The 288,358-nt window shown below is 36.7% G+C and overlaps 2 protein-coding genes, 1 long non-coding RNA gene and 1 pseudogene across 9 annotated transcripts; 2 read left to right on the forward strand and 2 right to left on the reverse strand.

Annotated features, from left to right (window-relative positions):
• The first annotated feature begins 15,223 nt into the window (after window positions 1-15,223).
• Zfp711 (zinc finger protein 711) lies at window positions 15,224-48,508 on the forward strand. 5 transcript variants are annotated; one of them, XM_017602345.3, is made up of 11 exons: window positions 15,224-15,594; window positions 17,353-17,471; window positions 18,337-18,590; window positions 18,945-19,049; window positions 31,196-31,738; window positions 39,193-39,348; window positions 40,011-40,148; window positions 41,823-41,957; window positions 42,709-42,753; window positions 45,004-45,147; window positions 45,821-48,508. In XM_017602345.3, the coding sequence occupies exons 4-11, from the start codon at window positions 18,971-18,973 to the stop codon at window positions 46,996-46,998; spliced, it is 2,418 nt and encodes an 805-aa protein (XP_017457834.1). In that variant the 5' UTR covers window positions 15,224-15,594; window positions 17,353-17,471; window positions 18,337-18,590; window positions 18,945-18,970; the 3' UTR covers window positions 46,999-48,508. The 5 variants fall into 5 exon arrangements, with proteins under 5 accessions (XP_017457834.1, XP_063135961.1, XP_038956148.1 ...); XM_063279891.1 differs by lacking the exon at window positions 41,823-41,957; XM_039100220.2 differs by lacking the exon at window positions 18,337-18,590.
• Window positions 48,509-52,088: 3,580 nt separating this feature from the next.
• On the reverse strand, window positions 52,089-118,787 carry Pof1b (POF1B, actin binding protein). Of its 3 annotated transcripts, none has more exons than XM_063279892.1 (17): window positions 118,619-118,786; window positions 118,167-118,501; window positions 105,616-105,690; window positions 96,205-96,285; window positions 85,661-85,762; window positions 81,429-81,602; window positions 76,308-76,438; window positions 73,325-73,352; window positions 72,010-72,084; window positions 63,216-63,308; window positions 62,305-62,418; window positions 61,358-61,510; window positions 60,951-61,070; window positions 58,518-58,646; window positions 57,647-57,729; window positions 56,318-56,432; window positions 52,089-54,094 (listed from the first exon to the last, which is right to left on the reverse strand). In XM_063279892.1, the coding sequence occupies exons 2-17, from the start codon at window positions 118,449-118,451 to the stop codon at window positions 54,089-54,091; spliced, it is 1,764 nt and encodes a 587-aa protein (XP_063135962.1). In that variant the 5' UTR covers window positions 118,452-118,501; window positions 118,619-118,786; the 3' UTR covers window positions 52,089-54,088. The 3 variants fall into 3 exon arrangements, with proteins under 3 accessions (XP_063135962.1, NP_001100404.1, XP_038955513.1); NM_001106934.1 differs by having other exon boundaries at window positions 118,585-118,647; XM_039099585.2 differs by lacking the exon at window positions 52,089-54,094 and having other exon boundaries at window positions 56,294-56,432; window positions 118,585-118,787.
• On the forward strand, window positions 118,610-182,315 carry Rfc4-ps1 (replication factor C subunit 4, pseudogene 1; annotated as a pseudogene).
• Window positions 182,316-278,501: 96,186 nt separating this feature from the next.
• Window positions 278,502-279,040, reverse strand: LOC134484037 (uncharacterized). The gene is made up of 2 exons (XR_010061348.1): window positions 278,753-279,040; window positions 278,502-278,664 (listed from the first exon to the last, which is right to left on the reverse strand). It is a non-coding gene; the product is annotated as an uncharacterized LOC134484037 (long non-coding RNA).
• Between the last annotated feature and the right edge of the window lie 9,318 nt (window positions 279,041-288,358).

A 288,358-nucleotide genomic window follows, 5' to 3' on the forward strand; every position in this document is an offset into this window, starting at 1 on the left:
TGGCTCTCTGGAGTCTAACTTCTTGAGCTCTTTGTATGCATTGGATATTAGCCATCTATCAGATATAGGGTTGATAAAGATCTTTTCCTAATCTGTATGTTGCTGTTTTGTTCTATTGACAGTGTCCTTTGCCTTACAGATGTTTTTAATTTTTATGAGATCCCACTTGTCAATAGTTGATCTTAGAGCCTGAGCCATTGGTGTTCCCTTCAGGAAAATTTCCCCTGTGCCCATGAGTTTGAGGCACTTTCCCTGTTGTTGTAAAAATATATAAATATTAAAGTATGGTTGTCTTTTACCCCGCTAGGTCCTCTCCGCGGTGCCCCAAGATATCTGCTAGATATCTTGGCGGAAACACAGCCCAGCTGCACACTTTCTTACACATTTGAATTTGTAAAGTACAGGTGAGGGGCAGGTACAGGATAGAAGGAGGCCTGTCATTGGAGGAGAAGGAAGGATGGGCTGGAGAGAAGTTTGAAGGAAGAGGAAGAAACTAAGGGAGAGAGGAAGAGAAGAGAGACGGAGAGAGGGGAGAAGCCATGACAGGTGATGTTAAGATTCTGCTCTGTGTATTTACAGGTTGTTATTAATGTTCTCAAGGGATGGATGGTACTGGGCTTTATATGTTTAAGTGGACAATTACATCTTACCAATTGGATCTAAGAGTATAGTGTTGTGTGTTCTTTTATTGAGGGTTTGAGTGTAGGAAAGTGTACAGCTGGGATATGTTTTCGCTAAGATATCTAGCAGATATCTGGGGCACCGTGGCGCAGACCTAGCGGGGTAAAAGACTATACATCTTTATTTTTATATTTTTACAACAACATTTCCCAATTGCTTTTCTATTAGATTTAGTGAATCTGGTTTTATGTGGAGGTCCTTGATCCACTTGGACTTGAGCTTTGTATAAGGAGAGAAGAATGGATCAATTTGCATTCTTCTACATGCTGACCTCCATTTGAGCCAACACCATTTCTTGAAAATGCCACCTCCGTTCCATTGGATGGTTTTGGCTTCTTTGTCAAAGATCAAGTGACCATAGCTATTTGGTTTTATTTCAAGATCTTTAATTCTATTCAAATGATCTACCTGTGTGTCTATGTACTAATACCATGTGGTTTTTATCACTATTGCTCTGTAGTGCAACTTGAGGTGGGGAATGGTGATTCTCCAAGAAATTATTTTGTTAATGAGAATGGTTTGTACTGTCCTGGGATTTTGTTTTTCCAGATTAATTTGAGGATTGGTCTTTCTATCTCTGTGTAGAATTGAGTTAGAATTTTGATGGGGATTGCATTGAGTCTGTAGATTTCTTTTGGCAAGATGGTCATTTTTAATATGTTAATCCTGCCCATCATGAGCATGGGAGATCTTTACATCTTCTGAGATTTCCTTCAATCTCTTTCTTCAGAGACTTGACATTTTTGTCATGTAGATCTTTCACTTGCTTAGAGTTACACCATGATATTTTATAATATTTATGATTATTGTAAATGGTGTCATTCCCTAATTTTTTATCAGCTTGTTTATCCTTTGAATAGAGGAAAGCTACTGATTTATTTGAATTAATTTTATATCCAGCCACTTTGCTGAAGTTTTTTGTTAGCTATAGGAGTTCTCTTGTAGAATTTTTGGGATCACATAAGTATAAGATCATACCATCTGAAAATAGTGATGCCCTGATATCTTCCTTTAAAATTTGTATCTCTTTGACCTCTGTTTGTTGTCTAATTGCTTTGGCTAGGACTTTGAGTACTATATTGGATAGGGAGAGAGTGAGCAGCCTTGTCTTATCCCTGAATTTAATGGGATTGCTTCAAGTTTCTCTTCATTTAGTTTAACCTTGGTTATTGATTTGTTGTATGTTGCTTTTATTATGCTTAGTGAGGGCCCTTATATTCATGACCTTTCCAAGACTTTTAACATGAAGCAGTGGTATATTTTTGACAGAGGTTTTTTCAGCATCAACTGAGATCATCATGTTGTTTTTTTCTTTGAGTTTGCTTATATAGTGGATTACATCGTTGGATTTTCACATATTGAACATGCCTTATATCCCTGGGATAAAGCCTACTTGATCATGTTGGATGATTATTTTTAAATGTTCTTGGATTCAGTTTAAGCAAATTTTATTGACTATTTTTTGCATCAATATTCATAAGGAAAATTGGCCTGAAGTTCTCTTTCTTTGTTGGTTCTTTGTGTGGTTCAGGTATCAGAGTAAATGTGGTTTTATAGAATGAATGGGGTAGTGCTCCTTCTGTTTGTATTTTGTAGAGTAGTTTGAAGAGTATTGGTATTAGGTCTTTTTTGAAGGTCTGATAGAATTCTGCACTAAATCCATCTAGTCCTGGGCTTTTTTAGTTTAGGATAGTTTTCACCAACATTTTCCAGTTTTGTTGGGTAAAGACTTTTGTAGTAGGATCTGATGATCTTTTGAATTTCTTCAGTTTCTGTTGTTATGTCTCCCATTTCATTCCTGGTTTTGTTAATATGGGTACTCTCTCTGTGTCCTCTGGTTAGCCTTGCTAATGGTAAATCTATCTTGTTGATTTTCTCAAAGAACCAGCTCCTGGTTTTACCAATTCTTTGTATAGTTCTCTTTATTTCTACATGATTGATTTTAGGACTGTGTTTGATTATTTCCTGTCATCTACTCCTTTTGGGTGTATTTACTTCTTTTTTGTTCTAGAGCTAGAGCTTTCAGATGTGCTATTAAGCTGCTAGTGTATATTCTTTCCTGTTTCTTTATGGAGGCACTAAGAACTATGAGTTTTCCTCTTACTTCTGCTTTCATTGTGTCTCATAAGTTTGAGTATGTTGTGTCTTCATTTTCTTTAAATTCTAAAAGTCTTTAATTTTTTTTCTTTATCTTCCCTTATGAATTCATCATTGAGTAGAGAGTTGTTCAGGTTCCACATGCATGTGGGTTTTCTGGTTTGTTTTTTTGTTTTGTTTTGTTTTGTTTTGTTGTTATTAAAGAGCAGCTTTAGTCTGTGGTGATCTGATAGATGAATGGGATTGTTTCAATCTTCTTGTGTTGTGTCCAATTATATGATCAGATTTGGAGAAGATACCAGGAGGTGCTGAGAATGAAGTAAATTCTTTTATTTTAGGCTAAGATGCTCTATGGCTATCTTTAAATACATTTGATTCATAACTTCTCTTAGTTTCACTATGTCTGTGATTAGTTTCTGTTTCAATAATCTGTCCATTGCTCAAAGTGGGGTTGAACTCTCTCACTATTATTACATGAGATTCAATGTGTGTTTTGAGCTTTAGTAAAGTTTTTTTTTTTTACAAATGTGGATACCATTGCATTTGTGACAGAGATGTTCAGAATTGAGAGTTCATCTTGATAAATTTTCCATTTGATGTGTATGAAGTGTCTTTCTTCACCTTTTTAGATAACTTTTGGTTGAAAGTCAATTTTATTTGACATTAGAATGGATACTCCAGCTTGTTTCATTAGATCATTTGGTTGGCAATTTTTTCCAGCCTTTTACTCTAAGGTAGTGCCTGTCTTTGTCACTGAGGTGTGTTTCCTGCATGCAGAAAAATGCTGGGTCCTGCTTACCTATCCAGTCTGTGAGTCTATGTCTTTTTATCGGGGAATTAATGTTAAAAGATAGTAATTTCCAATGATTGTAGCTTCCTGTTGTTTTTGTTGTTAGAGGTGCAATTAGTTTGTTGTGACTCTTTTTGGCTGGTTTTGTTTTAAGAAGATTAATTTCCTCCTTTTTCTTGGATGTATTTTCCCTGTTTGTGCTAGAGTTTTCCATCTATTATCTTTTGTGGAGTTGGATTTGTGGAAAGATCTGTTTAAAACTTGATTTTGTAGTGGAATATCTTAGTTTCTCCACATAGGGTAATTGAGAGTTTTGTTGGGTATAGTAGCCTGGGCTTTTATTTTTGTTCTCTTAGGGACTGTATGGCATGTGCCCAGGATTGTCTGGCTTTTAGAGTCTTGTTGAGAAATCTAGTGTAATTCTGTTAGGTCTGCCTTTATATGTTACTTGACCTTTTCCCCTTACTGCTTTTAATATTCTTTCTTTATTTTGTGCATTTGGTGTTTTGACTATTATGTTACAGGAGGAATTTCTTTTCTGGTCCAATCTATCTGGAGTTCTGTAGGCTTTTTGTATGTTTATGGGCATCTCTTTCTTTAGGCTACAAAAGTTTTCTTCTATAATTTTGTTGAAGATATTTACTGGCCCTTTAAGTTGGTAGTCTTTGCTCTCTTCTATCCCATTATCCTTAGATTTGATCTTCTCATTGTGTCCTGAATTTCCTGGATGTTTTGGGTTAGGAACGTTTTGCATTTTACATTATCTTTGACTGTTGTGTTGATGATTTCTATGGTATCTTCTGCCTCCGAGATTCTCTCTTCTACCTTTTGTATTCTGTTGGTGATGCTTGCATTTATGACTCCTGATCTTTTCCTAGGTTTTCTATCTCCAGGTTTGTCTTTCTTTGTGATTTCTTTATTGTTTCTATTTCCATTTTTAGATCCTGGATGGTTTTGTTCAATTCCTTCACCTGTTTTGTTTTGTTTTCTGAAATTTTTTAAAAGACATTTGTGTCTTTAAGGTCTTCATCTGTTTATCTGTGCTCTCCTGTACTTTTTAAGGGAGTTATTTATGTCCTTAAGGGCCTCTTTCATCATCATGAGATCAAAATCTTGCTTTTCCAGTGTGTTGGATATCTAGGACTTGCTGTGGTTGGAGAACTGGATTCTGATGATGCTAAGTAGCATTAGTTTCTGTTGCTTATGTTTTTGTGCTTGTCTCTCACCACCTGGTTATCTCTGGTGTTCCCTGGTTTTGCTGTGTCTGACTGGAGCCTGTCCATCCTGTGAGCCTGTGATCCTGTGAGCCTGTGAGCTTGTGTATGTCAGAACTCCTGGAGGTCAAGCTGTCTCTGGGTATGTTTGGGGAGTGTTTCAGCATGAGGCTAGCTCCAGGGCAGATATGAACTTGATGGATCTTGTCCCTTGATGGGTGGAGGTTCCTGTGTCCCCAGGGCTCCAGGCACATCCCAGTTAGGCCAGTTATTGAGTGGTAGTGGTGGACTCACCTGTGAGCCTGGTTATTTAGGACTCCTGGGGGTCACCTGTCATGCTGGGTGTGATTGGGGTTGGGAGGGCTGTATCACAGGTATGCTCCTGGGTGCTGATGCAAACAGGAAGCCATATCTGACATTCTTAATGAGGCTAAGAACCTGAGATTAGATAGGCTGTGGACCCTAGAAAAAACAGCTAAATGAAAACAGCAATCACTTATCATTATAACTATAGATTACTCCATTCCTCTTTACTCATCAGAACAGTTTGGTTTTTTTGAAGTAAATGGTGACTGATACAGAGACTTGTCAAGGTATATCACTCAACAGAAGAATGGATATAGAAAATGTGATGCATTTACACAATGGAGTAATACTCAGCTATTAAAATCATGAAATTCTCATACAAATAAATGGAACTAGAAAATATCATACAGAGTGATGTAACCCAGACACAAAATAACACAAATGGTATCCACTCACTGTTAAGTGAATTTTAACCCCAAAGCTCATAAAACCCATGATACAACTCACAAACCATATGGAGCATAAGAAGCAGGGAGCCCAAAGTGTGGATGCTTCAATCCTCCTTAGAAGGGGGACAAAATAACTAGGAAAGATAGAAGGAGGGAGGGACCTGAGAGGAAGAGAGATGGGGAAGGAAAAGGGGGCAGGATCAGGTATTGGAAGGTACAGGAGAGAAGTAAAAGAATCAGAAAATCAAATAGAAATATGTAACAGTGGGGGATGGGGACCTGGGGGTAGCCACTAAAAAGTCCCTGGGAAGCAAGTGGCTCCCAGGACCCAACTGTGATGACTTTAGCCAAAATGCCAAACAAAGGGAAGAGAGAACATGTAAAGACCACCTCCAGTAGGTAGGCACAGACCTCAGATGAGGGATGGGACCACCTACCCACCTCAAAATTGTTAACCCTGAAATATTCCTGTCTAAAGGAAAGACAGGAAAAGTGGAACAGAAAGCAACAGAAAGGCCATATAGAGACTGTCAGACAGTATTGTTGATGCCAAGAAGCACATGCTGACTGGAGTCTGGTATAGATGTCCGCTCAGAGGCTCTGCCAGCATCTGACCAATATAGATGCAGATACTTATAGCCAACCATTGGACTAAGCCCAGGGATCCAATGGAAGAGCTAGGGGAAGTACTGAAGGAGCTGAAGGGAATTGTATCCCCATAGCAAGAACAATATCAACTAACTGGACTCACAGAGCTTACAGGGACTAAACCACCAACTAAAGAATATACATGGAGGGATCCCACGGCTCCAGATACATATATAGCAGAGGATTGCCTCATCTGGCATCAATAGGAGGCCCTTGGTCCTGTGGAGACTTGATGCCCCAGAGTAGGTGGATGCTATTTTGGTGAGGCAGGATTGGGTGAGTGGGTGGAGGAGCACCATCATAGTGGCAAAGTGGAGGGAGAAGATTGGGGATAGCATGGTGGGTTTTTGGAGTGGTAACAGGAAGAGGAGATATCATTTGAAATGTAAACAAATAACATGAATAAAATGATTAATTAACAAAAAGTTCGGAATGTCCATCCCTAAAAGGAACATATCTCATATATCTTCCCTTCCATGGCTCAGAGATCATTTAGAGGTGAAATAGAAAGGCTATAAGAGCCAGAGGAGGGAATCAAAACACAGCACCTGTATATATGAATTGACAGACATCGTTACACATCGTTACAAAGCCATACCAAATCTCAGAAAGGAGACAAGAGGTGGACATAAACCCAGTCCATCATCAAGGTGCTATTGACAATTACTGCTGATAAAGGGATGGTCAGTTTTGTTTAAGACCTACTATCTGTAATAAGTCTACAATTCTCCAGTGGAAGGTCACACATTCAAGCATATATGGGCTGCACTTGAAGGGTGAAAATTCAAGGGACACACATTGGGTGATTATGAAGTGAGAGTGTATCTTGGAGGAGTTGGATCAATGGTGAATATAATCAAAATACATCCTATGTACATACAACAAAATACATATATCTATTTTGTACAATAAATTTCATACATTTCTTATCAATGACTTTTTCTTTTTATTTATTTTTCTCTCATATAACACATTCCAAACACAGCCTCTCTTCCTTATACTCCTTCCAGTCTTCCTCCTATCTACCTCTTTCCTGGATCCACTGCTCCTCCATTTCCTTTCAGGGCTCTAGTGATATCAACTGAATATGTCATAACCAATTATAACTAAGACCAAATCCATATATCAGTGCTGTATGAGGTAACCCAGTAAGAGAAAAAGGTTCTAAGAGCAGGCAAAAGTTTCAGAGACACCCTTTCTCATTGTTAGGAGTCACGCATGAACACCAAATTGCAAAACAACATCATATATGCAGATGATATAGTTCAGACACATGCAGGCTCTGTGATTGTTGCTTCAGTCTCTGTGAGCCCATGTAAGCCCTGCTTAGTTGATTTTGTGGGCTGTGTTCTCCTGGTGTCCTCCCTCATCCTCTACACAGTTTCCTGCATATCCCCTAATGTTTGGGTGTTGGTGTCTGTATCTGCTCCCATCAGCTTCCAGAGGAAGCCTCTCTGATGATGATTGAGCATAGGAACCATTCTATGACTTCCTTTTCTTTTCTTTTCTTTTCTTTTCTTTCCTTTTCTTTTTTCTTTCCTTTCCTTTCTTTTCCTTTCCCTTCCTTCCTTCCTTCCTTCCTTCCTTCCTTCCTTCCTTCCTTCCTTTCTTTTTCTTTTTCTTTTTTTCTTTTTTGGTCAGTAGTGTTTGGTTCTACCCCAGGTCTCTGAACCATCCAGCTTCTGGTTTTTGGTCATTCAGGCAGTATCCTGTCTGGGCTTCCTCTTGTAGCTTTGGCCTCAAGTTAGATAAGTCAAACTCTAAGAGGCTCTGAGACACATGGCCTGCCACACATCTTGTAGGCAGGACAGGTGTGGGTCCAAGTTTTATGGTTGGGTTAGTCAGTACCACCTCTGGTAGCCTTGCCTGGTTACAGAATATGGCCAGTTCAGACTCCTTATCCTTCTTATAAGAGTCCTTACTAGGGTCACCTTCAAAAGGCTCTAGAAAGTTTCCACTGCTCTAGGTTTCCACATTTCCCAAGAAATGACTGCTATTTCAGTCATTTAGAATTTCCCTCATATTTAATTTTAATTTCTGACAAATTCATATCTGTGTACATATTTTTGATCATGTTCAATCTTGATTACTCTTTTATCCCCTTCCTACTCCTGTTCCTTTGTTCTCTCCAATTAATTCCCATCCTGTTTTCTTGTCTTCTTTTTTGTGTGTGACTCACTGAGTTTAATTAGAATTGCTTTCCTGAGAATTGGTGATAGGTCGGTTACTGGATCTTGAGTAACTTACTAGGCTACACACTGAAAAAAATGATTCCCCCTCCCCAGCCACCATTAACTACAATCATATTCAGGTAAGATGAGGCCACATGAGCCCATCTGTGCATAAGGGGTGTTGAGGGGCTCAGTTTTGGGTAAGACTTCTTCAGACATTTACAGCTACTTTGTGTTCACTATTGCAATGGTCCTGTCTCAAAAAGACAGCATTTTATAGCAAGTACTCTGCATTCTTGGTCTCTTATATTCCTTCTGCTCCCTCTTTGGGGAATTCCCTAGTCTTCTAAGGTATTATATAGATGTATTAGTTAGGGGTAGACACTCAACAACAGTCCCTTATGGCCAGCAGATTGATCATTTATAGGTCTCTACATTAATCACAGCCCCCTCTGACCAATGCTCAGATCAGTACAAATTTCCATACATAAACATACATATTAGAAGGCAGTTTGACCACATATCCATTCATTTAAGCAAGAGTAGTAGATGCTTAGCTTCCCATGGGTCTGTGACCCCCCAGCTACTGGCATTTGAATAGATTTATAGTAACAGGCATGTATTCCCCCATGGAGCAAGCAGGCTCCAAATTCAATGAGAATTTGCAGATGAGATGATGTAGAACTTTTAGCATTTGTAATGAAATCAGACTGTTTGATCCTTTCAAAAAGTTCGTGAAAATCTGTAGTCCTGATAATTTTACTAGGCTAAACAGAAAAGGGTTCATTTGTCTCCCAAATGAAAGACAGAACCTCTTTGCCAAAAGCCCACATTCTACAAAATTGTTTTCTATTTCAGAAAGGTCACAGTTGACAATAACGTACTAACTTTTCAAACAGAGAGCTGGTATATGCATTAAGATTTCTCACTGGAATTCCACACTTTAGCAACTCAGTGTGTGTGTGTGTGTGTGTGTGTGTGTGTGTGTGTGTGTGTGACTCTCTCTGTGTATATAATAAGCTTTAACTCATGCACATTACCATTGTAAAACTGCATTTTTTACAATGTATTTTAGTACATATTAAATTACTACTGTGTCCCAGGGCTCCTTGTAGGAACATTACTACTCACTGATGAACTCATTATTGATATTGAAGAATTCCCTTGCTACCTATAGCTAGCTAGTATTTCAATGCCCAAAGTATTAGATTAACAAATATAATTAGATTTGTCACTACATTAACATTATACTTTTCCCATAAATATTGGAAAATATGTACTCAGATCTAGAGGGAAAATATATTCTTAAATATAGAAATGGCGAAGCCATTGTGTACCTCTTATAACTCTGTAAGTAACGGTTCAGTATAAGCCAGCACAAGTCATAGTTGGGTGTATATCAACAATTGCTTTGACAACCAAAATAAAAACGAAGTCTACTTTTTGTTACTTTTCTCCTTTTATTCAAAATTGTTTCTTTTTCTCACATAATATATCCTGATTATGTTTTCTCCTCCCTCTACTCCACCAAGTTCTTCCCCAACTCCTCTCCCATCTGGATACATTTCCCTTCTGTCTTTCACTAGAAAATAACAGGCTCCTAAGAGATAATAATAAAATACAACAAAACAAAACACAGTAAAATAAAGCCAAAGGTATCACATCAGAGTTGAATAAGACAAACCAAAAGAAAGAAAAAAAGCCCAAGGAATGGCAAAGAATCAGAGACAGACTTGTTTGCACAGTCAAGAATCCAATTACAAAACCAACAAACAACAAACAAAACAAAAAATTCCCCAAACAACAAACCAAACAAAACTAAATTTGAAGCCAAAATATCCAGAACTCGGTGCAGACAGGTACAGACCATGTGCATGATGCTTTAGTCTCTTTGAGTTGACAAGGACCCTTTACCCTTTGTCATATTAGAGAGTTTTGTTTTCTTGATGTCCTCCATGCCCTCAGACTCTTACATTCTTTCTGTTTCCTCTTCGGCTGGCTTCCTTGAGCCCCGAGGGCAGTGTTTTGTGGAGACATCCAATTTATGGCTAGGTATTTCAAGGTCTGCGAGTCTATAGATAATGTCTGGCTGTGGGTTTCTGTATATATTCCTTCTGAAGCAAGAGGAAACTTCTCTGAGGATGGCTGAGTAAGGTACTGTTATTTATTGTTGATTGTTTGTTTTTGTATTTGGTATTACCCTAGGTCCCTGAGCTACCTAGTCTCTGGTTCCTGGGTCACCTAAGCAGTGTCAGGTATAGGTTTCATCTCATGGAGTGGACCTTAAGTCAAATCAGATATTGCTAAGTTACTCTTATAATTTGGTGCCAGTATTCCCTAGCATATCTTGCAGGCAGGACAACATTGTTTGTTACTGGTTTAAAGTTTACTTTTCTTCCTATACCAAAGTTGTTAGTACATAGGAGTGAAAGCTCAATGTAGGTACCAGGTCAAGTTCTCCAAGTTCAATGAGTTGTATAGGTGTTGTTTTAAATAATGGGGCCTTGCTGTCAATTTGTGGCAAGAAATCCACAGCAGTCTGAGTTGTTTAGGGGTTCCCATATGACCCTCTGGTTAACAACTCAATGAGTTGTAACACAATCCTGATACTGAAATCTTCATTTGGCCTCTGACTCCCAGTTATAGGGTGATTTCATGTGAATCACCATTCTGCATGTATATATTTTATAAAGTTCCTACTCTATTAGATTGCCATACTATCCTTCAAATGCCTCTTAATTATAGCTGTTTCCCCCCAAGTTTTCAGAAAGAACTAGAAGGGGTGAGCCTATTTATTAGTAAGCCTCCTAAATGACAATTACATCTGGTGAGTAAAAGTTGTTTTTACCTGGATGAATGAGGAGTGTTGGAACAGGAAGATCAAGTGGAGATAGAGCAGGAAGATTGAGTTAAAAGAAAACTGGGTGTTTGGGCTCAAAATTCTTCCTCAAGCTGTCTGATCCAAACTGGCTTCTCTTGGCTTCAGACTGATTGCTCTGCTTGGCCTCCAACCAACCCTGAGAGTTTGTTTTAATCTCGGCTCATTCTCTGGTTCATTCTGTCTTCACTTGCAACCTGTCCCTGTAAAACTGTACCAGCAAAACTGCCTCCAGTCTCTCTCAGTCCCTCCCTCCTCCCCCCCTCCCTCCCTCCCTCCCTTCCTTCCTCCTTCTCTCCATCCCTCCTTCTCTCTCTCTCTCTCTCTCTCTCTCTCTCTCTCTCTCTCTCCCCCCCCCCTTTCTCTCAGCACTGCTCTCTGAAGTCTCCTTTCTTTTATGTGATGTTCTCTTCAGAGTTGGGCATATCCTATCTCTGACTCATTCTGTTAAAGTTTTGTCTGGTTCATCCATTGGTGATGTTGCTTTTGTCAGTTGTTACATTTGAAAATTTAAAAATGTTGATTTTTCTCCATTTAATGTTTTCTTGCAAGAAAAAAAAACTTCTCTGATCATATTAGGGATATTTTGTGGTGTTGAAATACTTTTTTGTGGTAAAAGTAAAATAAATTGTTGATTTATTTTCTCTTGATTGTTTATTTCCAGAGTATGTAAATTGGTTTTCTATGGATACAAGAAAAATAGCTCCCACTGAAGTTTATGTTTAGGAGTGGGAGATCACTTTTTAGATCTTGACTCAACTTAGAAAATTTTGTATTTAATATGTTTCCATCATTCACACCTATTATGTTTGGGAGCTTTTGTGTACTTTTGGCATGAACATATTAGTCTTTGAAAGTTTCTTCTTTATTATAACACAGTGACAAAAGCCTCTTCTTATTCATTTCCTATCTGAAACCTGGAGTTAGCTATTTCCCCAAGGTTTCCTGGTACCATTTGTGGAGGATAGGTTTTAACTTTTATGTATAATTTATAGCTTTCATTCTAAATTATTTTGCAGAAAAGTGGTATTATTTAGTATTGATTTAGGTTTATTCTAATGTCAGTTAAACATGAGCAAAACTGGAGCAATATAGAAATGCATTCTTTGGTTTTTTGTGTATATGCAATTCAGAAAACAAACAGAAAAAATCTATTGAACAGCATCAATTTAATATCACATTATATTTTTGTGAGACTAAATTGTAGCTCATACATGAACATGACTGCAGTGGCATATTGGATGTGGCTTGCCCTATTGTGTGTATGAGATGACTCACTCCACCCATCACTCTAAGTACCAAGATATTTTATTATGCACATCACACTGGGTAGTACCATATAATTTACAGATGAATTCTGACTCTTGTTTCAAATCATCCCAGAACAATTAAAACAGTATTATCTAGTGTCAACATGTTTGTAAATAGAAATATAAGTGGGAATGTTGACAGTGCATGACAGTATTTATTTGTAAAGTGTTCTAGGTGACCCAGAATTTGCTTATGTTCATTCATTTTGTATTATTCTGTGGGAGTTGCCTAGGTTACAGTGAAAGAAAGAAGAGGAATACAGTTCATACATGAGATTCAGTTTAAAGGGACTATAACTGATGACAAACTGTGACTGCAGAATCATTTAAGAAGAAAAGAGACAGAAATATTTGATTTCTAAATGTACCGTAGCAATTCACTATTAGTTGGCTGAGGTTATTGAAGAAATCAGTGGGAGTGAATTGGACAATCTACAAAGCAAAGCATACTATAAATTATAGAATTTATAGAACCTGATTTTATTATGAGTTCTAATTATATTATTGGAGCTAGTATGAAACTGTAGAGGCACTAAACTATTAACATATAAGCAACATTTAACAATTTTGAAAACATCACATACACAAAAAAACTCTGCTTCATTCTTGTTTCTCCCATAGAGTAGTCACTTTCCTCCTTTAAATGAGTATCTTTTATGTTTTGATTTGATTAGATTTTTATTTTATTAAAATATGAAAGAGTAACAAATCAGAAGATCATTACAATGCTCTCACTTGGTGAGAGCATCAAGTTAAGAATAGAGTGTGGAGACTCAGTTCTGTATGTTTCTTCTGGCTTGAAATTTTGGGATGTCATAACTAAACAGACACAAAAGGATTGCTTAGCATAGTGTTATAGTAATGCAAAGGAGATGGGACAGGAATTGGAACAAAGGATGATTTTAGAAATGGGGAAATCCTGAGAGACACAGCCAGAATACAGCAAATACAGAGGCAAATGCCAGCAGCAAACCACTGAACTGAGAACAGGACCCCCGTTGAAGGAATCAGAGAAAGAACTGGAAGAGCTTGAAGGGGCTAGAGACCCCATATGTACAACAATGCCAACCAACCAGAGCTTCCAGGGACTAAGCCACTACCTAAAGACTATGCATGGACTGACCCTGGACTCTGACCTCATAGGTAGCAATGAATATCCTAGTAAGAGCACCAGTGGAAGGGGAAGCCCTGGGTCCTGCTAAGACTGAACCCCCAGTGAACTAGACTGTTGGGGGGAGGGCGGCAATGGGGGGAGGATGGGGAGGGGAACACCCATAAGGAAGGGGAGTGGGGAGGGGGATGTTTGCCCGGAAACCAAAGAATTATTATTACGTATTAAATAAATTTTTTTAAAAAAAGGAAAAACAATGGGGAAAGTCTGATGAGTTCTACAGATGTTAAGAAGGTAGAATTCTTGTAACGGTTCGATTGGCCAGATGCTTAAGGAAAGAAGAGTAAAGACAGATTTGAAGTTTTTCAAAATTATTTATCAGAGTGCTGCCATTCACAAGGTGATACACACACACACACACACACACACACACACACACACACACACACACACACACCACAAAACCACACTTTCTTTCCAAGTTTCTTCCAAGTATTCAGCTGGAATTTTCACAGGAAAAGACCATTAAGCCGTATTTGGCAAAGTATGAAATACAGAAAAGTGCCATTGTATACACTCATAAAAATACCTTTCTTCATCTAGGAAAGAAAATAGAAGTGTAAAGACAGCTAAATGGATGAGCAATCCATGGCCCATAAATCAAATCTGGACCTGGACAAGTACCATTTTCTTCCTCCATCTCTTCCTCCTTTCCCTCCTCATCCTCCTCCCTCCTAGTCAGATAGTACTTAAGAGTGTCATATCTTTCTAAACATCTTCTAAAAACTCTCTATAGGTATATAGTTCTAGATAACTGGATAAATGATCAACATTATCTAGAACAAAAAACTTTTGTTTTTAAATTATTTACTCAACGATTACAAGTTACCCTTCCTCATCCCTGTTTGTGCTATAGAGTGTTCTAGAGTGAGTGATCACGTAATAAGGCTTAATTCTCAGAATATAAGACAAGTTAAAATTACAACCTACTTCATACTTCCTTTTCTGTCACGTTTCATCATTTTCTTTTTTGCACATCGCCAAATATTCCATCTTTCTACTTTATGCAGACAGAAGCTAAACGTGTCTTATTCTGGAATTATTCAGTGGTCACTTCATTTAGTTCCCCTGCCTACCGTTTTATTTTGCGTTTTTAAAAACTTTGTGTGTCAAATTAACTCCATTATAAAAGTAATGGAGGGTGAATGGAGGCAACCCGCAAATCATATCGGTGTAATCGGTGGACTGGCAATGACTCTGTGGTCTACAGGGTGGGATGTGTACACGACACACAGAGCGGTAGAGGTAGAGTTTTAAATGACAACTAATATGTATTAGAGGAGAGAGAGAGAGAGAGAGAGAGAGAGAGAGAGAGAGAGAGAGAGAGAGAGAGAGAGAGAGAGAGAGAGAGAGAGAGAGAGAGTTTTAAATGACATCTAATAGCTACTAGAGGTTCAGCGAGTGGTCATTTCGCTTTTCCCTCTTTTCATCCCATTTGGGAAACCTGGAAAACAAAATCTTCCCACGGAAACTCCTCAGGGACGTCCCAAGATCGGAGCTTGCGCACTCGGACTCCACCGGCGGTGCAGCCTTCACTGCGAGTCCGCGGGGTCTCCTTGCACGAACCCAGCGCGGGCTCCACGGTCGGCGTGGCGCGCGCGTGCGCGCGGTCCCCCTTTGGCCCCCTACCCTGCAGCAAGGGTAGCGTGACGTAATGCAACCTCAGCATGTAGGAGCGCTATAAAGCGGGACGAGGCGGCGCGCCTCTCAGACGCAGAGTAGCTCGTGATTGGCTCGAGCTGCGGAACCTCGGAATCCCGAACGCCAGGACCTTCCAGGTCCACGGCTGCCGCCCCCCGCGGCAGTTGAGAGCGCGGCCTCCGACTGACTGGAGGCGGGGAAGGCGGTGTTGGCTGCAGCCCCGGGGCGGCGGTGACAGGTAAGGAGACTCCTGAGGAGAAACTCGGGAGCGGCGGCTCTGCCACGCTCAGCGTGTCTCGGTGAGGGGAGAGGCTCCCACCCAGCGTCTCGGGGAGGGCGAAGGGAACAATGGAAGTGGCGTCTAGTCCCCGAGCTTCACCTCTGCCTCCGGAGCCCCGGCTTCCTTCTCCTCCGCCACCAGAGGCCAGGGAAAGGTTGGGAAGTGAGGGTCTCCTCCTCAGTCAGCCCTCTCCTCCCCTAGCTTGGAGCCCCAGGGGGAAGCTAGAGCCGTCGTTGTGGCCGTCGGTGGTTTAGGGTGACAGGAAAATGGCGGAAAACAAAACGGTGGAGAGTGCGGCGTCCCCTTGGCATTTTCTCTCGGCGACCCCCCACCCCCCACCCCCCACCCTCTCCATGTTCCACTCGTCCGCGCCCCACGTCGTTGCAGCCGCTCGCGGCGGGGCGGCGGTTGACGGGAGCCTTCGGCACGCCCGAGGGCTAGCAGGCTCCGCCGCTCAAGTGGCCCGGGGCCGGGCGTAGGAGGGAGCGGGGCTCTGGAGCCGTCAGAGCCGGGTTGTGTGGGGGGTGCCGTGTGCGGCAACAGTCGCTTCAGTCTTATCACCACCATTTTGCTTGGTGGCCGGCTCCCATGTACAGCGGGGCTGCCGGAGAGAGGGGCGGTGAGCCGGCTGGGCGGCGCGGGGCGGGGGCAGTGCCGGTGACCGCTGCGCCGCTGGGGAGCGGGAGGGCGCCGCGGGGGACGCCTCCTAGGCTGGGTCTCAGCGCTCCGCTGCGAACGCTCGCCGGCTCGCTCGCTGGCTCTCTTGTTCTTGTTCGCTGGAACATCAGTCCGCTGGGCGACAGCGGAGAGGGCACGTGTGTGCGTTCTGCTGGAAATGATTGAAACTTGGCACGGTCGTGGGAAAGGGAGACTTCTGCGGGAAGAGTGCAGCGTCCAAAGCTGCAATATTGCTACTTGCCAGGGCTCCTTTGTCTATCTCCGCAAATACTACTTTCCCATTCTCTTGCCCAGCCGCCTTACCATCATTTCTCTTCTATCCCTCGCCCTGTTGACAGCACGGAGAAGCTCGCTCCCCAACAAGCTGTGTAGAGGAGACACAGGAGAGTAAAATTTGATTTTTGTGTTTTCTGCTTCCCGTGCATTGATAGAAGGGTGTTTACTTGAAGTGTACTTGCTTGGTTTATCTCGGTTCGATAAGAGTCTGTGGTACTCTTGAGAAGGCTGAGAAGCTTAGCTATCTATTGGTTATTAAATACCATACTGCTGTTCCCTTACGTTATTATTGATCTTATTGAAACTTGCTGTATGTGAAAAAGTATTCCACTTTATTTCTTTGCTATTTGAACAGTGTGGTACTTCCCATAATACTTGTCTTGCCTTGTATGTTGTAATCTTTACACTTCATTGAGTGCTAGGGCAGATTTTTCTGTGTGGATTTGGCCAAGATAAACCTTGCTCTTAGTTGTTCTTTACTTTCCAAAATAAGTTGTTTTATAAAAACCCAATTTAAAGAAGATTTTAGCTTAGCCAAGCAATTGAAGGCTAAATGTAATAATTTTTTTATATAGTAGTACTTATTTTGGGGGATGTCTGGTGGCACCTCCTTGGTTGCTTTTTAGATAAACACAGATTTGAGCATGTCAGCTTTTTGAAATCTCACCTTACAAGTTGAAGAGTAAAGAAAAACATTCTTAAGCTGTATAAGAGATTTGGTTAAAAATGTCTTGAAGTATCTAATTTCCATTTCCATAATAGGTAAAGACCGTTTTCCCAAGGAAAATGCATAGTTTTGAAGGAAAAAAATAAGAAATTTTGCAAAGTTTACTTTAGAATCCATAAGAAAACCTACAGTTTCTTCAGCTCACTTGTAAAAGGTGATTAACAAATTATTCTTTCCTTCAGTAATTACATAAAAAGTTAAACCACAGAATGGCATTTATAATTGTTGCATTAGTTATCTGATAAAGAATGCAAATGATACAATTTTAGTCCACATAGTATAGTCTTAAGTCTCAAAAATAAATAATTGTGGTATTTTTATTTAAATATAAGGATATACAATTTAATTAATGTGAACTTCATTGGCCTTTTGTCCTCATCTTGGATGACTGCAAGTCAGAAAGCATACTAATTTGAAAGAAAGGCAAAATACAGCTAAGAAGTCTCTTCCAATAATTTTGCTCTCACACAGTTTGCCTAATTATCTTGATACTTAGACATAATTATCCACTGATAATAGCATATTCTCTGTGTCCAAAGTATACAGCTCAAATATTTAATAAAGAGAACTCCAAATTCTTCTGCCTGTTCCGTGGCTGTTGCTTTACAGCAGCAGGAGGAAAAGCTTAGCATGCCCTAGTATTTAAGAACTTATTTTGTGTGTCCTTGGTCTAAAATTTTCATTAAGGACATACCTTTGTGTGGTATGGGTCAATATAACAAACACCTCTGAGTAACAGTAAGATAAATACATCTACAAATACACACTTTTTTATTGTTTGATTAGAATCTTTTGTTGCTAGGGTAATGCACATCAGATATGCAATTATAAGTAATATATTGAGTGACAACCTCTGGCTTTCTCTTGCATATCGCTTGGTTGCCATATTATAAGAATGAAACAGGTTCAGCTATTTAAAAATTTCCATAAGAATAGCATTATTTTATTAACATTACTGAAATATCAGTGTACAATTCTAAATATTTGTATATGGTTGATCTTATCTTTACCATATTTAGGAAGCAGTCATGTTTCATGCGTCCTCAAAACTCTGAGACAAGAGAATGTAGTAGAGTGAGGCCAGAAGTCCTTACTGGTTCAAAGAACTCCGGGGAAACTTGTGATAGAACATTTTGCATTATAAGTAGAACCCCAGGAACCAGAGGTGAATGCAATATCTGCAGAGCTCCGCTGCAGGGCTGATCTGGTTCTGGAAGAAATGGATGAGAGCTACTGGATGAAATTCACTAATACTAAACACCTGAGTCCTCTAGTAATGTATAAATATCACAACTATTAATCTGTTGTCATCTTTTTATTTATTAAGTATAATTTAACTGGACCTCAGTCTTGCAGTTTTGTTCTTTTGCTTGTTTTTTAAGTCATATTCCTATGGCTCTTTACCATAACTGTGCCTCATTTTCTGTTACCTTGGCTTTACATCCACCTGCCCCTTTTACATACGGTTCTCACGTAAAGCATCTGAGCAGTTTTGAATTTTTTCTTTTCTTTTGTAATGAGCTTTGCATACCTGGTTGAAAGGCATATTTTCTATTGTATTTTTTCTCAAAACAACTAACTTGAAATAAATGCATTTAAACTCCTTTTCAACCCATTTATTTTACAGGTCCCTGTGAATGAGCTTTGCTAAGGATGGATTCAGGTGGTGGAAGTCTTGGATTGCACACTTCAGATGCTAGAATGGCTCATACTATGATTATGCAGGATTTTGGTAAAGCATTTTCTTTGTCGTACTTAATTATTGTAAAGTAAGAACATATTAAAAGTAAACTAAGGAATTATGATTACAATTAATTTTTTAACTTGGAAAATAAAATTGTACAGCATTTTTTAAAGGTATAGATAAACAACCTATTTAAGGTTAAATACTTTGTGAGAAGGTTGAAATAAAGACTTTGATTATAAAAGTGGTGTTTTAGTAGAAATGAAAAACTATGCATACGTGCTAAATTGTATCATGTGATTAGTATACATTAGTTTACAGATGTGGAAAATGTTAAAACATGTTAAGTTACATTGTTCACAGTGCTCTAAAGGGAAATGCTTCTGTCAATACAAAAAATTGAGATGATTATAGAGATAAAAGTAAATCATATACTTGGCAGTCATGTTTAGATATCATTTCAAGGTTATTAGCAATAGAATACACTTCTTTTTAAAAAGACTTATTTGTGTGTGTGTGTGTGTGTGTGTCTGTGTCTGTGTCTGTGTGTCTGTGTCTGTCTGTCTGTCTGTCTGTGTTACATGTGAGTAGGTACCCAGATAGTCAATAAGCAGGCATTGAATCTACTGGTGCTAGACATGTGGATTGCTGTGAGATATCTGCATGGGTGCTTAGAACTGAACTCAGGTCCTCTAAAAGCAAGTGCTCTTAAGGATTGAGCAATTTCTCTAGCCCACCTTTTCCCCTAAATAAAGATTCCTTACCTTTATGTCCATTTTTAGTAGCCTTAAGAGAGTAATCATTTTGATGAATATACTAAGACTACATTAATAGTTTAAAAAAAACCCTAAATTTTGGGAAGCTTAGTCTGAGTTTTAGAGGAGATAGAAGTATCCAAATTAACAGAGGCAGGGATGGGATATTAAGAATTGAAGATGAGACAGGAATAAATGAAAATAGAAATAATAAATTGGTGTAAGAACGACACATAGCTTGATGTGGAGTTGATGACACTGAAATCATTGATGAGGGACTAGAACTAGTATTACTTTGCTCAAGTAAGAAAATGCTGCTACTACTCTCAGCATCCTGTAATGTGCCATTTGCTGCACTATTAAGGTTCACAGTAACAAGAATTAGAAGAATTGTATTCTAGTCTTGACAGTGATGTTATTGGCTGAATTACTAATCAACTTTTATAATGAGGAGGCTAAGCTAGTAAGGTCCTCTTCTATGATTATTTGACATTTGTCACAATAATACAGTTGGGTACCTCTAAGGTTGAATTTAGTAAAGATTGAGATGATTTTTAAGGTGATATATGAAGGAGTTATGGGTTTATTCTCCTAAAAGATGAGTGGGTTTTGTTGTTTATGAATGATTAAGAAATGATTTGGGTGGGTAAAAGAAGTACAGGATTGTGATAATTAATCTTTGTTGGAGACATGACAGGTCTGAGAGGATTTTTAGAGGTTATCAAAGCACATGCTTGCATATATCTGTTGGTGTGTTTTTACAGAGGATTGAGTGGGACGAAAGACCCAGCTTACATATGAGCATCACCATCCAACAACAAGGGACCTTAGGACATGTGATAAAATAGGAAGAATAGGGAATCCCTGATACCACAGGCATAGTTTCCTTCTGCTTCCTTTTCTCCATGAGGTTAACTGCTTTGCCCTACTAAATGCTCCCTGCCATGGCATTCAGCCGCTCACTTTAGGCACATAGCAATGGAAACAGGCTGAAATCTTGGAAACTATGAGCTAAAATGAGTCCTTGAAATTCTTCTATCATGTTTAAGTCACTTTAATGAAAAAGGGTGGCAGAAAGAATTACAGGATTGAGACATTATTTTTTTGTTCTTAAAATTGTGGGCTGGAGAGTTGATAGGGTTTAGAATGCTGGAACCAGTTAAGTTTCAACTTAGGTTATAGAATAGACAGATACTTGAATTTTAATATAGTAAATGTTTTTATTTTAAATGTCAAATTTATGACCTTAATGTATTAAGATTTTCCTTTATGTAATATTTTATTTCCTTTTAGTTGCTTAGGAAATAGGAACTATATATTGAAATATGTATGTTTGTATGTATGTATGTATACATACACACATATATTTCTTTTAATTGAGATATGTAATTCAGTTGTTCTCCTTAAAGTTTATTTTATTTAAGATTATTTTGAGGTAGTTATTTTAATTGACTTTGTGTGCGTGCGTGCATGCGTGCGTGCGTGTGTGCATGTGTGTGTGTGTGTGTGTGTATGTGTGTGTGTGTGTTTGTGTGTGCATGCCACATTTATGCTGATACATGTGAAAGCCAGAAAAGGGGGTGTCAGATCCCTTGGAGCTGAAGTTACAGGCAGAAAAAAGCCACCTAAAGTAGATGCTGTAACTGAACTCAGGTCCTGTGAAAAAGCAGCAGGCATTCTTAACCACTGAGCCATCTCTCCAGATTCTATTTTAAAGTTTATAATTACATATTTTGGTACAATTAAAGAATTATGCAGTCTAATTTTAGAAGAACATTTCTTATCCTAGAACTTATAATTTCAAAAAATAATATATATGAAATAAAGTCTCATATATATTAGTAGTTATTACCCACCCATTCTTTTTCAACCAATCCTTAACAACCAGTAATTCAACTTATAGATTCACCTATTCCAAAAACTTCCTATAAATACAATCATGTAATATATGGCCTTTCATGCATAGATTCTTTTACTTTAACACATTTTTCTGTGCTTATAGATAATCATAGTTTTGTTTCCTGCCCCGTTGGTAGATATTTGGGTTGTTGAAATACTTCAGTGCTTTAGATCAATTTTTGTATTTGACTTGAAGCTTTCTATTTTAGGCATGTGTCAGTATGCCAAAGCATACTTGAAACCATAAGATAAACATCAGAGCTTCGGGGTCATTTTCATATATTTATATGTATGTGGCTATATAGTGTATTATGTAGCTATGTAATTTCTATAAATATATAATATATTATGAAAAATTCATTTTGTATATTCCATGTTGTTTAAGGAAGGAGTTAAGAAGATGGGAAATGTTGAGAACTACTTCTAATTTTATTTAGCATTATCATAGTTTTTTGAAGTCTTCTTTTAAAGTGAATTAATAGAGTAAATAAATTTATTTATGCCAGCAAATAGTCTAGAGGTACTGTTTTGTTGTTGTTGTTATATGCCTACTCATGATTGAACTTAGTTATGTTTTTGAAATGATAAACTCTTTTAGGATCCATTTTGTGATTTCTTAAATTGAGGTATGTAAATCAGTGCAGATTGAAGTTTTATACTGTGGTAAGGTTGTTTTCCTTAATTATAGTGAAATCACGAATTGTTAATATGAGCAAAGTTTGCTCACGGATTTGGTTTGTGATGCTGCTTTTCTAAAATATGCTATGTTTCCATCTGTCCCTAGGAAATAGATTTTTAAATCTTTGAAGTTATATAATATAGAAATTTGTATATACAGCCATGCATATAGAGTGTGTCATAAGGTTTCCAAATTCTGTAAGGTTTTCAATTGATACTATGGGATTAATATTATATAGAAAATTAAAAGACCTAATTTAGAGGTTATTAGATTAATTTCTTTTGAAGGATGGTTGGGATTTAAAATAATACTATGTCTTACATAATATTGTTGCTGATATTTGAGTATAGTGTATTGTACTTACAGTCAGTGGCATTGAGTTTTATACTTGTTTGAGATTTTAGTGTCGCAAAGGTCAATGTTGCTTTGAAACTTAAATTGGAAAATGGCCTTAGACAGTGGTCCAAGAAAACAGTGTTAAGAAAGAAATTTTTTTGCTATCACTCTAGTGGAGTGCCAGATAACCTTTGAACAAATAATTTTCATAAAATGGAAAATACTTGCAGTCAGGATTTACTATTAATTACTATGTTTATCTCATTGGTTCACATTTGAAAGATGATAATTATTTGTAATGTTTTAAACTAATAAGATAAATGCTTTAGGCCATTGGGTGCTGCTTAATAAATTTTAAAATAATATTTAAATTAGTTTTATATGCTAGGATTTAAAAATTCTTCTCAAAATATTACTATAATAATGCTCTATTTGCTTAACTTTATAAGTCTCTCTTTTAAAACTTATCTAGGGTAAGAAATGAAAGTTTATGCTTCTAGGTGAGTAGAAGAAGAAGGAGAAAAACCATACAACTCTGAGTCAAAGAATGAATACAGCTAACTTCTCTAAAATACAGTTTCTGGGGGCTAGTGAGATGGTTTAGCAGGTGAAGTACTTGCCTAATTCAATTCCTATAATTCACATAAAGGTTAAAGGAGACAAACTCCAAAAAAGTTCTCCTTGGGGTTCTCCTCCAATTTTATATACACAACAATAATGGATACGTTTTTAAAGGAAAATATGTCTTCTTCATATATAAAATGGAGATAACGCTCATTTATTTTAAGTATTAAATGAGATTATATGGATATGTATATATGTGCTCCCTCACACACATAAGCTAAGGTTGCTTGATCATTATTAGTGCATAATAAATATTACTCATGTATCTGAATAAATAACATTTTAAAGGAATTATCGCTCATATATAGCTGAATTTGTTTTGGAATCTAATAAAGTGTAACAGATTAAGTGATATTGACTTTTTGGGGGGCTAATTGACAATACTCTGCTGTACTCATTAGTTCTTGGTGTAGGTTCTTTAAGATGATTTGGTTCAGATTTAAGAAATATATTTAGGGTAAAAAGGAATATTTATGGCTCATTTTGGCTTAGGTTTGATTGATTTTGACCTACTCTAGGATAGGTGAACATGGAATAATTTCTTTTATTTTCTTAGAATCAGCTGAACCAGGTTAAATCTGAGCATAAGGCAACACTAGCATTATTCTTTTCTTCCTTCTTTCCCCACCACTTAATCAGAAATCAGACCAATCCCCAACAATATCCTGAAATAACTGCGATTTCCTGAATATCAAACCATTGATTTGGGAAAATATTTTATGAAGTAATATTCTTTGCAAATGCATACAGAGAATACCATTATTAGGAATTTAATATGCTTAATATTTAATTTTCTTTGTTAAAGCCATCATATTTCCAGTCTGGATAAATGCAAGATTTGAAACCCTACTCTGTGCTTATCTCTAAAGTTTCTGGAGTACTAAATGACAGAGAACTTTTTTAAAAATTATGTTTAAGGGTTTGGGGATCTAGCTCAGTGGTAGAGCAAGGCCCTGGGTTCGGTCCTCAGCTCCAGAAAAAAAAAAGATGGTGAAAAATAAAAAAAATATGTTTAATCATTTTTCACAGTCATTATCCTCCTCCTGTTATGCCCTCTGATAATTCCTCATCCCATTCCTCCTCCCTTGTCTCCAAAAGGACACCCCACCCACCCTGCCCCATCCCACCCTTCCAGGCCTTCCCACTCCCTGGGGCTTTAAGTCTCTTGAGGGTTAGGTACCACTTCTCTTTCTGAGTCCAGACCCAGCAGTCCTCTGCTCTATATGTGTCCAGACCTTGGAATAGCTCCTGTATGCTGCCTAGTTGGTACTCAGTGTCTGAGAGATCTTTGGCGTCCAGGTTAGTTGAGACTGCTGGTCTTCCAATGGGGATCCTCCTCCTCCATAACTTCTTCCAGCCTTTCCCTAATTCATCCACAGGGGTCAGCAGCTTCTGTTCATTGTTTGGGTGCACATATCTGCATTTGACTCTTTCAGCTGCTTGTTGGGTCTTCGGAGGGCAGTCGTGATAGGCCCCTTTTTCTGAGCACACCATAGCCTCAGTAATAGTGTCAGGCCTTGGGGCCTCCCCTTGATCTGTATCCAGATTTGGGGTTGTCACTGGGCCTCCTTTTCCTCAGGGAAAAGTTCTTTTATTCAGGAACAATTCTGGGTCAGAGGTTTTGACTGTGGGATGGCAACGCTTCATGCCCTGTCTTTCTTCTAGAGGTAGACTCTACAAGTTCTCTTTCCCTGTTGTTGGGCATTTCATCTAAGGTCCCTCCCTTTGAGTTCTAAGAGTTTTTTACCTCCCAGGTTTCTGGTATATTCTAGAGGGTACCCCCACCACCACTTCTACCTCCTGAGGTTGCCTGTTCCCATTCTTTCTGCTGGCTCTTAGGGTTAGAGTTTCACTCATGTCCTATGCCCAATACCTGATCATGTTTCCCCTTTTCCCCCTCACTCTCTCCTCTCCCACCAAGACCCCTCCCTCCCTCTGTCCCCCATGCATATTTTCTTTATCAGTTTTGTAGGGTTATATTTAAGTCTTTACTTTTATTATTTCTGACTTCCCTTTCCTCCCTCCAAACCCTTTCCTACATCATTCCTTGCTCTCTTTCAAATTCATACCTTTTTTATTGATATATATTCCTAATATTTTTCATGTATGTATATTTCTAAATATAGCTTGCTAAGTCTCTGTAATATTACTTGTATATATATTTTCAGGGCTGACTGTTTGGTACTGGGTAAGCAATTGATGTGCTCTTCTTTGAGAGAAAGACTATTTCTCTCCCAGTCTGTGAATATTCCTTAGTTTGCCTATAGCCCCTTGTATAGGGGTAAGGCCTTGTGTCTATTTTGCCATGTCTCTTGTTATGTTCTTTTGATGTAATTTAGGATTTCAGTAAAAATTTAAGAATGTTGAAAAAGATTTAGAATAGCTGTAAGGGAGGTTGGGTGTGTTGGCATGTGCCTGTAATTTCAGAACCCCTGAGGCAAAGTCAGGTCAATCATGAATTCAAGGTCAACCTTGACTACATAGCCAGTTTAAAGCCAGCCTGAACTGCATGAAGCCCTGTCTCAAAAGTCAGTACAATGATAATGATGATCCCAGGATCTCGGTTGAAAAATCGGCCTTTTTCATCCTTAGCCTTTTATCATTGACACTATAAGCTGCTTTTAACTTCCTGATGAACTGGTTATAAATAGCATTGCAAATCTTGATAGCACTATCTTTACATTCTTTCAGATAGTACTTTATCTGAAAGTGTTCATTAGGTCAAAAAGACTATGTACTGGGTCATTTCATGTAGATAATTCATTTTAAGTAGATCTACAAACTCAATTCATTTACTGTACCACCTCAGGGTGGCAGAATTTAAAATTCTTCAGTAAGGGAATTTATACGCTTACAGTATTTACAAAGCACGTGGGACTTGGTGCTTACTATGCTTCTTAAGAGAATAATTAACCTTTCATGCCTCTTTCAAACTTACTAATGTTATCAAGCTAAATTGTATAATGCAAGTAAATCAGGTGTTGGTTGAAAGGTTCTAAAGTTAAGTGATATAGCAATTCTTTTAAGTTAAAGAACTTATGGGACTTCTGTAGTTATATAATCTTCTAATTTGTCATATAATGTATTAACTTACAACAATATCCTGTTGCTTCTATTTTTTTCAAAAATTATAGTCATAGAAAGTGGGAAAAATTAGTATTCATTTCCCCAATGCTAGTATCCTCTATTTAACATTATTAGTACAATACTAAACACAGAATATTAAAGTTTAGATAATTCCTGTTCTTTAAAACTATATACCTCATTCATTTTCTATCATTTGGACATATATTTGTGTGTGAATTTTAATTTTTTTATATCTTGTTTTTAAAATTATTTATTTACATTCCAGCCATTGTCTCCCCTCCCAGTTCTCCCTCACACACAGTTCCTCATCCCATTCCTCCTCCCTCTTACCTGCAACAGGTAGTTTCTCCCTCTCCACTCCCCACCATATTTCCCCTTTTCCTGGGGCCTCAAGTCTCTCTAGGACTAGGTACATCTTCCACTGAGGCCAGACCAGGCAGTCCTCTGCTACATATGTGCCAGGGGCCTCAGACTGGCCCATGTATGCTCTTGGTTGGTGGCTGAGCCTCTGGGAGCTCCCTGGGGTCTGGGTTGGTAGAGACTGCTGGTCTTCCTATGGGGTTACTCATTCCTTTAGCTTCTTCAATCCTTCCCCTAATTCAACCACAGGGGTCACTGACTTCAATTCAATTGTTGGGTGTAAGTCTACTTGTGTCTCAGTCAGAACTGGTAGGGCCTCTCAGAGGACAGCCTTGCTATGCTTCTGTCTGTAAACACAACACAGCATAGTAATAGTGTCAGGCCTTGGTGCACCCCCTCCCCACTCCATGAAATGGAGCTAGTCACTGGACCGCCTTTCCTTAAGTCTCTTCTCCATTTTTGTCTGTGTAGTTCTTTTAGACAGGAACAATTCTGGGTCAGAAATTTTGACTGTGGGTTAATAACCCTATCCTTCCACTTGAGGCCCTGTCTCTGTACTGGAGGTGGACTCTTGGAGTTCCCTCATCCCACTGCTGGGGATTTTGGCTAAGGTCACCTCTACTGAGTCCTGAGAGTCTCTCACCTCCCAAGTCTCTGGTACTTTGTAGAGGATTTCCCCACTTCTCACCCTGGGGCTGCATATTTCCATTTATCCTCCTGCTTCTCTGAGCTTCTCTCATGCCTCCCCCTACCTGATCTTTCCTTTTCCCTTCTACCCCTCCCACTCAGGTCCCTACCTCCCTCTACCTCCTTTAATTATTTTGTTCCCCCTTCTAAGTAGGATTGAAGTAGGCTCACCTGAGGCTTCCTGCTTGTTAAACTTCTTATGGTCTGTGGGTTGTAATCTTAGATATTCTGTACATTTTGGCTAAAATTCAATTATCAGTGAGTGAATACCATGCATGTCCGTTTGGGTCTGGGTTATCTCCTTCAGTATTATATTTTCTGGTTCCATCCATTTACCTGCAAAATTCATCATGTCCTTGTTTTTAATAACCGAATACTATTCCATTGTGCAATGGAACCACCTTTTCTGTAGCCATTCTTCCTTTGAGCGACCTGTGGGTTGTTTTCAGCTTCTGCCTATTACAAATAAGGCTTCTATGGACACAGCAGAACATGTGTCCTTGTGGTGTGGTAGAGCATCTTTTGAGTATATGCCCAGGAATGATATAGCTGGGTGTTCAGGTAGATCTACTTCCAATTATCTGAGGAAACTCCAGATTGATTTCCGGAGTGGTTGTACCAGTTTGCAATCCCACCAACAATGGAAGAGTGTTCCTCTTTCTCCACATCCTCACTAGCATGTGTACTGTCACTGGAGTTTTTGATCTTAGCCATTCTGATGGGTATAAGGTAGAATCACAGGGTTGTTTTGATTTGCATATCTAATGACTAAGGACTTTGAACACTTAAGTATTTCTCAGCCATTGGAGATTTTTCTATTGTGAATTTTCTGATTAGCTCTGTACTCCACTTTTTAAATTGGGTTATTTGGGTTTTGGAGGTTAATTTTTTGAGTTTTTTTTCTCCATCTTTATTAACTTGGGTATTTCTTATTTACATTTCAATTGTTATTTCCTTTCCCTGTTTCCTGGCCAACATCCCCCTAATCCCTCCTACTCCCCTTCTATATGGGCTTCCCCTCCCCACCCTCCCCCCATTCCCACCCTCCCCCCAATAATCACGTTCACTGGGGGTTCAGTCTTGGCAGGACCAAGGGCTTCCCCTTCCACTGGTGCTCTTACTAGGCTATTCATTGCTACCTATGTAGTTAAAGCCCAGGGTCAGTACATGTATAGTCTTTGGGTAGTGGCTTAGTCCCTGGAAGCTCTGGTTGGTTGGCATTGTTGTTCATATGGGGTCTCGAGCCCCTTCAAGCTCTTCCAGGCCTTTCTCTGATTCCTTCAATGGGGGTCCCGTTCTCAGTTCAGTGGTTTGCTGCTGGCATTCGCCTCTGTATTTGCTGTATTCTGCCTGTGTCTCTCAGGAGAGATCTACATCTGGTTTCTGTCGGCCTGCATTTCTTTGCTTCATTCATCTCATCTAGTTTGGTGGCTGTATATGTATGGGCCACATGTGGGGCAGGCTCTGAATGGCCGTTCCTTCAGCCTTTGTTTTAAACTTTGCCTCCATATTCCCTCCCAAGGGTATTCTTGTTCCCCTTTTAAAGGAATGAAGCATTTGCATTTTGGTCATCCTTCTTGAGTTTCATGTGTTCTGTGCATCTAGGGTAATTCAAGCATTTTGGCTAGTATCCGCTTATCAATGAATGCATACCATGTATGTTTTTCTGTGATTGGGCTACCTCACTCAGGATGATATTTTCCAGTTCCATCCATTTGCCTATGAATTTCATAAAGTCATTGTTTTTGATAGTGGAGATAATAGTCCTCTATTGGATGTAGGGTTAGTGAAGATTTTTTCCCAATCCATAGGTTGTCCTATTGCCTGTTTGTTTTTTGTTTTTTGTTTTTTTTTGTTTTTTTTTTTGCCTTGCAGAAGCTTTTCAGTTTCATGAGGTCCCATTTATCAATTGTTGATCTTAGAACCTGAGCCATTCCTGCTTTGTTCAGGAAATGTCCCCCTGTGCCAGTGAGGTGGAGATTCTTTCCAACTTTCTCTTCTATTAGATTCACACTGTATCTGGTTTTATGTTGAGGTCCTTGATCCACTTGGACTTGAGCTTTGTGCAAGATAATAAATATGGAACTATTTTCATTCTTTTACATAGACTGATAATTAGACCAGCATGATTTTTGTTGAAGATGCTTTCTTTTTTCCACTCTGTGTTTTTGTTGTCTTCATCAAAAATCAAGTGTCCATAGGTACGTGGGTTTATGTTTGGGTCTTTATTCTATTTCATTGATCCAGCTGTCTGCCTCTGTACTTACATCATGTGGTCTTTATCACCATTGCTCTGTAGTACAGCTTGAGGTCAGGGATTGCAATTCCCCTAGAAGATCTTTTATGGTTGACAATCAGTTTGGCTATCCTGGACTTTTTGTTTTTCCATATAAAATTTTCCATGTCTGTGAAGAATTGTGTTGGAATTGTGATGGGGATTGCATTGAATCTGTAAATTGCTTTTGGTAAGATGGCCATTTATTTGTGTCTCAATTTTAATTTTTTGTTTGTATCTTACTCTTTTATATCATTTCACGTATGTATTACTTTCATTCTAACTATTATTACCTCTTACTTCCTACCACCCCTGTTCACTCTTCCTCGAAACAAATTTCTTACATCCATGTCTTTTTATTGCACAATATGACCCACCAAGATTATCCAGAGCCATCTGTGTGATGGGGTTTAGAGCTATCCTTTAGAGTCTGGTAAGCTGAGGAAAGGTTAAATAACTAAAATTGTGACTTCCTTCTCCCATATTCTATACCTAGCCGATAGTTCAAAGGAGAGGATAGATCCCCAAGTGCTGTTTTCCCTTCTTTGATTGTTGACATAGCTGGTCTTGTGTGTTCCAATACAGGTTATGAGAGTTAAGGATTACAGTAGTCTAATTAATGTTTTTGTAACAGTTCACCTTAGCTTTGGATCTTACATACAACTAAATCTCCAGCCACCTCTTTTTTAATGTTTCCCTGGCATTTGAAGTGGTGATTTGAGTAAATTTTTTAGGGATAGGTAGACCATCACCTGTCATTTATTTTCTTCATTTTAAGTAGCAGGACCAACTCAGGATAAGTTTCCAGAGAATTTTTTTTCTGGTTGTTGGTTGTATCAGCATCTTACTTACATTCATTACCAAGTAATAAATTCTGTGGAAAATATGTGGCATTGTCGATTTAACCAAACTTGTATCTGCTGATGGACTGATAGTTGGATAATGTTTATTTTCTACTTTTATGAATAACAGCTATTATGAACTATTGTGAATATTTAAGTGTAGTTTTTGTGTAAACATATTTTACATTTGCTGGGAAGAAATGCCCTATTTGCAATAGTTGGTTTATATAGAAAATGAATGTTTAGTTTTGTCAGAAACTGTCAAACACTATTTTTCTGAATGGCTGTTAACATTTTGCATTTACCCAAACATATACGAGACATATTTTCTCTATCTTTACAAGCTTGGGTTTTATTTTAGTTATTTTAATTAGAGTGTAGTGATTTCTCATTTTGACATTTTTTCTTTTAAAGGAAAAATTTCTTTTAATATCTTTTTAGATTTTTTTTGGCCTTTTTAGACTGACCTCTAGCCCAATTCCAAATTAGTGATGATAGTTTTTAGTACAGTTATCAACAGTGCTTTTAAATTCTTAATCAAGGTATCTAGTATGTATTTAAACTATTTTATGCAAGTAGATATTAATTAAATGTACTATTTTATTAATAAAATAACTTTACCTTTTTTTGAATAATTGTTTGTATTGTAGTGGCTGGAATGGCTGGTACTGCACATATCGATGGAGACCATATTGTAGTTTCAGTTCCTGAAGCTGTATTAGTTTCTGATGTTGTCACAGATGATGGGATAACTCTCGATCATGGCCTGGCAGCTGAAGTTGTCCATGGGCCTGATATTATTACAGAGACTGATGTAGTAACAGAAGGGGTGATTGTTCCTGAAGCTGTACTTGAAGCTGATGTTGCCATTGAAGAAGATTTGGAGGAAGATGATGGAGATCATATCTTGACTTCTGAGCTTATTACAGAAACCGTTAGGGTACCTGAACAGGTTTTTGTGGCTGATATTGTTTCTGGTCCTGATGGACATTTGGAACATGTGGTCCAAGATTGTGTTTCAGGTGTTGACTCTCCCACAATGGTATCAGAAGAAGTTCTTGTAACTAATTCAGATACAGAAACTGTGATTCAAGCAACTGGTGGTGTTCCTGGTTCTACTGTTACCATAAAAACTGAAGATGATGATGATGATGATGTCAAGAGCACTTCTGAAGACTACTTAATGATATCTTGTAAGTGAAACACAAAATCAATTGCTTGAGATATTAATTTCAATAATATGGAAAGGTGTTTCAGAATCAAAGATAGATTTAATAGAAATGATAGAAAAAATCTTTTTGAAAATAATTTCAAAGTTGTGGTGTTGAGATGCTTTTTTATCTATATTTTTAATATACTCAGAAATTGCACACCAGAGTAAAGTGGACGTCAGTGTCTTAGAATCGAAGTTTGTATTTGACAGGCTCAACAGAAACATTAACTGATACAAAATTTTAATGATTAATTATGTATATTTTAGAATGAATAGAAAATTATGTTATCTTGCTTTTTAAAAACATAATGGGTTTTGATATTGTCAATAAGCATTTACATAAGAACTTAAGCATGTGTGTAGATAAAGGTCATATGAATGTTTAAAATGTTTCAGTTAAACCATAAATTTAGTGTTCTATCATTCTTTCCAGATTTATGTTCTACTTTGATTGATTATGTGTAGTATATGCAAAACTATTTGATGCATTTACTGCAGACTGCTCTGAGTTCTTACAGCATTCCATTTGAAAGAATGAAGTAGAAATATTTTACTATCATTTTGGGTGATAGATTTGCCAGACAAACTATCAAAGATAATCAAAACCTCATGCTTTGATGTTTGTAAAAGGAGGGAGTCCTGGTAGAGCACTTGCCTTGAATGCCACTGTCTACACACACGTGAATGCACATAGGCTTGTGCAAAAAGAGTGGATATGTTCTTCATAAATTTTGAAGGAATCATGCTACAAATAGAAAACATTAGATGAAGGATTTTAACATTCCAAAAGATAGCCTTTTTCCTTTTAAAAATAAAAATAAAATACCGGGAAGGGAATCACCATGTAGAAAGTCTCTATGTATGCCTGTGTACTTGTAAAATGACTATGATTTATTCGTGTTAGTGATTTGAAAACTAAAAGCACAAACTAGATTTGTCCTATTGGCTATGTCCTGTGTTTTACAGAAGCTTTTCAGTTTTGTGAGATTCTGTTATCAAATCTTGATCTTAGAGCCTGGGCCATTAGTGATCTGTTCAGGAAATGCCCCTACCTCCACATTGCCAAAGAATTCAAGGCTCTTTCCAACTTTCTCTTCTAGTAGATCCAGTGTATTTGGTTTTATGTTGAGGTCCTTGATCCACTTGGTATTGAGCATTGTGCAAGGTGACAAATACGGATCTATTTTCATTTTTGTATATACTGACTACCAGGTATACCAGCACCATTTATTGAGGATGCTTTCTTTTCTCCATTGTATATTTTTGGCTTCTTTGTCAAAAGTCAAATATCCATAAGTATTTCTGGGTCTTCAATTCTATTCCATTAATATTTTTTGAGGCAGAGTTCCACATAGTGCAAGCTGGCCTTAAAGTTGTCAGGTATCCAAGATTACCCTTGAACTTTTTTTCCCATTTTTATTAAATTGGGTATTTCTTATTTATATTTCAAATGTTATTCCCTTTCCGAGTTTCCAGGCCAACATCCCCTAGTCCCTCCCCCTCCCTTTCTATATGGGTGTTCCCCTCCCCATCCTCCCCCCATTACTGCCCTCCCCTAAGAATCCTGTTCACTGGGGGTCCAGCCCTGGCAGGACCAAGGGCTTCCTCTTCCACTGGTGACCTTACTAGGCTATTCATTGCTACCTATGCAGTTGGAGCCCAGGGTCAGTCCATGTATAGCCTTTGGGTAGTGGCTCAGTCCCTGGAAGCTCTGGTTGGTTGGCATTGTTGTTCATATGGGGTCTCGAGCCCCTTCAAGCTCTTCCATTCCTTTCTCTGATTCCTTCAACGGGGGTCCCGTTCTCAGTTCAGTGATTTGCTGCTGGCATTCGCCTATGTATTTGCAATATTCTGGCTGTGTCTCTCAGGAGAGATGTACATCCGGTTCCTGTCAGCCTGCACTTCTTTGCTTCATCCATCTTATCTAGTTTTGGGGGCAGAGGAATGGATACAGAAAATGTGATACATCTACACAATGGAATACTACTCAGCTATCAAAAACAATGACTTTATGAAATTCATAGGCAAATGGATGGAACTGGAAAATACCATCCTGAGTCAGGTAACCCAATCACAGAAAAACATACATGGTATGTACTCACTGATAAGTGGATTATTAGCCCAAATGCTCGAATTACCCTAGATGCACAGAACAACACATGAAAGTCAAAAAGGATGACCAAAATGTGGATGCTTCACTCCTTCTTTAAAAGGGGAACAAGAATACCCTTGGGAGGGAATAGGGAGGCAAAGTTTGGAACAGAGGCTGAAGGAACAGCCATTCAGAGCCTGCCCCACATGTGGAACTCTTGCTTGTGTGTCTGGAGCATTAAGATTGTAGGTATATGCTATCAAGCCCAGCCTGGAAATACTTTGCCAGTAAATATTTACATTTTCTTTAAGAAAATGTGGTATACTACTTAATGTGTTAGAGAGAGTATAAATATGCTCAAAGTATATTATATATGTATATAGAAATGTTTTGAAATATATTACTTTTTAAAATTAATATGTAGCAATAAAATTATATAAGTTGTATATACAAATAAACAAAAACTAAGTACTTATATTATTCATGAACATTTGATTTTCATACTTATACCCTCAAGTGTAGGGATTCTAGGTATGTGCTTCTAAATCCAGTTGAGAAAACTTTTTTTCAGAAAAAAATTGCTGATAAAATCATAGAAAACATCTAAGATCTGACTACTCAGACTTTCCCCAAATTTTGACTGTTTTTAATAGTTATACTTACATTTGAACCAAACTAGTTACTCTTAATATTTTTTTCTCTCCTTTTAAATCTTCATTATATTACCTTTTGGTGTCCAGTGGCCATCAAGTCTTTCAAGAATTATAGAACAAATTGCCATGAAAAACTCCATTTTAAACCAAGATGTCCTTTAGTTTTTGGCCTCAAAGTATAGACTTTCCAAAATATTTAAGGGCTGAAGTTGAAGACTTTTAATAGATTTTAACTTCTTGTTAGGGTACTTTTAGATCTTGTATTTTAGGCTTTAGAGTTAGAGAATTTTTTTCTCTGCATCTGAATTCAATCCATTTAAAAGCTAAAGCTTATACCTTCTTTATCCTACCACATGGCTAGCATTGTTCACTTGTGCTATGTATCTTTGAAATTAATATACAGTAACTATCTTTGTCTAACGTTTCAGTTGAATTCTTTTTAAAAATCTAATATATTTAAGACATGTCTGGGTGATTGTTTTATTTGTGAAAAGCTTCACTGGTGTTGCTGTAAAATTATAAAAAATGTGTCTTTTACCCCCACTAGGTCTGGCACCTCAGTTCCCAAGATATCTGGTAGACATCCTAATCTTAGTCAGCAAAGCCTCTCACCCACTTTGCTCCATCCCATATCACACAGCTGATGGCCTCTCTTTGAGCCTGGCAACAATCACTCTACCCATCCATTTTCCAAGGCAGGCTGCCACCATGCCAGAAATAAACATCTCAATTCCGGGCAGCCCAGTGTCTCCACCACCACAAACTCTCTTACACTTAAATTGCCACATGAAAGAACACACAACATAATAGCCTCTAATCCAATTGATAAGATATAATTTCCCACCTAAACACACAAAGCCCTGTACACTTCCATCCTTTAAGAATATTCATACCAACCCTTAAATACAGAGTGGAACCTTGACATCAGCCTCCAGGTTCTCTCTGCAGCTTCCTCTCTAGTCTCCTTCCATTCCAGAATCCTCCTCTTCCCTCAAAATTTTTTCCCGCCCATCCTTCCTTCTCGTCCAATGACAGGCCTCATTCTATCTTGTACCTGCCTTCAGTTGTATGACATCATCCTACACACTGGAATGAGGAATCTTCTTTATAATGATCCACTATAATGTAACTAAGACTTTTTAATTTTGAAAGTGAATTCATATGGGAAAATACCATTTAAACCTCACACATTTTAATAATAAAAAATGTTGACATCTTTGCATCATTAAAAATATAACTAGTTCACCAAGATAGAACTTATATACTGAAAAATTCACTCATCTAAAGATTTAAATTGTTTGTTCATATATCAACAATTGAATTGTCACCACTTCAAACAATTTAAAAGGTTTTAATTATGCCAAAATTAAATCTGATGAGCTTTTAAAGTTACTCCCTACTCTATTTATTCTCAGGCAACAGTAAATCTGGTATATGAATTTTGCCTATTTTATTTATATATTTCACGTGAATGGAATCGTGTAATATGTGACCATTCCTTTCTGTCTTCTTAGTGTTTCTCAAAGATCCTATAGTATTGGTAATGTGTGACACTGATGTTATTACTAAATGAATTCTCTTATACATGTATACTAATTTTGTTCACCCATTTATCAGTTGACGTATATACTATTATGGCTTCTACTTCTTAACTAGCGTGAATAAGGATGATAGGAAAAATATGTACAAGTTTTTCTGGGGGTAAATATTTTGACTTCTTTTGGCTGTGTACCTGATCATTCTGTACCATTGAAATTTAAATGTGATTTTTGTTTTTCTCATTTTTCTGCATTATAAAAAGATTTTGCTTATTGTTTAATCACAATAGCATATTAGTATACTGAATAGTTATATACTACCCACAGCATTATTTTATTGATATAGCATGAACAGGATCAAATTCAAAAGTCTATAAAATATGACTTTAAAAAGGAGGTCATTAATTTAGGAGGATGTGGGGGTTGACATGGGAGGAAGAAGAGGCATGAAGGAAACAATGCAATTACATTTAAATTAAAATTTCAAAATTAGTATTATGCTGTATATTCTGATAAAATTTTAGTCAAATTGTGCCAGTGATCTTAAAACAAAAAAATAGAAAACTCTCAGCCTTTTCAGTGCTGCCAAGCAGTGTTCTTTACTTATGTTGACTTTGATGCTAATAGAATTTTTTAGGGATGTGATATTGCTCACTTAAAGATGGGTCAATAATCAATACTTTGGGATATGCCTTAAGATAAGCAAAAATTTAAGCTCGAATATTAAGTATTTACATTTTAAGAACAGTCATTGAAAAGTCTAGTGCTATTCCTAGCACAGTCTGACAATCTCAGTACTAGACAGGCAAGGTAGGAAGTTTGCAAGCTCTAATACTGCTTGGGCTACATAGAAATAGCTCTATGTCCCAAAATAGGAAGAAAAGTATTTGTGAATTTATTAAGTCATTTGGTCTCCTAGTAAAACTTTGTTAATGTTAGTTTCTCTAACTAATAATACAAAATAAATATTGGTAAAGCTAAACTCTTCAAAGTACACACAAGTTTGAAAAATATCTATTATTTATTAGATGAAAATACAGAAGAAATTCAATTGCTCCATACATTTAAAAATTGCTCATTCTGAGATGCTTTATCTAAGCAGAAAACAGTGAATACATTAAACTTAATGTATGAAGCTTTTTTTAAAAGTAGAAGGAAACTCAGAAAATATGCCAACAGAAAAAGCAGTGAGGGCATATCAACTATAATTTCAATGTTTAAAGCTAAAATTTTGGTGCATAGTTTAGAACTACCCCTCAAATCTATTTTATTTCACGAACCTTACATTTCAATTATAATTTAAAATTAGTGTTACATAGAAGGAAATATGTTCACTCAATCTATTTACATTTAATAATGAAATATTTATTAAGTGAGTATTGTCAACTTTCAGTGACTCCAACCTCCACAATTTCTATTTTGGACCTTTTGAGAGTTTTTTTTTTTTTAAATAAGTACTGTTTTAAAATCGATGAATGAGCAACTTCCTTTTCCTTAATATTTTATTTGTTTTTGTATTTCTATGATCTCATTATATCATTTGACATATGTTAGTTCATCATCTTAATTCATGACATTGTCATCCCAGAATTGCTAAGGGTGTAGTTATATGGTTAGGAGCTATAGTGGGATGGAAATATTTATATCATTCTTGTGTCATTTAAGTGCTAGCTTTCATTGGCAATAGAATTTTCAAACTTTTAAATAGAATGGAATAATTTATATTTAGACAAGGTAAAAAAGCCTTTCAGAGTTAAAGTCATTTGTGAAATGTCTTGTTTTCCATTTCATTTTGGGAAAACAACATTTTTGATGACATATCAAAGGTGAAAGTTAACCAGGGAAAATGTATATTTCAACTCATTTAGATCTGCATAAAATTTTAAATACCAAGGTTATAGTTCTTTAATGAATTTTATTTTTCATAGTTTTAAAAATGTTAGATATATTCAAGAGCTTTAGTATTTTATGGTTCAAGTATGGTATTCTGAAATATGTAATAGCACGATTTTGCTTTAGATTATGCTTTAGTTTTTACAGGAACAATATTGAAATTAAAATGCTTGAGAATATTTACAGGTATGTTGCTTGAATATGACTTATGGTTATTATAAGATTGTTTAATAGAATATATATTTCATAGTTCATATATAGTATTCAGGTGATATATCAAATCATCCACAGAGACTGTAGAACAGAATAAGATTGCATATGTATATGAAAATCTTTAGTCTCGAACATCGTTGCTTTATCTTTTTGTATTACTTTTCTAATATGCTCTGAAGCACCAGGTTTTCCATAAGGAAAAAAATACCATGCAGCTAAGTATCTTTATTTATACTTTTAAAGCAAAGCACATACAAATTTATACACAAGATTTTGTGTTTTTCTTCAAATGCTTCAAAAGAAATTTGAACTCTTAGATAATATTTTTTTGATGGTTTCTGAAGTGTTTTTTAATAAAATCATTAGGACATATTTTTATCATTTAAAATAATAGGTTTGATTCATTAATTGGCTTTAGAAATAACTGCCTTTTAATTTGGGATTTGTTCATGTGAACTTACTTTATGACATGTATTTTTTCTGTTATTGATCTTAGAGATAAGATTTTATTTAAAATGCAGGCTATGCTTTATATTTTAATTGCATGTGAAGCAAATGCCTCACTAGATAGCTTGATGATTCAGTGAATATAAAAACATCATATACAAAAGAGCAAAGACATAGTATTTGAATTCACCACTTATATTTATATTAAAATTGTATTTTTGGCAATTTTAAGAATTACATTAATATCCTGGGGGCAATGTTTATGAATTGTAGTGAATAGATATTCATAAACTGCCAAAATTACAAGTCATATTCAAGAAATATGACCTACATAAATACATATTTGCTATATTAAATTTCAGTGCCTCTTATACAGAAACAGGGTTTGGTTAATATTCGTTTTTTTTAAAAATAATGTAATTTTGATCCTGTTATAGCTGATCTTGAGTATTATTTTTCCATGAAACATACCATTTTTTAATAGGTTACTAAGGGAATATAATGGGTAGGTGTTTAAAACATCATTTTGCCATTATGCTTAACACTCATTAATTATCAGTGTTGCTTTTACTGAAATTATTTCCTTTATATTTTGCAGTGGATGATGTGGGAGAGAAGTTAGAGCATATGGGGAACACACCATTAAAAATTGGTAGTGATGGTTCACAAGAAGATGTTAAAGAAGATGGATTTGGTTCAGAAGTGATTAAAGTATATATATTTAAAGCAGAGGCTGAAGATGATGTTGAAATAGGTACAAAACTATTTTAATTCCATGATATAAGAGACATTAGAATTCTCATCTTTCATGAGGATTATCTAAAATTCTCAAAAGACAAAAATGTTCATAGGCTTCTTAGTGTATTTTTAAAACTGTATATGAATATCTACATATAAAATGGGAATTGGGAAAATGTCACTCAGAATTTTTCAAATGTGAAACTTATGGCAGAAAATTTTAAAACAAATGAAAATAATTTGTATTAGAATAAGAATTATGAATTATGATGAGTGTGTAAGAGCATTGATGACAGGAATGTATTTGGGATTTTAAACCTACTTCTAGCACTTAAGTGAGAAAAACCTTCAATAGTTTGTATGTTCTACTACCTTGTTTTCTCAAATCTGTATGATGACCATAATGACAATGACATAATAAGGTTTTTATGAGGAATGATTGGATATATATAATGTATATCCATATATATATATATATATATATCTTTTATAGTGCTTGTTATAAATGTGATATAATTATTAAATGAAATTAGTGATAAATGTTTAAGGTATAATTTACATGAGCATTTTAATGACACTTTGAAGTTTGTTAGAATATTTATATGCCCTGTGTATCCTTATCAATTGAGGGATTTATTCCATGATATAATCTAGTTTATACGTGTTTTAATTTTTAAGGTGGGACAGAAATTGTCACTGAGAGTGAATACACCAGTGGACATTCTGTAGCTGGAGTGCTTGACCAGAGCCGAATGCAGCGAGAGAAAATGGTTTACATGGCAGTGAAAGATTCTTCCCAAGAAGAAGATGATATCAGTAAGATAAAAGGGCACTGTAATGACTTAGAAGAAGCAATAACACAACTTTAAAAACAATTGATAGCAGCCATATATGTACTGAATAACAGCTAAGTTAAAAACAATAAGCTTATTCTTGCAAATATTTAGAAGTATGGGTCCTTTTAGACGTTCTTGAACCAATATATTACTGAGATAAGAATACATAACCATACATTTCAAATAATGTGTTACAAAGAGATGAAGAGTTTATAGGTTTGATGTAATGAAATTCAAAATACATAGAATGCAACTTATATATTAAATATATTATATACATGTATAGTGCACATAAATTCACACAGGCATACAGACAGACAGGCATAAATTTAAAAATGTTTGGATCTGTTAAATTTTGTTTCATTTTAATAATTAACCTCGGAGGTAGAAAGTATTATTCATTTTTTATAAGACAAGTAAATCCTCAGGGAAAATCAATTGCTCAAGACCTTTACAACACTAGACGTGAGAACTTGTCTAACTCTACTGCCAGCGTTTTCTCTACATGGCAGTAAGCACTTCTGTCCTATCTACATTTAGCAGTGAAAGGGCTAACTGGTTGATCTATCACTGAAAAAGTTGGGTGGGTAAATATTTTATACAAGCCGTTCTGCTAGGATGGTAATTTATTATGCTGTTCATGGGTAGACCACAGGGTAAAATATCCTACTCAGATTTGCTTTCTTTTGTCATTTTCCATGCTTTTTGTTTATTTTTCTTCAAAACATTTTATTCTTTTCCTACATTGTTGTCATCTCATTATTTAGTCTTGTCTGAGGTTGTATTTGTTTCCTTGCCATCCTGACAAAACACTATTTTATCACACAAGGGCAAGAGGCTCATTTTCACACAATTATCTCGATAGTGCTATATTCTATTTATGCTACACTCTAACAGCTATTCCTCATGTCTTTCTCTAGCAACCACAGAGAGCTGACTGCTGCCTCCCTATCACAGCTGAAACTATCAAAACACTTGCTGTATAGTACTTGAGTAGGGAACACAAACGTTTATTTAAGTAATGGTTAAGTTTGTTTCATCATAAATCTTAAAAATTTTAACTCACTAATTAAATAAGAGGCATGATAGTATATGGGAAACTGAGGTATAGGTTTATCTAATGCCATAATTTGATAGGAACATGGAAAACTTAGACCAGCATCTGTGCTTATTAGAGAGGAGAAACAAGAAGATACCTTTCCTCACTTGTTTTTATACATTTCTTTTATAGTACATAGAAGATACAAGTTTTTGAAATATGGGAAAAGCATAAATTACATTTGATGTTATATTTATGAGTAAATAGAAATATTTTTTCACAAGAGTATATAAATTTTCCTTTTATGTTTAAATATTTTAAACCTCAATACTATTACCTTTAAATATGTTCTTTTTTCTCTTAGTACTATACTTAAAAGTATTGCTTCTTGAAGAGAGTCTACTGATTCTTGAACAACAGCATTTTATATTATATTTGTATGTACATATATATTTATAATCACATATGATTATAATTATTTAAAAAGTTTATTCAATGACTAGTATATTGATTATTAATCACCACACAAATCAACTAAGATGAAATCTTAAAACCTAAAGATTTAAGTTGTTTGATACTTAAGATTATAAACAAGTAATTATTTCCAAAATGTAGGTTATGCTGAAATATCAGATGAACTGTACATGGAAGTCATTATAGGGGAAGAGGAAGGAAATCTCCTTGAGATTCAGCTTGAGGACTCTGATGTTAATAAAACAGTTTCCCCTGTTGTCTATCCTGCATCATATGGTAGGACACTAGTATTTTTACCTAAGTATGGAAAGTATGTATTGATATGCCTTTGAGCAATTAAATATTATGTTTTATGATGCCACGATGTTGGCTAATTGAATAAAATACGTTGCAGTGAATTGATTCATCACCAGTTACTTTACATGACTTTTTCACACATCTTATACTATTAAACCGTGCTTAATGCATTTTTGTTAGAATATATTCTAAATCCTACCCGTGTAAGTGAGCAACATAAAATACTTTAGTTTCCTAAAATAGGAGCGACCTTTAAAAATTAATCCTTCCTCCTTTACAAAAATATATTTCAATTGTTGACATACAAATAATAAAATGGAAGTTCTGAAAAAATCAAATGTATGTTAATTCATTCCTTTTTTTATCCCATTATGTCTTTTGTTAATTTCATTATTTTTATATAACTTCCATTTTTTCTGCTTCTAGTGTACAATGCATTATTTTATCTAAAGTTCTCTTGAAGTTTATTTCATTCAGCAGTCATGCATGTTTTGAGCATCTTCATTGCTAAGGCTACACTGCAGAAACTGTTCTCGATATTACCAATTCTAAGGAGGCAGATAACAGTCCCTATTTTCAGTGGAGGGGATTATTTATTTTTTGAAGTTTTCAATAATAAATATATTTTATTGAGAAATTTGTAACAAAAGTAAAATTTTATAGATTAAAATATAATCTGGTAGTAGTTCTGTGGGCAGTATATCAATTTATAACTAGTCCTTTTTTATAGATGAAAGACGAGTTTCCCGAAGATATGAAGATTGTCAAGCCACAGGTGAGAGAGCATGTGTAGGAGACATAAATGTACTGCCTGACGAGTAACACTAGTTAGATTGTGACTCTACACAAATTTATTGACTTCACCTATTATACAACTTATATAGGAGTTTGCCTCTCTTTAATAACCAACATACATATGTATTAATTAGACAATTTACCACATGGGTGGCAATAAAAGGTTGTTATTAAAAAATATACAAATTACTTGAAGAGGAAAAGAACAAGTGTTCATATCAACCATTTACTAATGTCATTCTTGGAGAAAAGTGTCTTCTTAATTTCCATGACAAACATAATATGTATATATCACAAATTCATGTCCCAGCTTAGTAACACTTTAAGTTTAATACACTTTAGTGTTGTTCCAATATAGATTGATTTATTTTCCTTAAAGGAGACTTTTCTCATGACAAAGTCTGTAATTATTGTTTCTTCCATTGGGTAGTTTGACTCTAAACTTAAATGTAGGTTTAATATAAATAAAAAGATGTACATCAGAGCATATATGCTAGGCTGACAGTTTTGTAGATTTAAAATATTAATGTGTCTTAGTTCCTGTTCTATTGCTGTGAAGAGTGATGATCAAGGTAATTCTTCTTTTCTAAAGATTTATTTATTTTATGTATATGAGTACACTGTAGTTGTCTTCAGACACACCAGAAGAGGACATCAGATCTTATTACAGATGGTTGTGAGCCACCATGTGGTTGCTGGGAATTGAACTCAGGCCCTCTGGAAGAGCAGTCAGTGTTCTTAACTGCTGAGCCATCTCTCCAGCCTTGATAAGGCAATTGTTATTAAAGAATTGTTTATGGTTTCAGAGGCTTAGTCCATTATCATCAAGGCAGGAAACATGACAGCAGGCAAATAGGCAAGCAAGCTTGGAAATGACAACTTATATCCTGATCTACAAGCAGGCAGGTGAGCAGAGAGAAACTGCCCATAGTGTGGGGATTTGAAACCTCAAAGCCCACTTCTACATTCTCCTATAAGGCCACACTGCTTCCTTCTAATTCTACTAATTGAGAACCAAATATTCACAAATAACTATGAGCATAGCCTATGAAGGCCATGCTTGTTCAAACCACCACAATGTAATTACATGATAGAATGACTTTCAAGAACTGGTCTTACTATGCATTTTATTTTGTATGCACAAATCACATGGAAATGGCAGCAAATTTCTTGTCATATTTGTTATAATCTGAGAAGTCACTCTAAAGAATAAATTTCATATCATATACATTATTCTAAAATATACATGTATCATCTGTTTTACATATAACTACCATGACTGCGTTTGTAAAAGTAATTTTTATTTGACAGCTGTAATTGTCTCTAGGAGGTTTACTACTGAGTAAAGTCATCATTTCTAGTTCTTTCTAAACTTTCAACCTGATTCTGGCAATCTGTTCTAATCTTCTGGCTCCCTATTCTTTGGCTTCTTCTTTCTTCACCTGCCACCTGTCTCTGTAACAGTGTCCTAGTCAAACTGCTACCTCTCCCTACCTCTATGCTCTGTTCTCTTAAATGGCCTCCCTCACACGTGCTGTTCTCTTAAGTAGCCTCTCATTTCTTTGCTATTGTCCTGAGAGTTGGGCATACTCTCTCTCTTACTGTCTCAGAACTTTCTCTGATTCATTGCTTTGTCTGTCCCTCACTTTTAAATGTGGTTGCGTCCTTCTTCAGTTAACCTTACTTTCCTTGTTCAGGAGAAAAGGTGTATACTAAGGATGTGTCTATATTCCAGACATAAGAACTAAAGGCGTGTCATTCCAGCTGGATCACAGAGACCTAGACGGCCTTTGGATGTGATCCCTTGCCACAGTAGCCAATATTGGTGGTTTAAAATTCATTTATATATATATATTGGCTAACTTAGTTATATATGTTCCTTGCCAAATTCTTTTATTTTTATCAGGTTCTATTCATAAAAAGTTGATTTGATGCCATTATTTTGTATAGGTTCTTAAAATAATGTTTCTTGTGTTAAATTTACCAGTTTATTCCTTTAGGATGGTCATGTTGAAATAACTTAATTTGTATTACTATTGTACCAATGTGATTGCATGTACACAAGAGCATATAAATTAAATTAATGAGAATTAGTGAGAAAATGTGTATACTTTTAGAAATTTAACCCCATAATTTAGCACAGTGTCACCTCAAGTAATTTGCTTACCAACCCCCACCCCCAAATACACATATGTGCAGTTGAACAGTATTTCTTTCTTTTTGTTATCAGGAAACACTTTTGACTCTGCATTAGAAAACCGAAGCACGACAGCAGCGCAGTACCTTCAAATTTGTGATAGCATGAACACAAATAAAGTACTGAAACAAAAAATCAAGAAGAGGCGGAGGGGAGAAACAAGGCAGTGGCAAACAGGTAAGATAGTTCTGTTTTATAAATATTACAATAAATTTATATGCAATTTTATCTAATACAAGGAGGAAAAAAATCAATGTTTTCATTGCAGTTACACACCCATGTAACCCTGTATACTATATATATATATATATATATATATATATATAATTACATATATATTACGATTTATTTTAAGTCACATTGTGTGTGTGTGTGTGTGCATGTGCGTGCGTGCGTGCGTGTGTGCGTGCGTGTGTGTGTTGTGAGCTGCTTGACATTGGTGCTGAGAACCAAACAGATACTTTGCTAGAGCATCAAGTATTTCTAATCACCAAGTTATTCTCCAGATCTGATAATTATATTTAACAGTATATGATTGCGACTTTTAAAAGCATATTTTTCCTAATTCAAAAGGTATTTTAAAGACAATTTTCAGATGGTTTAAATCATAAATATTCTTGATTCTTTTTATATTTCATGCCATAGATGAGTAGTCTAAAGTAGAGAGCCACTTACTCCTTGGTAAACAACTTTACTAGAAATATTTTATAGTATGCATTTTTATTATATAGGCTTTTATTCAACTAGTATTTTCACATAGTGAATTTTAGCTAGTTTCAAGAAACTGTTTTACACATTTTTTTAAAGAAGTGTGATAAAATGTCACAATTTCCTTTTTTCCTTCTTCCAGCTGTTATAATAGGTCCTGATGGACAGCCCTTGACAGTATACCCTTGCCATATTTGCACAAAAAAGTTTAAATCCAGGGGATTCTTAAAAAGACACATGAAAAATCATCCCGATCATTTGATGAGAAAGAAGTATCAGTGTACAGATTGTGACTTTACAACTAACAAGAAAGTGAGTTTCCATAACCACTTAGAAAGCCATAAGCTCATAAACAAAGTTGATAAAACCCATGAATTTACAGAATACACTCGAAGATACAGAGAAGCTAGTCCTCTGAGTTCAAATAAACTCATTTTAAGAGACAAGGAACCGAAGATGCACAAGTGCAAGTACTGTGATTATGAAACTGCTGAACAAGGACTGTTAAATAGACATTTGCTGGCTGTTCATAGCAAGAGTTTTCCTCATGTTTGTGTTGAGTGTGGAAAGGGTTTTCGTCATCCTTCTGAACTCAAGAAACATATGAGAACCCATACCGGTGAGAAGCCATATCAGTGTCAGTATTGTGTGTTCAGGTGTGCCGATCAATCAAACCTGAAAACTCACATTAAATCTAAGCATGGTAACAACTTGCCATATAAATGTGAGCATTGTCCTCAATCATTTGGTGATGAGAGAGAGCTTCAACGCCATCTGGATTTGTTTCAAGGACATAAAACCCACCAATGTCCTCATTGTGATCATAAGAGCACCAACTCAAGTGACCTTAAGCGGCACATCATATCTGTCCATACCAAGGACTTTCCTCACAAATGTGAAGTCTGTGATAAAGGTTTTCATCGTCCTTCAGAGCTTAAAAAACATAGTGATATTCATAAAGGTAGGAAGATTCATCAGTGTAGGCACTGTGACTTTAAAACATCAGATCCATTTATTCTTAGTGGTCATATCCTTTCGGTTCATACTAAGGATCAGTCATTGAAGTGTAAAAGGTGCAAGAGAGGATTCAGGCAACAAAATGAGCTGAAAAAGCACATGAAGACTCATACTGGAAGGAAGATTTACCAATGTGAATATTGTGAATACAGCACCACAGACGCATCTGGCTTCAAACGACATGTGATTTCAATACATACGAAAGACTATCCACATAGGTGTGAGTTCTGCAAGAAGGGCTTCCGAAGGCCATCAGAAAAAAATCAGCATATAATGAGGCACCACAAGGAGACTCTTATATAGTAAGATTGATATAAAGAAAGAAATTATTTACAGAATAATATATACTATTTGGGAGTAAAATCTCTGTTTTATCTGGTTTCAAAGCTTGATATTAAATCATAAATTTACACTCTTTGTACTAAAGATCCTAAAATACTTGGACTAAAAGGCAATCTCAGAGCCCTTTGAAAATTACCTAAAGATTTTAAGACGTACCATAGGATGGTTACAGAGGACTTAACTGTATTTAACAGTATTATATGCATAACTCTACTACAGAGGGAGAAAGTTAAAACACCTTATTTGATTGGTCACACTAGAGATAAAGTGTTTCTGAAAGGAGGATACATAAATGATTTAGAAATGCATTGCTATAGCAAGCAGCCTCACTTTTATGCAATTTCAGAAATAGGGTGGGGAAAGAAAATGCAGTCATCCATCAGTCACTTAATCATTAAGCCTTTTATATTGTACCTGGACATTGGATTCCAGAAATGGCAAATGTTTTGTGTATTTGTTACAAGGAATCTTAATCTGAAAAAACAAGTTACATTGATTCAGTCCTAGTTAAAAAAGTAAAAAAAAACCTTCAGAGTTGTTGATATTTTATCACAGGATATGAAGCTTAAGACATAGCATTCTGTGCTGAAGTGAAATATAAGAAATAAAAAGTTCCAGTTTTGATGTTCAAGTAGATTCAGTATGGTATATATGATAAAAGTGTATTTGAGTCAAATGTGGCTTTCTGAAATGGATGCAAGTATGTTCAAAAGTCAATACTATGTTTCTTATAATCTAAATGTTAAATTGAGAGAACAGTTTTCTTAAATATTAAAATATTTAGAATTTTTAGGGCAGTTTTAGTAAGTATGACTGTTCAAGTCTTACTTGCTATAATGTTTAAAGGTGCAATTTTATGCCATTATTGAAAAATTTGATTTTTAAAATCTATATACCATATTCTTAACATAAATTTTCAGTGAGGTGGTATTTATGCAGTATTTAACAGATCAATATGCTGCTAATAGAGTTTGGAGGTGGGTGTTCAGTTTACAGTGTATAAATTTAAAATATGCATCCCTTAACAACGCTTTGTGTTAGCATGCTGCAAATCAAAATGGCGCTTAATATTAAAACCTGGTGTAGGGAATTTTAATGAAAATCCTGTTCATAAATGTAATGCATATGATGTGTACTTTGAAGTTTTAGTTGCCCTAATTTAGTTTATATTCAGCTGTTCAGCATAATTAATGTGTAATTTTACTTCATGCTATATTGTGACTTTGTGTTTTAAGTAATATTCACCTTTCTGTTTTTGCACCAGATAAGAATCAGTTACTTGAAAATAAATTTTTTATCTTTCTTAACTTCAGAATATTAAATTTGGAAAATCTACTAAACTTGTGTGTTATGTGGCTGTAAATGATGTACACGCTGTAAAATAAGATTGTTACTGTTATGTGGACTTATTATTTCTAAATGTTACTCATTGAAATGAGCATACAATAAAAAGCATTTATTGCACTTCAAAGTTTTATACGTTTATTTAAAGTTCTGTTATAATTTTCATTCTGTATTAAAGACTTTTCATTTAAAGTTTCTCTTAGGCAGTTCGATCATTAAAAAATATCTTGTTGAATTTTTGTGTTAATATGAGTTATGAATTTATGATTATGTCATGTTTATTCCTCAAAAATAGTCATCATTTGATAAAACCATGATGAAATGCTATAAATAAAGGTACTCATTTACTACTAGAAAGGAAACTAACAATTTTTAAACTATTTACATGAGTTCAGGGAAATGGACTATTTAGTTATATTCCCAATATACATTTCAAAAGTAAAATATTGACTTAATTATTTGGTAGTTGTTTCTGAAAATAAACATAAAATCAGTTGCTTTTTCCAATATCACCAGTAGTTAAAATTTTGCCAATTGAATGATTACTCTTTAAAGCCCATTAGCAGCAGAAGAAATCTCTTACCTTCATGTGTTAGACCAATGGTCCACAAATTATAAGGTTCACCTAGAGATCTTACTAATTTGAATTCAGTGTAGTGAGTACAATTTTACATTTCTAGCAAGTTCCATGTTGTCGTGCTTTTGGGTAATAAGTGTTAGATAAAAAAAAGCATCTAGTTTAATTCTAGAAAACTTTGGTGCCCTTGATTAAATAATTGAATAAGTAGATAAAGAATCTCCATATTAAGGACATGCCATTAAGAACAAGAAAAGAAAACGTGTAGATACAAACAATCTAAGATAAAATAACCTGTTGTGAGACAATGATGAGTGAGTAGGACTGATAAGAGATGGAGTCTGAGACACTTCAACTAGGAAGCCATCATGGGTTTAAAAGAAGGGAACATATTGTTTTGTTTAGATTCAATGATCATTTTGGAGAGTGTAAATACTATCATCACAGTTGCTGAGGGAAGCAAGGTACCACATAAGAGGTTGTTCATGGTTATAGTGGAATTAACAAAATAAATTCTATTTCTTTACTTAGAAATTGTCCCTAAAAAGATTTAGTCCACACAAGATAGAAATCACATTATAAATTAAAGATTGTCCTTAAAGGAAAAGGTTTTCCCGGCACATGGATGCCCTAAATACCTGTAGGGGACTTATTGATCAGTCCCTTTAACAGACTAGTTTATAGCCATTGTGTGCAGATATATTTGTTCAACTCTCACTTTTAAGTGATCCATGACATGAACAATATTTTAGGAATTATTTTCGCAGAAATAGCCCTTAAATTCTACTCAGGTCTCAAGTAGGAAAACTCTCAATATCAACTTTGTACCACACACACACACACACACACACACATACACACACACACACACACACAAGAATAAATTTTATTTACCCACTTCCACATATTCAATGATTAACATTACTTGACAAAGCTTGTTTCATTCATATTATTCCCCTAACAATGAAGGTAAAGTTAATTTGTAGAAGGAAGCAGCCTTGTTTGAAAGTGAAATGTAATGGAGGGGCAGGCAAAGTGATTAAACTGAGAAAGACTTCACAGAATGAGTGGGAGATAGGATATGTCCAGCTTCAAGAGGGAAGGTAAGAGAGGCTACATAAAAGTGCAAAGTGAGTAAGGAGTGGGGGAAATTCAGTGAGTGCAGTTCAGTTGAGTTCAGGCAATACAGTGGAGTTCAGTTGAGTTCACTTTGTACAGTTCAGAGTTAGTTTGAGGGAAAACAGAAAAACTCAGTCAGAATCCGAGAGAAGCCAGTTTGAATCAGCTTGGAGAGTTTTGAGCCAGAACAGCTACAACTGAGTTGAACCAGCCAGCCAGAATTCAGAGAGAAATAGAAAGGTTGAGTTTATGTAGCAGTGAACCTATAAGATGAATATTATATCTGGTGTATAAACTTTACAATTATTCCTTTATAAATTTTCAAGTAACTATTTCATAGGGATTTTTTTCTCTAAAAAATTGAGCCAGTTGGCAGTATTGATACTGCCTCATGTATCACGTAAGTCTTTTCACCTCCCATCTGATTTACAAACTGCCATTCTAGGAACATATATTTTCCACAGTATGATTTATCTCATTTGACTCTTTTAGAAAGGTACATTAAAATACCTATATATTCTTTCATTTAAACACATTGTATTTGCTTTGTTAGTCCTTGACCCATACAGAGTATTCAACAGATTGTATTAGCAAACACAGTATAGAAATAAGGCATTATTATTTTGTAAAGTCTTCCTCTTAAAGGAACTCTGGAGCATGAATTTCAAAACATTAATATGTTGGTATGGGAAAACAAGGTTTATAAGCACCTTTTAAAAATTTTTTTTGAGACATGGCTCCTTTGTGTAGCCCTGGCTATCTTAGAACTCATTTTGTAGACTAGGCTGTCTTTAAACTCTGAGATCTGCTTGTTTCTACCTCCCAAGTGTGGGATTAAAGGCATATGCCACCAAACCTGCCTTTTATAAACACATTCTTTTTGTGGTTTAACATTTTTTATTGAGGTTAACATTTGTTATTAAAAATATATGGTATAGTAATCTAAGTTAAATGCTGTATCTGGTACATATGATACACACCAATTTGCCATTGTAATGTTGAATATGGTATAGATCCACCAATGAAACAAACTCTATTTCACTGCTATAAAATTAAGTCTAATATATTTTGATGCAGGAGGTGAGGATCTGAGATTGGTCCCTGATGTCAGTATCATAGGATGCAAACCTGGCCCCTTAATCACTATCTCTTTGACTTGGTCTTCTACTGTCTACCTCACTGTACCTGCTTCTTCGCATTTGCAGAATTGGAAGCCACCTATTTAACATGTTATTCTGGGAATTAAATTCAATAAGAATGTGGAAAGCTTTGCCATTTTAATTAAAAAGAAACAAAGCCCCGTTTAACCTACCAAGAGACTACAGAATATTTTAAGCAGGAATAATAAACACATTCTTAATAAGATGAATTCAAGAAAATTACTGAGAATGTCAGTTGATACTGGGTATCATGTAATTGTGTCACATAACATTCCCATTATTCCTTTGTAGAATAAAAAGAGTTATGTCTCTTGTTCTGGAGTAAATATTAGGTACTTTTATCAATGAAAGGTATGCTTATTTTACTCTTCCCTGAAATACTATATTTACTATTAATCCTAGAGTAAGCATGAAAAAAATGCATTTTCCAGTTGAACAAAAATTACTACCAAATCAAGTAAATTTTGTAGTAGTGTATCATGGTAAAGATGTGTCATTTGAGGAAATAATTTGAAAACATTTACTTTCAAAATTCCATTATTTTCCAAAGAAATGCAATCTTTATAAACTACAATAATGAGAAAGAAATGCAAAGAGAGACTTTTGTTAAATTGATGAAAATTTGAGAGTTAAATAATTTTTAAAAATTTGCTCTTTTCATACAGTTCAAGTTCAAAAAAAGTAATATGGCTAAAGCACCAATACCAAGATGGGAAGAAAATATCAAACCATGTTTGGACTTTGAAAACTAAATTTGTAAGCAAATTATCAAAGGATAAAAAAGTTCCCAGTAAAATGGGAAGTTAAGCTAAAAAAGCCTTTCCTATTTGAACTTCCACAGAGACAATACAGTTGCTTAACATATTTTATTTAGACATAAGAATATTTTGCATGACACTCTCCAGTCTCCATTTTATTTGACAAATCTAAAGTGAAAACATATGGAAATAGAAATGAGATAAACAGACATCTTCACCTGAGGCCACCAGAATTTGCATTGAGTAACTACATGGAATTGGTGAATACAGGAAGCATCCTATATAAAAATAGCAAGTTAGGGTCTACTCTGCAATCAGAGTTTAAACACAAAGGTTGTTTTCCCCATCTCATTTGCATGACATTATAGCAAATATATCAATGTATAAAAAACAGACTCAGGTCTCCTGAATGACTTGGCGAAAACATCTCCAGATTTGAATGTATAATTTAATTAGTATCACTTCCCCCTCTTATTTCTATTGATCTTAAAATGTTAGTAAAAATAATGAGAAACTTTTATATGACTCTAATTCACTATCTTAGATCAAACAGTCTTCTTAATTGCTGTTTAATTCTAGATATCATTAGCTTTCAGTCATTTTGAAAAAGACTTAATTCTCATTTTCAAACTGTAATTATGGCATTTTTCTGTTAAGGTAATTAAAGCATTCCATTGTAACTTTTGTAATAGATGGAAAACAATATACTTTTGCCATAATTGCTTATAAGAGTAGGTAGCAGAGGGAGAAACTTATCTGATCATAAAGTAAAGGGGAATTGTAAGAATATGAATCATTAACATTTTATATCATAAAATGTTGATAAACTAGACATTCATGTCAGAGAACTTAATGATTATCTTAAGTGTTATACGAATATAAATAAGACTCTTAATTTCATATCAAGACTTTTAAATATTTCTAACTCATAGTTTTAGCTCATACATTGCCACAGCCATGCTTGTATTAACTGCTTCTTAGAAAAATTAGAATATGCTTACAAACCATTGAAGAATTTTATAAAGGTTTCTGTAGACATTTTACTACAAAACTATGAACTAAACATGTAACCTGAATAAATTTGTTACATTAATCCTAATTTGATGGACAAATTTTTATACCTTTTAATTGGGTTATATTATAAAATTTCATTTTTGTAATACAATAAACAAATACTTGTATCATTTTGTAAAGTCATTGTTATTCAACTAACAAATTTCTAAATATATCAAAGACTCTATTATGAAATATTCTCCAAGTAAGAAACAGCTATCAAGTATCTTTTACTGCTAATTGCATTATTTAAGATGACTATGCAATATGTTTGTATATCACTATGAAAAATTCTACATTCATATTGCCCCACTACTACAGCACAGTATTATATGGTTTATGCAAAGTGAATGGGGTCACTTGCAGAAAATAGTTTTTAAAAGAACAGATTTTCCCAGGTACTGACATGTACTTAGAACCAAGTTGCAAAATGTATAATTTAATTAATGCATTTATTTAAAAGATATTAGCTCATTTCCATGATTAACAAAATTAACCTCCACCTTTGACTTAGCTGTTTCCAAGATATGTTAGCACTGCAGTATTCCTTTTAGTCACAAGCTTAATGTGAAAAAAGTACATTTAGGTTGTCTATTTCATGTTCTAGTTAACCCATTTTTTACATTTAATTGTTCTGTGCTTCCGTTTTGCTGAAAAACAGGACTGAATCCTGTAGTTGAGTTGCACATTTAACAGTTGTAAAGACTCTACTGTATGAATAAGTTCAACATACAGGAAGCGTCCTATATAAAAATAGCAAGTTAGGGTCTACACTGTCTGCAATCGGAGTTTAAACACAAAGGTTTTTTCTCCCATTTGCATGGTGTCATATCAAATACATCAGTGTGTAAAAGAAGGACTCAGGTCTCCTGAATGACTGGGAAAACTCATCTCCAGAATTAAATCATTCCATTAGATCCATGGAGTAGTACCGTGATTCACAATTTGATTGCACTTTAGCAATAGAAGAATGACAATTAAAATACTCATGCAGACAAAGAAAATTTCCTTTGGGTTGTAGTGTTGTAGAACGAATCCATTTATGGCTACAAAAGAAAAAATATGTATTTTAAAATTGGTTCACAATTATTTTTTAAAATCCTACCATTATTACAGTTACATAGTTACTAAAAATATTTAGCTGGGTATGTATACTGTTAACAGAAATGTATCACACTTTTATATACTATTTTATAGAGTACTCAATAAAATGATAATCTCTGGCTCAAGGAATGTGTTTTAAATGACTGTAAGGCAAGAGTGGGGACATTGGGTACATTTTGTTGTTATTGTCATATTTAGAGGTTAAATATATGGTAAAATATGTCAGCCAATAAATACAGTCCTATCATTTATGAATTTACTTGAATATATTTGGAACTTCTTCCTCTATACTCCTTTCCTACCTTAACTATATATTTCATTAGAGACAGACGAAATGGCTACAACACTAGACCCTTTAAATAAAAGATTTATTTGTTTTTATATAGATGAGTACACTGTTGCTATCTTCAGACAGACCAGAAGAGGACATCAGATCCTATTACAGATGGTTGTGAGCCACCTTGTGGTTCCTGGGAATTGAATTCAGGACTTCTGGAAGAGTAGTTAAGGGCTCTTAACCACTGAGCCATCTCTCCAACCCCATCAAGCAATTTTTTTGACTCTTAACTTTTAGGATCAAATTATCCTTTAGGGAAAATTTGTATCCTGTGCAGACATAATTTTGCTATGAATCTGATACTTAAGTTATTAGTACTTTTTTCATTTGATAATTAGTAATATTTCTCAACAAGTTGATGGTCTGAAAATGATTTTAAAAGGGTTAAACTATTCATGTATTTGTATTTTTGTTGGAGATTTACTTCATACTGCTTACATTCACTGATTACTTAAAAGATGGATGCCTACTTCTGTGAAGGAACATTAGAACTGAAATCATCATGACTTTTATCACTACTGAAGTACTTTAGTTTGTTTGGCCAAAAGATATATATTTTCTTTTATTTTTGTCTTTTTGTCCTCCCACCCCCCCACACATACACCGTTTTTTCCCTAAGAGAAGGTTACACTGTGTAGCCCTGTAATTTTATGGTATAATATTCTTTTTCAACATATATGTATCAAAGTACAATAAAAATGCAAAACATATATACTCTAAACCTTTGTTTCCAAGTTCCACACATCCGTTTAAAATCACAAATCTCAGAAAACAAAGCATTATTAGTAAACTGAATGCTCTCCTCATGCTTTCCTCATGCTCTCTTTCAATCCACCTCTACTTTTTCAGACTAAGCACTTTCTTGGGTTTACTAACCATGGATTTTCTTCATCTTACTATATAAGCCATATGACAGGTAGACAATAACAACACTAAAGTTGCTGTTTTGAATAAAATTATGTATGGATCAAGAGCGGAGATTCTGAAATTTCTCTGTCGATTGTGCAGGAAGAATGTTTCACATTCCCGCACTCATGATCAGTGAATTACTATTAAAATATCTTACAAGATTGTAGAGGTATATAATTAAGAAAAACTCAAGAGCATTTCTTAATATTAGCAAGTTTTCTCAAGGTCAACATTATTAAAGTTTGGGATCATATGATCTTTTGTAAAGAGTACCCTGCATACCATAGGATGTATGGCAGCACTTTGGTCTATACCCAGTTGATGTCAATATTGCTGATCTCTACTGAAAACTGAAAATGTCCAAATACAGTAAACATTCTGGAGTAGGAAAGTAGATGCCACTGGAGAGAACTATTGTGCTGGGGAATAAATACTTCCTCTTTGATGATCACTATTCTAAATGTTGACAAAGAAAGCAGTAAACATCTGAAGAAAGTAGCTGGCATCCATGTACAAGAAGAGATTGTAAAACAATCAGCCCTGTAGTAATGAGTTGAATTATTTAGAATGGCGTTGATATCTATGTTATCTGGTTATGTTAGAGAAGGAAGTTGACGAAAGAAAATTTTTGAGTAGATGTTATTCGCATGGTTACTTGGCTTCAGATTAAACCCCAGAATTTAAAACTGGAAGATATTATAGTTTAGTCAGAAAATAGACACAAATCTGTTTTCCATTTTTTAAAGGAATAAAAGGTAACAAGTATCCTCATTGAAGCTTACAAGATAAATTCTATTGATCCATTCACATTCATGTTCTGTCCCACTTCAAATTGTCTATGACATCTGATATTTTACCTCAGTTTTAAAAGCTATAAATATGTAATTAAAATAGGCTAAAAATACCCAAATAAACTTACACAAGTCCATTTGTCTTCTGTTTTCTCGATCACAATAGTTTGTGTATCACTACCTGGTGGTATATATTCATAGTCATCGTACAGGAGACCTAGGATTGGATACTGTGTTCTGTACCTATACACCAAAAACAGAGTTACTAGTAGTATGAAATAACTTTCATTTGTAGTCATTCCCATTCCTATTCCCCTGCAGAAATAAATTTATCACTGAATGACTTCAAATGAAATGCCTTCCCAAATATGAAAGTACATATTTTATGTTAAATAAAGGGAGGAACATATGCTTCTGATTTTGATGGCTCACTGGTAGCACAGGATTATAATACACAGAAAAGATAAAAACAAAGTAAGTACCATAATTGCTGAGCTCACCACTTGGAGGTTTTCATGGTTACAGGATAGGGAAAGGAAAATCAACTGGATTCTAGAAAGTTTATTAAAGTGACACAGTAATGTATGTCACAGTCGTATCTTGTGTGGTAGAACTCTATAGTGACTTTTTATACATAGAAAAAAGCAGTATCCTGCCTCTGCCTTAATTACCAACACTTCCTGATATTCTTTCCTAAATTCACTAAATTCCTAAAACACTAATTAAAATTTTCCCGAATAAATAACTCTTAAGTTACAAATGTTATACACTGAGTAGGCTAATAAAACCTTGTGCTGTTGTCCTACAATCGGCATGCAAACTATTCCTTAATGTATCCGTACTTTACATGCTACTCAGTCACTGACTCAGCCTTCTTCACTATCAGTTCAACTGGTGATAGCACACATTTTATTTCCTAAAGCACAAAATTACTGATGCTGAAAGTTCAGATGTATATATTCTTTAAGTCAACATACTTAAAACAACTGTACTTAATAATGGAAAAATTATGTGCTGACCTTGATAATATATGCTTTAAAATCAAATAAAAAATCAAAGTTTTATATGAGTTTATATTATCCAAGGTTTCAGGCATAAACTTTAATTAGTGAAACATGCTTTTTACATAAAGGGTTACTAATCTCAATTTGAATAATCAGGGCAAGGTAAAGATTGCTTTCCACAACTTAGTACAACTAAATAGCTATCAACTGATAGCCCTAATTACATAAAAACTGATTTGTTATTATTTTATAGTATTTAACATACTGTAAATATGATACACAATTATCCTGACCATGATATCAATGCCTTTTTTGAACATTCATTCTCTAGTAGAATTGCTGACAAATAAAAGATACAAACCCTTTTTAGTAATACACACATCCACTAGGAGAATAATAACTTAAATTTTATAATAACTTGGCCCATTAGAACGTCATTTTAAAGTACATTACTTTTTTGTGGTGATTGTAGTCCTTCCACCCCCAGAGGGTTGGTTATGGGATGAATATATTTCTTGTCTCAACTTTGAGAGTTCCTTGCAAATAAAGCACAGTAATAATTTAAATAGAAATATAAGCATTAGGTAAGATGTTTACAAGAAACCCCAGCATGCCTCCTGTTTTGTAATTCTACTAATGTTTATCCACAGTAGCCAAAATCTTATACATGCCTTTTAAGAACCCCACTAACTGAGGTAGGATGCTGACAATTGGATGAACATGGCTGTCAGTATGAAGATGTGATTTATTTTTTGTTCTGAGCAGTTGAAAATGAAGGCAAATTAATAATAATAATAATGATAGTGAAATTTCCATAAGGAAGTAAATTCAGAGACCTAACAAATTTATTATGAATGTTACTGTGAGTGCCATTTTTAAAATAATAGTAGTTCCTTTAGAACTTTGTATATACTAGATTCTGGGCTACATGGTACCAATACAACACAATGAATCTAGTATGCTAAGTTCTAAAGGACTACTGTGAAGGAGGAGTTCATGATCTAAGAATGAGCTCACAGGCTTTAGAGAATTTCACTGTAATAAAATAAAAATCCAGTGTCTTAGAAATAGTAAATGTACAGCACCTGTCTTTTTTTTTATAACTTCAATTCCTTCTTTCATTCCATTATGGGTAAATTCATATACATACATTGATATATAGTAAATTATATCTTGGAGATGTGTCCTTTCCTTGGTGTTTTCATTAGGAGCCTTTAACCATCGCTCCCTCTCAATGTGTCCTTTCCTAATCCATGGGAATTATTTATTATATAGAACTTAAGTGTACCATTCTTCACCTTGCATTTTCTCTCCCTTTTCTTACCTCTGATTGACGCTTTATAAGAGAATCCTTCTCTTCCAGCAAACTTGTCAATTCATGAAGTTTGAATTGGAAATCACTACAACTTCCTTCTCTTTTTGAAACATCTTTTTGGTACTGGTTTAATTGAGACTAAGGATTTAGAAATAATAATAATTATCATGATTTTAAAAATACAACTTAATGCTAATATAGCATAGTTAAGTCAAGCCACATAGCTAGTTATTAAATGAAAAGTAATATATCAATTTCTATAAATGTCTATAGAATTTTATTGATATAAAGCATAATTTGAAATGCCAGTTTCAAGTTTCTCATCTTAAAAATCTGTGCTTGTGATTTGTGATTAAGTACTGTCTATTCAACTGCTTTAAGCCATAGCAATAAAATAAAGCTAAGAAAAGAGGCACTTCAGATTTAATCAGAAACAAATTAAGGCCCCTTCAATCTTAATGTTATAGACAGTGGCCTTCGGTTCACAAAAATGACTTTTGATCCATGTCTTTACTGAATATTCAGAGCATTCCAGGGAGATAAGCATCTCAGAAATGATCCAGAATAATATAGTAACAGCTGCAACTCGAAGGGAAGATCTGGAGGCAAACGTCTTCCTCACTTCCACATATGTGGACATAGAAGCTGCCAGGTTAAAGTGCTATTAATAACATTAGGTTGGAAAAGAGGAAACCAGTGAAAGGAATTTTGTAGAATGATCAGGAGGCCATTCACAAACTTTGTTTTAATTTATTTTAGAAAAAAATCACTAATATTAGGAAAGAAAAATAATTGTCCATTTCATCCATCAAGATATTTAAATGTCAGGGCTGGAGAAATGGCTCAGCTGGTAAGAACACTGCCTGCTCTTCCAGATGACCCAGGTTCAATTCCTAGCACCCACATGGCAGCTCACAATGGTCTTTAAACTCCAGTTTCAGGGGATTCAATATCCTCATGGAGACAAAACAACAATCCGCAAAAATTAAAAATAAATAAATCATAAGCTATTTAAATATATTTTTCTACCTTTAGGACACAGTAAATTAAGGGTCAGTTAAATCAATTCAACATAGAATTATAAGGCAAGATACTATATATTTACTCTAACAAATATCCTAATTTTGATGTCCATTATAGATAAGCATAGTCCGTAATAATTTATCAGAAGTGACAAAATTCTTAATATGTGTAATTGTTAAAATGCAGAGAACAAATGATCATGACATGTTTAGCCACAATTAATACACGTAAAACCCAATTCTTGAACCTATGGCTCAGGGAATATCAAGGAAGAGGGGACAGTAAGACTGTAAGCAAGCAAGCCACAAGACAAGTAAATGTGCTGTGAGATTGACCTTTCTATCAATGACTGGGAAATTTCACCCACGATACCTCAATACTGCTGCCTAAACAAGACCTGCAGAAAGATACTATCAATCAGCATGGTAACACAGAAAGAAAACCATCTCACCAGGCCCTACTGTAAACAAACAACTACAGGCAACTAAGGAATGCAGAGAATGGGGGAAACAGCTTGCTGTATGTATACATCCCCTAATTTGTTATTCTATACTGAATGGTTAGCCTCAAAATTATACAGTAACACTAAATAGGCTGAGCATGTTGTATTTATGTATTTAGTCATTTATAAAAATATATAATAATATTTAAAGAAAAAAGGCAAGAATCTGGAGAACGAGCAATGAATGGATGTACAGGCGAGATTGGAGAGAGGAAAGAAAAGGGGGAAATGGTATAATTAATTTTTAATTAAAAAAGTAACCAAAATATCACCCAGATAAACTATGGCTTAGTTATACAATGTTATATATTATTCTTCTGTGAATAAACATGCATTAAGCAATATTATGAAAGATCCTTCACCTATCTCCCAAACATAAGCTGTTAAAAATTAATAAAAATCAAGGCACTGAACTTAATATCTTTTATGCCAATTTAGAAAAAAATAGCTTAAAGTATAAAATCCTTTAACTTGAAGTACCAGTTAGAAGTTTCACTGTTTTTTTAAGATACAAAAGTTTATTTAAGAAAAGGTTTTAGAAAATATTAAAGTCTTCAATTTATTTTTCCTTTAGTACTTTAAAATTGTAACAGTAATTTATTTTTCTTTTTAATAGTGGCCGAGTAGAGGAGTGGTGGTGATGGTGATGATATTTTAATAAAAAATTACCTTATTAACTTGTCCATACATTCATGATAAATGTGCAAGCTTGTATGTGTATGCAGAGGCCAGAAAGAGGTAATAGATCTAAGAGAGCTGTAGTTACAAGCATTTGAAGGAGGACATGCATGGCTTCTTACATGGCTGATGGTACCCAAACTCTCTTTAACCTCTGAGTTACCTCTCAAGGCCCAACAATCAATATGTTTTTAAAAAAGTTTCTGTAGACAATTTTATGCAATGCAGGAGCAACATACCCTTAGCTTGCTGATTTCTCTATCTTTCTCAAGTCTCAAGTTTTTGACCATCTCCATATAATGGTTGCCAATCTCATCCATTTTACCCTGTAGCATCGAGCCCGTGCAAGTCTCAGACACCTACACAAAACCAAAATAACTTTCTGTAATTAGATTGTTATGAAGGAAATACATATTAGGTTTCAGGATTTATTAAGACATGAATACCATGTGATTAAATAAGATATTGAAATAATAAAAATGATCTTGACAGGCTGTTTGATAAAGCTCAAGTATCAGCATAACACAACTTTCATTGAAGGCCAACCAAAGGGGTCCAAATATGTCCCAAGGTGAAGTTTATATATTCTACTAAAAATGGTAGCTTTATGGCTATATAACGAGGACAATACGATAAAAAATAATACCTGTATTCTAAGGTTTTTATTCTCTTGTTCTAAATTACGTTTACAATATTCAAGTTCTTTTAGTCTGTATTCCATGTCCGACAGTGTATGTCGAAGAGAAAGGTTATTTTCTTCCAATGTCTGACATTTTGAGCTTGAGTCTTGAAGTCCTTGCTGTAAAGAAAGTACAAGTCCATAAGAAGAATGCATTTTGAATTTACAAAGTAAGTGCCCTTTTACACTAGAGATTCATAGAGAAATATGGAGAAAAAAATTTTCAAACTAAATCCTTTAGATTCTTGCCTTTAGATGATATTTTAAACATCATTCTATGTTTTGATCTTTTCCCTAATCTTATGTGTCTAACTTGAGTAAAAAGGAATAACATTTATGTAAAAGTTTCAGTCCCAATTTAGTTATTAGATCCTTGTTAGTCTGAGTATATCATACTATCCTAGCAGTCCCTAAAATGAGCTTGCCTTTCACTGTGGTAAGATGATTAACTTTGTAAAAACTTTGGGAAAGTCATGAGACCAAATTGAGAGAATGAACTCTGAAGGCTCATCATAGTTTGGTTAGAACCATATCTGCTCAAACAACACAGAATGCCTATAAAGTTCATTCCCTTGTCTATTCTGTGCACAAACATAAGATGTACAATTTTTCCCATTTAATACATCATTAGATTAAATGACTGAGTCAACTTAGATTTTCAGTGACAAGTTTGTTGTCCCAAAATATAGAGAACTGTGTACTTTGTATGCTTTATAATACATAAGGTTGCCTATTTTTTGGGAGGATATTCAGTTGTTGAAAATATGCAAAGCTGTCCAATTCTCAGATGGCCAGATTCTTCCGTCACACTGTAATACCGTCTGAATTGCTTCTCAGGACTTCATCGTGTTAGTAATTGTGCATGTGGAAAGCCATCATTCTAGAGTATCACCTACAAAACACAATCAACTTACTTGCTGTTGGCGATTATTTGCTCTCACTGATGCCAAGAGTTCTTCATACTCTTTTATTTGATTTTCCTTGAATGCCAAGTCCTTTTCAAGTCTTATCTTGTCATTTTCCAGTGACTAAAGGCATAAATTACTTATTAGTAATAACTAGCAATAATTCAGAGTTATATAAAATTGTTAACAGATAATGTCTTGATTATGTTGTAAAATTTAAATAAAAACTTGTTTCATCTGTAACTGCTTAACAAAGTGGAATTCTTCAAAATCAAGAGAAATATAAAATACAAACACATGGACTTTGAAAACCTATATTGAAAGGACTATTTTATGGATTGCCATGAAGCAGAATGCTCTGAATAATTTTTTACGTTTTATTTCAATCTACAAAGACTTCTTAATCTCAGCAGGTGGAGAATCTTCAAATTAAAATCCAGCTACCTTTATGAGACTACAGAAACTAACTAGAAAAGTAGGGGAAAACACTCCAAAGCCCTCAAAGTACTTTTTGGTAGAGTGAAATTTTATCAGAGAAAGGGGTCTTCAAGTTGTTTTATTTAAAGAGAAATTCAAAATATCTTTTATTATTACAATAAAGAAGGAAGTTCTTATTAAATGACTACAGTTCTTCTAATTTTGTAGACAACTCTGGCTTTAAGCATTAAATTACCTTAGTGGGATATTAAATGATTTGTGCATATCAACATTTCCATGCACTCATGGGACAGTTCCTTTCTCATCTTCTGATGCTAATTAGCTGTTTCACAAAATAATTCATGTGTATGGATGGCTAATATTGTTATTTTACAACATATTTTTAAAAGTATACTGAACGTTTTCATTTCTGTGTTAAGAAGCTAATTATCAGAAATACAGGAGAAAGAAATATCAAAATATTTAAAATATTTAAATCTTACTGTCAAATCATTTTGAAGATGTCCAAGTTCCTCCCGTATGTTGCTGAATGTGGAGAGCACTAGTCGCAGGGACTTGTCAGACATACCCCTCATCTGAAGGAAGGAAAAGATCGAGGGTTTGTTTTTACTAATGCTTCAAAATAGGCAACACTAGCAAGTGTAGCTTGTTTGTATTTTTATTCTGTTGTTACAAAAAATACTTTAGATTTTTTTTTATTTTTAATACAATTCTTTGAGATAGTCGCTCACTGTGTAACCTTGACTGGTTTGGAACTTGTTCTGTAGCTAAAGCATGCTGGCCTTGAACACACCAGAGATTCACCAGCTTCTGCCTCCCAAATGCTGGGATTAAAGGCCTGTGCACCACCACACCCAGCATTTTATACATGTTTCCAATTAAAAGAATTCTATCACTTTCCCCTTTCCTTCCCTCTAGACCCTCCACTGTACTCACATTAGAACCCCTCTGACTATGCTCTTAAGCAAGTCAAGCAACATTCCTGCAAAGGTTTTAACTAAGCCTTTGGAAAACATTTTTTTTTCATTTGTGTGAAAACAGTACTATTTCCTTCACACAGCAGAATTGTATCATCTAATTTTCACTTTTGATTTTACTCTTTACTTAAATGATTATGGAAAATAATAGACACTTAATCTTCAAGTCGTATAAAGAACGTACTGAAGTGTGCTGTGATGGCCATGGATTCTGCCTGAGGTGTGAAGAATTAAGTTGTATGTCAAGTACAGGGCACTTTGCCCCAAGCTATTCCAATTGGAGTTTTCTGGCAGTAATTTGTCTTGAGTGACACTACCACCACCCCATCCCCCAATTCGTTGAGACGTTTGAAATGTAGGCTATCCCCAAACACAATTCTTAAAATGATGTGCTCATTTTACATGTGTATGAGTGTTTGCCTGCACATTTAGATATGCATCACATGAGTGCTTGGTGCTCTTGGAGGCAGTCAAAGGACATCAAATCTCCTGGAAGTATAGTTACTGAATGTTTTTAACTTCTATGTTGGTGTTTGGAACTCAACCTTGGTTTTCTACTATAGGAAAAAGTGGTTCATCTGTGCTGCCCCTCAAAATCACACAGGCTATTGAGGCAGAGTAGTGAACAGAACGAGATGGCTGCATTTTGAATGCAAACCCTGATGGCAACTACACCATTTTGTTTGTTGCAAGCACATAACTACCTGCCTACCCAGCAAGAGCTAGGAGGAGGTAACCCAATCACAGTAGAACACACATGGTATGTACTCACTGATATGTGCATATTAGTCTAAAAGTTCGGAACACGCAAGATACAATCCACAGAACCACATGAAGCTCAAGAAGGAAAAAGACCTAAATGTGGATGCTTCACTCCTCCTTAAAAGGGGAAACAAAATACTAATGGGAGGAAATACAGAGACAAAGTGTGGAGCAGAGACCGAAAGAAAGTCCATTTGGAGGCTGTCCCACCTGGGGATCCATTCCGTATACAGACACCAAACCCAGACACTATTGCGGGTGCCAAGACGTTCATGCTGACAGGAACCTGATATAGCTGTCTCCTGAGAGGCTCTCCCGGAGCCTGACAAATACAGAGGCAGATGCTCACAGCCAGCCATTGGACTGAGAACAGGGTCCCCAATACAAGAGTTAGAGAAAGGACTGAAGGAGGAAGAAAAACAATATCAACCAACCAGAACCTCCAGAGCTCCCAGGGACTAAACCACCAACCAAAGAGTACACATGGAGCCACCCAAGGCTCTTGCTGCATATGTAGCAGAGGATGGCCTTATCTCACATCAGTGGGACGAGAGGCCCTTGATCCTATTAAGGTTAGATGCTCCAGTGTAGGGGAATGACAGGGCGGGGCGGCGGGAGTGGGTGGATGGGTGGGTTGGGGAGCACCCTCATAGAAGTCGGGGAGAGGGTGATGGGATAGGTATTTATGGACCAGAAACAAGGAAAGGGGATAACATTTGAAATGTAAACAAAATATCCAATAAAAGAAAAAAAAAGAACTATGAAGGGACAAGATCATCTGCCAAGGTTCTTAACCTTAGGGTTGTGATCCCTTTGGGAGTAGAATATCAGATATCCTGCATATTAGACATTTATATTACAAGTCATAATAGTAGCAAAATTACAGTTATGAAGTAGCAACAAAGTAACTTTAGGAAGGTTCAGAATTACTTATTTAGATGAGTCAAATATTACCACCTATGAACTTCTACAACTAAAATTAAATTCAGAATACGTGGGAATATAGACATATCAAAACCCATGTCTAAATGGCTATCATACACACCAGGTTAAATAATGATGCAACGCACACATGTAAAAGGTAGTAAACCTCACACTAATGGGTGCAGGCTTATTGACATATCATCAGATCATGTGGTATATGCATCATGTCATCAACAAATGATAAACTTTCAGATCTGACCTAAGAACTACTGCTCATAATAGTCCTATCTTCCTGGCATGCTTGAATGTCATTGATATTAGTTGGGATGGCCTCATATGGAGTATAGGAGGACATGAATACCCATTTAACCATGTAGAATTTGGAGAGATTTTGTCATGCAAAACTCCTTCAGGACAGACTTTCTTAATGTCTTCCCTAACTACCTCAAATGGCTCTCATTGTGTTTGTATAAGCGCTCAGCCCTTTAGACTTCTTTGGCTCTCATAGTTTAATGGTTTCTTTGTATGACTGAAAAATCACAAACATGTATACATAAAACATACTGAAAGCTCAAGATGATAAAAGAAATACTGCAGAAAACCTTTAGACAATATTTGACTCAAACCAAACTCCACGAGAGGTTGGTTTAGGGAAATTCTGACTCTTATCTCATGTAAGGATAAAAGGATGAGAAATGAGCTCAGACTTCTGCCATTATCTGGATTTAAAGAGATACACCAACACTATTTATTAGGTTCATGTCAGGAAAAGCAGAGTCTAGAGATGAAACTTTCATTCTAACACCACAAAAATGATACCCCAAGCTCTGTCATATCAACTGACATCATAAAGCCTTCCGTTGTATCATATGTAATCAGGCCAATTAGAAGAACATTCACTTCAACTTGGCAGTTAATAGAAACTGTCCCACTTCCTCAGAATGTTTACCACAGGAGGTAACCTTCCAAAACAAGATATCAGAATAAGACTTTCATGTGTTAAAAGTTTCATAACAGAGTAACCAAGTGCTCAGGTTTTCAGCTAGATTCAATACTCACTGAAAGACTAAAAAGAAGTCTCAAGTTGATAAGGAAAATCAAATGATAGATATCAATATCAAGATACAAGGAATTTTTAGAATTTCCCAACAAAAGCTTTCAAGCAACCATAAAATCCTTTAGCAAGAAATTACAAAAATTGAGAAAGAGAAAGCCACAGATTTTTTTCCATCAATTAAACCAGGAATGCCTGACAAAATATGTGATTGAATATCAGTTCTAGATAGACAGACAGAATGACAGACATACACACACACAAAAGCTGTAGTTCTCATGATATTAAAAGCCATAAGAGAATATTGACATTTAATTTTCAGAAGCAAAGCTATTCAAAAATATTGTCTCTTTAAACAAAAATAACATAAACTATAGAAAATCATGAACCAATAAATTTCAAATTATAAAATTTAATTACTGCATCCAGTAATTACTCCTATCACAGTTTCTTTTTTAAACTTTCATACAAACAAACAACTGACTCTGACCAGGATGCAGGGGGATGGGATGTAAATATATTTCTGATAGGAGTGTAAGCTTGTGTAGCCACTAGGGAAATCAATGTGGAGGATTTCACAAAATATTATAAAAGAAACTACCATATAATCCAGCCACAATACTCTTAGGTATATACTATGTATATATGAGTTTTATTTAGTCATAAAGACTAACACTGCTATTTTGAGCAGTGGCTAGAATGGCAGATTCTTTAAGCAAAACAAGGCAGACTTCATATTTTTTCTTTTATGCATGGAAAAAATATATGTACATACACATGTGTGTGTGTGTGTGTGTGTGTGTGTGTGTGTGTGTGCGTTCTCTAACATGGAAAAAAGGGAATCATATCGAAGGAGAAGTAGGGTTTTTTGGGGGGGTCGTTGTAGGAAGGTTTACCTGTAGGAGGATCAAGGAAAAAGTGAGGAATGGGTAGATAAATATGTACAATGGCGGATAAACGGAAAAATTTCCTAATGAGAGTTGTATGGCCTGCACAACTTTCCATCCCACAATCCCTTGCATCCTTCCTTTCCAACTTGAGCCCAGTAGAATGGCTCCCATAAAGAAGGGTGGCTAGAAGAAGAAGGACCGTTCTGCCATCAATGAGATGGTGACCTGAGAAAACACCGTCAACATTCACAAGTGCATCCATTGGGGGCTTCAAGAAGCATGTTCCTTGGGAACTCTAAGAAATTCGGAAATTCCCCTTGAAGAAAATGGGGAATCCAAGTGAGTGCATGGACATCAGGCTCGATAAAGCTGTCTGGGCCAAGGAAATAAGGAATGTTCTATATCGCATCTGAGTAGGTTTGTCCAGAAAACATAATGAGGATGAGGATTCACCAAACAAGCTCACATTGGAAACTTATGTGCCTGTTACCACATTCAACACTCTACAGATGGTCAATGTGGATGAAAGTGAACCTGCTGAACGTCAAATAAATTGCAGTACTGCTAGAAAGAAAGAAAGGAAAGAAAAGAAAAGAAAATCTCCTAATGAAATTATTTTCTTCATTAATTAAATGCTTGGAAAATTAAAACAATAAAAAAAACAAAAAAGAAATTAAGAAATAGGCTTAAAACAGATTATTCTACAACAGACCATTGAGTCTTGGCAAAGAAATGGGTAATAAAAAGAATAACTGAATAAAAATTTTAGAATAATCCCTATAAACAAGAAAATAGCAACAAGAAAAATCGTAATGAATGGGTTATAAAAATGAAGAGAAAGGACAGAGAAAAGTAACGTACAAAGGAAAGTTCATAATATAAGCAACAGTAAAAAAAATTACTATAATGAAATTGATCCAAGAATCCTCTATGCCTTTATGCATATCTAATGGTCACATAATGAGAACCCTGGAATTAAAGGCAGAAAATAAAAGAATATTCAGAGAAGCAGTGGCTAATAAGTTCTCTGTATTAGCAATTTTCATTAATATATCTGTACATACAGAGAGAGTTGGATGGAGGGGGATGGAGAAAAAGTATGAATACCAAACAGGATATATTCAAAGAAATCTAATCCTTGAGAAATCAAAATAAAAACTACTTAAATCAAAACCCGAAAAGTGTAAGAAAAGCCTTAGTTATTGGAAAACCATAAAACAATAGCAAGTTCTCCTAGAAATAATGGCAATGAGATGCAGATACTGAATTCCGGGACACCTCTGGAGGAGTTAGGGGAAGGTCAAAGGAGCTGAAGAGGTTTGCAACCCCATAGGAAGAACAACATCAACCAACCAGACACCTCAAAGCTCCAAGGGACTAAACCACCAACCAAAGAGCACACATGGACTGGTCTGTAGTCCCTTCTTCCCCCACCCACCACCCCTCACATACGTATGAGAGGGCTGCCTTCTCTGGCCTCAGTGGGAGAGAATATTCCTATCCTGTAAAGGCTTGATGCCCAAGGGAATAGGGATGTTGGGGTGCAGGTGGGGAAGCACCCTCTCAGAGAAAAAGGGGGGTGGGTGTGCCGAAGAACTCTTGGAGGGTGGACAGGGATGGGGAGGCAACATTTGGAATGTAAATATATAAAACAATTTTAAAAATAAAACTTAAAAAGAGGGAAAAAACTCATAAAATGCTCAAAGAACAGAAATGTCAACTATGAATTTTATAAAAAAAAGAAATAGAGTTCCTTTTCAAATGAAGAGAACAAACCATGGTATTTTTCAGGCCTTGGAAATGTAAATAACAAATAACTATTAGACCTACTTTTAGACTAGCTAAAGGAATTTCTCTAAATAGAATAAAATTCTAAAGCAATTGGGTATTAAGAAGGAAAAAAGTTATATGGGTAAATACAACAGGCTATAATTTTGTTGAACTTTTTATTTATATTTGATAGATGAAATAAAATTTATGGTACAAATATGTTGTTTATGATCAGAGAAGAAATGTTTCAGAATAATATAAATATAATGGTAAAGAGACATAAAACCCTCAAAGCTTTCTACAGCTTCTGAAACTGGTAAAATGTGCTCAGATCTACACATGGAATTAAATAATAGATATATAATCTGATAGCTAAAGAAACTACTAAAACGATGTACCTGAAAATAATAATAACAAATCTAAATGGAATTCTGTAATGCCATGTATTTCATAAATAAGCAGAACAAAGAATAAAAAGAAGAGAAGTCTGTGGTATATTAATTAATGGTTGAGTTAGGAGGGCCTAGATCTCTGTGGAAAGTGCCACCCTTGAGATGGTGATATTGAGTTATGTAAGAAAGAAGATTGAGATAACCCAGACCCAAAAGGACATGCATGGTATGTAGTCACTAATAAGTGGATATTGATGCTAAAAATTACAGATTACCCAGGATACAATCCATAGAACTCAAGAAGGTTAACAAGCTAAAGGGCCCAAGTGAGGACACCTCAATCCTACTTGGGAGGGAGGAGAAATCAATCACTCACCGGATGGGGAGAGAGAGAGGGAGGAACCTGGATGCGAAAGGGGACAGGGAGGGGAACATAATCAGGTATTGGGTGGGAGAACAGGACTGAAGCCCTGAGGGCCAGCAGAAAGAATAGAAACAGGCAACCTTGGGAGGTAGAAGGTTGTGGGACCCTCTAGAATATACCAGAGGCCTGGGAGGTGAAAGAGTCTCAGAACTCAAAGGGAGGAACCTTAGATGAAATGCCCTACAGTGGGGAACCTCCAGTAGAAAGATAGAGCATCAGGTACAGGGATGGGGTTGCCATCCCAGAATCAAAAACTCAGACGCAGAATTGTTCCTGTCTGAAAGAACTGCAGGGACAAAATTGGAGAGGAGTTTGAGGAAAAGGAGGTCCAGCCACAGGCCAAATTGGGATGCAGTTCAAGGGACGGCCCCAGGCCTGACACTTACTGAGGCCATGGAGTGTTCAGAAAAACAGGCCTATCATGACTGCCGTCCAAAAAACCCAACAAGCAGCTGAAAGAATCCGATGCAGATATTTAAACCCAACCAATGGACAGAAGCTGCTGACCCCTCTGGTTGATTAGGGAAAAGTTGGAAGAGAATGAGAAAGAGGCTGACCCTGTAGGGAAGACCAGAAGTCTCAACTAACCTGGACTTCCAAGATCTCTCAGACACTGAGTCACCAACCATGCAGCATACAGGAGCTGAGATGAGGCCCCCAACACATAGACAGCAGAAGACTGCAAAAGTCACAGATGATGCATCTAACAACCCTCAAGGGGCTGGAAGCCCCAGGGAGAGGGCTGGTCTGGTAGAGTAGGGAATGGAGGGATGGGGGCATCCTCCTCGAGATGGGGTGGGGGAGGAGGCATGGGATGTGGCCTGGGAGGGGATAATATCTGGATTGTACAAAAAAAGATTAAATTAAATTTTAAAAAAAGAAAGCAGATTTAAGGCTCTGTGCCCCAGTACAGGGGAATGCTAGGGCAGTGAGGTGGGAGGGAGTGGGTGGGTGGGGGAGCACCCTCATAGAAGCAGGGGCAGGGGGATAGAATAGGGGGTTTGTGGAGTGGAAACTGGGAAAGGGGATAACATTTGAGATGTAAATAAATAAGAAATAGAAGCAGATTGAGCAAGCCAGGGGCAGTAAGCCAGTAGCTGTATTTGTTCATGTCTTCTGCTTGAGTTCCTGCCCTGACTTCCTACAAAGATGGATTGTTACTTGGAAGTGCAAAGTGTAATTCAGCCTCATCACAGCAAAATAAACTGCGAGTAGTTTTATTTTAGTTTTTGAGGAACCTTCCTAGTGATTTCCATAGTGTCTGGATACTTTGCATTTCCATAGACCATATATAAGGGTTCCTTTTCCTCTGCATCCTGGCTAGCATTTGTTTTGTTTTTTTTTTCTAGATATATACATACTACTTTCGGTCATATTTCCTTGGCTTCCTTATTACAGGAAAATTTCCTATTCCTCTGGATTCTATCCTTGCACAACGCTGGAAAGAGAAGGCAACACCTGAACTTGGAACAGGGAGAAGTAGAGTATGAAATGTGCATGAGGAAGAGAAGAGAAAGACTGATTTAGAATCAGGTTCTACTAAAGTGCAGAAGAGTCGATAAGAACAATTCACAGCAGGCAACACTTCAAGGTCGATTTTCTGAATGCTAGACACTCAAGTCTTGGTGGTCTGACTGAGCTAAAATGTGATCCTATCTAATTAAAATATAATCAACTCCTGTGGACCATGGCTTTTATTTGAAGCTATCCATTCTTCGAGAATCATGCTAAGTAGCAGTTTCCTAGGATTGATTACTTTTAAAAAACACATTTTACGATTATTATGAAATATTTAAAATCAATACATGTAACAACATTATCTGAAATGTAGTGTTACTACTTTTAAATTTTTTTAATTGAAAATAGATTCTTTTGTCATACAATGCATCCTGTTTCTAGTTTCCTCTCCCTCTACTCCTCCTAGCTCCTCCTTCCCTTCCCTTCTCTCTCCATTTGCTTCCTTCCATTCTCTCATTATAAAACAGCAGGCTTCTAAGAGATAACGACCAAACATGACAAAATGAAATATAATACGATGAAACAAAAACTATTATATCGAAATTGGACACTGATCCCATCTTACCTGCAGAATATAACGAATTTGCTGTTTTGTAAACTCTGACAGTCCTTTGGGAATCAATGACTCAATGTCTTCTGACTGTAAGCAAATGGAATTTATAACATCAGCACTTTAATCTTATGGGCTGCACTTCATAGACGTTTGTGCACAGATAACGTATTTTGGGAGGATATCAGATTAAATCACCTTTCAAAGAATAGTTTCCACCTTTAAATACTCACTTACAATACATAGACTTGGAAATAATACTAAATTCCAGAGATTGTTAGAGAAAAGAGTTGGGCAACCAGTCAAACATTCCACTTGTTTTAGAAGAACAGTTTAGGGCTAAGGCTGAGAGGCACAATGCTTACATAGCATTCTACATCCTGTCTGAACTCCAGAATCAAGGCGGTGGGTGCAATAGCAATTTTAAACAAAGTGATTACTTACCTGGATGTAGTAATACATGCCTATATTCGCAGTACCTAAGTGTCTACAGTAAGGGGATTAAAGCTAGCATGTGCCACATAAGTTCAAGACTAGGACATGATATATAGCCACCTCCTGCCTCATAAGAACAAGTAATAATGATGATGGAGAAAAAATAATATGGGATTCAAATTTTACTTGAAATAGCATCATTGTATCCTTCAAAATTAAATTTCATTGGATGGTAGATATGTTTGAGAAGCTTAATTTTTAAATAGTGAAAGCTGTGAAATAAAATTATAGGTATTATGGACTTAAATAAATTTTTCTTGAGGCTATTGTGACTTTTGAGAGATTATATGTTACCACAGCAACTAAATGTAAGAGAGAAGCCAAAATAAGTGCTTTTCGTAGGCAATTTAGAACTTACAAACTACTTTAGTGAATATATAATAGCAATACACAGGAAATAATGGTAGAATTAATAAACAAGATTTGATTCCTTTTATGTGCTAAAATTATGATTGCTTATTGAATTAAAATTGTTTTTCAAAATTACAAATGTAATGGAATTGATACTTAAAGATTTTTTAACTCCAAGTTAGGGTTGCACATGGTTTTGAAACATTAGATAACATTTATTTTTATTGTATAAATTTCTGTCTTTTAAGACAGTTTGTTATCAGGTAAATTTTAAATGTATTTTAAACAACTACAATGTAAATCCTAGCTATAGTCATAAAATGTTCTTTGTGATTATTACTTTTAGGGTCATTACAATGATATAAACATTAGCTTTTTCACTAATTTCTGCTTCCAGTCTGATAAATAAACGAAATAAAGGGATAGTATTAGTACCACAATCAAACTGTACATTGTTCTCTAATTGAATGACTTTTGGACTTACTGTATCTGCAGTCTCAAAATCTTGTTTGCTGCAAAAATGACAACAAAACAGTTTTAGAAAAAATGTACTCAGTAACCACATACAAACATTCTTGTTCTACTTATTTTAGACTTTGCATATCATAATAGTGCTGATGAAAATTGGAATCACAAATAAAGTAATTTAAATATCAAAAATGGAAATTTCACTTAGTTTGACTAAAATAATTTTTCTGGAATTAGTTGATATAGTAAAATGAGTAATATCTAGATAAAAATTAATAATATATGCAGAAATAGTACATCATCCATTTTCACCAGTCCATCTGAGGGTAGATGTAAAAATGATTGACAGCAAGCGGTGTTTGGTGAACCAAACCACAATTACAGGTTTTCTCTCCTTCTTCCTCCGTATTCCCTCTCTGGGTCTCACTTTCAGTTTGGAGCTAGTTTCTCTCTATTACTATTTTCATGGTATTTATTTCATTTTATCAAAAGAAAAGCTTTTAAAAAGAGGTCAACTCACTTAATCTATGTAAGCTAGGAGAATGGGTTTGAATCTACACCGAACAAAGCAATACAGTCAAAATTTTAGTTTCATAATAGACTTTTTAGCAGCAAGATGAGTATTTGGACAGAGAGGTTGAGTGAGTATTTGTAGAGCCAAATTAAGAAGGCAAATCTTATGGGATTGTCAGTGGTGATACAAGTCTGAAATATGCTGCTGTAAGAATTGTGCACACTGAGAAAATACAGTTACTGTGTTGTCAAGGGCAACAGACCAACCTTTATTTTTGTCTAATTACTTACTCTCCACACAGTAGAAGAATGAGATATGAACATGTATGGTGGACATGTCAAACAAATAGAAATGTACATGTTTTGACAGGAAGGCAGAAATAGTATTTTAAGTTATTAGTTTTAGTACATTAGTCCCTACGTTTAACCATTATGTAATTGCTTATGAGCAAAATTTTGCTTATAGAGATAAATGGGTCATTGTGAAAAGCCACTTACATTTATAGAAATGTGCATGCTACTATGGAAAAAGAACTCCAGGTCCCATTCCTAAGGCATGATTAATACATGTAAAAGAGTTTGAATGTATGTATGTGGTATTTGTTGTGTTGTGCCAAATAGATATCTTGGGACAGACCTAGGGAGGAAATGAAATATCCACAAAGTATAACTAAAACAAAAGAAGAATGTTATTGTAGAAAAGCCGAATGATAGTTTATGTATATGTAAAAGAATACCCAAAACTGTTTGAATACCTCTCTAGTCTTTGGTAGTTATGTGTTCTTAATTAATTACTTTATCTGAAATTTTCTGAGGTTAGTTTTCAAAGTTTATAATACAGATAAGCATACAGTTTCTGGCACATTATGGTCACTCAATAGGCTATTGAGGGGAAGAGAAATATATTAAGATAGCAGACTTGTGTAAAAATAATTGAATGCATGAAGTATTTTTTGGGGTCATAGGAGAGAAGAGTTTTTCAAGTAATGCAAGAAGATGTTGATTAGTTATAATGATCAAAACATAGCAAAAGAGAAAACACACATATTTATAATGGAATAGACTTAAGTAATTAGCTGTATTTTACTCTGATGTATCTTGAGTGAATTAACAGTATGGAAGGCATACATTTAGTCAACAGATATTGAGTCCTGTTTTAAGTAACATGAATTCCGAAGTACATAAAATGGCCCTTGTGTAACTGTAAATTCTATGGCTAGTACACAGTGGAAGGTGGATAGCAGAGATGGCAGTAGAGATTGGGAATGGAGAGCCAAGTGAGAGGACTCTACTTCTCAAGTTATCATTTTGCCAAGTAGGATGGACAATTAGATAAGAACAGAAAATAGTTGAGGAAAATGGTAAGAGAATGGTTGTAAGAAGATAATAAAATTTAAAGAAAAGAGATAGCTATGAGATGAAAAGAATATATTAAAGGCACTAAACATAAATATTGATTTGGAAAACATATGACTTCTTTAACTTAAAAAAATACAAAAATGTATATATTGTGTCATACACTCCATATTTATATACTATATAAGCTCTATAATAAAAATATTTATCTAGAAGCCAAAGAATGTAGTCAGTGAGAATTTTGAATTAAAAGAAACTCTATTGACATTCCTTTAGCTTCTAGATTACTTTGAATTTGTTGTCATGTCCATGCTTTGACTATATAGCGTCAAGTAACTAATTTAATAGGATGTGCTGTCATCTACAAATAAACAATAGCCTCGATTTCCAGGGAATCAGTATGCTACTGGTCTGTGTAGACACCTGTAGTCATGCAGTACATATACACATGTACAAATAAAAAGGTAAATATATATATAAATATATACATATGCAAAGTTTCCTATTTTCTTCTTTTCTTTTTTTTTTTTTTTTTGGTTCTTTTTTTCAGAGCTGGGGACCGAACCCAGGGCCTTGCGCTTCCTAGGCAAGCGCTCTACCACTGAGCTAAATCCCCAACCCCAGTTTCCTATTTTCAACTACATAATCCTCCAGAATGTATGTTATATATAATATACTATATAAATTAGTATACTGAGAATGATGTATAAAATATAATATTTATAGAAACATTTGCTCAGTTTTCTCATATAATCACATTATTTGCTCATTAAGAGTACTGGTGTTCTGCTGTGTACCTGAATGTACTCTTTCAAAATGACATTCTTAAGAGCTAGAGAGATTTCCCAGTGGCAGTGGTTAGGACCACATCCTGCTCTTTGAGAGGACCCAAGTTTTATTCTCAAAATGATACTGGGAAGCCCACCACTATGTGTAATTCAAGTTCCATGGTTCTAGGTTTTGAACTTCCTCTAGCCTGTGTGGGCACCCAAACACACGTGGTGCACATAAACTCATGGAGGCACATACATATGCACATAAATCTTTAAATGTCTATTCGTAAAATTACAAAATTGAACTCAAATATTTGAGAACTGCAACATCAACACAAAAAAATCCATTTGTAGTACCTTCCTCCAATTCTCTCCAAATGTTCTAACAAGCAGTGATATAGGTCTGTATTCTTGCGGCTCAGGTCAGCAAGCAACTCTCCAAAATATTTGGGATCCAATTTTTCAGGGCCATCATCCTGAATTATCAACTGAAGCAAATATGAAATACAATTATAAGCAATATTGATTTTCTAAGTTCATAGATATATTTATATGAAACAATTTTTAATTTATTTTTATTCTCTAATCCTTTTTTATAGTCCAGACTTCATACCTCTCCCGGTCTGCCCCCCCCAACTGCTCCCCTTCCCACATCTGCTCCCCCCCATTTCCAAGAGGATGTCCCCACTCCCTCGAGCCTCATGTCTCTCGAGAGTTGGGTGTATCTTCTCTCACTGAAGCTTGAAATTTTAAAGAATAAAAAACTATTGAAATCATCCCTTGAATCAAGTCACCAAATTTTTTATGCATTAGATGTGCATATTTTCAACAAGTGAGGAATTTAAGGGAAACATCAACATTGAAATATTTTCAATTTAATTTCACTCAAGTTTAAATGATATAATGAATGCAAAACTTCGAAAACATTTTTCTTTCTTTTACTGCAAATAGGTATTTTTCATACAATATATTCTGACCATGGCTATCCCTTTCCCAACTCCTCTGAAATTCCTTCCACCTTCCCTCCCATTAGAATCTACATGTTTTCTGTCTCTCCTTAGAAAACAAACATCTATCTTAAGAATAATAATTTAATAAAATAAATAATAATTTTTAAAAACTAACCAACTGGAGTAGGACAAAACAGAATAAAAACAGTCAAAGGAAAACATGAGTATATGTACATCCAGAGAAACATTTGTGTGGACACATAGGAATCCCCTAAAACTATAATATATGTGATTACATATATGTATACATTGTGTATATATATATATGAATGCACATAAGATATATATATATATATATATATATATATATATATATATATATATATATATATATATATCTTATGTTACAAAGAACCTTCAAAAATGCTACTGAGTTCATTTTGTGTTGGCCATCTACTGCTAGGCATGGATCCTGGCCCTAAGAGTGTTTTGTATCACTGTTGAGACTCCCTTGGAGAAAACTGATTTATTTTCATTTGTGAGTTATTATCAATTGGACATAGCTTCTGGGCTAAGGATGGGGGTTTGTATCCATGTCTTCTCTCAGCACCGGCATCCCATCTGGTGTAGACCTATGCAGGCCATGTGCATGCTGCTACATTCTCTGCTCATGTGTATGCCAGTACTACTGTATTTAGAAGGACTTGTTTCCTTAGTGCAATCCAACCCCTCTGGAGTAAAGTCTTGAATATAGTTGCTTACATGATACAGGAAAACAAACAAACAAACCTGAGTTTCCAATTATTACTCAATTTCTTTTTCTTAATTTTATAATTTATCTGTGTGTGTGTTGGGGAAAGGTGGTGCATGGCCTTTGGAGGCAGAAGACGTTGTCACATCTCTTGAGCTGGAATTTCAGGCAGTTGTGGTATACCTAATATGGGTAATGGGAATCAAACTCAGGCCTTCTACAAGAACAGCACAACATTTCTTTGCTATACGCCTGCTGTGGGTAAATATAATGTGAATTACTTTAATTATGCTGACTATAGAAAAATCACTATCACTTTGATGAATGCCCACTTGATTTGTTAGTGTATACTAAGGTTGGATGAAGAAAACTATTCAATATAATGTCATTTATGTATTTTTGGTCCAATTCTTTGCTTTTTGTTTGGATTGAATATCTAGTCAACCAGACATTGAAAAAAGTAGCTCAGGGCCAACTGAAAAAAATTATACACCTAAAAGACATTTAAACTCTTTGACACAATTTATTATGACTACTGTCCTAACTCAAACATACTTCATTGTCTTCATTTCTTTGACATTTATCTTTCTAATACTGTTGACTATCTTGTCTATTATCCAAAGACTCACTGCCGAGAGAGCAATAGCTTAGGTCATACTCTATACTGTTTTAATATTGAACATGGATTAAAGCGATAAATGGATCAGATTTGACTGATACTTTCTTCTCAACCTCTGCAGAATACACTAAAGGTCTACGCTTATGAAATGAGTGCAAGGACTAGAAAGCAAGTAAGAATGGGTATACAGAACTACACCTATACAGTGAAAATCTGTTTATGGTACATCGATCAGCAAAAATTAAATTCTGGATATCAATCATAGTATATTTTTATATACTTTTATAAATAATATATACTAATGATCCATAGCTCTTCTTTGGAGTTTCTCCTACTCATATGACCTCTCGTTTTTCCTTAACAGGATTTCCTTAAAAGGAATATACATTCCTATTTTGAAAAGTCCGCTTGTGGGGGGTTGGCAAGTGACTCAGGTGTCTCAAGTTCGAAATCAGCAAGACTCTTATAAAAGAAAGAAATCAGAGCCACTGAGAAGATTCAATGTTAAAGGCACTTGCCTATAAGCCCAATGGTCTGAGTTCAATCCCCAGGAGCCACATGGTAGAAGAAGAGTGGGCTTCTATACATTGCACTCTGACCTCTAGATATGTTCCAGGGACATGTGTATGCCCTCCTCTACATATAAGTAAATAAATGAATACATGCTCAAAAAAAGTCTGGATGAATAATCCACAATATTAGTTATTTTGTTAGTTATTTTGATTATAATATACATTATTGAGTTGCTTCCCTAGAGAAGTAAAAGTTGTTTAACAGTGTAAAGTTTTTATATTAAGTCATAATGGGCATAAGTTAATAGGTAATGTTAATATAGCACAGTATGCTTATATGTCATAGAATATACAAATTATATACCTGGATCTATGTAGATAATACTCTATATAAAAATATAAAAGCTTCCTCAAGACATTTCAGACAAAGGATATAACACTAAGACATGCTATAATTGATGTTAAGCAAAGTTGAAGTTTTAAAGGCAATGCATTCCTAGATAGAGTAACTTTCCTTTAATAAAAGTTCTGTCCAAGTGAATGGGCCTGTTCCTTTTACAACCTGCCATGACTCCAAAAATGTTTTTCAGAAGGCTCAAGGTAAACAGAAAAGAGTTCAATTCCTCATGATTCCAATTTCCCATTTGTAGGAAATTTTCTATTTATGCTTGTGTGCATGTGTATGTTCAGGCATATAGGTATGTGGGGGTGAGCATGTGTATATGGAGGCCAGAAATCAATATTAGATGTTTTCCTTAATTACTCTGCACCTCAATTTTGGAAACAGAGTTTCTCAATGAGTCCATAGCCCACTAATTTGGCTAGAATACTAGTCAGAAAGCCCTATATATCTTCTTATCTTTGCCTCCCGAGAGCTGGGATTCCAAACACAAGCTCTCAGGAGATCTTTCCAAATATATATCACACCTACAGAGGACATGTGAGTATCAAGACCTTCCTTTTTCCTTTATCTCATGGTTATCCTCATAAAGTTGTGATCAGACAGAAAAGCTATTTATAAAATGTACTCGATATCTTCACAAGGGTATACTGAAATTGTAAACTATGGTGTAATTAATGAAGCTGAAGGAGATATATTAGTTACCTAAATATGATGACTATTTTCTAAGTAGATAATAATAGCAGCTGGTCATATATATTATTTGTTAAATGGTGAGTGAATGAATATCAATGCAATACTGTTGTTCATAGCCAAAATCCTGAATCTTATAATGCTGCTTCTATCTTTGAAAATTGTCTCTTCCAGTAGTTGTATCATCAATAATCTAATGTAGGTTTTATCTTTTCAAAAATTTCCTTTATGATCTTTTTATATGTCTTCATTTTTTTAGAGTTAGTAAGAGTTTTATTTTCATTTTCTTTTTTCCCTATCTTTATTAACTTGAGTATTTCTTATTTACATTTTGATTGTTATTCCCCTTCCTGGCTTCCGGGCGGACATCCCCCTAACCCATCCCCCTCCCCTTCTATATGGGTGTTCCCCTCCCCATATGTCTTCATCTCTATGAAAATGTTTCCTCATATATTTCTTTTAGTCTTTCTGTCAATTCTGTGAGGTATATATAACTAATAAAATTTAATTAAAGAGAATGCTGCAGAATATTTGATTTTAGGAAGATAAATAACTTAGGAGATAAAGTGCTGGAGAAGGAATCCAGTCAATTATATCACCAATATATCTCATGCGTCAGAATGTTCTTACTTTTTGTATGAACTTTAGATCTAAAACATTCTAGCTATATAAGACTCTAAGTAACGTAACCTCTTTAAATTTTAGTTTCCTCATGGGAACCAAAAGAAAATAATATGACCAACATATGTATTTCTAAGCATCAGTCCTGAGAAATAATACCATGGATATTTAATATAAAACAATACAAATTCCTGTATTAGAAGTTACTTTCTTTTTCCTTATTCTTTTATCTTTTAACAAAAGTCTATGAGAGAGGTCAATTTGAAATTGGAGTAAGTACAAATGATGTTTGACTCTCCATTATTTCAGTCATTATTGTTAGCTTTTACCAGATTGAAGAAAATCGTGTTTTTCCTATTACCACTTGTGTAGCAGATGTTTACAAGACTCCTATGTCTTCACAACATAAATTAATCACTCAAGATTGTATCCAGGGAGGTTTCTCCTTAGCAACTATGTTTTGCTTTCTATTTTGCTATAATGCACAATAAAGTATAAGTATAGTCTGACTTGAATTAGTATAATATATTCTCAAAGAATATATACAGCAACTAATTACAAGCTGGTGAAATGCTATCATTAACAATCATCTCAGATGACAGCATTTCTAATTTGTTGTTCATTTGAATATTATATCTCATGAAAATGTGTAACGCTGAACAACCTTTGGACTCATTTATAAGGATCAGTTATCAGTCACAATTAAATATTCATGAATTGACTCATAACTTCATCCATTTAATTAATGAACCTGCACGATTTTTATCTTTTGAAAGGAGTCTGGATAGTTGTTTTCCAAATGTTGTAAAAACACAAATATCACTGGTATAATTCTCCAATGTTCGGATTAAAATTGAATGTGAATGTTAGATTAGTGGAGTAAGACATGTTTAAGAACTTAATTCAGTACGTATTGAACTGATTGACCTTACCTGTTCATGTATTTGGCTTGGCCCACCATGACAGAGTTCATGCCCAACATTTGAATCATTTTCTGTTATACATTGGATCTGATGGCTAGAATGGGACTGCTGACAATGTGGTGAGTGGATGATCTGGGGTTGCTGGATGACATGATGATGGCACTGAATTTGAGGACAGCATTCCTAAAACAAATATACTTGTCAAAAAAAGCCATCTAAAATCAGAACTACTACAAATCAAGACAAGATTGGAAACAGATTTGAAAACCACAACAAATAATTAGGTGTATAATTTGTAATTTTAACTAGTGATATTTTTAATCTATACATTAAGAAAACTTTATTAGAATTTGTTTTTATTTGATCAGTAGCTAAGCCATCAAAATACTTACCCAAATAAGCCATAAAATGTCATGTTCTAATTAAATTGATATTTTAGTTGTAATTAAATCTAAAATTATTATGAATATTTTAAGCTTTCTTTTATAGCTCAATAGGTACTACCTAATTACCTAAAAATTCTATGATGCTGAAGGTGAAAAAGAATTCAACATTAGGAAAAATATAATACAGTGATTTTCAATATCAGGAAACAGGTTTGTATTCCTGTTGGGGAGGCAAAGAACTCATGCCTATGAAACTTGAGAAAAGGCTTTTTAAAAAACGTTGGGAATCATTGACTGGTGCTTTTGATCCAGGAAATGTAAACCCTTACTCTAATTCTACCAGATACTTTTATTCAAATACTGCTTTTATAGAGTTTTTATGTGGAGTAAATGAACTGTCTGTAAGAAATGTGTATTAGTATTATTATAACATTGCTGTCACAATAAACTTTAATTTTATTGTCATTTATCTCACTAAATTTGAACATAAAACTAGTACTCTCTCAAAGATGACAAAAGTCAGATTATGTACTTGTAATGAAAAAATTAATAATGACAAAATTGTGACTGGAATTCATAATTTGTTCCTTGGAATCTAAGGGTATAGGGGTCATTTATATTAACTGCAGGAAAAACTGGAACTTTCCTTTAAACCCAATCTATTTTACCTGCCTGTTTATGTCAGGGAGGAACTAACATTTGCATATATCCATTAGGAGGGCTTCAGGCATGCTTGAATGTTTCTATAGTATGTTGTTATTATTCTGCTTTGAAAAGAGACAGCTAATAAAAGCCTGCTCTCAAAGAGAAAACACTTAAGTTTTAGTCATAATGTTACATTCGCTTACATATAGTCAAGTTTGAAAGTATAAATTGAGTGTAAATTTTCTTTTTTGACTGTAAAAAAGTGACTCTTATTGAAAAGTAATGTAATTCAACAGTTTAGTCTCTTAGATGCAACATTTTTCAAACTATGTCAGATGAAAACAATACCAAACTGCAGAACAATGAATACAGTATCCCCCCTTTGGTTTAACATGTAAAATAATCTACATGTATATATAACAAGTATAATACACACACACACATATATGTATGTATGTATATATATATATATATATATATATATATATATCCTTTTATATAAATAGAGAGATAACCTTCTAAGAGTGGTTATCTGCAAAAAGAAACTAGAGACATGAAGGCCCAAATCAAGAAGCCAATTACCATTAATATTATTTGTATTGTTTTAAATATTCTTTTTGTAGTCTGAAACTTCTTACCCTATATGAATTGCATCTTATGTGCATGAAGTATTTTGGAATAAAGAAAAATATATGAAGAGGCATATAGCATGACTAGAAACTCCCTCTGTAGATATATAAAGGCCATAGAATCAGTTCTTGGCATTCCTTTCTCTAGACTAAGTATGACTCATTTTACCAGTGTGATAGCACTGAGATCTTTAAAATTCAGAAAACTAACCATATGCCTTAATCAACTTTACTACAAATTAACAGATAAATATATTATCTCTTCTTTTATGTTATAAAATGTCATTATGTAGTGTTGGGACATTAAAAAAGAATTGTATTTACTGTTAGTATTGATGTTAAGGTAGAACCCAGAGCTTCATCCACGCAAGTGCCCACTTTTGAGCTTATACTCAAGTGTTGAAGTCGTTGTTTTAAAGGAAAATATTCATATTGTGATCATATTTTGAAGCATATCATAATTTAAATTTAAAAGTACAGAATATCAAACAGTTATGATGTCTCATGTGTTATTCCTTTAGATAAAGGAAGAAAAAGAAAAATATAAAATATAAATAGTTTGAAAGGATAATTAACTTGTTACTAGAACTACCTTACTAACTTTACTACAGAGGCCTCTTTATTCTTGGACAAGTGTCAGTACATTGGTTTGTATGGACCTTGGCTTCATCTAGCATGCTTGGTATAGCCCCTATCACTGAGGAAATAACAAAACAAAATGTGTGCTTTGTTCCACAACATACATGGTAGTTAGAAAACTCCCAAGTGATTAAAATCATTAGTGAAAAAACATTAGCACAAATAAATACTAGTGTCAACAGTAAGCAAAAGCAGTGTTCTTAATAAGATCTCTTCCTTAATTTTTTAAGCTGTGTGGGTAGTAAGACAATCTATATTATAGTGTGTGGATAGTAACACAATCTATATTGTAGTGAATATTATATTCTAGAGGCTATAAAGTAGAAAAACTATTCATTATCATTAAAACAGAAACTTGAAAGCAGCATATACCTCAAAATTTCCCATACTACTTAAAAGTACAAAACATCATTTTTGATAGCCTGGTTAAATAAATGTAAATGTAAATGAATAGCTTTAGAAACTATTATTTGGAAGATCAAAAGCAACCAGTGATTTTTTTCTATTTGATACAGTAATGTTGGGTTGTTCTTCAAAAACACTTTTGTTTAATTTATCAGGTCTTTAGACACTATTCAGCATAACAGACAAAACAAAAGGAAAATATTTTGGTGTTATCATTCTGAAAATTTATGTCATTTCATCTTTACTAGGCATCAAATGTGGAATACTCGATATATAACAAGTTATTTCCTACAAGTCTACTAACAATTGCCAATAAGTGCTTATAAAAATAGAGCATGTTTTCATGCCAAGAAGTTTTAAAGCAAAATCCAACATATCTTCAGTGTGTTTTATTTACATATGAGAAAGATAATTTTGTTTTCCAGACTGATTTTATAATATTTCACTACTCATTATACCCTAAATTTTTACCCATACTCCAAATTTATGGTATTCTAAGTCCCAGAAATATAGCATTTACTTTTCTTTAAAATATGGTCTTTTCAGATAGAATCCATTTAGAGTAAGGCTACTAGGATGAGATCCAATTCAATATGAGCAATGTCCCTTAAAAATGGGAGATTTTACACAGAAACAGCCATACAGAGAGAGATGCTGAAGTGAAGATGCTCGTGTAGAGCACTATGTGATAAGAAGGGGTTTGGAATGTTAGTATGCAGTCAAAAGAATGCCTGAGGGTGCCACAAGCTAAATAAACCAAGAAATAAAGGGTTTCTTTTCTGACAGTTCCAGAAGGATGATGATGGTCCTGCCCCACACAGTAGTTTTTGATTTCTGCTTTTTAGAATTGCAAGACAACACAATTCATTAACCTTAAACCAACTAATCCAAATATGACTTAGAGCTTCAGGTTTCTACATGTTTCAGAATATTTTACATACCTGGTAATATATACTATTAATTTAAATCTGAACATATTAAAATAATGTAGAGAATGTTATAGCCTTTTAAAAAATATGTTATTTATTTATTTATTTATTTATTTATTTATTTATTTATTTATTATATGTATCTAGGTGAGCACACTCTCACTGTCTTTAGCTACACCAGAAGAGGGCATCAGATTCCATTACAGATGGTTGGTTGCTGGGATTTGAACTCAGGACCTCTGGAAGAGCAGTCAGTGTGCCATCTCTCCAGCCCCCATTATAGCCTTTTTTGTAAACTAGTTTTAAAGTTTTATTATGTATATGACATATGTCATGTATATCATATATATTAGAAAATATATACTATATATTAGGTTCAGTTTCTACTATTAACTTTTTATGAGACTTCAGATTCCCTTTCAGTACAATGAGCTTCATAATAAAACATAAACTTATTAAGGATAGAATGAAGGACCATAGACAAGATGACATACTATAACTCATAGTAGTTTTGCCTGATACTTGATAATTAAGTATCATTTCAATTCTATTAAAATATTCATAATTCAAATTTTATAAATTAAAGTTTTAAAATAAATATTACTCACCTGATCTGTGTTTAGTTTCTCCACTTTTCTTATTGTTTTTTCATAAATGACATTGTTTCCTGGGAAGAATTGACCTCCTCTTAGGAAAGGGGACAATGGTTCCTAAAAAGAGATTAAATAATATGTTTTAATTTGAAAGGTGTGGTTTCCATAGGCACTCCAACAAAAACATGGTATCTACTAGACTCTGAGGTAGTAACATATTTTAGGAACATAATGGAAGGATTCATCAATAAGTTTCTTCAAGGAGAAAGAAAGAATTTTAAAAATAGTCCATCTGTGAGAACAATTTGAATTCCTCCTATTTTTATTGATTCTCCAGAGGAGATCTGAAGGAAGTAGGAAAGATAACTTTCATTTTTCTGGGTAGGAAACAGGTGAGAAGTAGAAATTAGATTGGGCTTGAGGTGCTGTAACCCTATTGTCTCTAAAGCAGGACACGAGAAAAATATCTATTTTCTAAGGTAGTCTAGCATGAAGTTGACAACATTTAAACTGGGGTCACAGGCAGGAGGTATCTTTCTATGTAAAGAAATTGGAGAAATTTAGAATAAATAGATTTCAGTCTAAACCATAGAATTTACTAAACCATAAAGTGGGTAGAACTACATTAAACTACTTTTTCTAGGACTCAATTTGCATGTCATTGAAGTGTACAATCCCTATTTGTGATGATAATCAAGACTAAGATTCTCAGTACAACATATGTTTTGAGTACTGAGAACAGGGCAGAAGCTTTAAGAGCCACCGTATCTCCATATAATCAACTAAATTGCTATAGTATTAAGCAAGTGCTTAGAAGATGTCAGTCAATGAAATAAAGGCCTGTGATGTGTCTTAGATTGAAAGACTAATGAAAAATCAGACAAGGAGTCTAACATAAATGTAATGTACATCACGTTCTTTTTTTCCTCCCCCTTTTTTTTCATTTTGATAAAGGGTTTCACTATAGCCCTCCCTGGCTGCCCCAGAACTCATTAGATCTTCCTGGCCTCCCATTCAGATTGTCTGCCTATCTCTGCTTCCAAGTACCAGGGAATTTAAGGTGTGACCATTCCCATTTTTTTCCTTTCTTCTGATTTTCATTTGAGTCACGAGGTTGTTTTGTTCATTGATTTGATACAAAACAAAATGTATGAATTTATTTTTAATGTATCTATAGTAGATAAAACTGCTAATATATGACAAATATTGTTTGTTGGAAAATATTGCAATTACTCTCAGTTCTTAAAGTAACTGACCTAAAAGTCTGTTATGAAGGGAAGAAATTCTGCAGCTCAAGTCTGCAGACCCAGATTTCTCAATGAACAGATTAGAAGTTCTGGTTAGTAATCATACAACTGCTCGGAATATGAGGGAATAAAAAAAGAAAAAATACCAAGAACTACAACTGCTCGGAATATGAGGGAATAAAAAAAGAAAAAATACCAATAACTAGGGAAATCTTTTGAAGTTTTAGAATCAAGACAGAAAAAATGCCATAAAAATCAGAGAGAGAAATTTTCAGCAAGTTAGTAAGAGATTGAACATAAAATACTTCAAACATCAGTGGATAAGAACTACAAAGCAGATTTGATTTTAGTTGCTATGAATCCGTTGACTCTGCCATCAAAAAAGATCAGTGGAAGCAGGCCAATTAGAAAGGAAGGTATGATGTCATAAAACAAAAGTTACAGTTCTTTCTCCATCTAGATGCAGTGGATTCATGTAAGGCATTAACAGTCTCTGAAGCTAAGTGTACAAGGATAATATACACAGTATCCTGGATCAAGTGAAATAATTTTAAGGTACCAACAATTTTTGTACATTGATTTTTTAATATGTAGTATCACAATATTTTAATACATTAAAATGCTTTCTGGAAAACTCATTGTAATATTTCTAGGATATCAATTTAAATTATACAATATAGACTGTTTTAAAGGCAAAGAAATTATTAATCCTAAATATTTCATAGTAGACGAACAGATTATTGAGTGAAAAGGTCTGGTAGTTACTCTGATCTTGGTGATTTAGAATTTTCTAAAACATAAAAATGAGTTTATGAAAATATAAGATTTTTTCTCTGTGAAATGCAATTCATTTTAAATCTGTCTATTATAAGTGTTTTCAAGACTTAAAACGACAATAAGAACTCAACTAAATTTGGATTATTACATTACCAAATTTATAAGGTAAAAATATTCACATGAATAATTACTGTTGAAAAAAACAGCTAAATAACTTTGATCAAGCATTTTAGAGTTCTTAGCATCTGAGGAGCTCAACAGTGTTCCTGCTTTGGTATCTTTTCTTCAGTCTCTACATTTGATTTGCTGCCAAATCCACCCTAAAAATTAGCAGGTGTTTTCCAAACGGTTGATGTTATAACTTTAATTGTTACTTTCAAAACCCCTGGCAGTAGTTCTCACATTTAACAAAGTATGTAATTCACAACATCTATTGCAATGTTCCCAGGCCACAAAGCTATAATAGAGAAACTTTTTTTGAAACCAAAATAAAAATTTGTTGATTACGAGCTCAAATTATTCAGTTTCAAGCATCACCTCCATACTTTGTGATCATACCTGGATTACTCAAGTTCCATAACTGTGGTTCTGAAGCCTTTTATTTTCCACAATCCCTGTCCTCATGCTTGCTCCCTCCTCTCCTCTCCTTCCAGAGGAAATCAAGAAAACCTAGTTATGTGATCTCACTACACTGCAAAATCTACTCCTTAGTTTCTGTTCCTTCTAGCTCCTCAAAGAGGAATTCATACCTTAAGTTCCTAAAGTTGTGTTTCTATATGTACCTGAATTTTATCCCCTCTTTTCTCTTTTAGAATGTTATCTCATTTGTCTCTTTCCCTCCCCAATACTGATTCATTCTATCTACAAATCATCCAGGGTCTTTAAGATCCAGCTTTCTCCTCTAGTGATATCTTCCTTCTTGCCTTTGACCACTATGCTTTCCAGAAAAGCATCCCTTACTTATTTCCTCTACTTCCTTTTAAGAAGTCTACCAATAAAATTCCTGCAGCTGGATTTTGCTCCCACAAGCATATTCAAACCAGAAAGTCCCAGATACAAGGAAAGCAAGAGGCTCCCAGGAATCAACAGGGATCACACTAGCTGAAATAACAAAGAGGAGAGAGAACCTGTAGAGACCATATCCGGAGGTTAGGCAGAGCCCTCAGTTGAGGGATGGGACCAACCACCCATCTTCAAATTTTTAACCCAGAATTGCTCCTGTTTAAAGGAAATGTAGAGACAGAGTGGAGCAGAGACTGAAGGAAAGGCCATCCATAGCCTGCCCCACCTAGGGATCCATCCATATGCAGTCAGCAAAGCTACACAATATTACGATGCCAAGAAGCACTTGCTGACAGGAGCCTGATATAGCTGTCTTCTGAGAGGCTCTGCCAGAGCCTAACAAATACAGAGGCAGATGCTCACAGACAACCATCAAACACCAGATTGAGCAAGGGGACCTCAGTGAAGGAGATAGGGGAAATACTGAAGGAGCTGAAGGAGTTTGCAACCCCATAAGAAAAACAATATCAACCAACCAGACTACCTCCATCCCTGCCCAGAGCTTCTAGGGACTAAACCACCAAACAAAGAATACACATGAGGGGACCCATGGCTCCAGCTTATCTGGCATCAATGGGAGGGGAGGGTCTTTATCTTGTAGAGGCTGGATGCCCCAGCATATGGAAATGCTAGGGTGATGAGGCAGAAGTGGGTGGGAGGGAGCACTCTCATAGAGCAGGGGGATGGGAAAACTTGGAAGGGAAATAACATTTGAAATGTAAATAAATAAAATAATCAAGAAAAAATTTAAAAAATCTGTTGTTTTAAATACCACTGTCACTTTCTTAACTGTCAAAGCTCTCTTATACCTGTTCTCCTTGGTTTTATGTTAATTTCATATGGTTAGTCATACTTCCATCTATTTGCTTCAGTTATTCTGTTTTTAGAACCTTCTCTGAGAAGACATTTTCTTGCAGTGGGTCCATCTTTCTGTTCACTTGAAACACATTTCTCAAGGTTCTGACCTTAACTCTCTCCATTACCCCACAGCAATCCTACTCCTGCCTTTATCCTTGGTGATAAAATTTAGATATCAACCCTCTTACTTCTAACTCAAATGTGTCCTTTGGTGGTGTCACTTTAAATATCTACTAGTACTCCATTATGTATCTCAGATCCCACTAGCTCAAGCCAATTTCACACTATTTCTCTTTAATAAACCAACTAGTCCACATCTCTTCTTAATCTTTTCCTTCAAGCCACCATAACCCTGCCTATCAAGCCTTTAGGCCCCCATTTAACTTTTCTTCTGCCAGCCTCCTTAGCCAGTAAGTTTTTAAATCTTGTTAAAACTATTCCCAGGTTAGTTGTCAGAAAAGAAAATAATTTGTGAAGATTTGAACAAAGCACGCTTATTTGAATTTTAATTTCCTTATAAGTATAATGATTTTAACATGTTAATTGTACGAATACATTATATGTCAAAACAAATCTTTCCTTGATTTTCCACACACAGCAAATGTGTTATCTATAGTCAAACTGTAGTGTGGTGGTTTTAATGTGAATGGTTCCCTAGGTTCATATGTTTTTTTTTTTTTTTTTTTTTTTTTATTAACTTGAGTATTTCTTATATACATTTCGAGTGTTATTCCCTTTCCCGGTTTCCGGGCAAACATCCCCCTCCCCCCTCCCCTTCCTTATGGGTGTTCCCCTCCCAACCCTCCCACCATTGCCGCCCTCCCCCCATAGACTAGTTCACTGGGGGTTCAGTCTTAGCAGGACCAGGGCTTCCCCTTCCACTGGTGCTCTTACTAGGATATTCATTGCTACCTATGAGATCAGAGTCCAGGGTCAGTCCATGTATAGTCTTTAGGTAGTGGCTTAGTCCCTGGAAGCTCTGGTTGCTTGGCATTGTTGTACTTTTGGGGTCACGAGCCCCTTCAAGCTCTTCCAGTTCTTTCTCTGATTCCTTCAATAGGGGACCTATTCTCAGTTCAGTAGTTTGCTGCTGGCATTCGCCTCTGTATTTGCTGTATTCTGGCTGTGTCTCTCAGGAGCGATCTACATCCGGCTCCTGTCGGTCTGCACTTCTTTGCTTCATCCATCTAGTCCAATTGGGTGGCTGTATATGTATGGGCCAAATGTGGGACAGGCTCTGAATGGGTGTTCCTTCAGTCTCTGTTTTAATCTTTGCCTCTCCCTTCCCTGCCAAGGGTATTCTTTTTCCTCATTTAAAGAAGGAGTGAAGCATTCACATTTTGATCATCCGTCTTGAGTTTCGTTTGTTCTAGGGATCTAGGGTAATTCAAGCATTTGGGCTAATAGCCACTTATCAATGAGTGCATACCATGTATGTCTTTCTGTGATTGGGTTAGTTCACTCAGGATGATATTTTCCAGTTCCAACCATTTGCCTATGAATTTCATAAACTCGTTGTTTTTGATAGCTGAGTAGTATTCCATTGTGTAGATGTACCACATTTTCTGTATCCATTCCTCTGTTGAAGGGCATCTGGGTTCTTTCCATTTTCTGGCTATTATAAATAAGGCTGCGATGAACATAGTGGAGCACGTGTCTCTTTTATATGTTGAGGCATCTTTTGGGTATATGCCCAAGAGAGGTATAGCTGGATCCTCAGGCAGTTCAATGTCCAATTTTCTGAGGAACCTCCAGACTGATTTCCAGAATGGTTTTACCAGTCTGCAATCCCACCAACAATGGAGGAGTGTTCCTCTTTCTCCACAACCTCGCCAGCATCTGCTGTCACCTGAGTTTTTGATCTTAGCCAATCGCACTGGTGTGAGGTGAAATCTCAGGGTTGTTTTGATTTGCATTTCCCTTATGACTAAAGATGTTGAACATTTCTTTAGGTGTTTCTCAGCCATTCGGCATTCCTCAGCTGTGAATTCTTTGTTTAGCTCTGAACCCCATTTTTTAATAGGGTTATTTGTTTCCCTGCGGTCTAACTTCTTGAGTTCTTTGTATATTTTGGATATAAGGCCTCTATCTGTTGTAGGGTTGGTAAAGATCTTTTCCCAATCTGTTGGTTGCCGTTTTGTCCTAACCACAGTGTCCTTTGCCTTACAGAAGCTTTGCAGTTTTATGAGATCCCATTTGTCAATTCTTGATCTTAGAGCATAAGCCATTGGTGTTTTGTTCAGGAAATTTTTTCCAAGGTTCATATGTTTTAATACTTGGTACCCAGTCAGTGGCACTATTTGAGAATGATTAGGAGATGTGACCTTGTTAGAGGAGGTATGTCACTGGGGATGAGCCTTGAGCTTTCAAAAGGCTACACCATTCCCTGTTAGTGTCTCTGTCTCCCTGCCTCTCTCTGTCTATCTCTTTCTGTCTCTTTGTCTCTCTGTCTCTGTCTCTCCTTGTCTCCTGGCCCCTGTTCCTCTGCTCCCCTCTTCTTCTCCCTTTCCTTTCTTTTCCCTCTCCCTCCCTCCTTCCCTCCTCTCTTTCTCCCTTTCCTCTCTGTCTCCTCTCCTCTCCTCTCCTCTCCTCTCCTCTCCTCTCCTCTCCTCTCCTCTCCTCTCTACTCTTCTCCTCTCTCCCTCCCTCTGCCTAGTGCTTGTGGATAAGTTGTAAGTTCTCGGCTATTATTCCACTGCCATAACTTCTTATCTATTGCCAACTTCCTGACTTGATGGGTATGGACTCACCCTCTGGAACTATAAGCCACCAAACTAATCTCTTTGTCTTACCATTGCTTTGGTAATAATGTCTTATCATTACAATGGAAAAGTAACAAAAACAGGAGTTGATGTCAGGGAGATATGGAGAAATTCAATAAAAGTAGGTAGATACCCTCAGGGTAAGACCCCAGCAAGTTATAAGCTTTCCAACACCATGCCTGCCTGCTGTTTGCCATGCTTCCTACCAAGATGGTCATGGAATCAAATTCTGAAACTATATTAAAGCCACCAATTAAATGTTTTCTTTTATAAGTTCCCTTGGTTAAGGTATTTTGTCACAATAGTAAACTAAGACAATTCATATTTCTCAACTAGTATCTATCACCCACCCAACCATGTATTTTGCAATATATTTTACACAGCTAATTATGATCATATCTTACTTCACTCACACTCTCAAAAGAAAAATGAAAGCACCTTTGCTTTAGAAAAAATGCCTTATTTCCCTATTCCTATTTTAAGGCTATAAAGCAGTGGTTTGACACAACCTGCGGGTTATGACCCCTGCTGGTCTTGTGTGCTGTGTATTCAGATGCTTAGTTCTATAACCCAACATCAGGTTACAGTCTAAATATGAACATTGTATTGACTAATTGCTGTAAAAATGTTCCCCAATAATCTCTGGCTGGCAAATAAAAAGTTAGAGCCTGTGATTGGGCAGGGGAGAGAGGAAGTTAGAACTTTAGATCCAATAGAAGGGGTCTCAGGTAGGGACCAGGAGAAGAAAGGGCAAAGGAGGAGAATAATTTTGACATGAGAGAAGCTCTCCCTGAGGACACACATGGAACAGAGCAAAACTCAGTTGGCAAGTTTCATGGGGTCTATGGCTGGGATGTAGGTTAGAATAGCTCAGATCTACCCAGTTTAGTTTTGTAGTGTGTTAATAAAAATAGCAGGTTTCTATGTCATTTTTTTTAATTTGGAAGATATATGACCAAAAAGGGGTGTAGCAACCCCCCCATAAAATTACTACTGTAGGCCTGTACAGGGGTCACCTGAGAACAACAGAAAACATGTATTTCCAATGTATTGGGAAATGAGACACTGCTCCTCCATCAATCTCCAGGTGGGACTGCCCGCATGCAAATACACTCACATACTGGTACCCAGAACTATGTTAAAGGTTATAGAAGTAAGACGGTTAAGAACCACTGCTACTGAGTATCTTCTCCACATCAGAAATATTACAATGAGAAACTTAATGATAGTGATAAATATCAGCTGGATTTCATCCACTAATGAAATGAGTGTATTTTCTTCATTTTGGATAAAAAAGTAAATCAGCATTCATAAAACCTATGACTACAACGACAGATTGAGAATAAAGAAAATTAGCAGCAACTTCAAATAAAAAGACTGAATACTGATAGAAGAAATCATAATTAGAGATGTGGCTTGAGTTCAGTTTAATTCCTAGAAGTAAAGCTTAGAAAAGCTAGCTAGGAAGTAAAAGAGGGCAAGGTTACAATTTAAGAGGTTCAACTTATTGTAAACATTGCAATTAAACTGAGAGTTCTCCCTGGGAGATTTAAAAGTACAAAATACAAAAGAAATACACTTAAAAAGAAAACAGGAATATATATATATACATATATATATATATATATGTACACACACACACACATATATTATATGAATATATTTATATGAAGATAGTTTGCAAAACCAGTTAGGTTATTTTTGTTTACAAAGTGTGTGGCTTGAAACTTGCTCAATAAAGGACAGAGTTCAAATCCTTAAATGACTATTTTTCTTCATTCTTCTGTTAGAACTTCCTGAGAAAATGTTTGAAGTTCAAAATAGCCTGAGATAATGAGTTCTTAGAGGAGCAGGCCTGGTGTTATTAACATGTACTTACTTATACACACACTTCTAATTTTGCTGCCTTGGTACACAACACAGTGTATAAGTCAATATGTAGCTGCATAATTTAATCTGGTAATCATTTAAGGTCCATTGTGCATTGCCCTTAATTTGCTATTTCTTATACTGCATTATTCAAATCCATTTCCAACACTGTCACTTTGTAGCTCTGTGTTCCTACAGCACTTAAGAATTTAAGTTTTCTCAAGACTTAAGAAAATATGTTTTAAAGAATGTGCGTTCCAGACTGGGGGAGATGGCTCAGTTGATAAAGCACTTGTTGTGTAAACATAAAAACCAGAGTATGGACGCCCAACATTCACTGCGGCTCTGGCTCTGTTATCTTATCCTTTATCTTAACCCTGAGGAAGTAAAGACAAACAGATTCCCAGAGCTCACTAAGCAGGCAGGCTCCACAGCTCACTGACCAGGCCGACTAGTCTTGAATATGCGCTCCAAGTTCAGTAAGAGACTGTCTCAAAAAGACAGGCAAATGGTGGTTAAAGAAGACACCTGATGTTAACTTCTGACCTCCCCATGTACTTGCATACATGCATACCCATAAACACACCTGTACAAGGATATGTACTTATATAAATATAAGGAGAACTATGTGGATTAAAAAAAACAGAAGATAAAATGTGTGTAAGTAAAAAAACATACAAGAAATGCTGCCTTTGTAAGAAGTCAATATTACAGGATTCAGATAGAAGGCATCCAAGTCCCATCACATGTGATATTGAGACAGGGAGTGGTAGAGGACAAAGGTAGGGAAATATATGTTCCCTACTACGGTTCTCCTCACTGCTCCTGGTCCAGCCACCTTGCCCCTGTTTTCAGCCTTACTGCTTAAATATTTGATTATGTAAAAGAAGGAGCAGGCAACTGCTTTAGCTATAATCACATCCTCTTTCAATGTTTACACAAATTTATGAAAACTCAAGCAAATATCCAAAGCAATCATCCCCTTACTCAGATCCTCTGTGTACACAGATTCACACAGACATGCATTCGCAACTAGCAGCTTCCCCAGCTAAGGGGACCTGGGAACATGATTTTAATAAGTAAATTAAAAAATAAGTGGTGGAAAAGGTAGTAGTAGAAGTAGATCCCCCACACCACCTAGATTAGTGGCAAATGAGAAAGGCTTCGGATTAATTGTTTTCTTTCTGCAGCTGGAGTACAGAATCTTTCAGCAGAAAGATTGTTTCCTGTTGTAATGGAGCAATAAAGGGTAAAGGGAAAAAATGTCACATCTTTATCCACACCACAGTGCTTTTTTGTGTGAGATTGATTCCTCAAAACAAACAACAACAAAACAAACCCGTTCTGTTGCCACTATAGATATATGTGTGCATGCACATGTATGTGTGTACATTCAAGAAGGTTTATTATTATAGAAAATGTTTTCTTAATAATCTTCTCAAATTAGATAGACAAGAATACATACTTTATAAAAAACATATAGTTATTTATCTTTGTGAAAATATAACAATGTAAAATTTTTAAAAGCTTATTTCTAGGTATGTAATTCATACCTCACTAGCTACAAGCAAATGAAACTCTTTTGAACTTTTAACTTTTAATTTTCTTCTTCCTAGTCCACATCTGAAAGGCAAATCCAAATAATCTAAATCTTCCGACTCCTGATGCGATGGCTGGTAGATTTTATGGGAAGCCGGTGAAACCTTTGTCCCTTTTTGCTCTGCTTCAAAGTGCACAAAAGTCCCTTACAGTGCACAGGGTGGGGCTATAGAAATGAAAGTTTTATAACAGCCAAGCCGCTTGGAACTTTCGGTCTCTTTGTCAGACTGTATGGGTATATGGCTCCTTGAAATTAAAAATAGAGTTTTATATTAATGGTTAGAGATGCACTTTCCAACTGGAAGATAGGCCAGTGATCTGCATTTAAGGATCTGATAACTAACTTACTTTATCTACTGGAAAAAAAGATCATGTGATACCTTACCTGGTCAGGATTTTGTACTATGTATCTTCTAATGGTGGTTTGTGGATATGTAGTAACTTTCACTGTTGGAGAATGGAGTTCCTGTGAAGAAAAATTAAATCCATATAACTACATAAAACTATCATTACTTGGTAGCTTGGAGTTATCAAAAATAAAAATAAGGAACATTTTTCATCATTAATATTATAAAGTCATTTTTGTGAACAATGATATATGACTTTATAATTCATTTAATGTTAGTATTGAAAGTACTTTTGCAAAGCAGAATTTGCTCAGCTCTATTGTAAGTAATTGTATTATACTAATTTCTACTTTCACCACTTTTCCACATTTTATTATGGTTTTATTATCTATTCGTGCCTAACAAAGTTTGGTAAGTAAAAACTCTATAAGGACAGAGTTTATTTGTTTTCAAGTTCTATTCTACCTCTTGAGTCTGATTAGTTCTCTAGATTCATTTACTCAGTAAATACAAAAATTATGTAACTATTTTTCTTTCATAAATAATCAAAAGTTAATATATCCAAGATTCAAGTTCTTAACTCATTTTTATATTTTCATACTGAGAATATATTGGAGTAGAGAAAAATTGCTTAAATTGTGCTAAAGCAGATTAAATGAAATACAGCAGTTTCCCTTGTATTGTGCTTCTCGCTCCCCATTCGGGAACACTGTTGCCCTTTGTTTTTATGTATAAGTTTGGAGTTTTCCAAAGTCTTCTGAACCATCTGATACACAAGCAAAAATACTCCTGGTCATGAAAATTGAATAGAATCATAGCACTAGATTATTTCTGTTTTCTTTCAAAGCCTGTTTATACAGAAGACCATCAGAATTGCCCTAAAATGGCCTCAATTGCATCCTTCCCTCCTACCCACGCTGGGGTAAGAGAATTTGGAAAATTAAAAAATCCACCAAGATGCCTTGAATCTACATGATATTTTGTTTCACATGGTTTTCTCCCTGGGCATACTTATTTTTAAGGAATTTGTTATGTAATTTCCTTTCCTTTATTTTAGTAACCCCTTTCTTTCTATACTTTCTCAGAGTGATTAGTGTTACATTGACATGTTTACATAAAAAGTTAAGCTTAAATAAATTGCCTAATAAGAATTAATAAGTTCTATATAAAAACTACTCAATTCTTATGACTTCAATTGCTTTTCTCTTGGAGATGTGGGATCTCAGTATGAATCAAACAGCTATGGCTTCAGGATCTTCAGAAGGTTGTTTTGCTGTTGTTGTTTGCTTTGTTTTACTTTGTTTTGTTTTATTGTTGTTTCCATGCACCGCCCATCTGGCTACTATGAGTATTTCCAAGGATATAGACAGTCTTCATACATCACAAGGATAGCACCATGTGGCAAACCCTATGGCCTAGTACATACCCATAATGTAATCATAAAAGTTAACGTATGCACTATATGCAAATATACACAAAAATGTAAGTGGGGCTAATCATCAGAATAGCACAGTGTGCTTATGTCCAAAAGTCAGACTCCTTATTACTTGCTGGCTTCTTGGAACTGTTCAATGTAGTCATCATCTAAAGAAGTCTCTTTATGTTTCTGTCTAATGTTAGAAATCAAACCTGCTTGTACATACATGCTTTGGTTTACTTCCAGATAATTCATACCTGAATCTTTACTGTGTATGAGAGTTCAGTGGAGAACTCGGTGCTGAAGAGGTTAGGAATTCTCACCTACTTGCTTTGTGATTGTGAGTTGCATGTTGCCACCACAGAAACAGCACTAGGCAGCCACTCTGACACTCTCTCTGAACAAAGTGAAGCAGATGCAGTCTTGGCCCATGGACATGAATATCTCCATTGTGTTTACTGTCCCTCACAGCATCCTTCAGAGGAGGTCTTCAGGCTTGATATGGTCAAAGATACCAATAGACCCATGCTGGCCACTTGCTTGGAAAGGATCAGGGGCAACTGGGAGCTCATTGATTACTTTATATGCTTAGACTTATATATTCATACTTCTTTAAGAACTGAATTCTTCGGGGTTGGGGATTTGGCTCAGTGGTAGAGCGCTTGCCTAGCAAGCTCAAGGCCCTGGGTTTGGTCCCCAGCTCCGAAAAAAAAAAGAAAAAAAAAAGAACTGAATTTTTCAAGTCACCTATCACTTACAGCTGTGTTCTTTGTCAAAATGTTAGTGAATTCCCAAATCTAATACTTTGGGGATCCATTTCTTTTCAAAATGCCTTCATTTCATGAACAAGCTAGATCAGCAAAATTCTAGATTTCATTGCAATGTCTTCATTGCACATCAGACGTGAGATGTCTTTGGTTGCAACTATTGTAGGTGATACTACAGACAGACCAAAAACTGCATTCACACTTGTTGGTTGCCTGTGGGATCATATTCTGGATGCTCTTTGCTTTCAAAGATCTGTTGGCCTGATTGTAGATGACTCAATCTTGGGGAGTTGTTGGTGATTTAAATGAGAAATTTCCCCTATGGAGTCAGGTGTTTGAATTCTTTGTGCCTAATTGATGGTACAGTTTGGATAGGTTACACGATCTTTAGATAGAAGAATCATACTGCAGGAAGTACTTCATAGGAGATGGGCTTTGAATGTTTATAGCCTCACTGTACTTCTAGGAAATTGTATGTTACATGTTTGTGGTTAGATGTGATCTTTCAGCTTCCTCCTTCAGCAACTTGCTGGCATGGCTCTCTTAAAATTATAAACTCTCCCTCTGAAACTATAAGCCAAATGAACTCTTTCTGTAACTTGACACAAGTTAGAGTCATTAGAGCCTCAACTGAGAAAATGCCTCCTTAAGATCAGGCTGTAGGTAAGCCTTTAGGATATTTTCTTAGTGATCGATGTGCAAGGGCCCAGTATATTACAGGAGAGACCATCATTGTGATGGTTTGCATATGCTTGGCCCAGGGAATGGTACTATTAGAAGGTGTGACTTTGTTGGAGGAAGTGAGTCACTGTGGGGTGGGCTTGGAAACCCTCCTCCTATCTCCTCCTAGGATGCTCACTCTGTTGTTCCTGGCTTTTTTTCAGGTAAAGATGTAGAACTCAGCTCCTCCTGCACCATGGCTGCCTGAGTGCTGCCATGCTCCCACCTTGATGATAATGGATTGAATCTCTGAACCTGTAAGCCAGCCCCAATTAAATGATGTCCTTTATAAAACTTGCATTGATCATGGTGTCTGTTCACAGCAATAAAACCCTAACTAAGACAATCACCCCTGGGTTGGTGGTCCTGGGTTCTATATAAGAAAGCAAACTAAGGGGCTAGTGAGATGGCTCAGGAGTTAAGAGCACTGGCTGCTCTTACAGAGGTCTTGAGTTCAATTCCCAGCAACCACATGGTGGCTCATAACCATCTATAATGAAATCTGGTGCCCTCTTGTGGTATGTAAGCATATATACATGCAGAACACAGGATACTAAATAAATAGGTCTTTAAAGAAAAGAAAAAACAACAAGAAAAAAAAAAGCAAACTGAGCAATCCATGGGAAGCAAGCCCATAATCAACACTACTCTATGGCCTCTGTGTCAGCTCCTGCCTCCAGTTTCCTGTCCCGTGTGAGTCCTTGCCTGGACATACTTCAATAATCAACAGTGATGTGAAAATGTAAACCAAATAAATCCATTCCTTTTGGTCATGGTGTTTTATCACAGTTATTGTAACCCTAAAAATCAAACAGCAGTTGGTACCAGGATAGTGGATTATTACTGCAAAAGAACTAACTGTATTGTTTTGAGGAGGATTGTGGAAGGACTTTGGAAATTTGGGCTAGAAATGTCATTGGATGTTGAGAGCTCAGTGAGCTCTTCTGCTAGAACTTAAATGATAAGAATGTTGAGAGCAGTGCATATGATGAAAGCCTGGCTTCAGAGAAAAGCAAAGCTTCTATCAGGTCATATGTGAGATGGATCTGGGGTATCTGGTCAGATGGAGCTTACTAATCAACTGTGACTAAACAAGAGACCAGAAATACTATGGTAAAACCTTTACCTTGTTGTGACAATGGATGCTGGTCAGCTGGATCTGAAGAATCAGCTGTGATCAAGAACAGACCAGCACCTTTGATATGAAGTCTTCTAGGAAGTGTTTCCCTAACAGGCAGCACAGAGAAGCTGTGCTTTAGATGTGGCCTAGGTTGACAGTATGGTACAAGACTTTCCAGGGTAGCACTGGTTTTCAAGGCATGGAGGGGGGGTCACAGAAAACAGCTGAGGCTTGTCACTGTGAGAATCCAGGAGTGTCCATTGGTGAAGGTGCAGCCTTAGTAACAGTTGGAGCCACAGAGTTTCAGTGGCCATAAAAAGACGCTGAGGCTTGGCACTGTGAAAGGAGCCTCAAAAAGGCTATTGGTGAAAATACTACCTAGTTGCAGCAAGAGACCCCAGCATTTTAGAGTTGCCAGTGCTGTAGGATAACCACCAAGAACAGAGGCAGCAGTGGAGTTGAGCCAGCTGGAACCTATGTTCCAGCTATGTGTGGTGCAGACAGGGGAGCCAGAGAAGAGACCTAAGCCCTTTGGAGAAGCCCTGAAGATGATGTGTGGACCCCAGACATCGAAGACCAAGTTATTTATATTTGGAGGCTGTTTTTGTATGGTTTAGATAGTCATTATATGCCTTGGTTATACTCATTTGAGGTAAGGAAGTACTTAACATATTGTTTTATTATTTTTTAGGAGCCTGCAATTGAGAGACATTTGCTGTTAAAAGACTTTTGATTTTTAAAAGAGATTGGGTATTTTAAATTGACTGTTTAAGGGTTTGAATTTTTAAAGACTGTAGGAATTTTTAAGTATGTAAAATGTTTAATACTATAATATCAAATTAATGTGTGGTCTTGGGGATGGACAAGAAAAGGAAGGTTGTGGCTTAACAGTTATTTATGTTTCAAGTTGACAAGAGGTCCATTGTGCTGGCTAGTTTAATGCCAATTTGGTATAAGTTAGATTCATTAGAGAGAAAGGAGACTCAATTGAGAAAATTCATCCATAACATTGGGCTGTAAATAAGGCTGTAGGACATGTTCTTAACTACTGACTCATGTGGGACCACCCTCGGGCTGGTGGTCCTGGGTTATATAAGAAAACAGGCTCACCAGGCCAGTGCAGCAAGAGGGTAAACAGCACTCCTCCACAGTTTGGTTTCTGCATCAGCTCCTGCTTCCAGCTTCCTGCCCTGTTTGGTTTCCCACCCTGACTTCCTTTGATGTTGAACAGTGATGAGGAAGCATAAGCCAAATAAACTCTTTGCTCCCCAAATTACTTTTGGTCATGGTATTTGATCATAGCAATAGTAATATTGATTAAGACACTTTTCTAAATCACTTTTGGTTAGCCTGTTTTTTCATAGTTACAGATAAATAACACTAATATATGGTATGTAAACAATTATCATTCCTCCTTACAGTCCCAGCCCCCACTGTTTTCCCTCACCAAGGAAAAGGGCTTCTGCCAGCAGACTTGCAAGTTGTAGGAAGCACTAGGTACTTGTGCTCACAGATAAGCACTAGAGGAACCAGGAATGTCAGTTAAAAATGCAGAGTTGTTTTTTTCAAAAGGAGAGATGTATAACCTTTTTTTTTTTTAGGCCAGAAGGCTGGGAACGGATGTGGTTAATAGCCTGACGACATCTGCTTTATCTGTATGGCCAGGCAACACTGGCTCCCACAGACTTATGTTTATCTCAGTCCATCTATGATGCTATCTTCCCAGAGACCCTTATCACGAGCATTGTTTACCTTGAGCCCTCTTCCTTAGCTAATTTATAGAATCCATCTTTATGGCAGATGTCACTTGTAGTTTACAAGAGTTTCAATGTAATCATGTTTTAAGCTTTGCTGGACACATGGGCTTGGGTTTAATTATCACCAGGAAATATTTTTCAAACTGTGCTGTGCTTAAATATGTCTAAAATAAACTGTCCATTGTCAGATTCTAAAAGCTTGAACCTTAATGAGCTACTGAGTCATGTTTAACCAGAATTTCTCACAGGGACATCCTGCTGGCTCTGGTGTTTGTAGAGACTCCCACAGCCACTCAAAGAATGAGACTGGCTATCTTAGGTCCCAGATAGGGATATTTAAAGGTTTTCAAGGAAGGACTTTGAAATCTTTACAATGACTTGCATAGTTGTACTCTTCCCACTGATAGCAGCTTTTCAAAAATCTAGAAAGTTTCATAAATCAAGGAGAGTGCCCAGTCTCTTGTCTGATTTGCTTTCTAGAGAAGGGATGATGGTGACTGCCCAGTGGTCACATGGTCCTCTGGCGCTTCTTTGGGGAGGGTGAAAGCCTTTTCTGATGTGGAGTCACTTTCAGAATAAGGATATTCTTCAGCTAAAGATATCCGATGTGGCAACATCAGGCACATTGGAGGTCACACAGTGTGATCAAGAGTAACTCCAAAAGCAACAGCAACAGTTTGGTGACTAGGTGCCTCTCCATACTTTTTAAACTGTATCTGGGCATAGTAGCATACACCTTTAAATATTCCTTGGGTTGGAGGGTGGAGAGCCATAGACATTAAAAGAAACAGAAAATCTGTATGTGGTGAGGCAGGCCTGTAATTATAGTACTTAGGAGACTGAAGCAAGAGGATGTAGTTTTCCAGGTTAGCTTGATATATATATATATATATATATATATATATATATATATATATATATATACATATATATATATGAATAAAACAAGACTTTGTCCTATCAAGAAGGAAAGAAAGTGAGAAAGAAAAGAAAAGAAAAGAGAAAGAGAAAACATTAGACCAATGTCATTTGTGAACTTTTAATGAAAAAAGTCAACATTGTTAATATGTGTTGTTATACATCAATGAGAAAAGATCTATAAATTCCTAGGAGGATGATCAGATATATGCATAATTTAATAAAGTAAGGGCCATAGATTTTGAAAGAAGGGGTAGGAGTGTGGTTAGATCATAAGAACCAAAAATCATGGGTACCTGCCGCAGAACATTATTTGCTGGACATGACAAAATCATTGGACACATGAATTCAAAGTGGCTTTGACTGCATGTATAAGATCTGTCCAAAATCAAACTGGCCAAAACACCAACATGGTTGGAATCATGATGTCCCTCCCGTATCTAAGGATCTACCGGGAACTGAATAATGCTTAGGGATGCAGACTGTTTTTGTCATGGATGAGGCCCTCTAGCAGAGGGCCCAATACCCATGCTTATACAGAAAACACCTAGAGGTCTCCGTGTAAAAGAATAATAAAAGTATATGAAGGTGGGAGGAAGGGGTGTTTCGAGGAAAGGGGAAGGAATAGGTAGCTGATTCAGTCAAAACACAATATACGCAGTATGGAATTCTTGAATGCCAAATGGCTGAGAAACACCTAAAGAAATGTTCAACACCTTTAGTCATAGGGAAATGCAAATCAAAACAACCCTGAGATTCACCTCACCCCAGTGAGAATGGCTAAGATCAAAAACTCAGGTGACAGCAAATGCTGGCGAGGATTCGGAGAAAGAGGAACACTCCTCCATTGTTGGTGGGATTGCAGACTGGTACAACCATTCTGGAAATCAGTCTGGAGGTTCCTCAGACAATTGGACATTGAACTGCCTGAGGATCCAGCTATACCTCTCTTGGGCATATACCCAAAAGATGCCCCAACATATAAAAAAGACACGTGCTCCACTATGTTCATTGCAGCCTTATTTATAATAGCCAGAAGCTGGAAAGAACCCAGATGCCCTTCAACAGAGGAATGGATACAGAAAATGTGGTACATCTACACAATGGAATATTACTCAGCTATCAAAAACAACGAGTTTATGAAATTCGTAGGCAAATGGTTGGAACTGGAAAATATCATCCTGAGTGAGGTAACCCAATCACAGAAAAACATACATGGTATGCACTCATTGATAAGTGGCTATTAGCCCAAATGCTTGAATTACCCTAGATGCCTAGAACAAATGAAACTCAAGACGGATGATCAAAATGTGAATGCTTCACTCCTTCTTTAAAAGGGGAACAAGAATACCCTTGGCAGGGAAGAGAGAGGCAAAGATTAAAACAGACACGGAAGGAACACCCATTCAGAGCCTGCCCCACATGTGGCCCATACATATACAGTCATCCAATTAGACAAGATGGATGAAGCAAAGAAGTGCAGGCCGACAGGAGCCGGATGTAGATCGCTCCTGAGAGACACAGCCAGAATACAGCAAATACATAGGCGAATGCCAGCAGCAAACCACTGAACTGAGAACGGGACCCCCTTTGAAGGAATCAGAGAAAGAACTCGAAGAGCTTGAAGGAGCTTGAGACCCCTTATGAACAACAATGCCAAGCAACCAGAGCTTCCAGGGATTAAGCCACTACCTAAGGACTATACATGGACTGACCCTGGAGTCTGACTTCATAGGTAGCAATGAATATTCTAGTAAGATCACCAGTAGAAGGGGAAGCCCTTGGTCCTGCTAAGACTGAACCCCCAGTGAACGTGATTGTTGGGGGGAGGGCGGCAATGGGGGGAGGATGGGGAGGGGAACACCCATAAAGAAGGGGAGGGGGAGGGATTAGGGGGATGTTTGCCTGGAAACCGGGAAAGGGAATAACACTCGAAATGTAAATAAGAAACACTCAAGTTAATAAAAAAAGAAAAAAAAGAAAAAAAAAGAGGCTAAAGGAAATGGTTAATAAATCTCGAATTATTCAAGCAAAGTAGGAATTAGAGTTTAACAACTACAAAATACTTTGTGTTTTCCATAAACTTCACTGTTGTCAATACCCTAAATTGTATGCTCCTCTCCCATGTAACTACAAATTTAATATGCTTTATATTTTGTTCCCTTGGAATTTAATTTTTTACACATGCCAATTAACTAAACATATTTTATTAAAGTAGTAATTATTATTACAACTCACATTTGTATATACAATACTTACATTGAAACCTAATAAAATAACTAGGATTATTAAGCCATAAAGTTGAAAGGAAATAAGTGTCTGTGTGTCATTGAAACCATAAACTCACAATAAGACTACTTGCCCCCTAAGTATAAATTTTAAAGTACTATCACTCACAAAGTCAGTTCCTCTGTCAATCCAATTTCACGTATTTTATTGGTATTAAAAGCAAGGACCCTTAAAATATCTGCATTCACTAGAAGATTGTCAGCTAAAATTAAACTCCACTTAAACTAAAATCATTATAAGTGAGAGAATAATGGATATCAGAATGTAATTCATGGCACTGCTGTACAACCTTTCGATAGGCAGGATTTATATTCACAGATGAGAATGCCCTCTTTGTTTGTGAGCACTGACATTTCATAGCAGTGTAGTTCGATAAAGACTTAAAGATTGTCCATACATATGAACAAGACTAATGTAAAAAGAAGAAAACTAAGTCTAATGTAACACACATCTTTGTTTACCTGTTCAGCATTTTGTGTTATATGGAGAGTGCTTGGTGCACAAGTAGATATTTTCAGAGTTGGAGAATGGAGCTCCTGTTGAGAAAAACAAAACATTCAGAAACTGTTTCTGACCACTGCACTTTGAAAGTCTTCAGTTACTGGGATTACTAGCCCATTCAGTTGAATGGATGAGGTGCCCTTTATTTTTATAATAATCTTATTAGTCACAAATAAGAACATTGTTCATAGGCTTTCTTTGATGTCTATCCAAAGGACACATTTACTGAATTACTTGGACAACTTTTAAAGTAACCTAATAATAAAATAACTTCTAGGGCATTTGTATAGCCACACCATCTTGTATTATGAAGTTTTCTTTTTTTTTCTTCTTTGACAAGTGTGCTAATATATACCACAATAGTATTATATGTCTGTTGTGAAGCAAATGAAAATTTTGTAGAGCAAAAGCAAAGAAAATATTATGAAACTAACAGATGAAGCTACCTTTGCAAAGTTGACGATTACTCTTAGTTTCCTTAAAGCTGACTCCTTTATACTTTACATTCCCTGCTACCAGCTTAATTCTGGAGCCAGCAGGACTGTTTTAAAAATCATTCACAAAAGTGAATAAAGGTGATATTCACGACAATTAGACAAAATGATTACAATGCTATCATTGTTTATATTTCTTCCCAAGTTAGGAAAGATGTACTGCCTCATTAGTGTGTACAGAGATTTTTTTTTATGGTACTGGGGATCAAATCCAAGATGTCATATGTTACTCAGGTGCTTACCATTGAGCAACTTCCCCAACTCTAGACTGCATAGAGTTGATAGTATTACTCAAGCTCTTCACACATTCCTATAATTTATAAAGGATTGACACGCCTCCAGGATATTTTCCCACAAACTGAAAAAAATTTTTTAAGAAAGGGATACTTAAAATCAGAATCACAGGTATACAAGGTTAACACTGGCAGGTTTATAAGAAACCAAGATAGTTGCTCAAACTGTAGAATGTTCTGGACACTTGGGCACTATTTTTGTCATCTTCCCCTTTTTTAACTTCGAATAGTATAGATCTGGTATTTTCTGGATGCCTCTAAATAGGTTCCTGGATTTCCTGCTAGAAGCTAAAAACTCTTCAGATAATTACAGACAATTACAGACTGTAAGGCAAACAGGCACATATCCTTCACTTCAGAAAAAATGATTCCAAATACAACCATGTGCTAATGGATCAGGCCCACAGATCATGAAGAGAACGTGAGGTTTTTGGTTTTTTGCTTTGTTCTACATGAATATAATTTTGTCTTTTTAAGATTACTGAGATGTTTACTAGCATATTAACTATACAAAGTAAGTGATGTCATCATGATAGTCACATGCCTAGAGTGCACTTAGATATATTTATCCCCTTTATTAATCCTGGAAGCAGTCATTTCCTGTTCCATAAAAAGTGAAAATGTTTATGAAAGAATCAAAGAAGAACATGTCATAATTTTAAGGTCATACCAAGAATAAGGATTTCTTTTTAGTAGACTTTCTAAGTGTTTAGCTTTTCATCTCTCTCTCTCTCTCTCTCTGTTTCTCCAACACACACACACACACACACACACACACACACACACACACACACACACACACACACACACATCACATAGAGCATTCATATTAGAATCATTAAATTCAATAGCCTTTCATTCCTGATAAGTAGTGTAAGGCACAGGTGAGGTGCTTGGTTATCACGGTAGAACTAATGCCTGGGCTAGGAGTCAGGTTCCTTGGATTGGAACCTAGTTATAGTACCGCTCAGTTTGTAATATTGGTTATCTCATGTCTCTTCCACGAGCTTCAGTTTCTTCGTGCAGGAAATTACATATGGTTGTGTGTAAGTGTGGTTTAGACAGCCCTTATTCTCTGTTCTATTTCTGGTATTATACAAACAAAGGAGATAATTTTTAACTTATTTTTGCATTTTGGTTCTATATTGAGAAAATAATTTTAAATTCTTTAGGCTTGTCAACCTTGTTTTCCTTTGATGATGAGAATGTTACTAATGCCGATGACGGTACAAACAAATATTAAGACTTTCCTACAGCAAACATCTTTAATAGAGCCTTGAAATTCAATACCTAAAACAACCTCATAAAGAAGGTACCAGTATAACTCTACCAGACATTATAAGTAATTTTACACAAAACAGCCTAATTTAATAGATGATAATTATAGAGGTATTATTACATGCTAGAATTCAACAAAAATAGCAATTACTCCAGAAATCATGCTTGTAATCACTCTATATTTTGCCACATTTATAACTTGCTTGATTATATTTTCAGTTGACAAATTGTAGGATCTACTTATAAGATAAATTGTGATTAGGTCTTATATGAGGAGCCTAAATATATTTTTATTTCTCTCTTTCAAATTAGTCCTTGTGAAAAGTAACACTTAGAATTTGGGCTACTGGAGAATAAGTAGGAGTCTTTGTCCATGCTGGAAAAAGTGCTCTACCACTAAGCTATATCCTGGCTGTTGTGTTCTGTGGTAGAAGTTTAGTATGCATGCCAGGCTGGCCTCATGATCCCCCTGCTTTAATTACAGCATGCTGGATAGGTGTCTGGTTCGAAAGCAACTTTTGAAAACATCTCATCTATTTAAACGTGATCACATGAGGAGACAACCCTGATTAAATGATTTAAACTGCTCTAAATTCAACAAAGGACATCTGTAGGCTCCATGATGTATTTGCAGAGTATAGCCACAGGGCCCTAAATCAAGTAACACACTCCGGTTCTCTTTAGCACTTATGTCAGTTAATTCCCTTAATATTTCAGGATGGTTGTACTCTTTCATATAAAATATACACTATATTATTGAGTCATCTAGTCTTCTGCCTCAGAAATGATAAGCATTACTTTGCTTTCAACTTAACTTACACAGAAGTCTGGTAAAAATCAATGTTCATCATTACGCAGGCTAGATCTGGTATGAAACCCGGGTCTGTTTGTCCTGTGCTGCCTCAAGTAATGCTTTTTTGCTGTTTACGAAGTTGTACCCGTGTTCCTCCTTCTCTTCCTCATTTACTTTTTATGAAGGAGGCATGGCATTGGCAATTTTAAAATCAAAATGGGTTAAAATCAGTTGGCTTTCTGAGAGAATTTCACCACATCACTCAAGACAATTTTCTGCATCTTAGTACATGCTATATCAGAGCCAAGAGCTTTGGTTTCCAGTAGAGAATTCACTATTCACAAAAATGTATCCATTTTCAACTGTTAAAATAGATATGTGGTTTTCAGAGTTACATAGTTGAAGTATAAATGGTCCAAGCTTCTCAGTTATTTACTCTAATCACAGTGCTTTTCAGCATCAGAGTGCAATGGAAAAAGGAAGAAAATCAGAAGCTAGCGAGCTGTTATTTCCCTCTAGACACATAGGAAACCTACAAACATAGGCTCTATTCTCAACTTAAGGATTAGTTGAGAAATGAAATAAAAAATCAGAATAGATAGGTTTTTGACCTCTAATATCTTTTTGTACTGTTCTAGGTTGATAAAGATAGAATAGTCAACGAATGACTTATAATAAAAATAGAAACATGTTTAAAGTGAAACATTTTATTATATAATTAAAATGAACTAAAATAGACAATTGATATAATGAAAATCCCAAAAGTAAGTTTCTAAATTCAATGATTCATGATTTCTTAAAAGATCTGTGCTAACTTGGACAAAATTGTCTTGGACTGTTGGAATACTGGATTTTTTAATTTGAATTTTTTTCAGGAAGCAGTGTATCTTGTTACCCCAGCTGGTCTTGAACTTCCTACTGAGCCAAGAATAACTTAGAACTTCTAATCCCCAATGTACACATGGACCACACACAGTTTATTTGGGTATCACACACAGGGACTCATGCATGCTAGGCAAGCACTCTATACCACCTGAGCGATATCTCCAGTCCCCTTTATATACATGCAAAGTACAGTCCCTGTTAAGTAACAGAGAGGTATAAGAATTAACAGAGTCTATTCTCTATTCTTGTCAAACTTATAATTGGGTAGCTGATAAAAATTTGCAAATTACAGTGAAGTAAGAAGTATAAGGAGTTACTACAGGAGCTTCAAGAGTTAAGAGGTAAAGTAAACCTTGGATAATTAAAGGTTGGCTCACACAGAAACATATGAGGAACATAACAAATGTCTCTAGAGCTTTGTCATGTATTGGTGAGAAGTATGGTAACTGAGGCCTTATTTAGAGAATGGTCTGTAGCACAGGGCAGTAGAATAGGATTTCAACAAAATGGGTCCATAAGGAGCAGATCTGAAACTCAAACAAAGAAATTTACAGACTGAATATCACCAAGAGTTTAATAGAGAGAAGCTTGAGATGAGGTATTTGTAGAAAACCTGAGGAAATTTTCTAGAAAAGACATTTTTTGGTATAATTTGATTTATGATGAATTTGAAACAACTTTAGGCTGTAAGTTTTACACTTGATATAGCCACTTTTGTATAATTTTGGTCAAGTACAAACATAGGCTAAAGTAAAAATTGTTTATTTTGGCTCGCAGTTTCAGAAAACTAACAAATGCTTGGTTGTGTGTAATTAAGAAGAATGAGGTGGAAAAACCTGTGGTGGAGGAAAGTTGATCACACTATGGTAGATGGAAAGAGGGGGGCAGGGAGGAGTAAGAATTGAGGGAGGGATGGAGGGAAGGAGGGGGAGTGGGAAGGGAGAGAGAGATTGATTCAGAAACTGACTAGGAATAATATACACTGAAGAACCTATCCAAAAGGACCTTATTCTTTAGGCAGGCCACGTTTCCTTTAAAGTTTCTAGAATCTTCAAAAACAGTGCTACCAATGCAGGAATAGATGTTTCCAACATGAACTTGTGGCTGCTATTTCAGAATCAAGCCACAATAATATCCAAGCTAAAGTTTGTGGAAGAAGATAAATGGGTAATTAAGTGCTCCATTTGAAGCAGAAAGCTTTCATTAGAAAATTACAAATATAGTTTGGAGTGTGTGTGGATGAATAGTTATAATAGTTTTTATAAGAGAAACTTTGGGCACATAACTAATATGTCAAACCATTAGAGGATTATGGAATAAAATTTAATAAATGAAACCATTTCACCTCGATAGAATTTCATTATCAGAACAAGTACATGGAATATATCTAAAAGCAACCTAATTAATGTCTTCAAGCAACAATGTCTCAGGGAACTGATGTGATGACCAGTCGAAGTACCTGTCGTTTAACATCACAGGCCATTACAATTGTGACAAGTATTTATCCATCAAAACCATAAGCCAAATATAAGCAAGTTGATTTCAGATGCTTCATAAGACCTAAGACTTGGAAAACAAAACTAATTGACTCATCGAATAACTTCGAATGTTTATTATGTTTAGTTTATCTTTTTTTAAAGAAAATATGTGATTTTTCTAGTTTAATTCCAAAGAGAGCCTGCGCAAGAGTGACAGTCTGAAACAGTTCCAGTTAAGAACTGTGTCTTTACAAAAAAAAAAAAAAACATATTCAGGAATTTAGGGAAGCCATAATCATATTAAAGGAAGAAAAACCAGAGGGATGGAAGAGAAAGGTAGGAAAGGAGGGAGCAATAAAGCAGGATAAAGAGAAAAAAGTGTACACATTCTATTTTTCAGAACATCCATTTCCATTTGTCATTGAGTCTTGATTTTCGAAATAATGGGTAAACCTTTAAGAAGTGTAAAACCTGGGTGGAATAAGAGAGTAAAGAAGTGATACAGTACGCAAAACACATGTATCACCCTCTAGCTAATGCAAATTAATATCAGGTGTAAAAGTAGTCTATAGCTGGAGTGGCTGTCGGTGAAAGGAGGCAGGGTAAGAAAAAGCCCTAACAATGACTTTGGGGGTGCAGTTTCTGGGATAAGTAAGATCTGAATCATGATGAATTATTTTCAGAACCTGGAGTAGAAACATTGGTGGAAGTTGGAAGGACAGCAAAGTGAGTTTGCTTAGAAAACAGTCATATGGGTATCTGCAACTGAATGCAAAGGTGGAGCAAATGGGAGATAGACTAAAGAGCAGAATGGGAGGTACCTAGATGGTCCTTTGACATTATTAAAGACATTTTCTGTCATTTGGATAAATTTCACATGAAGGTAAAGGTTCAGTATTTCCATCAAAGTTATCCCAGGGCAATTGGACCTTTGAAATAAATAAAAATTAATTTCTTGCATCATCATATATTTTGATAAAAATCAGCAAAATTAATGAAGAATATTTTAAAAATTAATTCCTAATAACAACAAAATTTTTGTTTCCGAGAAATAACATATTTCAAACTGAAATGACATTCATGCTATATTTTCTTAGAATATATTTTCTTACAAAGCCTATGATGGCCTCAAAGTCACTATGTAGGTAAGACTGAACACAAATTCATTGTGATCCTCCTACCTCAGCCTCCTGAATGAGGACACTATACCAAGTCCATATTTTTTAATGTTCATGTGCATTATCTTAGGTGGTTTAAAATGGGTACATACAGAAAATGGTGATGAAATAATTGTGATAATAATAATGGTGATTCATTAATCAGTTAGCACAAACTTTGTAATGTTAATGAGTCAAGTGTACACACCAAGAATATTGCATATTGCATACACATGTAGACTTGCAACTAACTGCTAGGTTTAAATCCCAATTTTAGTATACACTAGCTGTATTCCAAAGGTTATATTACATTTCTGCACTTCATGGACCTGAGCTGTAAAAAATGGAAATGACATAGAACTTCATTTACTGGATACCTTTACATTTACCTCATTTAGTAATCACTAAAATCTGAAAGCCATTTAGTTTTTCTTTCTAAATAAATGATCAGTGGTTCTAACAAGTCCAGTGACTTATTCAATGTAATACAGTACTTAATAGTTCTAACAAGTCCAGTGACTTATTCAATGTAATACAGTACTTAATAGTTCTAACAAGTCCAGTGACTTATTCAATGTAATACAGTACTTAACATTTATATGTCAGGCATTGAACTATGTGTTTCCCACTATATGTAATCCTATAACTGTAGCAAAAACCTGTAAGTTCCTTTTTATTGTTGTCCCACTTTATAGACGAGAAGAATGACATATACAGCTGATGAGTTCCTATACCAGGTATTAAACTCAAGCTTAAAATCTAAGCTACACTGTTTCAGAGTTCCATTCTACCACAGTCCACCTGAACATTCAGTACGTATGGCTCTGTCTAAGACACCCCACAGAGAGCAATTTTATAGGATTTTCTCTGTAACAGCTGCTTAGACTGTCAAATATGAACCTTTCCAAGGATCTATATCTGGTTTTCACTTATCTCTTGGTGACTCCATTTGTAGAGCTCAAAATATTCAATCAACAGAGAAGAAATAAGTGAATTGGGTAGTAGAGAATATTATATGCACAGTGGATGGATTTTTTTCTTTATATGTTTGGAAGTATACTGTAATGAACATGGAACTGCTTCATAATTTTAATTTTAATTTTTTTCTTAAAGACTAATATATGATATTTCCCATCCAAGATTAAGAGAGTGTTATGGGTCCTCTTGCTAGTCCCAATACTTACAAGAATCACTGAAAGTAATAATATTGAGTTAGAATAGGTATAGGAACAATAGTTTCAAAGGAGGTATTTTTTATGTTTATAGTTCTTTTTTTATAGAAAATAATTTCTTTTGCACAATATATTTGGATCACAGTTTCCCTTCCACCATCCACTCCCAGATCCTCCCCAACTCCCAATCTACCCAATTCCAGGTTTTCTTTTTCTCCCTTTGGAAAAACAGCCAAAAAATAATTTAAAAACAACAAACTAAAGTACAAAAACAAAATAAGAAGATTAGGAACACACACACAGCACAAAAACACAAAGTCTGAAAACATAATATATGTAAAACTACCTGACATTTATTCTGATGGAATTTCACAAGGTAAACTATTATTTGAATAAAGTCCCTGAATAGTGTGGAGAACACTTGTTAGAACATTTCAAACTCAGTAACATCATCAAACACCTGCCTTAAGTTGTTGTTGAGATATTTTTCAATACTTTATAAAATAAGAAACATGTAAATTAACAGCATCTTTTTAAAAGAGGAGACAAACACTTCATTCAATTAAAATAGAAGACTATTATTGTGTTTTCATAAAAGGAAAACAAAAAGTGGTTCCATTCCTTTCTTCTCTCAAACCCAAATCTCTCACTTAAGATTCTTATTTCTGATTGTCATTCTCTCTGTCTCTTTCTGTGTCTCTCTGTCTCTCAGTCTCTTCTTTGTCTCTCTCTCCATTGCTCACTCATTTTCTTTTTAAAGAAAGCTATAAAATGGAGAGGGAACAAAATATACAGTTCTCTTTCAGTGTATGCTCTCTATCTTTTCTGTCTTTAGTTTTTACTAGGATATATGCTCCAGAAAAGCAAAAAAAGAGCTTCTGCTGGAATAGCTGATGATGTGAAAAGTCAGTTTAAATATATATATATATATATATATATATATATATATATATATATATATATTTATAAGGCTTCAACTCTTAAATGAAGCTTCAAAGCATGACAAATATCTCAGTAGTTTCACCAGGAATTGTGAAGAAAGAACAGTTGACACAATGTCTTCTCTCCTTCCACTGGCTATATTCCCTGCCCAATACCACATCACAAAGACAACTTGTGAGTGTCACAGCAGCCTGAAACTGGCCCAGATATTTATCAGACCTGCCTTAACAAGAGACAAGTGCCATGAACATTTTCACCCAGCAATTAGGTGCACTAACAATTTCTAAAGCTTCGTTTAATTGTAAGCACAAAGGGGATGACCAACTCTGAAAACACCAGCCCCTTTATCCCATGACCTCATTCTTTATTCAGGCAACCTACTTCCCTGAACAAGCATTCCTTTACTGACCACACCCTTGAACAACAATTTCTCAAAGCAACACACCTCTTTACACAGAACAGGAAAATTTTCTACTAGTAAATAGAAACTTTACCACAGTAGGGAAGTCATTCTCAGTCTTTGCAACCAAAGACAATGGAAAATAAAATGTAAACAAAACTATACACTGAGTGAATAATTATCAGTCATGAAGTTCATTTACAAATTCACATTTAACTCTAGGCTACTCTCTGAGGTTAGACTTTTTTGTTGCAAGTTTTCAAATTAAAAATAATGGCAAACCTTAAAAGTCATACATTAAAACCCAATATTTTATTTAAGAAATTCCTTGTGACAATATATAAACTAATATTTTTATAAAGATAGGCATTGACATCCAGGCTCTGTGTGTTTATCCTCCAAGTGGACTTTCCTTGGATAAGCAAATGGTATTTATCCAGATCATAGCATTTCCTGTAAAACCGGCACTTAAGAAGCATCTGTTCACTGAATGACTGGAATTTAACATATTTAATTTTGATCTATTTTCCTTTCTCAAAACTCAGTGTTCATGGAAAATATCTTGACCTTCATGAATACTTAAATTAGCCAAAGGAAAAAATATAAGTCCAATGAATAATTCACACCCGTGTTGTTCATTTAAGGCAGTATGCCATTTTGAGTTAATTATGGTGGTTTAATATTTAAGCGTTAAGGATTGAATTCTAAAGGGTTTTGTTGTTATTGTTTTTCTTTGGCTTTAAGTAGCTTTGAGAACATTATTCATTTATTTGTAAAACCACACTGGGCTTAAAAGTGTTTCTGGCTTTGTATGACTATACTTCTTCTTGTGGGTAAACCTAATAATTTAAATTCTACTATTAATCCAGATAAGGTGGGTAAAACTGGTATCTACATTTAATTTTATTTGAGAAATACCCTATTAATCAGGCAAAAATAATAACCAAGAAAACCATAAGTATGTTTCATCAATTATAAGTGAAAATGAAAACATTATATATCATATAGATATATAAATATGTTTACATCTATCAACAGAATCTTAGTACACAAGAGAAGAGTAGTAGAAAACATATTGTAAAACACCAGAGATAGAAAATACTAAATAATCATAAGATTTGGGAAACAAAGTAGAGTAGCATGAATTGTTTTCCAAAGGAAATATATTTTATAACTGGCAAGATTTATTTTAAAATCTGAGTTCTCTAAGTATCATACATTCACCCAAACAAAGTAAAAGGTTTCATTGAATCCATTGTGGCCAGAAATTGAATGCTAATCCTCATCGTCTTGCCTTCTCCTGTAGTAAATGCTGAAATTAGCATAATTGCCACATATCAACTCATCTAAAACACAACATATTAAGAAAAAATTTATTGAAACTGTAAAAGGAGATTTGAGTAATCTCTATTGCCTTGTGCCTGGGTATGTAGGAAAGGTACCATCCCAATGGAGTCACTTTGTAAGCAGGGATATCATTTTAATCACATCTAGGACTAGTTTATGTGACTGCCGTAATATCAACCTAACAATAAGAGGAAGGTAGAAAACAAAATAGATGAGCTTGCTATTCATCGTCATTGTGGTCACTGTCTTTAAAAGCTGTTTGGTTGTGGTCCCTTTTAGTGTAATTCATCTCCAAATCCATTTGAAATTTTATAGTCAAAGTTTCTTTTTATGTTTGCTACCAAGGAAATAAAGTTCATTCTTCCCCTCTATAATATAACTTGAATTTCACCTCTCTCATGTCCATTCATTCATTACTTTTATTTCTCTCTAGTCATAAATAACCCCATTCCTCAGAATGAACTCCATTCTAGTCTCTTATCTCAACTACTTTTAAAGTCACACTTTTAGGCCATAAGGGTATATGTGGCTTTGCTACAAGGAACTAAGTTTCAGGATGGAAAGAGTCTTAAAGAGATCAATTTGGCAAATTCTGTATAAAAGAAGGAAAGTTTTTTTTAAAAAGCGTAACCATCTTAGTTTGAGCCTTACATTATTATTAAGAATGAAAGTTGAACCAAGGGAAAAGAAATAAAACACAATTCTCAAAATTGTCCTATATTTTGTATTACTTTTTAAAAAGAAGTTTGCTCTTAAGTGTGTACCTATCATTCTTTTACTAGCATGTTCACATGAAACAAGAAGGCTGTGGGTTGAAATAACTGAAAAGTAGGATGGCTTCAGCATTGCTATGATGATTGTAATTGCCGTTTTTAACCATTGTTTTGGAGGTATCAAGGATCTAAGATGGTCTCTGGTTTGTTGTTCGTTGACATGCTAATGTGCAATATTGGAATGTAAATTGGAATATTGGAATGATAACTTATAAAACCTGGGATTTTTTTTTAACCTTTATAGTTTTCTACCCTTTGAACACAATACAGGTGAAGGTTTTTCCTACCTACAGAAGGTCTGGATTTGGTTGGGAGGAGTTGGGGGTGGGGGGAGGGGTTAAAGGAAAAATCAGAAAATTACTGGTATTAAATGTTTTGTATTTACCCTGCTTTTAAACTGTTAAATAAGACAATAGTAAAATAATTGTGCTTATAGTTTGGAAACCACTTCTATCTTTGAGGAAATATTTGTAAAGTTTCACTGCACATTTTAAGGATGCTGCTTTATATTCTACTCGAATTGTGGGTTTTAGAATGAAAGCCATGTCCTGTTTCCAGTTGGTATAATAATATAAGATAGGATAAGACCCAGTCATTCCTTTATGAGGTTTGCACAGTACAAATATCATGAAAATACAATTTCAGTTTGGATAGAAGCTCACAGAAAGCTTAACGGTATGTACAGGTATGTACACTTAATATAAAGGGAGTTAGAGAATCAAAACAGACATTAAGCTGTCATTTTATACTATCTCTCCACATTACTTTTCATGTTCTTGAAAGACTATTAGCACAGATATTGGTGGTAAGAAAAAAAAAACAATTTATCTCATTTCTAAGTGTTTCTTAAAGATTCTTCCTTTGTAACTTTCATTTGCCTGCTTGCCTTTCTTGCTTTTCAACCTTTCTTCTCCCAAACATTTCATAAATTATTCAGCTAGTATGTATAAGAATCAATGTGTCATTTTGACACGTAAAATAATTCTAAGACATGTGCACCTGTCACTTATCTGGGATCAGCATACTATTAGCTGAGCGCAAATAACTACACATCACTCCATATGTGCTATTGTCTCTGTATCACTCTATTTGCCACGAAACACCTGTTTGCTAGTGATATGATGTGAATTAGTGGGGAACTGTTCTAAAAATAAACCTATTGCATTCAACTTGATGACTACTTTTGTCGTTAAAGGCAAAAATGGCTTGCCATTTAGAACACATCTTTCAATCAATTTCAATTTTTAAAATGTGCCTTCCTATACTCTGGTCAGGTTATGTAAATCATCGGGATGGCAACCAACCAACCACAGGCCGTAGTAAACAAAAAATAAAAGAGCTGAGAGACAGAATTTGAAGACTGTCTAACACATACATAACCAAAACCAACCAACAGCTATCCTTGTAGATTACAGCAAAAGAAGCAGAAAAGAAGAGAAGTGAGATTTAAGATTTGCTTTCCTTTTTCATGATAATCTGAAATAGCTGTCTTTTGTTACCTGAGAATGGTCGCTCCAAACCAAATTTTGGTAGGAGGAGGCTGGTTTGAGAGGGGAGAGCACTTCCCGTGAGCCGAGGGGGTCCAAGGCCTGCACCACCTTGTTCATAGGCCCACTGTAGGTCCTCACTCGCTCATACACTACATTTTTTTCTGGAGGCTGCTGGGCTTGACTTGACTGATGGTAGCAGTGGTAATGCTGAGGCTGGCACTGCAGGACCTCCGTGGGCTGCTGGGTCCCACAACTGCTGCTGCTGGTCTCACTCCAATAACTTGAGCTCATCATCTTCTCGGTGGTCAGAAACAGTTTCCCCAGAGTTTCCCCAGGTGCTCTCCCTAAGGAAAAAAAAATCGTTGAAAAGGTGATAACAGCGAAGGCAGGCACGCAGGGACATGCAAAGAAGGCCTTTATCAACCACCTTTTATCCCTGGTGGTGCTTAAAGATGAGTTACCGGAGCAGCAGCAGGAGCAGGTCTGGCAGCTGCGAGTACACAGCAAAGTATTTGAGCTCAAAGGAAAAGAGGAGCCACCCTGGGAGATTGCTCCAGGAAATGGTACCGACACGCCCCTCAGGGGCGGATTCACCTGGCAGGTTTGCGTGCCAGGAGAGGCCCTGCCTTGCCACAGAGATAGCAACAGGACTTCCCAGTAGGTAAAGCAGTCAAGAAAAAGCAGAGACAGAAGTTCAGGGCAGGAGCCAGCTCCTAGGACTGGAAATTTCAAGACAAAGATACCAGTGTTCAAAACCTGTTAGAGCAAACAACTTTCCCATGGCTTGTAAATTTAGCAAAGGTGGTTTCAAGCCTAAGTACTCATTCCAGAATCTCAGACCAAATTAAAGCCTAGGGACAAACTCAGTTTCAAAGATAAATTGGCATTCTTCACAAACCCCTGGTGATAATGCAGACAAAGCAGATTGCCACGGGGACTCCAAGAAATTTTCTCTAATTTGTGAACCTGTTTATCTGGCTCCAGTCATAGTATGTGTTTTGAAAGACATTGACAGAGATGTATCCAGAAGAACGGCTGAGGAAAATGGTACCATTCCACAAGTCCTTTGGTTGGTTTTTGCTTTTAATAGCTTGCAGTTTTAGAAAGGAATTTGCCCTGACTTTTTTCTGCCTCAGGAAACTTGAAGTTCCATTTCTTCTTTAATCTCCAGTTGTTAAAGGCACTGTAAACCTTTATGGTGCCTTTTGAGACAAAATGAGATCTAAATGTGTTCAGCACTTATTTACAACTACTTGAAAATCCAATCAAAATGGTATTTACCCACAAGGTAATGCCTGGCAAGAAACTCAAGCAAGAAACTGAACTACAAAATCCTACCTGATGCTTCTTTAAAATTAAGGGGGAGGGGTGTCTTCCTTATCTGTGTATGGATTTTAGGACCCACTACTTCAGAAAGAATGTGATGCCTTTCATCTGGGTAGCCATCTTTTTGTGGTAAGTAAACAAAAGGTAATAATTTACTAGTCACTTACTATGTGCCAGGGCACATTCAAGAAACTTTGGAGGAAGCGTTACACTGTTCACAACTTTGTAAGGGTTTCCTGGGTGAAAAGCTGAGTGAGGCACAGGTATAAAGAAGTTGAAAATCTTCCCACAATTAGATAAGTCTTTTTTTTTAATCTTTATTAACTTGGGTATTTATTTACATTTCAATTGTTATTCCCTTTCCTGGTTTCTGGGTCAACATTCCCCTAATCCCTCCCCCTCCCCCTCCTTATAGGTGTTCCCCTCCCCATCCTCCCCCCATTACCGCCCTTCCCCCAACAATCACATTCACTGGGAGTTCAGTCTTGGCAGGACCAAGGGCTTCCCCTTGCACTGGTGCTCTTACTAGGCTATTCATTGCTACCTATGAGGTTGGAGCCCAGGGTCAGTCCATGTATAGTCTTTGGGTAGTGGCTTAGTCCCTGGAAGCTCTGGTTGCTTGGCATTGTTGTTCATATGGGGTCTCCAGCCCCTTCAGCTCTTTCAGTCCTTTCTCTGATTCCTTCAATGGGGGTCCCGTTCTCAGTTCAGTGGTTTGCTACTGGCATTCGCCTCTGTATTTGCTGTATTCTGGCTGTGTCTCTCAGGAGACATCTACATCCCGCTCCTGTCGGCCTGCACTTCTTTGCTTCATCCATCTTGTCTAATTGGATGGCTGTATATGCATGGGCCACATGTGAGGCAGGCTCTGAATGGGTGTTCCTTCTGTGTCTGTTCTAAACTTTGCATCCCTATTCCCTGCCAAGGGTATTCTTGTTCCCCTTTTAAAGAAGGAATGAAGCATTCGCATTTTGGTCATCCTTCTTGAGTTTCATGTGTTCTGTGCATCTAGGGTAATTTAAGCATTTGGGCTAATATCCACTAATCAATGAGTGCATACCATGTGTGGTTTTTTTTGTGATTGCATTACCTCACTCAGGATGATATTTTCCAGTTCCATCCATTTACCTATGAATTTCATAAAGTCATTGTTTTTGATAGCTGAGTAATATTCCATTCTGTAGATGTACCACATTTTCTGTATCCATTCCTCTGTTGAAGGGCATCTGGGTTCTTTCCAGCTTCTGGCTATTATAAATAAGGTGGCTATGAACATAGTGGAGCACGTGTCTTTGTTATATGTTGGGGCATGGATCTGGGATCTGAATATAGGGAGATTCACATCAGAATGTAAGCTTTTATGAACTATGTAATACTGATAAATAAAGTTTTAGTGTTTGAACACATATCCATCTAAGAAGTCTCTTAGGTGACAAGAAAAAAACATACTAGAAATGAAAAGTTACAACTGACTTTAAAAGTAGGCTGAATTGTTATGGATGGAAGGTATATGCAAAACACCTGAAAATTAACCTTTAAAAACACTTTAAAATAACTTGTTCTTATTACACATCTTGTATTCATCATGCACATTGCTTGTCCATTTAGACGTTGTTGTACAAAAATCAATGTAATTAGATTGACCTAGTAGTATGTAATTCCAGTACTTGTGAGGCTGAGACAGAAGGGTTGCCATGAGTTTGAAGTCAGTACCAGCTAAACAATGAATTCTAGTCCAATCTGGGCTACAGCTTAAAACCTTGTCTCAAAAAGCCAAAAATAAAAAAAAACAATTAATGATAAATTAGAAATACATAGCCTACCAAGTAACCAAGTATGATATTAGATCCATAACTCATTGCTAGCCAAAGCTTTGTTTGAATGAGGACTGGGTATAAATAGTGTTATCTAGTTAACACTGATTGAAATCTGAATTTAACACACACACACACACACACACACACACACACACACACACACACACACTCACACACACCCGCACAGAAAGAGAGAGAGAGAGAGAGAGAGAGAGAGAGAGAGAGAGAGAGAGAGAGAGAGAGAGACTGTTGTTAGTGTCTGCTGCCAGTCAATATGTAACTTGTGTAAAGTTGAGGGGAAAGTGAAAAGTATTGTTCCAACAAAATGCTGACTGTATCTGCCCTTTCCATTTCTTAGGAATGCAGGCTATCAACTTTGGTGTAGTTGGGCTCCAATTAATGTGTGAAATAGATATGTTCTTTCAATCTTTGTCGTACATCACTGCTTCCCATCCCTGGGTATAAGGAATACAGCTTGAAGCAGAAGAGAAGAACAAAATAAACTTAAGCACTACCTGACAGACAGATCACAACTGACTACAAAGCAGACACTGAGCATCCTTGTTCAAGTCCAAGAATTTAATCAATCATTCTCAAGAAAGATTCAATTTCTTCTCTGAGAACTCCCTTGTGAAGTCATGATCTGCACAGCCAAATATTTGTATTGATAAATAAATATATATGCACTTATCTATGTAACAATAGTACGTGCACCATGTCACAATTGAAAATCCAATGGATTTTGACAATGTATTCTACAAGCTTCATGATTGTACTTCTTTTTCCTATGGTATATGGGGTAGTAAGAGTTCATTACTTATTTTTATCACTAGACTTGTTCAGAGAATTCTTGATTATATTTCCAGCAGTTTTTTTTCTTTTCTCTGTAATATCGATATTTTATATTTGGCACCAAAAAACTAATTTAGAATGTTTGATTTGGGGGAATAGAACAGATATTCCCTTAGAAGATAATTTAATTACAATAGAGCTAAAATTTTTATTCACTGTTCCTAGCTATAAAAACATTTCATTCGTTAAGCATGCAACTGAAGGAGTTGGGCTGATGGGTCAGCAGTTAACAGCACTTACTGTCCTTGCAGTAAGACTGGGTTCAATTCCCAGCACCCACACTGTGGCTCACAACCATCTATAACTACAAGTACAGGGTTATTGATGCCCTCTTCTAACCTCTGAGGACACCAACTATGTACATTGTACACATATATACATTCAGGGAAAAGACTCAGACATACTAAATAAAATGGTTTAAAACTTATAAAAGAGAAAAAAGTTAAAAATTCAAGAGAGTACATGTACAAAGTAGAAACTGAAACTCCAATATTAATGGCAAACATAAGGATTGAAACATCAGCTAAATATATTGCTCTATAGAGGATATGAGATAAACAAATTCAGAAAACTCAGTCTTTTACAGTCACAATGCAGAACACTCATGTCACCACCGGTGTGTGTGTGTGTATATGTGTGTGTGTGTGTGTGTGTGTGTGTGTGTGTGTGTGTGTGTGTGTGTGTGTGTTGGTGGGTAGGGATTTCTCCTGCATGTTAAGCAAGCAGTTTCTTCCATGGATATCACCTGGGAGCCCTCTAATTTAATCAATTTTGACATTGGAAGCTCAATCCTACAAGATTGTCTGAAAGCCTTTATTCTCTATATTTCATTGTTTCCTGAAGCCAACAATCTTCATGTAGGTGCCTAAGGGATGCCAGTGATTTATCAATGAATTAGCATTTCAGCATTTCAAAAACAAAGATTGTTTTAGGAATTATTGCTAGGAAAAGAGGAAGAAATGTGGATATATGTGTGCTAGACATTATCTTATTTATCTCATAAACTTGTTAGGCTCAAATATGAAAATGCTTGCTATATATACTATAAATGTTTGCAATATACTGCCCAGGCATAGAATTTTAAAACACATTGTTCATAGAGTTTAGTGTAGTTTTTTTTTCTTCTTCTTCTTCTTTTTTTTTCTTTTTTTCGGAGCTGGGGACCGAACCCAGGGCCTTGCGCTTGCTAGGCAAGCGCTCTACCACTGAGCTAAATCCCCAACCCCTTGTGTAGTTTTTGTAAATTAGTCAATTTGGAAATAAAATTAGATGTTCCAGTGAGGTATGGTCTTAATTTTTGGAGACTTTAGCTACCTGAAATCATTAAGATGAAACAAAGCAACAATTAATTTATCAAAATTGACATATAGAGCTATATTAAACAATTAAATAGCAAAAGTAATTATAAATTTGTCACCAAATACATTTCATCGGCATCAGCAGTTTTTATATGTATTACTAATCCTTTACTCCACCTTCTGTTTTATGAGAATGATGCTTAGATCTATCTCTAGCCCAGGCTCATAGCTTCGGGCTAATGATACAAGAACAACAGACAGGTTTAACACAAAGTTACTTAAGCCATGTTGCTTCTGTCTTCTCTATGACCAAGAGAAGAATGTTCATGCTATAAAGGGTCAACAAGAATGAGTCTGAAGGAGGTAAATCCCAAAGTAGGTGAGACCATTGTATGATTCTATGAAAGCAGGTGTGTGTTATGAACTAAGCCCAATTCATTTGATCTGGCAGAACTCCATTCCAGCCTTCTGACAGGACTTAACACGGATCTTGTTTAACTGCTGTTGGGAAATTTTTGCCTGGGCAATGTTTCAGGATATGAGGTATGAAAAAGATATTTGTTTTAATTTGAACAAAAATTAAAGGCAGCATTTAGACATGGATTAAATCTGTTAAAACAAGTTTAATCTGAAGTGTGTTCAAGTTAAATTCTATATCAAAGTCCCAGTTGTCTAACAAATACTTATAAACAAAAAGAAAATAGATACTCCCTTATAAAACTTGTAGAATCACTGCATCAGAGTATCAATTTCTCTTCCTAAAATACATTGTACTAGTGATACATTTCTATCTAAAATTAATTGCCTTGTTAAAGAAAATAAGACCTGGGTTCTGGACAGATTATCCAACTTTTTGTGTGTGCAAATGCAGTGGTATAGGCTTTATGATTCTGGAACATTTTTATTGATGCACATTTCTCAGTGTGTGTCAAAAACAATACCAGCTGTACAAAGAAGTGCTTCATAACCTACTAAGTTTAATATGTATCTGGTTAAATATAATTTGTAGAATAGGTTTATTGCTATAGTATCTTCAAATGGATCCACAGTGTATGGTGTTTATCAAACTTTTGTTGATAATGAAACATGTTTTATGTATAATATATCTCTAATATATTATTTATGGGATAGTATGTGTTCATTTCTGTATGACTTTTTATTCTGGATATATTTTAATGGATTCAGAAAGTAAATGAGAATCTATATTTGATTTTTAATTCTAACCATATCATGAAAGCATATCAAAGAATATTTGATCATCTATATAAGCATATCTGTCATACTTAAAGAGAGATCTTTTGGGGCCAAAAACATCAATCTCACTGGAGAACTTTTAATGCTTTATCCTCAAGCCAGTTTCTCTGGACTCCAGAGCTATGGTATAAACATTGGTTTTAATAAGCCTTTTTAATAATTAAACACTTCTGGTGAGATTCACACACACACACACAAACACACAGATGACACACACACACACACACACACACACACACACACACACACACACTGAAATTAGGCATATAACTACTGACCTTACAGAAATTAAAAGGATAATTAGGTATTCTATGAACAACTCTATTCATATACATTGTGTAATTCAGGAAAGGAACAATTCTTTGGAAATCACCTAGTAGCACAAATTAGACAAAATGAAATATAGGAAAACAGTTTGAAATCACAGCTATTACCTTTGCACAGCGAAAACACCTGAGAATATTAAAGATTCAAGAAAAATCTATTTCTGACTCTGTCTCTCTGTGTCTCTTTCTTCTTTCCCCTCTTTTCTCCTCCCTTTCTTTTTTCTTCTCTTTCTTTTTTCCCTCAGTTGAACACAGAACTTTATATTTCCTTTTAAATACATTATTCTGAATAAAATCAAATTTCAACCAAAACTAATCAAAAGAGATAAAGAAGGAGACTTCATATTCATCAAAGGAAAAATCCACCAAGATGAAATCTCAATTCTGAATATCTATGCTCCAAATGCAAAGGCACCTACACTTATAAAAGAAACCTTACTAAAGCTCAAAACACACATTGCACCTCACAAAATAATAGTGGGATATTTCAACACCCCACTTTGACCAATGGACAGATCATGGAAACAGAAATTAAACAGAGACACAGCGAAACTAACAGAAGTTAAGAACCAAATGGATTTAACAGATATCTATAGAACATTTCATCCTAAAACAAAAGGATGTAACTTTTTCTCAGCACCTCATGGTACCTTCTCCAAAACTGACCATATAATTGGTCACAAAACAGGCCTCAACAAACACAAGAAGACTGAAATAATCTCATGCATCCTATCCGATCACCAGAGACTAAGGCTGGTCTTCAGTAACAACAAAAACGACAGAAAGCCCACGTACACATGGAAGCTGAATAGTCCTCTACTCAATAATAACTTGGACAAGGAAGAAAGAAAGACAGAAATTAAAGACTTCTTAGAATTTAATGACCATGAAAACACAACATACCCAACCTTATGGGACACAATGAAAGCTGTGCTAGGAGGAAAACTCATAACCGTGAGTGCCACCTAAAAGAAACTGGAGAGAGCAAACATTAGCAGCTTGACAGCACACCTAAAAGCTCTGAAATAAAAAGAAGGAAATTTACCCAGGAGGAGTAGATGGCAGGAAATAATCAAACTCAGGACTGAAATCAACCAAGTAGAAATAAAAAAGAACTATACAAAGAATCAACAAAACCAGGAGCTGGTTCGTTGAGAAAATTAACAAGATAGATAAACCTTTAGCCAGAGTAACCAGAGGGCACAGAGAGCATATCCAAATTAACAAACTCAGAAATGAAAAGGGAGGTATAACAAAAGAATCTGAGGAAATTCAAAAATTCATCAGACACTTCTACAAAAGCCTATATTCAACAAAACTGGGAAGTGTGGATGAAATTGACAATTTTCTAGACATATACCATGTACCAAAGTTGAATCAGGATCAGATAAACCATCTAAACAGCTCCATAACTCTTAAAGAAATAGAAGCAGTTGTTAAAAGTCTTCCAAACAGAATAAAATGAAATAAAATAAAAGCCCAGGACAAGATGGATTTAGTGCAAAACTCTATTAGACATTAATAGAAGAACCAATACCAATACTGTCCAATTTATATCACAAAGTACAAAGAGAAGGAACACTACACAATTCCTTCTATGAAGCCACAATTATGCTTATACCTAAATCGCACAAAGACCCAACAAAGAAAGAGAACTTCAGACCAATTTCCCTTATGAAAATTGATGCAAAAATACTCAATAAAACTCTCGCAAACTGAATCCAAGAACACATCAAAACTATCATCCATCATGATCAAGTGGGCTTCTTCCCAGGGATGCAGGGATGGTTCAATATATGGAAACCCATCAAAGTAATCCACTATATAAACAAACTCAAAGGAAAAAAACCCATATGATCATTTCTTTAGATGCTGAGAAAGGATTTGACAAAATTCAACACCACTTCATGTTAAAAGTCTTGGAAAAATTAGGAATTGAAGGCCCATACCTAAACATAGTAAAAGCCATATACAGCAAACCAGTAGCCAACATCAAACTAAATGGAGAGAGACTTGAAGCAATCACACAAAAATCAGGGAGTACACAAGGCTGTCCACTCTCTCCCTACCTATTCAATATAGTACTCGAAGTTGTAGCCAGAGAAACCAGACAACAAAAGAAGGTCAAGGGGATACAAAGAAAGGAAGAAGTCAAAATATCACTATTTGCAGATGATATGATAGTATACTTAAGTGATCCTAAAAGTTCCACCATAGAACTACTTAACCTGATAAACCACTTCACCAAAGTGTCCGGGTATAAAATTAACTAAAACAAATCAGTGTCCTTCCTCTACTCAAAGGATAAACAGGCTGAGAAAGAAATTAGAGAAATTACACCATTCAAAATAGTCACAAATAACATAAAATACCTCAGTGTGACTCTAACCAAGCAAGTGAAAAATCTGTATGACAAGAACTTCAAGTGTCTGAAGAAAAAACTGAAGATCTCAGAAGATAGAAAGACCTACCATGCTCGTGAATTGGCAGGAATAGTATAGTAAAAATGACTATCTTGCTTAAAGTAATCTACAGATTCAATGCAATCTCTATCAAAATCCCCACTCAATTCTTCACAGAGTTAGGAAAAGCAATTTGCAAATTCATTTGGTATAACAAAAAACCCATGATAGTGAAAACTATTCTCAACAATGTAAGAACTTCTGAAGCAATCACCCTTCCTGACCTCAAGCTATATTAAAAAGCAACAAGTGTTAAAATCTTCATGGTATTTATACAGAGACAGGCAGGTAGGTAGATCAGTGGGATAGAATTGAAGACCCAGAAATGAACCCACACACCTATGGTCACTTGATCTTTGACAAAGGAGCTAAAACCATCCAGTGAAAAAAAGGATAGCATTTTCAAGGAATGGTGCTGGTTCAACTGGAGGTCAGCATGTAGAAGAATGCAGATCAATCCATTCTTATCACCCTGTACAAAACTTAAGACCAAGTGGATCAAGGACCTCTATGTAAAACCATATACACTCAAATTAATAGAAGAATAAGTGGGAAACAGCCTCAAACACATGGGCACTGGGGAAACTTCCTGAACAAAACACCAATGGCTTATGCTCATAAAACTGTAAAGCTTCTGTAAGGCAAAGGACACTGTCATTAGGACAAAACAGCAACAAACAGATTGGAAAAAGAACTTTACCAATCCTACATCTGGTAGAGGTCTAATATCCAATATATACAAAAAAACTCAAGAAGTTAAACTTCAGAGAGCCAAATAGCCCTATTAAAAATGGGGTACAGAGATAAACAAAGATTTCTCAGCTGAGGAATATCAAATGGACTAGAAGTACCTAAAGAAATGTTAAACACCCTTAGTTATCAAAGAAATGCAAATCAAAACAACCATGAGATTCCACCTCACAACAGTCAGAATGTCTAAGATCAAAAACTCAGGTGATATACATATACAGCCACCAAACTAGATAAGATGGATGAAGCAAAGAAGTGCAGGCTGACAGGAACCGGATGTAGATCTCTCCTGACAGACACAGCCAGAATACAGCAAATACATAGGCGAATGCCAGCAGCAAACCACTGAACTGAGAACAGGATCCCCATTGAAGGAATCAGAGAAAGGACTGGAAGAGCTTGAAGGGGCTCGAGACCCCATATGAACAATAATGCCAAGCAACCAGAGCTTCCAGGGACTAAGCCACTATCCAAAGTATACATGGACTGACCCTGGGCTCCAACCTCATAGGTAGCAATGAATAGCCTAGTAAGAGCACCAGTGGAAGGGGAAGCCCTTGGTCCTGCCAAGACTGAACCCCCAGTGAACGTGATTGTTGTGGGGAGGGCGGTAATGGGGGGAGGATGGGGAGGGGAACACCGATAGAGAAGGGGAGGGGTTAGGGGGATGTTGGCCCGGAAACCGGGAAACGGAATAACAATCGAAATGTAAATCAGAAATACTCAAGTTAATAAAGATTAAAAAAAAACTCAGGTGATAAAAGATGCTGGCAAGGATGTACAGAGAAACACTCCTCCATTCTTGGTGAGATTGCAAGCTGGTACAACCACTCTAGAAATCACTCTGTAGATTCCTCAGAAATTAGATATAATACTACCTAAGGACCCAGCTATACCACTCCTGGGCATATACCCAAATGGTGCTCCAACATAGACCAAGAACACATGCTCCACTATGTTCATATCTGCCTTATTTATAATAGCCAGAAGCTGGAAAGAACCCAGATGCCCTTGAACAGAGGAATGGATACAGAAAATGTGGTACATCTACACAATGGAGTACTACACAGCTATTAAAAACATTGACTTCATGAAATTCATAGCTAAGTGGATGGAACTAGAAAATATCATTCCTGAGTGAGATAACCCAATCACAAAATACACACATGGTATGCACTCACTGATAAGTGTATATTAGACCAAAAGTTTGGATTACCCATGATACAATCCACAGACCACATGAAGCTCAAGAAGAAGGAAGACCAAATTGTGGATCCTTCAGTCCTTCTTAGAAGGGGGAACACAACTATTCATAGGAGGAGATATGGAGACAAAGTTTGAAGTAGAGACTGAAGGAATGGCCATTGAGAGCCTGCCCTACCTGGGGATCCAGCCCATATACATACAGCCACCAAACCCACACAATATTGATGAAGCCAAGAAGTGAATGTTGACAGAAGCCTGATATCGTTCTTCCAGTGCATGATAAATACATAGGTGAAAGCTAGTAAACCATTGAACTGAGAATGGGGTCACTATTGGAGGAGTTTGAGAAAGGATTGAAGGAGCTGAAGGGGTTTGCCACCCCAGAACAACAACAACACCAACAAACCAGAGCTCCCAAGGACTAAACCACCAACCAAAGAATACAGATGGTGGGGCCCATGACCCTAGCTGCACATGTAGCAGAAGGTAGCCTTAACTGGCATCAGTAGGAGGAGAGGCCCTTGATCCTATGAAGTCTTGATGTCCCAGAGTAAGAGGATGCTAGAGGGGTGAGGCTAGAATGGGTAGGTGAGTGAGGAGCACCCTCTTAGAATCAAAGGGGAGGGGGGTGGTATGGGAGGGTTGTGGTGTGGAGACCAGGTAGTGGGATATTTGAATAGTAAATAAATAACATAGGCAATGAAAATAATTGTGTTTTTGAATAAGTTGCCTTTACATGATGTCTGTTCAAAGCATTAGATAAGTAACTAATTCACTAAGAAATGGACTGACCCTGGGCTCCAATTGCATAGGTAGCAATAAATAGCCTAGTAAGGGCACCAGTGGAAGGGGAAGCCCTTGGTCCTGCCAAGACTGAACCCCCAGTGAACGGGATTCTTCGGGGGAGGGTGGTAATGGGGTGAAGATTGGGAGGGGAATGCCCATATAGAATGGGAAGGGAGAAGGGTTAGGGAAATGTTGGCATGGAAACTGGGAAAGGGAATAACATTTGAAATGTAAATAAGAAATACCCAATTTAATAAAGATGGGGAATAAAAGGAAAAAAGAAACAGTGAAATGAACATTCAAAATTTAATATAAGTCAGTCATCGAAAATAAATAAATCTGTAGTCTTCTTATTAAGTGAAAACTAGCATATTTGTCCAAATTGTATGTCCTTGTCTAATAAAACATTCTTTAAACTAAGAAAACAAATGAGCCTCCTCATTCTGATAAATTATCGTCTCTCTCTCACATAGACACACACACACACACACACAAACACACACATACCACACACACACACATACCACACACACACACACACACACACACACACACACACACACACACACACACACCCTAGGGTGGACATCCTACTTACCTAATGATGAAAGGTTGAATGCTTTATTTTACATTAAAGAATGAACAAGATATCTATTCTGACTACTCCTATTTAATATCATACTTGAAAATCTATAGATTGACAAAGTAAATGAAAATGACATGATTTCAACTACACTTATTTACACATAAAATTATTGTCCAGGCACAAATCCCAGGGATGCAACTAAGCCTTCTAATAAATAATAAATTGATTTGAAGGACTTCAGGATAGAAAATGAAGTTGCAGATGTCAGTAGTTAGTCTATATATCATTGTGACATAAGACATATTTTGAACAAACTTATTGGCCTGTAGCATCTTCCCTAAGTAGATCATAGAAGCTGCAATATTTTCTCCATTTTTTTTTACTCTTTGAGCTGACCGGAAATAATTTAGCTGACCTAAACTGAACAGATTAATACTACACAGAGAAACCAAGACAAGTAGGAGTAGACACATTTTCATGTATTCACTTAACCAGTCTCTTAGCAATCACATCTCTGTACTGTCCACAAAACCCCAAAGTGCAATTTTTTGTGAGTTTCCTTCAAGTGGAACATGGGGAGATTTCTGGGGGATGGCACACCATGATCTTTGTTCCAGTCCTAGCCCTATTTCATATCTCTGTCAGTATATTTTAGAATATTCTTTATAATAGACACGTGTTTCTCTGTTATGTGAGCTACTTTAGAAAATTAATTGAGCACAAAGTTTGTGTTGTGGAAATCCCAATTGTATATCAAGTCTGTCATAGGCACAGGTAAAAATAGCCTGGGGCTTGTAACTGACATCAAACATGGGAAGAAAAGTCTTAACAATTGAGTCCTCAACCAATGAGATTTGACACCATCTCCAGTCAGTGTGAGAATTAAATTGGATTAGAGAACACCCAGCTGGTGTCCACTACAAAATTGATTGCCTGATTGCTAGTTGGATGAAATCTTTACACCTTTGATCTCACAAAATTTGCCTGTGCTGATTGTAATGTGAGAGTAGATGGAAAACAAGAAATAATCATAACTGAACAACTGGATATATAAATCATTCAACAATAACATTTATAATACTGTGTCAGTAAAATATTAATATGTATGCCAACAAAATATGTGTAAAATATGTATACTAAAATCTATAAAATTCTAATAAGAGAAATAAAAATGATACAGTTAGATGGAAAGAGGTCCTAGTGTAAATTAGAAGATTCAGATTAATTAAAATGACAATTTCTTCAAATTGGTCTTTGTTTAATATTTATATTATAAGAAATTTAAATCAATTCTGGTGTAATTCAAAACAAGATTATTTGAAAGTTCACTCTGAAATATTGTGTGAACAATAATGGATTAAGAGTAGCCATACCAATTTGAAAAAAAAAAGTTAAAAATCACAAGAGTGGAGGACAAGGGAGTTGAGGATGTACCTCAGAGTCAATAGTGAATGGTTAGCAAGCTCAAAGTCCTTGGTTAAACACCCAGAGCCCTCCCTCAAAAGTTCTAGTAACCTGAAATTTAATAATGATATTAACTGTAAAGTTAAATAGTCATGTTAAACATACAGATCACTGGAATTGGAAGAGGAAATGCTCATATATATATATATATATATATATATATATATATATATATATATATAATAAACAAATAGTTGCAAATATAATTCAATGGGGAAAGGCAAGTCCTTTCCACATGTAAGCAATAATAACTTCATTTTCCTGGACAATAAATGATAGATTTAAACCCAAACATCTTACCTTATACAAAGATTACTTCAAAATGAATTATCAGTATAAATTTAATTACCTAAAGTATATAACTCAGGGTTTGATACATAGGAACAAACTTTTATAATATTGAGTTAAGCAAAGACTTTGTTGTATAAGACCCCAAAACAAAGTTAGTTTAAACAGTCAGGTGGATTTTTTTCAATATCAAAAATCTTTGAAAGACACAGTGAAGAAAATAAAAATATAAGCCAAAGACTGGGAATTGTTTTCAGACCGCATATCTGATTATCAGATTGCAGTTTTTGTATTGAAAACACAGTATTTAAAACTCACGAGGGGCTGGAAAGGTGGCTCAGCTGCTAAGAGCAACGAGTTGCTCTTCCAAAGCATCAGAACGGTGTTCCCAGGACACAGACCTGGTGGATCACAGCTGGCTGTAACTCCACAGGATTCAATGCCCTTTTTGGATTTCATGGCCTCACATGAACGACTGACACAGCACAAATACACATAAATCAAAATAAAATAAACCTTAAGAACACTCAAATCTTAACAATAAAGTATTTCAATAGACCATTCACAAAATATGGGGGCGTGGCAAGATGAAAGATGCTGTGCATCTTGAGTCATTAGGGAAATTACAATTAAAGCTACAAATCTGTACCACTAATAGCTATTAAGATGGAAATAAATAATTGCAAAATCTTTACCAAGTATAGGCAAGGATAAAGAGCACCTGGAACTCAGTACCATTTGCTGGCAGAAATGCAAACTGGGATATATATCCACTTCTGAAGACAGGCAGTCTCAGAATAGAACATATTTAATACTTGATCCACCAACCATACTTAGGTGTATTAGACTATGTTCACTCAAATGCCTGTGATTAAATATTCACTGGAGCTGTACTCATATTTACTAAACTCTTTAAATAGTCCAGATGACCTTCTACTTTGGGACATTTGTTAAATACAATTCTATTTAGCAGTTAAAAGAAGAGGAATGATTATTTGTATACTAAATGCATAAATGGAACCTTAAATTTGCTTCACTAAATAAAAGAAGTCAGACTCAAAAAGCAATGTAATATGTGATTTTATTTATATGACATTTTGAAAATAAAAAAAATCAGAAAGTTAGAGACAAGATTAATGTTTGTAAGGGTTACATTTGAGAGGAATGGCAATTATAAAATGTCAGTATGAAAAATTTTCAGTATCAACTTTGATAGTAGATATAAAAATTTTGTCAAAACCTGTGGAACTGCACACTGTAAATGATGAGTTTTCCTCTACTGAGAACTATGTTTTAATACTTAAAGACTCATGAAATTCCCTTAAAGTAATACATGAGGTGTAAACCAAGATGTGATATATAGAGAACTATATTTTTAATATTTATTTAAGATCTCATTTTCATTTTGGGGAAGATGGATATCACTCAGGACCTTGGACATTCCAGGTACTCTACCATTAAATTACATACACATCCCAAATTGTCTGCTTCTTAAATGCTCTTTTCTCTGATATCATGTTATTTATAGATGCGATTATTGATTTCCAAGAATATATGGAGTTTTGTTTAACTTTTACTATTGATTTCTAGCTTAAAAGTATTGTGGTTACAGAACATGATGTAAATGATTTTAATTTTTAAAAACTTGAAACTTTCTTTACAACCTAATATAAAGCCAATCTTTAGAATTATATGTGTACTAGGGAAATGCATATGTGACTCTTGAGGAATATGCTATTTTATGTGTGTATTAGCCATTTTGTTATTTGCATTATTCAAATAGTATGTATCTGGGCTCTTTTCTTCCTCACACATCTGTTATAAAGAGAAGGTTATTCCAGAGCTCCCAGGGACTAAACTACAAACAAAAGAGTATACATGAGTATACATCCAGCTACATATGTAGCAGAGGTTTGCTCTATCTGTCATCAATGGGAAAGGAGGCCATTGGTCCTGTGCAGGCTTTTTGTCCCAGCACAGGTGAGGGGTGAGGCAGGAGTGGGTGCTTGGGTTGGTGGGGGAAGCACACTCTTAGGTGCAAATGGGGAGGAGGATGGGATGGGGGATTTGTGGAGGGGAGACCAGGAAGGGAGGCAACATTTGAAATGTAAATAAAATAACCAATTATTTAAAAATTAGGAGAGTGAGGGATATTAAAATTGTTCCAGTTTTACTTAGTACTTAAGAAGTTTTTGATTCATGTATTTTATTTATTTTTTGCAGTATACTTTATAGTTTAATATATTTACACACACACACACACACACACACTTCATTTTGGTCGCATCTGTCCTCCACTTTTTCCTTCCATCTCCCTCCACCCCACCCAAATATCTCCTAGCTACCTCCTATATTTATAAATTTTTAAAAAAGAATTATAACACACATGTGCTCACATATGTGAGGTCATCCACTGAGGTACAAGCAGCATACCAATGCCTACCCTCAATAAAGAAAAATGGCTACCCCTCTGTCAGCAGCCATCAACTTCCATTAGTTCTTCAGTTATGTGTGGGGTATTAGGAATCACTCCATGCTGGTTTTTAACTCTCTTGATTGGAAAGAAGTATTGTGGAGTTCATTTGTGTAACAGCTATGTTATGCCCAGAAAACAGCATTTTGTAGCATTCCTCCTCCTTGTGTCCCTGCTCTTGCAGTCCTTCTGTCCTGTCTTGTTCAGTGTCTCCTAAACCACGGGATGAGGTTAATATAGGTTCTCCATTCATAGCTGAGCACAGAGTCTCTTACTCTCATCACTTAGAACACTTAGGATTTTTCACTAGCCACTGCATTCTGCAATAAGAAGTTTCCCTAACTAAGGTTGATACTAAGCAGAAATAATATAGATATAAACACAAATATTTAGAAGGTGGTTTGGAAACACAATCATTTAGCAAAACAATATCACTAGATTCTCCCCTGTAGCCTATGGATTCCTTAGCCATGGATTTGGCTATGCTTTCAGTACCAAACATGAATTCCCTCCTGTGGAGCAAGCTTCAAATCCAAGTCTTAAATCCAATCAAATGATCACCACCCCCAAAATAATCCTGCAATTATTATACTACTGAGCACATATTGCCAATCAGGTCATTATTTAATGAAATTTTGGGTAAGACTGCTGGTGTCTTTTCTCTTAGCACAGCCTACATAGCAGTTTCCAGCACTATGAAATCTATCCAGCACCTTAAGTACATCCAAATTTTATATTACTTTCCCTATGAATTTAAAGTTTTGGTAGTGTTACTTCTAGGTCTCCACTAATGTGTGTGTGTGTGTGTGTGTGTGTGTGTGTGTGTCTGTCTGTCTGTCTGTCTGTCTGTCTGTCTGTCAGTAGAGGTATATACTGGCTAAACTTATGTAAACTTGATGCAAGCTGCAATTATCTGAAATTAGGAAACCTCAGTTGAAAAAAAAAAGCTGCTTCCAATAAGATCAGGCTCTAGGGCATTTTCTTTATTAGTGATTGATGGGGGAGGACCCAGCTCATTGGGGTGGGTCCATTCCTAGGCTGGTGGTCATGAATTCTATAAGATTCCACATTGAGCAAGTCATGAGGAGCAAGCCAGTATGCAGCACCTCCCCATGGCCTCTGCATCAGCTCCTGCCAATACGTTCTGCTCTGCTCGAGTTCCTGTTCTGATTTCTTCTTTCAATGATAAACAGTGGTATGGAAGTATAAAATAAATAAACACTTATTCAACTTGCCTTTTTGTCACGGTGCTTCATTGCAACAATGGAAAACCTTAACTAAGACAAGGTACATTTGGCAGAGGATGTTCTTCCATATATGTGTGCTGTCATGTAGAAACCAGAGAACATTAACCCATACCCCCTCCCAGTTCCACAGTCTTTGTTTTAGAAAAGATGGTCGATCCACTCAATGGGATGAAGAGCTGTGACCAAGAACCCATCAGTACTGCAGAAAATGACTGGTTTATCCATGGCAGCTCATATACCCAGGCATGGGCACAAGACTTGTAGTCAATCAATCAGTTCTTCAGACTTAAGCCATAGAATGATCCCTTTCTCAGCACTCTCTACTGAATTGCTGTCATGAATGATGTTCCAGCCACTTATACACAGAAATCCCCATGAATGGTGCTTGGTTTGGAATCAGCTGGACTGGTCTCTCCCAACATTACTTGACCTGTTTTCACCTGGTTGAGCCCCTCCCAGACCATGGCCTCCGTGGGCCCTGACTTCATGTACTTCACCAGCCCGGGGAAGAAAGGACAGTCTTTCAGGTCTATGTAGTGCTGCTTCAGGTGTTCTTCAGAATCCTGAAGGAACTTCAATGGCCACCAGGAGGAACACCTACCTTCCACAGGAAGTACTTGATGATTTCACCCACCAGGCTGCGTGGTGAAACCCAGAAGGTTGGCTGATGTCTGCAATGACCTATAAGAGCAAAGATACTCCATAGAACGGTTTTGAAGTCATTCTTTGAGTGTGAGATCTATCATTTACTTTAATTGCATTTAATTTGATTAAGGTAGAGCCTGGCATTAAGCTGAAACTTGCCAAATAAGCTGGACTATCTGTCCAGTGGGCAAGTGTCCTCTTATGTTCACCTCCCCAGTATGCCTAGCTTCTGTTCAAACCTGGATTCTGAGGGATAACTGAATGACCAGCCTCTCCAATAATACTTTCTATGTTCAAATTATTCTGTCCTATACTAACATGTATAATTTCATTCATAAAACTTCATTTGTTTCACCTATCTCATTTTGTCATGCTGCAGATTGAAATCAGGACTCTATTAACACTAAGGTCACTCTACCTAACACTTTTAGCTTTTATTCTATTAAGCTGTGTACTGAAAATTTTCCTTCAAATGCTTGTTCCTCATACTTAGCTTGTACTTATATAAACAACATTTCCTTAGATTATTAAATAGTTCAGGCAATCTGACTTTGTAACTGGAATTTTAGTATATGTGCATTTACTTATTGCCATAGTTTGTGTTTAATTGTACCAATTCTTTTCACAATTTTCAAATAGTTCATAGTTTCTTTTTCCTTTTTTTTCCTTTGCCAGTTGGTTATTTTATTTATTCACATTTCAAGTGTTATTCCCCCTTCCTGATTTCCCTCTGCAAACCTCCTACCATACACCCCTCACCCCTACTTCTATGAGGCTGCTCTTCTACCAACCCACTGACTCACCAACCTCACTGCCCTAGCATTCCCGTACTTTAGGACATCTAGCTTTCACAGGACAAAGGGACTCCCCTCCCATTGGTGCCCGACAAGGCCATCCTCTGCTCCATATGTAGTTGGAGCCATGGACCCATCCATGTGTAATCTTTGGTTGGTGGTTTAGACTCTGGGAGCTCTGGGTGGTCCAGTTAGTTGATATTGTTCTTACTATGGGGTTGCCATCCCCTTCAGCTCCTACAGTCCTTCCCTTAACTCCTGCATTGGGATCTCTGTGCTCAGTCTGATAGTTGGCTGTGAGCATCTGCATCTGTATTTGTCATGCTCTGGGAGAGTCTCTCAGGAGACAGCTATATCAGGCTCCTGTCAGGAAGCACTTCTTGGCATCAGCAATATCATCTGGGTTTGGTGGCTGTATGTATATGAGATGGATCCCCAGGTGGGGTAGTCTCTGAAAGTGACCTTTCTTTTAGTCTCATATTTCATTGCCAAGAATAGACACTATGACCAAGGCAGCTCTTATGAAGGCAAACATTTAACTGGGGATTTAGCCGGCTTACACTTTCAGAGGTTCAGTCCATTATTAACATGGCAGGAAGTATGACAGCAGGCAGGCAGACATGGTACTGGAGGAATTGCTGAGAGTTCTACATCTTGATCCAAAGGTAACCAGGAGAGGACTCTCTTCTGCAGGTAGCCAGGAGAGGCTCTCCTATGCACTGAGTAGAGCTCAAGCATAGGACCTCAAAGTCTCCCTACATAGTAACACACTTCCTCCAACAAGACCACGCCTACTCCAACAGGATCACACCTCCTTTAAGTTCAATTCCCCATGGGCCAAGCATATTCGAACCACCAAAATGACTATTTCTTATTTCATTTTTTCCATCGAAATAGCTCTACCCTGCTCTTCCCCCCTAATACTCCAGCTCCTGTTGTTCTTTTGATTTACAACTACAGTAGTAATATCAGCACAGTACTAGCTTTCCATGATTAGATATCACACAGAAACTATAAGAGATACGAAAATATATTAATTATTTATTTTCCAACTTTTGTTTTTTTTAATATATATATATACACAATTGTATTGAAACAACTCTCCCACATCTTTGAAAGGCATTTTCACTGGTAATAGAAGTTCATGTGGACAGTAAATTTCTTTTTTTGTTGTTTACACTCCAGATTTTGTTCCCCTTCTGGTCCGTCCCCGACTGTTCAACATCCTGGAATACCTCCTCTCTGCTCCCCTGTCTCTATGAGGATGTCCTCATCCCCTTACCCCACCAGACCTCTGAACTTACTGGGGCCTCCAGTCTCTTGAGGGTTAGGTGCATCTTCTCTGACTGAACCCAGACCGGGCAGTCCTCTACTGTATATGTGTTGGGGGAATCATATCAGCTGATGTATGTTGCCTGGTTGGTAGTCTAGTGTCTGAGTGGTCTTGGGGGTCCAGGTTAATTGAGGCTGCCTCCTACAGGGTCTCCCTCCTCCTCAGCTTCCTCCAGCTTTTCCGTAGTTTAACCACAGGAGTCAGCAGTTTCTGTTCACTGGTTGGGTGCACATATCTGCATCTGACTCTTTCAGCTGGTTGTTGGGTCTTTTGGAGGGCAGTCATGATAGGTCCCTTTTTGTGAGTGCTCCATAGATAGCCTCAGTAATGGCGTCAGGCCTTGAAGTCTTCCCGTGAGCTGGATCCCACTTTGGGCCTGTCACTGGACCTTCTTTTCCTCAGGCTCTTCTCCACTTCCATCCCTACAGTTTGTTCAGACAAGAACAATTATGGGTCATAGTTTTGACTGTGGGATAGCAACCCCATTCCTCACTTGATGCCCTGTCTTTCTGATGGAGATGGGCTCAGCAAGTTCCCTCTCCCCACTGTAGGGTATTTTATCTAGGGTACCCCCCTTTGAGTCCTGAGAGTCTCTTCTCAGGTCTCTGTGGCATTCTGGAGGTCCCTCCCAACCTCCTACCTCTTGAGGTTGCCTGTTTTCATTCTTTCTGCTGACCCTGAGGGCTTCAGTCCTTTTCCCCCACCCAATGCCAAATCATGTTCCCCTTTTCCCTTATACCCTGTCTCCTTTTCCTTCCAGATCCCTCCCTTCCTTTCTTCCTTGTGGTTGTTTTCTTCTGCCTCCCAAGTGTGACTGAGGTGTCCTCACTTGAGCCCTTTAGCTTATTGAACTTTTTGAGTTCTGTGGATTTTTTTTCATTTTTTTTATTAACTTGAGTGTTTCTTATATACATTTCGAGTGTTATTCCCTTTCCCGGTTTCCGGGCAAACATCCCCCTCCCCCCTCCCCTTCCTTATGGGTGTTCCCCTCCCAACCCTCCCCCCATTGCCGCCCTCCCCCCATAGTCTAGTTCACTGGGGGTTCAGTCTTAGCAGGACCTAGGGCTTCCCCTTCCACTGGTGCTCTTACTAGGATATTCATTGCTACCTATGAGGTCAGAGTCCAGGGTCAGTCCATGTGTAGTCTTTAGGTAGTGGCTTAGTCCCTGGAAGCTCTGGTTGCTTTGCATTGTTGTACTTTTGGGGGAGTTCTGTGGATTTTATCTTGGGTATTCCATACTTTTTTCTTTGGATAATACCATGCATGCCTTTTGGGGTCTGAGTTATCTCACTCAGCATTTTCTAGTTCCATCCATTTGCTTGCAAACTCAGGATGTCCTCCTTCTTAATAGCTGAGTAGTATTTCGTTGTATACATGAACCACATTTTCTGTATCCATTCTTCTGCCATGAAACATCTGGATTATTTCCAGCACCTGGCTATCACAAACAAGGCCTCTATGAATATAGTAGAACATGTGCCCCTGTTTTGTGGTGGGGCATCTTTTTGGTATTTTCCTAAGAGTGGTATTTCTGGGTCTTCAGGTATATCTATTTCCAATTTTTTTGAGTAACCTCCAGATTGATTTCCAGAGTGGTTGTACCAGTTTACAATCCCACCAGCAATGGATGAGTGTTCTTCTTTTTCCACATCCTCACTCTTAAAGTTTATTGAAGATATAATTGCCTTTTTCTTTTTGTCGTTTGGTTATAGAGATAATAAGTTGCCATTCTCTCTCTCTCTCTCTCTCTCTCTCTTTTAATTGGGTATTTCTTATTTACTTTTCAAATGTCATTCCCTTTCCTGGTTTCCTGTACATAAGCTCCCTAACCCCTCCCCTCCCCCTTTTCAGGGGTGTTCCCCTCCCCACCCCTCCTTACACTGACAGTCCCCTACACTGGGGATCCATCCTTGGCAGGACTAAGGGTTTCTCCTTCCATTATGCTGTTTTAGGTAATTGTTTTTTCTTAAGTGTTTGATTTTTTCTGTTTTGTCAGCTCTCTGTACTTTCACTGTACTACAATTCAGTATTTATTAATTTAAATGTAATTTATTCTTGTAATTTTGCAATGCAGAGAATCAAAGACAGGACCTTATACGTGCTATACCAACATTCTACCACTGAACTAGAACTCATTGAGGTTTTTAAATTTTCACCTCACTAAACTCAGTGGGAGCATTAATTTAGTAGATCTAGGCTCTTCATTCATCTTCAGAAATGTTTTTATTATCTTTCAAATGTTGTTGCTGCTCCATTCTTCCTTTGATTTTTTTTGTGATTCAGAATAGGTATTGAATAAAAATTCTCACAGTAGGGATGGCAAAAATGGCTTAGGGGCTAAGGAAGCTTGCAAGCAAATCTGTCAATTGGAGTTTGATCCGCAAAAGATAACAGGAGAGAACAATCTCATAAGCGATATAGTCTGACTTACACACATCATGGAACACATGCACCTGCACACATGTGAGCTCTCACCTGTGTGCACACATGTAGGCACACATGAGTGCATGTATGTGCGTATACATGCATGTGCGCGTGCGCACGCGTGCACGATTGCACACACACACACACAGAAAGAGTAAGGATTGAAAAAAGATAAAAATTTTCAAATTTTCACTTCAGTGTTTTCTTATGTTCTGCACAATCTGCTATTAATACTTTTAATACTGTCTAGTGATCTGGATTTGATTATTTCCCATCATATGAATATTAGAATTTAATTTTAACTACAGCAGATTAAGTTGTGGTCAGTCAAATAGTTTCACTAGAAGGCCCAACTTTGTATTCTCTGTTAAATTCTTTTACAATTTGATAATGCCCTATCCCCCCAAATTCCCTGGAATTCAGTATGAGAATTTGGTGAGCATTCAGGTAGTATCAAGATTTGAATATGCTTGGCCTAGGGAGTAGCACTATTAGAAGTGTGGCCTTGTTGAAGTAGGTGTGTCACTGTAAGTGTGGACTTTAAGACCCTCATCCCAGCTGCCTGGAAGTCAGTCTTAAATTAGCAGCCTTCAGATAAAGATGTAGAACTCTCAGCTCTGCTGGCACCATGCTTGCCTGGACACTAACATGCTCCCACCTTGATGATAATGGACTAAACCTCTGAACCTGTAAGCCAGCCCCAATTAAATGTTGTTATAAGAGTTGCCTTGGTCATGGTGTCTGTTCACAGCAGTAACACCCTAACCACAGCATGTAGCAAAACTCACACTATTGTCAGTGCCATTTATAATTGATTCTTCTTGGAGGTTTTATTTCTCAGACTTATAAAACTAGCCTATATGACCTCGTTAGTTATAGTGTATTTTTCACTTTGACAAGGATTCTGATGAATTCTTCTACTTATATATTTATGCTCTGTAAGTTGCCATTTTCTGCATCTACCTATCTGTCTCACAAGTTTTGGGTATAGTGCTTACACATATAACCTCATTTCACTAATATATGAAGAATTTCTGAATTTTTAGGTTTGGTTTTGTTTTGTTTTAGGTTTTTGCTACTTAGCATGGCAATTGTCAAGCTGATTACATGCAAGGCCTAAACCTGGAAATTTGATAATATTACATAATTTTTGTCCAACATTTATTGTTATGTGAAGAGTCAAGATTAGAGTCAATGTTTATCTACAACTCTGTTAAAGAGTAATACATTAAAAAGAAACAGGCCGTAGTACTGGTCTAATAATATTTTATTAAAATTAAGCTAGAGATGGAGAAGGCTAAGTGCATGCTTAGCATTGTCTGTGTACCATCACTACAAGCATAAAAGATTGTAAAATTATGTAGTAGTCCAGGTTTTCCTGGTAAAATGTGGTTTGCCAAATCCTGGTTTAATTTACCAGTTTATGAATTATAGTACTTGATTTGTATTCTACATGTGAATGTGTATGTTCTATATGTGAATAGGTACATGTAGAAGCCAAAAGTCAACCTTTGGTATTGTTCTCCAAGTAGCATCTATCTTTCTATAAAAGTAACACTCAATGGTCTGTGTCCGGCTAATTATTTAAGGCTAGACGGGCATATGGATGGACTTATGGATATGCCTATCTCTAGTTCTGCAGCACTGGGATTTCACACCCTTGTCACTATGCACAACTTTTAATGTGAGTGCAGGGTTTGAACTTACGTTCCCATGTTATGCAGTTGAGATATCTTCTGAGCTACTATTCTTGCCCTGTAAATATTAAATTAAAGTTGAAGACATTGAAGTTAAAGTCAAACTTAAACTATTTTTGGAAATCTCTCTCTCTCTCTCTCTCTCTCTCTCTCTCTCTCTCTCCTTTAATCTTTTTTACAGTAGAGACAGGGAGGGGAAAGAGGGAAAACTTAGTCTTAATAAACTTAGTCTTAATGAATTATCTTATTATAAATACTTGATTTATATTTATATGAGGTCAAAATTATGGGGTCAAAATTACTTTAATATCCAAAGTCGACAAGGGTATTATAAGAAAATCATAGACCAACATCTATTTTAAAAAACTTCCGGGGCTGGGGATTTAGCTCAGTGGTAGAGCGCTTACCTAGGAAGCACAAGGCCCTGGGTTCGGTCCCCAGCTCCAAAAAAAAGAACCAAAAAACAAAACAAAAAAAAAAAACAAACTTCCATGGTGTAATAACAAATATAATGTATATAAAAGCAATGAATTCAGATATATCATATATGACTCTATCATATATACATACATGTCATACGTGTGTGTGTGTGTGTGTGTGTGTGTGTGTGTGTGAGAGAGAGAGAGAGAGAGAGAGAGAGAGAGAGAGAGAGAGAGAGAGACCAGGAACAGCACAGGGATGTCACAATGTCACATCTCATACTTGCTTTTCAATAGTTTACTGAAGGTTCTACTTATTCCAATAGGATAAGAAGGAAAAAAGAAGAAAACGTAGGACAAAGGGGGAAAAAAGAGAAGAAATGATAAGGTTCCTCCCTGGTAGATTAGTATTGGTACAAAAACATTATAACTGTTATAGGGTGAACTGATTTATGGTTATATTTGAGGCCTGCTTCACGGGAAGGAATTCATGCCTCATACTGTAAACATAGTCAAATGTCCATGGCAGCAGAATAACTGGCCCTTCTATTGTTACTTTTCTAACTGGTTATGTTTTCTGAGTGCCTTGTTCTCAACCTTGGTCAGAGAAGCTTCTTTTTGCAAAGACTCATAACTGGTCAAAGTGGTGAGAATTAGTGCTGAGTGGTAAACCTGAATCAGGACATCTTTATTATCTCTGAATCCAGTCACTACTTACAAGGCCCAGTGACATTGCAGGAAAGGATGCAGAATAACTTAAGAACCAAAGAATGGGGAGAAGTGGTATGAAATGCTGTATTCTGTACATTGTTATTGTACCAGTGAACTCACAACAGCTGTTATCTGCACAGGATAAAGACAAAATGTTTCAACATAGATGAGATAGACGATTTACAGGCTCCAGTCCTAATTGAGGAGATATTGGCATTTGAAAGCTGGTGCAGAGTGCAGGGGTAGTTGCTGGGCAATACTAAATTGACTTAATAGAGGTTGGGAATTGGATAACTAGAAGGAGATACAGGAAGAATATGAGGCATCGATGGATATGCTTCTTAAGAAATAAAAAATATTTATACATTAATAAATGATTATAGGAAAGTATGCATGTGAATATGCGCGTATGTATGTGTGTGTTTGTCTGTGTCTATGTGTGTCTTGGTGTTAACACTTTACTATAAAAAGAAATTAATAGTGGAATTTGAAATTAAAATTATCATTTACTTTATTACCACTAAGATGAATTAATTAGGTATTGTTAAAATACATTAAAACTTTATGAAAAAACCCACAAACTTATTATGAAATAAATTACAATAACTAAAGAAATGAAGAGAAGTTTCATCCTCATGGATAGGGGGATGAATGTTTTCAAGATGTCAGCATCTCCCAATTTGGTGTATAACATCATTAAAATCCTAGTCAAAAATCCTAAAAAGTTATTTTTGGCTATCAAAATTAATCAACATTTACACGAAAATGCAGAAGACTAGCTAGTATAATTTTAAAAGGGTTGAACAAATCTGGAACGCTATACTACCTAGCATTTAGACCTAGTATAAACACACATTAATCTGGACAATGGGCCATTGGTCAGAGTACAGATAGATAGACTAATGGACATAAGTAAGAGGTCAGAAGTGGACAATATAAAATATAACCAACTGAATTTTGACACAGGTGTAGATGTGACTTTGTTACCTTTTATGATATAACAAAAAAGTCAAAACAACAAAAACCCCATCTTGACATAAACACTTTGGGTCAGGGTTTCAGAGCTTTAAGTGGATGTTTGGCATGTTTCATTGTGTGGTTATATAGTGAGAGAAAGCATAGTGGTGGAGAAAGAAACATATGAATAAGGAAAATTATTTCTTCATGGTGACCAAGAATCAAAGATGTGTCATGCCCTTACATAACCTACTTCTTCTAAGTAGGTCCTGTCAGCTAAAATTTCTACCAACTCTCAAAATGTCACTGCTATCTGGAGACCAAACTTCAGCACAGTTGCCTACAGGGTGTATCCCATTCTCAAATCATAACAAAGGAGTGATTTGTAGCAAAAATTACATATTCAATAAATGGTACTGAAACTTGATATTCAAATATGTGCACAAGGTTTTACATATACCAGAAGTATATTTTAAAAGATATTATGCACCTAAGTGCATAATACAAAGCTATAACACTTCTATAATGTAGCAAAGTAAAAAAATGTAGTTGATCTTGGGTTTGGTGATAGGTTTTTAGATACAGTATCAGGTAGAATCCACTATAGAGAGAATTGATAGACTAGATTTCACTAAAATCAAAAAGCTTTGTTCTATAAAATTATTAAAAGTGAAGCAACCATGGTGTCTTTCAGTAAGTAAAGTCACTAATAAACCATGGAATAAAATGAAGTGTGATTTTCATATAATGGAATACTGCTCAGCACTAAGTAGAAAGAAGCTACTGGCCCACAGGAAGACATAAAGGGATTGTAAATCCTTATTTCAAAATCAAAACAAAGAACCAATATGAAAGGTTGCCTTATGTATGATCCCAACTCTGATATACATAAAAGGATAGAACTAAGAAAAAGCTGTCAGTTATTAGAACATCATATTGTCTGGGGGTTGGAAGGGAGAAGGCATTTAATAGAAGGGACAAAGTAGATGTTTGGGAGCAAAAATCAAATACTCTCTGTATGATATACAATGTTGACATATATTTGTCCAAACCCATATAATGTAGACCAAAAGTGAAGCCAAGCACAAGTAATAGACTTTTAGTGATAATGCAACCACAGTATACATTATTTTAAAATTATATTTTATTTCTTGAAAGTATCATACAGAAATCCTATATTAACATCATTTCTACCTGACCTCCTACTATCCCTCCAAATTCCTCCAATGTCTTATACAAATTCTCAAATTTATAATCCTTAATTATTATTGATATATATATATATATACATTCATACATACATACATACATACATACACACATACATACATACATACATACACACACACATGAGCTGAGCACTGAGCACCTGAAATTGAACAGGTGATCAGGAAACATCACAGAAATGGAGAAAGAAAGACTTTAAGAGACATCAGAAAGAATGTCTGTTTCAAGACAGTGTTGTCTATGTGATAGAGTTGTACCCATGAAATCTTAACAACCTGGTTGCATAAACAATACCTGCACAAAGAGAACACCTGTTGATATAAACTCTTTCCAAACTGTTCCATTAACTGGGACTAAGTATTCAAATAGGAGCCTATGTATGCCTTTTTCCTTCAAACCACTATCTTTAGTAACATTTTCATTACTGTGACAAAAATGTCCCAATAGAATCAGCTTCTGGGAGAGAGCCTTGGTTTTGGTCACAGTTTGAGTATATTTTCTCATGTGAAGAGAAAGTCCTGATGGCAAGACATTGAGGGAGCTAATTATGTATTATCCATAGTCGTTAAGAAGAGAATAATGAGTACTCCTCTTCAGACAGTTTTACCCTTTTTGTTGTACTCATTTAATTTCTATTAATGTACTATTTTATTCGTAATTAATTAATTAATTAATTTTACCTTCCAGTTGTTGCCCCTTCCTGGTCCAGCTTGTGACTATTCCTCATCCCAGTCCTCCTCCCTCCTGTCTCCAAGAAGATGTACCCACTCCCTACCCCACCAGACCTCCCCACTTCATGGGGCCTCAAGTCTCTTGAGGGTTAGGTACCTCTCCTCCCTCTAAGGCCAGAACAGGCAGTCCTCTGCTGTATATGTGTCAGTGGCATCCGACCAGCTATTACATGCTGCCTGGTTGATAGCTTGGTGTCTGAGAAAGCTCATTGGTCCAGGATAGTCGAGACTGCTAGTCTTCCTGTGGGGTTGCCTTTCTCCTCAGTTTCTTCCAGCCTTTCTCGAATTCAATCATAGGGGTCCCCAACTTCAGTCTGTGGTTGGGTGTCTGTATCTGCTTCTGTCTCAGTCAGCTGCTTGTTGGGCCTCTCAGAAGACAGTCATGCTAAGCTCCTGTCTATAAGCACATCATAGCATCAGTAATAGTGTCAGGCCTTAGAGCCTCCCATGAAATGGATCCAAAGTTGGGCCTGTCACAAGATCTCCTTTTTCTCAATCTTTTCTCCATTTTGTCCTGCAGTTCTTTCAGACAGGAACAATTCTGGGTTAGAATTTTAGACTGTGGGATGGCAACTCCATCCCCTCCACTTGATGCCCTGTCTTTCTACTGCAGATGGACTCTACAAGTTCCCTCTCCCTACTGTAAGGCATTTCATCCAAGGTCCCTCCCTTTGAGTCCTGAGAGTATCTTACCACAGAGGCCTCTGATACATTCTAGAGGGTTCCCCCACATCCAATCCCTGCGTTTGGGTAATTCAATTCATTCTCTTGGCCCTCATGGTTTCTTTCTGCCTCTCCCCCCAATACCTGATCATATTCCCCATTTCCCTCTTGTCTCCCATTCAGGGCTCTTCCTTCCTCTGCCTGCCTTGATTGCTTTCATCTCCTTTCCAAGTGGGATTGAAGGATCCTCATTTGGGCCTTTCTTCTTGTTAAACCTCTTCTGATCTGTGCTGTATCCTGGGTATTCTGTAATCATTTGACTAATATCCACTTATCAGTGAGTCTCTACCATGCATGTCCTTATACTTCTGAGTTACTTCACTAAGGATGTTTGCTAGTTCCCTACATTTGTGTGTAAAACTCATGATGTCCTTGATCTTAATAGCTGTGTAGTATTCTACATTTTGTGTATACACTCTTCAGTTGTGGGACATCTGGGTTGTTTCCAGCTTCTAGCTATCACAGGTAAGGCAACTATGAACATAGTGGAGCATGTGCTGCTGTGGCAGGGTGGGGCATCTTTTGGGTATATAATGCCCAACAGTGGTGTGGCTGGGACTTCAAGTAAATCTATTTCTAATTTTCTTAGGAACCTGTAGATTGATTTCCAGAGTGGTTGTACAAGTTTGCAATCCCTTCAGCAATGGAGGAGTGTTCCACTTCTACTACATCCTTGCCAACATGTTTTGTCACCTGAGCTTTTGATTTTATCCATTCTAATTGTTGTGAAGTAGAATCTCAGGGTTATTTTTATTTGCACTTTCCTGATGTCTAAGGACTTTGAACATTTCTTTTTTTATTATTTATTTGTTTATTGGATTTTTAAAATTTTATTTACATTTCAAATATTATTCCCTTTCCCAGTTTCCCATCCATAAACCTCCTACCCCCTCCCCCTCCTCTTTTGTCTATAAGGGTGTTCCCCCACCCATCCACCCACCCCTTCCCGCCTCCCTGCCCTGACATTCTCCTACACTGGGGTGTTAAGCCTTGGCAGGACCAAGGACTTCTCCTCCCATTGGTGCCCAACAAGGCCATCCTTTGCTACATATGCAGCTGGTTCTTTAAGTGCTTCTTGGTCATTTGAGATTTCTCTGTTGAAAATTCTCTGTCTAGCTACATGCCTCATTTTTTGATTGGGCTGCTTGGTTTTTTGGAGGTTAGTTTCTCGAGTTTTTTTTATATACTTTGGATATTATCCCTCTATTGGATGTGGGGTTAGTGAAGATCTTTTCCACAATCTGTAGGTTGATGATTTGTCCTATTGACTATGTCCTTTGCCTTTCAGAGGTTTTTCACTTTCATCAGGTCCCATTTATCAATTCTTGATCTTAGAGTGTGAGCCATTGGAGTTTTGTTTAGGAAATCCCCCTCACCCCCTTGTCAATGAGTTCCAGGCTCTTTTCCCCTTTCCTTTCTATTTGATGCAGTGTATGTGGTTTTATGTTGAGGTCCTTGATCCACTTTGACTTGAGCTTCGTTCAAGATGACAAATATGGATCTAACCCTCTTTTCATTTTTCAACATACTGAATGCCAATTAGACCAGCACCATTCATTGCAAATGCTTTCTTTTTCCATTTTATATTTTTTGACGTTTTTCTCAAAGATCAAGTGTCCATATGTGTGTGACTTTATTTATGGGTCTTCATTTCTATTCCACTGATCTACCTGCCTGTCTCTGTACAAATACCATGCAGTTTTTATCACAATTGCTCTCTGTAGTACAGCTGGAGGTCAGGGATGGTGATTCCCCCAGAAGGTCTTTTATTGTTGAGAATGGTTTTTGCTATCCTGAGTTTTTTGTTATTCCAAATGAATTTGCAAATTGCTCTTTCTAAGTCTATGAAGAATTGAGTTGGGATTTTAGTGGGGATTGTGTTGAATCTGTAGATTGCTTTTGGTAGGATGGCCACTTTTACTATATTAATCCTACCAATCCATGAGCATGGGAGTTCTCTCCATTTTCTGAGGTCTTCTTCAGTATCTTTCTTGAAAGACTAGAGCTAGTATCCAAATTAACAAAATTAGAAATGAAAATAGAGATATACCATTTTTAAATCACTTTTAGTGCATATGTAAACAACAAAATAAACAACATACAAAGGTGAAATGTTAAAAACCATTTTCAATGATTAGAATAAACACAGGGATATCAGTCTGTTGTAATCATTATTAATTTTCCTGGGAATTGTGGATAATAAGAACAACATTTAAAAATATGATTATTGAATAAAAGTTACACTGCATCCCTATTGTACAACATATTCAGGAGGCTGTCAAAAGATGACATTGGAACTTTCATAACTTTAAGCTCAACCTTGGCAGCATGTTAAAACTACATCTCAAAACCATAAATATTAGAGATAAAAATGATCAAATATACTTTTTGAGTGTGTGACATACTGCTATAATAGAAAATTCAGTAGAATATTCAAATATGTAATTAGAATTAATTTTTTAAATTGGAAAAGTTTGTACATATAATATCAATGTAAAAAATAATTTCCCTTATAGTAGGAAATAGGAATAAAATAAAATTTTCAAAGAAAATATTCAATATATATCTATAAATAAATATAGCAAGATTTAAAACTCCTGCAAGTCCAACTTCCATGTGTATTGAAAGGTGATTAACAATACATGTATTAAGAGAATAGAGTTTCTCAAGTGATGGGAAGTTCAAGATTGTATAAAATTTGGTGACCTAAAAAATAATGCATTTTTAAAAATATTAAGCTATTTATAAAAGTATAAAAGTATGAAGATCTAAGAATACTGAAGACACCCTTAAACTGCAAAAATTTTGTAAAATTAAGAATAAAATAGATTATCAGATCTGTCGGAGGGAAGATGGAGTTTTCAATACTTGATATTTGAAATAATTGACCACCTTAGACCCACGTCCCTTTTTAAGTGATTACAGACTCAATGCAATCCCCATCAAAATAACAACACAAATCTTCATGGAAATTGAAAATCCAAACATTTTTTAATATGGAAATCCTCTGCAAAAACATAAAACAAAACAAAACAAAAAAAACAGGAGAGATAAATTAATCTTAAATAATAAAAGAATTTCAGTAGGTATTATCATTCCAAATTTGTGCTACAGAGTCACAGTAAAAAAAATAAAGGCATGACTTTGGCATAAAAACAGGCACATTAATCAATGGAATAATCTTGAAGACCTGAACATAACTCCATACATAATGACACTTGACTTTTTGAAAAAAAAACTAAACCAGAGGAAAAAAAAGGACTGTCAACAAATTGTGTTGTTCAAAGTGGTTATCTGCCTATAGGACAGTGTGAATACTCACATGTATGAGCCTCCATGTGGGTGCTAAAAATTGAAACCTGGTCCTCTGAAAAAGCAGCCAGTAATGCTCTTGATTCCTGAGCCATCTAAAGATATCTATTTTTCAATAGAATCAAGAAAATATAATGAAGAATAAAAAGAGACAAATATCTATGATTCTGTTCAAAACTTAACTTCAGATAGATCAAAGACTGCAAAATAAGACTATATGTACAGTCACCAAAACGAGATAAGATTGAGGACGCTAAGAAGTGCATGCTGACAGGAACTGGATATAGATGTCTCCTAAGAGACACAGCCAGAGCATGTCAAATACAGAGGCCAATAATAGCAGCAAACCACTGAACTGAGAACAGGACCCCCATTGGAGGAATTAGAAAAAGGATGGAAAGCTTGAAGAGGCTCGAGACCCCATAGGAACAACAATGCCAACCAACCAGAGCTCCCAGGGACTAATCCACTACCCAAAGACTATACATGGACTGACCCATGGCTCCAGTTGCTTATGTAGCAGAGGATGGCCTTTTTGGGCACCAAGGAAAGGAGAAGCCCTTGGTCCTGCCAAGGTTTAAGCCCCAGTGTAAGGGAATGTCGGGGTGAGCAGAAAAGGGGGTAGTTGGAAAGGGGAACACCCTTATAGAAGAAGGGGAGGGAGAGGGAATGGGGGCTTATGGAAAGGAAACAGGGAAAGGGAATAATATTTGAAATGTAAATAAAAAAAATCCAAAAAAAGGCCTAATATATTGAACCTGATAGAAGAGAAATTAGTGAATACACTTGACCTCATTGGCATAGGAAAGGACTTTTTTTTAATAAGATGGGTATTTCAGGCATTAAGATCAACAATTAATAAATATGACCTTATGAATCTAAAAGGCTTCTGTACAGTAAAGAACACCACAGATTCAAAGCACTCAAGTAAAGAAGCAACCTGCAGAGCAGAAAAACAACATTACCATTTATACATCTAACAGAGTTAGTACTGAGAATGTACAAATAACTTTTAAAAAGCTTACCATCAAGAAAACAAATAATCCAATTAAAAACGAGGTACAGAAACAACGTTCTCAAAAGATGAAACACAAAGGGCTGAGAAACATATTTTTTTAAAGTTCAATCCCCTTTTCCATCAAGGAAATGCAAATTAAAACTACTTCGAGATTTCATCTTTCAATAGTCAGAATAGCCAAGATCAATGAAACAAATCACAGCTCATGCTGGCAAGGGTGCCAGAAAACGGAAGCACTTATTGCTAGTGGAAATGTAAACTGGTACAGCGAATAAGGAAACCACTGTGAAGGGTCTCCAGAAAGATGACGTTAGTCTACTATGATACCAGCTAGACAGCTACTGGGCACATATGCCAAGGACTCCGCATCTTGGTACAGAGATAATTGCCCATCCACATTCACTGTTGCTCTGTTCATAATAGCCAGAAATCAGAAAGAGCCTAGATGTCTATCAATTAGTGAATGGATAATGAAGATGTGGTACATTTACACAGCAGATTACTATTCATCTGTTAATAAAAATGAAAATTTTAAATTTGCAGGTAAGTGGATAGAGCTAGACAGAATCATTAGAAGTGAGGTAACCGAGACATAGGAAGGCAAACATTTCACATCTTCTCTTATATGAGATATATGGAATTTAAATCAATTTAGTCTATAATGTGTGAGGCTACCAATTAAAACCCGCACTACTAGGAATGGGCTCTATCTTCTTGAGTCATTGGCCAAAGGAATCCTGTGAACCTTTCAAAAACTACAGACAATTGTCAATATGATTGTGTACTTTACATAACGTGATGGAAAGACCCTATTGTTGAAGACAGCTCATACTTATGGAACAGAATATGGAGAGATCTAGCTGCTGCCCACTGGAAGTTTTACCCTTACTGGCTAGTGTTAGAAGGTGCTCTATGTGTTACTGGAGGAGTAAAGTCATCATCACTCTCACACAGCGAAAAGCCCTGTGACCTACAATAATGTCTCACTTGTAAGATACTGGTACAACACTGATGTGGATGTTAGGGGAATAACCAACCACACTATTTTTACTGTATTTAAGGCCCACTACTTAAGATGGAACCCTTATCTCATATTGTTAACTAGGCCAAGACCTTGAGATTGAATAGGTCATGGGCTCTGAGGAAAACTCACTACTATTATTCTTCTCAATAAATGAAGAAATAAAACAAATACTATTGACATTTTGCTATATATGTAAGTTAATTGCTTAACCTTAATGAGAGAACATTCTTCCAGTAGGCAGCAAGCAAAACAGAGACCCACAACTGGATAATATTTAGAGAGTGAGAGACTTTGGAGTGATCAGTTCTGAATGGAGATCTGATCCCACATCTGCTCCCAAGGGTAAGAGGTCTATGAAAGTGCAAAGATTGTAAAGTTATACATGTGATGACCCACTAGTCATAGACACAGTAGTGCATATCAACTCACAGAGACTGTTATAGCATTCATAAGACCTGAAGTACCACTCCTAGCCAAGAAGCCATTCCTAATAATAGCTTGTGGAAGAAGGAAAAAAAATTGTTCAGTGGAGTGACTTGGATATATCAACCTTACTCCAGGGCAGACCTCATTCTTTTTTCTTTTCTTCTATTGAATATTTTCTTTATTTACATTTCAAATGTTATAGCCTTTCCCAGTTTCTCCTCTGGAAACCTCCTATCCCATCCCCTTTCCCCTGCTTCTATGAGGGTGCTCCCCCACCCACCTACTCCTTTCTACCTTCCTCACCTTGACATTCCCCTACACTGGGGCATAAAGCCTTGATAGGACCAAGGGCTTCTTCTCCTATTGATGCCCAACAAGGCCATCCTCTGTTACATATGTGGCTGGAGCCATGGATCCTTCCCTGTGTACTCTTTGGTTGGTGGTTTTAGCCCCTGGAGCTCTGGGGTGTTTGCTTGGTTGATATTGTTGTTCTTCCTATGGGATTGCAAACCCCTTCAGCTCCTTTAGTCCTTTCTCTAATTCCTCCATCAGGGACCCTGTTCTCAGTCCAATGTTTAGGTATGAGCATCCCCTCTATATTGGTCAGGCTCTGGCAGAGCCTCTTAGGAGACAGCTATATCAGGCTCCCAACAGCATGCAATTCTTGGCATCCACAATTTTTTTTTTATGTTTAAGAGTAGTTGGCCAATACAAATCAGACTCCAAGTATTTAGTGGTCATTTTTTTTTATTCTTTTTAAGTTGAGAGAAAGAAATTAGGTTAAGTGGATAGGGAGCAGGGTAAGATCTGACAGGAAAGAACTTGACAAAAAGTATGAAATTCTCAGAGAATAAATTAAAAGGGGGAAATGAGTATAGCATAAAATAATTGTTATTATTTATTACTTGACATTTATTTATTACTTGACAATGTGATTGTTAGTTTTTATTACTTAACATTTATTTGTGCTGTAAATTTGAATATTATTAATTAGGTGAAGGTCAAATAATTAGGTATATATAGAGAGAGCAAATTGACAAATAAAGCATTCATTTTCCTGAGGTGAAAATAATGCTCTATTATAACTCATTATATAGACAATGTCTTGTGAATATAATATTGAACTTGTAGTTTACATAAGATTACTAATTTATATTTCAACTACCAGTATGCAGAACCTTTACTTTTATTAATTATTTTATTTATTTACATCACAAATGCTGTCCCCCAGTCCCCCCTCACAGAGTTATTTCCCTATCCCCTTCTGTCTGATCCTTGAGAAGGTACCAGCCTTCACCCCTACATCCTTCTTCCCTAGCACATCAAATCTCTAAAGGATCAGGCACATCCTCTCCCACTGAGGCCAGACAAAGAAACCTTATGTTACATATATACCAGGGGGCTCAGACCAGCCTGTATATGTTCTTTGGTTGGTGGCTTAGTCTCTCTGAGTTCCTAAAGGTCCAGGTGAGTTGACACTGTTGGTCTTCTTGTTGGTTTGGTTTCCATCCCCTTCAGCTTCTTCCCCTAACTCTTCCCTAGGGGTTTTTGACCTCTGTCTAAGGTTTGGCTGTGGGTATCTGTATCTGTCTCAGTCAGCTGGTGGTAGAACCTTTCAGAGGACAGCTGTCTATTTTCTTAACATTGTCACTAATACTCATTATCTTTTTACCATTTTAAAACAGATATTCTAACAGATGTGAGGTGCTGTTTCATTGGGAATTGTGTGTGCATGTGTGTTTGTGTTCTGGTGTATGTGCTTGTATGCTTGCATCTACTCATGGGAGGGGAAAGCATTATGCATATGTGTGAAGTTGTGTGGGAGTCCAAAGGTTAGCCTCAAGTGATGTCTTATTGAAAGTCTCTTACTAACCTAGAGCTCACTTACTGTTTAGAGTAGCTGACCTACAAGCCCCAGAGATCTTCTTGGCTGTCTCTCACAGCATGGCTATGCTGAATTCAGGTCTCCATGGAAACATAGTGAGAACTTCACTGATTCACACATCTCCCAACCTTCACTGAGGTTTCAAAATATCTCTGGTGATGGGTGATGTTGCGTTTCCTTTTTCAAATACTTGGTCATTTTTGTATCTTTTCAAAAATAACTGTTCAGATCTTTTGTCCATTTCTCAAAATTGGGTTAGTTAATATCATATTAGGGAATTAATTTACCCAAATATTCTCTAATTCCTTAGGTTGCCTCTTCAGTTTGTGAATTATTTTCTTTGTTACACTGAAAAATTTTACAGAAATTCATGTTGTATCTGTTTCTATGCTTTAGATGCCATATCATAAGACTTTTACACTTTTTTCCTAATAATAGTCTTGGTTTTCATTTTTTTTTATTAACTTGAGTATTTCTTATATACATTTCGAATGTTATTCCTTTTCCCGGTTTCCGGGCAAACATCCCCCTCCCCCCTCCCCTTCCTTATGGGTGTTCCCCTCCCAAACCTCCCCCCATTGCCACCCTCCCCCCATAGTCTAGTTCACTGGGGGTTCAGTCTTAGCAGGACCCAGGGCTTCCCTTTCAACTGGTGCTCTTACTAGGATATTCATTGCTACCTATGGGGTCAGAGTCCAGGGTCAGTCCATGTATAGTCTTTAGGTAGTGGCTTAGTCCCTGGAAGCTCTGGATGCTTGACATTGTTGTACATATGGGGTCTCGAGCACCTTCAAGCTCTTCCAGTTCTTTCTCTGATTCGTTCAACGGGGGACCTATTCTCAGTTCAGTGGTTTGCTGCTGGCATTCGCCTCTGTATTTGCTATATTCTGGCTGTGTCTCTCAGGAGCGATCTACATCCGGCTCCTGTCGGTCTGCACTTCTTTGCTTCATCCATCTTGTCTAATTGGGTGGCTGTATATGTATGGGCCACATGTGGGGCAGGCTTTGAATGGGTGTTCCTTCAGTCTCTGTTTTAATCTTTGCCTCTCCCTTCCCTGCCAAGGGTATTCTTTTTCCTCATTTAAAGAAGGAGTGAAGCATTCACATTTTGATCATCCGTCTTGAGTTTCGTTTGTTCTAGGCATCTAGGGTAATTCAAGCATTTGGGCTAATAGCCACTTATCAATGAGTGCATACCATGTATGTCTTTCTGTGATTGGGTTAGCTCACTCAGGATGATATTTTCCAGTTCCAACCATTTGCCTACGAATTTCATAAAGTCGTTGTTTTTGATAGCTGAGTAATATTCCATTGTGTAGATGTACCACATTTTCTGTATCCATTCCTCTGTTGAAGGGCATCTGGGTTCTTTCCATTTTCTGGCTATTATAAATAAGGCTGCGATGAACATAGTGGAGCACGTGTCTCTTTTATATGTTGAGGCATCTTTTGGGTATATGCCCAAGAGAGGTATAGCTGGATCCTCAGGCAGTTCAATGTCCAATTTTCTGAGGAACCTCCAGACTGATTTCCAGAATGGTTTTACCAGTCTGCAATCCCACCAACAATGGAGGAGTGTTCCTCTTTCTCCACATCCTCGCCAGCATCTGCTGTCACCTGAGTTTTTGATCTTAGCCATTCTCACTGGTGTGAGGTGAAATCTCAGGGTTGTTTTGATTTGCATTTCCCTTATGACTAAAGATGTTGAACATTTCTTTAGGTGTTTCTCAGCCATTCGGCATTCCTCAGCTGTGAATTCTTTGTTTAGCTCTGAACCCCATTTTTTAATAGGGTTATTTGTTTCCCTGCGGTCTAACTTCTTGAGTTCTTTGTATATTTTGGATATAAGGCCTCTATCTGTTGTAGGATTGGTAAAGATCTTTTCCCAATCTGTTGGTTGCCGTTTTGTCCTAACCACAGTGTCCTTTGCCTTACAGAAGCTTTGCAGTTTTATGAGATCCCATTTGTCGATTCTTGATCTTAGAGCATAAGCCATTGGTGTTTTGTTCAGGAAATTTTTTCCAGTGCCCATGTGTTCCAGATGCTTCCCTAGTTTTTCTTCTATTAGTTTGAGTGTGTCTGGTTTGATGTGGAGGTCCTTGATCCACTTGGACTTAAGCTTTGTACAGGGTGATAAGCATGGATCGATCTGCATTCTTCTACATGTTGCCCTCCAGTTGAACCAGCACCATTTGCTGAAAATGCTATCTTTTTTCCATTGGATGGTTTTGGCTCCTTTGTCAAAAATCAAGTGACCATAGGTGTGTGGGTTCATTTCTGGGTCTTCAATTCTATTCCATTGGTCTATCTGTCTGTCTCTGTACCAATACCATGCAGTTTTTATCACTATTGCTCTGTAATACTGCTTGAGTTCAGGGATAGTGATTCCCCCTGAAGTCCTTTTATTGTTGAGGATAGCTTTAGCTATCCTGGGTTTTTTGTTATTCCAGATGAATTTGCAAATTGTTCTGTCTAACTCTTTGAAGAATTGGATTGGTATTTTGATGGGGATTGCATTGAATCTGTAGATTGCTTTTGGTAAAATGGCCATTTTTACTATATTAATCCTGCCAATCCATGAGCATGGGAGATCTTTCCATCTTCTGAGGTCTTCTTCAATTTCTTTCCTCAGTGTCTTGAAGTTCTTATTGTACAGATCTTTTACTTGCTTGGTTAAAGTCACACCGAGGTACTTTATATTATTTGGGTCTATTATGAAGGGTGTCGTTTCCCTAATTTCTTTCTCGGCTTGTTTCTCTTTTGTATAGAGGAAGGCAACTGATTTATTTGAGTTAATTTTATACCCAGCCACTTTGCTGAAGTTGTTTATCAGCTTTAGTAGTTCTCTGGTGGAACTTTTGGGATCACTTAAATATACTATCATGTCATCTGCAAATAGTGATATTTTGACCTCTTCTTTTCTGATCTGTATCCCCTTGATCTCCTTTTGTTGTCTGATTGCTCTGGCTAGAACTTCAAGAACTATATTGAATAAGTAGGGAGAGAGTGGGCAGCCTTGTCTAGTCCCTGATTTTAGTGGGATTGCTTCAAGTTTCTCTCCATTTAGTTTAATGTTAGCAACTGGTTTGCTGTATATGGCTTTTACTATGTTTAGGTATGGGCCTTGAATTCCTATTCTTTCCAGGACTTTTATCATGAAGGGGTATTGAATTTTGTCAAATGCTTTCTCAGCATCTAATGAAATGATCATGTGGTTCTGTTCTTTCAGTTTGTTTATATAATGGATCACGTTGATGGTTTTCCGTATATTAAACCATCCCTGCATGCCTGGGATGAAGCCTACTTGATCATGGTGGATGATTGTTTTGATGTGCTCTTGAATTCGGTTTGCCAGAATTTTGTTGAGTATTTTTGCGTCGATATTCATAAGGGAAATTGGTCTGAAGTTCTCTTTCTTTGTTGTGTCTTTGTGTGGTTTAGGTATAAGAGTAATTGTGGCTTCGTAGAAGGTCTTTGGTAGTGATCCATCTGTTTCAATTTTGTGGAATAGTTTGGATAATATTGGTATGAGGTCTTCTATGAAGGTTTGATAGAATTCATTTTTGTTTTGTCTATTTTGAGACTGGAATCTCAGTATTATTCAGAGTAGCTTCATACTTCTTTGCCTCTTTGCCCTGTCTCAGAGCTGGGTTTATAGGAGTATACTGCCACACCCTTGGTTTTCTGTTAGTAGTTTTATAGTCACATCTTGAGATGTTATTGGATGATTTCCATGTGGAATTACTCTGTCTTGCCAAGGAGTGTAGGGTCTATATTCATTATTGTCCTTGTTGCTATGACCAAAACCTCGATAAAAACAAGTTGAAGGAAGTGTGGGTGTAGTCTGTCTCATAGTTACAGACTGCACTCTGTCATGAGAGAATCATTCATGGTGCTGACAACTGGTCTAACTGTGGTAGCAGTAGCCTCAACCCGGAAGCAGAGAGTAATAAATGTCAGTCCTAAAGTTGGCTTCTCATTTTGTACCTGATATTTACTTGTAGGCTCAGTCTAAGGAATTGTACTACCAACACTGGAAGGAGGTATTCCCTCCTTATTTAAACCCTTCAAGAAATACCTTCAAAGTCACATTGAGAGGTTTGTCTCCTGGATAATATTAAATCCAGTCCAATTGGCAGCGAAGGTTAGCTAGTACAATTTTGAAGAAGTAGGAGTTTGACATGAATCTTGACTTTTTAAGGCAATGAAGTTGCTCATTCATTAAATCATAATGTGCTATGTGTTGTCCCAAAGAAAATACGGTACTAGGGACATCCATGTTACAGATATGAATTCTCTCCTAAGGGCTCTTTAAAAATAATTCAGCAATTTTAACAATTTGAGGTTGATGTGTTTGGTCTGGAGTGAACTACTGAAACACAGAAATTGTAATTAATTACATTTGTAACTCTAGTAATGTTGCTTGAAATGAATAAAGCCTCCTAAAGAATATATGTAGTCACAAGGTAAGTGTAAATTACAAGCAATCATAAATAGTTACCTGTGATTATCCCTAGAACCCATGAATGTAGAAAAAGTCAAATCTGGAACTGTTATTTATAGTTCTAACCATTCCAGTTAGATATAGAATATCCTATCATGATAATTGATCTTATGACTTAAGAATTTCCACAGCAATTGAGTCATTTCACACCAATTAATGTATGAATAAAACCCTTTACTAGAGATGCAGTGGCTGCCACACTACATTCAAGTCTGTTGTTTCAGACCCTCACATTTAAAGCATCAATGAGGAAATTGACTTACTGACTTTTAATGAGAATAGTCAAATGATAGCAGGCATAGCTACCACCATGAACTTATCCTTGTAACCTTTTAAATATAGAGAGCAGGCACAAACTTCTTTTTCTAAATTTATCACCCATGCTTTAAATTCAAACTCAGGTGAAAAAAAAACTGCCCTGGTAATGTTTCAAATCTAAAGGCTGTAGTAGCATTAATTAACTTCCTAGAAAGGATGGTGATCAAATAAAGAAAATGACATTATGAAGTAACATTTACTTAAGGAGGTACATGGGCCACAAGGAAATTGTTTCAGGATGTCTTACTAGGACATAGTTCAAAACTGCTAATTGCTTGTTTCACATAAAACCCTGGAACACAGGAGAGACTGATGGAGATTCAATTTTCTTATACTGCTCCACTAGCAAGTGAAGTATTTAATTTGTGTCTCATGAGCTCAATAATTGGAAATAAAGCCTACAGTGAGGGGAAGAAATTGTCATTCTTTTATGCATGTATTATGTGTCAAACTATAACTTCTTTCTACCAAGAAATATATACTAGCATTTTTGAATCACTATAAAGCCTTGCTCTGAGATTCTTCAACATGATTTAGTAGCATCAAATCTGTCCATGTTGGAATTCTAAACGCAATTATTCTCCACCCTATCTTACTTTCCCCAGCTTGTTTATTTTACTAGCACAAAATTAATTTTATTAATACTCTGTTTTTAGCTATACTACTTCTTCAAAAACTTCAGTATTTTACCACTATTCTGAATAACAAAGTCAGCACTTCCATATTACTTTTAAATAACTTGTCATTCGAAATCAGTGTTTCTCTTTTCTGTATGCATGTTCCCCTCTCCTCCCTCCAGACAAACATTCTCTGAACTTTCCATCCTGTAAGTGACGGATTATGGCTATTGAATGCTATAAGGAAATCAAAACACTTACTGTTAACACAGGATAATAATTAACCGTATGTCTTTGAAAGAAATAGCATGCCGATCAAAGAGGATTATGATATCCTCATATCACACATTTTGTAATAGCTTTCTAAGCTTCATTTTAAATATTTGCAAGAAAATTTTTTTCTATTCTTATGGGATTAGTACCATTTAAGTGTTGATGTGCTTTACTTTATATCTCCAAACTGTCTTTCCTAGTTGTGGATTTATGGCTGCTTGACATCTGAACATACCCCAAACCAAGCTATGATTTCCCTGGAGGGAGAAAAGTACCTGCTCCAATCCTTCATTTTACCAAGACTACTACTATCTTTATTAAATTTTTCTCAATAATTTTATTTATTTGTTCAGATTTTCACTTGTTCCTTCACATAAGATCTGTCAGCAAGTCTGTCAACATTTTGGTAGTACTTGCATATTGAATTCATTTCCTTTTTTATTTGCTTCAGTTCTGTCATTTTTCATCTGGACTACAAGAAACGTCTTCTAAATACACTGTGTGCTGTGACCACTCCCCTAGAAGATCACATGAAAACAGACAGACTGCATCCACTTACAAGCCGAGAAAAGGGATATTAGAAGAAACCATCATTACTGAAAGTCCTACCTCAGATAACTAACCTCCAGAATTGTGAGAAAATAAATCCCTGTTGTTTATTACACTCTGTGACACTTTGTTATAACAGCCCTAGCAAAATGTTATACTGTCTTCTTTGCTCTTACTGTTGCTGCTGCTGTGTGATGGATTTTTGTAAGTGTAGTAACTTCAAAAACTGTTCATTAGTTCACAGGCCTGTGGGTCAGGAGTCTCTGGACTGGTATAAATGGACTGTCTTCTCAGAGTATCACAAGGAATGAAATCTAGGTCTTCACTGTAATGGGTTTTAATCTAGAATGTCTGAGGAAAATTCGATTTCAAGCTTAATTTTTGGTAGAATTCAATTACTTTTGGTTGTGACACTTTTTACTCTTGAGGTCTTTTTACTCTTGCTGGTTCTGAGGACATTTTACTCTTTGCTTGGTGGCTTTTCCATGTTCAGGCCAGCACTGACCCAAAAACCAAACTACTCTTAATACTTTTCCTCTTCCCTTTTGTATTAAACGAATCATGTAACAATAACTTTTATTCACTAGATATAGTTGTTCTCTACGAGGCTTATGACTGAGTAAGCCCACCCTTTCTAATTCTTTCTGAACTCTGGCTGGCTCGTTCAACTCAGCTGTTCTGGCTCAAATTCCTCTCCAAGCTGACTGATTCAAACTAGCTTATCTCAGCTTCTCACTGAATTTCTCTGCTTGGAAAAACTGTCTCTGAATTACACTGACTGTCACTGCATTGACTCCCAACTCCTTGTACTGACTGCATGTACTGAAGAGAATTGAAAGGAACCACATGAACTCAACTGAATTCAACTGACAGACTGACTCTCTCCCTTAAATAGCATTTTCCCCCTATGCTGTTCTCTTGAGAGTTGGGTGTATACTATTTCCACTTAACTCAAGCAGTCAAATCTTTTCCTGATTTGTCACTTTGTCTGCGCAGCAATTAGATATTATTGTTAGGCATTAAAGTTATGTACTAAGGGTGTGTCTATACTGAAGCCAGATCACACAAACCTAGAAAGACTTTGGATGTGATCCCTTGCCAGAGCATCCATGTTGCTGGATTAAAATTCCTCTCTCCAGACTCATCTGATTGCATCAGAATCACCCAGATACCTTTTCTATTTTAAGGTCAGCTGTTTAGGAGAGATGGCTTCATTTGTAAAATTGTTTCAGTGTTACCTAAATTAAGGTTTGGTTGAATTAACTCAGATTGATAAATGCACCTGCACTAGAGGCCAAAATTGTAGGAGACTGCTTAAAATTTGGCCTACCACATATTTTTATTTCTTGTCTTTTTTTGATCCATTCAATACATGATACTGCTAAAAATTTTTAAGTGTAAATTTCCTATTATTTTATGGAATTCCTTAATGTGTGAACAAGTAAGTGGGGTTTTTTGTTTTGTTTTGTTTTGTTTTTGTTTTTGTTTTTTTTTGTTTGTTTGCTTCTTTTGGGCTCTATTCCTTTTATTCATTTGTTTTGTCCAAACTTGATGTGATAGTTTGGACATTCTGGTAAAGGTTAGCAATGGAACTGTCATTTAGACCTGCTGGGTGAGGAAGAACCAGTTTACTCTAATGAAATGACACTGTCTATATCAACCACTCCAGGGCAGGCCTTATATTCAGAAGTAGTTGACCAATAAATAATTGACCTCATGGGATTTTTGGAAATGTCTTTTTATTTAGTTACACTTGGGAAAGTTTGAGGGGGTTGTTGTTTCTGCATGTTTTTTTTTTAACTTTTGAGGTGGTGAAATTTGTTTTCAAGGTTTGGGATCGTTCCTCATCATATTGTATTTTTGGTTTGTCATTTGTGAAAAAGAACAAATTTTGGTGGTTAGGAAGGAGGAGGGGATCTGGATGAGATTGTGGGAAAGAGAAGAATATGATCAAATATCTACTTAAATGTAAAGATTGTTGAAAACAATAAAATATATAAAAAAAGAAATTCATTACATTGAGTATAGTTCACAAGTTTATTGTTAAAAATTTTAACAATGTCTTTACTAAATCTTCACAAATTTTATATAATATCATTTTATCATATTCACACTCTTCTAACTCATAGTAGATTTTCTCCCATCACCTAACTTTATGGTTTCTTCCCTTCCTCCCTCTTTCCTTCCTTTCTTTCTTAACCTGTCGGTTCCAGTTTGTGTTGGCCAGTTTCTCCCAGGTATGGGGCTTACCCTGCAGTGTGGTCGATATACTACGTGTTACATCATCAAAGAAAACTGATGTTCCCTCTCTGAACAGAAATCAAATCAACTAGGGGTTGGATTTCATGCCCACTTCCCCTCCTTCAATCTGGGATTTTATCTGGCTTGAGCTTACATCTGGTTTGTGCATGTTATCACAAAATAATGTAAATGCATATGTGTAGATGGCCTGTTGTGTCTAGAAAACACTGTTTCTTTGAAATTATCTGCCAACTCTTAGTGTTTTCATTTTTTTTCGTTTTTTTTTTTTACATTTTATTTAATCTGCTTTTTACACTCCAGATTTTATTCCTTCTCCCAGTCCACCCTCTGACTGGCCTACATCCCTAACTCTTGCACCTCACCCCCAGTATCCACGAGGATGTCCCCACCCCTCCACGCCCCACCCCACCAGACCTCTAGACTCCCTGGGGCCTCTAGTCCCTTGAGGGTTAGGTGCATCTTCTCTGACTAAACCCCGGATCTGGCAGTCCTCTGCTGTATATGTGTTGGGGGCCTCATATCAATATGCTGCCTGGTTGGTGATCTAGTGTTTGAGAGATCGCTGGGGTCCAGGTTAATTGAGACTGCTGGTTTTCCTACAGGGTTGCCCTCCTCCTCAGCTTCTTCCAACTATCCCCCAATTCAACCACAGGGGTTAGCATCTTCTGCTCATTGATTAGTTGCACACATCTGCATCTGACTCTTTCAGCTGTTTGTTGGATCTTTTGGAGGGCAGTCATGATAGACCCCTTTATGTGAGCACTCCATAACCTCAGTTATAGTGTCAGGCCTTGGGGCCTCCCCTTGAGCTGGATCCCACTTTGGGCCTGTAGCTGGACTTCCTTTTCCTTAGACTCTTCTCCATTTTGTCCCTACAGTTCTTTCAGACAGGAACAATTACGTGTCAAAGTTTTTGACTGTAGCCCTATCTCTTACTTAATGCCCCATGTTTCTGCTGGAGGTGAGCTCTACAAGTTCCCTCTCCCTGCTGTAGGGCATATCATCTAAGGTCCTTCCCTTTGAGTCCAGAGAGGTGTGCTCACTTGGGCCCATCGGCCTGCTAAACTTTTTGAGTTTGGTGAACTGTATTCTGGCTATTCTGTATGCTTTTTTGGCTAATATCCACTTATTATTATATACCATGCAGGTCCTTTTGGGTCTAAGTTACCTTACTCAGGATGATATCTAGTTCCATCCATTAGCCTGCAAAACTCACGATGTCCTGGTTCTTAATAACTGAGTGGTATTCCATTGTGTAAATGAACCACATTTTCTGTATCCATTCTTCTATTGTGAATTTAGGTTGTTTCAGGCTTTCACAAACAAGGATGCTATGATGGGTGATTTTTTCCTACATTGTTTGCACTTCAGGAGTACAATAAATCATTTTCTCCTGGATCCTCTCTCCCTCCCTCTTTTATTCTGCTTCTGCCCAAATCCCTCCATCCCTGTTATTTTCCTTTCTTTCCCTCACATCAACCATTCCCAATTCACTTTGATGGTTATATTGATATCAGGCTAAGGACAATAGGAAAGGAAAAAGCTCACACCCAGTTCAGTGATACATTTAATCCAAGTACTGTCTTCTGATCTTTCTGCAGAATCTCACCAAGAGAGCCCATGTCATTTTGAATAACTTTATGTACAGGTTTTAGTTACATTTTCTGAGAGAAGTAGGGTATGTGTGTTTACTTCAGCTTTCTCAGAACTGGGTCTATTATCTGTTTTTAAAGAAATAAATGTAAAACTAAGTTAGGAATAAAATTATTCTATGATCTAGAGTCAAAATACTTTTAAATGGGCAACTTTGATAAAGTAGCATTTTTCCCTGTCTTACTTTCTCATTGACAAAAGAGAAATAACAAAATGACTATCTCAAATAGATATTTGGAGACTAAAGGAGATGAATGAACTAAACAGAAGCTACACTGAAAAGCAGAGCATAAACAAATACTGACAGATAAGCAGAAGCAGATAAAAATAGATACAAAGAAAAAAAGGCAAGAGAATGTAATTGTAAAAGATTCTTTCTCCATCTCTGTGGGTCTGAAAACACCCACAAATACACACAGACAATTACAAAACAACAGGAGAAGGGGTGAAGATTTTGATAATTTAAAGGTAGAAGCACAAAGGATTAACAACAAAAAAGATGATGTGGTTTGGCTGGGCATGGTGACTCATACTTGTAATGCATGTATGTGGGAGGGCAATCCTGGCTATACAGACAATTGGAGGACAGACTGAGATCTGTAGGGGAGTCCTGTCTCAAATGTTCACCAAAAACAAAATAAAATAAAAACCCACAAAACTTCTGAGCATGTGACTTGGTGATCAAATGCACATATGCATATGTAGTATGCACCATACTGCATTAGCTCTCCAGCACTGAGCGAAAGGGTAGAGAGACAGGAAGACCAGAGTAAAGTCATGCAGACTCAAAACTGATGGGATGGTAGGGCTTGGGTGGGTTGGCTCATGGGAAACATGGCTCAGCATGTTTGACACAACTCTAGGTCTTAGTTTGAATCCCTGGCATCAGAAACAAACACAGATGAGTCCCAAATGCAAAAATCCAAGAATGAATGTGTTTCACAATCCTTTCAGATGTAAGAATTAGAACATATAACTGATTTTCAGAAATCAACATTTAAATGGCTTTTGCTTTTGAGCTAGTATGCTTCTCATCTCACTCCATTCAAGCACAGTTAAAATCTTAAATTGGAATATCATTTCAAGAGAATTCACACTTCTGTCTCTTTGTTCTTGATGAATCCTAAGTACCTGAACTATGGCATAGTACCTGTTAGGGTCTCTATTAAATGTCTATTGAAATCATGAATTATTCAAGTTACCACAATTTAGAAAATTTTCCATTTGGTATCGAGCTTTTGATGATGTTTATCTTAATATCACTGGAGGAAGTGTTTTGCTATGCAAATAATGTATCTACATTCATTTGGGAAATAAACTAACTGCATAGAGCAAATTGAAATGGAAAGCCCCAACTATCTTTATGACATTTGCTCTGTTAATTTCAAATTCTGTTGTAATGGTCTATTCACCAAAGGAAAACCTGTCTGAAGTCCTTTACAACTTGCAGCTTAATTTAATAGGTATAAAATGGCACATCATGAAACTACATTTCTTTTTAAATGATCTATACTCATTTTTATGCTAGTAAGTAGTCCTGGGAAGACTTGGTTTATTATAGACCTTAAAATAAGACCCAAACCATGTTTATGATTGTCAAATAGTGAGTTTTAAACCAGTGGTTCTCAAGCTTCCTAATGCTGTTGCCCTTGAATACAGTTTCTTGTGTCATGTTGATCCCCAACCATGAAATTTTTGTTGCTACATCATAACTTTAATTTTGCTATTGTTATGACTCATAATGTAAATATTTTTGGAGATAGAGCTTTCCCAAAGGGGTTATGACCCCAGGTTGGGAACATCTGATTTAAATGTTCATGTGAGCATGTGAGTTCTAGTGTTCATTTATGACATGAATGATTCAATATGCCATTTACTGAAAAAATGTTCTTAGTATTTGGAACTCTTAATGATACCCAGAATGTTTATCTTGTGAGGTTTAATTTTATACATGATTATGTATGGTTAATCAATAATTCTGAAATGTGTGACTCTTTTGCCTAAGTAAGGTATTTAACATTTTTTAAACAATAATGCTTTTATTAATTCTTTCATAATTTCAAACAATATATTTGATTACATTCATCTCGTCCTCCAGCTCCTCCTTTATCGTCTCCCATCTCCACCTCCCTACCCACTCAACTCTGTCTCCCCCGAAAACCACTGCCGAGTTGCTTGTGTTCCTAGATTGGGGGGCGGGCATCCTGGAGTATGTATGATATTCCAGTTGCCACACCACTAAAGGAAACTGGAACCGACTCTTCCTATCCCAGAGGAAATCAAATCACAGCAGCTCCTCAGCTATGGAGAGAATGGCTCTTCATGCCCACCTCTCACGGGAGAGATCAAATCATTGTTTTCTCTTGACTTATCCTTAATACTCCTTACAATATTTGACTCAAAGTTAGTTATTTATCTATAGTTTACAGGCTATATTGTAATCTCAAATATCTGTAGTCTCTTATTAAAATATAAATTATTTATTAATAATAGTATTTTATTGTGTGTGTATGTTGTATGGATGTAGGTATGCTTGCTACTTCTGTGTTTGTGAAGGCCAATGAACAACTGTATGGAGTCAGTTTCCACACTTTACTATGGGTTTGGAAGATCAAAATCTTGTCTTGAGGCTTGCAGGGGAAATGCTTCTACATACTGAAGCATCTCACTGGTCCAACGAAACACTTTAAAAAATGCTCATAAAAGAAGCTTTCTTAGTAACTCTATTATACATTATAAATTTTAATGGAAAACTAAGTTCATCAAATCCTGTAAAAGTAAATTTTCTCTTCAATTATGAATCAGTAGCTCCGAAAATTTGGGTGTGTCCACATCCTAAATGGATATTTGGAAATGTACTTAAGTTATTCATACTCTGCCTTTCTGTGGTGATGGCATGCTACTGGACTCCCAGCTTACAATAATGTAGTGGTTATGATTTTTGAATCTACATTCACACTACTTAGGAAAAGCTTTGGTCTTACATCTTCCTAATTGTATAACACTGAACAAAAATTTTTGAACTCACTAAGAATTTAATTAACAAATAAATTTTTGGAACACTAATTGTTTCATAGTGAATACTCATTAAATACTATTTTTAAGACAGAAACCATTTAAATATACGTACTGCAAGGTAATTCAGTAGTATGTTCTAGTTGTTATATCTCAAAGATTGTGAAACATATTGATTCGTGAGTTTGTGGGGTTTCTACTTTGTGTTTGTTTTGGTTGCTGTGGACTCCACCTGTTCTGTCACTACTATCTCTTGGCAAACCCTCATTCCTTTCAAAGTTAACATCATTTTCAATTTCTTTTACAAAGTCCTCCTTCAAGTGCCAAATAAGTTTAGTGTTTTCACTGCTTTTTGTGTGTAATTAAGATAGACAACATATCTATGACTGTATGTTTGTAATTATTATTTTAATATATGTTTTCTAATTTGCTATAAGTTTTTATAAGTACCTGGATAAAGCTAGTCACATCCCTCTCCTGGACTTACAGATCAAGAACACATCACAATTACATCCCTATTGCATTACATGGATATTTTTTGTTTGACTATTTTATTCTCCAAAAAAGTATTTTACTGTTTATTCAATGACAAGAACAATACTTAACACATTATGTAAACTTAATAAATCCTCATCCAAGGCATGAATGAATCCCACAGAAACATCAGATGAGGTGAGCTGAGGAGGTAAAACCGAAGACCATGCCCAATATCCTATCAGCCTTAAGAACGACCCTTCCAACAACAAAGGTAGCATGCTCCAATTATCTATTGGACTTTTACATGCTCAGAGCACACTCATTTATATATTTATTTTCTATCTGAACATTGCCATGTCTTGTAGGTTTCTCATTAGCTTTTGGACTCAACTGATCCTTCTGCATCAGCTTTCCAACCAACTGAGGGTACAGCCATGCCTCACCATGTTCAGTTCCTAAGCCTTCCCAAACTAGTGGTGCCTATAAATAACCCTGAGGTATTCTTACTGAATCAGTCTAGGAAGAAGTCAGTCATCCATATCTTACAAAAATCAGTTTTAATGCACGTTTTATACATCATAAGACTCATATATTTGAATTGCATAATTCAGTACTCTTCAATAAACTTGCTGCTGTTCAGCTGTCATCACAAGTCTAATTTATAAGTATGCCATTGACCTCCCCAAAGCTTTTATTTACAACCAATTGCTTATCCTATTTCCAGTACCAAATATCTTTTATTCTTCTTTAATTATATAGATTTATTATTATATTATGGTGTAGATTACTTCAAACAACATACAATTACAATGTATGGCATTTTGTAATATATGGTTCTCATTTTTTTACTTTAGTATTTTCAGGGTGATGGTCAGAACATTTTCAGCAAAACACAATATCTCACCTATAAGTGGTCATCTCTTATTGTCCCCACAACCTGTGGCAACCACTAATCTACTTTCTGTTGATATAAATTTGCCTCTTCATTACATTTCACGCCTATGGAATCTTACAGGTGTTTTGTTTTGTTTCTTTCATTAAGCATAATATTTTGATGTTCATACACTGTAGCATGTATCTGTGTATCATTCACATCCATGTTTGAATAATTTTCCATTGTTTAAATAATACATCTAATTTAATCATTAAACAAATAAGAGACAGATTATTTCCTCTTTCGGGTCTTCATGAATATTGCTAATATGAATGTTTGTAGGAACATTTTTGTATGAATGTATGTGATTTTAATTTTTTTTGGGTACTGTCTTTAGAATGAACTTGCGGTGTTATGTGGAAATTCTGTTTGTTTTCAGTACTGGAGATCAAACCCAGACCCTAAGACATGCTAATCAAGCATTGTGCTAACAGCTACATGCCTTGATCTATAATTATCTATTTTAAATTTTACAAAACTGTCTTCAATAGAGATGTACCATTTTATGTTCCCACCAGTAGGACATAGTTTCAGTTTCTGGCTTATCATTTGCCTCAGATTAAATCATGGTCTTAACCATTGAGTCAAAGGCCAATGGGGACAGTTTCTTTTCTGCATAGAAACATTTAAGTTCATGGAATCCAGTTTATCATTTTGGTATTATTTTCTGAGATATTGGAATCATTATAAGAAAGTTCTTGCCATGTCTATATTTTGAAGCTTTTCCTTATGGTTTCCTCTAATACTTTCAAAATTTGAGACTACATTTTTAGGTTGCTTCTTCATTTGAATTGATTTTTGTACAGAGTGAGAGACAGTAATGATGTAGTTCTATTCTTCTGCATGTGGAGACCCATTTTTCTCAGCATGTTTATTATTTTCTAAACTTTTTCACGACTTTTAACAATTCACAAATCTGTCTTCTCTCCAAACAGAAGGAAAATTTACTTTTATGTTTGAAAACTTGATTTGAGGGTCTTGAGAAAAATCTGTATGAGCTACCTTGGTCCTCAATGCCAAGAAGCTTCATGCATGGCAATAGTGGGATCCTCTGTGGCTAATAGATGCCTTTCTAGACCAACAACACATTCTTAGACTAGCAGCACCCCACTTATAAAGGAATAAGTGTACTTCATTGACCTTTGACTTGATGGTTAACACTATTATTTAATCTGAGAGAAATGATAAGCCAAATGTTCAAACTTGGTAAACAAGCCTAATGGAGAGAGCTGGCAAGTGGTGTGGTTGCCAGTGAGGACCACCTGATGGTGATTTCTTATCTTGTCATCAAAAACTGGGACAGAGATTTAGGGAAAGGAGCCTATTGACTAGCTGAAGGGTTGAATGAGATAAAAGAAAAGCATTAATCTTTAGAAATATTTGGGAAAACATCGGTTGTAAATCCACATTAGAACAGATGATTGGTAAGGGATAGCTTTCTCTTTCATATCAGTGTCAGGATTCAATGTGTGTGTGTGTGTGTGTGTGTGTGTGTGTGTGTGTTTGTGTTTGTGTGTGTGTGTATGTGTGTGTGTTTGTGTTTGTGTGTGTATGTGTGTGTGTTTGTGTTTGTGTGTGTGTTTGTGTGTGTGTGAGTGTGTTTGTGTATGTGTGTGTGTTTGTGTGTGTGTATGTGTGTGTGTGTGTGTGTGTGTGTGTGTGTGTGTGTGTGTTAGCTTTTACAAGACAAGAAGGAAACTAGACAGTGAGACCAAAGAGCTGGTCTGACCACAAGAGAGGAAATTAAAGATGCTTCAGAGTTCAGTCAAATGGAGCAATGGTAATGATACCACACAATTAAAACACAGCTTTGGATGGAAATGATAGAAAAGGAGAAAGCAGGAAGCTTTTCACTGTGGTCCTTTGAAGGGAGGCTGTGAAGAGGGGCTCCACAAAGGCAAGGGAGAGTTTTACTGTAGAGAGAATAACTGCCCCAGAGGCTTCTTCCAGGCTACCTGAGAAGGCAAAGAGAGGTACAATTCGGTAAGAGGCAATTCATTAGGCTGCCAATAGACAGCATCCCTGTCTGGCTGCATATAGGAGTGTGAGCTGACACACCACTCCCAGCTCCTTGGCATAGCCCCATTTGAGTGTTTGAGGAAGTCCTTGGATCTAGTCTGGTGTTTTCATGGAGCAACCAAAGCAACTTCTGGGTGATATGTCATCACCTAATCAGTGATTTTTTTTTGTTTTGGTTTATGCTTGGAAATTAAGTCTTTGTTCTAATGTAAATATTTGACACTCCGTATTTTTTAAGTAAAAAGAGCCAAGAGCTTTATAAATTTACAAAAATAAATAAACGTTATTTTGGCAAGTCCACATTTCCCAAGGTAACAAAATCCTGTTTATTCAGCTAAATGGGGCACTAGAAGTAGCATAGCATATGAAGGGGTGATTTTATTGAGGTGCCTTGCAAGTATCAAGTGGCTAAGATGCCAAGGTAGGAAAAGCAAACAGAAGTGGGTAGTAAGAAGCTATAGAAAGGAACATTTATTACTTGTGAATAAATATAAAAAACCCCTTTCTCCCTTGCATTATAAAGAAGACACTGTCAGGTCCAGAATTTTAGTGAATAAACCAAAGTCTATTTCACTACAGAGACACTCACATTTCCTCTTACTCTGATGCCACCTGAAGTCATCATCATTAGTGTGTCATACTGCAAGTCACCAAGGAGAGGAAATAACTTGTTTTCTCACTTGGCACTTATTAAGAGCTATTTTAGCTATTTTTTCTTCTGCTCCCTATTTTTTTTCTATTAGCCATATAGAGATAGACTTGTGTGTGTGTGTGTGTGTGTGTGTGTGTGTGTGTGTGTGTATGAGAGAGAGAGAGAGAGAGAGAGAGAGAGAGAGAGAGAGAGAGAGAGAGAGAGAGAGATAGTTTCTTGCTATATTTCCCCGACTAGTTTCAAACCCAAAAGCTTGAAAGATCGTCTTGCTTTAGACTCTGGAGAAGATGAGATGACTGACCATCTGCCTACCTAGATAGAAGTTAATCTACATCTGTTTATGTTCTACAGCCTTTATTTTCCTGGTTCCTCTGAAGTAAGTTTTAGGGATGTAAACCACTCCAGATAGCTGCTTTGGTTAATTCTTGATTTGTTTAAAATTTTGTTCTAGTTTTCACTGTCCTTTCCAAACCATTCCTTGAGTATCCTTTCTTGCCATTTTAAAAGAATATATTACCAATATCCTTCAGTTTAATTCACACAATGCATTAAACTGGCTTTCACGCTCTAGCCTTAGCATCTTGACAGCATTTGTGCCACTCTTAAGAAAGGTGCACTGCTAAGTTGAAAAGAGCACAATTAAGACTGTTCTTGGCTGATACTAATATAGGGATGTAAGAAGTAAACAAGACACAACTTTAAAAGAAAACACACATCATTCCTCACTCCCTCACCTCCCTTTTATCCATCCAGTGCCCTAAACCCCCTCTCAAATTCACAGCTTTGTCATTTCAAACTGTTGTTGTTACATATGCATACAAACAAATTAGCATATAAATACAAGATGAGTTGTGCAGCCTGCATGTATATGTTTCTAGGCTGAAGATCACTCGACTCTTTTTTTTCCTTCCATTTTTATTAAATTGGATATTTCTTATTTACATTTCAAATGTTATTCCCTTTCTTGTTTTCCTGTCCATCAGGCCCCTAACCCCTCCCCCTCCTCTTAATCAGAAATGTATTCAAATACAAAGGATAACATATCAGATGAGGATTACTGTTTCTCTAGTTGATTCAAGTCCACTAATTTAAAATTCTACTTAGGTTGGCTTAAGGAATGTTTAAGGTATACATAGTCTTATGTAGATGTGGAGTGGTACAGTAGCTGATTGTCCCATGTTTGTGTTACTTTTATAATACTTCTTGGCAATTAAAAACTTCAAAGTTTCTTCCTTGTTTTTCTGTCCATGTGTGGTTTTGATTACATTTCTGAATTTTTGCTGAATTATGTCATATTTTGTACGAACTCTTTTACTTTATTAAAAATATTTTAATAGAAATATAATGAGAGCCTTTTCAAACTCTTCTACTCCACAAAGAACTTCCCAGGTAACCACCATCAAACCTCTTCCATGTGTCCCATTTGCAAATTGACAGTGTTTTTTTTTTGTTATATTTATTACATACATTTACATGTGTGTGTACACACATATACATACACACAGATGTCTTATTTGTGTTGGTATGGTCTCAAGTCTGACTACTCTATATTAGCCAACTAATAGGGAGGCTCATCCCAGAAGAGGCTAACTCCATCTTTCTCCCAATAGCTATCTGTAGTCCTTTGTCAAGGAATGGTTTCTCATGAGATATTTCCCTTCTATGTTAACATGGCCATTGATATTGTTACCATCCCAGTCTTCTTTATGAAGCCATCTGTAGGAAAGACTGTTTCACAGAAGACTTTCTGCTATTCTGTTGCTTAAATGCTTTCGGTCCCCTCTTCCAGAGTGTTCCATGAACTTGAGATGCAAAAGCTGTGATAAGGATGTATTGACTGAAGCTGAGCTCCACATTGTCCACTAATATCTGCATTGTGTCCAGGTGTGATTTTATGTGATGGTCTCCATTTGCTTTAAGGGAATATTTCATAGTACTAACTTGGCTCACCTGAGAGCTCTAGAATAAAAAGAAAAAAAATCATACCTCAAAAGAGTTAGACGGCAAGAAATAAACTCAGGGCTAAAATCAAGTAACTTCAAACAAACAAACAAGAAAATACACAAAAAAATCAAAGAAACAAAAAATTGGCTTTTTGAGAAAATCAATAGGATTGACAAGTCATTACCTAAATTAATGAAAAGGTGGATGGAAAATATCCAAATTAACAAAATTATAAATGAAAAGGGGAACATAAAAAACGTATACTGAGGAAATCCTGAGAGTCATAAGGACATATTTTAAAAATATGTATTTCAACAAATTGGAAAATTTTAGAGAAATGAGTAATTTTTTTTAACATTTTCTTGTTTTAATCTTTTTTTTATTTTTTAACTCTTTTTTAAATTTATTTAATACTTAATAACAATTCTTTGGTTTCCGGGCAAACATCCCCCTCCCCCCTCCCCTTCCTTATGGGTGTTCCCCTCCCAACCCTCCCCCCATTGCCGCCCTCCCCCCAACAGTCTAGTTCACTGGGGGTTCAGTCTTAGCAGGACCCAGGGCTTCCCCTTCCACTGGTGCTCTTACTAGGATATTCATTGCTACCTATGAGGTCAGAGTCCAGGGTCAGTCCATGTATAGTCTTTAGGTAGTGGCTTAGTCCCTGGAAGATCTGTTTGCTTGGCATTGTTGTACATATGGGGTCTCGAGCCCCTTCAAGCTCTTCCAGTTCTTTCTCTGATTCCTTCAACGGGGGTACTATTCTCAGTTCAGTGGTTTGCTGCTGGCATTCGCCTCTGTATTTGCTGTATTCTGGCTGTGTCTCTCAGGAGCGATCTACATCCAGCTCCTGTCGGCCTGCACTTCTTTGCTTCATCCATCTTGTCTAATTGGGTGGCTGTATATGTATGGGCCACATGTGGGGCAGGCTTTGAATGGGTGTTCCTTCAGTCTCTGTTTTAATCTTTGCCTCTCCCTTCCCTGCCAAGGGTATTCTTGTTCCCCTTTTAGAGAAGGAGTGAAGCATTCACATTTTGATCATCCGTCTTGAGTTTCATTTCTTCTAGGCATTTGGGTAATTCAAGCATTTGGGCTAATAGCCACTTATCAGTGAGTGCATACCATGTATGTCTTTCTGTGATTGGGTTAGCTCACTCAGGATGATATTTTCCAGTTCCAACCATTTGCCTACGAATTTCATAAAGCCGTTGTTTTTGATAGCTGAGTAATATTCCATTGTGTAGATATACCACATTTTCTGTATCCATTCCTCTGTTGAAGGGCATCTGGGTTCTTTTCAGCTTCTGGCTATTATAAATAAGGCTGCGATGAACATAGTGGAGCACGTGTCTTTTTTATATGTTGGGGCATCTTTTGGGTATATGCCCAAGAGAGGTATAGCGGGATCCTCAGGCAGTTCAATGTCCAATTTTCTGAGCAACCTCCAGACTGATTTCCAGAATGGTTGTACCAGTTTGCAATCCCACCAACAATGGAGGAGTGTTCCTCTTTCTCCGCATCCTAGCCAGCATCTGCTGTCACCTGAGTTTTTGATCTTAGCCATTCTCACTGGTGTGAGGTGAAATCTCAGGGTTGTTTTGATTTGCATTTCCCTTATGACTAAAGATGTTGAACATTTCTTTAGGTGTTTCTCAGCCATTCGGCATTCCGAAATGAGTAATTTTTATACTTTTCACTTACAAGGTTAAATCAAGATTATGTAAGCAATTTAAACACATCTATAACCCCCGATGAAATAGAAACTTTGATTACAAGTCTCCCTGTCAAAACTAAAACAAAACAAAACAACACAAAGCCAGGTGGTTTTAGTACAGAATTTTACAAGACTTTCAAAGGAGATTTAGTATTGATACTCCTCAAGTTATTCCACAACCTAGAAAGATAAGGAATATTGTTGTGTTCATTTTACAAGGCAACAGTTAAACACCAATTATCAAAACTACATAAAGACCCAACAACAAAAGAGAATTATTGGCTAATTTCCCTTATGAACATAGATGCAAAAATCTTAATAAAATATTTACAAATTGAATTCAAGAACACATAAAATGATCATCTACTGTGATCAAGTAGGCTTCATCCAATCTGAAAGATAAAAACCACCTGATCATCTCACTAATTGGAGAAAAGACTTTTTGCAATATCCAATACTCCTTAATTATAAAAGTACTGCAGAAATTAGGGATACATGAGACATACCTCAACATAATAAAGGCAGTTTACAGCAAACCCATAGCCAAGATGCATTTAAGTAAAAAGGAACGTAAAGAAATTCCATTCACTTGATTTTTGACAAAGGAGCCAAAACCATCCAATGGAAAAAAGATAGCATTTTTAGCAAATGGTGCTGGTTCAACTGGAGGTCCGCGTGTAGAAGAATGCAGATCGATCCATGTTTATCACTCTGTACAAAGCTTAAGTCCAAGTGGATCAAGGACCTCCACATCAAACCAAATACACTCAAACTAATAGAAGAAAAGCGGGGAAGCATCTCGAACACATGGGCACTGGAGAAAATTTCCTGAACAAAACACCAATGGCTTATGCTCTAAGATCAAGAATCAACAAATGGGATCTCATAAAACTGCAAAGCTTCTGTAAGGCTAAGGACACGGTGGTTAGGACAAAACGGCAACCAACAGATTGGGAAAAGGTCTTTACCAATCCTACAACAGATAGAGGCCTTATATCCAAAATATACAAAGAACTCAAGAAGTTAGACCGCAGGGAAACAAATAACCCTATTAAAAAATGGGGTTCAGAGCTAAACAAAGAATTCACAGCTGAGGAATGTCGAATGGCTGAGAAACACCTAAAGAAATGTTCAACATCTTTAGTCATAAGGGAAATGCAAATCAAAACAACCCTGAGATTTCACCTCACACCAGTCAGAATGGCTAAGATCAAAAACTCAGGTGATAGCAGATGCTGGCGAGGATGTGGAGAAAGAGGAACACTCCTTCATTGTTGGTGGGATTGCAGACTGATACAACCATTCTGGAAATCAGTCTGGAGGTTCCTCAGAAAATTGGACATTGAACTACCTGAGGACCCAGCTATACCTCTCTTGGGCATATACCCAAAAGATGTCCCAACATATAACAAAGGCACATGCTCCACTATGTTCATAGCAACCTTATTTATAATAGCCAGAAGCTGGAAAAAACCCAGATGCCCTTCAACAGAGGAACGGATACAGAAAGTGTGGTACATCTATACAATGGAATATTAGTCAACTATCAAAAACAATGACTGTACGAAATTCATAGGCAAATGGATGGAACTGGAAAATATCATCCTGAGTGAGCTAACCCAATAACAGAAAAACACACATGGTATGCACTCATTGATAAGTGGCTACTAGCCCAAATGCTTGAATTACCCTAGATGCACAGAACACATGAAACTCAAGAAGGATGACCAAAATATGAATGCTTCACTCCTTCTTTAAAAGGGGAACAAGAATACCCTTGGGAGGGAATAGGGAGGCAAATTTTAGAAGAGAGGCAGAAGGAATGCCCATTCAGAGCCTGCCCCACATGTGGCCCATACATATACAGCCACCAAACTAGATAAGATGGATGAAGCAAAGAAGTACAGGCCGACGGGAACCGCATGTAGATCTCTCCTGAGAGACACACCCAGAATAAAGCAAATACATAGGCGAATGCCATCAGCAGACCACAAACTGAGAACAGGATCCCCGTTGAAGGAATCTTAGAAAGGACTGGAAGAGCTTGAAGGGGCTCTGAGACCCCATAGAACAACAATTCCAAGCAACCAGAGCTTCCAGGGAGTAAGCCACTACCCAAAGACTATACATGGACTGACCCTGGGCTCCAACCTCATAGGTAGCAATGAATATCCTAGTAAGAGCACCAGTGGAAGGGGAAACCCTTGGTCCTGCCAAGACTGAACCCCCAGTGAACATGATTGTTGTGGGGAGGGTGGTAATGGAGGGAGGATGGGGAAGGGAACACCCATAGAGAGGGGGAGTGGGAGGGGTTAGGGGGAAGTTGGCCTGGATACCAGGAAAGGGACTAACAATTGAAATGTAAATAAGAAATACTCAAGTTAATAAAGATTTTAAAAAAAGAAATATGCAGCGCTTTTGGGGTCTGTTTGAGCCACATTTTTCCTCCACAAACACTCTGCTTTGTGCTAATAAAAATACGCATTATACTATATGACTGATGACCTTTCAGAAAAAGGATACAGTTTGTCGAAATGTCTCAAAGACTTTACCAAAGAAACAAAAGTTGGACAAAGATGAAGAAATGCTTCCCTAACAATACAAAATCTTTCCTTGTAATAATTTGAATTTTATGGCATAATCATATGCAAAGGACATCCTCTACACATAAAAAAATATCAGAGAATAATTATTTTTATGAGAAACATGTGCATATAAAATAAATTTTATTTTCCTCTGGAAAAAAAATCAGGAAACAAGACAAGGCTGCCCATTCCCTTAGAACACTTAGAACCTATTCAATATAATCCTTGAAGTCTTAGCTAGAGCAATAAGACAACTGAAAGACATTAAGAGGTTACAAATTGGAAAGGAAGGAGTAAATGAATCTTTACTTACAGATGATATGATGTTATATGTAAGTGACCCTAAAAATCCCACTGGGAAACTCTTATAGCTGATAAACATATATTCAGCAATGCAGGTAAATAAAAAATTAACTAAAAAAATCAGTAGACTTTTAATATGCAAATTACAAACACTTTAAAGGAAATCAAGGAAACAGCATCTTTCACAATCATCTTAAAAATTACAAAATATTCTGGGCTAACTCTAAACAGGAAAGCAAATGACTTTTATGACAAAAACACTAAGACACTGAAGAAAGAAATTTAAGAAAATATCAGGAGATCAAAATATCTTTCATGCTCATGGACTGGTAAGATTAGCATAGTTAAAAAGAGCCATCTTACAAAAAGCAATCTACAGACTCAATGCAATTTCCCTCAAAATTCCAAGACAATTCTTCATACACCTTGAAAGGATAAACTATAGGAAACTAAAGGAATGACTATAAGTTGTTCTCCACCAACTGACATCAAGGCCCTATTGCTGCAGACAACACTTACACAACTCATTGAAAAAAGAGAAGTTGAGTTGGTGCCTGTATAGAACCTTTAGTCTTACATTCTATAGGTTTTGGTACAGGAAAGTATTCAGTATTGTACCAAAAAGAGAAAAGTAAACACCCAGCCAGTTACAAACCCCTTGAACTACAATAGTGTCCTGCCTGAAAGATAGAGCAATTGTGACAAAAAGCTTGTGGGAATAAACAAATAATATCGGATTCGACTTAAGGGCTTACTCTATGAGATAAACCCACAGTGCATATATAAGCAATACCCTGAGACTAGATAACCAGGGACCTAGAATAATACCAAATACTACTGTTCTAAAAAATGTAATGATAAAATGACTGCGACATACATATATGACATTCTGATATACTCATAGGCCAGTGCCTAACTCAGCCGTCATCAGAGAAGCTTTTGCCTGCAGTAGATAAGAACAAATACAGAGACCCACAACTAGCCATTGTACAAAGAGTGAGTGACCTTGGAACAGAAAGCCCTAAAGGGATATCTCCATCAAATCCCTCCCCTCAGGAACCCTACTGATGAGGACATGGGAAGTGTCAGAGCCAGAGGGGATCGAGAACAGTTAGAAACCAAAGAACTCTAAGTAAGTATGGTCAAACATTGTATGAACTCTAGCAACAGAGGCAGCATGAACAGGGCTGGCAAATGTGTTCACTTTGTCCTCTGCATATATATTATGGATTCCAGTTTAATGTTTTATGGGATTCCTGAGTATGCAAAGTCCCTGATTCCTGTGCCTTCTCTTGGACACTTTTCCTTCTGTCATCTTGTCCAACTGCGATGTGTTAGTTTTGTTTTATCTTGTTGCTTTTTAGTTTGTATTTATCCCTTAGAAGCCTGTTCATTTTCTGATAAGAGGAAAAAAAGTGAGTAGATCTGGATGGGAGAGGAAGTGGTAAGAAGGTGTGAGCAGTAGAGTGAAGGGAAACTGGAATCAGGATATATTATTTTTTAAATCTATTTTAAATAAAATAAAAAATTAATAAACTGATGAATAATTACATTTCATTATAGAGATATTAAAATCATTACAAATGTTCATAGAATAATCATAATAATAGCATCAATATTTCCTAGTACAAAAATTTAATAACAGAAATAGTGTGTTCAAACTTAATCTAAGAAAACTACTAAAAATGTTGGGAAAAGTCATAGGTGGAGGATAGGATTAAAAAGAGGCACCCATGGTTGGGGATTTAGCTCAGTGGTAGAGCACTTGCCTAGTAATCACAAGGCCCTGGGTTCGGTCCTCAGCTCCGAAAAAAAGAAAAAAAAAGAAGAAGAAAAAGAAAAAAAAAAAAAGAGGCACCCAAGAGACGGCAGTGACTGAGAAGAAACCATGCAGTCACTTCTGTCAGCATTCAACCACAATGAACCAAGGACCATAGGTACCTGCCACTGCAAGAAGCAGTAGAGAAACCAAGAAAGTCAGACCAGTTCCTTTGAGAGCCCAAAGTTGCTTTCCGGGAAGAAGTGATCACAGTGCTGAAAAAGTCTTTCAAAGGAGCTGATCTTCCTAATCTCCTGTTCTATGGGCACCTGGAACTGGCAAAATACCCATCATTTTGGCAGTACCTCGAGAACTCTGCTGGCTCAAACACTTTAAATTAACATGCATCTGATGAGCATGGAATACAAGTAGTCCGTGAAAAGTGAAAATTTTTGCTCACTTAGCTGTGTCAGGAAGTTGTTCAAATGGGGAACCATGTCCTTCCTTTAAGATTGTGATTCTGGATGAAGCAGAGAAGCAGATTCTGTGTTATGGCATCAGCTGCTCATGCAGCTTTAAGAGATATCATGGGAAAAAGAGTCCAAAACAACCAAATTCTGCCTCATATGTAACTTTGCCAGGTGAATAATTGAACCCCTCACTTCTAGATGTTCAAAATTTTGCTTCAAGATCCTGTCAGATAAAATTCAGCAACAGTGATTACTGGCTATTGCAGAGAAGGAAAGTGTCAAAATTGGCAATGAGGGACTAGCTTATCTTGTTAAAATATCAGAACAGATTTATGGAAAGCCATAACATTTCTTCAAAGTGCTACTGGACTTACAAGTAGAGAAGGAAATCATAGAAGATGTGAACACAGACATTGCTGGAGTAATACCAGCTACAGCCATTGATAGACTATTTATCTCATGTCACGGTGGCTCTTTTGACAAACTAGAAGCTGTGGTAAAGGATCTAATAAATCAGGACACTCAGTTACTCAGTTTGTCAATCAGCTTCATTATGTGGTTATAGAAAATAAAAAACTCTCTGAAGTCCATTATTACAGAAAAAACGGGCTGAAGTGGTTAAATGCAGATGATGCAGATGAACGCCTGTAATTGATAAGCCTTTATACACCTGTGATGCAGTCGCTAATTCCGAATTGGTGAAGAAACTGAGTATCTTTTGTATAAATGACCGCTTATAAAATTAATACTGAAGAGAAAATGTAATTTTCAAATAAATTTTAAAAATTCCTAAGAAAATACAGACTGTAGGGCTGGAGAGATGGCTCAGTAGTTAAGGGCACTGGCTGCTCTTCCGGAGAATGGAGGTTCAATTCCCAGCACCCACATGGCGGCTCACACCTGTCTGTAACACCAGTTCCAAGAGATCTCACACCCTCATACAGACATACATGCAGGCAAAACACCAATGCACATAACAAATAATAGAGAAAATCATAAAAAATAAAAAGTAAAATGCAGAATATGAGGAAAGAGCACATTTTTAGATTAAAATTCTCTTACCAAAGGAGCAAGAGATGAATAATATGTTTTAAACATCAGAGAGATTAATAGACATTCCCTGATTTTGATAATCAACTTCTTTTTAGGTTAGTACATTTTATGATAGCTTTTTTGTGGGGGAGAAATGTGTCCTGTAATAAAATGATCAGGTTCATTGGTTACCAGCAACAATTTTTCTCTTTGGACAAATACATATGGAGTCCTCCAGATACTTTTATCTAAGTCTCAGTTTGAGCCTATGAAAACTTGAAGAAAACACTAACAGAGTTTCTAGTATCTCTGAGTTACCTTCCTCAAATAACTCTACCTACATTGAAAGTTCCTGCCAGGAAGAAATCAAGGCTACTAGAAAAATGTACCATTAATTCCAGCTAAGTCCTGAGAATAAGGGTCTCTCTCCCAGTCTCAGTATGAAGAAAAAATTCTAGCTGATAGTTTCCAGCAAGCTATGTGGTCTCGGCATACTTTCATGGACTTTCTTTTTGTAGTGTTTACCTTTCCTAACTCAACTGACTCCTGTACATACCCCACCCATATTCCCTCATTTTCATTTAAAAATGAATCCAGTCACCCCTGTATGAATGAAAGTTTAGTTCCTGTCACACTGAATCATTTTCCTTCTACAATATTTATGCCTGATTAAAATCTGTTTGTGTGCTTTTGCTCTAGTGTCCAGCTTTATCTTTGATATTGCATAGATGTCAAGTTTTCATCTTCTGTCTTATTAAAACTGTCACTATTCCTTTCCTGAGCATGTCATAAGCAGTTTCATATCACAAGAAAAACAGAATTGTGCATCACATCACATTTCTAACATTTATGTGGGTTTTATCCTGGGAAATTTTAGTAATAGGTTTATATATTTGGTTTATAACATCCAGTCTCCTTTATTAAACACAGAAGCAAGAGTGAAAATTTAAAAAAAAACCTTAGAAACCTTAAGCAATGCCTTAGTAAACAGATTTATTGTTCAAGAATTGGTCCCTACTATACATTAAAGCTTTGGTCATTGTTTCTGCTGTGGAGTTTGTTAACTTGGTTGTAGTAGTTTATGTTTGTAATAGCAGTACTACTGAAACTGACACAAGAGGACTACTGAGTTTGATGCTCGCCTATGCTACATAATCAGTTATGGGCCAGTCTGGGTTAGAATGACAGCCTGCCTCAAAAGATATAGAAGAATTCTATGTCATGCTCTTAAAGCAAATTCAGTAAAGTGGGCCCAAGGCCAATTTGACCTAATAATTTATTTGTTCTTTGGAATTGTACATCTCTAACATTGTAGACATGCATGACTTTTAAATGTATTTTTAGAAAGTCATGCATGCATAGGTTCTGCATTACATCATTTTCACTGTTCCCTCTCTCCCTCAACTCCTCCTATGCCCTCCTAGTCCCTCTCAAATTCATGTCTTCTTTCATATATATATATATATATATATCTTCTTAGTTCATTTAGTGTTGTTTATATGCTATGTGTTTAGGTCTGAGTGCTTGGGATTAGATAACCTAATATGGAGCTTGTTACTACCTCCCAAAAGGAAAACTCTATTTTAATAATTATGCTATTAGAAAAAATTCTGTAAGCAGAGTAGATGTTAATTTTACTTTAAAATATTTTATTTATTGCTCAAAATTTTAAAGAATTGTACATTTTACTAAGGAAGAGAAACAGAGATTTTATTTTTGACAATAAGCTAATTGATTTAGACAATAATCTGCCAAGCATAAACACAACTGATAATTTCCAGTTGTTGGAAGCATTTCATATAAAATATATCTTTCTCAGGTGTTTTTACAAACTTAGAAAGTGGAAACAGATGAATGAGGTTTGAGTTTGTGCTGATGTGAAAAGGAAAACATGTACAGTAATTTATGCTCATTATATGAGCTGACTAGAAAAAATGGCTTAAAATAAAAGTTGAGTTTGAAAGATACAGCAGGGAAAGCATAATGCATAAATACTAGTCATTATTTTTTATCATCATTACCTAAGTAGCCACCACGAACATGCCATTGAATTAAATACTTCATGGATTTCACTTAATGAGAAAGGGAATGAATGACTACCTATTATTTTTTCTCATCACAGCACTTGCTGTTTCTAGGTTCTGCCAAAGGAATTCAATTCTAAAGATAGTATTTATCTACCGTTTCCTTTTTGCCTCGTGCCTTATCTCTACCATGGTTTTTATTAGTTTCTAGAAATCACTGCACAGGCAATTATTTTGCACGAGGTCAAAGGCTCATTTGACTCATTTCTGTTCTGACACACAGATTAAAGGTACAAATGTAATCAAATGTTGTGCTTAGTCAGAAAGAGCTTGAAAAAAATCTATTCTGAAAATAAAGTCCAACCTCACAGATGGGTGAAAGATGTTTACTTTTTAATTAGTGTTTCTGTTTTGTTTGAGAAGTGAAACTGACTGAAAGCTATTTTTGAATAACCTTCTTTTGCCATGCCATGGGTGAATAGAATGGTTGCCGACAAGTGTACTCAAAAATCATAAGCTAAGAATTATCTTTGACTCAGATATTATTGAAAAAAAACCACTGAGGCATTATCTCATTTTCCTAAATTTTGTAAGAAGACACAGACAGTATGTCTTCAATGTTCTCAATGACTCCTATTGGAAAGAATTTCCAGTTTCAAGATTTTGACATATTTTTGTAATCAAAATATTAACCACACGTAGCTTGTACACAGACTAGCAAATAGATCTTTTAGAATGCAAGTAAGAGGAACACTGAGCTTCAAGGTTTAAAATGACCAAACGCCTCTGTAGAGATTTGTTTCTTAATACTTTGTTTTACTAGAGCAGGGAAAATTTCCAGACACAGCTTTAGCAATTAGATGCTGATGTACCACACCCAAGCTTGTTCTCAGCCAGTTTCCCCACCCCCAAGGTTCCTGCTAACAGATACACGTCAGACATTTATCTCACATAGATATAAACATCATCATGTGTTTCACAAAAGGTCATGCCAAGAGTCTCTTTTTCAATATTATCAGATCTCAGACCTCAGCAAAGAAGCCTTGTGAAAGTGGAGCACTGGAAGGGAGGAGACAATGCTGTGCTGAATTTAACTGGTCCATGCTTATGGTAGAAATATTGTGCAGATTACAAAGAGAGGACAATGTTTCTCTACATGGTTGAAAAGCTTGGAATATGACAGGTCTTAGAAACTGGTGAGTAGTTTAAGTGTGGTTCATTGGATTTAGAACCCTACATTCAACATTAATGGGAACTGAATTCAGGGAGAGCTAGGTAATATGTGGGTGTTGTATGCATGTGCCTATGTGCAGTGTTGAAAGAATTAAGACATTATGTTTTGAGTGATCATTGTCTAGGGGCATAAAATACTACCATATGCTATGCAGCTTTGAATAATTTTCTTATATATATTTGCATGTGGGCAACATTAGTTTTTATAGTGTTTATAGTACATTGATACCATAGTATATTCTTATAGGATCCAACACCGTGTTGTGGCTATGTTCATGTTTTACTGGAAATCATTTGCAAGTGAGTTAAATAAAAGATAACAAGATTTTATGCTGATACAGCATATTATATACTACTTCAGAATTTCAATAAGAGAATAAAAAAAGAGATGAAAAATGCACCTGAAGATGCCCCCCTTCCCAGTTTGCATTAAAAAATTTCCTCCATTGTACTTGCATCTATCATTTGCATATGAAAATACCTAATACTTTAATTACAGTTACTTTTTATTCAAAATTCCATAAATAATCTAAAACTAGATTTATACTCTCAATCATCGACTAGAGGATACTCATCTTCAATATATCCCTCCCCCATTTTCTCATGCTTGCATTTATACCCCCTGTGTTATTTTATTGGACTTTCTTCACATATTTTGCATGCTTATTTTTTACTTTGGAGTTTTTTCCTCTCTCCAAAGTTTTTAGGTCCTATGAAATCGATGATTTTAATTTACAATCACATAAAGAATGTAATTTGTTCAGTGTGTGTATGTGATTAGATAAAATTAGTTTTGTGTTAGTTTGACATAGGCCTTGAGAGATAGCTCAATAATTCAGAATGCTTGCTGCTCTTGCAGTGGACCAGAATTTGGTTTCCAGTGTCAACATCAGTCTCATAACTCCAGCTCCAAAAAATTCAAAACCCTCCTCTGTCCTCCATAGACACCTTCACATATATGCACCTATCTGTGCACACGCGCGCACACACACACACACACACACACACACACACACACACTCGTGTGCATGCATACACATGCACACACACTCACTAATTTTTTTAAATGTTAAAAATAAGAGACATTGACCTGTGTCCAGAGCTTACTCTGTGACACAGTTCTCTGTACCAAGATCCCTCTGGGAGAAAGCCTGTCTCCAAGAGTGCTAACACACAGGATTACAGGAGGGTCAAGTCACTGTCAGAGACAGCAAGACCAGCTAACACCAGAGATAAGCAGATGGCGGATAGCAAGGTCAAGAACCTAAGCAACAGAAACCAAGGCCATGTGGCAACATCAGAACCCAGCTCTCCCACCACAGCAAGCCTTGGGTCACCCACATACTGGAAAAGCAAGATACTGATTTAAAACCGCAACTCATAATGATGTTAGATGATGTTAAGAAAGCCATAAATAACCCCCTTAAAGAAATACAGGACAACCCAGATAAACAGATAGTTACCTTTAAAGAGGAAACACAAAAATCAACCAAATAGGTGAAGGAATTGAACAAAACCATCCAGGATCTTAAAATGGAAATAAAATAATAAAGAAATCACAAAGGGAGACAACCTTGGAGATAGAAAACCTAGGAAAGAGATCAGGAGTCATAGATGCAAGCATCACCAACAGAATACAAGCGATAGAAGAGGGAATCTCAGGGGCAGAAGATACCATAGAAAACACTGACACAACAGTCAAAGATAATGTAAAATGCAAAAAGTTCCAAACCAAAAACATTCATGAAATCCAGGACACAATGAGAAGACCAAACCTAAGGATAATAGGCATAGAAGAGAGCAAAGATTCCCAACTTAAAGGGCCAGTAAATGTCTTTAACAAAATTATAGAAGAAAACTTCCCTAACCTAGAGAAAGAGATGAGCACGAACATACAAGAAGCCTAAAGAACTCCAAATAGATTGGAACAGAAAAGAAATTCCTCCTGTCACATAATAGAACAACAACAACAACAAAAATCAAAAACAAAAACAAAGAAAGAATGTTAAAAGAAGTAAGAGAAATAGGTCAAGTAAACGTATAAAGGCAGACTTATAAGAATTACACCTGACTTTTTACCAGAGACTATGAAAGCCAGAAGATCCTGGGCAGATGTCATACACAAAGGCCAGCCCAGGCTACTATATCCAGCAAAACTCTCAATTAACATAGATGGAGAAATCAAGATATTCCATGACAAAAGCAAATTTACACATTATCTTTCTACATATCCAGTCCTACAAATGATAATAGATGGAAAACTCCAACACAAGGAGGGAAACTATACCCTAGAAAAAGCAAGGAAGTAATCTTACAACTAACCAAAAAGAAAATAGCCACACAAACATAATTCCACCTCTAACAACAAAAGTAACAGGAAACAACAATCACTATTCTTAATATCTGTTAACTTCAATGGACTCAATTCCCCAATAAAAAGACAAAGACAGGATACTTAAGAAGGACTGATCATTTTGCTGCATAAAGGAAACACACTCAATGGCATCAGCAATAGTGACTGTAATTGGTGGTTGCATGTGGGATGGATCCACAGGTGAGACAGTCTCTGGATGGCCTTTATTTTAGTCTCTGCTCCACTCTTTGTCTGATTTCTTTATTGTTTCTATTTCCATTTTATGATCCTGGATGATTTTGTTCAATTTCTTCGCCTGTTTGGTTGTGTTTTCCTGTAATTCTTTAAGGAATTTTTGTGTTTCCTCTTCAAAGGCTTCTACTTGTTTATTCTGTATTTCTTTAAGTCCTTCTTAAAGTCCTCTATCATCATCATGAGATGTGATTTTAAATCCAAATCTTGCTTTTGTGGTGTGTTGGGATGTCCAGTGTTTTCTTTGGTGGGAGAACTGGGTTCTGATGATGCTATGTAGTCTTGGTTTCTGTTGATCAGGTTCTTGTGCTTGCCTCTTGCCATCTGGTTATCTCTGATTTCAGTTAGTCTTCCTGTCTTTGACTGGAGTTTGTCCCTCTTGTGGGCCTATCAGCCTGTGAGTGAGCCTGTGATCTTTGGAGTAAGAGCACTTCTGACAGACCAGCTCTCTGAGGGCAGGTTTTGTGACTGAGGGCTGTGGGACAGTCCCTGCTGTGGGCACAGATGGAATCCAGAAGGGTCCTTTCCCAGGCTGCCCTACAGCTCTTGAGCACTGTGCTCTCCTGGAAGATCTCTATTTGGACAGTCAGTAGGGAGAAAGTGGGGTCCTACTTGTGTGTTGTTGTCTGAGGAGGGAGAGCACTCCTGGCAGCTCAACCCTCTGCAGGCAGGTTTTGTGTCTGAAGGCTGTGGAACAGCCCCAGCTCTGGGTGCAGATGGAGACCGAAGCAAATTTTAACTTTCAATGGCATATTTTTTTGCCTTTCCTAGTGAGACACAGACAAAACTTTCAGGAATCCAAAGATCAATAACACAAATTCATGTCATTCACTGAAAGCAAGGTGAATATGAAAAGCACGAAGAGAGTTAACAATAATGTGTTACCAAGTTCTCATGTGTAGATGTAAGTCTTCAGTTTGGACAAGTTAAAACTAAAGAATTTTCTGATTTGATTGCAGGGCAAATACAAAATGTGTGAAGATGACAGAAATTCGAAGATCTGTGTGATGGAAATTATTAAGATTGAATACTTACGATCGAAAAAGATGGAATTGCCCACCCTGTAATCCAGCTCTACTGCTGATTCCCATCTGTAGAATGGGACATAAAATCCCATAGGCAGTTTAACAGGCAGTGTTTACTCAGGAATTATCAAATATGTACTGGTCACCCCCTAGGACAGATCAACACTGTCCTCAAGGAGTTCTTAGGATCTTGACAGTGACTATCATTATGCTTAAGGAGTCCTTAGGGATGACCTTGATAGTCACGATCTGTTCCTTGGTAGATGAGAAACTGTAAGACAGAAATGTGCATAAAGTACGATGAAGACCAAATGTTACACTACTAATGACTGACACCTGGGATTTTAATCCATGCTACCTTGCTTCCATTTGAAAAAAAATTGTAAAATATCTGGCATACTTCCCCGAAGTGGAAAAGCACTCAGCAACCTAATGACAAGAGGTAGCACTATTCTTTCTACAATATTTTCAAGTTTGTAAACATTGTTTAGTAAAGATAAACTATTTACTAAATAAAAACATTTACTTTTCAAAAATGTAAAAAAAACATAAAGAATATAAGAATGTGCACAATCTATTCCTTCTTGCAGTAGATATGGAGAACAGCAAGGGTCCACTGAGAACAAACCATGCAGAATACTTACGTATTCTTTCTTAACTTCATACATGTACAGAGGTCAGAAGAGGCCATTAGATCCTCTGGAACTGGAGTTATGGATGGTTGCCAGCTGCCACGTGAGTGCTGAGAGTTGAACCCTGATCTTTTGCAAGAACACATGTTCTTAGCAGCTGAACCATCTCTCCAGCCCAAGGGACTATATTATTAAAGTAGTTTTGGAGAGGACATTATATGTTTTGATATGTGCTTCCTGAATTTGGCTATACTTGGTACCTTGACCAGTTGTCTCTGTGTTAACTTGTATTTATTGTAAAAAAAAAAGCTTCTATGATGAGGGATCAGTGATGTAATGATTTATTTGTTAGCTTGTTGTATCTAATAGGGGTATTATTCCATATATAGGGACTCTTCTGTAGTAGTTTCTATATAAATTTTGCCAAGAGCTCTTTAGTGTTAGTTATCCCTCCTGGTACTTCCTCTTACATTGCTCTTCTTCCCCAACCAAAGTTGTACTTTTCCAGATCTTTATAACCCTTCGAACCTTTATACCGCTATGTTAAATCTTCCTACCTTGAAACCTTCCTTCCATGGCCCTTATTTCCTGACCTCATATGGGTAGTATTCAAAATTCCAAATTTGTATAATTTATAGTTGGTATACAGTGAGATATGTTTCATTATGATGTTTATACATACTTTGTTTACATTGAGTGTCCTCTCCTGTGTTCTCTCCCATCCACCTTCCACAAATTTGTACCATTTTATCCCTAGTATTCCCCTTTCTAATTTCCTGTCCTTGTATTCTGTATGATGTAGGGTATATGCCCAAGAATGGGACCACTGAAATATAGTTAATAGGCAGATAGAAAAATAAATGACCCAGATTTCAACTGTCTAACTTCTAACAGTTCATTTGAATAGCGTCTTACAATGTCCTATTCATTGAAATCAAAATGAAGGCGAATGCCAGCAGCAAACCACTGAACTGAGAATAGGACCCCCGTTGAAGGAATCAGAGAAAGAACTGGAAGAGCTTGAAGGGGCTCGAGACTCCATATGTACAACAATGCCAAGCAACCAGAGCTTCCAGGGACTAAGCCACTACCTAAAGACTATACATGGACTGACCCTGGACTCTGACCCCATAGGTAGCAATGAATAGCCTAGTAAGAGCACCAGTGGAAGGGGAAGCCCTGGGTCCTGCTAAGACTGAACCCCTAGTGAACTAGACTGTTGGGGGGAGGGCGGCAATGGGGGGAGGGTTGGGAGGGGAACACCCATAAGGAAGGGGAGGGGGGAGGGGGATGTTTGCCCGGATACCGGGAAAGGGAATAACACTTGAAATGTATATAAGAAATACTCAAGTTAATAAAAAAAATATAGAAATAAAAAAAAAGAAAAGTACTAAAATTAAGTAGAATTAATCACTGAATCAGTGTTGATTTATATTATTGTTTTAGAAATAAATGATAATTTACTGAATATTGAGCACTACAAAGCTCTTTTGTCTTTAGCATTTGTGTTATTTTGATAAAGATGCAAAAGACAATTTAATCATACATAAAACATAACAAAACTAGAGGAGGCAATTCACATTTTGAGTATTAACTTAATATTTAAAGGTGCTTGGATGTTTCTTTAATATAAAACTTAATCGTGTTGAAGTGCTAAAAAACACAAGAACTTTTTTGTAACACTAGAGGTAAATAAAAGTAGGCATTCAATAAAATATTGAAAGGCATACATATAAAGTACTACATTTGGGTTTGAAAGTCAAAGACCCAAAAGAAAACCTTGACAGCAATTTATAGAGAAATGATCTAGAAATTTCACTAACCATATAAAATATTTAAAACAACACATTTAAACCAACATTTTGACAAAATTAAACAAGTGGGGAAAAGGTACTGCAATCTTATATGGCACTAGTGAAATTCTAGCATTTGATTCTGTAAAAGTGGAACAAAGCATTACACCTGGGGTTGTTGCAAAGGTGCAGTGAATGAATGTATGTGGAATGCTAAACACTCAGTTAAGCATTTAGTGAGTTAGTTCTGAATACTAAAAATGATTTATTTTGAGTGTGTCAAATCCCATCTTGAAGAGTATCTCTGTGTGGACAAATCCTTGAGTGTTAGAAATGTCAGAACCAATATGATGAGCAGTACAATATGAGGAATAGAAAAAACTTGGGGCAGGGACAAAATCCATATAATCATATTCTTTCAAAATATTGAGGAGGAAAATGGAATAACTAAATTTACCTCTTATGAATCCAAGAATTAGTGACAGAAATAGGTGAAAACAACAAGAAGGCAAATTTAAGTTGCATAATTACAAGGCAAACTTTCTAACCAAATCTTCAAGATCAAAAGAGAAATATGCAGGAGGAGGCAGGTTTCTTGCCAGCTTATGTATTTGGCCTAAGGCTAGCTGATCATGTGGAAGGACTCTGTGTACAAAGTATTCAAAACTGGAGTGTTATTTATGCACTCATTTTTCTGTCAGGATTGCCATGAGACAAATAATTGAGTAAAACCTACTATGGGTTATTAACATTTTGATAAAATTTACTAAATACCCGAGACTGTTTCTAAGTCAAAAACTATGTCTTTGAAGAAATTTGTATTCTAAGCTCCATGAAGATTTACTTCTCTGAAAATTCATTTTTCTTTTCTACTCCCTGTAGTCTCAACGCTGGTGACTTGTAAAAAAAATACTTGCCATCCAATTCTATGCTCTCTCATAGATAGCCAGCTTCGTAAATTACAGTGAATTAAAGACTTTATTATTGGAATTACGGGACTATTTTTTCTCAACTCAGTTATGAAGGCAGAGGATCAGGGATAGAGAAGTCAGGAGTTGAGGCTTTCTTGCTACTCTGTACAATGTTTCCTGTTGAAATAATGTTTCTGTTTAATGTAGACATTTTTACAAGTGGTGCAAGCATATTCAGTGCAAGAAGAAGAATTCCTAAGCTGCTTGGTAAAATCCTTTTTGGAGAAAGTGTTTAAATGAAAACAACATTTCCCTGTAAAAGAAGGGTTAACTAGGCATTGGAACGAATTTTATTCACACCCTGTCCTCCAGAGGAGGTACTCTCCTCCCTCTGTCAGCAACATTTCCTGCCAAATCCACTAACTGCTTTACCTTGACCTTGAGTGGATAAACAACATAATCACCCATGCCACATCTCGCCAGCCTCTGCTCGTCAAGAAAAGCATGCTTGATTCATAATTACATCACAAAAGCAACTTGCTGTTCTGGAAGAGCAAAGTACTTGACAGATGTACTTGTCTAAGACTTCGTAGCCAACAAAACAAAATACAGTGAGAAAAAAAAACAACACATTAGAGAATGGGAGGCACTGGATGATCAGTACAAGCAACTTAAACATTGCTTTAAAGCGTGCCTTCATACCAGAAGCGAGAACGAAGGTGAGATGCTTGTGACAAACTGCAAATTGTATGGAGCCATAAAAACAAGAATTGACTTTTTTTCCCAGGGAGGCAAAGAGTGGGAGGTAGTGGAAATGGCAGAACAGTTTTTAAAAAGGATGAGATATTTGAAATAAAAATATCTTCTCAAAAATAGGATAAATATAAATCATTGAAATAAGCTATGAGTAGTAGTTCATGCTTTCCTTCTCATTTCACCCCATTTATATTCTACATAGCACACATGCAAGTAGTGACGTAGTGCAATGGTCATTCTTTCCACATGCTAGGCAAACGGTGTCTCTTCTCCTGGTTAAGGGATCACTTACAATATTTTCCAAATACGTTTTAAATGGGAAATACGTTCATACCCATTTAGTAGTAACTGTGACACCAGGATTTTCAAGAATCATCCCTGGGGTCAATTATCCATTTAGGTGAGCTTAAGGGCAGAATTTCCTAATACCTAAAATGAATGCCTTAATACTGTTCTACATCATCTCCTGAGTGAAGGGTGAATGAAACCATGGTCTGGTTTGAGGAGTAACATTGGGATAGTATAATAATGTTGTCTTTTATTAGTGGTGGCATGACTAATATTACTTTTCTGAGGAAACCCTAAGCATACATACAGAAAGGAGCATAATCAAGTATCAACTCATCTGAAAGGCCAATGTTTTAAAGGGTGGTAAGATTTCACATGAGATCATTCAGTGTGCATTCTTCCACAACGGAGACTGGAAGATTAACTGAAGACTTTTCAAATGATGCCTGATAAGGTTTTACAAAACAGACTTTGATTTAAAACATCAAAGAAAATGAGAAATATTTTGGGAACTTTTATAGTTGAATTATTTTAAAAACATGAAGCACTTGAAAATGAGTCATAAATAAATACTTAGCAAATGTATATTAAGGATGTAACTTAATCACCCCAGAAAACAGAGGTAAGGAATGAATCAAATGGATATTGCTTCCAGCTTAAACACATAATAAAATATATAAAAATGTGCAAAGTGTCATAGTAGTGAAGAAGGTTCTGTGAAGGTTTCATTTAGTTGTCTTATTTGAGTTGTCTTGAGATAGAAGTCACAAGGTACATAGAAGTTTCCAGTAGGGATAGACAGTGACTAAAAGAAAATGGTTATGTATAAATATGTTTACAGGGATAGAATATGTGCATACATTACAGCATGATAGCTTTGGAGGTAGGAGGTTACCTCACTAGAACTAAGAAGTTTAAAAGTGGCTTAGAGTCAGAACAAACAATCTTATGGAAGGATAGCATTTGATGATGGTGACTGAATCAGCATGTGAGATGGACGAAGGGAAGACAAAATGCCTAACAGAAAACCACCTGGAAATGAAAGAAACAGAAATACCTGTCAGATGAACTATTAATACAGCAAAAGGAAGGACAAGAGAAATCTAAAATATTTAGATTTTTAAGCATTATTTCTAAACTGATTCAGGGATTTTATGTTTGCTGCTGCTATTGCTGCTGTTGTTGTTAGGGGTTTTCTGTGTCAGAGCATCCAGCTATACTCTGGGTTGGGCTGGTAGTAACTATATCTAGTCCTAGCTGGTATCGTCCTTATAATAACACTCCAGTCTCAGCTTCCCAAGTTCATGGACTCTAGCAGTGCTCCAGGTAAGAATATACTATTATTTATTTGGTTTGTTAATTGTAATGTACCCTCAACATAGTTATGACATATATGTTCTGTCCTCTATTTGACCTCTGAAAAATGCCGGGTGCAAAGCTAAACTCTGTTGCAAAGTGCCCAAGTTGATAACTGTGTTGCATGAGTAACAGCATTATCTAAAATAAAGAGCAGAGATAGATAACATGCTTAAGAAGTGGACTGTGGAAGCCTAACTGCTTCAGTCTTCCTTTTGCTTCTGCTTCTGCTCTGAACACCAACATTGGGGACCCTGATTACTCAAAAGCACCATTGGTGGATCTTAGAAAACGTGTAAAATTCTCAGCTCTAGTTTGACAAATTCTCTTGCTGCTCAATAATACCAGCAAAACAGGTAAGAAATCACTGGGGAAATATTTACAAATATTGGAAAGCAGTAGCAAAGAAATATCTATGGGTTTCAATTTTATTTAAATATAGAATTTTCTGAAAGAGTTACATCTACAAAGCAATGTTCTTCAAACATATCAAATAGTCCTTTTAAGGGATTTCTTTAATCCTACCACTAGAACAATTTAACCTTTACAAAATGTCTGCCCTGAGCAATATATCCACGTTCTTACCCTCCTTTAATCTGAACTCACTTTGCAATAAAAAAGAAATCTCTAGAGTTAATTGTTCATATTTTCAGACATCCAAAGACGTTTTCCATTTTAGTTTACTTTCCTTTATCTCCCAAGTTTTGCCTAAGGCTTCAAAATCTTGTCACTGAAAATAATAACTAGAGATCAAGTCACAGCTGCTGCATTGCGATTGGGAAGAAAACCAGTATTGTACTGGAGTTTTTCAAGCCTCTAATCTTAATATGTACCCCAGCTACCCGAGCCTCCAAGACTTAACAGTGGTGCGTGCAGTGTGACAGTATTTCAGAATCCTATAGCAAACTATCAACGAACCACATTGGCTTTTGTTTGTTTGTTTCCCTCTGTGTTGGACTTTATTTTAAAGTGTTAGTTACAGGTTCTAGTGATGTATTTGTGTATTCCCATCCTTGTCCTCACTATAACCTGAGGGAGAATAGAGGCCACAGTAAAAGAGCAAATTTATTTCCCATAGGAAAGTAGTTAGCTAAGTTTCAGATGAAGTCACTCTTAAATCTGTGGAACAGTGCTTAAAGTGAAGCTTGCTCTATCTAATTGGTGTAGTTCCCATCCTCTTGCTCAAGCTGGGCTGTGCTACTTCTTCTGATTTTTTTTTCTCCATGATCTCATGTGCTACACTGAATGAGTGACAAGCTTTATTGTTCCTGTATCTCATGCTAGCTTATTGTGAATCTAGATAATTGCAATAAGATTCTGAGAGCTACCTGGTTGCTAATTATTTTCTTTAGCTCCAATGACAGTGAAAAGGACAGGCAAACAACAAACTCAAAGCAAGATAGCTCTTTGAAATGACAGCGCAGTTTCCTTGTAGAGATTTCATTTCTAGAAATATACCATCCCAGTATCTTGGGGAGACATTGCAATTATCCCATATTGTTTCAACTAAATCTCCATTCACACTAGATTTTCATTAGCATTCTAGAAATTAAACTTCTACATGGAAAACTGTATAGTGTGGCAATATTAGGAATGTTCTATTATTCATTACTTAATAAGATAACATCTGAATTGAAAATCACACAGAGAGAAATATATCTAAATATCCCCTAGTTGTTACTCCCTAATTATTTTCAAATAAACTATTAAAAGACATTTTAACCTTTTATTTTAATTATATATAAATAGCATATTCCCATAATAAACTGTTGAAATATAAATGAAAAAAAACATGCTTTATAGTTCCTGGACATATTCCCTCCATCTCTCCATCTTCTCCCTCTGTGAGTCAGTGAGTGTTTGTGGATTTATAAGTCATTTTTAATGATGGAATTCTATGTGGTTTGTTTTTAAAATGATTCATACATTTTTCACTTGTAAATACATATGTCTCTAGTGTTATTGTAGAAATTAGTTTAGTTTTTTTTTAACCAGTCCTGCATTATTGGAGATTTAGGTCATTCACCTATTTTTCTCATTATAAATCACTTTTTAGAGAAAAGGGATGCTGGTGGGGGGTGAGCTAGAGGTGGGTGGGTTGGAGGAGGAGAACCATCTCAGAGGTGGAGGGATGGGGTAAAGAACTTGCACAGAGAGGACTGGGGAGGGGGGCAACTTTTGGAATGTAAATAAATAAAATCATTGGATAAAGATGTTAAAAATATAATAAAAAGAATATTATTGATACCACCATGCATATGTTTATTAACCTCACTATATCAAGAATTTACAATCCTATAGAGTCATGTAAAATATATTTAACATTTTGGGATGCTGATAATGCAGTATCACTACTACTCAGCTTTGCTGTTACATTTTGGAAGCAACCACGAACAATATATAAGTTGATTAATGTGGCTGTGACCCAGTAAAATTTATTTCCAAATAGGAAGTGGGGAAAACATAGCCTGTAGCTATGTACTGAATCCTGCCCCGTAATCGTGTCCCATAAGAAGAACCGATGGTACACATGATTAAAGCTTTTAATACAGAATACTCGATAGAACTTCAAAACAGTGATGTTAATTTACAATATTTCCTGTGCTCAATGTGCATTTTCCACATTGTGATATACATTTAAAATGTAATGCTTTGTCAATTTTTAAAGAAATTTATGTCATAATTTAATAATAGTTCATATTTACCTCACCATTGTCCCACTTACTTACCCTTCCACTTCGTGTCTGTTTTGTTTATAAGAAAACACTCTCTTGCAGCAGGCATCTTAGTACCCCGACTCTTACAGTTTTTCCACCACCCTTTCCACCACATTTCCTGAGCTTTACTAGTAGGGGCAGTGTTGCAGATGCATCAACTGGGGCTGAGCAGCCCCATGGTCCATTGTTCTCTGCATTTTGACCAATTGTGACTTTCTATAATGGTATCTATTTGCTGAAAAGAAGCTCCTTGGTGAAGGGTGACAACCCCACTTATCTGTAGGTATAAAAGATAAGTTAGAATTTAAACTGGTTTAAACTAAGGTCAAGAGAAAAAAATCATTGGGCTAGAGAGATGGCTGGGTTGAGAGCACTTGCTACTCTTACAGAAAAAGAAAGTTTGTTTCCCAACGTTGCATAGTGACTCATAACGGTCTGTAACTCAAGTTCCATAGCAACTGATGCCCTTTTCTGAAATCTATTGTCACCAGGCACACATAAACTATATGTGTGCCTGGTGACATTTATGTGTATAAGCACGCAAAATTCTCATATGTGAAAATTAAATCTAAAGATAAACAAAACAAAGCAGAAAGGAAACAATTGAAGGCAAATGCTGGGAAACATGAGGGAAAAAGAAACCGCCTGCCATTCACTGCTGTGGGGATTACACACTGGTGCAGACCCTTTGGGAATCAGTCTCAAAAGTTAAAAATAAATCTGCAATGCTATATACATTTAAAAATCACTTCAAAATAATCTGTCAATGATCAGGCTGCTGTGAGTTTTAAAAGGACCAGAGGGGAAGAGAGCCCTAAACTTAGAAGATTCAGTTTGCTAAACTCTGAACTCATAGACTTAACCACATTTTTGCTATGAAGAGTCATGATGATAAATATATATGTGTGTGGTAAGTGCATCACTATTTTCCACAGGAGAAAAATATCAGTAGTATCTGTGGCATTCACTAGGCCCACATCAACCACAGAAACATCTTAAGCAGCCAATTAGAGTTGACCTTCTGAGGCTGGCAGGTGATGTTAAAGAGTTTAGGGGAGGGAGGGGGTTGCCATCCCACAGACAAAAACTGACCCATAATTGTTTCTGTCCAAAAGAACTGCAGGGATGGAAATGGAGAAGAGCCTGAGGAAAAGGAAGTTCAGTGACAGGCCCAAAATGGGATCCAGCTCAAGGCGAGGTCCAAAGGCCTGACACCATTATTGAGGCTATGGGGCATCCACAAAAAGAGGTCTATCATGACTGTCCTTCAAAAGACCCAACAAGCAGCTGAAAGAGTCAGATACAGATATGTGAACCCAAACAATGGACAGAAGCTGCTGACCCCCGTGGTTGAATTAGTGGAAAGCTGGAAGAAGCTGAGGAGGAGGGCAACCGTGTAGGAGGACCAGCAGTTTCAATTAACCTGGACCCCTGGGATCTCTTAGACACTGGGTAACCACCCAGGCAGTATACACCAGCTGAGATGAGGCCTCCATCACATATAGAGCCAAGGACTGCCAAGTCTGTGTTCAGTCAGAGAAGATGCACCTAACCCTCAAGAGACTGGAGGGAATGTCTGGTGGGGTGGGGATGGGGGGTAGGGACCAGGGGTGCCTGGGTGTTGGGTTGTGGAACATTCAGAGGATGGATTGGGAGGGGGATAAAATTTGGAGTGGAAAAAATTATGAAATAAAAATTTAAAAAACGTTTAATGGAATGTTGAGTGTATGGGTATTATAAGTGTGAGTGTCCTTCCTAACAACACAGAAGTACAAACACACACACACACACACACACACACACACCAAAAATTCCCCCATCGACATATAAAAGCTGGTAATACAAGGAATGAAACTTGTTCTTTGGCCTGAGGTTTTAAAGAGACAATGCAAAGCAAGTTGTACATGGCTGACTGTATATCAACCAATATTTCCCAATGAGTTTAGAAGCTGTTGCTATGCTTGATTTCACATTTATTTAATTGTCTTTTCAGGTTAATAACTTTATGTTTTATCTTTCATTAAAGAAGATCTGGTGGTAAACATAGATGTCAGGGGACACTCAGAAACATCTAGTGCCAGATGATAGAGAATCAGTGAGACAGAAAGAATGATGACAGAGAAAAGGAGATTAAGCCTAAACTCTCAAGAAAAACGATGAAATTCCTAACATAAAAGAATTGAAGGAGTTAAAATACGGTGCATTGAGGAAGATTTCTGAGGGAAGGTGTTTTGTATTCCTTTGGAATCTCCACTCTGAGTCTTTAAAATGGATTAGATGTATGACTCTGTGTTCCCCAGAACATATAACAACAGAACATTTTCCTTCTTGTTATGGCCTTGAATAAATTCATTCAGTATTCTAAGCATTGGTTTTTCTTATCTGTAAAATTAGGATGTTACCATATGGTGATAGGCTTGCATATTCCTAACACATAAACTCTAGTAAGGTATTATTAGCGATTACCATCATAACCACTATGATTATCATCACTAGGATACCTGGAATTTTGCAACTGCTGCCCAACGTTCTATACACAAAGCACTTTTCCTATCTAATAATAAATAAAATATTCATTGGAGCACTAGATCAGGTTTTGTGTATCCCAGTTCTCAAATGCTTATTATTTTGTTTTTAAAAGTTATTTCACACTATATTTTTCAGTGATTCATATGTATGAAGGTTTTAGTGTATTGTTTTTGTGAACCACTTAATCAAGAACCTCTATGAATCAAAGGCCATTATTTTTACATTTTCTGAGGCAATGATATTCAACTCTGTGTAATAGCTGCTTTGCAAATTCAATTATTCATGATGGATACCCTGCTTTCTTCAGAATTAAGCAACACTTTAATCATTCAACTGGTGACATCCTGTTGTTTAATGTAGCTGTTTATGAGATGAATAAAAGGTGAAAACCAGAGGTAAAATAACAGTAGGCAATGTGAAACCATCACACGCTTGCAAGATGACTGAAAAGTGATTGGATAAAAGCATTTAGCTACACACATGAGTGGGGCTATAGAAAAATAAAAAAGTTCTTTTTTAATCAAACAGGGTATCTAATGCAGGCTTTTTAATATCTAATATAATATTCTTCTTCATACCTGACCACTCTACACAAAGAAATGGAATAGAGCAATAACAAGGACTACAGATTATTCATTGAGAACATTTTGGACCATTTCAGGTATAAAAAGAAATGAGTGAAACAAACAGTAAGGTGGCAAAATAGGAGCAGAGATAGAAGACATACATACTGTGTATTGTCAGCAACTGTTTTGGGCTTGTTTAATTTGGAGACTGGAGAGAATGGCAGCTTAGTAGCTTGTAAACTTATAATTTTACTCAGGACACGATTAAATACGTTTTCAAAGTAAATTAAGCAATCTATCAATGTTGGGTAATTTTTTATCACACTTTCAGATTTTGATATGTGTTTCCTGAAGCTGGGGAATATTAAGGGCAGAAGAGGAAGAGACCTATGAGGGAAAAAGGATGAGGGGATGGGGAAAGGGGAACATGATCTGGTATTAGGTGGGGGAAAAGCACTGAAACACCAAAGGCCAGGAGAAAGAATGGAAACAGGCAACCTCGGGAGGAAGGAGGTTGGGGGACCCTCCAGAATGTACCAGAGACCTGGGAGGTAAGAGATTCTCAGGACTCAAAGTGGGGGAACCTTGATGAAATGCCCTTCAGTGGGGAGAGGGAACATGTTGAGCCCATATCCAGCGGAAAGACAGGACATCAAGTGAGGGATGGGGTTGCCATTCCACAGTCAAAACGCTGACCTATAATTTTCCGTCTGACAGAACTGCATGTATGGAAATGGAGAAGAGCCTGAGGAAAAGGAGGTCCAGCGACAGGCCCAAAATGGGATCCAGTTCAAGGGGAGGGCCCAAGACCTGACACCATTACTAACGCTATAGGGTGCTCACAAAAAAGGGCCTATCATGACTGTCCTCTGAAAGACCAAACAAGCAGCTAAAAGAGTCTGGTGCAGGTGTGTGTACCCAACCAATGAACAGAAGATGCTGACCCCTGTGGTTGAATTAATTAGCAAAAAGCTGGAAGAAGCTGAGGAGGAGGGAGACCCTGTGGGAGGATCAGCAGTCTCAATTAACTTGGACCACTGAGATCTCTGGAACACTGGATCAGCTGATATGAGGCCCCCAATGCATATACAGCAGAGGATTGCCAGATCTGGATTAGTCAGAGAACATGCACCTAACCCTCAAGAGACTGGAGACCAGGGTAGGAGAGTCAAGGGGGTGGGGTGGTGGGTAGGGAAGAAATATGGGATGTGGAACTGTTGGAGGGTGGACCAGAAGGGTAATAAAATCTGGAGTGTAAAAAGAAAGAAAGAGGTGGGGAGGGAGGGAGGGGGGAGGGAGGAAGGAAGGAAGGAAGGAAGGAAGGAAGGAAGGAAGAAAGAAAGAAAGAAAGAAAGAAAGAAAGAAAGAAAGAAAGAAAGAAGAAAGTATAAAAAGCAAAAAAGAAATAAAAATGAATAGAGGAGACTGCGCCACCTGGAGATCCATCCCATATGCAGCCACCAAAAACAGTCATTACTGCTGATGCCAAGAAGTGCTTGCTGACAAGAGCCACAAACGGGTGTCCCCTGAGAGGCTCTGCCAGAGCCCTACTGATACAGATGAGGATGCTTGCAGTTAATCATTGAACTGAACAAGGGGACCCCAGTGGAGCAGTTAAAGACTGAAGAAACTGAAGGAGTTTGTAACACCATAGGAAGAACAAAATATTAATCAACTAACCAGACTTCCAGGGACTAAACCAACAACACATGGAGGGACCCATGGGTCCAGCCACATATGTAGCAAAGGATGGCATTGTCCAGCATCAATAGGAGGAGAAGCCCTTGGTCCTGCGAAAACTCTTTTCCCCAGTGTGGGGTAATGCCAGAGGTGGGAGTGGGTGGGTGGGAGTGGGCGCATCCTCATAGTAGCAGGGAGATGGGGAGGGGGTATGGAAGAGGGGGAGAAAGGAGATAACATTTGAAATGCAAATATATAAAATATCCAAGAAAATTAAAATTAAAAATAAGAATATTATGACTACAGTCTCTCTCTCTCTCTCTCTCTCTCTCTCTCTCTCTCTCTCTCTCTCTCTCTCTCATCTCTCTCATCTCTCTCTCTCCCATCCTCTGTGTGTTATATTTAGAAACAAAGTTGTTATTTCTGATGTTAGTTTGTTTACAGTTTGTATTTTAGAGACAGGTTCTTTTATGTAGATTAAGCTGTCTTTAAACTCAGAGTGCTCCTCCAGCTGCTTCTGCCTTCTGAATGATGGGATTAAAGACTTGTACCACCACAGCCAGATGTTTACAGGTTTGAAAAATATAATATTGCCAAAATCTCAGCCTGCTTGTTTATACATTTTAATTGCTTCCCCAAAGACTGATAATGGTTACTGATATTGTGTTAGGATGGATTGTGTTATGACTACTTTGCAAGGAGGCAGTGAAAAATCGAATAGACATTTTATGGATGAGGTTGAGATGAAAATATTCTTTTCATGTATTGAAGCTTTGATTGCGGCATAATGGTATCATTGGGAGAGCAGGCAAATATGGAGGACTCTTTGTTTTTTCTGACAGAAAATAAAAGTTGTTTTAAAGAATTTAATTTTAAACACTAGTTGAGATTTATTCTATTATTTTGTATTTGTCTGGAAAAGAGTTGGGCATAATAATTCCTTGAAAAAAACTTCTATTTTACAGTGCGAAGGTAGGTTTTTCCAAGCCTTAATTTCTGGTTATCTATCAATAATTATGTTGACAACTTGGGTGATCTACTAGTTTGACTTAGGTTTGGTATTATTTGATGTAATTATTGAAGCTATATTGTAACTGTGATATATATATATATTATACTGAAGCAATTTATTTGATAAAATCTATTTCAAATCCCTGTATTATTAAAAATAAGTCACACAAAATAAAACCTACAGAAGCTCATTGCAGATGCCTATTAGAGGCATTCTCTCCAAAAGTAGTTTAAGTCATTAAAATCACTCACATGATGACTCATAACTTAACACATTTACTATTATTATAAAATTTTAATCCTGTATTTACATTATTAGAGGCACATTAGGAAAAACAAAGTATGAAATACTTGAATCTTAGTATACTTGTATTCAAAGAACATCATAGAATTGACACTTACAGTTTGTGCTGAGTTTATTTCACATTGGGATCAATTTGTTACTACAGTTACTGAAGTAATGTAGTTTTGAAAAGGCTCAGTATATAGGTAGATTCTGACTCAATAGCAAGATTATTTAAAATAAACTCTTCAACCAGAAGAGTCCTTTCCTTGGGTCACTTATGTTGATAATAAAAATTCTAAATCTTACACTGCTTGAAGTAAACTCATTAATAATCTAAACAATAATGGAAATCTCAGAAACATGACCAAATCTGAAAATTGAGGCACAGACTCAACAAATTATTTAATTATATTCAATTAGATTCTTTTTAAAAGACACTGAGAATTTTCTTTCACACTGGTACTTGTGCTGTTTACTCTTACCTGTGAACAAAAATTTCCCAGTTATTAAATAAACCTGGAATTGGAATGGTTTTAAACAACACCAACTCAACCATTCTATTCCTCTCCAAATGTGTCAGGTTTGCTTTCAAGGTCAGAAACTCCAATTAATCCACTAAAACTAGTACAATTTTAAAAATAGTCCAACTTTAAAAAAATGGACTTAACAATATAAAAGATAAAAGTATAATAATTACATCCCCTTGACTCAAGCTGAGAAATTGTATTGATTCTAAAAACAAAAATTTAGTATGGGATATATAATTAACACAAAACACCCCTATTTTTTGTGTTTTCTCCTTGACATTCATATTGAATATACGGTTTTTTTTTAATTTGAATTTCTGTCATCAGAATTACCATGACAATGCATGTTACCCCACAGTAATTGTGTCACAGGAGTGAGTGGGAAAACAAAAACCAAAATGATATCATTAATATAGTGTATATTTTGTTGAGGACTACACTATGAACATAAAGGATTCTTTAGTTGCTAGTGGTAAGGTGGCTGGTAGAACTAAGGCTACATAGGACAAAGGCAAACATCATAAACTGTATTATTAGGATATAGTAACTCAAGAAAATAAATACTTAAGCCACTTGAGTGGTACTCAGAAGGCCAGGGAATGAGCAGAATGAAATACTCTAATGATGACAATAGGCTGTACCATCTGTAATGCAAACTATGAGTGATTCAATGATAGCTTCACTAGATTTCTCTAACAGCTCAATAACAAGAAGATTTGCTCCTTTGGATTATGCTATTATTTTTGGTAGAATTATCATATGATACATCATTATTTCATTAAATATTTTCACAGATCTTTCCAGACAGAACAATAAATCATAAGCATTAGGGACAGTTGTTTAATCTAGTAGGTTCTGGACCCTTCCTTAAATGATTTTTATACAGTAGGTCAGCTATGAGGTCCTAGAATCTATTTACATTCAAAGCTTCCCATGATTTGTGGCTAATATTTGAAGAACACTTCATTATCAGTCATTAGTAATCAGAGATTATGTATTTCAATTTTCCTACTAGGACCCTAATGAGGTAAGAGAGGTAAGCGGGTACATAAAACACTTGAGAGGAAGTTTCCAATAAGGAATATGGTTTCTACAAATTCTCACATAAAAGCTATGTGTTGTAATTTTCTTCAGACAGATCTGAACTTCCCTCAACTATCAGCCAATGGAAAGCCATATCCAGAATTTCCTGTTTAGACTTCATTAGGAAATGAGATGCAGTAGAAAAAACAAGGACAATAAGGGTGTGTTTGCATCAAGCATTATGAAACAATTAATTACTGCTCTTCTGTGATCATGAGAATTCCAGGTGACTCTCCTGCCAGCCCATTAAAACTTAGGTTGTGAAATTTAGAATATCTGAGCTATTACCTATCCTCGGGACTATTACTCCAATCACAAAAATGAAATTGCAAAACACTACAGAATACTTTCTTGGAAATGTACAGACTCTCTTAGATGGTCACTTACTCACCAATAGGTTTTCATATTGAATTTTATGAACCTATCCATTTCTCCAAAATATTTAAATTTGAGAGTATACATAATTTATTGAGCAGTGGCAATGATTTGAAAGACTGAAAATGGGTCATATTTTTACTATTAATGTAAGTCTAGATACTTATATCAAAATCAGAAAACATCAAACCAATGTATCCATTTAATTTTCTGTGTTAAGCTGCTTGATTTTACAATACTGTAGGGTGTTATTTGATTTAAATAAAGTCTCTGACTTACAGATGCAGGAAATGGACTGATTGAAACTTTGCTGAATCAGAAATCTTTGTTAAAATCAGAGCTGATAAAAATCACAGAGATGAAGATTATGTAGAAGTTAATTTGAGTTGTTTGTTTATTATATTCTAAGCTCTCTGATATGACCTTGACAAATATTATCTAATTTCATCTCAAAACATTTATATGAAATAAAGAATTATATTCATTTGCATTTCCAGATAAGGAAATTGAGACTAAGCAAGATTAAATTTATTTTACAAGGGGCATACACTTTTAACTGGCTGAGGTTGAATTCAAACTGAAACTGATTTTATGCATGGAATAATACTGAAATAAAAAGCAGATAACATAAGACAAAACATTTCAATTGAATTTTAGTGCCTGTGTATGGAACTACTATAAATGGATCTCAAAGATACAATCTTCACATTCCAGCTACAACAAGTTGTTAAATTGTAGAGCAATAGAAATCTTAACCCAGACTGACCATTCAGATTCTATGAATGACAGCTATAGTTTTAGAACACTAGGTAAGAAAATTGTAACCTAATTCATAAATATTCTTGCTTCTCTTATAAATAACCATACTGAAATTTTATAAAAGCATCATTGCAGAAATGTGTCTTTTCCATATACAATCCACCCTTTTGAAATAAAAATTTTAAGAAGGGTGAGGGGGATGGGATAGGGGGCTTATGGCTGGGAAAACTGGGAAGGGTAATAACATTTGAAATGTAAATGAAAATATCCAATAAAAAATAAAAGTGAGTGAGGGTTTCAACCAGGAAAAAAATCATTTTGTATGGTGATGCATGGTTGGATTTCTAGTTACTAGGGAAGCTGAGGTATTACTTTGGGCTCACAAGTATAAGAGCACTTTGGAAAACCAGCGAGACCGCTTTTCCTGATAAAGTTAAGGACAAAATAATAAGAAAAACTAATGCCCCAATTTTTACAATAAAAATTCTAAATCAATAGCATAACCCATTGTTAGACTATGATTTCACATATATTTCTTTTTCAATGTAGTATTAAACAGGATCTGTTTATACTTGTACTTTTTTATTGGATAATTTTAAATTTACATTTCAGATGTTATCCACTTTCCTGGATTCCCGTCCATAAATTCCCTGTCCCATTCTCTCTCACCCTTCTTTTATGAGGGTGTTCCTCCACCCACCCACCACTTCAGGCCTCCCCACCCTGACATTCCCCTACATTGAGGGGTGTACCCTTGGCAATGCCAATGGTTTCTCTTCCCATTGGTACCCAACAATACCATCCTCTGCTACATATGCAGCTGGAGCCATGGGTCTGTCCATGAGTACTCTTTGGAAAACCAGTGAGACTGCTTTTCCTGATAAAGTTAAGGACAAAATAATAAAATGGTGGTTTAGTCCCTGGGAGCTCTGGTTGGTTGGTATTGTTGTTCTTAGGGTGTTGTAAACCCTTTCAGCTCCTTCAAACCATTCTCTAACTCTTCCAGTGGGGACCCCATTCTCAGTTCAATGGTTGACTGTGAGCATTCACCTCTGTATTTGTCATGCACTGGCAGTGCCTTTCAGGAGACAGCTATATCAGGCTCTTGTCAGCATGTACTTCTTGGCATCCACAATATTGTCTGGATTTGACGAAAGTATATGGGATGGATCTCTATGTGGGACTGTCTCTGGATGACCTTTATCTCAGTCTGTGCTCCACACTTTGTCTCTGTATTTCTTCCTGTGAATATTTTGTTCTCCCTTCTAAGAAGGACTGAAGCATCCACACTTTTGTCTTTCTTCTTCTTAAGCTTCATGTGGTCTGTGGATGGTGTCTTGGGTACTCTGAGCTTTTGTGCTAATAATATCCATTTACCAGTGAGTGCATACTATGTTTGCTCTTTTGTGTTTGGGTTACCTCACTCAAGATGATATTTTCTAGTTCCATCCATTTGCCTAAGAATTTCATGAATTCGTTGTTTTTAATAGCTGAGTTGTTTTTAATAGCTCCATTGTATAAATATACCACATTTTGTGTATCCATTTCTCTGTTGAAGGACATATGGGTTCTTTCCAGCTTCTGGCTATTATAAATAAGGCTGCTATGAACATAGTGGAGCACGTGTCTTTGTTATGTTGGAGCATCTTTTGGGTATGTGCCCAGGAGTGGTATAGCTGGGTCCTCAGGTCGTACATCTCCAATTTTCTGAGGCACCTCCAGACTGATTTCCAGAGTGATTGGACCAGTTTGCAATTCCACCAACAATAGAGAAGTGTTCCTCTTTCTATACATCCTCAATAACATCTGTTGTCACCTGAGTTTTAATCTTAGCCATTCTGACTTGTATGAGGTGGAATCTCAGGGTTGTTTTGATTTGCATTTCCCTTATGACTAAGGATGTTGAACATTGCTTTAAGTGCTTCTCAGCCATTCGATATTCCTCAGCTGAGAATTCTTTGTTTACCTCTGTGCCCCATTTTTAAAATAGGGTTATTTGATTCTTTGGAGTCTAACTTCTTGAGTTCTTAGTATAAGTTTGATATCAGCCCTCTATCAGATATAGGATTGGTAAAGACCTTTTCCCAATCTATTGGTTGTATTCGTAATAATAATTATTTGTGTTGAGCTCTCCTAGATTTTCTAACAATCACTAGCAATTATTAGGAAATAGTCCTTTGGTCCTTTGAAAATGCAAATACATGGATAAAATTTATACCTTTTAATTTCTTACACATTATAGCACTTAACTTACAATATCATATCTATGCTAAAACGGTTAGAACTAGTACAATAGATGTACAAAGGTAAACCATAGAATGGAAATTACTTGTCATTGGTTAGTCTTTTATGTCTTGGCTCTGACATTTATTCTAAGCTATAAATTTTTTGCCAAGCAAGCTTAGCTTGTTATAAAAGGGTACTGAGACTTGACTACTCTTGAGTTTGCATGTCATCAGTTTTAGGCTAGTTTATCAGTATTACAATCAATGAGTAGGATTGTTCCAGGAAACTTCTTAAATCATGCTTTGTCAGTTCAGATGAAGAAGTCACTCTTTATGCCTACTTGAAGGATGTAATTAATGGAGCCATTAGTTTTAAAAAAAAGCTACATTTCAGATTTTTCTACTTGTTCTGATCTAGGTGGATTATTGTCTTTTACGATGGAGCATGCCATATCATCTTTACACTTCACTGGAGGTCAGATGATTTCATTTATTTCTCCATGTTTTTAGTTTCCTTTGAAATTTTGATAAAAGATTAGTATTAAAACATTTGATTTGCTTTTAAAAAGTATTATTTGGAAACTACTTCTGCAGTGGTATCAATGCCATGATTGAGAAAGAGGAACATGGAAGGCCTCTGGGACAATTCCTATTTTCTCCTGCCTCCCCCCTCAAAGTAACCAGCCATATTTTAACGTTATTGCTTATTATATATCAAGTACTGGTATCAAGTATCTGAAAAATGACATTTTTCTCAACTCTTAAGGAGTTTATAATTGATGCAGATTTCTAGATTGTTACAATTTCCCTCCACCCTCCAAAGTGTACTTTTCAGTGTAGGTAAATACAAATACTCAGTTAGTGGATCTTATGAACATTTTATCCATAACTTATCTGCAAAAGATCTCATATTTATGCTATAGAACTCTTCCTTTTTTTTTTTTTGGCCCAATTGATAAGATATAATTACCCATCTAAAATACAAAGCCCAATACACATCCATCCCTTAAGAACATTAATAACAACTTGTAAATACACAGAGCGGAATCTTAATGTCACCTGCCATGGTCTCCTCCTCTTCCTTCAAACTTCTCTCCCGCCCATCCTTCCTTCTTGTCCAATGACAGATCTCCTTTTATCTTGTGCCTGCCTCACCTGTGACATCATCCCACAGATGAAATATTTTTATATAAATTATATGTATGATAAAATCATTTGCACTTATTCCTATTCCTTCTTCTTTTGCCTCTGCCTCCGCCTCTAAGGCAGACTTGGGAGAACTGAGAAGAGAGTGTGATTGGGTGCATAGTGTGAAATTCCCAAATAATCAATAAAAATATTTTGTTGGGAAAAATATTATTTAGGGTACTTTGCAAATAATCCTGCTCAAGGAGAACAGGGAACTTCATAATGCTTATAAAATTCAATAGTGGCAGTAAGTAAAAGTAAACATCTGTGTAAGTACAGTGCGTAATTGGCACCTGGTAACATTCACAGCTGAGGATATAATGCTCTAGTGCTTTGCTCTATGTTGGTGTACCGGATCTTATTTTCTTGCTGGACATACTCTCACTAGAATCTTGTGATTCTAGTAACTAAGCATCCCTGCTGGTGATTCTGAAGTTCCTACCACTATCTTATATATGCCTTATAGAGTCTAGGGTTCAGTGGCTCACTGAACATCTCCAGCTAGATTCTTCTCATTTATTTTGAAAACAATATTTATGCACTTCAGCTCAAATCAATCTTCAGTTCCAAATATCTTCTCTGTGTTCCACGCACCCATGCATGCTGTCACCACTTATCCAATTGTCCAATGCAGAATATGATGTCATCTTCCTTCTTGCCCCTCATCTTGTATGCTAGATTATTACTGAATTACTTTGGATAGTATAATCTTTGTAACTCTTTAAAGTATTAATTTTTATCCATTGTCACATTTTAGACTAGGTTACCACTATTTTTACATGAACTACTTTAACAACCCATCGACAAGTCACTTTTGCTACAGTTTTATCCCCTCAAAAATGTACTTTTCACTGTAGATAAACACAAGTATACAGTTAATATCTTATAAACATTTTAATTGTGTATTATCTACAAAGGCACTCATATTTGTACTAAAATTTTCATATTTATTTCTATTTTATGAAAAGAGACAAGTTCATTTTTAGGTTCATAGATCATCCCACACTACATCTTGATACATACCACATAACAATTATATGCTTACTACTCTGAAAACTTACATAGATTTTAAACTCCTAGAGGGTTGAGAGTAAAGTCGATTTCATGCCCTTAATATTCAGCCAGTACTTGACCTATAATAAGCAATAAACAATCAATTTTAGATGAAAGAATGGAAGAAGAAAGGAAGAAAGTGAAAGAAAAGAGATAAAGAGAAGAGAGGGAAGGTAAGAAAGAAAGAAAGAGAAGGAAGGGAACAAGAAAAGAAAGAAACAAAGGAAATGAGAAAGGTGGGGGAAGAAAGACTGATTATGTAAATTCATCTAGGTTTTACAGCTTTTTTTACAGCTGCAGAGACAAAGAAAGTATTTAACGCACATAGATTCTAGACAATATTTAGAATGTGTGATTTATTTAGAGTAAGGAATTGGAAAACAAGTTGGTGAACTGGCAATGGCTTCAGGATGGCCGTGTGCATGTGCTGTTGTTAGAAGCATATTAGTGAGTTGAAGAAATGTATAGGTTTGGCCTTTGATTCAAGATTTCTTTATTAATTATTTTAATTTTTAACAGCCCAGATGTTGTCCATCCTCCTGGTCAATCCCTCCCCTTTCCTATAATCTTAACCACCCTTAACCTATAGAAGAGTGTCCCCAGTTTTTATAGGATTAGGTACATCCTCTCCCACTGAAGCCAGACAAGGCACTCAGTTCTCTACAACATATATGCCAGGGACCTTGTGTTTGCTTTTTGGTTGGTGGCTTAGTCTCTGGGAGCTCTGGGGAATCCAGGTTAATTGACTCTGTTGGTCTTCCTAAGGGGTTGACATCCCTAATCCAAGTTTTATTGACCATTGTTCTCTTATTTTACTCCAGGACTGGATCAAAGACTAGCTGCAAGATCTTAGTATATTATAAGCAAACATGCAATGTGAGCTATTCCATGGAAATCATATAAATTTGGTCTGGTGAGTGTGCCTGCTCTTTGTTTTCCTGCCGGCGGGGCTTAAAAACATCTTAAGTTCCTCACTTATATAATCTAGAATACCATTATGATGATTCTTCTCAAAGATTATTGAAAGATTCTTGTGGGTTACTATGACCTATACTTACACTTTGTTGTGTAATTTTTTTTTGTAGACAACTTTTCCATGATTGGAACTTCTTGCACTTTGACATTGTGACAACTAGTATTTAAAGCAAATTTTCTACTCTGGAAATGCTGATGTTTTTATTAAATATGATTAAAGACCACACTCAAAGCTTCACAGAACACTTCTGTAATAAAACACATTTTGGTGGTAGGCCATAGGCAAAGTGTGAAACAAAGAATAAAAAATTTCTGTGTTAACACTTCTCTTGATGACAAACAATAGAAAGTTGCTTGTTATCTTACTTAAGGAAAGGGAAGTTTGAATCCTATAGCTTTGCTACAATCATCTTGTTATTTTCTGTCTTTTTGTTGCTCTAGACCACATGATTTTCCTTCAAAGGAATATCTGAAAAAATTCACCTTGGAGTAGTAAGTTGGCTTTGTGCCCTAATGTGAGGACTTTTTGCAAGGCCACATAAAAAGACCCTTGCCAATCAAGACATTATAAATTCATACTGGGTTTCAAATATAATTAGCCGAACATCAGGTGGAGCTAGGGGAATCTAGTAGAAGAATGGGGGACAGAAGTGGACAAGTCAGAGGTGTCAAGGACATCAAAAGAAGACCTACTGAGTCAACTAACCATGGGAAACATGGGGACTCACAGAGACTGCACTACCAACCAGGGAGCATGCAGGAGTTGGACGTAGGCTTCCTACATATTCATAACAAATGTGCAGCTTGGTCTTCATGTGGGTCCCCTAACAAGCAGACTTGGGGCTGTCTTGGGTCTCTGCTCCATGCTTTTGGATCCCCCTCCCCATACACGCACCTCCTGATTGAGCCTCAGTGAGAGAGGATATGCCTAGTCTTGCTAGGACTAGATGTCTCAGTATGGGGTGGAAAACAAGGGGGGCAATGGGAAGAGGTATTTGTAAAAGTAGGACTTGAAAGAGAGGAGGGAGGGGGCTGTGGTCAGGATGTAAAGTGAATTTAAAAAAATATTTTTACAAAAGGAAAATTCAAATAGAAAAGATAAATAATTGTAAATAAACATGTGCCTCAAATAAAAACAACAGCAACTTGACACCTTGTGTACTCCCTTTCCTTTACCTTTCTTTGATGTCAGATACATAACTCGAAATAATCTGTTTTAAAATTTGATGTTTCCTTTTCCCAAAATTAATCTATTTAAGAATATCACAAAACTATAAACTTGTTTAAAATTTGAAGTGATGAATGATACATGAACATTCATATTGTAGAAAAATCAAATGCAAAATTATGTGCAGAAGAAAGTGACAGACTCACTGGCCATGTATGCCCTCAACATAAACACTCCATAGAAGTAGCCATCACAAGTAGTTCAGTGTCCCTTCTCATCCACTCATCCACTTTAAAAAGTTAGTAATATACATCTAAAGAAGTATGTATGTATGTATGTATGTATGTACATATATATATAGTTTAATTTTTACACGGAAATTTGAACTATAACCTCATCTTAATGCTTGTTGTTTTACTTTGAAAAAAGTTACAAAAGACAAGCTTATCTTAGTTGTTTAGGTAATGAAGTACCAAAAGCGCTTCCATAGAAGGTTGTTCAATTATTAAACTACCTCATTTGTATCTGGAAGAACAGAGAGATAGTAAGGGACTCATTATACATAATTCTGTATGCAGTGGGCATAGTATACTTTAGAAATAATTTACCAGGTAATTCACTTATTAGTCCCTTATTATTCCCCTAGTATAACATATCACTTCCACACACATCAAATTTCCATACGTAGATGGATTTAAAGATATTTAATTGGTTAATATTAAATTAGGGAATTTGGGGGGGTACAATGTATTAGTTTGTTCTGTATATACATTATCAAGAGTCAATAAAGCTAATTAAAATATTTATAATCTAATAATTTATATTTTATAATAAGAGAATTATATATATTATATATAATACATTACATTATTATTAACTGTGTTCATCAAGTAGCACAATAATTCAGGAACACCTTTCTTCCAAGGTAACTAAAATGCTGGATCCTTTGATCTTTCCCCCTATCTTGTCTACTTTTCTCATAACTTTTGGTGATCACATTTAACTGATTAGGAGACTGACTTGCCTATATTCAACATATTTGTAAAATCATGTTGTATTCAATATACTATGTTTGGCTTCCATTAGACTGATATCTTCTAGCTCCATCCATATTGTCACAAATAATAGAATTTCCCTTTTAAAATTCTATGGTCTATTCATAAAATATGTTATATGGTTTATATGATAGTATATATTTTCATCATCTATTCATCCACTGATTTACACTTAAATTACTTACAATGTTTAGTTATTGTAATGCTGAAATAAACATTTGAAATACCAATATCAGATCCTTTGTCTCACATAGTTATTCTATTTTCAGTTTCTTTATTGTTGTTACTGTTGTTGTTGAGACAGGGTTCCTTTTAGTATATCTCTCATTATCCTGAAACTTGCTCTGTAGGCCATGCTGACCTCAAAGTCACAGAGATCTGCCTACCTCTGCCCCACAAGTGCTTGTTTTAAAGGTGTGCACTACCACTACCCCACCTAGTGTTAGTTTTTTGAGGATTATCCATATTATTTTCCTAAGGGTGTCTATTAATTGACATTTCTACCAACAGTGTATATTCTTATTTCTTCATGTCTTCACCAATACTTGATATCATTTGTCCTTTTAATAACAAGTTACCTAGCAGGAATGATGTTATATCTCCTTATGTTTTTGGCTTTCACCTCCCTCTTGAGGTAGTCTTGAGCATTTGAATAGATTTTCATTGCTCATCTGTATGATTATTCTGAAAATGCCTTTTTAGATCTTTTATCACATCTAAAATCAGGTTACTTCAGTACATACTTCTCGTTGATACAGAATTATATTCTCAGGAGGTCTACTCAGAGAGTACAAAAACCTAGTTGTCTGATGATTTTTAAAATTATTATTATTAAGGTTGATTCTGAGTTTAAATTTTTAATGTTAATAGATGAGTTATAGGTTAAGGAAACTAAAGAATTCAACAAATATGGATATATAATAAGATATATAATAAGCATATGCTTTTGGTTAGATCAGGTTCTAATCATTATCAAGTCTATGGAAGAAAAATTTGTTCACATTCTCTTTGTTTTGAGTCATGATGCTAAGCTGGCAGAGAAACATATGTGTGTGTGTGTGTGTGTGTGTGTGTGTGTGTGTGGAGAGGTACAATCAAACCATGTGCCACTAAATATCAATGTGAAAGAGTTAGAAGAAAAGGATTTAGGGATGGTTTCCAAAATTTAATAGTATACAAACTATATCTTGAAACTAGATAGAACATAATTTGTTAACAATCTTTAGAGCAAGGTTCTTGGAATCAAATTACCTGAATCAGCAACCCTGGTTTCAAAATGTGATAAGCCTGTAACCTAGAAGGGCACATAATACTGATATCTTAGTTACTTCCTATTATTAGTTGAGACAGTAATAATACTGATGACTTAATAAGACTGTTGAGAGAGAACATAAATTGAGATATATTGCTTATTAGCTGATGTTGTTCAAATTAATGTTTACCTATTGTTATTTAGCAAGCATGTTGATACTATTTAGGTTATCACTGTATAAATTTTGAAAGAGCAATTTCTGGGTATTCCTGTTTGTTCTTTTTGAAGCTCTCATTTAGTACAAGTATCTAATTCTTTTATTCTTGAGACTTTCATGTGCATCCATCCATATATATCCAACTCCCATTTTGCCCTTTAAGTTTTTCTAGATTTTCCTCCACACCAACACTTCTCAACTTGATCTTTTTTATTTTTAATAATACACTAACTCCTTTTATTGCTTCATTGATGTGCAGACATCTACCAATCTTTTTAAAAAATAATTTCATTAAACTTGGTTACATGAAATCATTTTTACTCAAGTGTATAATGGAGATTGTATCTTATATGTTCATTCTGAAAATGTTGGTATAATTTAGAATCTTTGTTTCTACACCCAATATATTCGATGTAGGTTCATTGAGGCATGGCTCATATATCAAGTACTCTAAATATATGTATACAATATAACAAATTTTAATAAATTTATAGATTTGTTCAAACATTGTTACATTCTATACCTGAAATATTAGTAATATGCCTGATAAAAGTAGATCACCTGCTGTATTTTGGACTTTTATTTTTAACTTTTTCTTTTTTCTTTTTAAAAGTGTGAATAGAAAAACAAAACATGGTGCAGGAGAATATACCCACCACTCTAAGAATAAATAAACTGTGACAATTTGTCTAAAACAATGCTATCATACAAAATAAAACTTTATGACCAGATTAGTATTTCATTTGCCCTTATCCCTATAGAACACCTATCTAAGTGAGGCTGTTCTGAAATATTTACAGTTCATTTGCTTCATTGAGAGACAAGGATTTAACAATGTATTTCACTAGCTCCGGACTTTTTACATAAAGTCCAAATAAATTTCTTCAGATTTAGAGTCAACTCTGCTTTTGGTGAGATGATAATGAAATTATGTCTGAATTTTTATGAAAAAAACCCTAAGTACACAATAGAAACTAATGAGGCTATGTTTATGTTTGCTTAATTAATGATAGTATGTAGGCCACATAGAAGACTTTTGGACTAGCAATCATGATGTGGAAAGGTAAGTTGCATGTTACTGAAAGAGAAATGTAATTATCTATAACAGAAACCCTGTGACCTGCACTAGAGACCCGCCTATAAGATATACTGGTGCAATAGTGGAAAAAGTTTATGGAACTAACCAACGATACTATATTGGGTATAATCACTCCATGAGATGGAACCCATTGTCGACACTGTTAACACGGCCAATAATATAAGACTAGATAGAGTTAGTCCTTGGTGGAAAATATCATCATCACCATCATCATCATCATCATCATCATCATCATCATCATCATCATCATCATTCTAATGTAATATAGCGTAAAATTACTTCATGGCATATTGCTATACCTTATCAGAGAAGTTTCTGCTTGCAGTAGATAGTATATTAACACAGAGACACACAACTTGAAAATGTAAAGAGAGTGAGAGACTTTGGAGTACTGAAACCTAAAACAGAGTCAAAACTTTCTCCTCAAGGCTTGGAGATCCATGTGGAAGATGAGGTGGAGCGATTGTAAGATTCAAAGGTGGTAGATAAGGAAACAGCATTTTCCAAACACAATAGGCTATGAACTCACAGAGACTGTGGCATTATGCATGAGACCTGCAAAAATACAAATCAGACAAAAATCCCAGGATGGAGAAGTGGACACGACATCCCACTCATAACCAAGAAGCTATTTCAGTCAAAACCTGCCTGGAAGGGCAGTCAGTTTTCTACAATGGAGTATTCTTGAGTATGTCAACCACATTTAAATTGTCCAGGAAGAGTTGACCAACACAAGAAATTCCACATTTTGTGTATATTTTTTGTTTTATCATATATATATATATATATGTGTGTGTGTGTGTGTGTGTGTGTGTGTGTGTGTGTGTGTGTTTACATTAATTAATTCATTTTCATCAAATGCTGCCCTCTCCAGGTCCCCCTCACAGGGATCCTCCACCCATTCCCTTCTCCTCTGAGATGGTGGGGTCTCTGGGGTGGGTATACTCCCACCCTGACGCATCATATCTCTTTCAGGGTAGGCACACCCACTATCACTGAAGCCAGTCAAAGCAGCCTAGCTAGAAGAACATATCCCATGTACAGGCAACAGCTTTTGGGTTTGGGATATCTCCCACTCCAGTTGTTTGGGGACCCACATGGAGACTGCTGTCTGACTGCTACATACGTGCTGGGGGCCTCTTTCAAGCCCCTGTTTGTCTTTTGAACGGTTTGTCCAATTGTGTTTTGTTTATTTTGATTTTTTTTTGTCTTGGGGAATTTTAAAGAGAGAAAGAAGATGAAGTTGTATGTGTAAAAAGATAGGGAGGTCTCTGTTGAATCTTTTATGAGTACTTACATGTATGTAAAACACCTATTGCTTAGCAATAAACATTTTCTTCCCTCTACTTCGTTCTTTCTATCCCTCTTTCCTCTCTTCATCCATTATTCCATTTACCTTTCTTTGCTGCTTGAGAAACTGAGGAAATTTTGGAAAATATAGCTTAAAGGAATCTATAGCTAGTGAATTCATTTTTGGACATAAAGAATGTCAGGAATGCAGTTATACGATGGAAGCTTGTTCACTTCCTACCAAAGCCTTTTCTCAACATCGTGCTACCACCATCCCCCCAAACACATCAGAGCTTTGATGATTGAAATCAAATCTCTTGTCAAAACAAATTCTTCAAAATTCTGTCTATGCATATGCTCTTGAGTTTTTCAGCCACACCCTCAATTCGTTCTTTTTTTATGTTGTATTATATATCCCGTTGATTGGTTTTTGGAAGATGATCTGTGAAATACCTTATTTGAAATACTCAGTTTGATATTTGATCACTAGATAGTTCTCTGAGATAAAGATTAAGAAGCTAAACAATAACTTTTAGTATTATTATTGTTATTATTATTATTAAGAATATGACAATAGCAAAGTGTTTAATATAAAAATCGTTGTCAGGGAATTTAAGAGTCTCACACTTCATTGTGTGGTAGTAAGAATGATTTAACCTGAACCCACACTGTTGCTGGATCTGTGCCTACAGAAACTGCCCTGGTAATGTGTTTGCATGACACATAATTAACTGCAAGTTGTAACTTGCTCATAACTATTATACACACGTCAGTTTGAACAGTGTGCAATATCTAAGCACAAGACTGAGAGCTATGCAATGCATTTCAACTATCACATTTCCTTGTTTTTAAGAGTAATGGTGGTATTCATGTCATAAATCAGTCAATGTCAACATAAAAACCCACAAAAATAATTGAGAAGAGTAAGATTGTCAAAGAAATACTAAATAAAACAAATAGGTGAATTCTTGTTAATTTGAACACTATTTTGTTGCCTAGGAAGCCAAATTTACTTCTAGTAGAACTGTGGTTAATAGGGCTTTCTTACCAAAGGTTTAATGACCTGACTATCTATGAGTTGCTGCTCTTGCTAAATACTCTCATTTTCAAATTATTACAGCACACAGCAGAACCTCCAAGGTTTCTCCTTTAACTCAAAGAACAGCTATGTGTTTGAATGTCTAGAAATGGAGGTAGACAGGGCTAGAATGGAGGATATAAGTGAGATAGAAACATGATAGAAAAAAGGATAATAACAAAATTTGGTTTATTTAGGACACTAAATGAAAAACTAAAATATCTGATAAGTTTCATGAATGTATATTAAGCGCTTAGAAACTATTATTAATATGCTTAACTAATCACACCCCACAAAAATTCAGAATCATAAAATAATAAAGACAAGAATTATGATAGTGATGCAGTCTTTTTTTAAAGCTACTATTCACTCAAATTCCTCACTATTCTTTTCTGATTAGTTTTTTCAATAAACATACACTCAGGCTGGTTTTACATGATTAATCAGATCAATTGTACTATGGGTCAACCATTACATAGTCACTTTGATCATAAGTAATCAGTCCTCTTCTGTCATAATGACTGAATAAAGCCTGGTGTGAATGACAATTTCATCTAATTTTAACCTCGTAGTGTCTTGGAAACAATTTAGTTCATTGATGCTCAACCTTTGCCTCTCTTTTGAAAATTTAAAGTGTGGTTTTCTAAGATAATGATGGTACGTTTAGTAGCTGTTAATTAAAGAAATACATAATAACAAAGGTCACAATTTGATTTAATGCTGGTTTTACATTAAAATGTATTTTACTAATCTCAAAAATGTGCATGCATATTCATGCAATATATGCTATTTATACATTCTATAAACTGTGTTCCATGACCATTTCAACAGATGTACTTGTATAATATTTTTATTCCTTCTCTTACTCTTACGTCAAATAACCCTAGGTTTATGAATTTGAACCATGAAAATATAATCCTGACTTTCCATCCTCTAACCTAATTTTATGTATGATACATATTAGATTGAAGAAGGTACAAAGTTCTAACAACTTAACATTAACACTGAGGAACAAAGCCAGAGTTGTTTGATAAAGGAAGGATCTTAGGCTTGCTGTCAGGAGAACTAAGTTCGATTTCCCCCATTTTCTTTGGCCCTTTGTTTCTTTATCCACAAAGGAAAAATAATAAATCTAACTTTATATAAATGTAAAAGGAGTAAGAGAATAATGATGTATACAAATACTTCCCTCACCATTGAAATTTTCTGTAACATTGTTAGGACCTTACTCTTAACTGAAAACTGCATCAAATATTTTCAACCTTTTGATGGATATACTTGGTTATGTTATTTGTGTGAATTTGATCCTGAAGTCAAGTAAAACAAGAATTTGTTCATTTTCCTTAACATAAGATTGTAATAACTCAAATCGCTGTTTACAGGGAAGAAGAGTATATCATAATGTGAACACCCATCTTTTCTATTTTCTTGTCTGTCTTGCTATGTTTGTCTCTGAACTCATGAAGACATAGTGTTCATCACATCATCACACTGTTTCTCAGGCATCTTTGGCAGTTTCTATTATAAGCTAATCACTAAATTATATGGATTTTATTACAAAGATAGAGATTCATGGGCTGGAGAGAAAGCTTAGTCACTAAGTGTTATCATACAAGCCGGAGGACCTGAGTTAGATCACTAAATCTTATATTAAGAGTAGGAGCATGACTGTTTTGACTATAATCCTTGTAAGAGTGACCGAGAGAAAAGAGTATCCCTGGGGTTTGCCTACCACCCAGTCTAGTCAAATCTGTGAGCTCAAGACTTAGAGATCCTGTCTCAAAATATAAGGTGAGATGAGACTGAGCAAGACATCTAATGTCAATGTCTGACCTCCACATACATACACATAACCATGTGTGCATATAAGCATGTATGCATATGCCTGCATGTGGATATGCACATATACACATACATACAAATAGTGATTCAGGACAGTCCTCAAAAAGTGAGCTTTATAGACATATCAACTGACTGGAAATTGGCATAAATGATTTTCCCTTTAACATATTTCAATTGTCATTGTTAATAGCTAAAGTACAGGAATGAAATCATCTGATCTACTCTTATGATTTTTTAATATGAGTTCAAATCAACATTTGCGTAATTAGAAGATTGTGATATCAAATCTAGACACTGTGCTGCAGTTATGCCCTCAAACAGGCACATCAACTCTTCCAGGCTGCTGCACTCAGCTGTTCGAATAAAAATTGCAAATTCATGGTATGCAATCTTATAACTTCCTGCTGGGATGAATTTTCAAGGAACATAGATTAGAAATTAATGGCCCGATCACTTTAGATGATTGCTTAGATATGTTTCTAGCCAATGATGCATATATACATGCATGACTTTGTAACAAATGAATTGATACTGTCTAACATCTAAAATCCATTTTTCTCAAATATAGACAAGAATTCATGAAATATTGACACAACACATGGAACACATCCTAAAAGAACACATACTTCTATTAGCAAAGGAAGTTATAGGACACAGATTTCCTGTTTGTAGCTTGAATTTTGGCTGACACCTCCTTTTTTAGAAGAACACTATTCAAGTTCCTGTGGATAATTACAACTGTAGAAGCTTTCTAAAGTATATACCTATATGAAAGGAATTTTAATTGAGTCACCATATAACAGTGAGACAGTGACGCAACTAGATATCTTATGGTACCAAATAAAACGTCCAATGCCAGGAATGGGTTACAGCTTGTAAAGTCTTTAGCTAAAAGAGTTCCCAAGTATCAAAGCTTATTGCCAAAGTTATTGGTTACTCTCTGCAATCAGATGGTAAAGCCCTATTGTTCAGAACAACCCTTAATGATGCCATCGAACATGGATCTAGAGAACTGGTGTCCAAGAATCTCCACACTTAATGATGAGCATTCACTGAACTGGGAGATACTCTGCTTACATACCATCAATATCATTCAGCTACAAAATCTGTGATCTACAATAGAGCTCTGCCTGAAAAATATACTGGTACTAATAGTGGTACAAATGGTACAGGAATAGGCAAAAACCTATTGATTGAATTTAAGATCCGTTCCATAAAATTTAACCCATACATAACACTGCAAAACTGGCAAAGAATTTGAGACTAGATAGGCCATAGGTCTATAGGAAAACCTACTACTATTATTCTGCTAAAGGGACATAGCAATAAAATGAGTACTACATGGCTACATATTGTTATAACCATACAGAAGAACATCATTCAGTCCTCATCAGAGAAGCTTTTGTCTTTAATCAGTATCTGGTACTTAACACAGAGACCCACTGGACAGTGTGCAAAGTGAGATATATTGGAGCACTCAGCATTAAATGAAATAACTTTACCAACTTCCTCCCACTCAAGGCTCAGGGATCTATATAGAAGAAGTGGAAAGACTGTAAGAGCCAGAGGTGATGGGTGGCTCCAAAGATACTGTTTCTTCCCGACACAACAGGTTCGAAACATGTATGAACTCACAGAGACTTTGACAGTATGCAAAACACTGGTACACATTCAAACCAGACAAAAATCTCAGAACTGAAAGAAGCAGACACAAAATCCCACCCTAACCCATACAGTTTTGATAAATTTAAGATTAATGAAAGTGATATAATTAACCCGTTGGAATATGATTTCTAAAGAGACAATAATGTTGCTTTAGGTATTTTTCATCATTAATTACTTTTCAAAAGTTTATTTATTTTATTTTATACATATGACTATTCTAGCTGCATGTTTGTCATACACCACTTGTATGCTTGCTACTAGCCTAGATCAAAAGATTTCGTTAGATCTCCTGAGAATGGATTTATCAATGCTTCTGAGCCACCATGTGGGTACCGAAAAATCCAATTCTTGTCCTCTTCAGAAGTCACAACTGCTCTTAACTGTCAAGGCATCATTCTGATCTTCCATCATTAATAACTATGTTAAGAAACAGATGTCCATGGTGTGTGTGTGTGTGTGTGTGTGTGTGTGTGTGTGTGTGTGTGTGAGGGGGGGGGGAGTTGACAGAGAAGGGGGAGAGAGAGAGGAGAGGGGAAAGAGAGAATAAATATGTAGACCTAGTTAACATGGGGGGTGGATTCAGTGGGAGTGGTAATAGTGGACAGTGAATGTCTATATGACCAAAATATATTTTATATATGAAATTATCATAAAATAAATAAAAATATTTGTTTAAAAACACAGTGCTAGAGATATGACTTAACCATTAAGAGTGCTCCCTCCAGCAGATGCAGAGGCCCACAGCCAAACATTAGGCAGAGAGAATGCCCAAATTGGAGATCTTCCTCAGGTCTCTCCCTTTGCAACTCCTGGAAGCCCACAGAAGAAGGGTTATAGGAGTCAGAGGGTGATGGTCACTAGGAGAACATTTCCCATAGAATCATAGGGACTCACAGAGACTGGAGCAGTAACCACAAAGCCTGCATGGGTCTTTGCCAGGTCCTTGGCATTATGTCATGGTCATAGGTGTTCTTGTGGGACTGCTAAGAGTTAGAATGGGGCTGTCTTTGACTATCTTCATGCTCTTCAGACCCATTTCCTCTTACTAGGTTGCCTTGCCTAGCCTTGATATAAAAGTTTGTTTCTAGTCTTATTTTATCTTATTTTAACATAATTCTACCTCTAACAACAAAAATAATAGAAAAGCTCTAACAAAAAATAATAGAAAACAACAATCATTTTTCCTTGATATCTCTTTGCATCAGTGGCCTCAATACCACCTCCCCCCAAAAAAGGTATAGACTGACTGGATATGTAAACAGGACCCAGCATTTTGCTCCATACTGGAAACACACCTCAGTGAAAAAGACAGAAACTACCTCAGGGTAAAAGTCTGGAAAAATTTTCCAAGCAAATGGTCCCAAGAAACAAACTGAAGTAGCTATTCTAATATCTAATAAAATCAACTTTCAAACAAAAGCTTCCTGTCAGAAAAGATAAAGAAGGACACTTTATACTCATAAAAGGAGAAATCTGCCAAGGTGAACTTTCAATTCTGAATATCTACACTCCAAATGCAAGAATTCCCACATTCATAAATTTTTTTTAAAAGTTCAAAGCACACATTGCACCTCAAACAATAATAGTGGGAGACTTCAACACCCCACTTCCACCAATGGACAGATCATGGAAACAGAAGCTAAACAGAGGTCCATTGAAACTAACAAAAGTTATGAAACAAATGGATTTAACAGGTATCTATAGAACATTTCATCTTAAAACAAAAGAATATACCTTCTCAGCACCTCGTGGTCCCATCTCCAAAATTGACCAGATAATTGTTTACAAAACAAGCCTCAACAGATACAAGAAAATTCAATTAACCCCTTGTATGCTATCTGGTCACCACTAACTAAGGCTGGTCTACAAAAAAAACAAAAACAACAGAAAGCCCCCATACACATGGAAGCTGAACAACACTCTACTCAATGATAATTTGGTCAAACAAAAAAACAAAGAAATTAAAGAATTTTTAAAATTTAATGAAAATGAAGGCACAACATACCAAAACTTATAGGACAGAATGGAAGTAGTGCTAAAAGTAAAACTCATAGCTTTGAGTGGCTCCAAAAAGAACTTGGAGAAAGCATACATTACCAGCTTGACAGCATATATGAAAGCTCTAGAACAAAAAGAAGCAAATACACCCAAATAGAGTAGATGGTAGTAAATAATCAAACTCAGGGCTGAAATCAACCAAGCAGAAACAAAAAGAACTATACAAAGAAGCAAAAAAATCAGGAGCTGGCTCTTTGAGAAAATCAACAAGATAGATAAACATTTAGCCAGACTAACCATGGGTCACAGAGAGTGTGTCCAAATCAACAAAATCAGAAATGAAAAGGTAGACATAAAAACAGGAATTAAGGAAATTCAAAAATTATCGGATCCTACTACAAAAACTTATACTCAACACAACTGGAAAATCTGAAGGAAATGGAAAATTCTCTAGACAGATACCAAGGTCACAAAGTGAAATTAGGATCAGATAAACCATCTAAATAATTCCATAACCCCTAAAGAAATAGAAGCTGTCATTAAATGTCTCCCAAGCAAAAAAAGACCAGGACCAGATAGGTTTAGTGTAGAATTCTATCAGACATTTATAGACGACTTCATACCAATACTGTCCAATATATTCCACAAAACAGAAACAGAGGCAAAAGTAGCCAGTACATTCTATGAAGCCACAATTACACTAATACCAAAACAACACAAAGGCCCAACATGGAAAGAGAATGTCAGACCAATTTCCCTTATGAATATCGATGCAAAAATACTCAATAAAATTCTCACAAACTGAATCCAGGAACACATCAAAGCAATCATCCATTATGATCAAGTTGGCTTTTTCCCAGGGATACAGGGATGGTTCAATATACGGAAATCCATCAACGTAATCCACTATATGAATAAACTCAAAGAAAAAAACATGTGATCATCTCATTAGATGCTGAGAAAGCATTTGACAAAATTCAACACCCCTTCATGAAAAAATTAGTGGAAAGATCAGGAATTCAAGTCCCATACCTAAACATAGTAAAAGCAATATACAACAAACCAATAGCCAACATCAAACTAAATGGAGAGAAACTTGAAGCAATCCCACTAAAATCAGGGACTAGACAAGGCTGCCCTCTCTCCTTGCCTACACAATATAGCACTTAAAGCCCTAGTCAGAGTAATTAGACAATAAAAGGAGGTCAAAGGGATACAAATGGGAAAGGAAGAAGTCAAAATACCACTATTTTCAGATGATATGATAGTCCCCTTAAGTGATTCCCCAAAATTCCAGAGAACTCGTACAGGTAATAAACAACTTTAGCAAAGTGGCTGGATATAAAATTAACTCAAAGTCCTTCCTCTATTCAAAAGGATAAATAAGTTTAAAGAAATTAGGAAAATGACACCCTTTACAATAGTCATGAATAATATAAAATCCCTTGGTGTGACTCTCAACAAGCAATTGAAAGATCTGTATGGGGAGAAACTCAAGTCCCTGAAGAAAAAATTGAAGAAAATCTCAGAAGATGGAAAGTCCTCCAGTGCTCATGAATTTGCAAGATTAATGCAGTAAAGATTATCATCTTGCTGAAAGCAGTCAACAGATTCAACCCAATCCCCATCAAAATTCCAACTCAATTCTTCATAGAATTAGAAAGAGCAATTTGCAAATTCATTTGGAATAACAAAAAACCCAGGACAGCTAAAACTATTCTCAACAGTAAAAGAACTTCTGGGGGAATCACCCGTCCCTGACCTCAAGCAGTATTACAGAGCAATCGAGATAAAAAACTGTACGGTATTGGTAGAGAGACAGGCAGATAGATCAATGGAATAGAATTGAAGACCCAGAATGAACCCACGCACTTACGGTCACTTGATCTTTGACAAAGGAGCTAAAACCATCCAGTGGGGAAAAAATGGAGCATTTTCAACAAATGGTGTTGGTTCACCTGAGGGTCAACATGTAGAAGAATGCAAATAGACCCATTCTTATAGCCCTGTACAAAGCTCAAGTCCAAGTGGATCAAGGACCTCCACGTAAAACCAGATACAATGAAACTAGTAAGTTCTCTGCACCCAAATCCCGTGGGAGGGAGAGCTAAACCTTCAGAGAGGCAGACACACCTGGGAAACCAGAAGAGACTGCAGTCTGCACACATCTCGGACGCCAGAGGAAAACAAAAACGCCATCTGGAACCCTGGTGCACTGAAGCTCCCGGAAACGGCGGCGCAGATCTTCCTGGTTGCTGCCGCCTCAGAGAGCTAGTGGGCAGCACCCCGCGAGCAAACTTGAGCCTCGGGACCACAGGTAAGACCAACTTTTCTGCTGCAGGAGACCTGCCTGGTGAACTCAAGACACAGGCCCACAGGAACAGCTGAAGACCTGTAGAGAGGAAAAACTACATGCCCGAAAGCAGAACACTCTGTCCCCATAACAGGCTGAAAGAAAACAGGAAAACAGGTCTACAGCACTCCTGACACACAGGCTTATAGAACAGTCTAGCCACTGTCAGAAATAGCAGAACAAAGTAACACTAGAGATAATCTGATGGCGAGAGGCAAGCACAGGAACCCAAGCAACAGAAACCAAGACTACATGGCACCATCGGAGCCCAATTCTCCCATCAAAACAAACATGGAATATCCAAACACACCAGAAAAGCAAGATCTAGTTTCAAAATCATATTTGATCATGATGCTGGAGTAGAAGAGAAAGTGAAGAAATGCCTCCAACATATAGGCACAGGGGGAAATTACCTGACCAGAACATTATGCTCTAATAACAAGAATCAACAAATGGGACTTAATAAAATTAATAAAATTAAGGCAAAGGACACTGTCAATTGGACAAAATTGCAACCAACAGATTGGGAAAAGATCTTTGCCAAATCTACATCCAATAGAGGGCTAATATCCAATATATACAAGGAACTCAAGAAGTTAGACTTCAGAGACCCAAATAACCCTATTAAAAATGGGGTACAGAGCTAAACAAAGAATTCACAGCTGAGGAATATAGAATGGCTGAGAAGTACCTATAGAAATGTCCAATATCCTTAGTCATCAGGGAAATGCAAATCAAAACAATCCTGATAGTCTGCCTCACACCAATCAGAATGACTAAGATCAAAAACTCAGGTGACAGCAGATGCTGGCGGGAATGTGGAGAAATAGGAACACTCCTCCATTGTTGGTGGGATTGCAGACTGGTACAACCATTCTGGAAATCAGTCTGGAGGTTCCTCAGAAAATTGGACATTGAATTGCCTGAGGATCCAGCTATACCTCTCTTGGGCATATACCCAAAAGATGCCCCAACATATAACAAAGACATGTGCTCCACTATGTTCATCGCAGCCTTATTTATAATAGCCAGAAGCTGGAAAGAACCCAGATGCCCTTCAACAGAGGAATGGATACAGACAATGTGGTACATCTACACAATGGAATATTACTCAGCTATCAAAAACAACAGCTTTATGAAATTCATAGGCAAATGGATGGAACAAGGAAATATCTTGAGTGAGGTCACCCAATCACAAAAAGTATACACATGATATTTACTCACTGATAAGTGGATATTAGCCCAAAACCTCAGAATACCCAAGACACAATTTACAGACCACTTGAAGCTCAAAAAGAAGAAAGACAAAACTCTGGGTGCTTCAGTCCTTTTTAGAAGGGGGAACAAAATACTCACAGGAGGTAATAAGGAGACAAAGTATGGAGCAGAGACTGAAGGAAAGGCCAGAGAGTGCTACACATGTGGATCCATCCCACATGCAGTCACCAAACCTAATCACTCTTGCTGATACTAAAAAGTGCATGCTGACAGGAGTCTGTTATAGCTGTCCCCTGAGAGGCTCTGCCTGAGCCTGACAAATACAGAAGCAGATCCGCACAGCCAACCACTGGGCTGAGCATTGGGATCGCAATGGATGCGTTGGTGAAAGGACTGAAGGAGCTGAAGGGGTTTGCAACCCCATAGGAAGAACAACAATATCAACCAACCAGACACTCCAGAGCTCCCAAGACTAAACCACCAACCAAATAGTACACATGGCACATATGTATTAGAGGATGGGCCTTGTCTGGCATCAGTGGGAGGAGAGGCCCTTGGTCCTGTGACGGTTTGATGCCCCCAATGTAGGGAAATACCAAGTCAGGGTGGTGGGATGAAGTGGGAGTGGGGAGCACCCTCATGTTGGCAGGGTGTGGGTGATCAGAATGGGGAGGTTCTTGAGGGGAAACTGGGAAAGGGGATAACATTTGAAATGTAAATAAAATATCCAAGAAAAAAAAACAAATAAAAAGGAATGCTCCATCTAAGTATCCATGCAACAAGCTGTGTGTTCTTATACACATATGTAATCTAAACCTTTCAGGGAATAGAGACAGGAGAATTGTTGGGCCTTGCTAATTTCCTGCTAAGTCCAGATATCTAATGTTCAAGGTTGAAGATGTTACCCTACCTGAAACAAACAGGCAGAGAGAAATAGAAGACAAACAACACTCTGTACTAGCCTCTGCAAATACACAGGTGCATGCACACCCTCACAAGTGCATATACACATACATACAAACACACATACATACATACATACATACATACATACATACATACATACATACATAGACATATAAATGAGTAAAGAAATCTTTAAAAAATTATCTCTACATCGGCCACAAAACAAAACAAAACAAAACAAAAAAACAAAAACCTCACACACAGAAATTCTGTACTCAAAAATGTAGAGAGACAAACAGGGTGGAAAAGAGAGAGAGGGAGGGAGAGAGAGAGAGGGAGAGAAAGAGAGAGAAAGAGAGAGAGAGAGAGAGAGAGAGAGAGATTTGTGTATCACAATCACCCATAATATTAGTGAACGTTTACTATAACCCATAATTTCTGGTATGCCAATATTTTCTGGTATCGACCAAGAACTCTACACACGATGTGATTTTGGAAAATGCCATTGTTAAAGTGTTAGTTCTTTAGTTTATAATTTATTGCCTTTGAAATGATGAAATAGTGTCTTAAATTGTTGATTGTCTTTTATCCTTTTATCCTTTCAGATACTAGAACCTGGAAAGATATTAATATATAAGAAAAAAAGGCAAAACCTCATCAAAGATTAGAGATCCTTGTTCACAATTTACTCTGCAATATGTTGCAATTTGGAACCATTTCCTCCGTGCTCGCTGCCATGGGCCTGTAATTAAATACCCATCTCATACATCTATCGTGGGAATAAGTGAGATAATGCATGTAAAACACCAAGCACAGAGCTTGGCAAAGAGTATGTTCTCAGTAAATGGTAGCTATAAAAAAATCTCTTAGCCATTTACTAACTAATAGCAACTGGGAATTAACTGTCTGTGCCTAATGGAGTTAATAGAAAGAGGGAAATAATACTTACTCTATGCTTTCATAGTGTAATTTTCCTAAAGATCTTTGTAACACTTTCTATTTAATTGTGGCAGTATTGCATATGATTTGAGGTATTTCATTTTAAGCTATTAAAATAAATTGGATGTTTTTAGGGTCATGGAATAAAACACTAGCAAAATAGGGAAGTTCTTACATCTTAAAATTCTTACTGTAATATCCTGTGGTCTGGGCTAAAATGAGGCTAAAGTCCTGGAGGCACATAGATTCCTTTTTTTACACAACAGTTATTAGAAAAAGCAGGTAACCAAGTAAGTTATTTTATGCATTTTACATAAATAAAAATGGTTTAGCAATAAAATTTATAGAATATAGTTTTACAGAACAACGTTTAAAATAATCCATTCTACTGAATCTATAATGTGATGTGAGCAGATGTTGAAGTGAGTGATATTTCTGTAGGAAAGTGTTATTTATTAGTGTTTTGGTTACTTGTGAATGTCATTAGAAATGAATTATTTTATGAGAAGCCTTTTTTCTTATATATAAAAATGCATAAAAATTGACCGGGGTAGTGATATTTATTATCAGTAAGTTTTTCTCTTTCCCACTCATAATTATTAACCATTAGTAAGATAAAAGATCATTTTAGATTACTCTTATGATAGAGTATCCTGATATTAGAGTGGATACTCTATGAATATGTGGCTTTTTAGAAATAATATTAAATATAAAATTTTGTTAATTACTTTTGGTTTTAAATAAATTATAAACATTGGACTTGAAATTTCAGCCCTGTTAGTTTTAGTTCGAAGTTAAAATATTCTAAATGATGACATTATAGTCACGAATGAACCCTGTAAAGCCAGTTGTTGTACACGTAGTGATATAACTGTAGCATAACAATTAGACAGTTTATTGATTAATGGTCCAAGACACATGCCAATCATTGTTACTGCAGAAAAAAAAACATTTATTAAGCAAGAGTTTTTCTGTCAACTTGAGTCCTAAAGGAACAAAGTATTTGGTGGATAGGCTCATGGCTTTCTTTTTTCTTTTTTCTGTAAAGTACCTAGATATTGAAACCTGTCCTCAGCTTAGTGAATACCTACTGAAGTATTTGCCTTCTGTCTATGTCATATTTTAAGTTATAAAGTAGAATATAGATTCTATTATCTTTACTTGCTACAGTTGTCTAAGACACATTTTCATGAAACAGTGAAGTCAACAATTCTAGTTCAAGGTAAGGAAAATGGCTAAAGTATTTATGTGTTTGCTTTAGTCCTCTTCACTGAATCAATACCATCAGTTCAAAAGCATGTTGAGTACAGAAAAAATTGGTGTGTATGCCTGTGAAAATGTGTATTTAAATGTCTGTTGCAAACCAAACACAATACTGGGTTTCAACTAATATCATACAGATGTTTAAATGGACAAAAAAGTATTGGTGTATTTTGTTTAAATATGATATTATTTGAAGAAGTATTTAAGGAAGGAAATGAAAAGATTGCTCAATTAGTAATATTTTTGTGTATGTATTAACATTATATTCAGACCACTCTATAAGAAGAATCTTGAAATGATACATTGATTAAAAAGCAATATTTTATTCAATTCTAAGCTGTCATATTTTAATAAAATCATATATTATTTATATTTCTCAAAGTAAAAATGTATATCAGCTCATGGGGAAGCTATCCTGAGTTTTATTTATTAAGAAAAGATTGCCTAGAAAAAAAGAATGGACAAAATTCACTAAGTTTATTTTTAATACTTTCAAGAACTTAGTTGTTTACATTTAAAATTCTCATTTATGCCTTCCCGACCCTTCAGAACCTACTGCCTTATAAACACAACCTTTACAAATGTCCTCCTATTAACAGTGAACTCCTTGGCACAGAGTTTTTAGTGAAAACTTGCTGCATGCTCACAAATATGCCAGGCATGGGGCTCAAAGTTCTTACATTAATCATCACATTTTCTCTTCACAATAATTCTATCGAGATCTCTATCTCATAGCTAAGGAAATGGAAGCTTGGTTAAGCTATGTGAAGCTAGTTTAAAGCTTCTGCAGTAAGACTTGGATGGCCTAGTTCTTCATGACACCTTTCTTGTGCTTTCCAGCCTCCCTTTAGGTCTGCGTACTACTTGAGAGATAAGAGTAAATAGGAAGAAAAAAAGAAAAAGAAAACACTTAGTACTACAGTATACAGGTAAATGCCACCGAAAGATAGACTCAGGGTCTATTTAAAATTGTTTTTTATTTCTAACATTATATGTATATTGAGTGGAGGCACATGAAAGTGCCCACTGAGGGTAGACTAGGATGTCAGATTACATGGCTGGAAATACAAGTTGTTGTGAACTGCTCTATATAGGTACTGGGAACTGAACTTGGATCCTCTACAAGAACAAGATGTGTTCTTAATTTCTGAGACTTCCCTTAAGTCCACATAGGCACTTTTAATGGCTTAAAGAGAATGTACTCTATTTCTTTTTACTTTATATTTCCCATTTTCATTTATTCTTCTCTCATGTATTATTTCCTGCTGCAGTTTCTCCTCTCCCCCCTCCCTCTGGTTCCTCTCTCCCACCTTCCTTTTCCCTAAGATCCATCCATACTTCACCTCCCCTCATAGAAGATCAGGCCTTCCAGGGACACCAACCAAATTCGGTATAACAAGCTGCCATAAGACCAGGCACATATTCTTATCAAGACTGGATGAGATAACCCACTAGGAGGAAAAGACTATGACAAGACAGAGAGACAGAGACACCGTTAGGTGTTCCACAAGAACACTGAGCTACACAACCATAATGTATATGCAGAAGACCTTCATCGACATGTACAACCCCTCTGATCTCTGTGAGCCTGCTTGAGCACCAGTCAGCTGATTCTGTGGGCTATAGAACACACTCTATTTTAGGAAACACTGCATTGAAAAACTGTACATACAGAAAAGAAATAACTTGAGAGGACAGGACAAAGCCTTGGCATACATTTAGGATGCCAAGGGGTTACAAAGAGGACAATTTCTTTCCTGGACTCTGAATGTAGGAGGTAGCAGGAATGTCTATCTTTATGAGCACTTACAACTTTAGGCATGAAAATAAGTATATTTTTCAGCAAGGGTTTTCTAGGAAGAGGTTTTCTAGTACCTGGTTGTAGTTTTTAATTGTAAATATTTTATGTGGTTTAATTTTCACAGTACACAATGCATTCATTCATTTATGTAAATTAAATGAGTAAAAGAGAACATTTATAATTAGAACAATTTTGAAATGTAAATGAGTGTATGGATACTTTGAACATGCTTGAATATTTTATATTCTTAATTGGGATAATTAAGATTATAAGGGGAACATATTCTTTGTTAATTCTTAGCCCCCTATTTTTCTAATATTATAATTACATACAATGCAAAATATCATAAGCTCTACATTTGTTGAACTTGACATTCTCTATATTGCTTATGTTGATCTTGACAAATGCCTGATGCATTTCTTTTGCTATGTTCACTAATATTAGGCACAAAATTCTTTCTTCTTTTCCCATTTGCATGAATACATTTTGAAAGGAAAATGCCCTCTCTTAGCAATTATGAAAACCAAAATAAGAGACAAATGTCTTGTTTTTGAAAATGTACAATTTCACTCTTTCTATAATAAAACTATCATTTGTGTGTGGGATAATACTTTTATCATAAATATTTTGTCTTTACAATTTGTAATATTAATGAAAATTTCCAGACAAATACATTTATTTTTATTATTGAAAATACGGAATGCTAGGAAATGAACACAAAATGGAGTGCATCCACTGATCATTCAACTTTATTTACACAGGTAAAGATTGAGTCCTGGAGATAGTATAGGTTTGATGATGAGCTTCTTATGAAGTCTGTAACATTGTAAAAACTATTTGTTGTACTTTTCTGTGCCTCAATTTCTTTGTCAATAATTACAAGCTGATAGTAACATGATGTGACTTTATAAAATTAATGTGATAATTATTCAAGTTAATGCAAGCAAAAGATGTAGAATTATCGCTGTTTCTCAGGAAATACTTGGTAAACCTTATCTCTTGCCATTGCATTACATGCATGGTACAATGATGTGTGTAGTTTGCTATAATTAGCTAAGCAACAGAAAAATTGAGGACACTTTGATCAAGAGGTAATGTAACTTGAAAAATTGTGTGTTGGTATACCTATGTGAGGGTCAGCGTGCGTGCATGCGTGCGTGTGTGCGTGCATGTGTGTGTGTGTGTGTGTGTGTGTGTGTGTGTGTGTGTGTGTGTGTGTCTGTATGCCAGAAGTCACCCCAGGGTGTTGCTTTTTGAGACAGGGTCTCTTCTTGACTTACGGCTCACTGACTTGCCAACAAGCGTCAGAGGTCAGCGTGTTTCTACCTCTCCAGCTCTGGGGTTGGAAGCTTGAGCCACCACAGCTGCTATGTTGCATAAGTACTGGAGATTAAACGACAGCCTATATGTTTGTCAGGCAAGCAGTTTATTTTTCCCAGAACCTTTTTTTACTGAAAAATAAAAAAAGACTTAGGTTACAAACAATATTTGGTCAAACTTTATTGATCTTTTAACAGGAAGATAAACTCCTATTTTGCAGCGTAACCTTATTTTTGTTTCCATTTTTTATTGTAAGAGAAAGATTTTCTTTCCAACTAGTTGTTGCTGGCCCCAAGTCCATTCATTTTCTCTTTAAGAAACTCTCACTAGAAAGCACTTATCCCTATAATTATATAATTGCATTAGTGGGTTCTTTTTGTAGGAGGTTCTTTATAACATCCCCTAATTACAACATGTCCCTATTAATTACATAATCTTCCAGAACAGATATTGATGGAAAATGTCTTTGATATATTTTACAAAAGATATTCAATGCTTGAATACATTTGTAGCTACACAGAATTTGGCAGGTCACGAGTCTCTGGACCTCACTTTTCTCACTTTGAGAATAAGAAAATTTGAGCTATGCTATATTCTTTGATTATTTTCCAACATCCAAGCTTCTAAAATTTAATCACTCTATGAAGCAACACATTTCTGAGAGCCTGCATTCTAGCCATTTTCTGACTTTCATGAATAGTTTTCTCAATACTTCCTAAAACATTTGCTCAAAACAGTGGGGAATCAAGCTTCTTGAACAAATTTCAATTAAAAAACCTTCATTACCATATTCAGCAAAATATTTTCTGTGGGTTAGTAGCAAACTGTTCAATCCCCATTGTCAAAAGCCATTCAACACATATTTATACATAAACAAAGAGAAAAATATTTCCAGTTGTTAGGCTATTTTAGAAGTACTCTTTTATTCTTTTGAGAGTAACTGATTATTTCAAGTTGTGCTATCGTATTCCTGTTTTCAAGAACTAAATATGTTTTGTTTTCTATCCTTTACTGCTTGTTCCCTGAAATGGCAGGTTTTGTTTCTATGGAGACTTCTACTGTCAGGTTTTAAACATGTTTAATGGCACCCTCAAATCAGATAGCTGTATGACTAATCTGAAGACACTGCTCCTTCTTGTTTCATCATTTGACTGCTTTGATGGAGATTTTACCCTTGCCCACTCACAGCTGTCTTATATGAAAAAGATAGCAGAGGAGAGAAAACTTTATTATTCATATCTGAGTGTCAAATTGTGTGTGTGTGTGTGTGTGTGTGTGTGTGTGTGTGTGTTAAAATCTGATTTCCATTCACTAGATCTTTCTTACTGGTTGCTGGAGGAATATATTAGAGATATTTGCTTAATCTAAGAATATATTTTTCTTCACCAGTAATCCTGTAAACTACAGATAGTATGACAAGAGATTTGAATAAGAAAAAATATGTAGAAGATCCACATATTTCTGACCTGAGGATGGACACATAGGCAGAGGATAATTGAGTGACCCTGTTCAATTTATGTGAACTATGCATGTACAAATTAATATTGGGTTTAGCTTTCTAAAGAAGAGCCTCTTTATATAACTTTTCAAGAATAAGTAGTACAGCTCGAACACTTAATTGGAGCAATGTAATGGGAAGATTTGCTCATACCTGGAAGAGACTGAGGATATCATGGGTTTCAACCCTACCATTTTATAAATGGACAGAGAACAGAAGTGATTTACTCCAGCTCACTCAGGTGATTACTGAAGGAGCAGGACTTGAAACTGACTTTCTTGGCTCCTACTTAGTGTTCATTGTACCATAATTTGTTGCCTCATAGCCATTTAAAATTGGAGGTTCGAAATGTCTCTCAACTTTTTATATTTCTAGTTTTTTCTGAATGCTCTTTTGTGCCTCTATCTTCACAAACACATGCAGAATATTCATTAACTTCTAAGTGTTCATGTGTCCACAGAGTTGTTCAACTTTAAATTAGATAATGAGGGCATAGTTTGAGTGTCTAGGAAAATGTCTCCGCACAACTATGATATAAGGTGTTATTATGGTAATTTGTGTAGAAACAGCCACATGATTACTTGTTCACGTTATTAAATTCATCATCAAAGTTCTCATAAAGAAAAAGAATACTCTTGTCTGATTTATAGATAAGGGTGATCTAATTAAGTTCATTCTACTCTAACCATCCGAAACAAGTTGAATTTTCCTCAATTTGCCATAGCATTTGTAGTGTGTTAAAACTACTTGAGAAATTTACACCTATTATATAAACACAAAACTGTGGACCAAAATGCAAAAGAGCTCACATAAAACCTTGTATCCCATAAAAATGTCCTCACAGTAACTGCAGGCCTTTCCCAGATGGCTCCACTTTATGACAAAAAGAATTCCATTTGTAGCATCTACTTCGTTCCTGTGTGATTTCAATCTGTTCCCAACAAGATTGTGTAATAGCAAGTAAATGAAGTGGCTGGTGTTTTATTGCTGAATAAGGAGGTGTTTCATGAGAAAATGTTTGCAAGAGAAAGGATTGTTTTGTGACAATAAAGTCATTTATGCAGCATTTACTCTAGGCCCTCAGAGTTACAGAGACTATGTAGCACAGAGGTTCAGTCTTTAAGTGTGAAATTACTCAAGCTAAGCCTGGGCCCTGCATAATGAGTATCATTCATATAAAAGCAGAGACCATTTTTGTTATGGAGATAATACATGGACTAATATTTCATTTTCCAATAAAACATCTGCAGATGTCCAACAGATACAGTCTATAAAATGACTCAGATCTGGTGACTGAATGTATTTGTGTCAAATGCTTTCTGTATCTTCTCTGTTTAGTATTTTGTCTAAAGACATTCTAGAACTATATGATACTGCTAAAAGTGGAAATTCTTCTGTGACTTTGACAAGTGAGAAGACATACCTAATACCTTCAAATATGTTTGAAGGAGAATTGGACAATGAAGTCAAGACTGTTAAAATGTACATTTAATATCTAGGCTAACAAACAAGCTTCACTGATTTAAAAACATTTTCTTGAATTTGGGCTCATGTGTATGCTACACCATGAACTGGATTGGGGAACATTATAAAGCAATAAACATTCCATTATTGCTGATTCACTTTTATGAAACCATAGTCTCTATTTTTTATAGAAATACATTGTATTCTAATTACACTTCATGTTACCTTTGAAACTTAAATAATTATCTAACTAAGCTCTGCTTTGAGAAGGATAGAATAATCTTTATTAAGTATTCAATTATGTGAGCAAAATCTCCCAAAATTAATTCTAGTCTTTAATATAATTTCTTGCAGTCCTTTGTACACATTGCCTGCTTGAGTTATCTGAATCACCCATTTAATTTTAGTGGTCACATCCTTTAAAAGGTAGCTCCTTACCCTATAAACAAACTCATCAAAACAATGATCATACTATGTTGAAATGGCACTGAGTTTTTTCTCACCACAGTATTCCCTAGACCTAAAACAGGAACCCACAAAGATGATTGCACATGTGAAAAAGAATGAACAGATGAATGAATGGCATGTTCCCTAATATCTGAGAAGACTTATCCTATTATCAGTACTTTTTCCTCAAGGAAAAAATTAATTGCTAATCATTTCGATGTGTACCAGTCCATTCTCATTAACCAACTGCCAGTGCGAGCCAAAACTTTAGAAGTGCTAATGAATCATCTTTGATTCTATCTAGTTATCTGGAACGCATCTTGTCTTGCAGAAATAACTCAAACTCATTGGTTTAAAAGATTTGAAGTTTTATGACTATGGAAAAATGTAGATAATAGAGATACAACTAAGTCTATCATTGAAATCAATTATTTCACTTCATGATAAAACTATTTTGCACGGCAGGAGAGAAAAAGCATTTAATTTTTTTTACAGGCCATCATACTTGAAATAGCACAACTAATGATGGAAATGAGATACCATTTTAAGTGGTCCTACTTGCGAAGAAAGAATCAATTATATTTCCCTTCTAATTATCATTAGTGTTGGAAAGGTAGATTTCAAGAAGTCTTTTAAAAATATTTTAATGACTCATAAATGTACTAGGGACTATAGCATGCTGAGATTTGCCAATCTGAGCAATGCAAGTTTGTTCAAATTTAAAACTGGTTCAGTTGGGTGTGTCTGACATTCATGAAAACTTACTTATACTCACATGCTGAGCAATGAAGTTATGATCTTTAGCTCAAATGTCTTATGATAGAAACTGTACTGGAAATTCTGTTTTGGGAAAGTATCTTCATTACAAATCAAATGCTTCTTCTTTTATGCATACTTTCATTTAAATGTAAATTGAATAAAATATATCTGTAGATTTAGCTTCTTAAGGAATATCTCAGGAGCTATTAAATTTCAATGTTATAAAGTACAATATACAAGATCTACTAAAATATATTGGAATTCATGACTTTCTACAGATGACAATGTTAAATCAGAATACCAGGTATGGGGGGTTGATATCATAAATCAAATAACCAAGCTAAAATGTTTTAATACTGAATTCAATGACAATGAGTCAAAGATATAATTTATATAGGATGAATTATATATCACAAACATCCCATGTATAATGAATATAAATGAACAATTTTATATTATATACTGCTATACCCTACAATTCTGGAATATTTAATTTAGATGTATTAAATTCTACCAAAAAATACAAATCCTATTAGACAAGCTTGTTCTCTTGACCAAAAATACTAATGCAATAATTTCTAGAACCATGCAACTTTCATATAATCTAAAGTTTAATGTTTCTAGAAAATAATATATGGAAGAAAACTTGAGAATAATGAATATACTTACTAGTATATTTCATATATTGTATATGCTTAATTAATAAATACATAGAGAATTAGAAAAATTGTTATTTTAAACTTTAGATATGTACATGTTGATAAACAAATGTACCTTAACATTTGTGAAAGTTAAAATGAATAATGTAAAGCTAAGGAATTTTTTATCCTTTGGTGCCAAGAATGTCTATGTGAATCCACAGAAATGGGAATATTTTAAACAAGGTATTCTAAAATTATTTCATATGTAAAATTTTTTTGCTGCTTTGGTAATGTTCATAGAATGAAGTTATAGTTTGTGGGGAGTATTTGTTAACTGGTTCTTCAACTTCACTTGGAGTATTACTGATTTGGCCTCAAATAACAGGGAGCACTTTGGTTTTAATAATCTATCTGCCTTCATAAATATTTATAAAGCCTCATGGATCATGCTGACTTCAGGGAAATTACAATAATACTTTAAATTTATACCAATTATCTATTTATACTAGCAGCACCAAAAGTGACTGATTTCCCCCCTAGTTAGTTTAAGTCAGTACTGTGAAATCCAGCACTTGTGTGATGTCTTCTCTGAGATGAAAAACAAAAATATTATGAAGAATGAATAAGCAAGATAGATGAATTAATAGAATTAAGAAAGACTTGCTTCCTCCAGGAACATGTATGTTCAAAACAACTGAAAGAATTAATGGGAAATCTTGGCACATCTTTCATGTTAAGCATGAAAATATTTCAAATGGCTTTTTTGTGTGACTAAGCAATAATAATTTATCTAGTATTCATGAGATCATACAGTCTGTTTAGAAAACCACCAACAAAAGAATATTTATGAGATTTAATAGGGCACTGAAATTTAAGTCCTACTTTTCAAAAGCCCTCCTAGTTCTCAAATAATATTTCAAAAAGTATAGAAGAGGGGCCTGTTCCCTGGTCCTTATGTGTGATGCTATAAAATGGCATGCATATATTATATACCACAATAAAAATAATTGTCAGTGATGACAACAATGTAATGGTAGTAGCAGCTCCACCTTAGCCGAAACTGACTCTAACCAGTTAGGGAGGTTCAGGAGAATGACCGTAGTTACCAAAGCTTTGCTTGAGTGTTATTTCTGCTGCTGCATCATGCTTGTTATGACTGTGGGAACCTCCCTCTTCCTCATGTTGATAATAGCCAACTGAATTAAACTGCAAACTCCCGTCTATTAGGTATTGCTTTATTCAAGGATAATTCTAAGGCATCAGAATAAAAACTGAAGATTGTTTACAATTTAAAAGGTATAGTGAGAAAAACATAGAACTTCCAATCCAAGCATAGCAAATTTTATTTCTATGTTGAGGTATTTTCTACATAAATTTCATGAAGTTGGCCTTTTCTGACTGGTCATAATTGCTATTAAATTTCACACCACAACGTGTATCTAAGGGCAAAATTTTTCAGTACTTGAGGACTCTAATTTTTTCTAGGTCACATAGGAAAAAACTTTTTTTAGAAGCTAAATGAATATTATTGTGTTAACCTTTTTTTCAGAGTTGATTTAAACATTTATTTGGGAGATCTTTTTTAATTGATAGCTTTAAATGGGGCAAGAAAGGTAAAAATTAATAGCAACATTTGAAAGTTCCACCTTTCGAAAATCAGGTAGATTTTCCACAGAGTTTCGTTTCTCTTTCTGTTCTTCCAAATCCAATCCCCTTGTCTCATTCACAGTGTTCCATTAGAACACCATTTGCACCCTTCCTTCCCTTCTGTTTACATCTCCTGTGGATCTCACAGTCCACTCCCACCGAACCCCCTTGCCACACTTAAACATTTATACCTTCCCCCAATCCAGGAAGTGCACACTGCTAGCTCCAAGGCAGCTCCTCAGGGGACTACAATTAGGCCTAAGGCAGACACACACCTCTCCTACTGCTTCAGAGATCCATCCCCCAAGGCTTATCAACTGAGAAGGCCAGTAAACCAGGCAACACACGGCCCTCACATTTTCTGAAATTTAAGGCAAGAAACAGAAACCAGGGAACAAAATACCCACTCAACAAAATCAAAGCCAGAAATCAGCACCTAGACCTATAATCACCCCACACCCAGATACCTAGATGCCAGCATAAAAGTACAATTCATAACATCTAGAACAATATATCTCCCCTAAAACTCAGATATCCTACCACAGTAAGCCCTGAATAGTCTAAGATAGCTGAAGCACAAGAAAAAGACCTTAAAGGCAAATTTATAAAAATGATAGAGGTCCCTAAAGAGGAAATGAATAAATCCCTAAAAGAAAGTCCCCTCATCACATAATAATCAAAACACTAATCATACAAAGAAGAATATTAATATCTGAAAAGAAAAGAGAGTAAGTAACAAATAAAGACAGACCTAGAAGAATTACCATAGTTTCTCAATGGAAACTTTAAAGGCCAGAAGGACCTGGAAAGATATCCTGCAGACTCTTAAGAGACCACAAATGCCAGACAAGAGTACAATATCCAGAAAAACTTTAAATCATCATAGGTGGAGAAAATAAGATATACCTTTAAACAATACCTTTCAGAAGTTGCTAGAAGGAAGATTACAACCAAGGAAGTTAAATACATCCATTAAAACACAGGAAATAAATAATCAAATACCAGCAAAATCAAAAGAAGGGAAGTAGGCATGATCACATGTTTGTTCCTGGGTGCACTCACATGCACGTGTATAAACGCACGCATAAAAGGTGGGAAAAATAGTCCAAGCAAATAAACCTAAGGAGCAGGCCATTCTAATATATAACAAAATAGACTTCAAAACAAAATTAATCAAAAGAAACAAGGAAGGACACTACATACTCATCAGAGGAAAAATCCATCAAAATGATATTTTAGTCCTTAACATCTATGCCCCAAACACAAAGACCTATCTATAGGACAATAACTTCAAATGTCTGGTGAAAGTCATTGAAGAAGAAATAAGAAAATGGAATATCTCCCATGTTCATGGATTGGTAGGATTAAAATGGTAAAAATGGTCATCCTACTAACAGAAACCTACAGATTCAATCCATTCTCCAACCAAATTTCAGCACAATACAGACTTTAAAAAACTATACTCATCTTGATATGGTAAAACAATAAACCCTGCACAAAACTCAAGTCCAACTAGACCAAAGACCTCAGGTACATTGAATCTGATAGGAAAGAAAGTAGGCAGTAGCTTTGAATGCATTGGTATAGTAGATAACTTTCCAAACAGAACACTTTTAGAACAAGCACAAAGTTCAACAATTAATAAACTGGACCTTTTAAGCTGAAAAGCTTTTATAAGGCAAAGGACACCATCCATGAAACAAAATGGTAGCCCAAAGGAAGAGAAAAGATTTTCACCAACTCCACATCCAGGGCAATATATATCAAGAATTAAAACTCTAAATATCAGAACCCCAAATAATCCTATTAAAAGTGGGATGCAAATCTAATCAGAGAATTCTCAATAAAGAAATCTCAAGTGGATGAGAAACACTTAAATGCTTAAGAGCCTTTAGTCATCTGGGAAATGCAAATAAAAACAACTCTGAAACTCCATCTTATACCCGTCAGAATGCCTAAGATCAACAACACAAGTTACAGCTCAGGCTGGTGATGATGTGGAGCAAGTAGGAATCCTCCAATCCTGGTAGGAATGCAAACTTGTACAACTATTGTGGAAATCAACATGGTGGTTCCTCAGAAAACTGAGAATTGATCTACTCAAAGATCCAGATATAACACTCTTGGACATATTCCCAAAGGATCCTCCAACCCACCACAAGGATACTTATTCACCCACATTCATTGCAGCTTTATCCATAATAGCCAGAAACTGTCAACATCCTAGCTGTTCCTCAACAGAAGAATGGATCAAGGATATGTAGTACATTTACACATATAGAGTATTATTCAGCTATTAAGAATGATATCATGAAACTTGAAGGCCAATGGGTAGAACTAGGAAAAAAAGTATCCTGGGTGAGTTAACCCAAACCCAGAAAGATAAATATATATTTATCAACTTATAAGTGGATGTTTGCTGTTAAGTAAATAATAACCAAGCTACAATCTGTAAAACCTGAAAGGTTAAGGCAAAAAGAGTGGTCTAACAGGGAAACAGATCTCCCTGGGAGGAAAAATAGAATAGATATTGCATAAAGACTGGAGTCAGTTACAAAGGTAGGGTCAGTTACAGAGGGAAATGGTATAGAAGGAAAGGGTGAAATGACTGAAAGCTGAAATTAGTTGGCACATTGGGTATGATGTACATATCTAGTGCATTGGAAACTTCCTAGAACATATGAAGGTCATCCTAATGAGGACTCCTAATAGTGCGGGATATAGCATTCCCAACTGGACATCTCCTGTCACCATGTAATGCTTCCACTGGACTAAATTACATTCATTTATATTGTTACCCAAGGGGTCACATTGAAATCCTCATACAGGGGTTGGGGATTTAGCTCAGCGGTAGAGCACTTGCCTAGCAAGCGCAAGGCCCTGGGTTCGGTCCCCAGCTCCGGAAAAAAAAAAGAAAAAAAAAAGAAAAAAAAATGAAATCCTCATACAATCCAGACTGATGCCAAGACATCAGATTATTCCCTAGAAAGCGACATCAAGGCCCCATTGTCGAGGACAACATCTACACAACTGACAAACATGGAGAAATCAAAGTGGTGCATAAAGAGCCTTCCTTTTTATGTTCTAGTCTCTTTGGTAAGGGAAGGTCCTCTGCAGGGTACCAAAAGAGAAACATGGTTACCAACCCACCCATAAAACCTTGACCTAAAATCTGTCCTTCTTGCAACATATGCTAGGGTTATAGTGGCATAAAACTCGAGGGAGCATCTATCAAATGTCTGATAGATTAAGGCCTACTCCACAAGAAGGAACCCATACTGGACACTGATTGAGTAACCAAGAACCAGAGAATAGATATCCCAAAGACCTAAGTTCAAATGAAACACTACTGGTATAAACAAAAAAAAATCAATAAAATGACTCCCGATGATATTCTGCTATACACATTTATCAGTGATATATCCAGTCATCATCAGAGAGTCTTTCCTAGGCAGCAGATGGGAACAGATGCAGAGACTGGCAGACAGACATTATGTGGAGAGATTCTAAATGGGAGGTCTTTATCAGATCCTTCCCCTTAGAATTCAGAGAATCAGAAGGCAGTGGAAGCACAAAGATATAAGATATATAAGAACCAGAGGGCATAGAGGAGAGCAGGAGAGCATGAATCAACTAAACATGGCACAGATGAACTCAGAAACTGAAGCAGTAAGCACAGGGCCTCCATGGGTCTGCTCCAGGTCCTCTACATATATATCATAGCTATTAGTCTTTTATTTTTATGGGACTACTGATTGTGAGAGTGAGTGGTCTCTGACTTTTTTGCCTGCTCTTGGGACTCTTTTTCTTGTTGGTTTGCCATGTCCAATGTTGATATGGTAGTTTTTGCTTCATTCTATTATATTTTAATTCATTATATTTGGTTGTTATAACTTAAAAGCCTGTGCCTCTCTAATGAGAGATGGAAAGGAAATGGATTCTGAGGGTAGGGAGATGAGGAGTAGCTGGGAGGAGAAGCATGAAGGAAAACTATAATAAGGATATATTGTATGAGAAAAGAATCTATTTTCAATAAAAGGGAAAAATTGAAAGGTACAAAATTTTCAGTGAATATTTATTTATTTATCTGAATATTTATCTGAACTTATCAGTCCATCACTACTAATTGTCCTTGCAACTGCTTATAAGATCTCCAGGGTTGAGGGGATAGATACCAAGGGGGCCCCACCCTATCAGAGAAGCAGGGTAGAGGGGATGAGGGAAAGATTGTGGAAGGAGGTGGCCGGGAGGGGGACAGTGAGTAGGATATAAAATGAATAAATAAAAAATTAAATTAAACTAAAAATGAATAAATTTTAAAAGATTTTAAATACATTCTTTAGAACACAAGTTTAGGAATCTAGGTTCTCAATGAATAGAAGATAATTTAAAAAAATAAACTTGTTCTTTGACAATTGCATACATGCATACAAATGCATTCTGATTACTTTCTCAGTAGATCTTGTCATGTCTTTCCTATAATCCTTTCTTCCTACAAGTCCCACCCAAGAATTGCATGTGTTTGTTTTGTGGCCATGAGTTTTACCATGGTCATCTGTGTGACCACGGGTTTGGAATTATCCACCGGATCTTAGGTCTGCCAGTGGGTAGAAAATTAAGGACAATAACTCCATTTCATTCAGAAAAAATCAGTAGTTATATAGTTCAGTCCAGAAGTTTAGAATACTGTAAGTCCCTTCCATATACATGCTTGAGGGTTGAAGTAGCCAGTCGTTTTTAAAATTCTTTTCTCACACAATATATCCCAACTGTAGTTCCCCTTCTACCATTCTTTCCAGGTCCTAACTATTTCTCTCATGCAGATCCACCTCTCCTCAGTTTCTCTTCCAATTAGAGTATGGCATACTGTGGTGGTAGCACGTCTTTAATTCCAGCTCTTGGGAGGCAGAGGCAGGCAGGTCTCTGATCTTTGAGACTATCGTGGTCTACGGAGTAAGTTCCAAGACAGCCAAGGCTACACAGAAAAGTCCTGTCAATCAATCAATCAATCAATCAATCAATCAACCAATCAGTCAATCAGTGACAAAAAAAACACAAACAAAAAAAGAAGCAAAACCAAAACCACCACCAACAAAAGTAGGCATTTTGCTTTGGAGCAGAAGAGACTCAGTATAGACACAGCCCTACCCATTCTTATGGAGGCCTAGAGTCCGTAATTGCAACTATTGCATCTTGACCAGAAGAAAACCTTTCACAGTCCTTGCCCTTAACCTGTGGCTCTCACATTGTTTCTGTCCATTCTTCCAAAATGTTCCTGAGCCTTAGAGGGGATGAAAAAGATAGTTTTTGACATTCTTTAATTTATTCTTATACTTATCTATATGACAGTAAAATAAATTGTAGATTTGAGAAACAAAATGTTGATTCAAATAGATGTATTTGGTGCTTATTAAACAACAGTGATTTACTGTGCAATAGTGTTTCTTTTGAATATATGATAGACAAACCCATCATAATTTATGCCACATAATTTTGCTAATGTAATTTCAGCTACTCTGACCTCCTTACCTAAAAGATATTTGTCCCAAGATAGAAGCACTTAGTGGTTATCATAGATAGAAGTTGATACCAGGAACGGGGACATTGCTGTGATAAGCCTGACCATATTTTTGTTTGGAGAAACAGGGAACACTTTGGGACTTGGGACTAGAAAAGCAATTGCACACCTTAAGCAGGGCTTAATATGCCGTACTAGTAGGAGCAGGGAAGATAGTGGTGTGGAATGTTATTTAAACTGTGGGCCTGCTGACAAAAGGTTTCAGAGGGGAATAATAATAGTATGTGGCCTAGAGATCTTTCTTGTGATGTTATGGCAAAGAATGAGGCTGCTTTCTGCCCTTGTCCAAAGAACTCTGCCCGAGGCTAAATTGAAGAGTTATAGATTAACAGCTTGGCAGAAGGCATTTCAAAACAACTTAGTATTGACTGTGTGGTTTGGTTATTAGTGGTCAGTATTATACAGATCTATAATGAGAAGGATGGAGTTGGGCAAGGAAAAATACAAAATGCACAATTTGAGGAGGAAAGGGGAACAGAGAAGTTTAATTGAGAAAAACTCCATGCTCAAGAAGATGGGGAAAAAAGTAAAGACAAGCCTAATTCTAGATAGAATAAAGAGAGTAGTGACCCGAGGGCCAGACCCCAACCAGCCAAGGTTCAAAATTGTGAAAATGAGTTAAAGAACAGCTAAGTGCCTAGTATGGTGGCACATACCTTTAATCCCTATACTGGGCAGGCAGAGGTAGTTAGATTTCAGAGTTCAAGACCAGGTTTTTCTATGGAGCAAGTTCCAGGACAGCTAAACTTAGGCAGTGAAGAATATCATCAAAAATATAAAGCTAGTGGAGATAAAATCAAATAAGAGGCTATGTTCCAGCTCCAGCAAGGAGCAGAACTTCAAAACTTTGGCTATGTGGTTTTGGTTTTAGTGTAGAGGATTAAAGAAATGGGTTATAGCATCTCCCTCCATGGCTAAGGAAAACCACTGAGGCCAGGCATATATCCGGGGTGTTCCTGCATAGAGACCCAAAGAGTCCATTGTGTGAAACTATGAAGGTGAAGCCTGGATTGCCTTAGAGAGCCCAAAGTATTGAAGATGCTAGAGCCATGAGTTACCTGCCAGGGAGAGTGCCTAACACGGAGTGGAACCAGACCAAGAGAGAGCAATGTATTGCTGTCAACAAAGCTGAAAAGAATTGGAGATCTGGAGAGCATTTTCATATTTGACATGGAGATGCAGAGATTGGAGTTAGTCCTGCTTTGTTTCTATTTTCTCACCATGCTCCATTTCCTCCGTTTTGCAATGTTAATGCATAGTCTGTGCCATGGTCTGTTGGAAGTATGCTATTTGCTTTTTTTAATCTTGATTTTACAAGGGATTAGAGTTAAGAGGTTGCATAAGTCTCAGAAAAGCCTTTGAACTTTGTTTTTTCTAATTTATTTATTTATTTTTTTACACTCCAGATTTTATTCCCCTCCCAGTCTACCCTCTGACTATTCCCCATCCTGTACCTTCTCCCCACCTTCCTGTCTCCATGAAGATGTCCCCACCCCCACACCCCACCTTAGCAGACCTCTAAACACCCTGGGGCCTTCAGTCTCTTGAGGGTTAGGTGCATTTTCTCTGACTGAACCCAGACCTGGCAGTCCTCTGCTCTGTAAGTGTTGGAGGCCTCATCTCAGTTGGTGTATGCTGCCTGGTTGGTGATCCAGAGTCTGAGAGATCTCAGTGGTCCAGGAGCCTAATGTGGGAGGGGGATGGGATAGGGGACTTATGGACAGGAAATCAGGAAAGGGAATAACACTTGAAATGTAAACGAAGAAATATATCCAATAAAATAAAGAAAGAAAAGAAAATGCCAGTCTTCTTACAGGGTTGCCCTCCTCTTCAGCTTCTTCCAATTTTTCCCTAAGTCAAACACAGGGGTCAGCAGCTTCTGTTCATTGGTTGGGTGCACCTATCTGCATCTGACACTTTCAGCTGCTTGTTGGGTCATTTGGAGGGCAGTCATGATAGGTCCCTTTTTGTGAGCACTCCATAGCCTCAGTAATAGTTCAATAATAGTGCCATGCCTTGGGGCCTCCCCTTGAGCTGGATCCCACTTTGGGTCTGTCATTGAGCCTCTTTTTCCTCAAGCTTCTCTCCATTTCCATCCCTGCATTTCTTTCAGACCAGAGCAATTATGGGTTAAAGTTTTGACTGTGGGATGGCAACCCCATCCCTCACTTGATATTCTATCTTTCTGTTGGAGATGGGCTCAAAACGTTCCCTCTCCCCACTGTTGGGCATTTCATCTAGGGTCCCTCCCTTTGAGTCTTGAGAGTCTCTTACCTCCTAATTCTCTGGTACATTCTGGAGGGTCCTCCCAACATTCTACCTTTTGTGGTTGCCTGTTTCTGTTCTTTCTCCTGGCCCTCAGAGCTTCAGTCCTTTCCCCCCACACAATACCAGATCATGTTCCCCTCTTCCCCCCAACCCCTTCCTTTCCCATCCAGGTGCCTCCCTCCCCACTTGTGGTTTCTTTCTTCTCCCTCCCAAGTGGGATTGAGTCGTGCTCACCTAGGTCATTCCTCTTGTTGACTTTTTTTGAGTTCTGTGGACTGTATTTTGGGTATTCTGTACATTTTTGGGCTAATATCCACTTATTAATCAGTGCATACCATGCATGTCCTTTTGGGTCTGGGTTATCTCACTCAGCAAGATATTTTCTAGTTCCATCAATTAGCTTGAAAAACTCAGGATGTCCTGATTCTTGATACCTGAATAGTACTCCATTGTGTAAATGAACCACATTTTCTGTATCCATTCTTCTATCATGGGACAACTGGGTTATTTCCAGTTTCTGGCTATCACAAACAACACCGCTATGAACATAGTAGAATGCATGCCCTGGCATGGTGGGGCATCTTTTTGGTATATTCCCATGAGTGGTATTGCTGGGTCATCAGGCAGCACTATTTCCAATTTTCTGAGGAATCTCCAGATGGATTTCCAGAGTAGTTGTTCAAGTTTGCAATCCCACCAGCAATGGTGGAGTGTTCCTCTTTCTCTGCAACCTCGTTAACATGTGCTGTCCCCTGAGGTTTTGATCTTAGCCATTCTGACTGGTATAAAGTGGAATCTCAGGGCCATTTTGATTTCCATTTCTCTGACCACTGAGGACTTTGAAGATTTCTTTAGGTTCCTCTCAGCCATTCAAGATTCCTCTGCTGTGAATTCTTGGTTTAGTTCTATACCCCATTTTTTTTTTTTTGATTGGGCTATTTGTTTTTGCTTTTGGTTTGGTTTTTTTTTTGTTTTTTGTTTGTTTGTTTTGTTTTGTTTTGTTTTTTAGTGGTTAGCTTTTTGAGTTCTTTATATATTTTGGATATTAGCCATTTATTGGATGTGGGGTTAGTGAAATTTTTCTCTCAATCTGTAAGATGCCAATTTGTCTCATTGACTATGTCCTTTGCTTTACAGAAGCTTTCCAGTTTCATGAGGTCCCATTTATCAATTCTTGATCTTAGAGTGTGGGCCATTGGAGTTCTGTTTAGGAAATTTCCCCCTGTGCCAATGAGTTCAAGACTCTTTCCCACTTTTCTCTTCTATTAGGTTCATTGATCCGGTTTTATGTTGAAGTCCTTGATCCACTTGGACTTCAGCTTTGTGCAAGGTGAGGTGACTAATATGGGTCTATTTTCATTTTTCTACATACAGACAGCCATTTAGACCAGCACCATTTATTGAATATGATTTCTTTTTTCTATTGTATATTTTTAGCTTCTTTGTCAAAGATCAAGTGTGCTTAAGTGTGTGGTTTTATTTCTGGGTCTTCAATTCTATTCCATTGATTAATGTGTCTGTCTCTGTTGGATTTTTAAACAGTGCTGACACTGTAATAGTCTACTGAAACTTTTGAAGTTGAACTAAAAGCATTTTGCACTATGATATGGCTACAAGCCTATAGGGGTCAGGGAAGGGAATGTGGTAGTTTGAATGAAAATGACCCCTATAGGCACATAGGGAACTACTAAGAGGTGTGGCCATGTTGAGTAGGTGTGGCCTTGTTGGAGGAAGTGTGTCACTGGCAGCAGGCTTTCGGGTCTTAGAAGCTCAAGCCAGGCCCAGTGTTTCACATTCTTCCAGCTGCCTGAGAATCTGAATGTAGAACTCTCAGCTCCTTTCCAACACTATGCCTGCTGGCCTGCCACCACACTTGCTGTCATGAGGGGCTAAACCTCTGAACAATAAGACAGCCCCAATAAATTTTGTCCTTATGAAAGTTGTCTTAGTTATGGTGTCTTTTTCACAGAAATAGAGACCCTAAGACCTTTTTCTGCATGTAATAAGAGGATCATAGTATTTTTTGCGTTTCAATCTGCCAACATGTAGGATTGCATTTATTGATTTTATGTCACCCATGCATCTATGAGTGATCATGTTGAATGATATTTTTATATGTTCTTGAATATGGTTTAGAATTATGTTAATCAAGAAGTTTTGAAAGTCTCTTTATATATAATGATAAAACATTAAGGAAATAATTGAGGAAAATAATATATTTTTTTAATTTTTAAATTTTTATATTTTTAATATATTTTTATATATTTATTATATTTTTACTATATTCCTAGATTGGAAAACCTAATACAATTAAAATATCCACAGTATACAAACATACATATTCATGCAATCTTTACCAAAATACTTTAACATTGCTTATAAATTTAGACAAATAAACAATTTAAAACTTTGTGTGGAGTCTTAAACTACAATAAATATCCAAAGAAATAGTTAAAAATAAACTTAAAAAACAAAAGGGCCAAACTAGGGACATTTTTAAAAGTTTCTAGAAGGCAAAATATCATGACAAATAGCAGGCAGCCTGGGAATATTATATTCATAGCTACTTGATTTCTAAAGTAAGTGCTAAGGATACAAAGATGAAAAAGGACAGTCTTTTTATTAGATGATATTGGTATAGGAATAAAATTGTTCCTACCTAACATGATAAGGAAAATCAAATAAAATTGATTAAAAACTTAAATTAGAAGAACAAATAAGAGACACAATCCATCACATTAGTCTTGGTATTGATTTTCTATGGAATTAAAAAAAACTCTGGTGTATCTTCCAAAAACCAGCCATTTGGAGAGAAAAATTGCATAACGAAGGAAATACTTACAAATCATATATCCTATAAGATGTTAACATAAAGATATATCATACTGAGAGACCTCAATAACCAGATAATAAAACTTCCCTGTGTAAAAAGGAGCAGGGGAGGGGGAAAGCTTGTAAGAGCCAAGATGGTTAAAAGAAAGAAAGAAAGAAAGAAAGAAAGAAAGAAAGAAAGAAAGAAAGAAAGAAAGAAAGGAAGGAAGGAAGAAAGAAAGAAAGGAAGGAAGGAAGAAAGGGAAAGGAAAGAAAAGAAAACCTCCTATGACATTTTTTTTTGTCCTAGGAGCAAAGAAACTATTATCATGATTCCATGATTCCAACAACGTGGTTGCCTAAACAAGACCTCAGTAGACTTGTCTAAAAGAAATACAGGGACAAAGATGGACAAAGATGGAGCTGAGACTGAGGCCAACCAATAATCAGCCCGACTTAAGACCCATCCCATCCCATGGGCAAGCACCAATCCATAACACTATTAATGATACTTTTTTGTTTGCAGGTAGCCTAGCATAACTCTGAGAGACTCCACCTAGCAGTCAATGAAAACAGATGCAGATACCCATTCACAAACATTGGACTGAGGTCAGGGACTCTTATGGAAGAGTTGGAGGAAGGATTGAAATCCCTGAAGGGGTAGGAACTCCACAGGAAGACCAACAGAGTCAACTAACCTAGACCTCTGGGAGTTCTCGGAGACTGAGCCACCAACCAAAGAGCATACATGGGATGGACCAAGCCAACCACCCCTGCCCTGCGGATGCACAGATGTAGCAGATGTGCAGCTCAGTTTCCATGTGGGTTCCCCAACCACTGGAGTGGGCTTTCCCTAAAACTGTTGCCTATCTCTGGAATACTTTCACCAACGTGGTTGCCCTAAGTGACCACTGTGTGAGAGGATGTGCTGAACCCTGAAGTGACTTGGTAAACCAGGGTCTGGTGGGGATATTCACAGGGGCACCACTCTCTCACAGGAGAAGGGGAGAGGAGTTAGAGGAGGGATTTTGTGAGGGGGACAGGGGCAATGAATGAAATGTTAACAAAGTGATTAATTAAAAACAGAAAATTGTAATTGAGCATGACAGATGCAGAAACGTAAAATTTACCTCTAATTTTCCAAAAGCAATTTCCAATATAAATTCATTTTTTTCTCCAATAGAGTCTCCCTGGGGCAAGGAATTCCTCTTGAGTATACGACAGTGCCCAGCACCACATGGCCAACAAGAAACAAACTGGAAACATCAGAGAAGGAAGTTCCAGGTTTCATAATGTTGCATCTCGGTTTTTAAAAATTTATCTATTTTTAACTATAATTTAACTTTATTTATATTTAGTTTATATATTATGACTTCCAGTTTAGACTTTTTATGAGGTTTCTGACTGTGTGAATGAGCAAGTTTGTGTTTCTTGGGCCTTCTCGTGGGCTGTTTTATCTTTGGTTGATTTTGTCTAATCACAATGTGTTATTTTATGTTTTGACTTATCATATTATATTTTATTATTGTACCCTAAAAGTCTCTTTGTTTTCTAACAAGAGATAGAAAAGGACTGGATGAAAATGGGAGGGGAGGTGGGAAGTATTCAGTAGAAGTAGAAGGAAGGAAAACCATAATCCTGTTTTACTATGTAAGAAAACCATTTATTGAATAAAAGGGGTAAAAGAACTAATACAGCCAAAACTAAATAAAAAAAGTTCAGCATCAACAATCATTAAAAGAAAGCATAAAATTAAACTATAGTGAGACGTCATGTCACACTTGTTAGAATAGCTATTATCACATATATAGGAAGTAATTAGTGTTTATTAAGACTGTGGAAAAAAGAAAATCCTATTCCAGTTTACTGGGAATATAATTAGTGTACTTATTATGGAAACAGTATAGAGGATCTCAAAACATTAAATAAAAAAGTAAAGTATTATCCAGCAACTGATGTTGGGCTATATATCCCAAGGAAAGAGATATCTGTGTTATTTTGCTTACTATAGCCTTATTCACAAAAGCTAAGCAATGCTATCAATTTTGGTGAGTGTGTTGGTTTGACTGTGCTTAGCTCCTGGGAAGTTGCAGTATTAGGAGGTATGGCTGTGTTAGAGTAGGTGTGGCATTATTGGAGGAAGTATGTGAGTCAGCTTACGGTCCTTTGCTTAAGTTCAACCCAAGGCAGAAGAGCCCCTCCTCCTAGCTGCCATAGGATCAAAACGTAGAACGTTCAGCTCCTTTAGCATCATGTCTGCATGCTATAATGCTTCCTGCCATGATGATAATGATAATGGACTGAACCTCTGAAACTGTAAGCCATTCCCAATTAAATATTGTCCTTTATATGAGTTGCCTTAATAATGGTGTCTCTTCATAGCAGTAAAATCCAAACTAAAACAGTGTCCATCAATACATGAATGGCTGATAAAATTTTATATGTACATATACGCATATACATACATACCCACACATAAGCATGCATATATATATATATATATATATATATATATATATATATATATCACCATGACCAAAACTATCTGGGGTACTGGAACAGTTTATTTAATCTTACAATTCACAAGCTATACCCCACCAGAAAGGGAAATCAGATCAGGAACCTGGATACAAGAATTGAATTATGGCCCCTGAGGAGTGCTGTTTATTGGCTTGCTCCCCATGGCTTGTTCAGCCTGCTTTCTTATGTACCATAAGACCACCTTCCCAAGAGTAACACCACCCAAAATTTACTATGCACTCCCACATCAATCTAAAATCAAGAAAATGCTGAAAAGCCCCCCCCCTTTCTTTTTTTTACCAGATGACTCTATCTAATGTCAAATTGACAGGAAGTTAGCTAGTGATCTGCACCCTGGATCTAAGGCTGTCCCACAGTCCTATGTACCCAAATCCCACCTGGAGAAAGCTGGTCTCTAAAGATTGTTGTCAGTTCTAAGCCCACAGAGGAGACAACCACATCAGATCCAATAAATGTCCAAAAAGGGGCCTGCCATGAGCACACGGGGCACAGGAACCAAAAATCAAATAGGGTCAAGAACCACTGGGCTCCATCTACACCCCTAATGTAAGGCTGTCCCACTGTCCTTCGTACCCAAATCCTATCCTGAGAGAGCTGGTCTCCCAGGAAAGCTGACATATCTAAGATTACAGGCTCACAGGCCTAAAGGAAAGACAAGCTCCAGTCAGAAATAACAAGACCAACAAACACGAGAGATAACCAGATGGCAAGAGGCAAGCATAGGAACCTAAGCAACAGAAACAAGGCTAATTGGGATCATCAGAACCCATTTGATAAATCAACACACCAGAGAAACAAGATTCTGATTTAAAATAACATCTCATGATGATGATAGAGGACTTGAAGAGGTAAATAAATAAATAAGTCCCTTAAAGAAATACAGGACAACACAGGTAGAATCCCTTAAAGAGGAAACACAAAAATCTCTTAAAGACAGGAAACCACATCCAAACAGGTGGAAGAATAGAAAGAAAAAACATCCAGGATCTAAAAAAGGAAATAGAACCAATACAGAAATCACAAAGGGAGACAAAACTGGAGATAGAAAACATATGAAATAGATCAGTAATTATAAATTCAAGCATCACCAACTGAATACAAGAGATAGAAGAGAGAATCTAGGGTGCAGAAAATACCACAGAAAACATTGGCACAACTGTTAAAGAAAATGCAAAACACAAAAAGGGCCAGTAAATATCTTCAACAAAATTATAGAAGAAAACTTCCATAGACTAAAGAAAGAGATGCTCCAAAACATACAAGAAGCCTAAGAACTCCAAATAGATTGGACCAGAAAAGAAATTCCTCCTGACACATAATAGTCAAAACACCAAATGTATAAAACAAAGAAAGAATATTAAAAGCAGTAAAGGAAAAAGATAAAGTAACATAAAAAGGCATATCTATCAGAATTACACCAGACTTCTCACCAGAGACTATGAAAGCCAGAAGATCCTGGGCAGAGGTCATGCAGACCCTAATAGAACACAAAAATGCCAACCCAGGTTACTGTATGCAGCAAAACTCTCAATTAATGTAGGTGGAGAAAACAAAATATTCCATGACAAAATCAAATTTGCACAAGATCTTTCCACAAACCCAGCCCAACAAAGGGCTTGACAGAACACCTGAAAGCTCTAGAACAAAAAGAAGCAGGAAATAATCAAACTCAGAGCTGAAATCAACCAAGTACAAACAAAAAGGACTATACAATGAATCAAAAAACAAACAAACAAACAAACAAACAAGGAGTTGGTTCTTTGAGAAAATCAAAATTATAGATAAATCCTTAGCCAGACTATCCAGAGAGCACAGAGACAGTGTCCAAATTAACAAAGTCAGAAATGAAAAGGGAGACATAACAACAGAATCTGAGGAAATTCAAAAAATCATCAGATCCTACTACAAAAGCCTTCATTTAACAAAACAGGAAATCTGGAGGAAATAGACAATTTTCTAGATAGATAACAGGTACCAAAGTTAAATCAGGATGAGATAAATCATCTAAACAGTACCATAACTCCTAAAGAAATAGAAGCAGTCATTAAAAGTCTCCCAACCAGAAAAAGCCCAGGAGCAAATGGTTTTAGTTCAGAATTCTATCAGACCTGAGAAGAAGAACTAATACCAATACTCATCAAACTATTCCAGGAAATAAAAACAGAAGAAACACTACCCAATTCCTTCGATGAAGCCACAATTACTCTTATACCTAAACCACACAAAGTCCCAGCAAAGCAAGAGAACTTCAGACCAATTTCCCTTATGAATATTGACACAAAATACCCAATAAATTTGTCACAAACAAAATTCAAGAACACATCAAAACGATCAACCATCATGATCAAGTAGGTAAGCCTCATCCCAGGGATGCAGGTATGGTTCAATATAGAGAAATTTTTCAATGTAATCCACTATATGAACGAACTAAAAGGAAAAAACCACATGATCATCTCATTAAATGCTGAGAAAGCATTTGACAAAATTCAACACCCCTTCATGTTAGAAGTCTTGGAAAGATCAGGAATTCAAGGCCCATTCCTAAACATAGTAAAAGCAATATACAGCAAACCAGTAGCCAACATCAAACTAAACAGAGAGAAACTTGAAGCAATCCTACTAAAATTAGAGACTAGACAAGGCTGTCCACTCTCTCGCTGCCTAATTAGTATAGTACTTGAACTCTTAGCCTGAGCAATTAGACAGGAAAAGGAGGTCAATGGGATATAAATTTGAAAGGAAGAAGTCAAAATACCACTATTTTAGATGGTATAAAAGTATACTTAAGTGACCCAAAAAGACTCCACCAGGGAACTCCTAAACCCGATAAACAACTTGAGCAAAGTGGTTGGATATGAAATTAACTCAAACAAATCAATAGCCTTCCTCTACTCAAAAGATAAACAGACTGAGAATGAAATTAGGGAAACAACACCCTTAACAATAGTCACAAATAATATAAAATACCTCGGTGTGACTCTAACCAAGCAAGCGAAAGATCTGTATGACAAGAACCTCAAATCTCTGAAGAAAGAAATTTAGGACCTCAGAAGATGGAAAGGTCTCCTATGCTCATGGATTGACAGAATTGATACAGTAAAAATGGCCATCTTACCAAAAGCAATCTATAGGTTCAATGCAATCCCTATCAAAATTCCCACTCAATTCTTCACATTGAAGTATAAGAAAAATCAATTTGCCAATTCATTTGGTATAATGATGAATCCAAGATAGTGAAAAATATTCTCACTATCCTGGGGCAATCACCTTTCCTGACCTCAAGCTGTATTAAAGAGCAATAAATGACGAACCTGTGTGGTTTTTGTACAAAGACATGCAGTTAGATCAGTGGAATAAAATTGAAGACCCAGTAAAGAAACCGCACACCTATGCTCACTTATCTTTGACAAATGGGCTAAAATCTTCCAATGGAAAAAAGCATTTTTAACAAATGATGCTGGTTGAACTGGAGGTCAGCATGTAGAAGAATGTAAATCAATCTACTCTCATCACCTTGTGCAAAGCTCAAGTCCAGGTGGATCAAGGACCTCCACATAAGACCAGATACACTGACACTAACACATGAGAAAATAGGGAAGAGTCTCGAACACATGGGCACTGGGGAAATTTTCCTGAACAGAACACCAATGGCTTATGTTTTAAGATCAAAAATCAAGAAATGAGACCTCATAAAATGGCAAAGCTTCTGTAAAGCAAAGGACAGTGCTAGTAGGACAAAATGGCAACCAATAGATTGGGAAAAGATATTTACCAATCCTACATCTGATAGAGGATTAATATCAAATATGTACAAAGAATTCAAGAAGTTAGACTACAGAGAATCAAATATTCCTATTCAAAAATGGGGTACAGTGCTAAACAAATAATTCTCAACTGAGGAATATCGAATGGCGACAAAGTATCTAAAGAAATGGTCAACAACTTCAGTCATCAAGGAAATGCAAATCCAAACAATCCTGAGATTCTGCCTCACACCAGTCTGAATGGCTAAGTTCAAAAACTCAGGTGACAACAGATGCTGGCGAAGATATGGAAAAAGAGGAATGCTCTGCCACTGTTGTTGGGATTGCAAGCTGGTACAACCACTCTGGAAATCAGTCTGGAGGTTCCTCAGAAAATTGGAAATAATGCTACCAGAGGACCCAGTTATACCACTATTAGGAATACACCCAAAAGATGCTCCAACACATAACAGGGACACATACTCCCGTAAGTTCATAACAGCCTTATTTATAATAGCCAGCATCTGGAAAACCCCAGCTGTCCCTCAATAGAGGAATGGATACAGAAAATATGGTACATTTAGACAAGGAGTACTATTCAGTTATAAAAATCAATGACTTTATGAAATTCTTAGGCACATGGATGGAGTTAGAAAATATCATCCTGAGTCAGGTAACCCAATCACAAAAGAACACACATCACACATGGTATGCACTCACTGATAAGTGGATATTAGCTCAAATGCTCAGAATACCCAAGATACAATCCACAGACCACATGAAGCTCAAGAAGATGGAAAAGCAAAATGTGAATGCTTCAGTCCTTCTTGAAAAGGGGGAACAAAATAATCAAGGGAGGTAGAGGGAGGAGTGACCTGGAGGGGAGAGAGCTAGGGGAGGGGGAAAAAGGAGAAGGATCAGGTATGGGGGGAGACTGGGATAATACACAGAAGGTCAGGAATTACGTCAGACATGTATAGCAATGGGGGATGGTGAACTGGGGATAGCCACCAGCAAGTCTCAGATGCCAGGAAATCAAAGGACCCCAGGACCCAACATGAATTAGATTAGCTGAAATCCCCAACAAAAGGGAAGGAGAACCTGGAGAGACCATATCCAGAGGTTAGGCAAGGCCCCTGTTTGAGGCATGTGTCTGCCTACTCCTCTCCAATCCTTTAACACAGAATGGCTCCTGTCTAAATAGAAATAAGGAGACAAAGTGCAGAGCAGAGACTGAAGAAAAGGTCATCCAGTGACTGCCCCACCTGGAGATCCATCCCATATGCAGCCACCAAACCCAGTTACTATTACAGATGCCAAAAGTGCATTCTGACAGGAACCTGATATAGCTGTCTTCTGAGAGGCTCTGCTAGAGCCTGACAAATACAGAGGCGGATGCTCACAGACAACCATTGGATTGAGAATGGGGTCTCCAGTGGAAGAGGTAGAGAAAGAACTGAGGTAACTGAGGGGGATTGCAACCCCATAGGAAGAACAACAATATCAACCAACCACATACTCCCAGGGATTAAAAATCCAACCAAAGATTATACATGAAGGGAGCCTTGGCTCCAACTGCATATGTAGCAGAGGATGGTATTGTCTGGCATCAACAGACCCCCAATGTATGTGATTGTTGGGGGGGAATGGGGGGTGGGTGGGGAGGGGAATACCCATATAGAAGGGGAGGAGTAGGGGTTAGGGGGCTGATGGACTGGAAACCGGGAAAGGGAATAACATTTGAAATGTAAGAAATACCCAATTTAATAAAAGTGGAAGAAAAAATAAGAGAGAAGACCTTGGTCCTATGAAATCTGGATTTCCCTAGTATAGGGGAATGCCAGAATAGGGAGGTGGGAGTGGGTATGTGGGACAAGGAGCACCTTCATAGAATCAGGGGGAGAAGGATGGGTGAGGGGTGTTCCAGAGGGGAAACTGGGAAAGGGGAAAATATTTGAAATGTAAATATCCAATAAAAATTTCCCAAAAAAGAAAGAATGTAAGCTAGTAAAATATATACCTTGAAACATGATTCAATTGTATAAAAAAAAGCAAACTTCACAAAATTTCCTCCTTCCATGTTATTCTGCTTATTGATATTGCCATTGTTCAGAGTTTATTTAGGCAACCATACTATTGAGGTATTATGGGTGTATCTTCTCTAACATTTCTAGGATGTCACATTTTCATGGCAAACTTCCTGCTTCTCTGATTCTTAAAATTTTCCTGTCCCCACTTTGCTGATCTTTCCTGATCCTCTATGTTTTTAATCTTAAAATAAAAATTGTATGAGGTACTTCATATTTTAATTTTTTAAACTTATTCATCCCACCATGTACCAAACATGAGTCCAAAGTCTCATGTTTTATGTGATAAACAGAACTGCATCTCTCTGTCATACTAAAATAGAGTTTTGACAGAACTACAAAGTAAATTTAAAATTATGCTTAATCTTTTTTTAGACTTTTAAATTGGTTATTTCATTTATTTACATTTCAAATGTTGTCCCCCTTTCCGGTTTCCCCTCTCCAACCCCCCCCATCCATCCCCATCCCTCCTGCCTCTTCAAGGTTGCTTACCTACCCTGCTACCCACCCAGTCCTGCCTCACTGCCCTAGCATCCCCTTATGCTGAGGCATCCAGTCACCAGAGGACCAAGGGCCTCTGCCTGCCCCTCCCATTGATGCCAGATAAAGAAATCCTCTGCTTCATTTGCAGTTGGAGCCATGGGTCCCTCCATGTGTACTCATTGGTGGGTGGTCTAGTCCCTAGGAGTTCTAGGGCAGTGGGTGTATCCAGTTAATTGAAATTGTTCTTCCTATGGTGATGCAATCCCCTTCATCTCCTTCAATCCTTCCCCTAACTCTTCAATTGGGGTCCCCAGACTCAATCTGATGATTGGCTATGAGCATCTGCATCTGTATTGGTTATGCTCTGGCGGAGCCTCTTATGGGTCAGCCATATCAGACTCCTGTCAGTAAGCACTTCTTGGCATCAGCAATAGTATTTGGGTTTGGTGTCAGCAGATGGGATGGATCCCTAGGTGGGGCAGTCTCTCTATGGCCTTTCCTTCAGTCTCTGTTCCACTCTTTGTCCCTGCATTTCCTTTGACAGGAACAATTCTGGGATAAAATTTTTGAGATGGGTGGGTAGCCCCATTCTTCAACCAGGAGCCATGCCCATCCACTTTATATGGTCTCTACAGGTTCTATCTCTTCTTTGTTGGGCATTTCAGCTGATGTCATTCCTGTGGGTCCTATAGGTGGATATTAGCCCAAAAGCTCAGAATACCCCCATGATACAACTCACAGACCATATGAAGCTCAAGATGAAGGAAGAACAAAGTGTGGACAAAACAATCATGGGAGGAAGAGAGGACGGGCAGGGAGAGAAAAAAAGGGGAGGGGGGGGCAGGATCAGGTGTGGGAGGAGATGGGGAATAAGTACAGAGCATCAGGAAATTGAACAGAGGTGTGTAGCAATGGGGGATGGGGAACTGGGGGTAGCCACCAGGCTTAATTTTTTAAGACATCAGTATTACTATTATTATTGTTTAAAGGAATGAATTGAATCATGACACTAAACTGGAGTGATCTTGATTTATTTCCTACTATCAATTGATCAATTAATATTTATATACTCGGAAATATCAGGAAACAAGACACATTCCTATCTAATCAAGATGAGAATATATTACTTTATTGTTTATAGATGAAAGACAAGTAAATGCACAGCTACCCAATGGCTGGCCCTCTATGTCTATGTCATGAGAGTCTAGACAGGAAGTTTATAATCACATAACATCTAATAAGCATCATAATTCTAAAGCAATGATAACTATAAATGGATACTATCAAAGGATAGTAATGTGGTATGATATAAAACACTATATTTCTTTTGTCGATAGTGACATATACTGCTAATGCTATTTTGGCACATTGTATATTATAATAGAAGAACATGAAAAAGCTCACTTAAGTTGGTAAGAAATCATTGACTTTTCTTTGAAGTCAATCCTGAGAAGTACAAATTCTTGTGAGACAATGAGCAAAAATCAATTGAAATGGTAGCCAAAATATAAAATGATGACTATAAAATATTTAGAAGTTAAATTATGTAACATAGGCTGAGCTCAATTGAGGAAGGACAACAAGAAGGGAAGAATGATTGTATGTCTTGAAGTAAAAGAAAATATTACATACAGGTAGGCAAAGTAAAAGAAAAAGTAAAAGGGTGGAAATGGAGGAAGCACACACAGAAAGGAGACAAATGATAGAGGAAAGGTGCGTTGTAAAGCCAGCATCAAAAGCATGAAGAAAAACCCAGAAAGAAGGACAAGCCCTTCCTGTGATATAGGGAATAAAGAAAGGGGCATGGTTTAATTAATAATTAGGAAAATGAAGCATTTCCTTTCCTGAAGTTTCTTTTGTTCAGAAACCCCTATGAGATTGCCTTAGTAATAAAACTTGGGAAAAGATTGTACATGATTCTTTTAAATTAACAGATGCATTGTATTTAGTATGTTTGATACAGTGTCTGAAGCACATGTACCTTTGGAACATTGTGGTCTGGCTAGATCTAGCTAGTTTGCATACACCTTACCTTACAAAGTTATCACCATTATGGGCAGAATGCATTATATCTACTCTCTTTCCCAGAAAGGTGTGCAATGCTGATGCTGTTTTTCACTTAAAATATTTTTTGTGTTTTACTTCCATTAGAGTTTGCCTATGTGTGCTTCCCTTGATCTCCAAAGGCTATTGTGCTATTATATTAAGAGAGTCTTTGGATTAATCGCATATCAATTTTCATACCACAGAGCAAGTCATTTTTATAATGGGAATGAGCCAACTTTGAAAGGAGTTATATTTTGGAAAGAAAGGCTGCACTTTGTTTTGTTTTCTGAAGAGGCTTCTCTGATCAACCACTACAGTTCTGCGCAAGGGCCAGAGATGACCAGATGACTGCTGGTTGGAGCATGTGAGACGAACAAATGGAGTCCATTGCCTTATCATTTGGTGCATTTACGTGTGTATGTGAAGTATGAGGATTCGTTTCTAGAACACATTCTTTTGCTTGGATGTATACCATTTAACAAAACAAGTATAGCATATTTCCAGAATTGAATGGAGCAGTGTGTATACTTTTGCTTCCTCGAAGTTTCTATGAATTTCCTTTATTCTGAGAATTCACTTGAGATATGTTAAACCTAAGATGCTGCCTAATCACAGTGTGCTTATAGGGCTAAAGGAAATTTCCTGTTTATTTTTATAATTGTGTGTCATTATTTGAGCAGGCTGATTCCTGCAAGTTAGCAGCCCTGAACAACACCTAACACTTAAATATGTATTAAATCACATGACTCAAGAAAAGGGTTATTATCCAGTCTTCCAAACTTTGTTATAATCTAATTGCTTTTCTTTGTGTTTAGGCCATCTTTACTACTTCATAAACAGTATTATTATCGTCAACATAGGTCTATTGCATGTGCACTTAATGCAGATCATATTGTTTAGCAAAAATGGGACTTTATAGAGAGCAAATTAGAATTTCCTTACCCTTGAGGAATGCACAGCCCATAGAATTATGAAATGAATCCTGTCTCAGCCAGTTGTTCTGACCTGCCATTACTCTACCATGTCATAGAATAACATTGTGTCACCCATCCTACTAGAAATTAAAGCCAAGAATTCATACCTGATAAGAGTGTTTTGCAAATATTTATTCATAATACTATTTCCTGACAAAGGTATCCTGTATTACGCATGCCTTTGTCCATTGTATGGCTGGCACATTCTAGATCAGCACTGGATTTTCTTTTCTTTCTTTTTTTTTATTAACTTGAGTATTTCTTATTTACATTTCGAATGTTATTCCCTTTCCCAGTTTCCGGGCCAACATCCCCCTAGCCCCTCCCCCTCCCCTTTTCTATGGGTGTTCCCCTCCCCATCCTCCCCCCATAACCGCCCTCCCCCCAACAATCCCGTTCACTTGGGGTTCAGTCTTGGCAGGACCAAGGGCTTCCCCTTCCTCTGGTGCTCTTACTAGGATATTCATTGCTACCTATGAGGTCAGAGTCCAGGGTCAGTCCAGGTATAGTCTTTGGGTAGTAGCTTAGTCCCTGGAAGCTCTGGTTGGTTGGCATTGTTGTTCATAAGGGGTCTCGAGCCCCTTCAAGCTCTTCCAGTCCTTTCTCTGATTCCTTCAATGGATTTTCTAAAAAAAAAAAAAAAAAAAAAAAAAAAAAAAAAAAAACCCTCTATCCTATCCTGGTCTCATTCAATCCTTATATTCTCCATTGGTTACTCAAATATCAATATGAGAGGCAATGATGGTGTTAACTTTAATCTAATAAAAAGACTTGACTCGTGGTTAAAAAAGAAAGAGACATAATTTCATCACTGAACTTATACCTAATGATTCCACAAAATGACTGTGCCATACCTTGTCATACTCTATGTCCAAGTATTTTTAAAAAAGAACAAAATATTTTGAAATTTATTCTGCCATGTTTTACCTAGTCTTACTGAATTTTGCTTTTAATTTATGAATGCATCAAATAACCCTTCTATGAAATGTCTCCTTAGAACAAAAAGAGAATAGTATAATGTCATTCCTACTAAATTTTCACCTTCATTTACTATGTCCACCTCAATGGCAGTTGAAGAAAAGAACTGTAGTGTATAAATTATGAATGTATACAACTTTGGATTTCAGAAAAAGGACTATATGCTACATTGTTACCATTATAACATTGGTGATTGCAAAAATTTCCTTCCTTAAAAGACAGGTACTCCTGTGAAATATTGTTATCTAAGAAGATGTTTCAAGTTTAAAATCTTCATAGACCTAAGCAAGTGAAAGTTACACTTACAAGGCAGACATGTGTATTATACATTAGTAACTATGGAGGTCATTTTCTAACTAAACTATAGCTATTTTAAACAGCACACAGCACCTTTGATACTTTCATTTTATGTGCATCACATTTTTCTTATGTAATGTCATTATTTGATAGTCTTGATTAAAAGAATAATGTAAAAACCAACATTCTCATACTCTCCCAAATGATAATTTTCTTCTTATTACTTCTACTACTACTACTACTCATATACACGCATACACACTAGCCTACACACATGTGTGAACACAAGCACATTAGAATTAGACATAAATAATCTCACCCACCAAGAGACTGAAAAACAGCAGGTTCCCAAAATAGCTGTGTTCTTTCCCTTCCCCTTTAAACAAGAGCCCATTATTGTATGTATAAGTGAAGCGACATGAAAGAAGTCTAGTGTTCTATATTAAGTGAAATGGCTTATCACACTGAGTCAAAGTAAAAATCTGCTTTTTTCTTCTTCATTCTGTCTTATTTCGTTCAATTTTGCACATTAATATGGTAATTACAATATTGAATAAAACTGTGCTTCTTGGGTGACATTCATTAAAAATAATGACACGCAATTTTGCTAGTGCTTCCTGCTTTAAAATACACAAGATCATGAATGCAAATTATTACCATTATTATGTTTAACATTTTAACTAATCCCAAGGTCTAGAAATTTTTATAACTCTGACTACCTAAGAGCAAAAAGTAAAGCAGAGCCACATAGCAGCAATTGGATCAAATCTCATTCCACCTAGGTAACTTTTATAGTGTGGAGTTTTAGAGAATAAACGAATTGATAACAATATAAACTAAATAAGGCCTTATTACTTTGAACACAATCAAAAGTTTTCCAAATTTCACTAAGTAAATGTTTTGTCTTTTAAAGATATTTCAGATAAAACATTATGGGTTTCTTGTAAGCAGTTGTAGGAACACAAAATAATAATACAAACCTATTTTAAAAAGTAGTGGTGGTTTCTGTGATGGTGAGCTGAATGGGTCAATATGTAATTCCTCAAAAACAGACAATACTTTCCATATGGGCTCAGCAAATTAACTTCCAGTCTCTTGCAACTAATCAAAAATGTTTAGGAAGAAAAAAAAACTGAAGACCCTCTCCCCACTAGTTTGTTTCTATTTAGTTATTTTATTTGTTTCACTTTGTCAGAATAAATAGACTCTCATTATTACATGTGCACTAACAAATTATGCCATTGTGATTCCTTTTAATGCATGGGAAAAGGCTGTAAGAACCATTACTTACCAAAAAAATGAGTTACAATATTTGGATTTGTTTGATTAAACTTCAAATTTAGAGAAATGACTGCTTACTTTAAATTTTATAAATTTATTATAGTCTGAACTCTTTTTTTGTTGGGTTCTCGTGTGGTTTAGGTATCAGAGTAATTGTGGCTTCATAGAATGAGTTAGGTAGTGTTCCCTCTGTTTCTATTTTATGGAATAGTTTGAAGAGTGTTGGTATTAGTATCTTTGGTCTGGTAGAATTCCTCACTAAAGACATCTGACCTTGGGCTTTTTTTTAATTGGGAGGGTTTTAATGACTTCTTTTATTTCCTTAAGTGATATAGGCCTGTTTAGGTAGCTTACCTGCTCTTGATTTGACTTTGGTACATGGTATCTGTCTAAAAAATCATCCATTTCATCTGGATTATTCAGTTTTGTGGAATATATGTTTTAGCAGTAGAATCTGATGATTTTTTGAATTTCTTCAGCTTCTTTTATGTCTTCCTTTTCATTTCTGATTTTGTTAATTTTGATACTGTTTCTGGACACTTTAATTAATTTGGCTAGGGGTTTATCTATCTTGTTGATTTTCTCAAAGAGCCAGCTTTTTGTTTTGTTGATATCTGTCTAGTTATCTTTGTTTCTACTTAGTTGATTTCGGCCCTGAGTTTGACTATTTCCTGCCTTCTACTCCTCTTGGATGTGTTTGCTTCCTTTTGTTTTAGAGCTCTCAGGTGGGAACTAGACAATATCATCCTGGCTGAGGTAATTCAGACCCAAAAGGATATGCATGGTATGTACTCACTAATAAATGGATATTAGCAAAGAAAAAAAAAAGGCGCAGGATACCCAGGATACAAGGCACAGAACTTAAGAAGGTTAACAAGCTGAAGGGACCAAGTGAGGATGCCTCACTTCCACTTGGGAGGAGAAGAAAGTAATCACGGGGGGGGGGCAAAGAGAGGGAGGGATCTGGGTAGGAGAAGGTAGGGAGGAGAGGAAAGGGGGAACATGATCAGGTATTGGAGGGTGGAAAGCAGGAGTGAAGCCTTGAGGGCCATCAGAATAAATGGAAACAGGCAACCTTGGGAGGTGTGTGTGTGTGTGTGTGTGTGTGTGTGTGTGTGTGTGTGTGTGTGTGTTGGGGGGAGGGTCTAGGATGTACCAGAGACCTGGGAGGGGAGAGACTGTCAGGATTCAAAGAGAGGATAGATGAAATGCCCTACAGTGGGAAGAGGGAACTTGTAGAGTCCTCCTCCAACAGAAAGACAGGCCATCAAGTGAGGGATGGGGTTGCTATCCCACAGTCAAAAACTCTGACCCAGAATTTTCCTGTCTAAAAGAACTGCAGGAACAAACATGGAGAAGAGACTGAGGGAAAGGAGGGTCAGTTACTGGCCCAAATTGGAATCCTTCTCAAGGGGAGGCTCCAAGCCTAAAACTATTACTGATGCTGTGGTGTGCTTACAGACAGGAGCCTAGTATGGCTGTCCTCTGAGAGGCCCAACAAGCAGCTGACTGAGACAGAGGCAGATACTCACACACAACCAATGGACTGAAGTCATGGACCCCTATGGGTGAATTAGGGAAAAGCTGGAGGAAGCTGAGGAGGAGGGCAACCCTATAGGAGGACCAGCCGTCTCAACTAACCAGGACCCTTGAGATCTCTCAGACACTGAGCCACCAACCAGACAGCATACACCAGCTGAGATGAGGCCCCCAACACATACACAGCAGAGGACTGCCTGGTCTGGCCTCAGTGAAAGAAGTGTACCCAACCCCCAATAGACTTGAGGACCTAGAGAGTGGGGAGGTTTGATGGGGTGGATGTAGGGAAGTAGGGACATCCCCTTGGAGATGGCAAAAGTGGAATGGAATGAAGAATAGTCACAGGGTGGACAGGAAGGGGGGATAACAACTGGACTGTAAAAAAGGATTAAAGAATAATAAATTAATACATAATAAATAAAATAAATAAATTTGTTATGCTATTTTTTCTTTCAAAAATGAGCACATAGTTATATATTTGGCAGAATTGGCAGAAATGAATGTATAAAATGCTCCCTAAGTATGCTTTATTAATATATTCAGTTTTATTTATATATTTTACACACACACACACACACACACACACACACACACACACACACACACACTGGAGTTTGATTTTATTTTAAAGCACTATGTTAAAGACTTTACTCTGTAAAGGCTCCAATAGATCGCTTCTATTATTCTATTTATACAATATGCTAGTTTCTGAAGGAGAGACAAAACAGCTTAGCATTCTAGTGGAGCAGAATAATAAGGCAGAAGGGCCCTTCCACTCTTCTCCTAGCTTTTCTCACTCTTCCAAGAACAAGAGTATAAATGGTTGCAATTGCTTTGGGGAATCCTGTTTCCCTAAATGAGAAAATGAAATGACAAGAGTTAGAGAAGATAAATTAAAAGTTATGAGCCTACAAGACAATATGTCTCAGCCAAAAATATCTTCAGAAGCACAGTCACTAAGGGTTAACATATCTATTTTCACATTATTCAATTAAATGCATTAAAAATACCAAACAATCCTTTTATAAATGGTAATTTTCTGTGGAAATCTCACATATTTTAGCAGTAAGCTCTGAGGCTGATAAGATATGAAGGCTTCCTCTTTGTCACTGATTTAAAGAGAAAGAGCACCTTGCTTATTGCTCAGGAGCGGGGCTAGAGGGCGAATGTGATTCAAGATAGCACTTCTACTCACAAAAGCAATCAACATGTGACTTCCAGGAGGCCACAGAGCTCTGTCGAGGAGTTATCTTGACAATATCTAAATCCTCTTTCCTCTGTAAAAGAGCCAGAATTTTTTTTTTATTCAAATCCATGTTTTAATTTCAAAAGTGACATTTCTAGGTCTAAAAAAATTGGCATTGTCTTCAGACAAAAATAACATAATGTGAACTTCTGTTGCATTTCAAGCGATTAATTCAATATTTTGTCCTTAATTCCATAATAAAATTCTAAGCTTTTGGACATTTCTTAAAGCTGTGCGGCATCCACTTATTTTATTCTTATTTTGTAGTGCCTGGAAAGGGCAAAAAAGCCATTTTTTTTTTTAAGAAATCCGCTTCCTCCATCTAGTGGCCGTATTTGGAACTACAGCCAGATCCTTGAAATGACCACACTTCAGTTGGGGAAGTGTACCTTAATGAGGATGAGCTACACACATGTTTAAAATTACCAAAGAATACATTCATTAAAATTATTTTAAAAGAATATTTTAAAATTTGAAGCACAACGTAGCTACACACTCGTGAATATTCATACACTAAAATCTAATACTAATAATTTTGCTTCCAATTTGATATGCAGTTTCAACGTTATACTGTCACACAGATATATGTCTTATACTTCTTAATTTTACTTTTCGAGATTAAAATTATGTAATCTTCCCTTTAAACCATCTCATATGCCTCTCCTTGCTCATTTTTCAGATATGTGGCCTCTTTTCTGATTAATTGTCACTGCATCTGATGTAATAGACTGAAAGGAGGAAGCTTAGAGGCCATTGTTAGTTTCCTCGTGATCTGTGCGTTGTTCATTCCTCTAGAGTCACACAGAGATGTTGGACAAAGGATCCCTTTTGCAATGAGGGTCTCATGGCCTCTGAGTCAGAGAAAGTAGCTCAGAGAATTTCTTTATGACAGAAAAGTAGAGGAAGGCTGGAATAGTAACTCTAGGTTTTATGGCTTAATTCAGAAAAGAAAAAAAGAAATGCATATGCAACATGCATACATAGTATGTTAAGTACAATCTGCCCAGTGTGTGTAGTGTGACTAGTGTATATATTTTCAGGGCTGACCATTTGCTATCGGATAACTAATTGGTGTGCTCTTCACTGGGGAGGAGTATTTCTCCCATTGTCAGCATCTCCTAAAATTGCCTCTAGTTCTTTGTGTGGGGTTGAGGCTGGGTTCCCTGATTCCATCCACAGCAGCATCTCTGTTGCTGTTGCCTTTGTTCAGCCTGGGTTTGGGCAGTCATGCTGGTGAGTCTTTATGGGTACAGTTTCTAGCATTTCTAGGAGATGCAGTCTCGCAGCAAACTCCCTCATTCTCTGCATTTTACAATCTTTCCACCCACTCTTTCGCAATGACCCCTGTGGTGTGGGAGCTGTATTGTAGATTTATCCTTATGAACTGGACTCTACAACTCTTCACTTTAATTGGTTGTGGTTTTCTATAATGGTCTTAACTGCATCAAACAGAAGTTCCATGACAAGGAGTGAAGACTACAATTATCTGTGGGTATAAGGACAAATATTTGTAATTATGGATTAAGACACCATGTGCTTCATAAGAGTTCAGATGGCCCTGAGCTGAAACGGACTTGAAAGCCTCTTCCCTGAGGACTAGCATTCATGGTACAGGAGGTGCAGTCAAGTTCTAAAAGAGAAAGGTAACTAACAGCCCTACCTAGGCAGGAAAGCTTTGAACCAAAACAAGCAGCTTGATATGAAAACCCTAAGGGTGCATGCATATCCTGGTGGTAACCAACTGTTCTTTCTAAATGGACTTAAGATTTTCACAACAAGAGAAAACCATGCCTGGTGCTGGAAACCAAGTCAACTACTTAAGGCTAGTGAAGTCACAGATTTTGGAAGAAAACTTACAAGCACCACTTACTAAACCAGCATAAGTGCTAACAAAGGCTCTGTGGAATAATTTCAAATCAGGTACGGCGGTATCTCCAACACGGTTCTTTTCACTTTGGATCTTTTTTGCTTCCTTATTTTACATTTTTTTGTTTTGTGGCTTTTTTTCTCTTCTGTGGAGAATTACATTAGAATTTTGTTTTGGAATTACATGGGTACTGGACTTTACTTGGTCTACAATGGCAATTCTAACAATATTAATTTTTCCAACCTATGGGCATGGAAGTTTGTTCCATCTTCTGGTTTTTTTTTTCAATTTCTTTTTTCTGTGTTTTGAAGTTCTCAGTATAGAGATCTTTTATTTCTTTGGCCAAGTTTACTCTAAGGTATTTTCTTTTTTGAGGAACTATGAGTCAGAGAGATTGACCTAAATTTCCCTACTTTTTGGTTGTTTATCTAGTCTGTCTTTCTGAGTAAACAACTTTATGAAAAGATTGCTATAAAGCAAAGTATTCCTTCACCTTCTATTTTATTAAACAATTTGAGCCCACTAGTGCCATTAATTCTGTCTAACTCTGCTTGGCTTCAGCAATGAATCCCTTTGAGCCTGGGTTGTTGTTGGTATTTTTTTTAAGTTACATTTTCTTACTGCTTCAATCTCATCATTTATTTCAATTCTATTTGAATTGCTTATTTCCTTTCAGTTTAACTTTGTGGGTTATATGTGTCTTTAATTTTATGCATTTAATTTATAGTTTCCATTTTATTAGTATGTAAATTTTAAAAAGGTAACTCCTAGTGAAGCGTATTTTCTGGAGGCAATTATCTGAACTATAATTGTTTTAATGCAATCTGGTAGCCCACATCTTTTGGTAAGAGAGTTGAGACCATTGCTATCAAAGTTATTATTGAATGTTGTATATTATTTCCCATCACGTTTCAATTTTGCTGTAGTCCATGTGTTCCTGTTCTTCATCTGCTTAAATATTATTCTAGCACAGTATAATTTTTCTTGCGGCCTTATACATATATCTAGAGTTCTCTTCAGTGCAGAGGACTTCTTCAAGTATACTTTCTATTCCTTTAGTTTGTATTTATAATGGAAAGTTAATTTTTCTCATTCAATTATGGTGGATAGTTTTGCTTGATATAGTAACTTAGGTTGGCATATTTTGTCTTTCAGAGCAGCATCCCATGCTCTCTTGGCTTTTAATGATTTCTTTAAAAAAAATTCTGCTGTTATTTGAATGTGTTTGCGTTTGCACATGACTTAACTGCTTCTTTAATGTAACTTTCAGTACTTTTACTTTGTCCTTTATATTTTATGTTTTAACTATAATTTTATATGGGTAAGTCCTTTTCTAGTCTTATCTTTCTTTGCTTTTTAAGTGTGTGTGTATGAATAGTGTGTGCGTGCGTGCGTGCGTGTGTGTGTGTGTGTGTGTGTGTGTGTGTGTGTGTACATGCAAGCGAGTCAATCAATGCATGAAGTGGCCAGATACATCAGATCATCTAGAGCTAGAGTTCGATTAGTTTCGATCTGCCCAACATTGATGCTAAGAAGGGATCTTGGGTCCTCTGCAAGAGTGGTACAGTCTTTTAACAACTGAGCCTGATCTTACATTCCCATGACCTTCTATTTTTGATGTTCTAAATGCTTTCTGATCATTTGTTCCCTTATATTTAGGAATGTTTTGCTTTGCTTTGATTTGCTGCTTCTGTCACAGCCTCATAAAGTTGATCTTGTAGTGTTTCCCATAGATCTCATTTGTCATATCCATACTTCCTGCTATTTACCTCTGCCAATGTCTGAATATTCTAATTTAGCTGTCTTGTACTCAATATCTGATATTCTGTTTTCTAGTTGATTAAGGCTTTATTACTTGACTTTTGTATTTGTTTTAAAGTGTGTTTCATGTATAAAGTGCAAATTTTATTTTTCCCAGTTTTTTACTGAATTCATTTTGTTAATTTCTCTTTTATATGCTCTCTTGACTTATTTCATTTAGTTGTTTATTTGGATTGTCTGAATTCATTTAGGAGTTTAATTTACATCCTCTTTGGTTTTATTTCACACTTTTATAACCCTCATTTAACATCTTGTATATCCTATATACCATTCTGGTACCAACTGTCCTCCTGACTTGATCCCAATTAAACAATTTCCAACCTCTAGACCCACCCCACTCCCATGCCTTGTCAACCTGGTATATCTATAATTTCATCACCACCAGAATGCCAGCCTTATGAAATATCGAGCTAATGTCTTCTCTCCAAAATGCACAAGTTGTATAGAAATTCTTGCCAATGAGAATTACCTAGTTGAACTCTAAGACACAGAATTTAAAAGAGTAATCATGGTATAGGAAGATTGGTTTTTATAGAAATCCATGAATACAGGATAGGAATTTTCGATGAACCCAGATGTTGCTAACCGTATTTCTGACTCTGTAGACTCTGTCTTACAAAAGCCTATTTTGTCTAATTATGAAGATATATAAATTGCATGGTATATGTTCCAAATACACTTCCCAATCCATTTATATTCATTCTGTAATGAATGAAATTATTTTTATTTTTAATTGTATGATTACTTTGCCTCTATACATTTATGTGCACCATCTGTATGCCTGGTATCCTTAGAGATGAGAAAAGGGCATCAGATCCCCTAGAACTGGAGCTACAGATGGTTGTAAGGCACCATGTAGGTGCTAGGAATCAAACCTAGATCCTTATAAGAGCAATAAGTACTGTAACTCCTGAGCCATCTCTCCAGTCCCTGTTTTTATTTCTTTAAATGTATTCGAGTAGAAAGTGGGCTAATCAAAAAGTCCTTCAGAAAGCATCTCCATTACCCTCTCGTTCTGACCGAGCGTTATTAGCACTTCTGGAATCTTTGGCAGTCTCTTAGCCTTTTTACACCAACCATCTTATAAATCTCACTGCCTTTACACACCAGCTTACCTCTTACATTAAAAATTTTGGGTAATTATCTAAGGTATTTTCTTAGAATCAATTAGATTATGAGGCACTTCTTTAATGATGGAGCAAAATCTTACATGTAATTTATGTGTAATAGATATTCATTATACATCTACTGACAAGCTTCGTGAAAATAGGAATGCACACTGAAAGCAAACCCTTGCAAAGGGTAAGGTTAGAACTCACAGATATCTGCCTGCCTCTGCCTCCTGAGTACTGGGATTGCAGATGGGCACCATTGCACATGATCTTTGGTCTAAGATATATTCCTTAGTCTTATATCTATATCTATCTAATTATCTATCCATCTAATTATCTATCTATCATCTATCTATCTATCTATCTATCTATCTATCTATCTATCTATCTACCTATCTATCTATCTATCTATCTACCTACCTAGCTACCAACTTTTTTTGATTTTTGGAGACAGTTTATGAAGTCCTGCTGCCTTGGAACTCACTCCGTCGACCAAGCTTGTCTCTAACTCAGAGAAATCTGCCTGGTTCTGTGTCCCCAGTGCTGGGATTAAAGGCTTGTGCACCACATCTGGCTTTTTATGTTGTTTGTTTGTTTGTATGTTTGTTTGTTTGTTTTTCAAGATAGGACTACACTGAGAAGCCCTGGCTGTCATGAAATTCCCCCTGTAGACCAGGCTGGCTTCAAACTTAGAGTCCTGCTTGCCTGTTTCCCGAGTGCTGTGATTAAAGGTGTGCAAGATTACCACCCAGCTTTTTTGACAACCTAAATAAAGGTTTGCTCTTTTATTTATTGTTGCAAAGCATTGTTTCTGGTTTCATTGAATGTCTCTGTTATCTTTCTATAATCATTAAAGGTTACCTTAACCCTAGCTTCCTATCTTTATTAGCTCCTTCTTCTAGCTTGGCAGTTAGTCTTCTTTATATGGAGTTTCCTAACCCAAATGTTAGATTGTTTAAGTTTTTCTTCACTCCTAATTAAAAAAAAAGAACATTTATAACTATAAATACCTCTCAGCACTGTGCTACTTACCATAAATTTTGGCATGCTGTGCTTTTATTTTCATTAGTCCCTGTGTAATTTCTCATCTGTGCATTTCCAAATGTTCCTTCTATTCTTGATTTATAGCTTCATTTCATTGTAATCAGAAGAGATACTTTGTAATATTTTAATCTTTTTCACTTATTAAAACCTGTTTCATGGCCTAACATATGGTGCTCCTTGGAAAATATTTCATACACATTGTTTTCCATTATACTTGCAAAGATTGCTTTGCGTTTGTACTTTAGGTCCAACTGCTCTTAAGTTCTCAGTGGATTTTTGTTCTTGATTTTTCTGTCCATCATTAAAGATGATGCTACTTAAAGGTATCAACGTTAGCAACTGTGATTGTAAGGTTTCCTTCAATTGTTCAGTGTTTGCCTTGTATATTGAGGGCTTGTAACAAATGGTACATATGTGCTTAGGCTTTTTCCCTTATGAATTTAACACTATATAATACTATCACTTGTCTTCTGTAATGAATTTTTGCTAAAAATATATCATATTTTGCATTAGGACATCAACTCTTGATCTTTTCTGACATTATTTCCTAGGAATATATTCTCTCATCCTTTTACTTTTAATTTCATCATGTTCAGGAGTTTAAGCTGAACTTGAAATTTTCATTTTGCTCATCTACACCTTTGATTTAAAAGATTAATCCATTTACACTTAAGACAATTACTTAAAGGAAATTACTTACTGCTGCCAGCTTGTTGAATGTGTGTTGGCATGTGTGTGAAATTGTTTTGTCTCCAATTTCTGCTCCTTAGTTTATTCTTTAATATTCAACTTATTTTTACCATGCCATTTTTATTCCTTTCTCATATGCATTTCTTGAATATTTTATAGACATTGTCATTGGAGTTACCATGGAGATTACATCTAAAAACCTAAAGTTTAATCTATTTTAATGTGGTACTCACTTCAAGCACATGTAAATGGGCACCTTCACAGTTCTGTCAGTCTCATTTCATGTTAGTGATGTTACAAATCACATTTCATGCATTGTCCATTATTGACATATATTTATAACTATTTCAATTTATAGTTTTAGTGCCTTGTAAAGTGGTGCATTAGTGATAGAGGTACAGAGGGTCAAGAAATAAAACAAAAATAGGTAGCAGGGAGGATGAGGAACTGGAGATAGTCACTGGAGGATCCCAGACACCAGAGAAACGTGAGGCTCCCTGGACGCAACGGGATTGACTTTAGCCATAATGCGCAGAGAAGGGAAAGATAGAACCTGTGAGACCACCACTAGTAGATAGGCATGGCCCTTGGTTAAGGAATGGGGCCAACCACCCATCTCAAAGCTTTTTTAACCCAGAAATGTTCCTGTCCAAAGGAATAATGGGGACAAAAATAGAACAGAGTCTGAAGGAAGGGCCAACCGAGGACAGCCCCACCTGCGAATACATCATGCTTGCAGACATCAAACCCAACATTGTTCCAGTGGTCAGGAGGCACCGGCTGACAGGAACCTAGTGTGGCAGTTTCTTGGGTGCTCAGGCCAGCAACTGACTTATGCAGATGTGGAGCCAAGCATCAGACTGAACTCAGGGAACCTGCTTGGGGAGCTGGTAGAAGGACTGGAGGAACAGAGGGGTATTGCAACCCCATTGGAAGAACAACATAGGCTGGCCTGACCACCCAGTTCTCCCAGAGTCTAGACCTCCAACCAAGGAGTGTACGTACAGGGATCCATGGCTCCAAATACATATGTAGCAGAGGATGACTCTGCCTGACAGCAACAGGAGGAGAGGGTCTTGGCCTCAGGGAGATTTGATGCCCCAGAGTAGGAGGGTACTGGAGTGGTGGGGCAGGAGAGTGTGGGTGGGGGAGCACCCTCATATAGACAAAGGGGATGGGGAGTGGATATGGTATGGGGAGCTGGTTGGAGGGGTAACCTGGAAGTGGCATATCATTTGAGATGTAAACTCATGAAATGGTTAATAAAAAAAAGTGGTACACTAAATAAAATTACAAGAATTTTGTTTATATTTTTCATATATTTACCTTTTTATTAAAATTTTTGCTACAATTTTAGTTACTGTCTAGCTTTCCTTAATTTCAAGTAGAAAGAAAAACTTCATTATTGTAAAAAAAAGTCCACTAAATCTAACCATGCCTAAATTTCTCCTCATTTTTGAAATATTAAGTTATCAGATATGGAATTCTCTTTTGTCAGCTATTTCTTTCAGTATTTTAAATATATTGTCCTGATGTCTGAAAGGTTTTGACTGGTATACCCCACCGTGGTAATCTTACTAGGACTGTGTTTACGTTGAAACTTCGCATTTTTGTTGATGCCTTCAAGTATTTCACTTGTTTTGAATTTACGACTTACTCTGCACCTCATTATGTGTCACTTTGATTCTATCTTATTTAGAGTTTATGGAGGTGTTTGCATTTATATAATCAAGTGTTTAATTTTGAAATTTTTCTGCCTTTACGTCTCCGAGCAAGTTCTCTGCCTTTTTTTTTTCCCTTCCCTTTCCAAACCACTGTAACATGTGCTTGGCTTGCTTCTTTGTGTGATGGAGACCTTTAGGTTTGGTGTGCTGTCTTTTCTTTATCATTTTGCTCTTCAGACTCATAATCTTGACATGAGTGTTATCCCGTGCACTGATTTCTTTTTCTCCCTGGTTAAGTCTAATGCTCTGAGCACCTCTAGCGAATTGAACACTATTACTGCATTTTAGTTAGTTTCAAGTGTGTTAGGTCTCATTTTGAAAATAATAATGGTGTGTTTTTATGCCTTGAATTTTTTTTTGTTCTGTTCATGGATTCTTGTCCTGTCTTAATTTTGTTCTCTGCACGTTTTCCTTTTGATTTTTCAGTATACTTAGGAATAGCTGTTTTAAAACCTTTGCTTAGTTCCCTCCCATTATCTCAAAAAGCACATTGCCATAGAGGCTTCAACCTGTTCTGTCTTCTAGTAAAATCAGCCCAGCAGGGCCTTCAGCTCCACCTACAATCCCTTAGAGCGCTGCACGTCTAATCAAACCTTCACCCGGATGAAGAAATTAGCCTTACTACCTGTGCTGTGAAGAATATACATTTCCCTGAGCTTCAGCCCTGCTGATGCCTCAGTAAAGACCACATTCTTCTAGACTTCAGCCTTCTGTAAGCACTATGCACATATACTCATGAGACTTCACTCTCATCTATCACTTGGGGTAGGTTAAGGCACCAACAGGGCTCCAGCCTGAGTCAAAAGCCTGTTGAATACTATACAACCACAGAATTTTGGGTCTGAGTGCTATCCAGGTGTGCACAGCACAGCTAGGTGTCTCTAGCCCTACCCGATAACTTGAATGAGGTTAGTGTTCCCAATCTATCTTCTGCCTCCAGCCATTCTGTCCTCTGGTTAAAAGAACACATTTGCCAAGGTTTCCACCATTCCTAGTCCTATGGGGACCTAAACTGGCCACAGAGTCTGCCCCTGCTTGGTTAATGGCCACAAGAGATACCCTACTAATCAGTGTTATCTCTGGGGCAAGCAAACATTGTCTAATTTGGTTTTCTATTGCTATAATAAAACACCATAATCAAACGCAACTTGTGGAGGAGTTTATTTGACTTACACATAATGTAAGACCCATCAAAATAATGATGGATTTGTCAATAGGAACTTACAAATCCAGGAGATCTAGGGATGACATATTTCAAGTCGCCAGTTCATCAGGAAGGTTTTTCAGGGCCGGAACGCAAGTGAAAATCTGAAGGCAGAACCTGGAACAGAAGCCAGAGAGGAACACTGTTTAGTGGCTAGCTCCTTCTGGCTTGCCAAGCCTGATTTCTTAATATACCACAGACCTACCTGCTCAGATAAGGCACTATACAGAGTGGACTGGACCACTACAAACAAATCATCAGGTAATGTACAGAATAATCTTCTGTTTTCAATTGAGATCTCTTCTTCTAGGTTCTAGCTCCTGTCCAATTGACAAAACATAACCCGAACAAACGTGCAGGAATGGTACTGGAAATTTCACAGGGAAAAGCAGAGCTGGTGAAAAGGCAACTTGGAGAGTATTAGATTCCAGCCTTGTGCCTAGACTTCCAACCTAGCAGAATCTAGGACCGTCTAGCCCATGCTGACAAAGAAAAACATCTGTACAATAAGAATAAGGGAGAGTTATATTTGTACTCTAAAAAACCCCCAAACTGTCAGCTTTTAGAAAAACTAACAGACATGATCAGAAATGAACTCCAACTCATCGTATAATTAACAATTAGCTATACAAAACAAAGGAAGTATGTTGGCAATAGCACAAAGTCACATACAAAGGCAGACCCATAGAAAACAAAAAGAAATTTTTTCTCAAAAGAAATTTTAAAATTACATTTCCCTGGGCACCGCTCCTCTGACTTCCTAGGCACCAGATGCTGCCAGGGCCAAACAGGTGAGATTTCCAAGGCCCACACTCGTGCCTGCTGGGTTCCCAGCAAGCCCAGCAGCCTTGAGGTCTTCTATGACACCTTTGTGTTCCATCTTCCTGTTCTATAGTTCTAACCGCAACCTCAGACATGAACGTCCATCATCGATCACCAGGTGAGACCCCCTACCCCCAATTCCCTGGCTGATGGCTCATGTGGGCAAACCCAGCAGGAAAAAGCTCTGCCCTGCACCTTCTGCATTGGATTTCCAGGTCCACAACTCCACCCACATCCTAGAGGCCTGCAGCTGCCCAGGACAAACAGAGGCTTGCAAACAAAGGGGACCACCAGCTCCACCTGCCTCCCTGGAGGACTGTCCCCAACCTGGAACTAGCAGCCTGAAGACATCAGGGTCTACCAGTTCTGCCTGAATCCCTGAGAGGCCTGCTACCACCAGTGAAAATAAACTCTACCTGCAATCCAAGAGGCCTGTTGACTACCAGCTCTAAATGCAGCCCCAGACGTCTAGTCTCAGCAGGAACCATGAGGCCTGTCAACAACACTGGTGACAACCAGGTGACAAAAGGCCAGCATAAGAACACAATCAAGACCTGCATCCGGAACTGAACTTGTCCCACAGCTCTCTGTACACAAACCATGTTGGGGAGAAAGTTGGACCCCCAGAAATTCGGAAAATCCCAAGAGATAAGAGGAGACAACTACTGCCCACATTCTTGAGCCAAGGGTAACCTGCTTAGTGCTCTCTGTGCCCTCAGGGGAAGAACAGTTCTGATTTCTGCCTGAGCCCAGAGCTGAAAGCCAGTCACCTGGAGCATTGGCATACCTGAGAACAGAGGTATGACCAACTCTTCTGCTCCAAACGACCTGCCTGGAGGCTTTAGGACACACAAACTCAGGAAAAGCTCTGTGTTCCTAGATCCAGCTGAAAGAGAACAGATTTATAGGAGTGCTGACACACAGGTTTACAGATGGGTCAAGCCACTGTTAGAGACATCAAGACAAGCTAACACCAGAGACAACCTGATGGTGAGAGGCAAGTGCAGAAACCTAAGCAACAGAAACCAAGACTACTTGGCATCATCAGAGCCAAACTAATGGGACACGATGAAAACAGTGCTAAGAGGAAAACTCATAGATCTGAGTCTCTCCAAAGAAACTGGAGAGAGCATACATTAGCAGCTTCACAGCACACCTAAAAGCTCTAGAACAAAAAGCAGCAAATATACCCAAGAGGAGTATAAGGCAGTAAATAATAAAACTTGGGCCCGAAATCAACCAAGTAGAAACTAAAAGAACTATACAAAGAACCAACAAAATCAGGACCTGGTTCTTTGAGAAAATCAACAATATAGATAAATCTTTAGCCAGACTTACCAGAGGGCACAGACAGTGTATCCAAATTAACAAAATCAGAAATGAAAAAGGAGGCATAACAACAGAATCTGAGGAAATTAAAAATATCATCAGATCCTACTACAAAAGCCTATATTCAACAAAACTAGACAATCTGGATGAAATGGACAATTTTCTAGACAGATAACAGGTACCAAAGTTATATCAGGATCAGATAAACCATTTAAACAGTTACATAACTACTAAAAAAATAGAAGCAGTTATTAAAAGTCTTCCAACCAAAAAAAAAAAAAAAAGCACAGGACCAGATGGATTTAGTGCAAAATTCTTTCAGACCTTCATAGAAGAACTAATACCAATACTATCCAAACTATTCCACAAAACAGAACAGAAGGAGAACTACCTAATTCCTTCTGCCAAGCCACAATTATGCTTATACCTAAACCACGCAAAGACCCAACAAAGAAAGAGAACTTAAGACCAATTTTCCTTATGAATATCAACACAAAAATACTCAATAAAATTCTTGCAAACCGAGTCCAAGAACACATCAAAATGAGCATACAACATGATAAAATGGGCTTCATCCCAGGGATACAGGGATGGTTCAATATATGAAAATTCATCAACATAATCCACTATGTAAACAAACTCAAAGGAAAAAAACATGATCATCTCATTAGATGCTGAGAAAGCATTTGACAAAATTCAACACCCCTTCATGTTAAAAGTCTTGGAAAGACTGGGAATTCAAGCCCTATTCCTAAACAGAGAAAAAGCAATATACAGCAAACCATTAACCAAAATCAAACTAAATGGAGAGAAACTTGAAGCAATCCCACTAAAATCAGAGATTAGACAAGGCTGCCCACTGCCTACTTATTCAATATAGTACTCAAAGTCCTAGCCAGAGCAATCAGACAACAAAAGGAGTTCAAAAAGATACAAATTGGAAAGGAAGAAGTCAAAATATAACTATTTGCAGATGATATGATAATATACTTAAATGACCCCAAAAGTTTCACCAGAGAGCTACTAAGACTGATAAACAATTTCAACAAAGTGGCTGGGTATAAAATTAACTCAAACAAATCAGTAACCTTCCTCTACTCAAAGGATAAACAGGCTGAGAAAGAAATTAAGGAAATGACAACCTTCACAATAGTCACAACATAAAATACCTCAGTGTGACTCTAATCAAGCAAATGACAGATCTGTGTCACAAGAACTTCAAGTCTCTGAAGAAAGAAACTGAAAAAGACCTCAGAAGATGGAAAGACCTCCCAGGCTCATGGATTGGCAGAATTAATATAGTAACGGTGGCCATTTTTCTTTCCAAAAGCAATCTACAGATTCAATGTAATCCCCATCAAAATTCAAACTCGATTCTTCATAGAGTTTGAAAGAGCAATTTGTAAATTCATTTGGAATAAAAAAAAGCCCAGGATAGTGAAAACTCTCCTCAACAATAAAAGAACTTCTGGAGGAATCACCATCCTTGACATCAAGCAGAATTACAGAGCAATAGTGATAAAAACTGTATGGTATTTGTACAGAGACAGGCAGGTAGATCAATGAAATAGAATTGAAGACCCATAAATGAACCTACACCCCTACGGTTACTTGACTTTTGACAAAGGAGCTAAAACCATCCAATGGAAAAATATTGCATTTTTAACAAATGGTGCTGGTTCAATTGGAGGTCAGCATGTAGAAAAATGCAAATCGACCCATTTTTATTGCCCTGTACAAAGCTTAAGTCCAAGTGGATCAAGGACCTCCACACCAAACCAGATACACTCAAACTAATAGAAGAAAACAAGGGGAAGATCCTTAAACACATGGGCACTGTGGAAAATTTCTTGAACAAAACACCAATGGCTTATGCTCTAAGATCAAGAATTGACAAATGGGACCTCATAAAACTGCAAAGCTTCTGTAAAGCAAAGGACACTGTCATCAGGACAAAACAGCAACCAACAGATTGGGAAAAGATCTTTACCAATCCTATATCTGTAGAAGGCTAATATTCAATATATACAAAGAATTCAAGAAGTTAGACTCCAGAGAGTCAAATCACCCTATTAAAATTGGGGTACAGAACTAAATAAAGAATTCTCACCTGAGGAATATCAAATGACTGAGAAATACCTAAAGAAATGTACAATATCCATAAGTATCAGGAAAATGCAAATCAAAACAACTCTGAGATTCCACATCACCCCAGTGAGAATGGCTAAGATCAAAAACTCAGGTGACAGCAAATGCTGGCGAGGATGTGGAGAAAGAGGAACACTCCTCCATTGTTGGTGGGATTGCAGACTGGTACAACCACTCTGGAAATCAGTCTGGAGGTTCCTCAGAAAATTGGACATTGAACTATCTGAAGACCCAGCTATACCTCTCTTGGGCATATACCCAAAAATTGCCCCAACATATAAAAAAGACACGTGCTCCACTATGTTCATAGCACCTTTATTTATAATAGCTAGAAGCTGGAAAGAACCCAGATGCCCTTCAACAGAGGAATGGATACAGAAAATATGGTACATCTACACAATGGAATATTACTCAGCTATTGAAAACAATGACTTCTTGAAATTCGTATGCAAATGAATTGAGCTAGAAAATATCACCCTAAGTGAGGTAATCCACAAAACAAAAAACAAAAAAACAAAAAAAAAACAAAACCAAAAACCAAAACCAAAACAAATAAACAAACAAAAAACCCACATAGAATGCACTCGCTGATAAGTGAATATTAGCCCAAAAGCTCGAATTACCCAAGATACATTCCACAGACCACATGAAGCTCAAGAAGAAGGATGACCAAAGCACAGTCCTTCTTAAAAGTGGGAACAAAAATATTCATAGGAGGGGATATGGAGACAACCCAGACAGCCCTTAACTGAAGAATGGATGAAGAAAATGTGGTTCATTTGCACAATGGATAATGACTCAGCTATTAAAAACAAGGGTGTAATGAATATTGTAGGCAAATTAATGGAACAAGAAAATATCATCCTGAGTGAGTTAACCCAGACCCAAAAGGACATGCATGCAATGTACTGGCTTATAACTGGATATTAGCCATAAAGTACTGGATAGCCATGTTACAACTCACAGACCCAAAGAACCCAAATAACAAAGAGGGCCCAAGAGAAGCTGCTTGAATCTTTCTTAGAAGGGGAAATAAAGTAAATATGAGAGGTGGATGGAGAGAGGAAAATGGGTAGAATAAGGGACAGGGAGAGGTGGGGGAATTAGGTGCAGGGAGAACAGGGGAAAAAGAATGGAATTCAGTGGTGGACAAAGAGGGACATCTCTAAGGCTTTCCAGAGACCAAGACACATTTTGGCCCCAGGGTGGCTATGGAGGTGACTACCTGGAACTCCTAGCAGTGAGAGATATGGATCCTGAAGTAGACATTTCCTGTAGCCAGGCAAGACTCCCAGTGGAGGGATAAGGACAGAAATCTACTTACCAAACCTTCTACCTAAAATGTGTCCTGCCTATAAGATGTGCATGGACAAAGATAGAACAAAGATAGAGGGAATGCCCAACTAATGACTGGCCAAAACTAAGACACACGTCCCATGGCTAAGAACCAGTACCTGACATTTTTAATGATAATCTGTTATGCTTGCAGCAAAAACCTAGCATAATTGTCCTCTGAGAGGCCCTATCCAACAGCTGAGCCAAACAAGTATAGAGACTCACAGACAAACAGATAGAGCTGAGGAAATCTTGTGGAAGAGTTGGGGGGAAGCATTGATGGAACTGAGGTTTATAGTGACTCCACAGGAAGATCAACAGAGTGAATTAACCTGGACCATTGGGGGCTTCCAGATACTGAACTGAACCACCAACCAAAGAGCAAACATGGACTGGATCTAACAAATGTGCGCGCACACGCACGCATGCACACACACACACACACAGAGAGAGAGAGAGAGAGAGAGAGAGAGAGAGAGAGAGAGAGAGAGAGAGAGAGAGCGCAGAGAGCAGATTTTCTTCTTGGTCTTCGTGTGGGTCCCCCAACAACTAGAGCCAGGCTGTCCCTGATTATTTTGCCTCCCTGTGGATCCTGTTCCCCTAATTTTGCTGCCTTGTCTAGCTTCAGTGAGAAGAGATGTGCCAGTCTTGTAGTGACTGATGTTCTAGAGGTAGAGGGATTTCCAGTGGTCTTTTCCTTCTCAGAGGAAAATGAGAGGGGGGAATGTGGGGGAAAACTGCAAGGGGAGATTGGGAGGAGAAGAATGGGTGATATTGAGATGTTAAGTGAATAATTAAATTAATTTTAAAAGTAAATCACAGCATTTTAAGAAAGAAATTTCACAGACCATATGAAGCTCAAGAAGAAGGGAGTCCAAAATGTAGATGCTTAGTCCTTCTTAGAAAGAGAAACAAAATAATCATGGGAGGTAGAGGGTGAGAGGGACTGGGGAGGAAAAGAGGAGGGAGAGGGGAAAAGGGGCAGGATCAGGTATGGGAGGAGACCATGATGATATACAGAGGGTAAAGAATTTTAACAGAGGTGTATAGCAAGGAAAGTAAGAGGCTCCCAGGACCCAAGAGGGATGACATTAGCTTAAATGCCCAAAAAGGGGAGAAAGAAACTGTAGAGACCATATTCAGAAGTTAGGTAAAGCCCCTGTTTGGAGGATGGGGCCACCCACCCATCTCCAAATTTTTAGCCCTGAAAGGTTTCTCACTAAAGGAAATATGGGGACAAAGTGTGGAGCAGAGACTGAAGGAAAGGTCATCCAGAGACTGCCCTACCTGGGAATCCATCCCACAAACAGACACCAAACCCAGACATTATTGCTGATGCCAAGAAGTGCTTGCTGACAGGAGCCTGTTATAGCTGTCTTCTGAGAGGCTCTGCCAGAACCTGACAAATATAGAAGCAGATGTTCACAGTCAACCATTGGATTGAGCACAGGGACCCCAACGGAGGAGTTAGAAAAAGGACTGAAGGAACTGAAGAGGGTTGAAACTTCATAGGAAGAACAACAATATCAACCAACCAGACCTGCCCAGTACTCCCACAGACTAAACCACCAACCAAAGAGTGAGTACACATGGAGGGACCCATGGCTCCAGCCACATATGTATCAGAGGATGGTATTGTCTGGCATCAATAAGAGGAGAAGTCCTTGGCCCTGGGTGGGCTCGATTCTCCAGTATAGAGGAACGCCAGAGTGGTGAGTTGGGAGTGGGTGGGTGGGAGGGGGAGCACCCTCATAGAAGCAGAGAGAGGGGTTATGGGAGAGAAAGGTTCCAGATGGAAAATGTGGAAAGGGGATAACATTTAAAATGTAAACACACAAAATATTCAATTTAAAAAAACAAGAAAAATAAAAAAAAAATCTAGGAGATCTACAATGACATATTTCAAGTTTTGAAAGACAATAACTGCTATACCCAGCAAATCTGTCACAATTGAAGGAAAAAGGAAAACCCTCCATGACAAAAGCAGGCTTAAGACTCTATAACCACTAAGCAAGTACTAAAGAAGATACTTCTTCGTTGGACTGAAAAGAAAGATAATTATATTTATGAGGCCAAAGAAATAATGAACTTAAGAGGAAGCCAAAGAGGAACAGGCAAACATCACATACTATAAAGCAACGAAATGGCACTTTTCAGTAATAAGTCTGAATATAAATTCTCTCATTTCATCAGTTAAAAGACATTACATAGTATACTAGATTAAAAGGCGAGATCCAAAACCCCGTGGGAGAGAGACCTCACCGCCTGATCAAGTGGGCACTCCTGAGGCTGCAGAGCGGAGGAGACCACCAACACTGCCCACCCCTGCCCACATCCCTGGCCCAAGAGGCAACTGTATAAGGCCTCTGGGTTCCCGTAGGGGAGGGCCCGGGAGCGGCAGGACCCCTGCGCCTGAGACACTGCCGGAACCTGAAGGAAACAGACCGGATAAACAGTTCTCTGCACCCAAATCCCGTGGGAGGGAGAGCTGAACCTTCAGAGAGGCGGACACGCCTGGGAAACCAGAAGAGACTGCACTCTGTGCACATCCAGGCGCCAGAGGAAAACACCAAACGCCATCTGGAACCCTGGTGCACGGAGGCTCCTGGAAAGAGCGGCGCAGATCTTCCCGGTTGCTGCCACAGCGGAGAGGATTTAGGCAGTACCCCACGAGCAAACTTGAGCCTTGGAACTGCAGGTAGGACCAACTTTTCCCCTGCAAGAAACCTGCCTGGTGAACTCAGGACACACAGAGGCAAAATTCCTCTAAGGCCGGGCACTTCCTGTGTTTACCAGAAGTCCCACACCCACGGATCCCGGACCGCAGCAGCTCCCTGCTCCCAAACCCTGTGGGAGAGAGACCTCACCGCCTGATCAGGTGGGCACTCCTGAGGCTGCAGAGCGGAGGAGACCACCAACACTGCCCACCCCTGCCCACATCCCTGGCCCAAGAGGCAACTGTATAAGGCCTCTGGGTTCCCGTAGGGGAGGGCCCGGGAGCGGCAGGACCCCTGCGCCTGAGACACTGCCGGAACCCGAAGGAAACAGACCGGATAAACAGTTCTCTGCACCCAAATCCCGTGGGAGGGAGAGCTGATCCTTCAGAGAGGCGGACACGCCTGGGAAACCAGAAGAGACTGCACTCTGTGCACATCCAGGCGCCAGAGGAAAACACCAAACGTCATCTGAAACCCTGGTGCACGGAGGCTCCCGGAAGGAGCGGCACAGATTTTCCCGGTTGCTGCCACAGCGGAGAGGACTTAGGCAGTACCCCACGAGCAAACTTGAGCCTTGGAACCACAGGTAGGACCAACTTTTCCCCTGCAAGAAACCTGCCTGGTGAACTCAAGACACAGGCCCACAGGAACAGCTGAAGACTTGTAGAGAGGAAAAACTACACGCCCGAAAGCAGAACACTCTGTCCCCATAACTGGCTGAAAGAAAACAGGAAAACAGGTCTACAGCACTCCTGACACACAGGTTATAGGACAGTCTAGCCACTGTCAGAAATAGCAGAACAAAGTAACACTAGAGATAATCTGATGGCGAGAGGCAAGCGCAGGAACCCAAGCAACAGAAACCAAGACTACATGGCATCATTGGAGCCCAATTCTCCCACCAAAGCAAACACGGAATATCCAAACACACCAGAAAAGCAAGACCTAGTTTCAAAATCATATTTGATCATGATGCTGGAGGACTTCAAGAAAGACATAAAGAACTCCCTTAGAGAACAAGTAGAAGCCTACAGAGAAGAATCGCAAAAATCCCTGAAAGAATTCCAGGAAAACACAATCAAACAGTTGAAGGAATTAAAAATGGAAATAGAAGCAATCAAGAAAGAACACATGGAAACAACCCTGGACATAGAAAATCAAAAGAAAAGACAAGGAGCTGTAGATACAAGCTTCACCAACAGAATTCAAGAGATGGAAGAGAGAATCTCGGGAGCAGAAGATTCCATAGAAATCATTGACTCAACTGTCAAAGATAATGTAAAGCGGAAAAAGCTACTGGTCCAAAACATACAGGAAATCCAGGACTCAATGAGAAGATCAAACCTAAGGATAATAGGTATAGAAGAGAGTGAAGACTCCCAGCTCAAAGGACCAGTAAATATCTTCAACAAAATCATAGAAGAAAACTTCCCTAACCTAAAAAAAGAGATACCCATAGG

This window comes from Rattus norvegicus, chromosome X (assembly GCF_036323735.1).
Source record: "Rattus norvegicus strain BN/NHsdMcwi chromosome X, GRCr8, whole genome shotgun sequence".
NCBI classification, from domain to species: domain Eukaryota; kingdom Metazoa; phylum Chordata; class Mammalia; order Rodentia; family Muridae; genus Rattus; species Rattus norvegicus.

Bases quoted from the DNA above. Each gene is read 5' to 3' on its own strand.
- Zfp711 (XM_017602345.3), top strand. From the start codon at position 18,971: ATGGATTCAGGTGGTGGAAGTCTTGGATTGCACACTTCAGATGCTAGA. The intron at 31,739-39,192 runs GTAAGTGAAACA...TATATTTTGCAG, and splicing joins AGACTACTTAATGATATCTT to TGGATGATGTGGGAGAGAAG. The intron at 39,349-40,010 runs GTACAAAACTAT...TTAATTTTTAAG, and splicing joins TGAAGATGATGTTGAAATAG to GTGGGACAGAAATTGTCACT.
- Pof1b (XM_039099585.2), bottom strand. From the start codon at position 118,451: ATGATGAGCTCAAGTTATTGGAGTGAGACCAGCAGCAGCAGTTGTGGG. The intron at 96,286-105,615 runs GTAAACAAAGAT...TTTTCTTCACAG, and splicing joins TAACACAAAATGCTGAACAG to GAACTCCATTCTCCAACAGT. The intron at 62,419-63,215 runs GTAAGATTTAAA...TTATGCCTTTAG, and splicing joins ATCTTCAAAATGATTTGACA to TCACTGGAAAATGACAAGAT.